Raw genomic sequence first — 288,358 nt, 5'->3', positions numbered from 1 at the left:
TGCACTGCAAAGACTCTGAGTCGTTCCTGCTTTCTCACCGCATGCAGCACTACTAGCACTGGGACGCCCGTGCACCATCACTCCCATCATCCACATTCCCTGCCCTGAGGCCATACTCTTCCCGTGGGGAGTTATCCCATCTTTTGCTGCGCACACCACACCAGCCTCAGCGGACTGCCTCGCAGCGGCGGTACACCCTGATCGCATTCCACGGGTGGCGTAGTCGGACAATTAACCTAAAACCCATAAAAGACTGCCACTGGTTTGACCACCCTAAGCCACGGGACCGGGTCGCCGCCATGGAGACTACAACCCCCAGAGGCCCGGCTCCGGGTATCCCACACACGTCCACACTAGGCCCAGGAGGAGCGTCAGATACAGTTTCCCTCTATTCCAGTCCTTTCACTGAGCTAAAGAATATAGCTGTGGTGAAAGACAACTCTCACCGAGAAGCAGTGTCAGACTGAAGAACATTGGGCCCACCAGAGTATTTGATTCTGAAGGACCACCTTTCTCCCACATTAAAGAGCCCCATAGCAGCTGCAAGGTTTGCGCTATGAACTCTCCTGAAGGAGAATCCAGGGCCCACCGGAGGAGTCTCTGGTTCTCTGGTGGGCCCGTCCAACCCTGCCGAGAAGCAGCCCTGGCTAAGAAGAGTCTGTGTGAACGTTCCTGGACATTCTATGGCTGCTTTCTTATGGTGGACTGGCTCCAACAAGCCATAAAATTGCAATCTATAAGATCCCTTCATTGGCTCCCATTCCCCCAGCATATCCAGTTCAAACTACTAACACTGACGTACAAAGCCATCCATAACCTTTTTTCTCCGTACATCTCTGAACTAATCTCCCGATATATTCCCTTACGTAATCTCCGGTCCTCCCAAGACCTCCTTCTCTCCACACTTATTTGTTCCTCACCCAACCGCCTCCAATGCTTCTACCAAATATCTCCCATCCTCTGGAATTCTGTGCCTCAACATGTCCGATTAGCCTCCACATTCAGAATCTTCCGACACAACCTGAAAACCCATCTCTTCAAGACAGCCTACAGCCTGCCATTGCGTCACTGCCACTTCAATACCCCCGGAGTTAATGCAACGCCACAACCTACTGTCTTCTTCCCCACCATCCTGTAGAATGTAAGGCCGCAAGTGCAGGGTCTATAAGAGTTATGATGCAATGTACTGTCCTGACACAGTAAAATTGGCTATCTGAAAGTCTTATGTATGTTCATTATAGTTACTGTGTATTGGACTCTGTCTATTGTTTGGTAACAGCACCATCTGCTGGTGATCCAATGTATACATTTTACTTTCAGTTTGCATACATTGTGAGAGATTCTTGAGGCATTCTGGGATTTTGCAATGCATTCTGGTCTTATTATAACACTGTGGGAAAACCAGCAGCAATTTTCCTTCATTCCTCTGAGGAGAAAACCACCTCGCATGTTGCTCTGTCTTGTTCTTGTAAAAACTGCCTGTTCAAGCATAGTTGGTGAGTTATTGCCTATGTGTTTAATGCAGTATTGCTACAAGTATGTTTATGTAGTAGTTAGGTAAACGTCAGCTTGTACTATTATCTCATGTAATACTGTGTATTGTAGAGTACCTGTATCTATGTTTGTACAGATATATGTTCTGAAATACCCCTGTTATTACACTCCTATAGTTTCACCTTTCCTGTTATACTCTGCAAGCAATAAAAGAAGTTACCCTGCAAGCAGTAACAGAAGTTACACGTTCACACCCTTTTTTCCTGAAGAAGACGGGGGTTTAGCTACATGTCTCACTGCACACCGTGCTATGTATCGTGTGAGAACAGTATATGCAATATGGCACCTTGGCAAAGCCCAGTTATTTTCTCCCTCTGATATCTATCAATAAAAAACAGGTCATTCTGGAGAAACTTGCACCTACTGCCACTCAGTGTCTTCAGCTCCTTTGTGAGAAACTAATGTTTGTTCAGCCAGTCTACCAAATAAAATTCCTGAGGTACGGAAATTGTGGGTGCTTTGCTTCTGGTACTGGGTGCTAATACCAAACCATGGCGTGACATTCACTGGATATTCCTGGCTGGTTGGAGACAAGCTCATTCCCATAGAAAAGTACCAGCAAGCTAAGGAGATGGTGACCTTTATCATCATGAAGAAGTTTGCTTGTTGTCTAGTAGTCTGGTTTTTATACTAAAGATCCTGCTAATTTTTATAGTTTTAAGCGAGCACGCAAAGACCGTGGATTCTGCAGCAGCGCATCCAGGCCAGGATAGTGGCAGAGAAATTGCTGTATCATCAGGTTGAGGATGCGAGCCATGCAAGACACGTGTGTGAGGTTGCCCCGGCGTAGGGCCGCCACTGGGTTTGCACCGTTATCGCACACGGCCTTCCCTTGCTCCAGGTTCAGTGGAGACTTCCATTGTTCAAACTTGGCCTGGAGAGCTGTCCACAACTCTTCAGCTGTATGACTGCGATCTGCAAGGCATATTAATTTTAACAGTGCCTGATTGCAGTGAGCCCTGGCTGCACAGTACGGAGGTCGGGGGGATTCTCTCTGCACTGTTGGAACATTTGTCTCATTAAGGCAGAGATTGATTGTGCAGGTGGAGGCCCTAGAGGAGGTGGAGGATGCAGAAGCACTGGAGGAAACATACAGAGGTTTGTCCCATAAGCCTTGGGGATTCCAACACTTGCTGTCTAGTGACACCTCCTTGGTGTCTAGTGGTTTAGTTCTCCATCCCCTGGTGTGTAGTGCTTTAGTTCTCCAACCCTAGCTGTTTAGTAGGTTAGATTTCCAACCCCTGTTGTCTATTAGTTTAGTTCTCCATGTTCTGGTGTGTATTTTTTTCTTTCTCCAACCCATCCATGCCCACCCCAAGGGGTTTGGATTCTTCTCGGACCCTACTTCATCCGGGTCCGGATCAACTGACAAAAAATTTTCAGCATCGCTACTGTAAGGTGGCTGCCGGACAGGTCGTGGACGGGAGGTATGTGTCCCCAAAGTGCCAAGGTTCGGTGATGTAGGACCCGGAGAAGCAGGCTCCAGCACACATAGTGCTTGGAGGAATTTAATGGGCCCGGATTACAGGGCTGGGTTTTATGAGCAGCTAAAAGAGCTGGGGGGGAACAGCTGCTCACTTACCTCCAGTCCAGATCTTGAAAGGCTGATTTAAGACTGCTGCGCCTGTCTCTGGCTGTCCGTGTTTGTTGGGCAAGGTGAGCAGACCTTGCATGTGCTTCTCAGAGTCTGCTGGAGGCAGAGTAAAAAGCATTTTGTTTAAATGGCTGAGGCCTTGCTGCATGGACTTGTTATTTTGAGCTTTGTTCTGTTATTCCTTTTTGTGCCAGGAAAAGGCTGTTACTTTTGTTTCGTCACTGGTATATGGACACTAAATAAACCACCAGTTTGTTTGAAACCCGTGGACTGCATCACTGTGTGAACCTGTGCTTACCTCCAACGCGGCTCAGTGAGTACAAATCCCTACAATTTGTGCTAGAAGCACGGGCACAGATCCCAAGCGGCAGTGTGACTGCTACAAGAAGACGTATATGTCCTGAGTGAAGTCGACCATAAGCCAGCAAGTGTCGCCGGACAAAATGGAGGACCTGCTTAAACATCTGTTGCAGGCACAGCAGGCGCAACAAGCGCAGCAGCAGCAAGCGCAACACCAGCAACAGTACCTGCAGAGCATGCTGCAGCCGCAGCAGTAAACAAATAAACTTCTGATGCAGCAGATCCAACAGCAGCAAAGACAAATGGAAATCTTGGCAGAGCAGATCCGTGGCAGGACGACCACCACGTCCTCAGATCCAGGTGATGACTCATATGTGAGGAAGACGGTAAGAAGAGCATTACAAAAGATGACCCCGGGTGATGACGCTGAGGCGTTCCTGACTGTCTTTGAGAGGGTGGCAGAGCGGGAGAAATTGCCTCTGGAGCAGTGGGCGGAGGTGCTGGCGCCATATTTGACAGGCGAGTCGCAGAAGGCCTATTATGACTTGGCCTTGCAGGACGCGAAAGAGTACGCTAAGTTGAAAACTGAGATTTTGGCACGCTTAGGAGTGACTCTGACTATCAGGGCGCAACGGGTGCACCACTGGGCCTATTGCAGTGACAAACCTCCCCGGTCCCAGATGTTCGACCTCCTACACCTGGTCCAAAAGTGGTTGCAACCTGATTCTTCCTCCCCAGCACAGATGGTGGAGAAGGTCGTTATAGACAGGTTTATACACTCTCTTCCGAAGTCGGTGAAATCCTGGGTTGCCCAGGGAGATCCCCATAATGCCGATGACTTGGTGGGGTTGGTGGAAAGATACCAGGCGGTTGAGAGTCCGTTGGGAAAACAAGGGGTCATAGCCTCTCAATACTGGGGTTCCCGAAAGGCGGCGGACACACAAAAGAAGAGAGCTAGCGCCACACCTGGGGGGCATCCTAGAGTTCAGGAGGGGTCTGAGTTGCTGCCCAAGGTCCCACCCCATAATATAGTGTGTTGGAGATGTCATATCCCTGGCTATATTGCCTCCCGGTGTCCCATAAATTCTGAGCCAACGGACTGCAACATGGGCCGGCGTTGCTCTTATTTTGCCTACCCCGCCTGCAGCACGGTTCCTCAACATGGCGAGGGCCCTCAGGCATGCTCAGTGTCAGTAAACAGGGCACAAGTCTCTGGACTATTGGACTCAGGAAGTTTGGTGACCCTGATAAGGGCCACACTCCCTCATCGACTGGTTCCTGGGAAGGTGGTGGGTGTCCGGTGAATCCATGGGGACGCTAAGAACTATCCTGTGGCCGAGGTGGATGTAAACAGTGGCGGTTGTTAAGGACCTATTGCATCCCATAATAATTGGACGTGACTTTGCATTATTCTGGGAAATGTGGGGGAAAGAGGGGACACCTGGTTGCTCGAACGACAGCCAGATCGCCCCTAAGGAAACTTACCCACAGAACATGGTAGATGAGTTTCCCATGTGTGTGTTTGTGGGCGATGAGGATGAGGCAACATCCCCTGAGGCCAATATCCCTGAGCTGGAGGTGTCCGAGGGAAACTTTGGAACTGCCCAACTCAGGGATTTAACTCTGAAAGGGGCCTTTGAAAATGTTACTGTGTTAAATGGGGTGCCTCAGGAACCGGGGGCTGACACTCGGTTCCCTCATTTTGCTGTGAATGTGGATTTGCTGTACAGAGTAACCAAACCAAGGGGTGAGGTAATAGAACAGTTCCTGGTGCCAGGGCCCTATAGACACAGGGTGTTAGACATGGCTCATTCTCATGTGTTGGGTGGTCACCTGGGTGCAGACAAGACTCAGGAACGGATCTCCAGAGATTCTACTAGCCAGGTTGCTATAGAAAAATAAAGAGTTATTGTCGTTCCTGCCTCACATGCCAGATAACCTCTCCAGTGGCCAACTTCCGCAGTCCCCTAGTGCCCCTACCCGTCATCGAGGTTCCATTCGAATGCATAGCAATGGATCTAGTGGGGCCTCTGATCAAGTCCGCCCGAGGGCATCAGTATATCCGGGTGGTATTAGGTTATGCTACACGGTATCCAGAGGCCGTACCACTACGAAACTCCTCCGCCAGGTGTATAGCCCAGGAGTTAGTCCACATGTTTTCAAGAACGGGGATGCCTAAGGAGATCCTAACAGACCAAGGAACTCCATTTATGTCGAAGGTCATGAGGGAATTGTGCAAGACATTGCAGATTGCACAACTGATAACCTCCGTGTACCATCCCCAGACGGACGGACTGGTCGAGAGGTTTAACAAAACCTTGAAAGCAATGTTGAGGAAAGCAGAGGAAAAGGATGGTCGAGACTGGGACTGTCTGCTTCCCTATCTGTTGTTCGCCATCAGGGAAGTTCCCCAAGCTTCCACAGGTTTCTCCCCGTTTAAACAACTCTATGGACGACACCCTCGAGGACTCCTGGATGTGGCGAAAGAGTCCTGGGAAGCTGAGATCACTCCCTATAGGAGCGTGGTGGATCACGTTGCCCAGATGCAAAAGAGGATTGCCCACGTGATGCCCATTGTGAGGGAGCACCTCTTTAAGGCGCAAGAGGCACAGTCCAGAGTGTATAATAGGTCGGCCAGGGTGAGATCGTTCAACCCAGGAGATCGAGTGCTTGTGTAGCGCCCCGAGGGCTCGGCCGCTACAGGGGTATTGCACCTCTGCAAGAGGTGTGGTATTCCACTCCCAGGTAAGGATGGAGTATGGACCAGGGCTCAGTTAGCTGCATACAGCACACTCACCCCATTTCCGAGGGACAGCTCAACGGTACTCCCATTAGACAGAAATGCAGGTACGACAGACCATGTCCCTGGCTGGAGTGGGGAGGGGGGAGGAATACCCAGTGATGTAGGAGCAGATAGGGGACGGTTCCTGAGCGTAGGTAGGAGCCCATTGGTTGCTGGTCACCTGGGCTCATGGCTAGAGGGAGGTATAAAAGGTGGGCACCATCTTAGGACACAGGTCAGTCTGTGCAGAGAGAGGAGAAGACAGGGAGTAGAGGCTCTGTAGGAGCTCTACTCCAGAGTGGGCCTAGAGAAAGGCCGAGGAGGAGAGTGGAGAGAGAGAGGAGGTGAAGGGGAGCTGTGGTTTTCTCTCAGCCCAGCTCCACGAGAAAGGAGAAGAAGGAGGAACGGAAAAGAGGAGAAGAAGAGACAGAGGAACAGAGGGGCTGAGGAACAAGAAGGTGGAAGGGACCCTAAGAAACCACGAGAATACCGGGTGAAGGGTCAGGCAGATTAAGGGTACCGGATCCCAAGTTGGTGGAGGAGAAACAACCCTCAGCCAAAGACCGGAGGCTGTGACCATTTATTGGTGCAGCACCTCATCAAACCTGCTAGGAAGGCACCATAAAGGACAGCGGGGAACGGGGCCCACGTTTACCTGCGCAGATCCGCGGCAGCTGGACAAAAGTGGGTCACTGGTGAGGCAGGCCAGAGGAAGGATTGAAGGGGGCCCTGAGCCATACTTCTGAGCTGCCTGGGAGTTGACCGAGCCCCACACCTGGTGGACGCAGCACGGCTCGGGCGGTCACTGCTGACAGAAGTGACCCGGGACAAATGATCTGTGAGTAAAGACCCTGGACTGTAACTTGTTGTCTGTGTGCTCCTTCGCGCCTCCAGCACTACCGGTACTGGGACTCTCACCACCATCACTCCCACCATTCACTACACTGCCCTGGGGCTGCACTCTTCCCGTGGGGAGTCACACCACCCCAGCTGCACCCACCATCAGCCCTAGCGGTCTGCCCTGCAGCGGCGGTTCCTAATGACAGCAAATCCACGGGTGGCATAGTCGGGCATCACTTAAAACATCTAAAAGACTGCCACTGGTCTGACCACCCTGAGCCACGGGACCGGGTCGCCACTACTACCCCCATCGTCTCCCTACTGCCCCGTTCTGAGTGCCCCACGGCCCAGGGGGCGAGTCAGCTTTGGCGTAGTCGGCAGGATTTCGTGCCCGCTAACAACGGGTACTGCGCGCCTGAAAAGAGACTGTTTCACTGTACTAAAGATGGCGCCCGCCCCAGAAGAACGAGTGCCATAATGTGCATGCCAAAAGACAACAGGAAGCCACCTCCCATCGTGGGCCAGGTCCCAGAATGGCGCCAAAGAAGGAGTCCACCCCCAACAGCCATGAGTACGGCTGTGGAAATGTCCGTCAATGTGGGGGGGCTGCCCCTGAGAGTGATTGTCAGCAGAATGCCACAGGACCACCCCCCATGGGGGCGGAAAGAGAAGAAAACTGTGGGGCAGGGGGTGGTCTGGATCAGTCTGGCCAGACCACACCCGGAGATGGAGAGAGGAGCCAGCTCCAACACTTTGGCGAGGGGCCTGCTGCAGGCCGAACCACCATGCAGCTTCACGGAGCTGCTAGAACACCTCCCCAAGGAAGACCCCGAGTATGTGCACGCTGCGCTGGAGGAGCTGGACCGGAGGATGGTCCGGGCGCAGCGGGACGTGATTGCCGGGTGGAAGGAGGAGATGACCCGGCGGGCCGTGGTCCCGCAGCAGGAGGCGCCGCCGGCACCCGGCAGCACGCCTGCCTCCGAGGGCAGTGAGAACAGAGCGGAGGCTGAGGACGACGCCGCGGAGGAGGCCGCGACAGCAGAGGCAGGTAACGGAGACGCCGTTACCCCGAGCCCTAGGGCCGCCGACCTGCCCCTGCGCCCCTTTGCGGAGCCCGGCATACCTGAAACCGCTGCAGACGCCGTGTCTCCACCGCTACCAACCGGTTCCCAGGCCGTCGACGCCGCCAGCGAGCCCCGCCCCACGCCGTGCCCTCTGACCCCGGGCGTGATCAAGAGACCACCATCGCAGGCCTGGTCGCAAGGCCTAGCGCCCCCCGGGCGCCGCTGCCCCGCCAGAGCCCCCTGCTTCCGCTGTGCCATCCCCGGGTGCAACCAGGAAACGACCACAGCGGGCCTGGTCGCAAGGCCGAGTACCCCCGGGCGCTGCCGACCCGCTCGCTCCCCCTGCTCCTGTAACACCACCTCTGGGCGCGGATCTGTTCGCCCAACATATCGGTCCGGATGGGCTCCCCTTCAGCTGGCCCCCCGAGTATGTTAACCCCCGCCTTCGGAGAGGCCCGTCCGCGGAGGCTGGAGTACCATCTGAGCCCCTCATACCCGCTCCGGAGCCTCTGGAAGTCTCCCAGCTTCCGTTGGAGGATGCTCAGTACGAGTGGGATCAGACCGGAGAGGACTTCATGGGGTTCACGCAGGAAACACGGGCGGACGCAGCCAGCCGACGGGAGACCTGCCGCCAACAGCTAGAGATGTTCGAGAGGGAGCAGCGAGAGCGGCGCGTGAAACAGGAGAAGTTGCAGGCCCGAAGTGCGGAGCAGAAAATGAAGGCCCGGCGAGATCCCCGAACTGCCCGCGGTCCCCGAGTCACCGGGACTGTCGTAAAATTTCAGATGGAGCATGGCTGGGGCTTCATCAGAGATCCGGACACCATCAGTGACGTATTTGTGACCCGGAGGGATGTAGAAAGCCACCTGCCAGAAGGTCATCGAGGGCGGGATCTATATCCAGGGGATGTGGTGTCTTACCCCCGACACCAAGGCGTGAAGGGATGGTACGCCCTCCACGTCCACAGAGTGGTAGAAGAGGAGGAGCAGTACCACTCGGACCCCGAGTACCGAGAGGGCCCGGACGGACCTGAAGATTATGAGGAGCAAGGAGCAGCTGGAGGGTATCGCTACCAGTGAGCAGTGGCATACCAGTATACATAGTTACCCGTCTGGGTACAGAGAGCTGTTTTGGAACTGTTTCCAGAGTAAAGTGTGGTCCCCGTTGGGACTGTTATGGAACTGTTGACTGCGTGAAAGTTATCCCCTATATCCCCTACCAGGCTGAGGACTGTGAGCAGCCATTCCCCTCCCCCTTTCCAACTGGCCGAGGACTGAGAGCGGCCATCCTGTAAATAGTTGCGCTTCCTAAAGTGCCCCCTATTGGTTTTATAAAAAGACTGCAACGTCTACCTCAAGATAAATTTGCTGGACTGTTGCACCTTTAAGAGGGAAGAACACCTGGTCGCAAGTTGCACCGCGGCCATGATCCAAGAATACAAGAATGTGTTTTGCCTAAAAATGTTTTATATGAAGAGTTTAATATGCTGCTAGAAAATGTTTTACATAATCTTGAAACCGTTTTATATGACAAGTGACAAAAGAGTTCCAGTAGTGTTGAAAATATTTTATAATGCCTAGTGAAAGAAAAGTGTGTCCCATAAAGGGAATTCATCTGTGTCGTCCGTTTCTAAATGTAAAAGGTTATTGAAAAAGTTTTGCATGCCCTGTAATTAACTGTTTTTGCTCTTTTCCAGCCCGAGGACGTGCTGTGGTTTACCAGGGGGGAATGTAGCGCCCCGAGGGCTCGGCCGCTACAGGGGTATTGCACCTCTGCCAGAGGTGTGGTATTCCACTCCCAGGTAAGGATGGAGTATGGACCAGGGCTCAGTTAGCTGCATACAGCACACTCACCCCATTTCCGAGGGACAGCTCAACGGTACTCCCATTAGACAGAAATGCAGGTACGACAGACCATGTCCCTGGCTGGAGTGGGGAGGGGGAGGAATACCCAGTGATGTAGGAGCAAATAGGGGACGGTTCCTGAGCGTAGGTAGGAGCCCATTGGTTGCTGGTCACCTGGGCTCATGGCTAGAGGGAGGTATAAAAGGTGGGCACCATCTTAGGACACAGGTCAGTCTGTGCAGAGAGAGGAGAAGACAGGGAGTAGATGCTCTGTAGGAGCTCTACTCCAGAGTGGGCCTAGAGAAAGGCCGAGGAGGAGAGTGGAGAGAGAGAGGAGGTGAAGGGGAGCTGTGGTTTTCTCTCAGCCCAGCTCCACGAGAAAGGAGAAGAAGGAGGAACGGAAAAGAGGAGAAGAAGAGACAGAGGAACAGAGGGGCTCAGGAACAAGAAGGTGGAAGGGATCCTAAGAACCCACGAGAATACCGGGTGAAGGGTCAGGCAGATTAAGGGTACCGGATCCCAAGTTGGTGGAGGAGAAACAACCCTCAGCCAAAGACCGGAGGCTGTGACCATTTATTGGTGCAGCACCTCATCAAACCTGCTAGGAAGGCACCATAAAGGACAGCGGGGAACGGGGCCCACGTTTACCCGCGCAGATCCGCGGCAGCTGGACAAAAGTGGGTCACTGGTGAGGCAGGCCAGAGGAAGGATTGAAGGGGGCCCTGAGCCATACTTCTGAGCTGCCTGGGAGCTGACCGAGCCCCACACCTGGTGGACGCAGCACGGCTCGGGCGGTCACTGCTGACAGAAGTGACCCGGGACAAATGAACTGTGAGTAAAGACCCTGGACTGTAACTTGTTGTCTGTGTGCTCCTTCGCGCCTCCAGCACTACCGGTACTGGGACTCTCACCACCATCATTCCCACCATTCACTACACTGCCCCGGGGCTGCACTCTTCCCGTGGGGAGTCACACCACCCCAGTTGCACCCACCATCAGCCCCAGCGGTCTGCCCTGCAGCGGCGGTTCCTAATGACAGCAAATCCACGGGTGGCGTAGTCGGACATCACTTAAAACATCTAAAAGACTGCCACTGGTCTGACCACCCTGAGCCACGGGACCGGGTCGCCACTACTACCCCCATCGTCTCCCTACTGCCCGGTTCTGAGTGCCCCACGGCCCAAGGGGTGAGTCACTTGTGCTAGTGCCCACAGTGGAGAGCAAGTTCATGGCCAAGTGGCAGGGTCCCTATGAGGTGGTAGAGAAAGTGGGGGAAATCAACTATATGGGGGAAGTCAACTATAAAATCAACCAAACGGGGAAGAGGAAGCCCTACCAAATTTACCATGTTGACTTGATTAAGCCATGGCAAGATAGAGAGCCCGTGGAAGCTCCCTGTTTAGTGGCTGAGGCTGAGGCCAATGTGAAAGAGGTCAAGGTGGCAGAGTCACTGTCACATGCCCAAAAGCAACAATGCAAAGAGTTGCTACAGCGAAATAAAGACCTGTTTTCGGAGTTGCCAGGACTCACTCAGGTCATAGAGCATGAGGTTCTCACAGAGCCTCATGTTCGCGTCAATCTAAAACCATACCGGATCCCCGAGGCCCGCAGAGAGGTGATCTCAAAAGAAGTGAGGCTGATGCTTAACCTGGGAGTCACTGAAGAGTCCAAAAGAGGATGGTCCAGTCCTATAGTCTTAGTGCCGAAACCAGATGGGGAATGGCGGTTTTGCAACGACTATAGGAAGCTGAACGAGGTCTCGAAGTTCGACGCCTACTCAATACCTAGGGTAGATGAGCTTATCGAAAGGCTAGGACCCGCTCGGTACATCACCACTCTGGACCTCATCAAAGGATATTGGCAAATTCCCCTGTCCAAAGAGGCCAAGGAGAAGACAGCCTTCTCGACGCCAGACGGATGTTATCAATATGTCAGGATGCCGTTTGGGTTGCAGGGAGCTCCGGCCACCTTCCAGAGAGCCATGGACCGGATCTTAGCACCCCACAAAAAGTATGCAGCGGCCTACCTAGATGACATCGTCATATTCAGCCAGGACTGGGAAAGTCATCTGGACAAAGTTCAAGCCATACTTGATGCCCTAAGGAAGGCGGGCTTTACTATGAACCCGAAGAAATGTGCCATGGGGATGGAGGAAGCCAAGTACCTAGGGTACGTGGTTGGTAGAGGGGAAATAAAACCACAAATAAATAAGATCGAGGCGATCTTGAACTGGCCACAGCCCCTCTCGAAGAAGCAGGTCAGGGCGTTTCTAGGCATTGTGGGCTACTATCGAAGTTTTGTCCCTAACTTTGCCCTGATAGCAGGCCCACTGACGGATTGTAGCATCGGCGTCTCTGCCCACTGCTAGGCAGAGACGCCGTCCCTCTCACCTTCCCGCTCCTGGCGCGGCGTCCTCCTGCGCTCCCCTCCTCGCTGCTGCCGGCGCGCGCTCCTTCCCGGGCTCTGTGCTTAGGGCGCGCGCGCTCCCCCTCTCTTAAAGGGACCGCGCGCACCGTCCTAAGGAGTCCCCGGCCAATGGCCGGAGGACCTCCCATATATAAAGCACCTCCTCCAAAATGGAGGTGCCCGAGCAAAGTTGTTGCAAAGCATACTCACCTCTGCTTCAGCCCTCAGGTCCCGTTGCCAGCCTGACTACCAGTCCTGTCTGCCAGCTTGTCTTCTCTCCAACCCGACAGTCTGTCTCCAATCATCCGCCAGTCTGTCTATGGGCGAGTCCACCTGCATACCAGGAAGCACCTGCCTGCTACCTGCCATACCTGTTAGCCCGCTCACCTGGGAGCGCACGTCTGCTACTCGCCTGCTGGCCTACCTGGAGGCTCTGCCGTCACATGCCGCGATCTCCTGCCTGCTAGCCAAGAGACTTCTACCTGTTCTGCCGTCACATGCTGTGACCACCTGCCTGCTAGCCAAGAGACTTCTACCTGTTCTGCCATCACATGCTGTGACCACCTGCCTGCTAGCCAAGAGACTTCTACCTGTTCTGCCGTCACATGCCCTGACCACCTGCCTGCTAGCCAAGAGACTTCTACCTACTCTGCTGTCACATGCCGTGACCACCTGCCTGCTAGCCAAGAGACTTCTACCTGCTCTGCCGTCACTTGCCGTGACCATCTGCCTGCTAGTCAAGAGACTTCTTCCGTCACGTACCGTGACCACCCGTCAGCTAACCCGGAGACTGCTGCCTGCCTGTTGTGTCCACCCGCTATACCGATCAGTCCCAGCTATCTGACCCGTGGGAGCCACCTGCTCTTTTACAAGGTCGTCCCCAGAGTAGCACCTGCCCCTCTGGTTCCCTCCTTGTTCCAAGGCACAGAGGTTCCACCACCCGGACCCGTTACAGTTTGCTCGGACCATGGAACCCGGTGGCACCCAAGCTCCCTCGCTCTCTGACCTGTTCCACGAAGTCTCCCGTCAGAGATCCTAACAGGAATCCATCCTGAACCACCTGCGTAATGTCAACTCCCGTCTGGACACACTGACTGCTCCACCAGGACCTGCCTCCAGTCGTACGACTCACACCCCGGCAGCGCCGCTGTCCATCAATACCATGGTACCCGGTCCGGGTCCCCGGCTCTCTGCGCTGCCTCGTTTTGGTGGAGACCCCGCCTTGGCTCGAGGCTTCATTAACCAGTGCACCCTACACTTTGAACTCTTGGCACATCACTTTACCACCGACTGGGCCAAAGTGGCCTTCATCATGTCCCATCTCACTGGGGAAGCACTGGCTTGGCTAAATCCCCTGTGGGAGAGAGGGGATCCCCTGGTATCCAACTTGTCAGCTTTCCTCACTGCTTTCCAGAAAGTCTTCGATGAACCGGGATGAAAGACCCCGTCAGCCTCCCCTCTGCTACGTCTCCGCCAAGGGAGTCTCACCGTGGGCCAATATGCCATACGGTTCCGTACCCTCGCTTCTGAGCTTGCCTGGGATAACGAGGCCCTGGTGTCCGTCTTCTGGGAGGGCCTCTCCGGTCGGATTAAAGACGAACTTGCCGGTCGGGACATTCCAACCACCCTGGATGACTTGGTGACACTAGCTACCCGGATTGACATCCGGTTCCAGGAACGTACCAAAGAGACCAACCATGAGAGGAGGTTTCCCCGTCTTGCTCCTACTTTCCAGAGACCTGTCTCTTCATCTGTCACTTCCCGGGCGCACTCACCCGAGCCCATGCAGATCGACCAGACCAAGATGGTCAAATCTCGCCAAGAGTCACGCCGAGCCGAGGGGAGCTGTTTCTATTGTGGCAGTAAAAAGCACCTGATCCGTTCCTGCCCGGAGAAGCCGGAAAACTCCAGTGTCTAGGTCCGCTTGGAGAGGTTGTCCTAGACAAAAGTAAGCCCTCTCCATCTCTAACCTTGTCTGTCTCTATCTCGTGGGGAGAGAATCGCCACTTTGAAATCGCCCACCTGGACTCTGGAGCTGCTGGAAACCTCATCTCCCAGTCTTTGGTAGAGAGATACCGTATTCCCACCAAGCCCCTGGCTGAACCATTGTCAGTCGCCTCCGTGGATGGAAGGCTTCTCCCGGTGACCATCCTGCTTGTCACTGAACCCATAACCCTGCAGGTGGGAATGCTGCACTCTGAGGAAATCTCATTCCATGTGCTGTCCGGACTCTCTCACTCCCTATTGCTTGGTCTACCCTGGCTATAGATACATGAACCCGTATTGAACTGGTGATCCGGTGAAGTACTCCTGTGGGGACCAGACTGCCATAAGACCTGCCTGGTTCCGGTCCGCCCAGCTCGCCCTCCGCCTACTCCAGCTAATCTACCCGGTCTCCCTGCTCCATACTGGCCCTATGCGGACGTCTTCGGTAAAATGGAAGCAGAGACGTTGCCACCCCATAGGCCATATGATTGCCCGATCGACTTGGTACCTGGTACTACTCCGCCCCGTGGGCGTATCGACCCATTGTCTGTGGCCGAAACCCGGGCCATGTCTGAATACATTGAAGAGAATCTGGCTAGGGGATTTATTCGAAAATCTACCTCCCCGGCTGGAGCCGGATTCTTCTTTGTCAAAAAGAAAGATGGCTCGCTACGTCCCTGTATTGACTATAGAGGACTCAATAAAATCACGGTAAAAAACAAATACCCCCTGCCGCTCATCTCCGAGTTGTTTGATCGCCTCAAAGGCGCCAGGATCTTCTCCAAGCTGGATCTTCGGGGAGCATATAACCTGGTCCGTATCCGTCAAGGAGACGAGTGGAAGACAGCATTCAATACCCGGGACGGTCACTATGAGTACCGTGTGATGCCTTTCGGTCTCTGCAATGCTCCCGCCGTCTTTCAAGAACTGGTCAACGACATCTTCCGCGATCTCCTGTACTCCTGCGTGGGGGTATACCTGGACGATATCTTGGTCTTCTCTCCGGATCTCCCCACACACCGGAGGGATGTTCGTCAGGTTCTGCTTAGGCTCAGGCAGAACCACCTCTATGCCAAGTACGAGAAGTGCCTCTTCGACCAGACCTCCCTTCCATTCTTGGGCTATGTTATCTCCCAGACAGGCTTGCGAATGGATCCCGAGAAGCTCTCTGCTGTCCTGAGGTGGCCCCGTCCGGAGGGGTTGAAGGCGATACAGCGATTCCTGGGCTTCGCCAATTACTATCGTCTCTTCATCCCACACTTCTCGTCCCGGACTACTCCCATATCTGCGCTCACCCGTAAGGGGGCTATTCCAAGGTATGGTCGCCCGAAACCTTAAAGAAAGCCTTCGCCTCTGCCCCAGTCCTGCACCATCCGGACTGTAATAAACAATTCTACCTGGAGGTTGATGCCTCCTCCTCCGGAGCCGGAGTGGTACTCACCCAAAAATCTTCTACCGGGAGAATGGTAACCTGCGGCTTCTTCTCCAAAATCTTCTCCTCGTCTGAGCGCAACTACTCCATAGGAGACCGAGAATTGCTAGCCGTCAAATTGGCGCTGGAGGAATGGCGCTACCTGCTTGAAGGGGCTCTATACCCGGTGATCATCTACACGGATCACAAAAATCTGGCATATCTCCAAAATGCCCAGAGACTTAATCCGCGTCAGGCCCGGTGGTATTTGTTTTTTGCCCGCTTCGACTTCATCTTACATTTCCGCCCAGCGGACAAGAATGTCAAAGCTGATGCCTTGTCCCGATCCTTCCTGTCCTCCGATCAAGAGGAGGAGCCTATGCACATCATCGACCCCTCCAAGGTGATGAATGTGGCCCCCTTGGATCTGACTCGTCTTCCACCCGGTAAGACGTTTGTAGCTGTACCAGATCGTGAGAAGGTTCTTCGCTGGGGTCATTCTTCTAAACTAGCTGCCCATGCTGGCCAAAAGAAGACCTTCCTGCTCATTACCCGGCATTACTGGTGGCCTACCCTGCGTAATGTTGTTGTAGACTTCGTCACGGCCTGTTAGTCTTGTGCCCGCAACAAAGTTCCCAGACATCTACCAGCCGGTCATCTTCTGCCCCTTCCCGTACCCGCTGCTCCATGGCAGCACATTGCTATGGACTTTATCACCGACCTTCCTGGTTCTGCCGGGTGCACAGTCATTTGGGTGGTCGCTGACCGCTTTTCTAAAATGGCCCACTTCATTCCCCTGCCTGGTCTCCCATCTGCAGCCGAGCTGGCTAAGGACTTTATCCGCCACATTTTCCGTCTCCATGGCCTACCCCTCCACATCGTGTCGGATCGAGGGGTTCAGTTCACCTCACGCTTCTGGAGAGCCACATGTAAGCTGCTGGACGTCACCCTGGATTTCTCCTCCGCTTACCACCCACAGTCCAAGGGTCAAGTGGAGCGGATCAATCAGATCCTTACCAGCTACCTCCGGCACTTCGTTAATGCCCACCATTCCGATTGGGTGGACCTCCTACCTTGGGCCGAGTTCTCTTATAATAACCATGAGAGCGAATCCTCTTCCAAGTCCCCGTTCTTTATAGTTTGTGGCCAACATCCCCGGATTCCGGTTCCCGTCTCCGCTTCTGTGGACAACCCTGCTGCGAAGTCTCTTGTCAGCGAATTTTCTACCATTTGGGAGAGTCCTAGGTCCGCTCTTCTTCTGTCTTCCGAGCGGATGAAGAGATATGCTGATAAGAGACGTCTGGATCCGCCTCTATTTTGTCCAGGAGACAAGGTCTGGCTCTCCTCCAAACATGTGCGGCTCAAAGTACCCTCCTACAAGTTGGGCCCTCGATTCATCGGTCCTTTCAAAGTCCTCAGGCAAATTAATCCAGTAGCCTACAAATTAAAACTCCCGGCCACCCTACGCATTCCCAACTCCTTCCACGTATCTCTCCTCAAACCTGTTATCCTTAACACTTTTTCCAACAATCCAGGTACTCCTCCTACTCCGGTTTCTGCTGAGGACGTCTTTGAGGTAGAGAGTATTCTGGCCACCAAAAGGGTAAGGGGGAGAACTTTTTTTCTGGTGGATTGGAAGGGGTTTGGTCCTGAGGAGAGAACGTGGGAACCCAGGGAGAACATCAACGCCCCGCTTCTTCTTGAGAAATTTCTCTCTGGCCTAAAAAAGGGGGGGCCTAAAGGGGGGGTACTGTAGCATCGGCGTCTCTGCCCACTGCTAGGCAGAGACGCCGTCCCTCTCACTTTCCCGCTCCTGGCACGGCGTCCTCCTGCGCTCCCCTCCTCACTGATGCCGGCGCGCGCTCCTTCCCGGGCTCTGTGCTTAGGGCGCGCGCGCTCCCCCTCTCTTAAAGGGACCGCACGCGCCGTCCTAAGGAGTCCCCGGCCAATGGCCGGAGGACCTTCCATATATAAAGCACCTCCTCCAAAATGGAGGTGCCCGAGCAAAGTTGTTGCAAAGCATACTCACCTCTGCTTCAGCCCTCAAGTCCCGTTGCCAGTCTGACTACCAGTCCAGTCTGCCAGCTTGTCTTCTCTCCAGCCCGACAGTCTGTCTCCAATCATCCACCAGTTTGTCTATGGGCGAGTCCACCTGCATACCAGGAAGCACCTGCCTGTTACCTGCCTGCTATCTGCCGTACCTGTTAGCCCGCTCACCTGGGAGCGCACATCTGCTACTCGCCTGCTGGCCTACCTGGAGGCTCTGCCGTCACATGCCGTGACCTCCTGCCTGCTAGCCAAGAGACTTCTACCTGTTCTGCCGTCACATGCTGTGACCACCTGCCTGCTAGCCAAGAGACTTCTACCTGTTCTGCCGTCACATGCTGTGACCACCTGCCTGCTAGCCAAGAGACTTCTACCTGTTCTGCCGTCACATGCCGTGACCACCTGCCTGTTAGCCAAGAGACTTCTACCTGCTCTGCCGTCACTTGCCGTGACCACCATCCTGCTAGCCAAGAGACTTCTACCTGCTCTGCCGTCACATGCCGTGACCACCTGCCTGCTAGTCAAGAGACTTGTACCTGCTCTGCCGTCACTTACCGTGACAAACCTGCTTGCTAGTCAAGAGACTTCTTCTGTCACGTACCGTGACCACCCGTCAGCTAACCCAGAGACTGCTGCCTGCCTGTTGTGTCCACCCGCTATACCGGTCAGTCCCAGCTATCTGACCCGTGGGAGCCATCTGCTCTTTTACAATGTCGTCCCCAGAGTAGTACCTGCCCCTCTGGCTCCCTCCTTGTTCCAAGGCACAGAGGTTCCACCACCCGGACCCTTTACACGGATCTTCTGAAAGGGACGAAGTCGGCTATGGCCAAGTGGTCCCCGGAAGCAGAAGCGGCCTTCCAGGAATTGAAACTGGTCCTCTGTAAACAGCCAATCTTGGTGGCGCCCAACTTCTCCAAGGAGTTTGTGGTCCAGACGGATGCATCGGATGTCAGGCTGGGAGCAGTCTTGTCCCAGGAGATTAACGGAGAAGAACATCCTGTAATAAAACTCAGTTGGAAGCTCTCCACTTGTGAGAAGAACTACTCCATTGTAGAAAAAGAATGTTTGGCCATTAAGTGGGCGTTAGACACTCTGAGGTATTACCTGTTAGGTAGAAGGTTCAGGTTAGTGTGAGACCATGCCCCACTGAGGTGGATGTGAGAAAAGAAGGGGAACAATGCCAGAGTGACTAGGTGGTTCCAAAGCTCTACAAGATTTTAGTTTCCGGGTAGAGCATAGGCATTGGAAACAACATGGGAATGTTGATGCCTTGTCAAGGGTTTATTGTATGGTGACAGAAGGTGCCAAGCCCCCGGCTTTGGGCAGAAGATGGGGGTATGTAAGGTGGCTGCCAGATAGGTCATGGACGGGAGGTATGTGTCCCCGAAGTGCCAAGCTTCGGGGATGTAGGACCCGAAGAAGCAGGCTCCAGCACAGATAGTACTGAGAGGAATTTAATGGGCCCGGAGTACAGGGCCGGGTTTTATAAGCAGCTGAAAGAGCTGGGTGGAACAGCAGCTCACTTACCTCCAGTCCAGATCTTGGAAGGCTGATTTAAGACAGCTGCGCCTGTCTCTGGCTGTCTGTGTTTGTTGGGCAAAATGAGCAGACCTTGCATGTGCTTCTCAGAGTCTGCTGGAGGTAGAGAAAAAAAGCACTTTGTTTAAACGGCTGAGGCCGTGCTGCATGGACTTGTTATTTTGAGCTTTGTTCTGTTTTTCCTTTTTGTGCCAGGAAAAGGCTGTTACTTATGTTTCCTCACTGGTGTCTGGACACTAAATAAACAAGGAGTTTGTTTGAACCCGTGGACTGCATCACTGTGTGAACCTGTGCCTACCTCCAACGCGGCTCTGTGTGTACAAATCCCTACACTACACATGCTTTATCCCTCTCAAGTCTGTGAAGCTTTGGATCAGACCTCTGATGCCCCGGAATAGAATGTGTGAACAGCTCTGCAGACTCACCCATCTGTGCTTCCCCACGGTCAGTTGGCCAGTTGGAGAGTTGTGACGTGGGTGAAAGCAAGGGTAATTGGGGTGCCACCTCTGAGGACTGTACTGTGTGTGATTTTAAGGTGGAGGAAGAGGCGCAGAGGCCACTTGATGCAGCGCTTGTCATCTACTGGAGCACATGTTCTTCCTGCCCCTCATCTACAAGGCGTACCGCTGTGCGACTGCCAAAGAAAGGGAGTGGAGTCCAGTAACAGAAGTTTTAAAAATGCTGCACATTTGCTAACTGCAGCAAAACAAACCTACTTCTCATCTCTCATAGCATACATGTGTAACAACTAGAATGGATAGCTCAGGAGTCCTTTTGCATGGAGACACGACAGAACACAGTTTATAGGTTGAAAGTCTATATTATTAACACACGATGAATAAACACTAGTGCAGAGAAAAACTCAAAGTCCATAAACACTTGAAGATGCTTGACACAAGAAAGTCTGTTTAGTCCAGACCAAAAGTTTGGACACACCTTCCCATTTAAAGATTTTTCTGTATTTTAATGACTTTGAAGAGATCTCTGGACACTACGCTGACAGACACAGCAAACCTTCTTGCCACAGCTCGCATTGAAGTGCCATCTTGGATGAGCTGCACTACCTGAGCAACTTCTGTGGGTTGTAGTGTCCGTCTCATGCTACCAAGAGTGTGAAAACACAACCAACATTCAAAAGTGACCAAAACATCAGCCAGAAAGCATTGGTACTGAGATGTCGTCTGTGGTCCCCACCTGCAGAACCATTCCTTTATTGAGTGTGTCTTGATAATTGCCAATAATTTCCATCTGTTGTCTATTCCATTTGCACATCAGCATGTGAAATTGATTGTCAATCAGTGTTGCTTCCTAAGTGGACAGTTTGATTTCAAGAAGTTTGATTTACTTGGAGTTATATTCTGTTGTTTAAGTGTTCCCTTTATTTTTTTGAGATATACAGTATGTGTCCTGGACTAAATATTTAAAAACAAACAATAGTGAATACATACATAATAAGCAACCAGGTCACCTAATATAGCAGCAACAGTAATATAGATGATAAATTATTCATATGTAAATCGTTATCATTGGCCTCTTTTAACCCCTTAACAACATTTGACGTACTAATACGCGTCTGTGCCCTGGGACTTAAGAGCCAGACCTGTATTAGTACGTCATGGCGATCTTGCGCGCACAGAGGCTGTGGGGGCGCGATCGCTGCCGGGTGTCAGCTGATTGTCACAGCTGACACCCGGTACTATGTGCAGGGAGTGGTCCTGCACCGCTCCCAGCATATTAACCCCCGCGATGCTGCGATCGAAGTCGATCGCAGCATTGCGGTAGCAAGGGGAGGTGATCGCAGATACTCACCACCTCTTCCGGCTTCCAGCGCTGACTGCCGTGGCTTCCAGGATGTTGCCATGATGACCTGATGTCGTCATGACAACATCCGGGTCACCAGACAGCAGGAAGATTTTTTTGACATGCGCAGTGCATCTCCAAACATTCTTCTCCCTGTCCAGCGCTGACAGCCTGCATGGCACAGGGATGGTGCTGCATTCCTGTGCCATGCAGGCGATCAGAGAAAAAAAAGTGAAAGTCCCACAGTGGGACAAAGTAATAAAGTATAAAAACTATCAGAAAGTGAAAAAAAAATTTAAAAAAATTGTAAAAATATTTAAAAAAAATAAAAAAAATAATCCACCAAAAATAAAAATATAATGTACCCATCAATAAATATTATTATAAAAAAAAAAAACAATAAAAGTACACATATTTGGTATCGCCGCGTCCGGAACAACCTGACCTATAAAACTGTCCCACTAGTTAACCCCTTCAGTGAACACGGTAAAAAAATAAAATAAAAAACAAAGCAAAAAACAATGCTTTATCACCATACCGCCAAACAAAAAATGGAATAACACGCGATCAAAAAGACAAATATAAATAAAAATGGTACCGCTGAAAACGTCATCTCGTCCTGCAAAAAACAAGCCACCATACTGCTCCATCAGCCAAAAAATAAAAAAGTTATAGCTCTCAGAATAAAGCTATGCTAAAAAATATTTTTTTCTATAAAATTGCTTTTATTATGTAAAAGTGCAAAACATAGAAATACGATATAAATGTGGTACCGCTGTAAACGTACTGACCCGAAGAATAAAGCTGCCTTATCAATTTTACCACACGCGGAGCAGAATAAAAAATAAAAAAAACAATTCCTGAATTGTTGGTTTTTGTTTATTCTGCCTCCCAAAAATCGGAATAGAAAGCGATCAAAAAATGTCAAGTGCCTGAAAATGGCACCAATAACAACGTCAACTCATCCCGCAAAAAAAAAGCCGTCAAATGACTGTCTGCCAAAATCTGGAAAAATTATAGCCCTCAAAATATGGCGATGCAAAAACTAGATTTTACAAAAAATGCGTCTTTTAGTGTGTGACAGCTGTCAGTCATAAAAACCCCATATGATTCTGGTATCGCTGTAGTCTCACCGACCCAAAGAATAAGGTCGTCTAATCACTTATACCGCATGAGGAATGGCGTAAAAAATAAACTCTCAGGTTAGGGTTGTGCTAGGGTTAGGGTTGTGCTAGGGTTAGGGTTGTGCTATGGTTAGGGTTGTGCTACGGTTAGGGTTGTGTTAGGGTTAGGGCTAGGGTTGGGGTTATGATGGGGTTGGGATTTTTTTCAAAAGTAAGAAAAAAAGATGACGATATGGCGACTAGTGTTGAGCGCAAGTGCTCGCTACTTGAGTTTGCATCGGGTGTTCTGGTATGCATTGAGTATCGTGGGTATTTGAGTGACATGCTCGAGTCTCCGCCCCATATGCTTCACGGCCCAAAAAACTTTGCGGGGATTGCCTGCCATGCACGAGCGATCCCCCATGTTTTTTTTTGGGTGTCTAATAACCGTGAAACATCCGGGCGGGGACTCGAGCATGTCACTCGAGCACATGCAGTACATGGTGCATACTTGAGTACCCGATGCAAACTCAACTAGCGAGCACTTGTGCTCAAGACTAATGACAACTTATTCAATATGATGACCTAATGTTATCAAATTCTGTGTCGTACCTCTGGGTTCAAACTGTTCACTATACACCTTAATAAAATCCTTGAGGGGTATAGTTTCCAAAATGGGGTTACTTGTGGGGGAGCTCCACTGTTTAGGCACATCAGGGGCTCTCCAAACGCGACTTGGTGTCCGCTAACAAATTGAATGGAAAATCGGCTCAAATTGTTAGCAGACACCATGTTGCGTTTGGAGAGCCCCTGTGTGCCCAAACATTGGAGCTCCCCCACAAGTGACCCCATTTTGGAAACTAGGCCCCCCAAGGCACCTATCTAGATGCATAGTGAGCACTTGGAACCCTTAGGTGCTTCACAAATTGATTCGTAAAAATGGAAAAGTATTTTTTTTCCACTTTTTCATTTTTACGAATCAATTTGTGAAGCACCTGGGGGTTCCAACTGCTCACTATGCATCTAGATAGGTGCCTTGGGGGGTCTAGTTTCCAAAATGGGGTCACTTGTGGGGGAGCTCTAATGTTTGGGCACACAGGGACTCTCCAAATGCAACATGGTGTCCGCTAACAAATTGTCGGCTCAAATTGTTAGCGGACACCATGTTGCGTTTGGAGAGCCCCTGTGTGCCCAAAGATTGGAGCTCCCCCACAAGTGACCCCATTTTGGTAACTAGACCCCCCAAGGCACCTATCTAGATGCATAGTGAGCACTTGGAACCCTTAGGTGCTTCACAAATTGATTCTTAAAAATGGAAAAGTATTTTTTTTCCACTTTTTCATTTTTACGAATCAATTTGTGAAGCACCTGGGGGTTCCAACTGCTCACTATGCATCTAGATAGGTGCCTTGGGGGGTCTAGTTTCCAAAATGGGGTCACTTGTGGGGGAGCTCCAATGTTTGAGCACACAGGGACTCTCCAAATGCAACATGGTGTCCGCTAACAAATTGTCGGCTCAAATTGTTAGCGGACAGTGGTCAGAATTGTAAAAATTGGCCTGGTCATTAACGTGCAAACCACCCTCGGGGGTTAAGGGGTTAACCATGGCCTGTCATTTTGTGGTGTCCTGGATGCTCATAAAACAGATGTCAGAGTGATAGCCACAATAAATAGCATTTAAATCAAATATAGAAAAAATGGAACAATCTCACCCATTCCTGTTGTTTTCATCCAGGGTGGACTGTATTCCAAGCTTCAGACATCTGTACTAGAAATGCCAATTTCAGAAGTAAGGTGGGAGACGAGTGGGGACCCTATTATACCCTGTCAGGGTTATTCTAGCCCTCAACACTCTAGACTCCCACCCTCACAAGGGCAGTCCACAGCTAGCCCTCTTCATAGATATCGCTATCACATGTGTACGTGCGTCTCCCGATGCGGGGGGGTAAGATGCATCATACAAAGTAGCCACCCTAGTTCCCTAGCGGCGGTTTGGACAATCTTTGCAATTATTCAAATACACAGACTCAAAAACATGCAGATCATGAATGCTGAGTCTGTTGGTTTTAAATTTTTCATTTAAATGCATAATAATTCTGCACACTTATACAAGTATTTGCCCAATAATTCTACACACAGATATTCTCATGAGAAAGACAAAACCACACTTTTACTTTGTTAAATATTTAGATTTATTAACCTTTTGGATTGACTGACAGCAGTGTAGTTGATTAATAAAATTAATCATCAAAAATACAAATTGCACAATAAGTGTACACCGTGTACGTATATCTAATGAACACATACACATACATATTATGCACACATTCCATAATTATATATAAAATACGGACAGGCATATACAGTACACACCTTCTCATTTAAAGATTTTTCTGTATTTTCATGACTTTGAAAATTGTACATTCACACTGAAGGCATCAAAACTATGAATTAACACGTGGAATTATATACTTAAAAAAAAAGTGTGAAACAACTGAAAATATGTCTTATATTCTAGGTTCTTCAAAGTAGCCACCTTTTGCTTTGATGACTGCTTTGTACACTCTTGGCATTCTCTTGATTGAATGCGTCCAATCCGTAGCATTTCCTGACCATGTGCACATTCCCTAAAGCTATGTGCTCATGTTCAGGATCTGATCGCAGAAATTTCTGCATCATTTCTGCATCTCTTGGCAGGAAAAACGCTGCAGAAAAAACATGCATTTTGCCATGATTTTCACTCATTTTTGATGCGTTTTAGTACATAAATTAATGCTTTTTGGAGCTAAATAAAAAAAAGAAACGTGTGGCATTGTTTCAACTCTTGGATTACCCTTAGACCTGGGATTAGTATATTGGTTAATTTAAATGATTAAAGAATGTGTCTGTTGTATTTCAAATAAAGTGTTTTACTTTGTATGTGTTTATTTAACTCTTTACTTTAATTAGGTTTAGCAATGAAAATGTCTGATTGACACCTTGTTATTGTAGCGCCGGCGTCCCTGCCCTCTGCTAGGCAGGGACGCTGTTCCCCTCACCTCCCTGCTCCGTGCCCGGCGTCCTCCTCCCGCTCTGCTGGCAGCGCGCGCTCCTTCCCGGCCACTGTGCTTAGGGCGCGCGCGCGCTCTCCCTCCCTCTTAAAGGGGCCGCGCGCGCCGTCCTAAGGAGTCCCCGGCCAATGGCCGGAGGACTTCACCATATATAAGGCACCTCCTCCAAAATGGAGGTGCCCGAGCAATGTTGTTGCACTGTTCACTACTCTGCTTCAGCCCTCAGGTCCCGTTGCCAGTTACCTGCCAGATACCTGCCAGATTCCTGCCAGCCTGCTGTCTTTTCCTGCCTGATATTCCGCTACCTGCCTGCTAGCCTGAGGTCCGACGGTCTGCCTTACAACTCCTGTCAGTCTGTCTAAGGACCTGCTTGCCCGCTCACCTGGGAGCGCACTTCAGCTACCTGCCTGCTTGCCTGAGGTCCGACGGTCTGCCTTCCAACTCCTGTCAGTCTGTCTATGGACCAGCTTGCCCGCTCACCTGGGAGCGCACATCTGCTACCTGCCTGCTAGCCTACCTGGAGGCTCCGCCGTCACGTGCTGTGACCACCTGCCTGTCCAGTGACTCCTGTCCGCTCACCTGGGAGCGCTCATCTGCTGCCTGTCCGTTAGCCTACCTGGAGGCTCTGCCGTCACGTGCTGTGACCACCCGCTTATCCAGAGACTCTCGCCCGCTCATCTGGGAGCGCTCATCTGCCGCCTGTCTGTTGGTCTTCCTGGAGGCTCCGCCGTCACATGCTGTGACCACCCGTTTATCCAGAGACTCTCGCCTGCTCACCGGGGAGCTCAAGTCTACCATCAGCCGCCACAGGTCGTACCAACCCTTTACCCAGAGACTGCCCCGGTCACTTGCCGTGATCATCTGCCCGTTCACCCAGAGACTGCCCCAGTCACTTGCCGTGATCTCCTGCCCGTTCTTCCAGAGACTGTCCCGGTCACTTGCCGTGACCATCTGCCCGTTCACCCAGAGACTGTCCCGGTCACCTGCTGTGACTGCCTGCCTGGTCGACACCCGCTCCCTTACAAGGACCGCCCCCTTGTATAGTAGCTCAGAGGTTCCGCCTCCCAGACCCGTTACAGTTTGCTCGGGCCATGGAACCCGGTGGCACCCAAGCTCCCTCGCTCTCGGACCTCTGTCATGAACTGTCCCGTCAGAGGTCCCAACAGGAGTCCATCCTGGGTCACCTGCGGAATGTCAATTCTCGCCTGGACACTCTGACTGCTCCACCAGCAACCACCGCCAGTGCCATGACTCGCAACCCGGCAGCTCCGCTGCCCACCAATATCATGGTATCCTACCCCGGACCCCGGCTTTCTGCACCTCCTCGCTTCGGAGGCGACTCCGCCCAGGCTCGGGGCTTCATTAATCAGTGCACCCTGCACTTTGAACTATTGTCCCACCAGTTTAACTCCGACCGGGCCAAAATTGCCTTCATCATGTCCCATCTCACCGGGGAGGCCCTGGCCTGGCTAAATCCTCTATGGGAGAGAGGAGACCCCCTGGTGTCCGACTTGCCTGCCTTCCTCACGGCTTTCCGGAAAGTCTTCGACGAACCCGGACGGAAGACCTCATCCGCATCATCTCTGCTACGCCTCCGTCAGGGAAGTCTCACCGTGGGCCAATATGCCATACGGTTCCGTACCCTTGCCTCGGAGCTGGCCTGGGATAACGACGCTCTGGTATCCGTCTTCTGGGAGGGTCTGTCCGGCCGTATTAAAGACGAACTTGCCGGTCGGGACGTTCCTACCACTCTCGATGACCTAATAACTCTTGCCACCCGGATTGACCTACGGTTCCAGGAGCGTGCCAAAGAGGTCACCCGTGAGAGGAGGTTTCCACGTCTAGCTCCTACTTTTCAGAAACCCGTCACTCCCTCCGTCTCTCCCCAGGTACACTCTCCTGAGTCTATGCAGGTCGACCAGACCAAGATGGTCAAAACCCGTCAGGACTTACGCCGTGCCGAGGGGAGCTGCTTCTACTGTGGCAGTAAGGAGCACCGGATCCGTGCCTGCCCAGAGAGGTCGGGAAACGCCTGTGTCTAGGTTCGCTCAGAGAGGTCGACCTAGACAAGAATAAATCCTCTCCATCTCTGCTGCTGTCAGTTTCAATCGTCTGCGGGGAGAACCGTTATTTCGAACTAGCCCAACTGGACTCTGGAGCAGCCGGGAATCTTATTTCACAGTCCCTGGTAGAGAAATACCGCATCCCCACCAAACCTCTGGCTGTACCCTTGTCTGTTGCTGCCGTGGATGGGGGTCTCTTACCACGCCCCATCCAACTCATCACCGAATCCATTACTCTGCAGGTGGGAATGCTGCATTCTGAGAGTATCTCCTTTCATGTTCTGCCTGGACTCTCTCACGCCCTCCTGCTAGGTCTACCTTGGCTCCAGAGACATGCACCCGTGCTTGACTGGCAGACCGGAGAAGTCCTTCGCTGGGGACAGGACTGCCATAAGACCTGTCTGGTTCCCGTCCATCCCGTCCGTCCTTCTCCTACCCCAGCTAATCTACCTGGACTTCCAATTCCTTATTGGTCTTATGCTGATGTCTTTAATAAAAAGGAAGCAGAGACACTACCCCCTCATAGACCATACGACTGCCCTATCGACTTGTTACCTGGTACTACTCCTCCCCGTGGGCGTATTTATCCATTATCCGCTGCTGAGACCCGGTCGATGTCCGAATATATTTAGGAGAATCTGGCCAGGGGATTCATCCGGAAATCTACCTCCCCGGCGGGAGCAGGCTTCTTCTTCGTAAAAAAGAAGGACGGCTCTCTCCGTCCCTGTATAGACTATAGAGGCCTTAACCAGATCACGGTGAAGAATAAGTACCCCCTTCCGCTCATTCCGGAGTTATTTGATCGTCTGAGAGGGGCTAGAATCTTCACCAAACTGGACCTCCGTGGGGCGTACAACCTGGTTCGTATCCGTCAGGGGGATGAATGGAAGACGGCATTCAACACCCGGGACGGCCACTATGAATATCTGGTAATGCCCTTTGGTCTCTGTAACGCTCCTGCCGTCTTTCAAGAGTTGGTCAATGACATCTTCCGGGACCTTCTCTACTCCTGCGTAGTGGTGTACCTGGACGACATCTTGGTCTTCTCTCCGGATCTCCAGACTCACCGGAGGGACGTTCGTCAGGTCCTGCTCAGGCTCAGGCAGAATCACCTCTTCGCTAAATACGAGAAGTGCCTCTTTGAGCAGACCTCGCTTCCGTTTTTGGGCTACATTATTTCTCAGACCGGCCTACGAATGGATCCAGAGAAACTGTCTGCCATCGAGAAATGGCCTCGACCGGAGGGGTTGAAGGCCATTCAGCGGTTCCTGGGCTTCGCCAACTACTACCGCCTCTTCATACCACACTTCTCTTCACGGACTGCCCCAATTTCCGCGCTCACCCGTAAGGGTACTAATCCCAAAGAGTGGCCGCCCGAAGCAGAGGAGGCCTTTCTTTCCTTAAAACAGGCCTTCTCTTCCGCCCCGGTGCTGCATCGCCCGGACGGCAACAAGCAGTTCTTCCTGGAAGTTGACGCCTCCTCCTCTGGAGCCGGAGCTGTACTTACTCAAAAATCATCTTCCGGGAGGATGGTAACTTGCGGCTTCTTCTCTAAACTCTTCTCCTCCTCTGAACGCAATTATTCCATAGGAGACCGAGAGTTATTGGCCATCAAACTGGCATTGGAGGAGTGGCGTTACCTGCTCGAGGGGGCTCTTCACCCGGTAATAATTTACACTGACCACAAGAACTTAGCTTACCTCCAGCATGCCCAGAGACTTAACCCGCGCCAAGCCCGGTGGTCCTTGTTTTTTGCTCGCTTTGATTTTGTTCTTCATTTTCGCCCGGCTGACAAAAACGTCAAGGTGGACGCCTTGTCTCGATCCTTTCTGGTGTCTGATCTCGAGGAAGATCCGAAACACATCATCGATCCCGCCAGAGTAATGCAGGTGGCTCCCGTGAGTCTAAATCGTCTCCCTCCCAGAAAGACGTTCGTATCAGTACCTGATCGGGAGAAGATCCTTCACTGGGGTCACTCGTCTAAACTAGCTGGCCATGCCGGTCAGAAAAAGACCCTCCAGCTTATTACCCGGCACTACTGGTGGCCTACCCTGCACAAGGACGTAATAGACTTTGTTTCTGCCTGTGTGTCCTGCGCCCGCAACAAGGTTCCGAGACATCTGCCAGCCGGTCGCCTCCTTCCGCTCCCAGTACCTGCTGCCCCCTGGCAGCATATAGCAATGGACTTTATAACAGACCTCCCAGTCTCTGCCGGTTGTACGGTCATTTGGGTGGTCGCTGACCGCTTCTCCAAGATGGCTCATTTCGTTCCCCTGCCAGGCCTCCCGTCTGCACCCGAGCTAGCTAAAGACTTTATTCATCACATCTTTCGTCTTCATGGCCTGCCCCTCCATATCGTGTCGGATCGTGGGGTACAGTTCACCTCACGCTTCTGGAGAGCCACTTGTAAACTGCTAGATGTCACCCTGGACTTCTCTTCCGCTTACCACCCACAGTCCAATGGTCAAGTGGAGCGGATCAATCAGAACCTGACCAGTTACCTCCGACACTTCGTTAATGCCCATCATTCTGACTGGGTGGATCTCCTACCATGGGCCGAGTTCTCTTATAATAATCACGAGAGCGAATCCTCCTCCAAATCCCCGTTTTTTGTAGTCTTCGGTCAGCATCCTCGGATTCCTTTTCCTGTCTCCACCTCTGTGGACAACCCGGCTGCGGAATCTCTCGTTAGCAAATTTTCCTCCATTTGGGAGAGTACCCGATCCGCACTCCTTCAGTCGTCCGAACGGATGAAAAGACACGCTGACAAAAAACGCCTGGATCCTCCACAATTTCGTCCCGGAGATAAAGTCTGGCTCTCATCTAAATATGTCCGACTCAAGATACCTTCTTACAAGTTAGGGCCTCGGTTCATCGGCCCCCTGGAGGTCATCAGTCAGATCAACCCGGTGGCCTATAAATTGAAACTCCCGGCCAATTTACGGATCCCTAACTCCTTCCATGTATCTCTCCTCAAACCTGTGGTACTTAACTCTTTTTCCAAGTCTACAGGTACGCCTCCTGCTCCGGTTTCTGCTGAGGACGAGTTTGAGGTAGAGAACATTCTTGCCACCAAAAGGGTAAGAGGAAAGACCTTTTTTCTAGTAGATTGGAAGGGGTTTGGTCCTGAGGAGAGAACGTGGGAGCCCCGGGAGAACATCCATGCCCCTCTTATCCCTGCTAAATTTCTGTCTGGCCTAAAAAAGGGGGGGCCTAAAGGGGGGGGTACTGTAGCCCCGGCGTCCCTGCCCTCTGCTAGGCAGGGATGCTGTTCCCCTCACCTCCCTGCTCCGTGCCCGGCGTCCTCCTCCCGCTCTGCTGGCAGCGCGCGCTCCTTCCCGGCCACTGTGCTTAGGGCGCGCGCGCGCGCTCTCCCTCCCTCTTAAAGGGGCCGCGCGCGCCGTCCTAAGGAGTCCCCGGCCAATGGCCGGAGGACTTCACCATATATAAGGCACCTCCTCCAAAATGGAGGTGCCCGAGCAATGTTGTTGCACTGTTCACTACTCTGCTTCAGCCCTCAGGTCCCGTTGCCAGTTACCTGCCAGATTCCTGCCAGCCTGCTGTCTTTTCCTGCCTGATATTCCGCTACCTGCCTGCTAGCCTGAGGTCCGACGGTCTGCCTTACAACTCCTGTCAGTCTGTCTAAGGACCTGCTTGCCCGCTCACCTGGGAGCGCACTTCAGCTACCTGCCTGCTTGCCTGAGGTCCGACGGTCTGCCTTCCAACTCCTGTCAGTCTGTCTATGGACCAGCTTGCCCGCTCACCTGGGAGCGCACATCTGCTACCTGCCTGCTAGCCTACCTGGAGGCTCCGCCATCACGTGCTGTGACCACCTGCCTGTCCAGTGACTCCTGTCCGCTCACCTGGGAGCGCTCATCTGCTGCCTGTCCGTTAGCCTACCTGGAGGCTCTGCCGTCACGTGCTGTGACCACCCGCTTATCCAGAGACTCTCGCCCGCTCATCTGGGAGTGCTCATCTGCCGCCTGTCTGTTGGTCTTCCTGGAGGCTCCGCCGTCACATGCTGTGACCACCCGTTTATCCAGAGACTCTCGCCTGCTCACCGGGGAGCTCAAGTCTACCATCAGCCGCCACAGGTCGTACCAACCCTTTACCCAGAGACTGCCCCGGTCACTTGCCGTGATCATCTGCCCGTTCACCCAGAGACTGCCCCAGTCACTTGCCGTGATCTCCTGCCCGTTCTTCCAGAGACTGTCCCGGTCACTTGCCGTGACCATCTGCCCGTTCACCCAGAGACTGTCCCGGTCACCTGCTGTGACTGCCTGCCTGGTCGCCACCCGCTCCCTTACAAGGACCGCCCCCTTGTATAGTAGCTCAGAGGTTCCGCCTCCCAGACCCGTTACAGTTATCACTAAACAAAAGGGCTAGGTGTCAGCAAAACAAATCTCATTAGCATTCCCATTCATATAATTTATGCGGCTGATATGAGCTGCTATTTTTAGCCTAGGAAGGTGCCATTAGGCAAACATGTTCCCTGCTATTAATAACAGAAATCCCATGTCCACTATGCGTTCATAGGCTGCGGATCACCCGTGGACACTGACATGCAGCCCGTCTTTCAGGACATCAGCATGTCAATTACCCTTGCGGAGTCGCTAGTCTCTGCAAGAGAAATTTGACCACTAGAAGGTATTGAATGCGGTAAATCCGCATGGTCCAGGGAACACATGCGGATTTACCTGCGTTCAATAAAACTCAGCAGTTTGGACTCAAAATATGCTGCGTCCAAAGCGCTGCTAAGTCTGGATCATGGGCACATAAAATTAAAAAGAATGGGATGGGCTCCCGCGTCATTTTCATAACCAGCAGAGGGAAAGCCGACTGCTGGGAGCTGATATTAGTAGCCGGGGAAGGGCCCATTAGCCAAAAATGTTCTCTGGCTATTAATAACAGCCCACAGCTGTTTGCTTAGCCTTTACTGGCTAGATTACAGGGGGACCCCAAAAAAAAATTGATGTAGGGTCCCCCTATAAAATCTAACCAGCAAAAGCTAAACAGACAGCTGTGGGCTGATATTAATAGCCAGGGAAGGGGCCCTGGATCCTTGTCCCCTCCGCGGCTAATAATATCGGCTCTCAGCAGTCCCAGAAATGGCGCATCCATAAAATGCGCCAAATCTGGCGCTTAGCCAAACTCTTCCCACTACCGGGTAGCGGTGGCGAGTGGAGTAATAAGGTTGAGGTTCATGTCAGCCTTCTATTGGCGGCTGACATGAAGCCCAGGTTAGTAATGGAGAGGTGACTATAGGACGCCCCCATTACTAACCCCGTAGTACATTTTACAACACTTTTTCAATAAAGATACGGCCATAATAAAGTATTTTATTTTTATTTAAATAAAATTACACACTGTTTTAATAATTTACTAGTATCCTATTCCCCGAATCCCTTGTCTCCTGTAAAAAAACAAAAAATAAAAAACAACCATATCCCTTACCTGTCTGCCGTCATGACGTAATCTAAGTGTCCTACGGTCATCCGGGTCACTTATACAGCAGCCACATCAATCACTGATGTGACTGCTGTAGAAGACAGCACTGTACACTGACAGGAGTTTAATCACTCCAGTCAGTGTACATCGTTGTGTTGTTGGCTGAGTTCACCTGAGTTCATCAGCTGAAGATCAGCTGATCAGCTCTGGTGACCTCATTAACTGCATCAGTGCTGCATGGGAACATTCCCACACAGCACCAGTGCCGTATAGTGAGCTCCCGAAGCTCGTCAGCTGATGAACTTAGGTGAACTCAGTCCCGGCAGCAGCGATGCACACTGCCGGGAGCGAGTGTGCTCCCATCAGTGTACTGCCGGCCGCCGGGTGATCGGGTCGCCGGGGGACATAGGGAGGACACCGGACAGGTGAAAATAAGGTGTTTTTCTTTGAATGTAGATTTTTACTTTTTTTTTTTTAACACCGCGCACAGACACCGGCTCAGCTGAGGAAACTACTTCTCCCCTCAGCCGCGCCACTCCCGTTATCAGCGGGAGCAGCGGTCGGATGATGGGAGAAGTAGTCTTCTTCCCTGGCCCGAGTACCATTCTTTTGTGCGTTTTTTGTACTTCAGTAGTGCTACAAAGAATGGACATGCTGCAGTGACAATTCTGAGTGGAAAATTCCGCATCATGTGCACAGCACATCAGATTAGCATTGTATTAGTTGGCAGACGGATTACCTAGTGTTTTTGGTGCATTTCCGTGAGGTGAAAACGCATCAAAAAAGCACAGTGTGCAAATAGCCTAAGGACATCAGGGACAAAATTGTAGACATGCACAAGGCTGCGATGGGCTATAGGACAATAAGCAAGCAGCATGTTGAGAAGGCATCTACTGTTGGCACAATTATTAGAAAATGGAAGAAACACGAGATGACTGTCAATCTTCCTCGGTAAGGTGCTTCAAGCAAAATGTTTCCTCATGGTATAAGGATGATTTTGAGAAAAGTCAGGAATCCGTCTAGAACTACATGGTAGGACCTGGTAAATGACCTGAAGAGAGCTGGGACCACAGTCTCAAACATATCCGTTAGTAACACACTATGCCGCCATGGAGTTAAATCCTGCAGAGCACGCATGGACCCCCTGCTCATGCCAGCACATGTCCAAGCCTGTTTGAAGTTCACCAATGACCTTCTGGATGATCCAGAGGAGGCATGTGAGAATGTCATTTGGTCAGATGAGACCAAAATAGAACTTTTTGGTATCAACTCCACTGGCCGTGTTTGGAAGAAGAACAAGGATGAGTACAACCCCAAGAACACCGTCCCAACCATGAAGCATGGTGGGGGAAACATACTTTGGGGCTATTTTTCTGTAAAGGGGACAGGATGACTGCACCTTATTGAAGGGAGGATGGATGGGGTCATGTATCGTGAGATTTTGGCCAAAAACCTCCTTCCCTCAGTAAGAGCATTGAAGATGGATCGTGGCTGGGTCTTCCTGCATGACAATGACTCGAAACTCATGGCCAGGGCAAATAAGGAGTGGATCCGTAAGAAGCATTTCAAGGTCATGGAGTGGCCTGGCCAGTCTCCAGACCTGAACCCAATAGAAAATCTTTGGAGGGAGCTGAAACTCAATATTGCCCAGCGACAGCCCCGAAATCTGAAAGATCTAGAGATCTGTATGGAGGAGTGAGCCAAAATCCCTGCTACAGTGCGTGCAAACTTAGTCAAGAACTACAAATAAGTCAAATACTTATTTCATGCAATAAACTGCAAATTAATTATGTAAAAATCATACAATGTGATTTTCGGGATTTTTTTGTTTAGATTCTGTCTCTCACAGTTGAAGAGTACCTACGATAAAAATTACCAACCTCTCCATTCTTTGTAGGTGGGAAAACTTGGAAAATCGGCAGTGTATCAGATGCTTATTTTCCTGTGTGTGTGTTATTTTTTTTTCTTAGCTGAGATATAGATATATACAGGGTGGTCCAAACGTAGGTGGCCAGAAAATAATAACATTTATTTTGATTTATATATAAAATTATATTTACTAACACAAGCATAACATTGACAATTAAATTTTATTCTGAACAATAATACAAAAGCCCTTAAATTTTATCAACGCAGGTGCTCAAACGGTTTTCCATTACAATTTGCTCAGCTTTGAAGTCTGCCTCTTACGCTTCGACAAACTTTTTTGCACACGCCTCTTTGGGTATTAATTTCTTGAAATGCATCTCTTATGTAATTTTTCAAATCACTGACACTTTTTGGTTTTCGACTATAAACTTTGTCCTTGAGTACTCCCCAAAAGAAAAAATCCATTGGGGTCAAGTCTGGTGAACGTGCCGGCCAATCAAGTGGGCCTCTTCGGCCAATCCATTTATTAGGAAATATTTCATCAAGATACTCGCGGACTACTCTTGAATAATGTGGAGGGGCCCCATCTTGTTGGAAATAAAGGTTATTTGAATTAAGCTGTTGCTGTAATTGGGGAACAACTTGATTCATTAGAATTTCAAGATACTTATCTCCTGTGACTGTTCCATCAAAAAATATTGGTCCTAAAACACCAAAACTTGAAATACCACCCCAAACATTGACACCAGGCTCATTTAGTTGTTGCTCTAATGTTAAATGCATGTTCTCATTATACCAGTAAATACAATTATGTCTGTTAATATGACCGGATAATTTGAAAGATGCTTCATCACTCCACATAATGTTATCTAAAATTACTGGATTTTCTTCAATTTCGTTAAGCATAATCTCACTAAATTGCAGCCGCCAGTCTGGATCATCCTCCAATAAACCATGAATTAGATGTGGACGATAAGCTTTCCACTCAATAGATTTCAGGATTCGCATGATAGAAGCTCGTGAAATTCCCAATTCCAAAGAGGCTCTTCTGGTGGACTTTTTTGGACTCTGAGCAAATGTTTCAGCAACAAGTTGTTTATTATCTTCTGTACAGACTGTTTTGGGTCGACCAGTTTTTGGAGCATTAAGGATTGAGCCAGTGGCATTGAATTTGTCACGAATGCGGTAAATGGTTTGTCTCTTTAAGGCTTGAGTACCAAATGTTTAAACCCAATTTGCTCTAACGGTTTCAGCATTTTGAGATTTCCAATACTCTGTTAAAATCCATTTTCTTTGATCTGTATTTAAATTATTTGCCATTATGTGTTATCTGAATTATCTGAAAAGAAAACAGATTTGGGGGAGATCTATCTGTGAAAACTAGATCTGTGAAACTGGTTCAGTTGCCCTTAAAAACCAATCAGATTCCACCTTTCATTTTCCAAAGAGTCTGTGAGGAATGAAAAGTGGAATCTGATTGGTTGCTAAGGGCAACTGAGCCAGTTTCACTTTACACCATGTTTGATAAATCTCCCCCTTCATAACCTTATTACACTTTCTGTCCACCTACTTTTGTACCACCCTGTATATATTTTATACACAAGCATAAATAAATGATCCACATGCAAATTACATATGTACATACAGATTACACCTCCATGTGCGCATGTACACATATACACATAAACACACATATACTCATTGTTATGCATATACACACACATTTCACATGCATGCACACGTTAAGGGTATGTGCACACGATCCTTTTTGGCAGCGCTTTGAACGCAGGTGAATCCGCATGTGTTCACTGAACCATGCGGGTTCACTGCATCCTATACATTGCACTGATAGAATTTCTCTTGCGGAGGCTAGCGTCTCTGCAAAAGAAATTAACATGCTGCGGTCTGTAAAGACGCGCCACATGTCCGTCTCTGCGGGTGATCCGCAGGAGCACGGAGACGCATAGTGGGCATGGGATTTCTTGAAATCCCGCCCACTATGCTCTAACATCTGGCAGCTGCAGATTGCACGCAGCGCAACTGTGCTGTGTTCAATCCGCAGTGTTTACTGACCGTGTGCACATACCCTAAGAATATACTCGTACATAATGCACATACACACATTGCTAATGTTATATACTGATATATATCTAAAATAAAGAAATATGACTAGGAGAAATCTTTATAGGTCATGAATTGTAAGACAACAACATATGCAACATTAGACTCCTACTTCTTCGTCCATTTCTTTGTAAAACAGTTATGTCCTTTATGTTAGTTCACCTTTTAGGTGAACAGATTTCAAATATTAGTGTCATATTTTGTTTTCTATTTTTTATTTTATGCAACAGAATAAAGCAAGAGGCAGCATATTGTGTTTACACCAGCATTACTCATGGTTATCTTGGAAGACAAAAGAATTCCTGGTCCAACATGTGCAGTAAATATTATTCAATCTATTTTATCAGACCCAGGAGTCTATATGGGATTCTTTGCAAGACAGGATTATCTAGCCATGGACTTGGCATCTGACTTCTGCGACTCAATATTTATGTATGCTAGATATTAGTTTCATTTTGAGTGCAAAAAAAAAATTAATAAAGAAAAATAACAATTACATACCAGATTTGTTTATTGGAACATTTTCAAGTAAAAATAAATCCAGTTCTGAGCTTTTACATTTGCAACATGTTAATATAAATGTAAGTTGAATCAAGGTGGCCTATAAAGCTGTCTACAAGAATCAAAGAGCAGCAGCTTTATTGGTGTTGATAATATTTTGTTCTTATACACTTTGGCACTTTGGCATTTCATAGAAATAAATAATTTAAAAAGGTCAACTGGAAGAATGTTGGCTAGCATGAAGAGTCACAGACTTGCTGGTCCACCCCATCTACAACCCCTGGCAAAAATTATGGAATCACCGGACTCGGAGGATGTTCATTCAATTGTTGAAAAAAAGCAGATCAAAGACATGGCAAAAAACTAAAGTCATTTCAAATGGCAACTTTAGGGCTTTAAGAGACACTAAAAGAAATCAAGATAAAAAATGTGATACTCGGTAAGGGTAATCTTTTTCAGACCAAGCAGAGGGAAAAAAATATGGAATTACTCAAGTCTGAGGAAAAAATTATGGAATCATAAAAAACAAACACATAAAAGAACACTGCAATACATCACTAGTATTTTGTTGCACCACATTAAGCAACTGAATGAACATCCTCCGAGCCCGGTAATTCCATAATTTTTGCCAGGGGTTGTAATCCCCATTCTGTCTGATCAGTCAACAACAGTCAGGTGTGAATAAGTCAGCAGGGTCTTTCCTCTTCATAGTCATCTCTTCTACTTCTGGCCTTTTAACTTTTTTTTAATATAAACTGATGAAAGTTTTCAGAACAAAGTATACATAGTGTGGCAAGACGACTCATTTGGCTGCAGTCGGAAATAGACACAGGAACGGTTTCGTCTGCAGGTTTATTTTGTCAGCATAAAGCACTGCAGACTTCAGCAAAATAAACTCAGCCTTGCTGGCATTAAGTTATAACAAAAGACAAATGGTAACAGTTCATATGTGTGCGGGTTTGCCTGCACCAATTTGCAGCACTCTTCAGCTCCTTCTGAGCTGAAGTGACACAGCCTGGAGACTTGTCTCTCTAAACTCACAACACCAGAAAAAAAAAAAGGGACTGAGCATTTAACTTTGCTCAGCCACACCCTGAGGGGGAGGTATGGTGAATAATTCCCTCCCATCTCTATGTCATTCACAAAAAAACACTCCCTTCACAGTGGTGATTTAACATGCTGGAGAAAAGTTGTAGGTTCAGTTCACTATTGCTTGCAGCCGTAGTGAAACATATAACACCAGTGACTCTGTCACAATAGCCACAATAACGCAGACAGTTTTGAAAGAATACTGATAATTTTTTTTATTTAGTTGGAATATTTTTTGCAAGCATTTTTTTTCTATCAAGCCCTAAGGTTAAAGTGAACCTGTCATCAGGATTGTGCTAAGTAAACTACAGGCAGTATCAGGTTGGAGCTGTTACACTGATTAAAATGATACCTGGGTTGATGAAATCTGTCTTGTGGTTGTTCTTTAATCTTTATTTTCAGTTTGGAGATAATTAGATTCTCGTGCTTCGGGGCGGGCCTGTGAGCAGGTCTTTCTTTGATGCTTCAGTGACCTGCCTCCTATTTTAAATATTGCGCTTGCGCAGTTCATATTGTAGTCCTTTAAAAAAAAAATTACCTCCAGCAAAATGGCGCCAGTGCCCGCACATGCGCAGTGGCATCTATCGCTTGCCGATAGATGCTACTGCACATGCTGTGGCCATTTTGTTGGATAAAAAAATATATTTGGTTCTAGCAAAATGGCTGTGGTGCGTGTGCAGTAGCATCTATCGGCAAGTGATAGATGCTACTGCACATGCGCGGGCACCGGCTCCAATTTACAGAAAGTAATCTTTTTTTTTTTAAAGGACTACTGTCTTTTGTTTATTTTTATTTTTTTTAATCTGGGATAGTGTTTATCCAACAGCATGACGAAGTTTGGTCTGGGGAGCAATCAATATCTAATTCATATTTGAAAACATGAAAAACATGAAAACATTGAAAAGATGACATCTTTGAATAAGTTATGGAGATAATCATGCCTCTTAGGGTTGTAAATCTTTTTAAACAATCACATCCATTTTGGCATTAGGGTATGTGCATACAATGTTTTGTAGACGCTGAGTTTTTGAAGCAGAAGACACGTCAAGAAAATTCTGGCAGTGTTTATCCTGAAGCTTCTTCATTCTCATCTTTTCAGCCATTTTTATCGTCAGCATCTTTTCTTTTAAAATTCCTCCCTCTCCTGTCAAGACTTAGCTTTGAAACCTTATAATGAGATAATGGAAAACTGCACTACCTAATAGCCGCTCTACCTAAACGCAGAACAACCCAACACAGACAATGGCAACCCTGGCACACACTGCAAGCATGTTTCTCCAGTGATGCTCCGGGTGTGCTGAACGCATGTGATGAAAATCTCTGACGTCAGAAGACTTTTTTTTTATAAATTTATCTTTATTAAGTTTTGAAAAGGAAATACAAATACAAACACCGGGTACTAGTTGTGCAGCAAGTAGTAGGTCAAACATGACCACATAACTATAACAATAAACAGTATTTCCAAAACATTTGAAAACAAAATGAAGTAAGTAAACACAATCCAACGTAGAGTTGCTGGCGCGTCAGAAGACTTCATCCATTATAAGTTTATGCTCAAAATATAGCACTGCCCTTCATCTCACCAAACAAGCCTACTTCACTACCATCATCACTTCAATATCCAACAATCCAAATGACACTTTTCACTTCCTCCTCAGTTTAAAAGGGGAAGTACCCATCACCAACCTTGGCTGTCAAGCCAAAATGCGCGTCGGAGTGTGCGCCATTAAGGGGCGGGTCTTCACTTACTATAGTGTAAGTATATGTTACCCCTTTATACAACAGATAGGTATTACCTGGACATAACCTTTGTGTAATAGCATGCTATTTATATACCTTGGGATCTGGTGACTAGAGCTGCAGTTCCTTATATTGTATATCCTATGGTAATGCAATCGGATTGTTAATAGTATATATTGTTCTTGGACACATCATATAGGCTCTTGCACTTTATTAAATCAATTAAATTATTGTGTGAACTATGGAATATTTAGTTAATGTATGTAATTTGATCTGATTTTATACATCATGCCACATTGGAATAATTATGATTCATTTTTCTTATCCCAACTAAATTATATACTCCTGTCTGGCGCCCCCTTACCGCATTTGATTTTAACAACCCCTTGTGTTTACGGTTCATGTCCACATCTGATTTAAATAAATAAATAAATGAAGATTAACATTTTCATGACATTATTTGGACTCTGTTTCAAAGTTTTCCTCCTTTTTCCTCTAATTGTATGGCGATGGACATACTGCCACGTTCCCTCTTGAAGGACGCGTGTATTGTTGTATTGCATAATAAGACGCCGTACCGCGGGTTGAGAATAGCACTCTCACTAACTGGACTTCAGTACTGAGCTGGGTTGACGTGAAGGAAGGTGAAACGGTGAAGATAGAGACCAAGTGAGTTAAGAAAAAAGAACTGAGACTGTGTGTTAAAATGCTCCGTATTGTGAAGGAAATGTTTATCAAGTTTATTTTTGACTGGTGGTCTCCCTCATTGAACTGTTCAACATCGGTCCTGGACAACCCAAGTCATCAGTAACATCTGACCTGCAAGGGCGTAGGGCCCCCATAGCACAAGTTCAAACACCCAGCCAGGACCCCCATCTTCATGTGACGTATCAGTGCGTAAGAGATAAGTACCTCGCCCATGGCTACAGCCGTTATACTTGGAGTAATCAGCAGGATCAAGTCTTGCAGCCAGAAGAACAGAGTGATATGGGGAAGACTCGAGTTATGTGGAGGATAGCAACCATTACGCAGTCTAAAATGGTGCAGAGCACAAACTTTTAAAATGGCGGTTAGTGGCGCAGAACAACGAGAAAGGTCCCACCCATCTTGAGTGTAGAAGGTACAAAAGGGCGTGAAGAGCCATCCAGCCCTCTTGAGGTTACACCTACTGGGGGAGTGCTCGCCTCAGTAAAGTAAAATGGAACGAAAAAGCACTTCCAGTGAGGTGTGGTCCAGGAAACCAGGAGGAGGAGTTGATTGAACGGGATGGTGAGCAGAAGAGAACCCCACCCAGAGAAAGGCGGAGCAGTGACATAAGACGCCGAGCGGCGAGATAGACGGCTGCAGTGACGTGTGAAGAGGTAGAGCACAGTGCACACCTCCCCGGCTCTGCCTCTTCATCTCATCACTGCAGCATGTGATCTGGATGGAAGACCGCCCACTCTCTCCTTGTCTAGCTCACTAGCTCGGCAGCAGGGCCAGGAAATGTTAACGAGGGCCAGAAAACACGCATGCCACAGAGAACCGGAGTTCAGTTGTGCTGAAAGAGGAGGCAACGCACGGCAAGCATGACTAGTTCTAATAAAAGAAAAATAAGAATAAATAAAAGCACTGCACTGTATCACTCCTGTGGTGAACTATAACTCCCAACATGCTATAGGAGCTGCAGGACATTCTGGGAGTTATAGTTCTCCTCAAATGGATAACGGCCACTTGACATAAGTAGCAGCTATGGGGTCTTAAAGGGAACCTGTCTGCTTATGCAGGCTACCCAATCCACAGGCGGCATGTATCACACACAGCCTGCATGATTTCAGACAGATATGGTTTTCCCTGAAACACTGCGGCGTTTCAGGGAAAAGCATTCTTTAAAAGTCACCAGGACCAAGCCTCACGGGAGACTAGTCGGACAGTCGGGTTCCCAACGGCTTCTCCCCATCTGCTCCCTTTGACTAACAATTTTCTTCCTGTCAGTCATTCGCAGCAGGAGAGAAGAAGGCAAGGTATGTTTTTCTCTGTGATGCTGCAGCATTTCAGAGTCAAACATACTTGGCTTAGATAGTACAGCCGGTGTCTTATAGATGCTGCCTAATCCATAGGCAGGATGTATCAGCTGTCAGGTTCACTTTAAAGCGTTTGTTCGGAGCTGCTTACGGTACTTCCGCATTGGGGAGTGAGCAGCATTGAGGACATCACGTCTACAGATACCTGACAGGACAGATGCATGATTGGCAGCTATCATGCATGTGTCTTGGGGGGTTTGCTTTGACAGCAGGATATCAGCCCCCCTCACTTCCCAATGTAGAAGTAAATGGTGCCAGAAAAACCTTTTAACAATGAAAAAATGCAAGATTTCACCAATCCATGCTCACTGTTTCTTTTTGTTCATCCTACAACACAAAAAAGTGAATTTTCTCAGCATCTACAGTACAGACCAAAAGTTTGGACACACCTTGAAGCTCATCAAGAGAATGCCAAGAGTGTGCAAAGCAGTCATCAAAGCAAAAGGTGGCTACTTTGAAGAACCTAGAATATAAGACATATTTTCAGTTGTTTCACACTTTTTTGTTAAGTATATAATTCCACATATGTTAATTCATAGTTTTGATGCCTTCAGTGTGAATGTACAATTTTCATAGTCATGAAAATACAGAAAAATCTTTAAATGAGAAGGTGTGTCCAAACTTTTGACATGCTGCGGTCTGGAAAGACGAGCCGCATGTCAGTGTCCGCGGGTGATCTGCAGGTGCCCAGATACACATAGTGGACATGGGATTTCAACACATCCCATCCACTATGCTGTAACAGCTGGACGCTGTGGGTTTGACGCAGCATAACACGCAGCATCAAACACGCAGCGGCTCCGGATCATGTGCACTTATCCTTACTGATTTTTAAGCTTTAAATATGTACAAAGATAATAAGCCTCCTTCACACGTCCTGGTGTTTCTATCATTGGAAAAAACAGTACCATTGAGATCAGTGGTCCACGTCCATGAGCCATCCGTGCAGGGCTGCCATCAGGGCATTACTGCCCTTACTGCTGTATGAGGTCCGGTGACCATAAGCAAAAAGGGGGGGCCCCGCCAGCCCGGGCCCCATGCCCAGGGCCCCCCCTCTCTTTGCTTCCACTTACCAGGTCCTTAGGGACAGCAGCTCGGCGCATGATGCACCCGGCGGACGGAAATGAGTGCTGTACCTTTAATCCGCCGGGTGCATCAAGGTCCTGTGACAGGCTGCGCAGCTGTGCGCGCTCATCTTCAGTCTGTTGCGACCGGGGACACCGGCGGGCGGTCAGGCAAGTGTGTGTGTGTCAGGCAAGGCATTCTGTGTGTCTGTGTGTTAAGAGCACATGGAGAATTGGGAATGGTGGGTGAGGATAAGCACATGGAGAATTAGGAGTGGAGGGTGGGGATGAGCACATGGAGAATTGGGAGAAGGGGGCGGGGATGAGCACATGGAGAATTGGGAGTGGGGGGTGGGGAGAGCACATGAAGAATTGGGAGTGGGGGGGTGGGGGAGAGGACATGATCAATTAGGAGTGGGGAGAGCACATGATGGGGTGGGGAGATCACTGTATTACCTGTACATTGACACTATATGCAGAGCTCCTGTGTATAATGTAACTGGTGATCACTGTACACTTACACTATACACTTAATATAAACACAAATGTCCACAAATAATTGAATACTCTCCATAGAATAATATATAGCAACACCATGTTGAACACCATGCAAATTAGTTCAGCAATAAAGAAGAGAACATATAAATATAAAATCACAAATTTTATTAGTAAGAATTAAAAAATTACAAACAACGATAATATCAGGGAACTGAAAAAAAATGTCTGCAGGTCAGACACACAAGAAATGTTATCCATAAAATGCAATGCTCAGGTAGAGAGTAATAGCTTAATAATGAAAAGGAGCCATACATTCAATATCTTTGTTTCAATCACCTTACAAGGGTGGGAATACAACCCACAGAGAACCAAATTAGAATGAATCAATCCAAAGCTAATGTTCACTGACCTAGTGTCAAGACATGCCTCATATAAAATGCATAGTGCAAGGGGCTGAGGTAGTATACATAATCTGCAATGGTGTAAACTTGATACATAAGGTGCAATGTGCTAAGTAAGATGCATGGGTTAGGAGATCCAGACAAAGTCCAGAAAAGTATGAAACCAAAATAATATTGGGATCAATGAAAGATTCTCACTACTGTCTGAGCGCTAAGACAGTAGTATCTTTCATTGATCCCAACATTATTTATTAACATCACACGAAGGCGACGGTGGGAAAGTGTCACAAGAGGTGGATGATGATGAGACACAATTACCAGAAAGTCAGGAGGAGGACCAGAGTGCGGAAGTGGAAGACGAGGTGGTGGATGATATAGTAACTGACCCAACCAGGCAGGAGGACATGCAGAGTGAGTACAACAACACACAGGGGGAGGGAGGCAGAGCACCCCAACAGGCAGGAAGTAGCAGTGTAGTGGCGGCAGAAAGAAGGCAGGCCACCGTTCCCCGTAACACCAACACGAAGGAAGTTGCCAGTACAACTGTTAGGTCTTCCCGAGTCTGGTTGTTTTTTAAAGACTCTGACGATAACCCCAAAAAGGCCATTTGCACCACCTGCCAGGTCAGCATCAGCAGTGGTGGCAAAATGACCAGCCTGACAACCACCAGCATGATCAGGCACATGGCAGCAAAGCACCCGACTTTATGGGCCGAACCCCAGGGTCCAGGAACAGTGTCTGCGGGTGGCACCACTGCTTCTTCCGCTGTTGTGCATGCAAGCGAATCCCCTGTCCATGGTGCATGCGAAGATGCCTCCTACCTTGCACCTGTCATTGCACACTCTCAAGTAGCAGCATCAGGAAGCACGTCCACATCCTTGTCCCAGCGCAGTGTTCAGTTGTCCATACCCCCGTCCCTGCATTACACAAGCACGTGTCCCAAAACATTAGCCATGCCCTCAACAATGCAGTTACCGGGAAAGTCCACCTAACCACGGACACGTGGACAAGTGCTTGTGGGCAGGGACAGTACATCTCGTTGACGACGCTCCGTGCCCGGCGTCTTCCTCCCGCTCTGCTGGCAGCGCGCGCTGCTTCCCGGCCTCTGTGCTTAGGGCGCGCACGCTCCCCCTCTCTTAAAGGGGCCGCGCGCGCCGTCCTAAGGAGTCCCCGGCCAATGGCCGGAGGACCTCATCATATATAAGGCACCTCCTCCAAAATGGAGGTGCCCGAGCAATGTTGTTGCAAAGCCTTTCAACTCTGCTTCAGCCCTCAGGTCCCGTTACCAGTTACCTGCCAGTCACCTGCCTGTTTCCTGCTTGATACCTGCCTGATACCTGCCTGATACCTGCCCGATATCTGCTTACCTGCTTGCTATCCTGTGGTCCGACAGTCTGCCTACCAGCACCTGCCAGTCTGTCTATGGATCAGTCCGCCTGCGGACCAGGAAGTACCTGCCAGATACCTGCCGGATACCTGCCTGCCTGTCCAGAGACTCTTGCCCGCTCACCTGGGAGCGCTCACCTGCTACCTGCCTGCTAGCCTACCTGGAGGCTCTGCCGTCACTTGCCGTGACCACCAGCCTGTCCAGAGACTCTTGCCCGCTCACCTAGGAGCGCTCACCTGCTATCTGTCTGCTAGCCTACCTGGAGGCTCTGCCGTCACTTGCCGTGACCACCTGCCTGTCCAGAGACTCTTGCCCGCTCACCTGGGAGCGCTCACCTGCTGCCTGCCTGCTAGCCTATCTAGAGACTCTTTCCCTGCGGTCACTTGCCGTGACTTCCTGCCCTTCTACCCAGAGACTGTCCCTGTCACTTGCCGTGACTACCTGCCCGCCTTCCCTGGGAGCCACCTGCTTCCTTACAAGGACTGCCCCTTTGTATAGTTGCTCAGAGGTTCCACCTCCCAGACCCGTTACAGCTTGCTCGGGCCATGGAACCCGGTGGCACCCAAGCTCCCTCGCTCTCAGACCTATGCCATGAACTGTCCCGTCAGAGGTCCCAACAGGAGTCCATCCTGAGCCACCTGCGTAGTGTTAACTCCCGCCTGGACACACTGACTACATCTTCAGGACCGGCTTCCAGTTGCACGACTCCTACCCCGGCAGCGTCGCTGCCCATCAATTTCATGGTGGAGATCCCGGTCAGGCACGGGGCTTCATTAACCTGTGCACTCTGCACTTCGAACTGTTGGCACATCAGTTTTCCACCGACCGAGCCAAATTAGCCTTCATCATGTGCCATCTCACGGGAGAGACGCCGGCTTGGCTAAATCCTGTATTGGAGAGAGGAGACCCCCTGGTGTCCAATCTGCCAGCCTTTCTCTCGGCTTTCCGGAAGGTCTTCGACGAACCAGGACGGAGGACCTCATCCGCCTCATCTCTGCTACGCCTCCGCCAAGGAAGTCTCACTGTGGGTCAATATGCCATACGGTTCCGTACCCTTGCTTCGGAGCTTGCCTGGGATAACGACGCCCAGGTGTCCGTCTTCTGGGAGGGTCTGTCCGGCCGTATTAAAGATGAACTCGGCGGTCGGGACATTCCTACCACTCTCGATGACTTAATTACACTTGCCACCCGGATTGACATCCGGTTCCAGGAGGGCACCAAAGAGGTCACCCGTGAGAGAAGGTTTCCACGCCTTGCCCCTACCTTCCAGAGACCCGTCACTTCCTCCGTTACTCCTCCGGCGCACTCACCCGAGCCTATGCAGGTCGACCAGACCAAGATGGTCAAGACCCGTCAAGAATTACGCCGTGCCGAGGGGAGCTGCTTCTACTGTGGCAGTAAGGAGCACCGGATCCGTTCCTGCCCGGAGAGGTCGGGAAACGCCTGTGTCTAGGATCGCTCAGAGAGGTCACCCTAGACAGAAATAAACCCTCTCCATCTCTAATGCTGTCGGTCTCTATCATCTGCGGGGAGAACCGTTATTTTGAACTGGCTCAACTTGACTCTGGAGCTGCCGGAAATCTCATTTCTCAGTCCCTGGTAGAGAAATACCGCATTCCCACCAAACTTCTGGCTGTACCCTTATCTGTCGCCGCCGTGGATGGGGGCCTCTTACCACATCCCATCCAACTCATCACCGAATCCATAACTCTGCAGGTGGAAATGCTGCACTCTGAGAGCATCTTCTTCCATGTTCTGCCTGGACTCTCTCACGCCCTCTTGCTAGGCCTACCATGGGTCCAGAGACACGCACCCGTGCTTGATTGGCAGACCGGAGAAGTTCTTCGCTGGGGACAGGACTGCCATAAGACTTGTTTAGTTCCCGTTCATCCTGCTCGTCCTTCTCCTACCCCAGCCAATCTACCGGGCCTACCGGTTCCCTATTGGTCTTTTGCGGACGTCTTTAATAAAAGAGAAGCAGAGACATTACCCCCTCATAGACCATACGACTGCCCAATTGACCTGATGCCCGGCGCTACTCCTTCCCGTGGGCGTATTTACCCTTTGTCCGCTGCTGAGACCCGGTCCATGTCTGAATATATTGAGGAGAATCTGGCCCGGGGATTTATCCGGAAATCTACCTCCCCGGCGGGAGCAGGCTTCTTCTTCGTCAAAAAGAAGGACGGCTCACTCCGTCCCTGTATTGTCACGGGTGTGTCACCACGAAGATCGTCACGATTACACAGCCTGACTTCTCGCAGCTGAGTTTTTGGTGCTTTGTGTTTTTCGGCAGTGAGGGAGTTAATTCTCTCTCTCTCTGTGCTAGACGAGGTCCAGCCTCGCCCAGCTGCAATCAATGCTGCTGTAGTGAGACTCCTTCAAATGCCTGCCGGTCTGTTAGGGAAGTGTCGGTGAAAGCATTTCATGCAGACTTACAGAGCGGATCGTGGTATTTGGAGTTTCAGAGATAAGTGTATTCGGAGTGTTTTTTCCCTTCCTCGCTTTATCATTTATCTCCTTTCCCGTTGGTGTTCCCTCTGTTGTAGTTGTGTAGTTTTTGTATGCAAGGTGGTTTTGGTTTTACCCTTGTACTGTCTCGTTCGTCTAAGTACTGAGTGTTGGCATATTATTACTTGTCCCCTTTTGTTGTGATCGGGGTCCTTCTCAGGACTAGATTACTTAGGTGCAGGGATCCTCAGGAGGTAGGGGTTACGCTGGCGGCCTGGACCTCTGTACCTTTAACAGTACCTCCAGGTAGAGGGATTAGTCAGGGCCCCAGCTTAGGGTCAGCTTAGGCCCCCTACCTCCAGTACACAGAGACAGCGTGACATTTTCACCGACCGCTTAGATTTTCTCCAGCTACCATGGATCCAGTAGCCGGTCTAGCTCGGCAGTTGCAGAGTTTGTCCATGGAGCTGGCGGACGTTAGGTCCAAGGTTTTGTATCCTCAGGAGCAAGCCGGACCAGAACCTAAAGTAGCTCTCCCTGACAGGTTCACTGGGGGGCGGGACAAGTTTTTTGTTTTCTGGGAGGCATGCAAGTTGTACTTTTGGCTGCAGCCTCGGTCATCGGGGAGTGAAGAACAAAGGGTGGGAATTGTCATCTCGCTCCTACAAGGGGACCCACAATCTTGGGCGTTCTCTCTTCCCCCGGGCTCCCCGGCTCTCCAGTCAGTGGATAGGTTTTTCGCTGCTCTGGGACTCGTATATGATGACCCGGATCGGATCTCCCTTGCTGAATCTAAGTTACGTAGGATCCAGCAGGGAGATCGTCCGGTGGAGGAATTCTGTTCGGAGTTCCGTAGGTGGGCCACGGACACCCAGTGGAATGACCCGGCTCTTAGGAGTCAGTTTTGTCAAGGTTTATCCGACAAATTACAGGATGTGTTGGCACAGTATGACTCTCCCGCGTCACTGGAAGCCGCTATGGCCCTTGCTATTCGCGTTGACAGACGGCTTCGGGAGAGGTGCGGGATAACTCCACCCCCTGTGATGACTCCACCTCCTACAAGGTCCCCTCATATGGTGGTTCCCCTGGTCAGTCCAGAGGAGCCTATGCAATTAGGAGGGACATCATTTCGGGGGAGGGGACCGGTGGTGCGCCATAAGACAGGAAGGTGTTTCTTCTGCGGGAGAAAGGGACATTTTATTGGGGGGTGTCCATCCCGTCCCTTGCAGAGTGAAGAGTCGTCGGAAAACTGTTGATCCCAGGTTGTGTGGTGGACGGCAATCTGGGAGTAGGTATTTCGTCCCTAGGTTCGTCTCAGTTTCTCGTACCAGTGGAGGTGGTGGTGGGTACGAGAACTGAGAGGATATCTGTTCTTCTGGATAGTGGGGCCGGGGCTAATCTGGTGGACGCTCAGTTTGCCCGGGTTCAAGGTATGCGATTGAGTGAGTTGGCTAAACCCATCCCCATATTCTCGATCGATGCCAGGCCTCTCGGTCAGGGAAGTTTTTTGCAAGCTGTGCATAACGTAAAACTTCAAGTGGGGGCGATACATAAAGAACTGTTGTCTTGCTACGTGTTGGAGGGTCTTCCCACTCCTATAGTGTTGGGCCTTCCTTGGTTCACTAAGCATAACCCGGTTATTAATTGGCAATCCAGAGAGATAAGCCAATGGAGTAAATTCTGTAATAAAAACTGCATGAACACGGTCATCGGTGCGGTTACTCCTTGGGTCTTACCTCCATTTCTGGCGGACTTTGAGGATGTATTCTCGGAGAAAGGGTGTCAGGAACTACCTCCTCATCGCGAGTATGACTGTTCTGTAAAACTGCTCCCTGAGGCCAAGTTACCTAAAGCTAGGTTGTATAACCTTTCTGGTCCTGAGAGGCAGGCCATGAAGGATTATATTTCAGAAAGTCTGGCTAAGGGGCATATTAGACCTTCATCTTCACCGGTGGCTGCGGGGTTCTTCTTTGTTAAGAAGAAAGATGGAGGCCTACGCCCTTGCCTGGATTTCCGTGAACTTAATCGGATTACGGTCCGAGATCCGTATCCGCTCCCACTTATTCCCGATCTCTTTAATCAGATCGTGGGCACCAAATGGTTCTCTAAGTTGGATCTCAGGGGGGCGTACAATCTGATTAGGATGAAGGAGGGGGATGAGTGGAAGACGGCGTTTAACATTCCGGAGGGGCATTATGAGAACCTTGTCATGCCATTCGGTCTGACTAATGCCCCGGCGGTGTTCCAACACTTTGTTAATGACATTTTTCGCCGCCTGGTGGGACAGTTTGTTGTCATATATCTGGATGATATCTTAATTTACTCGCCGGATCTGGTGTCTCATCAGGAGCACGTTAGGCAGGTGTTACAGATCTTGCGGGATAATAAACTGTATGCCAAATGGGAAAAGTGTGTGTTCGCCGTACAGGAACTCCAGTTTTTAGGCTTCCTGGTTTCAGCGTCCGGTTTTCGTATGGACCCTGGGAAAGTGCGGGCAGTTCTTGAGTGGGATCAGCCAGAGAATCTTAAGGCACTACAACGTTTCCTGGGGTTTGCTAATTATTACCGGAAGTTCATTCGTAATTTCTCGTCCATGGTTAAGCCTCTCACAGACATGACTAAAAAGGGGACGGATTTTTCTAGGTGGTCTGACAAGGCTTGTCAAGCATTCTCCTGCTTGAAAAAATGTTTTGCCTCGGCACCCATACTCATTCAACCTGATGCGTCACAGCCATTCATTGTAGAGGTAGACGCTTCCGAGGTAGGGGTGGGAGCAGTATTGTCACAAGGTTCGTCCCCTGGTAAGTGGCATCCGTGCGCCTTTTTCTCTAAAAAATTGTCGTCCGCTGAGAGGAATTACGATGTCGGCAATAGGGAACTCTTGGCCATTAAGTTAGCTTTTGAGGAGTGGCGCCATTTTTTGGAGGGGGCAGTCCATCCGGTCACCGTCATCACCGATCACAAGAACCTGCTATATCTGGAGTCCGCGAAACGTCTGAATCCCAGACAAGCTAGGTGGTCATTGTTTTTTACCAGGTTTAATTTTGTCGTTACATATCGTCCTGGGTCAAAAAATGTAAAGGCGGATGCCTTATCTCGTAGTTTCCCTGGGGCCGGGAATACGGACGACCCGATTCCTATCCTTCAGGAGGGGGTGGTGGTTTCGGCAGTATGCTCTGAGCTGGAGGAGGAGGTATTGGAGGCTCAGGGGGACGCCCCTGTTAGACCTCCGGGGAGACTGTTTGTTCCAGATCAGTTGCGACAAAAGGTGATCGAGGCACACCATAACTCAGTTTTTGCAGGACACCCGGGGAGTAAAGCAACTGTGGATCTCCTCTCGCGTCGGTTTTGGTGGCCTAACTTACATAAGGAGGTGGTAACTTTTGTCGCGTCCTGTGGGGTTTGTGCGCGCTCTAAGACCTCACATACCCGTCCGTCTGGGGCCCTCTTACCTTTGAAGATCCCGGAGCGTCCTTGGACTCATCTGTCTATGGACTTTATTACGGACCTCCCTCCGTCTTCGGGTAAAACGGTCATACTCGTTGTAGTGGACAGGTTCAGCAAGATGGCACATTTTATCGCTCTTCCTGCTCTTCCTAATGCTAAAACTCTTGCGCAGGTGTTCATTGGGGAGATTGTGAGGCTTCACGGGGTACCCTCCGAGGTAGTGTCAGATCGGGGGTCTCAGTTTGTGTCCAAATTCTGGAAGGCGTTTTGTACACGGCGGGGGATGCATTTATCGTTCTCATCAGCTTTTCATCCTCAGACCAATGGTCAGACGGAACGTATGAACCAGAGTTTGGAGACATATCTCCGGTGTTTTGTGTCAGAGAACCAGGAGGACTGGGCTTCTTTCTTACCTCTGGCAGAGTTTGCTCTTAATAATAGGCGGAGCGAGTCCACTGGTAAGTCCCCGTTTTTTGGGGCATATGGTTTTCACCCCCAGTTTTGTACTTTCAGTAGGGGGGGGTCTTCGGGGGTTCCTGAGGAGGAACGATTTTCCTCATCACTCGCTTCAGTATGGAGAGGGGTGCTGAAGCATCTGAATACTATGGGGAACCGATACAAACGTATGGCTGATAGGAGGAGAGTGTCTGGTCCGGACCTGAGTGTGAACGATCGGGTATGGTTGTCTACCAGGAATATAAAACTTAAGGTTCCCTCCTGGAAACTGGGTCCCAGGTTCATCGGGCCGTACAGGATCAGTTCTATAATTAATCCGGTGGAATTCCGTCTTGACCTCCCCCCTACGTTTAAAATTCACAACGTGTTCCACAGATCGTTGCTTAAGAGGTATGTGGCGCCGGTGGTACCGTCACCTTTACCTCCCCCTCCAGTGGTGGTCAATGGTAACTTGGAGTTCCAGGTATCGAGGGTCATCGATTCACGCTTTAATCGCCGGTCCCTTCAGTACCTGGTTCATTGGAAAGGGTATGGTCCTGAGGAGAGGATGTGGGTTCCTGCGTCGGATATTAACGCAGACCGATTAGTTCGGGCCTTCCACACGACTCACCCGGATAAACCTGGCCCTGAGGGTCCGGAGGCCCCTCGTAGAAGGGGGGGTACTGTCACGGGTGTGTCACCACGAAGATCGTCACGATTACACAGCCTGACTTCTCGCAGCTGAGTTTTTGGTGCTTTGTGTTTTTCGGCAGTGAGGGAGTTAATTCTCTCTCTCTCTGTGCTAGACGAGGTCCAGCCTCGCCCAGCTGCAATCAATGCTGCTGTAGTGAGACTCCTTCAAATGCCTGCCGGTCTGTTAGGGAAGTGTCGGTGAAAGCATTTCATGCAGACTTACAGAGCGGATCGTGGTATTTGGAGTTTCAGAGATAAGTGTATTCGGAGTGTTTTTTCCCTTCCTCGCTTTATCATTTATCTCCTTTCCCGTTGGTGTTCCCTCTGTTGTAGTTGTGTAGTTTTTGTATGCAAGGTGGTTTTGGTTTTACCCTTGTACTGTCTCGTTCGTCTAAGTACTGAGTGTTGGCATATTATTACTTGTCCCCTTTTGTTGTGATCGGGGTCCTTCTCAGGACTAGATTACTTAGGTGCAGGGATCCTCAGGAGGTAGGGGTTACGCTGGCGGCCTGGACCTCTGTACCTTTAACAGTACCTCCAGGTAGAGGGATTAGTCAGGGCCCCAGCTTAGGGTCAGCTTAGGCCCCCTACCTCCAGTACACAGAGACAGCGTGACATGTATAGACTATAGAGGCCTTAACCAGATCACAGTGAAGAATACCCCCTTCCGCTCATTCCTGAATTATTTGACCGTCTGAGGGGGGCTAGAATCTTCACCAAGCTGGACCTCTGTGGGGCATATAATCTGGTCCGTATCCGTCAGGGGGATGAATGGAAGACGGCATTCAACACCCGGGACGGCCACTATGAATATCTTGTAACGCCCTTCGGTCTCTGTAATGCTCCCGCCGTTTTTCAAGAGTTGGTCAATGACATCTTCCGTGACCTTCTCTACTCCTGCGTGGTGGTGTACCTGGACGACATCTTGGTCTTCTCTCCGGATCTTCTCACTCACCGGAGGGACGTTCGTCAAGTCCTGCTCAGGCTCAGGCAGAACAACCTCTACGCTAAATATGAGAAGTGCCTCTTTGAGCAGACCTCGCTTCCGTTTCTGGGCTACATAATCTCTCAGACCGGCCTACAAATGGACCCTGAGAAACTGTCTGCCATCCAGAAGTGGCCCCGACCAGAGGGGTTGAAGGCTATTCAGCGGTTCCTGGGCTTCGCCAACTACTACCGCCTCTTCATTCCGCACTTCTCTTCCCGGACTGCCCCTATCTCGGCGCTCACCCTTAAGGGAGCTAATCCCAGAGAATGGCCGCCCGAAGCAGAGGAGGCCTTCCTTTCCTTAAAACGAGCTTTTTCCTCCGCTCCTGTGCTGCATCGTCCGGACGGCAACAAACAATTCTTTCTAGAAGTCGACGCTTCCTCCTCCGGAGCCGGAGCAGTACTTACCCAAAAGTCGTCTTCCGGAAGAATGGTAACTTGCGGCTTCTTCTCCAAACTCTTCTCCTCTTCTGAGCGCAATTATTCTATAGGAGACTGAGAATTGTTGGCCATTAAGCTGGCACTGGAGGAGTGGCATTACCTGCTCGAGGGGGCTCTTCACCCGGTAATAATTTACACTGACCACAAGAACTTGGCTTACCTCCAGAGTGGCCAGAGACTTAACCCGCTCCAAGCCCGGTGGTCCTTGTTCTTCACCCGCTTTAATTTCATTCTTCATTTTCGCCCGGCTGACAAAAACATCAAAGCTGATGCCTTATCCCGATCCTTTTTGGTCTCTGATCTTGAGGAGGAGCCTAAACACATCATCGACCCCGCCAAAGTAATGCAGGTGGCCCCCGTGAATCCAAATCGTCTTCCACCCGGTAAGACGTTCGTAACTGTTCCTGATCGTGAGAAGGTTCTACACTGGGGACACTCGTCCAAGCTAGCTGGCCACGCTGGTCAGAAAAAGACCCTCCAGCTTATTACCCGGCATTACTGGTGGCCTACCCTGCACAAGGACGTAATAGACTTTGTTTCAGCCTGTGTGTCCTGCGCCCGCAACAAGGTTCCGAGACATCTGCCAGCCGGCCGTCTCCTTCCTCTTCTTGTACCTGCTGCCCCGTGGCAGTGTAGCACCCTGAGGATTCGGCTGCTACAGGGGTATTACACCTCAAGCCAGAGGTGTGGTATTCCACTCCCGGGTAAGGATTGAGTGTGGAACTGAGCTCAGTAGGCTGCATGCACTACATACATCCCATTTCCGGGGGACAGATCGACGGTACTCCCACCAGTTTATGTGCAGGTACGATAGTGTCTGTCCCTGGCTGGAGTCGGAGGGGGGTGGAACATCCCAGTAGTGTAGGGGCAGATAGGGGGAGCAGTCTGGGTAATGCTAGGAGCTCATTGGGTGCTGGTCACCTGAGCTCATACATAGAGGGAGTATATAAGGTGGGAACCATCTTAGATCAGGGTCAGACAGGCAGACAGCTACTAGTCAGTCTGTTGTAGAGGGTCAAGCAGTCCTGAAAGAAGAGAGAGAGGAGTCAGAAGGACCCAGAGGGGAAGAAGAGGGAACCCCAAGAGCCCAAATACAAGCAACAGGGTGAAGGGTTGGCACAAGGGTACCGGATCCCAAGCTGGTGGAGGGCACTAATCCTCAGCCAGAGACCGGAGGTTGTGGGCAGGATCTGCCACGACCCCCCACTAAATCCACCAGGAAGGCAGACCAAGTATAGGGTCAGGGAGCCCAGAGGAGGTGTACCCACCAAGAGACCCGAGGGAGCCGGACATAGGTGGATCCCTGGTGGGGAAGGCCAGAGAAAAGGAACGTCAGAGAGGGAGCTCAGGATCACGCTCCAGAACTACCTGGGGGTTGGCCGAGTCCAGGACCTGGTGGACGCAGCACGGCTCGGGCGGTCACTCAAGGCCGGAGTGACCAGAACAACAGCAGTAAGTAAACACCCTGAACTGCACAGCCCGACTCTGAGTCTTAATACCATCCTCACTGCACCACCACAACCACCACCCTCTACAACTGACCCCCTGAGGCTATACCCCTCCCGTTGGGGGTTATACTACCAGAAGCTGCACACACACCACCAGCCTCAGCGGACCCTGCTGCAGCGGCGGCCGTATTGACCGCAAATCAACGGGTGGCGTAGTCGACACTAAAGAACATCCAGCAACATCTGTAGGACTGCCACACACTGAGCTTGACACCCTGGGCACGGACCGGGTCACCGCCACTCGGAGACTACAACCCCCATCTGATCCGGCTCCGGGTATCCCCCAAACAACACTGGCCCAGGGGGCGCGTCAACTTTGGCGTAGTCGGCAGGATTACGTGCCCGCAACAACTGGGTACTGCGTGCCTGAAGAAAAGTTCACCGTTACCTCAAAAAGAAGTCTCCCGCCGGTTCCGGAGGGTCCCCGCCAACGGACCCCATCACAGGTCGTTTCCCGCCGGTTGCCCGCCATTTGCAGCTTTTTCCCGCCATCCATGGAGTTTCCCGCCACTGGGAGATGATTCCCGCCATTTCCAAAGATTTCCCGCCTTGGAAGAGCGGACGCCATTATGGGCGTGCCAGAGGGTGGCAAGAGGCCACCTCCCATCGTGGGCCAGGTCGAAGAATGGCGCCAAAAGCGGAAACCGCGCCCACCAACAGAGACTGTGATGCTGGAAGTGTCCATCAGCGTGAGAGAACTGCCCCTGGAACTGACAATCACAAAGTTGCCCCGGGACCATCCTCAATGTGGGCGGAGACTGAAGAAAAGAACGAAGATGGGTGCAGCCTGGAGGAGTAGGGAGAGAGCGCACCCGGAGACAAGAGGTCTGGAGAGGACTCCGGAGAAGTCGAACCCGGAGATGGAGGGAGAGGCAGGCAGCACCGACCCAGTGGTCAGGAGCCTGTTGCAAGCAACAACCCCACTAGGCTTAGTGGAGATCCTAGCACAGCTCCCCCGAGACCGGGAGTGTGCACAGACCGCGCTGGAGGGCCTCGCACGGAGGATGGCCCAAGTGCAGCAAGACACGCTGACGGAGTGGAGCCGTGAGATGGCCCAGCAGACCGGAACCCGTCAGCGGAGCACGCCACCCGAGACGAGGAGACAGACCGCCTCTGAGGATGGTGCAGGAGGAGTGAAGGCCGGAGACGGCGCCGAGAAGGGAGCTGAACGGACGGAGGCAGGTAAAGGGGACGTCTCTACCCCGAGCCGAGAAACCGTGTACCTGTCCCAGCTCCCCGTCGCAGAGCCCGAAATTCCCCCTGCCGTGCCCGTCGCTGCATCGTCACCGTGCCGGACTAGGCCTCAAGTAGAAGCCGCGGCCGCGACCCCTGTGACGTCACACGCCTCGACCCTGAGCGCGACCAAACAGGAAATACCATCGGCCTGGTCGCAAGGTCTAGTACCTCCGGGCGCCGCAATTCCAACAGCGCCCCCTACCTCCGCGGAGCCACCGGCCTGGTCGCAGGGCCGAGTACCCCCGGGCGCCGCCGTCCTTACGGTGCCCTTTACCTTTAGGGTGCCCCAAGCCTGGTCGCAAGGCCCAGTCAACCCGGGCGCCGCTACCATCAACGCGCCCTCAACATCTCGAGTGCCGCACCTGGGCGAAGATCTATTTGCCCAGCACACGTGCCCGGATGGGCAGCCCTTTGTATGGCCCCAGGAGTACTACCAACTGGAACTCCAAAGAACAAGGCCCCTGTGCGAGCCCCTGATTCCGGCTCCGAAGCCCGTCAGGAGAACCCCGCTCCCGCTAGAAGAAGCACAATTCGAGTGGGACCCCACCGGAGGAGACCTCATGGGATTCACTCAAGAAATGCGGGCAGCTGCAGCAGAGCGAGTGGAGTGCTGCCGCCAGCAGTTGGCAGCCTTTGAGCAAGAGCGGAAAGAGAGGCGGATCCGTGAGCAGCGGCTGCAGGAACAGAGCGCAGGGCAGAAGAGCCGGACCACGAGGAACCCCCGTGCAGCTCATGGTCCCCGTACCACCGGGACTGTGATTAAATTCAACCTGCAGCATGGGTGGGGCTTCATAAGAGACCATCATACCCCCGGCGACGTCTTTGTAACCCGCAGAGACGTAGAAAGCCATCTGCCGGAGGGACACAGAGGTCGTGACCTATATGTAGGGGACGAGGTCACGTTCACCCGGCACAAGTGTGCCAAAGGACCCTACGCCCTCCATGTACATCGCCTGACGGAGGAGGAGCTGCGGTGTGAGGAGGAGCAAGAGGACCCGGACGGGTCTGAAGATAAAGAAGGAGCAGGAGGACGCCGTCGTTAAAGTACGGTAAAGAGACTGTAAATAGTTACCCGTCGGGGTACAGTGAACTGTTGCTGCTTTAAATATGTCCCCGTTGGGACAAGTGTAAACTGTTACCCGTATTTCCCTTAATCCCACTGACCGAGGACTGAGAGCGGTCATTCCTTCCTTATACCTGGCCGAGGACTGAGAGCGGCCATACTTTCCCCCTGTATATAGTTGCGCTTTCTAAGGCGCCCCCTACCGGTTTTATAGGAAACTGTTGTTTTTCTTGAAGAGACTGTCGTACTTTACCCGGTCACAAGTTGCACCGTGGCCGGAGGAACAAGAATGTTATTTATGAAAAGTTTATGCTGATATATATATTGTTTTATATGTTTATGTTTTCTGAAAAAAATTTGTATGTTTTGGATGTTTATTCTCTTACAGCCCGAGGACGTGCTGTGATTTACCAGGGGGGAATGTAGCACCCTGAGGATTCGGCTGCTACAGGGGTATTACACCTCAAGCCAGAGGTGTGGTATTCCACTCCCGGGTAAGGATGGAGTGTGGAACTGAGCTCAGTAGGCTGCATGCACTACATACATCCCATTTCCGGGGGACAGATCGACGGTACTCCCACCAGTTTATGTGCAGGTACGATAGTGTCTGTCCCTGGCTGGAGTGGGAGGGGGGTGGAACATCCCAGTAGTGTAGGGGCAGATAGGGGGAGCAGTCTGGGTAATGCTAGGAGCTCATTGGGTGCTGGTCACCTGAGCTCATACATAGAGGGAGTATATAAGGTGGGAACCATCTTAGATCAGGGTCAGACAGGCAGACAGCTACTAGTCAGTCTGTTGTAGAGGGTCAAGCAGTCCTGAAAGAAGAGAGAGAGGAGTCAGAAGGACCCAGAGGGGAAGAAGAGGGAACCCCAAGAGCCCAAATACAAGCAACAGGGTGAAGGGTTGGCACAAGGGTACCGGATCCCAAGCTGGTGGAGGGCACTAATCCTCAGCCAGAGACCGGAGGTTGTGGGCAGGATCTGCCACGACCCCCCACTAAATCCACCAGGAAGGCAGACCAAGTATAGGGTCAGGGAGCCCAGAGGAGGTGTACCCACCAAGAGACCCGAGGGAGCCGGACATAGGTGGATCCCTGGTGGGGAAGGCCAGAGAAAAGGAACGTCAGAGAGGGAGCTCAGGATCACGCTCCAGAACTACCTGGGGGTTGGCCGAGTCCAGGACCTGGTGGACGCAGCACGGCTCGGGCGGTCACTCAAGGCCGGAGTGACCAGAACAACAGCAGTAAGTAAACACCCTGAACTGCACAGCCCGACTCTGAGTCTTAATACCATCCTCACTGCACCACCACAACCACCACCCTCTACAACTGACCCCCTGAGGCTATACCCCTCCCGTTGGGGGTTATACTACCAGAAGCTGCACACACACCACCAGCCTCAGCGGACCCTGCTGCAGCGGCGGCCGTATTGACCGCAAATCAACGGGTGGCGTAGTCGACACTAAAGAACATCCAGCAACATCTGTAGGACTGCCACACACTGAGCTTGACACCCTGGGCACGGACCGGGTCACCGCCACTCGGAGACTACAACCCCCATCTGATCCGGCTCCGGGTATCCCCCAAACAACACTGGCCCAGGGGGCGCGTCAGCAGCATATAGCTATGGACTTTATAACGGACCTCCCTGTCTCTGCCGGTTGTACGGTCATATGGGTGGTCGCTGACCGCTTTTCCAAAATGGCTCACTTTATTCCCCTGCCGGGTCTCCCGTCTGCATCAGAGTTAGCTAAAGACTTTGTCCATCATGTCTTCCGTCTTCATGGTCTTCCTCTCCACATCGTATCCGACCGAGGGGTTCAGTTCACCTCTCGTTTTTGGCGAGCCATGTGTAAACTGCTGGGGGTCACCTTGGACTTTTCTTCCGCTTATCACCCACAGTCCAATGGCCAAGTAGAACGGATCAACCAAATTTTAACCAGTTACCTCCGGCACTTTGTTAATGCTCACCATTCCGACTGGATGGATCTTTTACCGTGGGCCGAATTTTCTTACAATAATCACGAAAGCGAATCTTCCTCCAAATCCCCGTTTTTTGTAGTCTTCGGTCAGCATCCTCGGATCCCGTTTCCCGTCTTCGCCTCGGTGGACAATCCGGCTGCGGAATCTCTCGTTAACGAATTTTCCTCCATTTAGGAAAGTACCAGATCCACACTTCTTCAGTCATCCGAGCGGATGAAAAAACAGGCTGACAAGAGACGTCTGGATCCACCACAATTCCGTCCTGGAGATAAGGTCTGGCTCTCGTCCAAATATGTCTGGCTCAAGATTCCTTTCTACAAGTTAGGGCCTCGGTTCATCGGCCCACTGGAAGTTATCAAACAAATCAACCCGGTGGCCTATAAATTGAAACTCCCGGCCAATTTGCGGATTCCTAACTCCTTCCATGTATCTCTACTCAAACCCGTGATACTTAACTCTTTTTCCAAGTCTACAGGTACGCCTCCTGCTCCGGTTTCCGCTGAAAACGAGTTTGAGGTAGAGAACATTCTGGCCACCAAAAGGGTAAGAGGAAGGACCTTTTTTCTAGTGGATTGGAAGAGGTTTGGTCCTGAGGAGAGAACATGGGAGCCCCGGGAGAACATCCATGCCCCACTCATCCTTGATAAATTTCTGTCTGCCCTAAAAAAGGGGGGGCCTAAAGGGGGGGGTACTGTAGCGTCGGCGTCCCTGCCTCCTGCTAGGCAGGGACGCCGTTCCCCTCACCTCTCCGCTCCGTGCCCGGCGTCTTCCTCCCGCTCTGCTGGCAGCGTGCGCTGCTTCCCGGCCTCTGTGCTTAGGGCGCGCGCGCGCTCCCCCTCTCTTAAAGGGGCCGCGCGCGCCGTCCTAAGGAGTCCCCGGCCAATGGCTGGAGGACCTCATCATATATAAGGCACCTCCTCCAAAATGGAGGTGCCCGAGCAATGTTGTTGCAAAGCCTTTCAACTCTGCTTCAGCCCTCAGGTCCCGTTACCAGTTACCTGCCAGTCACCTGCCAGTTTCCTGCTTGATACCTGCCTGATACCTGCCCGATATCTGCTTACCTGCTTGCTATCCTGTGGTCCGACAGTCTGCCTACCAGCACCTGCCTGTCCGTCTATGGATCAGTCCGCCTGCGGACCAGGAAGTACCTGCCAGATACCTGCCGGATACCTGCCTGCCTGTCCAGAGACTCTTGCCCGCTCACCTAGGAGCGCTCACCTGCTATCTGTCTGCTAGCCTACCTGGAGGCTCTGCCGTCACTTGCCGTGAAAACCTGCCTGTCCAGAAACTCTTGCCCGCTCACCTGGGAGCGCTCACCTGCTACCTGCCTGCTAGCCTATCTAGAGACTCTTTCCCTGCGGTCACTTGCCGTGACTTCCTGCCCTTCTACCCAGAGACTGTCCCTGTCACTTGCCGTGACTACCTGCCCGCCTTCCCTGGGAGCCACCCGCTTCCTTACAAGGACTGCCCCTTTGTATAGTTGCTCAGAGGTTCCACCTCCCAGACCCGTTACAGTTAACATAATGGAAGCCGGGACCCAGTCGGACCGTGGAACGGAACACGTCCTCCCGACTCAATCAGGGTTGCCCCCACAGTCTACAGCTCCTGCACCTCATCCTCCTCAGCCTCCTACTCCTCTTCAGCCTCCATCTTCGAAATGACCACATCAGTCACAAGCTGGGAGCACTGCAGCACTGCCTCGGCCAAGCGGCAACAGTCTGTGCTGAAGCTAATATGCTTAGGTGACAAACCGCACAATGCTGAAGAGTTGTGGACAGCTCTGAAAGATCAGGCAGATCTGTGGCTCACACCGCTGAACCTACAGCCAGGCATGGTCATGTGTAACAATGGCCGGAACCTGGAAGCGGTTCTGTGGCGAGGCAAGCTCACACATGTACCATGCCTGGCCCATGTGCTTAACCTCGTGGTTCAGCGGTTTCTCAAATCCTACCTGTAGCTGCCGGATCTGCTTGTTAAAGTACGTTGCCTGTGTGCCTATTTTAGAAAGTCACCTACAGCTTCCGCCACCCTTGCCGTGTTTCAGCAGCGTTTGCAGCTTCCGGCTCACAGACTGGTATGTGATGTCCCCACGCATTGGAACTCTACACTGCAGATGTTGGGAAGGATTTGTGAGCAGAAGAAGGCAGTTGTTGAGTACCAGCATCAACAAGGCCGTCGGTATTCAGTTCAGACTCCACACATAAGACCTTAGGAGTGGACATGGATGTCAGACATATGTACCATCCTCCAAAACTTTGAGGACTCCACCAAGATGGTGAGCGGCGATGACGCCATAATTAGCGTCACCATCCCGCTTCTCTGTCTTCTGAAACGCTCTCTGCTCAAAGTCAAGAAGGATGCATTGCAGGCGGAGAACGATGAGATGGAGCAAGGAACCATACAGGGTGATTACCCACAGCCCAGCCTCATCTCATCCCAATGTGGATTGGGTGACAATGAGGAAGAGGAGGAGGAAGAACAGGAGCTAGTTTCATGCGCTATAGATGGTACTACCTGCACAATTGTCATACCGTCTGTTCAGCGTGGATGGCCAGAGGACAGAGAGGAGGAGGAGGAGGAGAGCATGGTCAGTCATCCTCTTGGTGAATACACGGAAGTCTTGCCTGTTAGCAGTGTGGCACGCATGGCTGAGTTTATGTTACGCTGCCTTTCCCATGACCCTCGCATTCTCAAAATTTTGGGTGACAGTCATTACTAGTTGGTGACACTTCTAGACCCACGCTACAAGGAAAACTTTATATCTCTTATTCCTGAGGCGGACAGGTCTACAAAAATGGGGCAGTGCTAGAAGGCCCTTGTTGCGGAACTATTAAAAAAATTCCCATCTGAAAACGCTGGCGGCAGAGGTCACAGTTCGTTGGACAACCAAGGAGTACAGGCAAGAGAGACACAACTTCAATCCAGCAGAGGCAGGGGAACACTGTCAAAGTTCAGGGAGAGTTTTCTCAGACCCTCCCATCACACAGGCCCTAAGGCGCGGAGTACTCTCACAAGGAGTGCAAAGTTTGGGAAGATGCTGAGGGAGTACCTTGCCGACCATACCAACGTCCTCCGTGATTTCTCTGTGACTTATAATTATTGGGTATCCAAGCTGGACGCGTGGAATGAACTGGCTCTCTACGCCTTGGGGGTCCTGGCCTGCCCTGCCACTTGCGTTTTATCAGAGCGGGTTTTTAGTGCCGCTGGTGGAATTATAACTGATAAGCGCATCCGCCTGTCAACTGAAAATGCTGACAGGCTGACTCTTATAAAAATGAACAAGGGCTGGATTGGGCCAGACTTCTCAACACCATCGAATGATAGCAGCGTAACAAACTCAAATCCAGTGTCTTTTTTTGGGAGGTGTATTCCCATGCACCTTTTCACACCCACACATGGGTATACGCTTCCTGATTTTGGCTATTTGCTCTTGTCCTCCTCCTTCTCCTCATCCTCCACCACCATATCACCAGGGTGACCGTGGTCCGTGATGCAACACCCACATAATTTTTTTAAAGGGTGTTTATGATGCCCCTAAAAAAATGTTTTTATACAGTATGTTCATGTATACCCCCAGGGGTAAATGTTTGTCAGCCCATACACTTAGTGCATGGACATTGCAAGGATAGACCCTTAGGAAAAAACCGGTATACCGGCGAAACGTGCGTCAGGGAATATATCTGAGCTGAATGTCAGTGTAGGGGGGAATGAGAATATACCCTAGGAATATGCACACTATGGGAGCACCCCAATAACAGGGGGAATCGCGTCAGCATTCCCAGCTGTAGCGGACAGCAGAGTATGTAATTGCAGTGATCATCTGTTTGAGCTGTGCACGCTAAGCACGTGTACAGCTACAAGACAGCAGACTGCTTCTCACTGCAGCGATCAGCTGTTTGAGCTGGGCAGCCAGCACAAGTGCGGGGAGTGAGATAAGGGACACTAGACTTTCTCACTCTGGCGATCAGCTGTTCAGCCAGGCACGCTGAACTTTTGTGCAAACGTAAATATCTCATATGTGAGGAGTCGTTCGGTGCAGCGGACTGCTCCTAAGTGCTATTAAAGATATGATCGCTTGGCAGTGAGTTTTTCCTCCTGCTAATGACTCTGAATGATGCCAGCCCAGCTACAATAAGTTTAAACACACATACTGTGCAATCTATATGGATAATTGTGTGATTGGGCAGAGGATGAGTGATGATATCTGACATCTTTCACTGTTACAAAATTAATAATTGCTAGATCGGTGCCAATCTATGCATATACATTAATCAGGTGGTGAATAGTCGTGCCCCAAGGCAGACTTATACATGATAGTGGAATATTTTGCTATTACAGCGACTAACTTCATCAATCCTATTGGATTTGTATAATTGCTCCACCTGACATCCATACTGAGGCTATTCCAATATATGGGGATATAACATACAATCGACCTCGGTCCTATATTAGAGGGACTGGACTGAGGTGTCATAAATTTGCCCTACACTACATTAAGCCGGATTTATTAGTGGGTACCATCTTTATACCGAATAGATGGTTACCTTATATGCATCTATAGATGCATGAGCAATTTTATATTTAAAGGATTTTAATAAATTAATAAAGTTTATGAATTTTAAAAATTTCTTTATATCCACACTATAGGAGACCCGCTCCTCTCGAATGGGAACATTTTTTTATGAGGCCCTTTAAGTCTCTTCCATGGGGCATTGGAGTTCCTCCCAATTTTTGTCAGCCCTTGCATTCACGGCATAGGCCAACACTATGGAAGACCCACTTCCTAATAATGGGAACATTTTTTTATGAGGCCCTGTACGTCTCTTCCATGGGGCATTGGAGTGCCTCCCAATTTTTGGCAGCCCTTGCATTCACTGCATAGGCCAACACTATGGGAGACCCTCTCCTTTCTAATAGGAATTTGTCGTTACTGTGGCCCTGCTCTATGTGTCTTTATATTCTTTGTGGGATTTTTCCTAAATTTGGTCAGCCGTTGGAATCACTGCATACCTTATAACTGTATAGCAGACCCTCTCCTTTCTAATGGGAACATGTCGTACTCATTACTGTGGCCTTGCTCTATGTGTCTTTAACTTCTTAGTGGGGTTTTTCCCACATTTTGGTCAGCCCTTGCAGTCACAGCATGAGCATTACCACTATAGGAGACCCGCTCCTTTATAATGGGAATATTTTTTTTTTTCACTGAAACCCTCCTCTATGTCTCTTCAAGGGGGTATTGGGTTGCGTCCGAATTTTTGGCAGCCCTTGCAGTCACTGTATACGTAATAACAGTATAGGAGACCCACTTGTTAATAATGGAACAACAAAGCACAGCGGTCTGATGACTCCCTAACAATAGCGAGGGCCGACTTCTGGCCTTTTAAGAATAGTAAGGGCCGACTTCTGGCCCTATAACATAGGCTTTGTGACTTTCAGAGTCCCTCCATCATAAATGAAACAGGATGTGTCTGATGATGTGTCACACACCACATGGCCAGATAAGGTTGTAAAATGCATTTGTCTTAAAGAATAACGTAAAAAAACAAACAGTAGGATCTTTCTTTGGTATAAAAAACAGAGTCGCCAATGTAACCTCAATGTAATCACATTGTTCAGCTCCTGCGCCTCCTCCTCCATCTCCGAAATGACCACATCAGTCACAAGCTGAAAGCACTGCAGCACTGCCTTGGCTAAGTGGCAACAGGCTGCGCTGAAGATAACATGCTTAATGCTTAGGTGACAAATCGCCCAGCGCTGCAGAGTTGTTGAAAGCTGTAACACAGCAGCCTGACCAATAAGGCGGATGAGCTGCGGGCGCTTATATCGGAGGAGAGGTATGACATCGTAGGTATAACAGAGACTTGGCTAGACGATAGCTACGACTGGGCGGTAAATTTATTAGATTATAGTTTATTTAGAAGGGACCGGAAACAGGGGAAAGGTGGAGGAGTCTGCTTATATGTAAAGTCATGTCTAAAACCCAGACTAAGGGAAGATATAGGAGAGGGAGAAGAGGGGGTCGAGTCCATGTGGGTAGAGATAGAGGGGCAAAAAATAATAATAAAATATTACTGGGGGTCTGCTATAAGCCTCCAAATATAACAGAGGAGAATGAGTATCTGCTATTAGGACAAATAGACAAAGTAGCAAAACATAATGAAGTGATTGTAATGGGAGATTTCAACTACTCGGATATTGACTGGGAAACAGAAACCTGTAGATCTCAGAAAGGAAAAAGGTTCTTGACAAATATTAAGGATAATTATCTCTCCCAACTAGTGCAGGAACCAACGAGAGGGAAGGCCGTGTTGGACTTAATATTGACTAATAGGCCTGATAGAATAACTGAGGTACAGATAGGGGGGCACCTAGGTAATAGTGATCATAATATTATCAATTTCAAAATGCCCTTCAGTAGGGTTATCAATAAGGGAACAACAAAAACATTAAACTTTGGGAGGGCGAAGTTTGATCAGCTGATAGAAAACCTTCAACTTATTGACTGGGACAAAGTTCTTAATCAAAGGAATACGAATAGTAAATGGGAAACCTTCAAAATAATTCTGAATACTCAGTGCGAGAGATATATACCGTATGGGAATAAAAGGGCCAGAAATAAGAGGAAACCAATATGGTTGAACAAGAACGTAAAAGGGGCGTTAAATAGCAAAAAAGAGGCATTCAAGAGATTAAAACAGGAAAACAGTAAGGAGGCACTAATGTGTTACAAGGAAAAAACGAGAACCTGCAAAAAACAAATAAAAATAGCGAAGGAGGAAACAGAGAAACGTATTGCTAGGGAAAGTAGATCAAATCCCAAACTGTTCTTTACGTATATAAATAGTAAAAGGATTAAATCGGATAATATTGGACCGATAAAAAGTGAGGAAGGCAAAATCATAGAGAAAGATGAGGATAAAGCTAATCTATTAAATAATTTTTTTTCGACAACTTTCACAAAGGAAATAGAACTAACAGGAGAAATGAGAAGTGACAAGCTTAATCCTCCACTAAGTATGACAAATCTAACCCAAGTTGAGGTACATAAACGCCTCAGTAACATTAAAATAAACAAATCACCAGGACCTGATGGCATACACCCACGGGTACTAAGGGAACTAAGTAATGTGATAGACAGACCGTTATATCTTATATTTAAGGACTCTGTTGAGACTGGGTCTGTGCCACTTGATTGGCGACAGGCGAATGTAGTGCCAATATTCAAAAAGGGAGCGAAAAGTGACGCCGGAAACTATCGGCCGGTGAGTCTGACGTCCGTTGTGGACAAAATTTTTGAAAGCTTCATTAAAGAGGCAATTACGGAGCATCTTGATGCTAATAATCTATTAATCCCGAACCAACATGGATTCATGAGGAATCGGTCCTGCCAAACAAACCTGATTGACTTCTACGAGGAGGTTAGCTCTCGAGTAGATCAGGGGGAACCAGTGGATGTCGTGTATCTCGACTTCTCAAAAGCGTTCGATAGCGTGCCACATAATAGGTTGGTATACAAAATGAGAATGATGGGGCTGGGGGAAAATGTCTGCAAGTGGGTAGCTAAGTGGCTAAAGGATAGAAGGCAGAGGGTGGTTATAAATGGAATATACTCAGATTGGGTAAGCGTCACTAGTGGGGTACCACAGGGGTCTGTACTAGGCCCAATGTTATTTAATATCTTTATTAACGACATAGTCAACGGGATAAATAGTAAAATATCAATATTTGCAGATGACACAAAGTTATGTAAAACAATTAATACAAAAGAGGACAGTGCAGACCTACAGAGGGATTTGGATAAGCTGGGTAGGTGGAGCATTAAATGGCAAATGAGGTTTAACGAGGAGAAATGTAAGGTCATACATATGGGAAGGAAAAATGGAAGTCACCAGTACTCACTGAATGGGAAATCATTGGGGAATTCAGAGATGGAGAAGGACTTGGGCATCTTGATTGATAGCAAACTAAATTGGAGTGCCCAAAGTCAGGCCGCTGCTGTAAGGGCAAACAGGGTAATGGGATGTATCAGAAGAGGTATAGCTGCAAAGGATGAGAACATTGTTCTTCCACTGTACAAAGCACTGGTCAGACCACACTTGGAATACTGTGCTCAGTTATGGGCCCCAATATATAGAAAGGATATAAATGAGCTTGAAAAGGTACAAAGGAGGGCAACAAAATTAATAAAGGGAATGGAGGGACTGCAATACCCAGAGAGGTTGGCAAAACTAGGACTATTCAGCCTGGAAAAGAGAAGGTTGAGGGGGGACATAATAAATGTGTACAAATATGTTAGGGGACAGTATAGAGATCTTGCCCGGGATTTGTTCAAAAGGAGGGATATTACGGTAACAAGAGGGCACTCACTAAGACTGGAAGAGAAAAGGTTTCAGCACCAGCATAGGAAGGGGTTCTTTACGGTAAGAGCAGTGAGAATATGGAATTCACTGAGTGAGGAGACGGTAATGTCGGATTCACTACACCAGTTCAAGCGGGGACTGGATGCATTTCTAGATACCAGGCAGATTTCAGCGTATACTTAAAAATAAAATAAAATAGTAGGTTGATACAGGGATTTATTCTGACTGCTGGTTTCAGAGTCGGGAGGGAATTTTTCCTCAGGTGAAGATTGGCTAAATCATTTGGGGTTTTTGCCCTCCTCTGGATCAACTTTAGCAATTACAGAACTAACTGGTCGAACTTGATGGACGCAAGTCTTTATTCAGCTTTACAAACTATGTTACTATGTTACTATGTTACCATGATCTGTGGCTCTCACCGCTGAACATACAGCCAGGCATGGTCGTGTGTGACAATGGGTGGAACCTGGTGACGGAGAAATGACAGCCGGAGTAGATACGGTTTCCCTCTATGCCAGTCCTTTCACCGAGCTAAAGAATATGGCTGTGGTGAAATACAACTCCCACTAAGAAGCTGTTTCAGATTGAGAAACATTGTGCCCACCAGAGGATTTGATCCTGAGGGCTCACCTTTCTCCCCCGCTCAAGAGCCCAATAGCAGCTGCAAAATTAGCGCTATCATGAACTCTCCTGAGGTAGAAGCCAGGGCACACCAGAGGATTCTCTGGTGGAACCGTCCAACCCTGCCGAGAAGCAGTCCTGGCTAAGAAAAGTGTGTGGGAAGGTTCCCGGACACTCTATAGCTGCTTTTTTACTGAAGTGGAAACCCACGCAAACACGAGGAGAACATACAAAATCCTTGCAGATGTTGTCCTTGCTGGGATTTGAACCCAGGATTCCAGCGCTGCAAGGCTTCAATGCTAAACACTGATCCAATGTGCTGCCATTCAACCTCTGATATCTAACAGGCTGGAGAAGCTTGCACCTACTACCACTCTATCTTCAGCTCCTTTGTGAGAAACTAATGTATTTGGGCAGCCACTCAGTCTACCAAATAAAATTCCGGAGAAGGAAATTGCGGATGGCTTCGCTACTGGTACTGGGGGCAGTGCTAATACCATAGCGTCGTACCATAGTTTGCTGGAAATATTCCAGGCTGGCAGGAGGCATGCAGATTCCCATAGAAAAGTACCAGCAGTAATGTTCAGGGACCTGTGCTTGCAGAAGGCGGAGACAACACCGGGAGAAATAGTGGCTGCTGGGGACTGAGTATGGACACGAGGCATGAGGTTGTGAAAAGTTTCCGCCTCCATGAGCCTAAAAGGCCACATTTTAGGTGCAAGCAGCTGCCCAGAAATCTGGCAGTTTAGTACTGCGGCCTGTGGGTAAGTGGGTGGCTGGCTGCATACTTACGCTTGCATTCCAAGTAACAGAAAACTAAGCAGATGGTGGCCTCTATCATCATCATGGCCTCACCTCAGCACTATGAACTCTCCTGAAGGAGAAGCCAGGGCCCACCGGTGGAGTCTCCGGTTTTCTGGTGGGCCCGTCCAACCCTGCCGAGAAGCAGCCCTGGCTAAGAAAAGTGTGGGGGAAGGTTCCCGGACAATCTATGGCTGCTTTTTTAATGTGGATCGGACGTGCTTATGCATGTTATTTCTCAAAGTGTGTCAAAGCACCACCGACAAGTGCAAGTTGATGTTGGACGGGCTGCCATTGCTTCTGCAACAAGCTGCATTAGAGGACTTCCTGGGAGAAAAGACACCCAGAGTAGATATGGTTTCCCTCTATGCCAGTCCTTTCACTGAGCTAAAGAATATGGCTGTGGTGAAATACAACTCTCAGCAAAAAAAGCTGTGGACTGGCTCCGTTCCGTCCCTGGCCACATTCACTTGACCATGTGTTTGTGAGTAGGCAGTCCTTCCCAGTAAGTGCACTGGGGAGGGCACGGGTAATGTTGTGGGGCCCATGCTTGTGGAAGGCGGAGACGATACCGGGAGAAATGGTGGCGGCTGGGGACCGAGTATGGACACCCTGCCGCCGCCGGCATGAGGTTGTGAAAAGCTTCCGCCTCCACGAGCCTAAAAGGCCACATTTCAAGTGAAAGCAGCTTTAGAGGACTTCCTGGGAGAAATGACAGCTGGGTAGATATGGTTTCCCAAGTCCTTTAACCAAGCTAAACAATATGGCTGTGGTGAAATACAACTCAGCAAAAAAAGCTGTGGACTGGCTCCGTATCATCCCTGGCCACATTCACTTGACCATGTGTTTATTGGTAGGTGGTCTTTCCCAGTAACTTCACTGGGGAGGGCACGGGTAATGTTGTGGGACCCGTGCTTGTGGAAGGCGGAGACGACACGGGACAAATAGTGGGGACTGGGGACCAAGTATGGATACCAGGTCGCCGCCGCCTTAAGATTGTGGACAGCGTCCACCTGCACTAGCCTAAAAGGCAACATTTCAAGTGCAAGCAGCTGTCAAAAATTTGGCAGTATAGTATTGCAGCCTGTGAGTGGGTTGGTGGCGGGCTGCATACTTACACTTACATTCCAAGGAATGGGGTAGGGACAACTGAACGCGGCACTGGGACAAGGACATGGATGGTGATTGTTGCAAGTCTGCAATGACAGGTGCATGGCGGGAGGCATCTTTGCATGCACCAAGGATCACTTATGATGGGCACACTTTTAGGCATTGACCTGGGAGTCAGAGATGCTTCCAGGGGTCTTCCCCATGCTGTTCCCATGTCTTTTCAGCACTGTATGCATGTGTCTGATGATGTGTCACACACCACATGGCCAGATAAGGTTGTAAAATGTTAAAATTACATTTCCCAGTGAATGCATTTGTCTTGGTTGAAAGCAATGCAAAAGTGCAAAAATGCATCAAAAACGCTACGTGTGAACATAGCCCAAGGTGTGGAGGAGTATTTTTGTTTTTGGTTATTTATTTTGCCTTATATACAAGTCATTACCCTGGAAATTATGTTCCTTAACATATTTCCCAGGAAAATCCATTTTGTTTTTGTATGTTTTATTGTGAGTCCGTAAAAGTGGCGTAATACCTCTGACAACGTTGTTGACAGAAGTGACGTGGGAGTCAGAAATGCTTCCAGGGGTCTTCCCCATGCTGTTCCCATGTCATTTGAGCACTGTTGCCATCAATTTGGGAAATTTTTAGGCCCTGTGCAGACCGCCGGGGAAAACAGCCGGAAAAATGTTTGAGTTTCCCATAGACTTACATTGGGCTCGTTGCTCGGGTCGAGCACCCGAGTATTCCAATTTGCTCGACCCGAGCATCGAGCACCCGAGCATTTTAGTGCTCGCCCATCACTACACCTTATGTATCAAGTTTACACCATTGCAGATTATGTATACTACCTGAGCCCCTTGCACTATGCATTTTATATGAGGCATGCCTTGACACTAGGTCAGTGAACATTAGCTTTGGATTGATTCATTCTAATTTGGTTCTCTGTGGGTTGTATTCCCACCCTTGTAAGGTGATTGAAACAAAGATATTGAATGTATGGCTCCTTTTCATTATTAAGCTATTACTCTCTACCTGAGCATTGCATTTTATGGATAACATTTCTTGTGTGTCTGACCTGCAGACATTTTTTTTCAGTTCCCTGATATTATCGTTGTTTGTGATTTTTTAATTCTTACTAATAAAATTTGTGATTTTATATTTATATGTTCTCTTCTTTATTGTTGAACCAATTTTCATGGTGTTCAACATGGTGTTGCTATATATTACACTATACACTGTATACCATGTACAGAGCTGCCATGGATAATGACACTTATGGTAATATTAGTATTGTGTTTTTTTTTACTAATGATCAGTATTGTAGTATTCGGTCACTATGTGGTGTTAATATGTGGTCCAGTCATGGTGTGATGGTATTTTTCCCTTGTATGTGGTATTATTCGGTGAAAATGCAGTGGTAATATGTGGTCTGGTCATGGTGTGGCGGTTTTTGTTCCTTGTATGTGGTATTATTCGGTCACTATGTGGTGGTAATATATGATCTTGTCATGGTGTGACAGTATTTGTCCCTTGTATGTGGTATTATTGGTCACTTTAAAATATGTATGTGACACATTCCTTTAAGTAAAAATAAATAAATATATACCTAAAAAGAGTATTGGATATGTTAAGAAATATTTAATAGGTTAGAGTAGAGTAGGGCCTGGCCAAAAGAGTCTACCTTGTCCTGGTGGCGGCTTAGAAAATCATTTGACCAAAACAAAAACTGCTGGCTATGTATGTGATATGGTGTTCAATGGGGACTGATAATGTGTGATTGGTGAGCACATGGTGCAAAAGTGGAGATTTTCCAAGAGTGGGTGGTGGGACTGTAGAGGGTTCGATTGATAGAGGTGGAGCTGGGGTGGAGCCTGGGCGGAGTCTCAAGGGGGCCCCGAAAATTTTGCCAGTATGGGGCCCTGAAATTCCTGGTGGTAGCCCTGCATCCGTGTGTACGTGCGTGCTATCTGTGTGCTGTCTGTATATGTGCGCTAGAATATATAAAGTACCGCACTCCTGGGGTGGTAGAGGTGCTCAGGTAGGGTTGCAAGCCCGTAGTACTAACGTAAAATAACCTGGCACTCAATAGACATAGGAGTTATTTTTTTTTATATAAAATGAACTTTAATTATGGATTGCAGTACAACAAGCAGACGTTTCAGTCACAAGGACCTTCATCGGTGTACAGATATGTTATGTTGAAAGGAGAAAGGCTGTGGCCGGTTTTGGCACAGAGTACTGTGGGATGCAGAGTCAGGGTGCAGCTGTATGGGGAGAGGAACACGGTGTCCACCGTTGGTTCAGGTCAGGCTCAGCTGTCAGTATGACATCCGTGTGCTGTCCGTGTGTCGTCCATATGTCACATATGGAATGCAATACAGCATAGAACGTAAAGAGATAGATACTGTTTTTTAAGTATTAAATAAATAATGAAATAAAAAAAACCAGCGTGGGGCCCCCCTATTTTTTAAAACCAGTGTAGATAAAGCTGTGGGCTTCTATTATCAGGCTGGCTCATCCCAGCCCAAAAAATACAATCTTACAGTCGCCCCAGAATAGGCACATTAGATGCGCCAATTCTGGCGCTTTACCCGGCTTATCCCGATGCCCTGGTGTGGTGACAATTAGGGTAATATATGGGGTTGATGACAGCTGTGATTTGTCAAAAATCACATCTGCCATGAAGCCATGGAGTTAGTAATGGAGAGGTGTCAGTCAGACACCCGCATTACTAACCCGGTAAGTAAAAATCATGAAACACACACAGAAAAGTGCTTTATTTTAAAGTAAAAACCCAAACACCTGTTTATTTCCCCAAAAAACACCCCCGCAGATCCGTCGTCCCACAATGATCCCCGACTCTGCTACACCTGGAGGCTGCCATCTGCGGATCACACAGACGTTACAGTGAGAACCACCAGCTGTGACCTGCGGTAAGTTTACTTGTCACTTGTCGCTGCCGCTGGTTCTCACGCTACTCTCAGTGTGTTTTGGTGTTTGTGGTGAGCGGTAGCGTTACTGATGTCAACAGTCATCACAGCCGCTGGATGTAGCAGAGTCGGGGATCATCATGGGACATCGACTAACCCCAGGGCTTGATGGCAGCTGTCATCAAACCCATATATTACCCTGATTGTCATCCGCGTGTAATCAGTGTACACGTCTGCGGCAAGCATTTCCTCCGTGCTGCCGGAAAAAAAGGACATGTCTGTGGCTTTTTCACATGGACACATGGTCCTTGTGAAACAACTGACATGTGCGCACCACCATAGAAAACAATGCGTGTCCGTATTTGGGGTACTTAAAAAACTAACCACACATGGACCAAAAAAACGAACGTGTGAAGGGGGCCATTGATTGATAGATGATAGATAGCTAGATGATAAATACAGTGGATGATGAATATATAAATAGCTTTTAGTGCTTTCTATTAAGCCAAATAAATAAATGATTAAATGAAAAAAAACACTATTTTTGATAGCCAGCAAAGATAAAGCAGACAGAAGCGGACTTACATTATCAGGCTGGGAATGCTTAATAATCCCAGCCCACAGCCGCCCCAGAAGTGGCGCATCACATGAGATGCTTTGTTTGGCTCTTCCTGATTGCCCTGGTGCGTTGGCAGTCGGGGTAATGATTTTTGTGGTTGATGTCAGCTGGCATCAAGCCCTGGTGTAATGGAGAGGTGTCAATCAGACAACCCACTACTAACCCATACCCAGCGACTCTGAAGAGCGGTGATGCAACATTACATTCACCACGCGACCAGTGGGCCTGTGTACTTAGTCCCCGTCCGGCCCTGACAGCCCTGTGCGATCCTGACTACTCACTCCAATATGTCCTATTTTTCTTTAGTATAATGATGGCTGGACCATAGCCGATAAGCACTTCTCACCTTGTTATCCCATTTCTGCATATTGTGAGCAGACCCCTCACTACTTGTCTAGTTGTTGACTGATGTAGGCGATGTGTCACTGATGTAGGCGATGTGTCACTGATGTAGGGGATGTGTCACTGATGTAGGCGATGTGTCACTGATGTAGGGGATGTGTCACTGATGTAGGCGATGTGTCACTGATGTAGGCGATGTGTCACTGATGTAGGCGATGTGTCACTGATGTAGAGGATGTGTCACTGATGTAGGCGATGTGTCACTGATGTAGGGGATGTGTCACTGATGTAGAGGATGTGTCACTGATGTAGGGGATGTGTCACTGATGTAGGCGATGAGTCACTGATGTAGGGGATGTGTCACTGATGTAGGGGATGTGTCACTGATGTAGGGCATGTGACACTGATGTAGGTGATGTGTCACTGATGTAGGCGATGTGTCACTGATGTAGGGGATGTGTCACTGATGTAGGGGATGTGTCACTGATGTAGAGGATGTGTCACTGATGTAGGCGATGTGTCACTGATGTAGGGGATGTGTCACTGATGTAGAGGATGTGTCACTGATGTAGGGGATGTGTCACTGATGTAGGCGATGAGTCACTGATGTAGGGGATGTGTCACTGATGTAGGGGATGTGTCACTGATGTAGGCGATGTGTCACTGATGTAGGGCATGTGACACTGATGTAGGGGATGTGTCACTGATGTAGGCGATGAGTCACTGATGTAGGGGATGTGTCACTGATGTAGAGGATGTGTCACTGATGTAGGCGATGTGTCACTGATGTAGGGCATGTGACACTGATGTAGAGGATGTGTCACTGATGTAGGGGATGTGTCACTGATGTAGGCGATGTGTCACTGATGTAGGGGATGTGTCACTGATGTAGGTGATGTGTCACTTAGTAGTAATCTGCTGATGTAGAGGATGTGTCACTGATGTAGGCGATGTGTCACTGATGTAGGGGATGTGTCACTGATGTAGGCGAAGTGTCACTGATGTAGGGGATGTGTCACTGATGTAGGCGATGTGTCACTGATGTAGGGGATGTGTCACTGATGTAGGGGATGTGTCACTGATGTAGGGGATGTGTCACTGATGTAGGCGATGTGTCACTGATGTAAGCGATGTGTCACTGATGTAGGGGATGTGTCACTGATGTAGGCGATGTGTCACTGATGTAGCCGATGTGTCACCGATGTAGAGGTTGTGTCACTGATGTAGGCGATGTGTCACTGATGTAGGGGATGTGTCACTGATTTAAGACTCTGTTTCTCCTGTCATACATATAGTATTGAGTAGGCACATGATTGATAGACAGTATGCACTGACTAGATATCTATCAACCCTTTTTCTAAGGATGAAGGCCGCCTTTTGTTTATTGATGTGTCACTGATGTAGGCGATGTGTCACTGATGTAGGGGATGTGTCACTGATGTACGGCATGTGACACTGATGTAGAGGATGTGTCACTGATGTAGGCGATGTGTCACTGATGTAGGGGATGTGTCACTGATGTAGGCGATGTGTCACTGATGTAGGGCATGTGACACTGATGTAGAGGATGTGTCACTGATGTAGGCGATGTGTCACTGATGTAGGGGATGTGTCACTGATGTAGGGGATGTGTCATTGATGTAGGTGATGTGTCACTTAGTAGTAATCTGCTGATGTAGGCGATGTGTCACTGATGTAGGGGATGTGTCACTGATGTAGGGGATGTGTCACTGATGTAGGCGATGTGTCACTGATGTAGGGGATGTGTCACTGATGTAGGGGATGTGTCACTGATGTAGGCGATGTGTCACTGATGTAGGGGATGTGTCACTGATGTAGGCGATGTGTCACTGATGTAGGGGATGTGTCACTGATGTAGGCGATGTGTCACTGATGTAGGCGATGTGTCACTGATGTAGGGGATGTGTCACTGATGTAGGGGATGTGTCACTGATGTAGGCGATGTGTCACTGATGTAAGCGATGTGTCATTGATGTAGGGGATGTGTCACTGATGTAGGCGATGTGTCACTGATGTAGCCGATGTGTCACCGATGTAGAGGTTGTGTCACTGATGTAGGCGATGTGTCACTGATGTAGGGGATGTGTCACTGATTTAAGACTCTGTTTCTCCTGTCATACATATAGTATTGAGTAGGCACATGTTTGATAGACAGTATGCACTGACTAGATATCTATCAACCCTTTTTCTAAGGATGAAGGCCGCCTTTTGTTTATTGATGTGTTACTGATGTAGGCGATGTGTCACTGATGTAGGGGATGTGTCACTGATGTAGGGCATGTGACACTGATGTAGAGGATGTGTCACTGATGTAGGCGATGTGTCACTGATGTAGGGGATGTGTCACTGATGTAGGCGATGTGTCACTGATGTAGGGCATGTGACACTGATGTAGAGGATGTGTCACTGATGTAGGCGATGTGTCACTGATGTAGGGGATGTGTCACTGATGTAGGGGATGTGTCATTGATGTAGGTGATGTGTCACTTAGTAGTAATCTGCTGATGTAGGCAATGTGTCACTGATGTAGGCGATGTGTCACTGATGTAGGGGATGTGTCACTGATGTAAGCGATGTGTCACTGATGTAGGGGATGTGTCACTGATGTAGGCGATGTGTCACTGATGTAGCCGATGTGTCACCGATGTAGAGGTTGTGTCACTGATGTAGGCTATGTGTCACTGATGTAGGGGATGTGTCACTGATTTAAGACTCTGTTTCTCCTGTCATACATATAGTATTGAGTAGTCACGTGTTTGATAGACACTATGCACTGACTAGATATCTATCAACCTTTTTTCTAAGGATGAAGGCCGCCTTATGTTTATTGATGTGTCACTGATGTAGGCGATGTGTCACTGATGTAGGGGATGTGTCACTGATGTAGAGGATGTGTCACTGATGTAGGGGATGTGTCACTGATGTAGAGGATGTGTCACTGATGTAGGGGATGTGTCACTGATGTAGGGGATGTGTCACTGATGTACGCGATGTGTCACTGATGTAGCCGATGTGTCACCGATGTAGAGGTTGTGTCACTGATGTAGGCTATGTGTCACTGATTTAAGACTCTGTTTCTCCTGTCATACATATAGTATTGAGTAGTCACGTGTTTGATAGACACTATGCACTGACTAGATATCTATCAACCTTTTTTCTAAGGATGAAGGCCGCCTTATGTTTATTGATGTGTCACTGATGTAGGCTATGTGTCACTGATGTAGGGGATGTGTCACTGATGTAGAGGATGTGTCACTGATGTAGGGGATGTGTCACTGATGTAGGGGATGTGTCACTGATGTAGGGGATGTGTCACTGATGTACGCGATGTGTCACTGATGTAGCCGATGTGTCACCGATGTAGAGGTTGTGTCACTGATGTAGGCTATGTGTCACTGATGTAGGGGATGTGTCACTGATTTAAGACTCTGTTTCTCCTGTCATACATATAGTATTGAGTAGTCACGTGTTTGATAGACACTATGCACTGACTAGATATCTATCAACCTTTTTTCTAAGGATGAAGGCCGCCTTTTGTTTATTGATGTGTCACTGATCTAGGCGATGTGTCAGTGATGTAGGCGATGTGTCACTGATGTAGAGGATGTGTCACTGATGTAGGCGATGTGTCACTGATGTAGAGGATGTGTCACTGATGTAGGCGATGTGTCACTGATGTAGGGGATGTGTCACTGATGCAAGGGATGTGTCACTGATGTAGGTGATGTGTCACTGATGTAGGGCATGTGTCACTGATGTAGGGGATGAGTCACTGATGTAGGCGATGTGTCACTGATATAGGGGATGTGTCACTGATGTAGGGGTTGTGTCACTGATGTAGGGGATGTGTCACTGATGTAGGGCATGTGTCACTGATGTAGGGGATGTGTCACTGATGTAGGGGATGTGTCACTGATATAGGCGATGTGTCACTGATGTAGGCGATGTGTCACTGATGTAGGTGATGTGTCACTTAGTAGTAATCTGCTGATGTAGGCGATGTGTCACTGATGTAGGGGATGTGTCACTGATGTAGGTGATGTGTCACTTAGTAGTAATCTGCTGATGTAGGCGATGTGTCACTGATGTAAGGGATGTGTCACTGATGTAGGTGATGTGTCACTGATGTAGGGGATGTGACACTGATGTAGGGGATGTGTCACTGATGTAGGCGATGTGTCACTGATGTAGGCGATGTGTCACTGATGTAGGGGATGTGTCACTGATGTAGAGGATGTGTCACTGATGTAGGGGATGTGACACTGATGTAGAGGATGTGTCAGTGATGTAGGAGATGTGTCACTGATGTAGGTGATGTGTCACTTAGTAGTAATCTGCTGATGTAGGCGATGTGTCACTGATGTAGGTGATGTGTCACTTAGTAGTAATCTGCTGATGTAGGCGATGTGTCACTGATGTAGGGGATGTGTCACTGATGTAGGCGATGTGTCACTGATGTAGGGGATGTGTCACTGATGTAGGGAATGTGACACTGATGTAGGGGATGTGTCACTGATGTAGAGGATGTGTCACTGATGTAGGGGATGTGTCACTGATGTAGAGGATGTGTCACTGATGTAGGGGATGTGTCACTGATGTAGAGGATGTGACACTGATGTAGGGGATGTGTCACTGATGTAGGCGATGTGTCACTGATGTAGGCGATGTGTCACTGATGTAGGGGATGTGTCACTGATGTAGGTGATGTGTCACTTAGTAGTAATCTGCTGATGTAGGCGATGTGTCACTGATGTAGGGCATGTGTCACTGATGTAGGGGATGTGTCACTGATGTAGGCGATGTGTCACTGATGTAGGGGATGTGCCACTGATGTAGAGGATGTGTCACTGATGTAGGGGATGTGTCACTGATGTAGGCGATGTGTCACTGATGTAGGGGATGTGTCACTGATGTAGGTGATGTGTCACTTAGTAGTAATCTGCTGATGTAGGCGATGTGTCACTGATGTAGGTGATGTGTCACTGATGTAGGCGATGTGTCACTGATGTAGGGGATGTGTCACTGATGTAGGGGATGTGTCACTGATGTAGGCGATGTGTCACTGATGTAGGGGTTGTGTCACTGATGTAGGGGATGTGTCACTGATGTAGGGGATGTGTCACTGATATAGGCGATGTGTCACTGATGTAGGTGATGTGTCACTTAGTAGTAATCTGCTGATGTAGGCGATGTGTCACTGATGTAGGGGATGTGTCACTGATGTAGGTGATGTGTCACTGATGTAGGGGATGTGTCACTGATGTAGGGGATGTGACACTGATGTAGGCGATGTGTCACTGATGTAGGGGATGTGTCACTGATGTAGAGGATGTGACACTGATGTAGGGGATGTGTCACTGATGTAGGCGATGTGTCACTGATGTAGGGGATGTGTCACTGATGTAGGGGATGTGACACTGATGTAGAGGATGTGTCAGTGATGTAGGAGATGTGTCACTGATGTAGGTGATGTGTCACTTAGTAGTAATCTGCTGATGTAGGCGATGTGTCACTGATGTAGGTGATGTGTCACTTAGTAGTAATCTGCTGATGTAGGCGATGTGTCACTGATGTAGGGGATGTGTCACTGATGTAGGCGATGTGTCACTGATGTAGGGGATGTGTCACTGATGTAGGGAATGTGACACTGATGTAGGGGATGTGTCACTGATGTAGAGGATGTGTCACTGATGTAGGGGATGTGTCACTGATGTAGAGGATGTGTCACTGATGTAGGGGATGTGTCACTGATGTAGAGGATGTGACACTGATGTAGGGGATGTGTCACTGATGTAGGCGATGTGTCACTGATGTAGGGGATGGGTCACTGATGTAGGCGATGTGTCACTGATGTAGGGGATGTGTCACTGATGTAGGTGATGTGTCACTTAGTAGTAATCTGCTGATGTAGGCGATGTGTCACTGATGTAGGGCATGTGTCACTGATGTAGGGGATGTGTCACTGATGTAGGGGATGTGTCACTGATGTAGGGGATGTGCCACTGATGTAGGGCATGTGTCACTGATGTAGGGGATGTGTCACTGATGTAGGGGATGTGTCACTGATGTAGGGGATGTATCACTGATGTAGGCGATGTGTCACTGATGTAGGGGTTGTGTCACTGATGTAGGCGATGTGTCACTGATGTAGGCGATGTGTCACTGATGTAGGGGATGTGTCACTGATGTAGGGGATGTGTCACTGATGTAGGCGATGTGTCACTGATGTAGGGGATGTGTCACTGATGTAGGGGATGTGTCACTGATGTAGGCGATGTGTCACTGATGTAGGGGATGTGTCACTGATGTAGGCGATGTGTCACTGATGTAGGGGATGTGTCACTGATGTAGGGGATGTGTCACTGATGTAGAGGATGTGACACTGATGTAGGGGATGTGTCACTGATGTAGGCGATGTGTCACTGATGTAGGGGATGTGTCACTGATGTAGGCGATGTGTCACTGATGTAGGGGATGTGTCACTGATGTAGGTGATGTGTCACTTAGTAGTAATCTGCTGATGTAGGCGATGTGTCACTGATGTAGGGCATGTGTCACTGATGTAGGGGATGTGTCACTGATGTAGGGGATGTGTCACTGATGTAGGTGATGTGTCACTGATGTAGGGGATGTGCCACTGATGTAGGGCATGTGTCACTGATGTAGGGGATGTGTCACTGATGTAGGGGATGTGTCACTGATGTAGGGGATGTGTCACTGATGTAGGGGATGTGTCACTGATGTAGGCGATGTGTCACTGATGTAGGGGTTGTGTCACTGATGTAGGCGATGTGTCACTGATGTAGGTGATGTGTCACTGATGTAGGTGATGTGTCACTTAGCAGTAATCTTATAGCAGATTATGAGGGAACGTTCATGTGGCAGGTTGATGAAATTGGAGCAGTTTCTTGCCATCGCTTCCCCTCCCTCCATAGTAGATGAGCGTCTATGTGCCTGTCATATACAACAGCGCAGAAGGAAAACGTTACATGATCGCACCGCTGTGCTAGGTCTGATCGCAGGCTACTGCACAACCTGCAGGACCCTGTGCACACCAGAACGGTACGCCGCTACGTCTGCAGGAGCCAATCAGAAGTGTTAGCATCACTTACAGCCGCCCACATACCTTCCAGAAGACTGGCAATTCTATCCACCAATGAGCTCTGACGGAGGCGTGCTTCGGCTTATCAGCCAGATGCAACTAACGGGGCTAGCGGTATTGGCGATGGACGTGCAGGGGGCGGGACCTGGATAGACGGCCGACAAATGAGAGCGACGTGTGGGAATAGCGGCTCGGGTGGTTGCCCTGGGAGAGGGGAGGGGTGATGCGGCACCTGAGGGGGCAGCGGGAGTCAGAGGCCTGTACTTGTCGCCAGGTGAGGCAGCAGTCTGTCATAGCGGACAGAAGGGGAGCCATTACAGGGTGGGCTACCTCCATGGCAGCGGTGGGGCATGTGCAGGTGAAAGTGTTACCTGAATGCACAAAATATTCCAGTGTGTGTGTATAGATAGAGACAGGATGGAAAGCAATATATGCATGCATTTGTGTGTGTGTGTGTATATATATAGGCAGGCGGCTGTGTGGCCGGTAATGGCTTCTTGTGGCTGTATCCGCTTGTATCTGGCATGTTCTGTAGCACTATGTACATAGCCATGTGATTACTCCCACAGCAGGCACAGTGTGGGCAGCGTTGATGCCAGCCTCCCCCTCTCAGGCAAGCGCAGAAGACGGAGGGCTGCTGTTCCCTGTAGTCTGCCTGCACACTCTCCAGGTGAGTGGATGTGATGTGTACATAATGTGGCTTGGTGATGTGTTGTGCCTGTTCCTTAGGGATGTCCGTGTACGATGCACACTTGGCATATGATGAATGCTATGCGATGGGCCAGTGCTAGGCACATGCTGATCAGTCATAACTGCTAGAACCAGATAGTGACATGGAAACTGAGCCAACATGCCGGTTCTGATCAGAGCGCCTATGTGATAGTATGAAGTGTGTATTGCTAGTCTCTGGGGAAATATCCATTTCCAGTTGTCTCCATCCTCTAGCTCTTGCTGCCGTAGTAGGCTGGTACCCCTATGTTCACACAGCGGATGGCAGTGGGGAGTTACTGATGCCACTTAGTATAGGAGAATGAAAACGTGACAGTGGGTAAATCAAGAACTGGCTGCCTACCAATGGTGTGTTTAGCACCAGGGTCCTAGGCTTACATGCTTATGTTCATGTGGATTCTCTTTGGGAACTTCCTGTATTTCCCAAAAAAAAAAAAACTACTAGGAGACCTATAAAAAAAAAAAAAAAAAAAAAAAAAAAAACAACAACAACCATATAGTGAGCTTTTAGGCTGGACTACACGGCCTCTTTGACCATGACAGAGGTCCCACAGCCAAAGATGTCCGTATCCTGTTGCTACATCGTAGAGTATTGCAGGAGAATGAGGCCGCAGGGTGACAAGGTAATGCGACCAGCAAGTCACAAAAAGTTGGAGGCAGTTGGATTGTTTTGCAGCTTGCTTGTAGCAGTACCTTGCCGGTCACAATGAGACCCCAGTCACTTGCACCACCCGACAATGTAGCAGTTGCATATTATAATTTTTGGACTCGTTTTGCAGCCAAAATTACCATGTGGCCCCAATAATTCTGCACATGGTTTGAGACCAGATATTTGATCATAAAGCCCATTGAATAATAGGACTGATGTGAGAGCATTCTCTATTACAATATGATTAATGTGATTTGCCATAAATCTAGTATCGGTAATAAATGATGAATTCCTCTTTGCACAATCGTCTGCCATGTCATGTGATGGACGGTAATTCGGGAGACACTCCATGACTTGGGACTCTATGGGAACTGAATGAGTTGATTTCTTTAGCTCGTAATGTCATTGCTTGGCTACAGAAGCCATTGACTTCTCATGAGATGTCTGCTTATCACCTTGCTCATTGCTGCCTACAATCACACCACCCTCTTCCTGTCAGAATTACTAGTACAAATGTGATTTCTTATATTGCTCACACCTTCATACATGGCCCCTAATGTATGTTGTGCTGAATGTTTGTTTTTTTCCCATAAAATTAAATATCCATATGTAATGTCTGCGGTGGAGCAGGGATTGTGCTTGATTTTATGCTGGGATGGGTCCTAATCATGAGAATGGGGCTAATAAGTGGGTTTTTCCTTTTGTATATCGGACTAAGAGTGCTACTAGACTGCAATGTGATGAGTGAAATCTAAGCCCTTGGTGTCTTCTTGCAGTAATAATTCCTCCTTCTCAGAGGATGTTGAGGAGGGAGCGACACAGACACCTGCACAGGGTGAGTAGCAGCACAGTACCTCGCAGCACAGTGCCTCGGCCTGGAGACGGGTGCCAGCGCTGCCCTGCACACCCTTATCATAGCTCAACCTTCACTTCCGTTCTTAACCCACAGTCTCTGTGCGCTTCCTGTTTTGCCTAATTGTTTTTTTTTAAGGCTTTTAAATGTTTTTTTGTTCACATTGCGAACACTAAATTGAAGTTTATACATTTATATAATGTACAGAAAAAGTTGACAAGTTTGTCTGCAGAACAAATTATGCAAATAAGCTAATTTGCCAATCGAGCAAAATAGTCCTATTATCTTTAGATAGACAAGAGAAATTGGCTGTTATGGATTTAAAGGAATCAATTATTTCCCATAGGACTGGGCGATGTGACTTGAACATAGCAGCAACATATCTTTAATACATTTTTTTTTTTTTTTTTTTTCAAAGTTATGGTGTCTTCATGCGCACTGTATTCTTCATATGTTCAGATTTCCAGAATTGTTTCCTTTACAAATGATCACACAAAATGAAGGAAAATTCTGATAATATGTACTAAAGGAAACTTATCACCAGGTTTTTGCTCCTCTAGCTGCCACTAAATCATGCTGCTGATTCCAGCTGTGTATCACTTACTGGGCTGCTTGCTGTCATTTTGATAAAGTCACTGTTTTATCTGCTGCAGATCTACCAGTTCTCTGACTGCTGAGCTCTGTATAATTCTACCCACACCACTGATTGGCAGTTTTTATTATTATTATGCTTCACTTATACAGCACCATCGTATTCCGCAGCGCTTTACAGACATGATCATCACTGTCCCCATTGGGGCTCACAATCTACATTCCTTATCAATATGTCTTCAGAGTGTGGGAGGAATCTGGAGGAAACCCAAGCAAACACTGGGAGAACGTACAAACTCCCTGCAGATGTTGTCCTGTGCTGCAAGGCTGCAGTGCTAACCACTGAGCCACCATGCTGCCCACAAGTGCATAGACAGAAAGCTACCAATCAGTGGTGGGGTTATACAGAGCTCATGAATATGGAGGACCACATGGCAGCAGATTTACCAGTCCTCTGGTAATTATCTCCTGCTTCTAAAAACTACAGCAAGCAGCCCAGAAACTGACACATGGCCTGATTGACGGTGTTTGGAGTAGAAATTCAAAAAAAACCCAATGTATGGCACATCATATACTGCTCCTTCATGACCTGCACTAAGCATGATCTAGTAAACTTGGGTATTTCTAGACTGTTCTGTGCTGTGCATGCAAGTTCCTTGTAGAAAATTAAAGTATAAAGTAATATTTTAATTGTATAATGCATATTTGTTGTGCACGAATTTACTTTACATAGGTACATTGCAGACAATCACTGAGCTCAGCAGTTCTGCCCATATAGATGGTTACGCGGAGCTCAGAGCTGCTGAGCGCAGTGATTGACTGTGGTGAGATCACATTGACATCATATCTGCAGCCAAACAATGGAAACCGAAGCAGCAGAGGAGGCCTGGACCTGGACCTAAGGAGGGTAATCAAAGCCCTGTTTTTTTTTTTTTGTTTTTTTTTTAAGCCATGAACTGTGCATATAGGGAAAATTTTCTGAAAGGGGAAATCCCTTCCCAAAATAATTTTATAATTCAATTTCTTAGCACATTTAAGATGAGAGCTGAAATCATTCCGATGTTGAAAGCTGGCAGTCTGTGCACCCTTGGTGTGGCTAGGCAGTTCAGTGCCCCTTCCCACTTACTTGTTTTCCATCTTTGAATCCTTTCCTTGATCGACAACACTGGCTTTAGGCTATGTGCCCACGATGCAGAAATGCTCAGGAGGAGGAGCGCACCGCGGGCCGCCGGAAGGTAAGTATATATTTATTTTTTATTTTATTATTTTTTTTTTACAGGTTCTATGGTACCCAGGTCTGGAGGAGAGTCTCCTCTTCTCCAAACCCTGGTACCATCCGCACATTGGAACGCATGGAATGTGCATCTACATATACAGTGATGTGTAATCCATGCGTTCCAATGCAAGTCAATGGCGGCGAAAACGCAGCACTTCCGCAAAATAATTGGTAGTGCTGCGTTTTTTCCACAATGATAATCCGCAGCGGAAATGTGCACAGCACATGCGGATTATCATTGGGGAACATGGCAGGCCTTCTACCATGCGTTTTTTAAGCGTTTCTGCAGCGTTTTTGCCGCTGCGGAAACGCTTAAAAAACGCATCGTGGGCACACAGCCTAACGGGAACCAAAGCAGAGTAGAGATTGATGGGAATGTGCCCTGAACTGCTCGGCCACGTCAAGGGTTCACCGAGCTCCCATGCCTAGTTTATATAGTCATTTTGTACTGACTGGCTCAATTGAACTAAGTTGATCTTATTGAGCAGCACTGGCTGCTTTAAATTTCTGAAGGAGTATAGATCAAATCTAGAAGATGGTAAGAAATTGGACTATAGCATAATTGCACTTTATTCTGAGTAGACAATCGCAGTACGGGAACAAATAATTTTGATGATTTTGTTTTACTGCTATTTCACAGTATGTTTAGCACTTTATTGGCTATTTTTTCTCTTCTTACAGTTACACTATTTTTTTTTTTTTGTTGTGCTTGACTGCTAATAGATTGAAAACTGTATTCTGTATGGTTTCACTTCTTGTTTTAGTAGTTTAAATGCAGTTTTCTTTAATCTCTCACTAGACCACATCCTGGGGATATTCTGTTTTGTAGATCTAGAGCTAGTTGTCTGTGTGTGGTGTTTTTTTTTTTTTTTTAATTTTTCACCAGCTAATGGTTGGTTATTTTGTGCCATCTTATAGTAATATCACTAAATAGGCGTGCACATCATTGGAAATTGATGGTTTAATATAGCCAGTAACCATGGTTAAAGACTCTATAAAGGAATAACAAAAATGACGGATATACAATCTGGTTCTTTTTATCAGGGCTGTGGCGTCTGTAAGCCAAACCTCCGACTCCTCAATTTCTATGACACCGACTCCACGACTCCGACTCCCTCATACATGGCTCATGTTTAAGTGATAAATTTACTGTACAGATTCATCTCAGCTAAAAGTCCAGACCCTTAGATCAGGAATAGGACAGACATTTATAGGACATTTCATAACTTTCCCAAATTCTTATGAAAAATATTCCCCACAAACTGCATTGAATTACTGTACCCAATTTATTATATATTTTAGGAGTTGGAGTCAGTCCATTTTATACTGATTCCGACTCTGATTCCACCAAAATGAACACAGACTCCACAGCCCTGCTTTTTACAGAAGCACAAAATATGTGACCAATATGTTCAAATGGCTAAATATTAAATGTGAGCAAATATACCAGCTGGTATTAAATGGAAAAAAAACTATGGTAATTCAGTTCCAACTGTGAAATAGAGTATTAATAATCTGGGCAAAATTCCCAAGGGTATGTGCACACGTCAAGTATTTGGTGCAGAAATTTCTGCACCATTTCTGCATCTCTTGGCAGGAAAAACAGTGTGCAAAATAGGAGCGTTTTTTACATGCATTTTTGTTGCAGATTTTCCCCACTCATAAGTATGAGTGAAATCTGCAAAAATGCTGAAAGAATTGACATGTTACAGAATTCTATCTGCACCACATCTACAAGTCACAAGTAAGCAACATATGCATGAGACTTCAGGATTCTCAATCACTTTGCTGGCATCAGGAAACCCTTCAGGTTTTGTGACGCTTTTCAAAAAGGTTCAGCTTAGTCAAGAACAGGAATACTTGCGTTCAGTCTGGTGAAATAAGCTTTCTGCAAAAGTGATATGTGACTGACTGCATGTGGCCATGTAGCACCACTTATCTCTATGTAATTGGCAGGTTCTGGTATTACAATGAGATGATACATTCCTTATCTTTTGCAGCTTTGTCACATTATCATCTCTCTTGTCTTTGGATTCCTATTAAACACATGAATCACAGTAAACTAAATTTTTGGAAACCATTGTCATTTAGAAGACTTCAAAAATCACCTGGTGTGAAACATATGGGGAGTGGGGGGCATATATAAACAAAAAGGAGATCTCCAAAACGTACAGGTGCAGATTTAAAGAATGGTATATAATTTGGAGAAGTCTCCTGTAATATTAGTTCAGAGTGTCAGCTGCCTCATAAACAAGAGGACTTACAACCACAGAAGAAGTCCTCTATGTGGCTAATGGCTACTAAAGTCTTACAAAGTATAAAGTCATTCGTCATGACACTTTGTAAGCTGTTGCACAAATCGCTCTAGCTGGTAATTGTTTTTACACTGTAGCAATACCTTTGCTTTTCAACAGTATGTATGTGTGCTGTGATTTACACATGCCACTGTCTGTTAAAATTCATAAATTCTTCTTTTAAAGGGCTTGTCCACATCCATAATTTTAGACTGTGCGCCTATGGCCTAATAAATTAACAAAATCCACATCCTCTGCTCCAGCACTGTCTCTGCGCTGCTGCTCCCAATCTTTTTTGACATGATTGCAGTGGTAACATCCTATCTACAGCATGTAACCGCTGCAGCAGAGCCCAGTGATTGGCTGCAGTGGTCATGTGCTATAAGCAGGCCTTCATTGCCACAGCCATGTAAACAAAGGCCAGGGGCCGTAGCAGAGAGTCATCTTTGGAGCAGCAGGGGGTAAATGCCACTAATTTTATTAATAGACAGAGGAAGCCTGTTGATGAATACATTTTAAGTGTTTTCTTTGTGCATTATGCAGGTAGACTTGACATGCCTTGTTTTGTTCTTTTTTTAAGTAAAAACCTCTGTAGCCAGAAAAGGTCACAAACGCCCCCATTAAGGACCCTGTCTAATGTGCTAGTAAACTATGCAAATGCTGTTCAGTACTGATAGAAGAAATCCTTACCCAAAGTTGCATGTGGTTGCTATTTTGGACACTGGTGTTAACTGGGACAAAGAAAGAGGCAGTATTCCTGGAATGTGAGTGGCTGCACTGAGCTGTCATTTCTCTAGCGCGGGGTCTAAAATGGGTGAAATGCACTGTTCTGTGGTCTGACTTTATATTTGTCACTTTGCTTTGTAATCTCTTTACGGTAAATCAAGGTTGTCTGCTACTAGTTTGTTTGGGAAACCCTTCCAATGGTCTCTCCTTCCCATATGCATTTCACTTGAATGACTTGGCGCAGGTAATGCTTTTTATTGTTTTACCGTCCTCCCGTTTTCCTTCCTAATATCTGCTTGCCTCCGCTGCTTTCATACTTTTTCTCTTCCTGTATTCCCCCCCTTTCTTTTGTGTATGAATTACCGTGCAGTTCTTCTGCTGTCATTCCAGCTCGCTGACTGACCTGCTCTGACCGCAAAGGCTGCTTGCTTACCCCAGTTGCTTGCTCACAAGATGTCTTATTTCGGGGACCATTTTTGGGTATGTAATGATGCATGATGTGTTTTATATCCTTTCCTCTTGTGTTGTGCATATCCCAGCATAATATCTTAAAATAAAACTTGTGTTTGTCGCTTTTTCACCTGTGCGTGATATATATGTATAATGTACGGTATATATATTTTCATTATGCTGGATAGCCTGTGTAGTGTAGTTTTGTTAGTTTATGTAGCGTATACATAAATACATTTCTCCCACACTATTACTCATAGATGTATGTATGTTATTTATATACCTCCCTCAGACGCCTTCGGAATCTCTTGTCAAGTGTTCCAAGTAGTGGGGGTGAGCCATATGAGGGGGGTGGCAGCAAGCTGTTTCTTTCTGCTGTTAACAGATTGGGATTGATGCTAAAAAGATCTAGCCAATTGAAACTGGCAATACAAAGATTCTCGATGATGGTTTTGTTTAATATATTGGATAGAAATGAAAGAGGAGCTCCTTTTCAAAGGCATAGACCAGTATGATAAATATGCAGTTTATCTACAGGTTACCGTGTTCACACGTGATGTTTAGTTTTGCTGTAATGCAGCAAACCCAAATTTGTGTACAGGCAGTTTTGTAATGCTTGCTTTCTATCTAAACAAGCAGTTTTAAGGCACACAACGTCTTTTTCAGGTGGAAAATTTCTATGCAAGTGTTCTGCCTTATGTCACTTCTTTAACCGCTTCAGGGTTAAAAGCAGTGACATAAGCATTCTTCTGGTGGCTTCCACTTGGAAGCCACCAAGTCTCTCTAGTTCCTTCCATCGAATATCGCAGTCAAAGCCACATTGGGAAAACAACCGCCAATGTTTTCCTGCAATGTCTTCACCAGGGAAAACTCGATGACTGGCGGCGTCTAAAAGATGCTATGTGCACATATACTTCTTACTAAGGCTTTCTAGAACAATGACCATCCCAAGACGGGCCTACACATGCCTTTTAAAGTCCTTAAGAACACAATTTCTTGGATGGTATGGACATACAGTAACATGTTTAGGATGACCTTCAAAAAAAAATGTTAGCGCACATTAATTTTATTGCATTTGATCATGTGAAGCAGTTGCACAAATGGGAGAGACCTGTCAATCAAGTTAAGTGGGGTGGGGAGATAGGTATTTCACCTGACTAGTCAGGTCTCTCCCTATAGTTCCTGGCCAGTTTTTACAGGGTTTTGCAGTAAAACGTACCTGGCTAAAATTGTGCAGCCATTCTCTGTTTCATGGTGCCTGTGGCTCAGGCAGCATGAATCTAATAACGGCTTCTCAAGCATCTTTTAAAAAAAAACTTCCGATTTTCATCCAGAAAAAAAAGACAACTTTTGTTATCTGTATACTATACATTGGCAATGAATAAAATTTACAAGACCAACAACAGTTTCCTATGTTAATTATAGCAATGTATCCGTAAAAGCTGTATATTAAAAGATTGATCTGTACGAAATCCGTTTTTATTTATATCAATTTTTACTTTTTTTTTTTTTTTTTTTTTTTTTTAATTTTATTTTCCATGGGCAGCACTTGGACCGAGATTACGGTTGTGTGAATTGTAGAACATGCTGCCTATTTCATAGGGTATGCCTGCACATGGTGAATTAACTCAGTTTTGTTGAAGCTTTCAAACTTTAGGGTGACAATATGCATATTATGGGTATGTTCCTATGTGCCATTTCATTGTGAAAAGGGTGCAGATTTTCTACACACTTCATCCTTTGCATCGGGTGAAATCTGCACTGACATTTCAAATACGCTGTGCTAGTCAATTTACACTGCAGCTTTTCTCTGTAGTATGTGACTGTGTTTTCTTGAAATCTCATTCACAGTGCTGCTACTGTAATACACAGAACAAATTCCTTCTTAACCTCTTCCTGCCTTGGCAAATTTTGTTTTCCGATTCCTTCTTCTAAGAGTTATAACTTTTTTATTTTTATATTTTTTTTTAAAAAAAATTTCCTTTGAAATAGCTGAATGAGGGTTTGTATCTTGAGATGAGTTGCAATTTTTTGTGTAGTAAAAATTACCTGGCAACATGATTCCCCAGGTCAGTACGATTACATTGATGCAAAACCTGCAAGTTACAAATTGAGAAATTTGTAGAAAAAAAAATAATGGAAACACAAACCAAATTTTTTTTGTTAGATCCATAATTTTACCCTTTTTTTTTTTTGGGCGCAGCGAGTTGAAATTTTTATTGATGCCATTATGACGTACATATGATATTTTGATCACTTTTCATTGTGTTTTTGGGGAGAGGTGTGGGGACCAAAAAAAAACAAACAAAAAAAAAAAAACAGCAGTTCTAGTGTTGCATTTTTACTTTACATTGCTTTATGACTTTTATTTTTCTCGGTAAATAATAAGGACTTTTAAGTGTGTGTTTGTGTGTGTGTCTGTATAGATAGATAGATAGATAGATAGATCTATCCACTTAGGAAGGAACACTGATTGACAATCAATTTCGCATGCTGTTGTGCAAATGGAATAGACAATAGATGGAAATTATTGGCAATTATCAAGACACCCTCAATAAAAGGAGTGGTTCTGCAGGTGGGTACCACAGACCACATCTCAGCACCAATGCTTTCTGGCTGATGTTTTGGTCACTTTTGAATGTTGGTTGTACTTTCACACTCGTGGTAGCATGAGACGGACGCACAAAAGTTGCTCAGGTAGTGCAGCTCATCCAGGATGGCACATCAATGCGAGCTGTGGCAAGAAGGTTTGCTGTGTCTGTCAGCGTAGTGTCCAGAGGCTGGAGGCGCTACCAGGAGACAGGCCAGTACTCCAGGACACGTGGAGGGGGGCCGTACAAGGGCAATAACCCAGCAGCAGAACTGCTACCTCCGCCTTTGTGCAAGGAGGAACAGGAGGAGCACTGCCAGAGCCCTGCAAAATGACCTCCAGCAGGCCACAAATGTGCATGTGTCTGCACAAACTGTTAAAAACCAACTCCATGAGGGTGGTATGAGGGCCCGTCGTCCACAGATGGGGGTTGTGCTCATAGCCCAACACCGTGCCGACGCTTGGCATTTGCCACAGAACACCAGGATTGGCAAAGTCGCCACTAGCGCCCTGTGCTCTTCACAGATGAAAGCAGGTTCACACTGAGCACATGTGACAGACGTGACAGTCTGGTGACGCCGTGGAGAGCGATCTGCTGTCTGCAGCATCCTTCAGCATGACCGGTTTGGCAGTGGGTCAGTAATGGTGTGGGGTGGCATTTCTTTGCTTGTGCTTGCCAGAGGTAGCCTGACTGCCATTAGGTACCGAGATGAGATCCTCAGACTCCTTGTGAGACCATATGCTGGTGCGGTTGGCCCTGGGCTCCTCCTAATGCAGGACAATGCCAGACCTCATGTGGCTGGATTGTGTCAGCAGTTCCTGCAAGATGAAGGCATTGAAGCTATGGACTGGCCCGCCCGTTCCCCAGACCTGAATCCGATTGCGCACATCTGAGACATCATGTCTCGCTCCATCCACCACCGGATGCTTTAGTCCAGGTCTGGGAGGAGATCCCACAGGAGACCATCCGCAACCTCATCAGGAGCATGCCCAGGCATTGTAGGGCGGTCATACAGGCACGTGTAGGCCACACACAATACTGAGCCTCATTTTGACTTGTTTTAAGGACATTACATCAAAGTTGGATCAGCCTGTAGTGTGTTTTTCCACTTTAATTTTGGGGGTGACTCCAAATCCAGGCCTCCATTGGTTAATAAATTTGATTTCCATTGATGATTTTTGTGTGATTTTTGTTGTCAGCACATTCAGCTTTGTACAGAACAAAGTATTCAATGAGCATATTTAATTCATTCAGATCTAGGATGTGTTATTTGAGTGTTCCCTTTATTTTTTGACCAGTGTAAGTATTCTTAACTGTTGTGGAGGGTAAAGAACGCTGGCTGCGTAACTGACTCTGCAGAGATGTGAGAGGGATGACTGGGCAGGCTTTGCAGCAGAGCCTTGCTGGTTGCAAAGAAGTGTTTCAAAATAGTTCTTTTTGGTCCTGTTATCGCATACTCCCTGACCAAGTGATATGTGATACCCCCTGGGGGTATGTGTACCACACGTTGAGAAATGCAGCTATAGAGAAACCTATAAGGAAAAGCCTGAAGAAAATAAAAAAAGCCATACTTGGAGCATGCTTCATGTTAAAAACAAAGATGTTAAACCAGCACTGGTGTGAGATAAAATACTTACAAGAGGTTATATCCCCAATACATGCAAAAAATTTTAACCACAAACAAATGCTATAATGCCATTAAGATATGTATCTTTATTTAGAAGGCGATTAACCAAAGAGCAGATTATATATAATAATAAATATATATATATATATATTATATATAAAAAATATACAGTACAGACCAAAAGTTTGGACACACCTTCTCATTTAAAGATTTTTCTGTATTTTCATGACTGAAAATTGTACATTCACACTGAAGGCATCAAAACTATGCATTAACATATGTGGAATTATATACTTAACAAAAAAGTGTGAAACAACTGAAAATATGTCTTATATTCTAGGTTCTTCAAAGTAGCCACCTTTTGCTTTGATGACTGCTTTGCACACTCTTGGCATTCTCTTGATAAGCTTCAAGAGGTAGTCACCGGAAATGGTTTTCACTTCACAGGTGTGCCCTGTCAGGTTTAATAAGTGGGATTTCTTGCCTTATAAATGGGGTTGGGACCATCAGTTGTGTTGTGCAGAAGTTTGGTGGATACACAGCTGATAGTCCTACTGAATAGACTGTTAGCTGCTTTTTTCTTGCCATAATGCAAATTCTAAGTAAAGAAAAACGAGTGGCCATCATTACTTTAAGAAATGAAGGTCAGTCAGTCCGAAAAATTGGGCAAACTTTGAAAGTGTCCTAAAGTGCAGTTGCAAAAACCATCAAGCGCTACAAAGAAACTGGCTCACATGAGGACCGCCCCAGGAAAGGAAGACCAATAGTCACCTCTGCTTCTGAGGATAAGTTTATCCGAGTCACCAGCCTCAGAAATCGCAGGTTAACAGCAGCTCAGATTAGAGACCAGGTCAATGCCACACAGAATTCTAGCAGTAGACACATCTCTTCAACAACTGTTAAGAGGAGACTTTGTGCAGCAGGCCTTCATGGTAAAATAGCTGCTAGGAAACCACTACTAAGGACAGGCAACAAGCAGAAGAGACTTGTTTGGGCTAAAGAACACAAGGAATGGACATTAGACCAGTATTAATCTGTGCTTTGGTCTGATGAGTCCAAATCTGAGATCTTTGGTTCCAACCACCGTGTCTTTGTGCGACGCAGAAAAGGTGAAAGGATGGACTCTACATGCCTGGTTCCCACCGTGAAGCATGGAGGAGGAGGTGTGATGGTGTGGGGGTGCTTTGCTGGTGACACTGTTGGGGATTTATTCAAAATTGAAGGCCTACTGAACCAGCATGGCTACCACAGCATCTTGCAGCGGCATGCTATTCCATCCGGTTTGCGTTTAGTTGGAACATCATTTATTTTTCAACAGGACAATGACCCCAAACACACCTCCAGGCTGTGTAAGGGCTATTTGACCAAGAAAGAGAGTGATGGGGTGATACGCCAGATGACCTGGCCTCCACAGTCACCAGACCTGAACCCAATCGAGATGGTTTGGGGTGAGCTGGACCGCAGAGTAAAGGCAAAAGGGCCAACAAGTGCTAAGCATCTCTGGGAACTCCTTCAAGATTGTTGGAAGACCATTTCCGATGACTACCTCTTGAAGCTCATCAAGAGAATGCCAAGAGTGTGCAAAGCAGTCATCAAAGCAAAAGGTGGCTACTTTGAAGAACCTAGAATATAAGACATATTTTCAGTTGTTTCACACTTTTTTGTTAAGTATATAATTCCACATATGTTAATTCATAGTTTTGATTCTGTGGCGCCCCTGCTGCGCATGAGTGCCACGGATCCTAGAGGGGTGCATGAACGGATTCCTCCACAAGAGGCCCTCACAGCATACACACACCTCCACCTCAGACCACCAGAGGGAGCCCGTTAGGGATATAAATAGGGAAGGTGGAGCTAGGCAGTTCAGTTCCTCAGGAGAGCCTTCGCAGAAGTGATACTGCAGTGGAGCTCAGTCAGTTTAGTCAGACTCAGGGAGCTCAGTTAGAGCTGAAGGCGTGCCGACGCCATAAGAGCGGGGAAGCGCGGCAAGCTGCCGCTAGTGTGTATAGCCTAGTGAGGGCCTCGAGCGAGGCCGAAGGCTAGAGTAGTGAGTAGCATTGGGGGCAGAGGAGCTGTACAAGCTCACCCCAGAAAACATATACCGGACACCGGGTCCGCATCTACAGGGCCGTATACCCCCCTGTAGAGACAACCGGAGACCCCTGGAAGACTTCAAGTCCCAGGATCACCCAAGAGCTGATACGTAACAGAGCCAGGAGTCACGAAGGCCCCGCAAGCTGGGAGGGTGTACTCCAAGAGAAGGCCCTACCACAAAGTCAGCCGGTGCAGGACAGAGACAGTTAGGCCTAGCTCCAGGCAGGTCAGAAACTTACTACACAAAGGCAAGAAACAGGAGGCCCTACACCCGCTCACTGGGGAGAATCCTGATATGCACCCTTCACCCTACAGTGCTCCGGAATGTGCCTGAACATCCATCAGTAAAAGGTACTGAAGTGAACTGTATGTTTGCCTATCCTTCTCCTGACCCGGCTGGGTCCCATCTGTCCTGCATCCTTACATCCCCGCTGCCCTGAGGCCTAGCTCCACCTGTGGGGAGCTATACCACGCAAGCTGCCTTAACACCGGCCTCAGTGGGCTGCCGCAGCGCTGGTGATCCTCACCAGACACCACAGGTGGCGTCACAAACTATTATATAATTATCCACCCTTTTAAAGAGAGGCCCAGGGTATGGGCCCGGGAGCTGGCCACCGCGACATTCCCAAGACCAGGCAACAAGGCCCGGGCGCCGAGTCATCCCCATCCCCTGGGCGACACAATGCCTTCAGTGTGAATGTACAATTTTCATAGTCATGAAAATACAGAAAAATCTCTAAATGAGAAGGTGTGTCCAAACTTTTGGTCTGTACTAATATATATTTATTTTATAATATATATATACAGTGCCTACAAGTAGTATTCAACCCCCTGCAGATTTAGCTGGTTTGATAAGATGCAAATAAGTTAGAGCCTTCAAACTGCAAACGAGAGTAGGTTTTATGAACAGAAGCATAAATCTTACAAACCAAAAAGTTATGTTGCTCAGTTGAATTTTATTAAATTTTAAACATAAAAGTGTGGGTCAATTATTATACAACCCCTATGTTTAATATTTTGTGGAATAACCCTTGTTTGCAATTACAGCTAATAATCGTCTTTTATAAGACCTGATCGGGCCGGCACAGGTCTGTGGAGTTATCTTGGCCCACTCCTCCATGCAGATCTTCTCCAAGTTATCTAGGTTCTTTGGGTGTCTCATGTGGACTTTATTCTTGAGCTCCTTCCACAAGTTTTCAATTGGGTTAAGGTCAGGAGACTGACTAGGCCACTCCAACACCTTGACTTTTTCCCTATTGAACCAGGCCTTGGTTTTCTTGGCTGTGTGCTTTGGGTCGTTGTCTTGTTGGAAGATGAAATTACGACCCATCTTAAGATCCTTGATGGAGGCGCGGAGGTTCTTGGCCAAAATCTCCAGGTAGGCCGTGCTATCCATCTTCCCATGGATGCGGACCAGATGGCCAGGCCCCTTGGCAGAGAAACAGCCCCACAGCATGATGCTGCCACCACCATGCTTGACTGTAGGGATGGTATTCTTGGGGTCGTATGCAGTGCCATCCAGTCTCCAAACGTCACGTGTGTGGTTGGCACCAAAGATCTCGATCTTGGTCTCATCAGACCATAGAACCTTGAACCAGTCTGTCTCAGAGTCCTCCAAGTGATCATGAGCAAACTGTAGACGAGCCTTGACATGACGCTTTGAAAGTAAAGGTACCTTACGGGCTCGTCTGGAACGGAGACCATTGCGGTGGAGTACGTTACTTATGGTATTGACTGAAACCAATGTGCCCACTGCCATGAGATCTTCCCGGAGCTCCTTCCTTGTTGTCCTTGGGTTAGCCTTGACTCTTCGGACAAACCTGGCCTCAGCACGGGAGGACACTTTCAAAGGCTGTCCTGGCCGTGGAAGGCTAACAGTAGTTCCATAAGCCTTCCACTTACGGATGATGCTCCCAACAGTGGAGACAACTCCTTGGAAAGGGTTTTGTACCCCTTGCCAGCCTTGTGACCCTCCACGATCTTGTCTCTGATGGCCTTGGAATGCTCCTTTGTCTTTCCCATGTTGACCATGTCTGAGTGCTGTTCACAAGTTTGGGGAGGGTCTTAAATAGTCAGAAAAGGCTGGCAAAAGAGATCTTTAATCCACACATGTGAAGCTCATTATTCTTGGTGCCTGAACTACTTCTTAATACTTTAGGGGAACCAAACAGAATTCTTGCGGTTTGAGGGGTTGAATAATAAATGACACGCTGAATTAACTTTTAACGTTTTTTAAAAAAAAAAAAAAAAATTTGATGCAGTGTATTTCCCACTTCCAGGCTGATCTACAGTACAAATGTCACAATGCCAAGTTAATTCCGCATGTGTCAACCAGCTAAATCTGCAGGGGGTTGAATACTACTTGTAGGCACTGTGTGTGTGTGTGTGTGTGTGTGTGTGTGTGTGTGTGTGTGTGTGTGTGTGTGTGTGTGTGTATATATATATATATACATATATATATATATATATATACACAAACCAGAGAAACCTGACCAGCACCTAGTGTGAACTGGTGCCAGCTGCCGTAACTATAAAATATATCAAAAGAATGCAGCAGCACTCCATATGGCCAACATATGTCTTAACAATGAAAATATTAGATCTAAACTGTTTTGCTTAGCACCAAGTACTTACAAACAATGAAGGTTTTTAGCGTGTTACCTTGCCGTGGTTGATGGGCACACATGAATTGGTTTAGATCTAATATTTTCATTATTTTCATTGTTAAGATGTATCTTGGCCATATGGAGTGCTGCTGCATTCTTTTGATATATATGCGCACACACGTGGTCAAAATTGTTGGTACCCCTTGTTTAATGAAAGAAAAACTCACAATGGTCACAGAAATAACTTGAATCTGACAAAAGTAATAACTTTTAAAAATCTATGAAAATGAACAAATGAAAGTCTGACATTGCTTTTCAACCCTGCTTCCACAGAATTAAAATTAAACTCATGAAATAGGCCTGGAAAGAAATGATGGTACCCCTTAAAATAATGTGACAAAAGGGACATGTTGTGTCCACTAATTAGTATCACAGGTGTCTACAATCTTGTAATCAGACAGTGGGCCTGTACATAGGGCTACTGATACTCACTGTGCTGTTTGGTGACATGGTGTGTACCACACTCAACATGGACCAGAGGAAGCAAAGGAAAGAGTTGTCTCAGGAGATTAGAAAGAAAATTATAGACCAGCATGTTAAAGGTTATAAGACCATCTCCAAGCAGCTTTATGTTCCTGTGACTACAGTTGCACATATTATTCCAAAATTTAAGATCCATGGGACTGTAGCCAACCTCCCTGGATGTGGCCGCAGGAGGAAAATTGATGACAAATTAAAGAGATGGATAATAAGAATGGTAACAAAAGAGCCCAGGATAACTTCTAAAAAGATTAAAGGTGAACTTCAAGCTCAAGGAACATCAGTGTCAGATCGCACCATCCGTCGTTGTGTGATTCAAAGTGGACTTCATGCGAGACTACCAAGGAAAACACCATTGTTGAAAAAAATGATAAAAAAAGCCAGACTAGAATTTGCCAAACTACATGTTGACAAGCCACAAAGCTTCTGGGAGAATGTCCTATGGACAGATGAGACAAAAATGGACGTTTTTGGCAAGGCACATCAGCTCTATGTTCACAGACAAAAAAATGAAGGATATCAAGAAAAGAACACTGTCCCTACTGTGAAACATGGAGGAGGCTCTGTTATGTTCTGGGGCTGCTTTGCTGTATCTGACACACGCGTCTTGAATCTGTGCAGGGTACAATGAATTCTCAAGACTATCAAGGGATTCTAGAGAGAAATGTGCTGCCCAGTGTCAGAAAGCTTGGTCTCAGTCGCAGGTCATGGGTCTTGCAACAGGATAATGACCCAAAACACACAGCTAAAAACACCCAAGAATGGCTAAGAGGAAAACATTGGACTATTCTAAAGTGGCCTTCTATGAGCCCTGACAAATCCTATTGAGCATCTTTGGAAAGAGCTGAAACATGCCATCTGGAAAAGGCAACCTTCAAACACGAGACAACTGGAGCCGTTTGCTCATGAGGAGCGGGCCAAAATACCTGTCGAGAGGTGCAGAAGTCTCATTGACAGTTACAGGAATCGTTTGATTGCCTCAAAAGGTTGTTCAACAAAATATTAAGTGAAGAGTACCATCATTTCTGTCCAGACCTATTTCATGAGGGTATTTTTTTTTTTTTTATTCTGTGAACGCAGGGTTGAAAAGCAATGTCTGACTTTCATTTCTTCATTTTCATAGATTTTTAAAATTTTACTTTTGTCAGATTGAAGTTATTTCTGTGACCATTGTGGGTATTTCTTTAAACGATGGGTACCAACAATCTTGACCATGTGTGTTTTATATATAATTATATAAATTTAAATTAGTGTATAGATAGCTCGCAATTTAAGAAAACACACACACACACACACACACACACACACACACACACACACACTTTTGAATCCAGAAAATCATTGTATGAATTTTACATAATTAATTTGCATTTTATTGCATGAAACAAGTATTTGATACAGTAGAAAAAACAGAACTTAATATTTGGTACAGAAACTTTTGTTTGCAATTACAGATGTCAGACGTTTCCTGTAGTTCTCGACCAAGTTTGAACACACTGCAGCAGGGATTTTGGCCCACTCCTCCATACAAATCTTGTCCAGATTTTTCAGGTTTCAGGGCTGTCGCTGGGCAACATTGAGTTTCAGCTCCCTCCAAAGATTTTCTATTTGGTTCAGATCTGGAGACTGGCTAGGCCACTCCAGGACCTTGAAATGCTATTTACTTAGCCACTCCTCAATTACCCTGGCTGTGTGTTTTGGTTCATTGTCATGCTGGAAGACCAAGCCACGACCCATCTTCATTGCTCTTACTGCGGAGGTTGTTGGCGAAAATCTCACGATGCATAACCCCATCCATCCTACCTTTTAAAACGGTGCAGTCGTCCTGTCCCCTTTTCAGAAAAGCACCCCTAAATTATGATGTTTCCCCAAACATGCTTTACTGTTGGGTCGGTGTTCTTGGGGTTGTATTCACCCTTCTTCCTCCAAACACGGCGAGTGGAGTTGATGCCAAAAGCTGTCCTTGGACAGGTCTTTGGTCTTTGCCATGGTGGAGAGGTTTGTGTGATTCAGTTTGTGACCAGGTGACTTTTATACAGGTAACGAGTTCAAACAGGTGCAATTAATACAGGTAGTGAGTGCAGATTAGGAGGGCTTCTTAAAGACAAACTAGCAGGACTGTGAGAGTTGGTAGGTGATCAAATATTTACCGTATTTTTTGGACTATGAGACACTCCTTACCATAAGACACACCCCAGTTTTAGACAGCAGAAAATAGGTAAAACATTTTTTCCTATTGATTAAAACTTCCCTGTCGGTATAAAGTGGAGGGGTCATTATCACTAATTTTAATGCCATGTGCTGCCCCCATCTGGAGGCTGGGGAAGGAGTGTGGCGCCGGAGTACGCACGTGCCCATACCGCGCTGTCCGGCGCCATTTTGTTGAAGATATACTGCAAATGTGTCTTCACTAAGATGGCGCCGGATAGTGCGCTATGCGTATGCGCCGATTCCAGTGCCGCACTCATGCCCCGGCCTCTGAATTCAACAGAGGTGCCGCGGCAACACTCCTCCCGGTCAGGTATATACTTATGGTGCCGGAGATCGTGGTATACGTTCAGGGTCTATGCATACCGTGATCTCTGGCGCCATATACTCCTCTTACCTGTAACAGCTGGATGTGTTCTGTCTGGAGCCAGACTGCGCAGGCGCATCGTGCTTGCGCAGTCTATAGAGGCTTCGGAAGACTGACACATCTACCTTTTTATATTATTAGATGTTCCATGCCTTGGAATCGGAAGTGTATATACTATACGCTCACTGGGAGTTCCCCAATAACCAGCCTAGTAGTGGAAGCAGCACGGTCTTATCCACCACTCTGGGGCTCTGCCTGATAAACTGGTGGCAGCGATGGGATCTGTGGGTTGTAAAAAAAAAAAAATCATCTGCTATTATCCTTGACATTCAGCTAAAATGTAAATTTTGTGACTTTTTGCAGTTAAAGACTCGGGCAAAATTATCTGGAAGACCACAACCTGCCCACAATGGCGATCTTTTTAATTTGCGATCTTTTGTATTTTTGTTAAATAATTTGGCAGAAGTCATAAACAGGCAAAGACCCCGGTGGCAGTCCTAACCATGAATGCAATTTGTTTCAGGCCAATTGCACATGGCTATATTTTAGTCAGTATTTTTGCATAAGCATTTGTAAGCCAAAAACCAGAAATGGGACCTAAACTGTAGTAAAGGAGGAAACCTTTGCATAGTTATATTTCTATATTCGTGCCTGACAGCTGCTTACTTTTCCTTCTAGTGCTAAACCTAGAATAAGAGGCTTGTGGCCGTTTTCATGGTAAAAGATATAATTCTAATTCTCAGACTTCATGAAAATGACCTTAGTAATAGTTGTTGTGATAAGACTTTCCACCATGGTGACTAGCTAATATGTTCATTTTTTTTCCTTCCGTGCTGGTGCCGTTCCGTCACATCCATTTCGTTCCATAACATGCCAGACCCCTGCTAATTTGATTTTCTACTTCCTGCAAATGAAGATGTCTCCGGAGCTTAATGATATCCGTGCTCACAAGCTAGTTCCAGAATTCGCCCCTAACCCTATTTCCTTGTTAACGCTTTCTAAACAACGGACATGTTTGTTTTACTTTTCGTTGTTGTTTTGCTTTTTGAGGATGATATATGAAGTATAAATGGCATTCCCGACACTTAAAAAATAAAATGATGTATGTGTCCTTGAGCTGACCTCTAGCAAACTCTATTTGGCCTTCTCTTGTTTATCTGTAGACAAGCTGGATGACCACCAATTGCAGGTTTCACAAGGGTTGTCTCTCGTTTTCCTCAATACTACTAGTGACATAGTAGTGTTAAATTGCGATCGCATTGCTTGAAGGGCTGAATCTTTTAGAAATGTACACTTTCCGATTGTGGATAGCAATGGTTAAATCTTCCCTCAAACCCAGTGTAACTGCGACAATAAAATGTATTATGTCTGTTTTAGTGTTTGAGTCAATTTTCTGCCTGCTTGGTAGGGGTTATCTTAGAGTAATGTGGGCGTCTGCTTGGGCCTTGTTGACATTCAGAGGGAAGATCTAGTAACTATGAGCAACCGATCTCCCTTGACGACAAGGCCTGCAGCTTCAGCCTGGCACACAAGCCCATTCTGTGCCATGGAGCTGCACACAGACTGGCATTGTCCCCAGCTAGAGGCCATCTCTGTCATCTGACATCCTTGCGCATTGTGCCTCTCTGCAGGTGTCCTATGCATGCATGCACATCTGTGCTTCTCACTGCCTTATAAGTTCCTTCCTCAGCGTTTTCGCTCTCTTTCGTACTTTCTCTGTAAGGAAGCAGGCAGATTGTACAAATGGATGTACTGTACAAATAATTTTCATTTTTCCAAAAAATGTGCATGTTTTATATTCCTTTTTTTTCCTTTCTATTCTGTTTGCTGTCTGGATTATATCTCTATTGAAAAGATGCTTTCTCTCCCATACTAATATTTAGTAATGGAAGTGTCATTTTCTCTCTACTATTGCAGGACCCTTTTTGTCTCATTATTTTACATTTATTGTAAATCAGGTACTGCTGTTGGTATATTGTCATTTTGATGTTGAATTGGATCCTCTATTTGCAGGGAGATAAAAATTCCGGTTTTGCAGTGTTATACCACAATATGAAACATGGGCAGCTTTCCATCAAGGAATTGGCAGAATTTGTGCGAGAAAGGTAAGATTTCTCTGAGCAGTAGTGATTTGTATTTTATTTTTTAGCTTGCTTTGCATTTGTAAAGAAAAGCTGATGTTTATTCGCACACTTGTTTTCTGATCTCTAGAATTTAAACTGCTATATTTATATATTGTCCTTCCAGGACACTTGATCCCAAAACACAATTATACTATAGATGGATCACCATAATATGAGCCATTGTTAATTGATGACATTTTGAATTTTTCTATAATTTGCCACTAGTTGCTACACAGAAATCTTAGCCAGCTTCCTTCTACTGCATGGAGATGCTAGATGTAATTCTGCATGTCATTTATCAGCTTAGATGCTCCTGCACATTCAATTGTCCCGGCTAATCCAGTTATGATTTTACCATTTATTCGGTCTTCTGAAAACCAACTTTGGTGTTTTGTAGTGTAGTTTTTGTTTGTTGGATTAAAAAAAAAAAGTGTACCTATAAAGGCAGGAAAAAGTATGACGTGACAATTCGGCTTCATTTCTTATGTCATTCATTTAGAAGGATCAGCAGACTGGCACTGTTGCAAGTATATTCCACTGATGTTTGCAATGCTGGTTAAAAGAGAATTTATAACCCCATTTATAAGGCAAGAAATCTCACTTATTAAACCTGACAAGGCACACCTGTGAAGTGAAAACCATTTCCGGTGACTACCTCTTGAGGCTCATCAAGAGAATGCAAAGAGTGTGCAAAGCAGTCATCAAAGCTAAAGGTGGCTACTTTGAAGAACCTAGAATATAAGACATATTTTCAGTTGTTTCACACTTTTTTGTTCAGTATATAATTCCACATGTGTTAATTCATAGTTTTGATGCCTTCAGTGTGAATGTACAATCTTCATAGTCATGAAAATACAGAAAAATCTTTAAATGAGGTGTGTCCAAACTTTTGGTCTGTACTGTATGTACGTATATGTGTGTGTGTATGTATATATAAGGGAACACTTAAACAACAGAATATAACTCCAAGTAAATCAAACTTCTGTGAAATCAAACAATCCACTTAGGAAGCAACACTGATTGACAATCAATTTCACATGCTATTGTGCAAATGGAATAGACAATAGATGGAAATTATTGACCATTATCAAGACACCCTCAATAAAGGAGTGGTTCTGCAGGTGGGGACCACAGACCACATCTCAGTACCAATGCTTTCTGGCTGATGTTTTGGTCACTTTTGAATGTTGGTTGTCCTTTCACACTCGTGGAAGCATGAGACGGACTCTACAACCCACAGAAGTTGCTTAGGTAGTGCAGCTCATCCAGGATGGCACATCAATGCGAGCTGTGGCAAGAAGGTTTGCTGTGTCTGTCAGTGTAGTGTCCAGAGGCTGGAGGCGCTACCAGGAGACAGGCCAGTACACCAGGAGACATGGAGGCGGCCGTAGGAGGGCAACAACCCAGCAGCAGGACCGCTACCTCTGCCTTTGTGCAAGGAGAAACAGGAGGAGCGCTGCCAGAGCCCTGCAAAATGACCTCCAGCAGACCACAAATGTGCATGTATCTGTACAAACTGTTAGAAACCGACTCCATGAGGGTGGTATGAGGGCCCGACGTCCACAGATGGGGGTTGTGCTCACAGCCCAGCACCGTGCAGAACGCTTGGCATTTGCCACAGAACACCAGGATTGGCAAAGTCGCCGTTGGCGCCCTGTGCTCTTCACAGATGAAAGCAGGTTCACACTGAACACATGTGACAGACGTGACAGAGCCTGGAGACGCCGTGGAGAGTGATCTGCTGCCTGCAACATCCTTCAGCATGACCGGTTTGGCAGTGGGTCAGTAATGGTGTGGGATGGCATTTCTTTGGAGGGCCGCACAGCCCTCCATGTGCTCGACATAGTAGCCTGACTGCCATTAGGTACCGAGATGAGATCCTCAGACCCCTTGTGAGACCATATGCTGGTGCGGTTGGCCCTGGGTTCCTCCTAATGCAGGACAATGCCAGACTTCATGTGGCTGGAGTGTGTCAGCAGTTCCTTCAAGATGAAGGCATTGAAGCTATGGACTGGCCCGCCCGTTCCCCAGACCTGCATCCGATTGAGCACATCTGGGACATCATGTCTCGCTCCATCCACCACAGACTGTCCAGGAGTTGGCGGATGCTTTAGTCCAGGTCTGGGAGGAGATCCCACAGGAGACCGTCCGCAGCCTCATCAGGAGCATGCCCAGGCGTTGTAGGGAGGTCATACAGGCACGTGGAGGCCACACACAATACTGAGCCTCATTTTGACTTGTTTTAAGGACATTACATCAAAGTTGGATCAGCCTGTAGTGTGTTTTTCCACTTTAATTTTGGGGGTGACTCCAAATCCAGGCCTCCATTGGTTAATAAATTTGATTTCCATTGATGATTTTTGTGTGATTTTGTTGTCAGCACATTCAACTTTGTACAGAACAAAGTATTCAATGAGAGTATTTCATTCATTCAGATCTAGGATGTCTTATTTGAGTGTTCCCTTTATTTTTTTGAGCAGTGTATATACACGCTGCACAGCAGGGCTTCCCGGCAATGCCAGCTCATAGGTGACAATGGTCATGTGATATGGGCGGGACTCGTGACGTCCTTCCACAGCGGCCATGTTAAATGCCGCTGTCAGAGATTGACAGCGGCATTTAACATGTTAACAGCCGCAGGTGGATCGCGATTCCACCTGCGGCTGTTAGGGGCAAATGACAGCTGATCAGATCAGCTATGTCCCCAGAAAGATGCGGGTTCGGTACCGGAGCCTGCACCAAAGAGGGTATTGCGACCTTGGATGTACTCATATGTCCAAGGTCGTTAAGGGGTTAATATAAAATTAATAATTATTGTTAATATTGAGCAGAATTAAATTCTGCTTATTGGCTTGGCCTCCATAACAGTCATAGTCTCTCATGTGGCCCCTTGAGAAAATTAGTTGCCCACCCCTGCCTTTAAAGGGGTTTTCCGGTCACAAGTGATAAGTCTGCAGTCACTCTGTATGACTGCAGACTTATGAATCCCCCCAGCGCAGGCACTGGCCGTCCACGTCACTAGATGGGGCGTGTCAAGTGTACGAAGCGAGACGGTGCTGAATGGCCAGGGGTATGTAGAACTTGTGCTTAGCCTCCGGGGCCGGGTCTCTTACCGGCGAATCCCTGCAGCACACAGTGCCTGCTCTGGGGGGATTCATAAATCTGCAGTCACACCGAGTGACTGCAGACTTATCACTTTTGACCGGACAACCCCTTTAAACAAATGCAATAAAATATGTGATTGCAGTCAAATAGTGATGTTTTTGTATTGTTTCACTCATTTTCTTGTGGGGGGGTGTTTGGATTTGCTCTTTCTACTTTTTTGCCCTTTGTTTTTGCATATAATGTAATATGTAATATATACAGTGCTCAAAATAATAAAGTGAATACTAAAATGCCACATCCTAGATATCACTGAAATATTCCAGTTGCAAATGTTTATTCATTACATAGGTTTTATTGCTCTCAACGTATTCCATTAACAATGATCAATGTAAATCAACATTTAATATCCCATGGAAGTCTGGATTTGGAATGATACTCAAAATCAAAGTGGAAAATCAAATTACAGGCTGATCCAACTTCAGTGGAAATGATGCTCAGTAGTGTGTGTGGCCTCCATGTGCGTGTATGACCAACAGCAGGAGACATTGATTCACAATCAGTGTTGCTTCATAACTGGATAGGTAGATTTCACAGAAGTGTTATTGACTTGGAGTTACATTGTGTTTTAAGTGTTCCCTTTTTTAGTTTTTTTGAGCAGTAATAAATAGATTAATTAGATTTATGTATTCAAAAAAATTGAAGCCCAAGCATGCCCCCCCCCCCCCACCAAAGAAAAAAATAAAAAAATATATTATACACATGTAAAGACTGACTATCCCACTTTTATCTATAGACTACAAATGTTCAAAGTGATTTCCATTGGTGACATGGCAGATGCCCAGTTGCAGTTGTGCCCAGAACTGGACTGTTTAAACTTCTTTCTGTGTAGCTACATCAAGCACAGTGTATCTGTCCCCCAGCCACAGGATCTGAGCAGCCTGAGACTACTGTTAGGAGACTTGACACAAAATAGAATGTATGTACAGCAGTGTCCTTTTTGAATTTTGTTTTATGGGGCACTTTATCAGACAGAATCCACCTGGAAAAAGACAGTGTGCACATGCCCTTGGGTAGGTTGTACACTGCTTTATAAGCTTTTATGGTAACCCTATACAGTGGTAATCTAGAGAAAACAATATATAGATTTGTGTAATGGGCTTTGCTTTGTAGTTTTTAGAAAACAATGATGTTTTCTTTAAGAAAATCTTTGTCGGGTTGCTATGGGTCAAGCCACTCCTATTTGATAAATACTTCTAACTTACATTCTTTTCCAACTTTTATCTGATAAATTTCTGTGGACTCCTTTTCAAACCTACCATTTTCCAGCACTCTGTATGCATGTAGAGGGAGTGAAACACTGGTAGCGCATCAACAGTATGGTGGGAAAAAAAAAAGGCGGAGGTGTTGTCATAACTACTGATTGCATGATTTTACATGTGTTGCAAGAATGGAATTCATGTATATATTTGCAGAGTGCTGTTGTATAGGGTTTGTATTGACTTGATATTAAAGCTGCAGCATACTTGCACCTGCGTATTCATCTAACACTAGTACTTGCCAATTTCTATATATTATGCATTGTAGGATGGTAGGCCATGCACCCTTTCATCCACCCTTCTTTCCCAGGCTGTTTTGAATTGGCACAAAGTATAGCTGGCTCCTATTCTTCCCCAGTTCATTTGAAGCCTAGGCATATATGAAACTTTTATCCACCTAAGTTAGGTTATAGGTTGGAGTTGGTGGACTTGTGTTTTTCTTTCAACCTTAAAACGATAAAAGGGGTCGCTTTGTCTTTGGCAGGTGGGCACATCAAAGATCAATATTTGCGCAGAGTACCTATCTATTTTGTGCCCAATAGTGGAATTCATGTGTATTCTGTCTGGAGAGTACTGTTGCAGAGTGTTTTGTTTATGGTTAACCCCTTTTCAACATCCACCATACATGTACGGAAGATGTTGAGAGCGTGCTTATGGAGTAGGCTAAGAAACTGAGCTGTTTAACCGCTTAGATGCTGCTTTCAATCTATTAAAGCACCACTTAGGTGGTATGATTAGTAACGGGTCCATTCTGATGTCAGTCAGTCCCCTGTGATGTAATAGTAGGGTGCTGAATGGTTGCCATGGCTGCAGCTGGCCTACTGAAGGCCCCCATTAACACCATCTTTTTACTTCTGTGAAGCCCAACCTGTTGCCTGTGTTTATTTTCTTTCATAGGTGATAGTTAATTTCATTATAACGCAATACTGAAGTATTCCAGCATATGGTACAAACTATCACATGTACAAGTTCCCTATGGGGACTAAATCACCCTGTTCTCAACACTAAATTAAAGCGGAAAAAAAATTAACATATTTGGTATCGCCACATCAGCCAAAGTCTAATTTTTGAAAATCTAAAATTAACCTATAAACGTCATAAAAAAAGAAAAAAAAAAACACACTTTAGAATTGCTGTTTTAATCACCACGCCTCTCAAATAAAAATCAATATATGGTTTTATCATATATACCCCCAAAAAGAGCCCCATAAAAACAGGTCGGCAAGCAGAAAACAAGTCCTCACACAGCTCCATCGATGGAAAAATAAGGTTATGGATCTCAAAAAAAGTGGCACAAAGTTGTTTTGAGTTTTTCAATACATTACATGATAAAGTGAATGGTGTCATTCAAAATTACGACTCATCCTGCTTAAAAACAAGCCCTCATATGACTGTTAGTAGAAAAATAAGTAATGGAAGAAGTTGAATAAAAAAAATGAGTTAAAAAATTGGCTCTGTTAGGACGGTGTTCATTTAGCCTGTTGTTTGGCTTCTGCCTTGATTTTCTTCCAAAACAAAACACAAAACACAAAATTTGAGCTTGGTTTAAGTTTGTATACATGCAGCACATAAATGCCTGATGACATTAAAAACCTTACCATGTGTCAAAGTTGACCTCTGTGTGAATGAGGGCAGACAAAGGACTGGGTCCCGAACTGTGGTCCCCACCTTACATAAGCACGTGTCCGAGAACATTACCCTTGCCCTCACCAACGCAGTTACTGGTAAGGTCCACCTATCCACGGACACGTGGACAAGTGCTTGTGGCCAGGGACGGCACACTGGGTTAATATAGTGGAAGCCGGGGCCCACTCGGACCCTGGGATGGAACATGTCCTCCTGACCCCGAGGATTGCGGGCCCTGGCTCAATCAGAGTTGTCCCCACATTCTACAGCTCCTGCACAACCTCCTCCATTTCCGAAATTACCACATCAGTCGGAAGCTGGAAGCACTGCAGCAGTGCCTCGGTCAAGCGGCAACAGGCTGTGCTAAAGTTAATATGCTTGGGTGACAAACCGCACACCGCTGCAAAGTTGCAGAGCAGGCAGATCTGTGGCTGTCACCGCTGAACCTACAGCCAGGTATGGTCGTGTGTGACAATTGCCGGAACCTGGTGGCGCCTCCGAGGCTTGGCAACCTCGCACACGTACCATGCATGGCCCATGGGGTTCAGCGGTTTCTCAAAACCTACCCAGATCTGCCTGAGCTGCTTGTGAAAGTACGCTGCATGTGTGCCCATTTCAAAAAGTTGCCTACAGCTTCTGCCGCCCTCTCCGTGCTTCTGTAATGTTTGCAGCTTCCAGCTCACCGACTGGTGTTCGATGTCACCACGCGTTGAAACTCAATGTTGCATATTGCATATGCATGTTGGGAAGGATTTGTGAGCAGCAGAGGGCAATTGTTGAGTACCAGCTTCAACACGCCCGTCGGTATTCAAGTCAGCCGCCGCACATAAGAGCTGATGAGTGGGCAAGAGCTGACATCTGTGCCCTCCTCCAAAACTTTAAGGACTCCACCAAGATGGTGAGCGGTGATGACGCCATAATTAGTGTCACCATCCAGCTTCTCTATCTAGTGAAACTCTCGCTGCTCACAATTAAAGAGGAGGCATTGCAGGCGGAGCATGATGAGATGGAGCAAGGAAACTACCCACACAGTCATACCATTTGTTCAGCGTGGATGGCCTGAGGAGAGGGAGAACAAGGAGGAGGAGGAGTAGAGCATGGACAGTCGTCCTCTTGGTCAGAACAGGGAAGTCTTGACTGTTGGCAGTCTGGCACACATGGCTGATTTTATGTTACGCTGCCTTTCCTGTGACCCTCGCGTTGTGCGCATTTTGGCCAACACTAATTACTGGTCGGTCACACTTCTAGACCCACTCTACAAGGAGAGCTTACTCTTTCTTTCCTGTGGCAGAGAGGTCTAATAAAATGTTGCAGTACCAGAAGGCCCTTGTTGAAGAAATATTAAAAAAAAATTCCCATCTGAAAACGCTGGCGGCAGAGGTCAGTTTGTTGGACAACAAAGGAGTACAGACGAGGGAGACACAAATACGATGCAGCAGAGGCAGGGGAACACTGTCAAAGGTCTGGGACAGTTTTCTCAGACCCTTACAGCGCCCAGGCCCTGATGCGCAGGGTACTCTGACAAGTTTTGGAAGATGCTGAAGGAGTACCGCTGGGGGTATTATAACTGATAGGTGCATCGGCCTATCAACTGAAAATGCTGAAAGGCTGACTCTTATCAAAATGAACAAGGGCTGGATTGGGCCTGACTTCTCGACACCACTGGATAATAGCAGCGGAGCATAAAGTAAAATCCAGTGGTTTTTTTTTGGGGTGGTCTATTCCCATTCACATCCAGACATGAGCATACGCTTCCTGATTTTGTCTATTTTTTATGTCACCCTCCTCCTTTTCCTTCTCCTCCTTCTCCTTATCCTCCACCACCATATCAACAGGGTGACCATTATGCAACACTCACAATTTTTTTTTAAGGGTGTTTATGATGCCCGTAGGAAATATATTTTTAGAGGCCTACCTCTAACATTCTGTATGTTATACAGTACATTCATGAATACCCCTCAGGGTAAATGGTTTTCCATTACATTCATTATACATTACCAGTATAGGAGACCCACTCCTCAATAATGGGAATAACAAAGCATAGCCGGCTGATGGCTCTCTAACAATAGTAAGGGCCATCTGTTGGCCTTGTAAAAATAGGCTTTGTGACTTTGAAAAGTCCCTACTTCATAAATGAAACAGGATGTGTCTGATCATGTCTCACACACCACATGGCCTGATAAGGTAGTAAAATGTTAAAATTACACTTATTGGTGAATGCATTTTTCACCGTTGAAAGCAATGCAAAAGTGCAAAAACGCATCAAAAACTCTACGTGTGAACATAACCCAAGGTGTGGAGGAGCATTTTGGTTATTTATTTTGCCTTATATACAAGTCCTTACCCTGAAAAGAATGTTCCTTAATTTTTTCCAGGAAAATGCATTTTTGGCTTTGTTTTTGTATGTTTTATTCTCAGTCTGTAAAAGTGTTGTAATACTCTGACAACATTATTCACAGCAGTGACCTGGGAGTCAGAGATGCTTCAATGGGTCTTCCCCATGCTTTTCCCATCTCATTTGAGCACAGTTTCCATCGATTTGGCCAATTTTTAGGCCCTCTCCAGACCTCCGGGGGAAGGCCGCTGGAAAAATGCTTGAGTTTCCCATTGACTTACATTGAGCTCGTTGCTCTGGTCGAGCACACAAGCATTACAATTTTGCTTGATCCGATCAACGAACACCTGAGCATTTTAGTGCTCGCGCATCACTAGTAATAATGAGAAATGACACCGGGAAAAAGTATTGAACACATAAAGAAACAGGTGCAAAAAGCCATTGAAAGGCATGACACCAGCTGAAGTCTTATCAGTAATTAAAAAGCAATCCTGTCACTTAGTGAAAAATAACAGCTGGTTCAACTTATGCCCTATGAAAAGGTGTCTCATTACCAGGTGCCACTGAGCTGTCTCAAGATCTTCTCAACCTTATTGCTACAAAACATACTAATGGCCTTGGTTACAGAAAGATTTACTACTGAAGGTTCCAGTGACCACTGTTGGGGCCATAATCCGGAAGTGGAAAGAACATCATTTCACCATAACAAGGCACGACCAGGTGCTTCCTGGAAAATTTCAGATAGAGGAGTGAAAATAATAATTATTAGAAGAGTTGTACAACAGCTAAGGACCACCTGTGGAAAGCTACAGGAAGACCTGAAATCTGCAGGTACAATTGTTTCAAAAGAAAACTTTAAGTAAAAGGTATTTTCAAGCGCATTTACCATTTGCTCAACAACATTTAGACAAGCCTGTGAAATACTGGGAGAATATGGTCTGGTCAGATGAGACCAAAGCAAACACTTTGGATGCCATAATACACACCATGTTTGGAGGCCAAAAGACACTGCATACTGCGTATGACCCCAAAAACACCATACCAATAGTGTCATTTGGAGGTGGGAATATTAGTGTGGGGCTGTTTTTCAACATACCGCACTGGCAAACTTAATGTACTTGAAGGAGGGATGAATGGACAAATGTACCGAGACATTCTTGATAAAAATCTGCTGCCATCTACCAGGATGATGAAGATAAAACGAGGATGGACATTTCAGCAAGACAATGATCCCAAACACACAGCCAAGGAAACTCTCAATTAGTTTCAGAGAAAGAGAAAAAAAAGCTACTAGAATGGCCCAGTCAATCACCTGACCTGAATCCAACAGAAAATTTGTGGAATGAACTAAAGCTCATTGTTCATAGAAAGGAGTCCACGGAACCTTCAGGGTTTGAAGAGTGTTTGTGTGGAAGAATAGGGAAAAAAATCACACCTGAGCAATGCATGTAACTAGTTTCTCCATACAGGAGGTGTCTTGAAGCTGTCATCACTAACAAAGGCTTTTGTACAAAGTATTAATTACATTTCAGTAAGCGTGTTCAATACTTTTTTTTTTTTTTTTTTTTCCATGTGTCATTTCTCATTATTACACATAATTTGTGGACATCTATGGTTTGATTTCTTTGCCTGTGGGGACAGGATGGCTTGTTACCTTCATCGGAGATAATTTCATGTCCATAATTCTTTTAGAAATATATGTACTTAGAAAAGTGGCAACATGTTACATACAGCGGGTGAAAAAAATATTGACGTGTGTGATATATTATCATACATTGCGTGTTTCAGATGTTGGTCCTCGTTTCTAGCTTTGTGTTACTCCCAAATCTCAGTCCCTTAAAAACCCTTGTAGTTGTTCACATGAATGATCACATGACCCATTACCACTCCATATTCAGCTGGTTTGTTAGGCATTGAGCATACACTAAAATATAAAAAAGACATAAATGGTGATATTGCTAAAACCAAGTTTCCCTAATACTTAATTTTATATCCTTTTGTATGTTCGCCTTTGCATCACGGATAGAAAAACTGAATTTATGCATGGGACAGATTTTTCACTTGACAGTCACAAGCCACTTCTAAAGGTCCCTATTGACTTTTATAGGCTGCACAATTTTTTTTTTGTTTAAAAAGAACAGGATCTTCCCATATTTACAGTCTGTGGCATATCCAAAGATTGAATTTGTACCAAAATTAGCCTTAAAATGCTGGTGTTGTCATTCAAAACCACTTTTAAAATGCAACACCACGGAAAACCAGCTTATTTAGCATGCATTAGGGGGCACTGCAAAAGAAATTACATGGCAGCCATTCATGTATTAGAATGACATCTTGAGTCCACCAAAAAAGGAATTTGCGCATACAGATCAGCTCTTCGTTCATATCTCATAAATGGGGGGTGGGGGCATCTATGAAGTCAATATGTCCTAGTAAGTTGTTTGTATAGGAGTTGTCTTCATAATACCACCCCCTTAAGGGTCATAAATTAGTTGCATGTTGTGGTTCTATTATTCTGACAAGCAGTGATGACTACCATACCAAAATGACCATTATAAAATGAAAGCTGCAGGCTCTTTCCTCTGGATGCATGTCTATATACGCTACCGTTCAAAAGTTTTTATGAAAACTCATACTTTTATTTATCAGATGAGTTGCAAAATGATTAGAAAATATAGTCCAGACATTGACGAGGTTAGAAATAATGATTTTTATTAGAATAATTTTCTCCTTCAAGCTTTTCTTTCGTCAAAGAATGCTCCTTTTGCAGAAATTACAGCATTGCAGACCTTTGGCATTCTAGCTGGTAATCTTGAGAAATTTCACCCCATGCTTCCTGAAGCCCCTCCCACAAGTTGGATTGGCTTTATGGGCACTTTTTGCGTACCATACGGTTAAGCTGCTCCCACAACAGCTCAATGGGGTTGAGATCTGGTGACTTCGCTGGCCACTCCATTACAGATAGAATAACAGCTGCCTGCTTCTTTCCTAAATAGTTCATGCATAATTTGGAGGTGTGCTTTGGGTCATTGTCCTGTTGTAGGATGAAATTGGCTCCAATCAAGCGCTGTCCACAGGGTATGGCATGGCGTTGCAAAATGGAGTGATAGACTTCCTTATTCAAAATCCCATTTACCTTGTACAAATCTCCCACTTTACCAGCACCAAAGCAACCCCAGACCATCACATTACCTCCACCATGCTTGACAGTTGGCATCAGGCACTCTTCCAACATCTTTTCAGTTGTTCTGCGTCTCACAAATGTTCTTCTGTGTGATCCAAACACCTCAAACTTTGATTCGTCTGTCCATAAAACTTTTTTCCAATCTTCCTCTGTCCAATGTTTGTGTTCTTTTGCCCATATTAATATTTTCCTTTTATTAGCCAGTCTCAGATATGGCTTTTTCTTTGCCTCTTTGCCCTGAAGGCCAGCATCCCGGAGTCGCCTCTTCATTGTAGGCGTTGACACTGGCGTTTTACGTGTACTATTTAATGAAGCTGCCAGTTGAGGAGCTGTGAGGTGTTGATTTCTCAAACTAGAGACTCTAATGTACTTGTCTTGTTGCTCAGTTGTGCAGCGGGACCTCCTACTTCTTTCTACTCTTGTTAGAGCCTGTTTGTGCTCTCCTCTGAAGGGAGTAGTACACACCGTTGTAGGAAACCTTCAGTTTCTTGGCAATTTCTCGCATGGAATAGATTTCATTTCTAAGAACAAGCATAGACTGTCGAGTTTCACATGAAAGTTCTCTTTTTCTGGCCATTTTGAGAGTTTCATAGAACAAACAAATGTAATGCTCCAGATTCTCAACTAGCTCAAAGGAAGGACAATTTTATAGCTTCTCAAATCAGCCAAACCGTTTTCAGCTGGGCTAACATACTTGTCCAAGGGTTTTCTAGGGTTTTCTAAACATCCATTAGCCTTCTTACACAGTTAGCAAATACAATGTACCATTAAAACACTGGAGTGGTGGTTGTTGGAAATGGGCCTCTATACACCTATGTAGATATTTCAATAAAAACAAGATGTTTGCAGCTAGAATAGTCATTTACCACATAAACAATGTATAGAGTGTATTTCTGATTCATTTAATGTTGGCTTCATTCATACTTTATTGTACTGGGAAAGTTCCTGGTGCATACATCAAATGCAACGCTTAGGCTATGTGCCCACGATCCAGAAATGAAGTAGAAATTTTCCAAAGCACTTCCTGCATGTCCTTGGCAGAAAAAAACGGATGCGGATTTTACACGCGTTTTTCCAATGCATTGTATAGGCACATCCGCATGCGGAAACGCACAAGAATTGGTCATGCTGCCTTTTTTTCTGCACCTAAAATCTGCGCAGAAAAAATCCTGACCATGTGCACAGAACTTGCAAAATGTCATAGGAAGTCATGGGATAAGATGTGCACCAAATCCGCATCGTGTGCACATAGCCTTTATGCTCACATTTCCCCAATGGGAGCTAAAATTATTATGTTCTTTTGAAGCATCTGTTTGGTAAACCTTCCAACATTCACTGCGAATGTAGTAACTTTTTGCCTCCTTTCAGAAAAATTCTGCCTGTCCGCTCCGTTTGTGAAAAAAAAAAAAAAAAAAAATCACACTTTAATTACACTATCCTGATATGATCTAGTGCTGTTACACTGATTGCGTATAAGCTGCAGTTGTGATGTCACTGAACTTAGCGGTGTAGATCTTGACAGCACAAGCCGCCAAGATCAGTGTTTGGCTGCAGCATTGTCTAAATCACCACTGCAGCCAAACAGTTTGGGCAGTGCTTTAAATACAGTTCTGGAGCCAGGGAAAGTAATCCTAACTTGCAGTTTTTTTTTTAATTCTTTTTCTATGAACTGAGCTGACAGCAAAAGTTTCTGAAAGGGGACAATCCCTTGTAATTGATCTGAAAGACTGTATTTATTGTGGGGGAGAAATGAGCGAGTCCGACTATTTCTCACCACTCTGAAGGTTTTGGAAAGAATTTTGCTGGTGCCTGACACACAAAGGACTATTACAGCAAAATCTAGATCATTGCAGAGGCCTGAAATATCCCCTTTTTCAGCCAACTGCTGAGTCTGTTCTTTTCAAGTCTGGTAAGGTTATCGCTGTTTTACACACTAAAATCCATGGTAATGCCCTGCTGAAGAGAATATGAACGATTTACACCTGTAACTACTCCTTTTGCTTTTTCTGCACTTAATATTCCTTTACATGGTAATGTATATTATAATGTCAAAAGTAAACTAAACTCCTATTGAAATGTAACCAGTCTATAAAAGCCCATGCAATGTATTTCTGCATTCTATGTGGCTGAAATGTTGTATTCCTGCATTACTGCCGACCCCCACCCCACCCAAAAAAAGAAAAAAACATTTGGCTGGCTTGAATTGAACTATTCACACAACCATTTTCATCCACATCTACAGGTGATCCATTAAAATCGGATGAGCATGGAAACTCATTTTCAAGTGATTGCATTGCGGGGTGGAAAAAAGTTTAGACCAGTTTTAACCTTCAGTTATTAAAAGCTGATTTAAAAAAAAAGCAAAAGAAACCACAACAAAAAAAAAACCATGAAAGCGGTAATCACAAAGAAGAAAAGCGTGATTTTTTTTCTTTTTTTTTTTTTTTTTTTTTCAGACAAACAACCCCAGAAACCTATGTTTTAAAAGGTACAGGAGTATCTCTTGATTTCTGTGCCTATTAGTTGGCTCTTACCTGTGTGTGTATGGTTGACTTTTAGGGCAGCAGTGGAGGAGGCTTATTCAAAATCTATGCAGAAGTTGTCCAAGATGGTCAGCAGTGGAAGCCACCTGGGGTAACTTTTAATTTCTTGAACAAAAAAACATGGATTTAGATTTTGTAATACACGTCTCATGGTTTTTGGTGTTCTTTCTGTGCAGAACCTTCGCCCCAATGTGGGAGATGTTTCGAGTCTCTTCAGACAAGCTGGCCCTCTGTCATTTAGAACTAAGCAAGAAGTTGAATGATTTAATAAAGGATATCAACAAATATGGAGATGAGCAAGTGAAAGTTCATAAAAAAGTAAGCTTAGGTGTTCACTTTAATCTATCCATTAAAGATGCTACTCTCTGCTTTAATGATTTTTATTTTTTTCCCCCTTTATCTTCTCTCTTAAGGCCAAAGAGGAGATGTCTGGTACGTTAGAGGTTATTCAGCTGCTGCAATGTAGCTCACAGCTTCTGCAGAAAACCAGGGACAACTACTGTAGCAGATTTGCAGAGCAGGAACGTCTCAGGAGGGAAGGAGCCCCGCAGAAGGAGATGGACAAGGTAAGTGTTAGCCAGGATGCTTTCTCTAATCATGTGCCCATCTGTTTTCAGTATAAAGGTGTGTTCATGTGTTTCTCCATGTCATCTAATCTTAGGCAGAGCAGAAAATCCAAAAAGCAGCAGAGTCGCTTCGTGGCTCAGTGGAAAAATACAATTCTGTGCGTAAAGAATTTGAGGAAAAGATGCTGCAGTCTGCTCAGGTTTGTGACTGTTTTATTGAAAAATATAAACAAAACAAACCGATTTTTTTTTTTTTTTTTGTGTGTTTTTTTTTGAGAAGTTACAGTCAAGAGTCACCATTTTGCCTTTTTAATCTTTTCAAGTTGTAAATAGATAAAAGCTAAGTGAGAAACTTTTATAGTTTCCAGAAAATTAGCCAAAAATACTGATTCTTTCTAGGCTATAATTGCTGTGTGATTGTAACCTGATGACAAGTTAGTTTTGTCACCCAACCCATGCAACAAGAAGAAGCCCAAGGTGGGTTCTTGGACCATTTGAAAAACAGTTGGAGAAATAGTTAGAAAATCCTGGCATAGGTTGAGAATCTGACTGGACTTGGGCTCCCTTCAGATGTAGGTGTGGCATCCATTTTCACACGTACCCATTATAACCTATGTGGCTGTGCAAATATCCATGTTTTCACATAGACTGTGTGTCTGTGTGACCCACACGTAAACATGTCCCCTTTTTTCCAGCAGCACGGATGACAAGGGCCAGTAAGTCTATGGGTCCGTGTAAATACGTACGGCACACAGATTACATCTGTGTGACACGTACCAGAAGAGAAATGACTGATTTTTATGTGTTAGATGTGCAAAGCTACGGATAAATAGATATCCATGTGATATAGAATTTCTGACTTGCATGTGTTGATTACTGTACATGTATTAACCTAATAAGTAATTGAAAAAAAAAATGACGAGGGAGTCCCCCACCGCTGCCACCATTTTTGGTAACCAACAAAGATAAAGCAAATAGCTGAGGGCTAATATTATCAGGCTGGTAGGGTCCAGGTTATTGGGCCCTTCCCAGCCTAAAAATACCAACCCACAGCCGCCCCAGATGTGGGGCATCATATGAGATGCTTCAGTTCTGGTGATTCGACTTGGCCCTTCCCAATGCCATGGTGCTTTGACAATCAGGGAAGTGGCTCTTGGGGTTGCTGTCAGCTGTGTAGTGTCCAAAAACACAGCTGACATCAAGCCCTGGTGTTGGTAATGGAGAGGTGTTTATCAGACATCAAGAAAATTCACACACACAAATACTTTATATAAATAAACCTTCCCCAACACTTTCCTTGGTTCATCACTTTACTTTAAAAAAAAAAAAACAAATCGCACGCAGATCGGACTTAGTCCAGCAAATGGAAACCTGAAAAGAACATACACGCAAAACCGAGAAATAAAACAAAGACATTTTCCCTCGTTCACCACTTTCTTTAAAAAGAAAAGTTCCCCCTCATGTCCAACGTAGTCCTAACGAATCCGACGTAGTCCAAGCGAATCCATCGAATCTTCTGTACAAAGTCTATGGAGCCTTGTTCTGATGCTTCATAGTCTTTGCAAACAGACACTTCTTGGCCACACCTCGCTGCACGAGACCCAGCGATTCTGAAAAGAGGTGACGACAGTGACGCTATCGCTCAACAGATTCACCGGGTGCAAAGCTGCGTGACCCGAAAGTGGCTGATTGCAAAGACAATGGAGCATTAGAATGAGGCTCTATAGGCTATGTAAAGAGGATGCGATGGACTTCTCTGGATTTGTTTTGACTACATCGGACCTGTGTGGTAACTTTTTATTTTTTAATAAATTGGTGAATGAAGGACCGTGTCTTTGTTTTATTTCTCTGTGTTTTTGTGTTTTGTTTTTGTGTATGTTCTTTTCAGGTTTCATTCGCTGGATTATGTCTGACCTACTTGGTATTTTTTTTTTATTATTATAATAAAGTGGTGAACCAAGGAAAGTGTCAGGGAGTGCTTATTTTATTTTTTATTTTTATTCATATATTTTTCTCTTTCCTGGCTTAGTAATAGAGAGGTGTCTTATCAGACCCTCCCATTACTAACACCAGGGCTTGATGCAGGGCTGGCTCCAGGTTTTTGTGGGCCCCGGGCGAAAGAGTCTCAGTGGGCCCCTTTAACACATACCACGATTCATGATGCACAGATACCGATACAGATATATTATTTATATATTTATTAACAATACAAAGATTTCACTTGAGCGATATCTACTGTATATATACTGGCCCCCATATAACGCTCCATACAGGATACTGGCCCCCATATAATGCTCCATGCAGGCTGTTCCCCACACATAATGCCTCATGCAGGCTGTCCCCCCCCCCCCCCCCCTTATAATGCCCCATGCAGGATGACACCCCCCCCCCCCCTTCCTTATAATGCCCCATGCAGGATTTCACACACACCCCCTCCCTTATAATGCCCCATGCAGGATTTCACACACACCCCCTCCCTTATAATGCCCCATGCAGGATGACACACACATCCCCTTCCTTATAATGCCCCATGCAGGATGTCACACACACCCCCTCCCTTATAATGCCCCATGCAGGATGTCACACACCACCCCCCTCCCTTATAATACCCCATGCAGAATGTCACGCACACCCCCTCCCTTATAATGCCCCATGCAGAATGTCACCCCCCTCCCTTATAATACCCCATGCAGAATGTCACACACACACACACCCCCCTCCCTTATAATGCCCCATGCAGGATGTCACCCCCCCTTCCTTATAATGCCCCATGCAGGATGTCACACACCCCCACCTCACCCCCCTCCCTTATACTACCACAGGCCCCCATACAATAAGAAAAAAAAATCAAATACTCACCTCACGTCTCACCTGCTGCCGCTGCTCCGGCGTCTTCCCGCTTTGCGCTGTGATTGCTCAGGAGAGAGCGCGGTGTAAAGACGTCACCACACCCTCTGACCTGAGACGTCACAGTGCAGCAGCCGCGGTGGATGCAGGAGCTGCTGTGGAGGCACGGGAAGAGGTAAGGATTGTGCCGGGTGCCGGGGCCCTGAGCAAGCGGGGGGGAGCGGGCGCTGACACCGCTCTCCTCTGCTCACGGGTCCCATAGCGCGCGGGGTGCCCGACGGTGAGGGGGCCCCCCCCCCGCCTGCTCAGGGCCCCGCCATTTGCCCAGGTGCGCCGGGTGCTGATGCCGGCCCTTGCTTGATGTCCATTGTGTTTTTGGACAATTCACATCTGACATTGACCCCCAAGTCCCATTACCTTGATTTTCAATGCACCAAGGCGAAGTGCCAGAATTGGAGCATCTCGTGTGATGAGCCACTTCTGGGGTGGCTGTGGGCTGTTTTTTGTTTTTTTAGGTAGGAAAGGGCTCAATAACCATGGACCTTCCCAGCCTGATCATATCAGCTCTCAGCTGTCTGCTTTACCTTTTCTGGTTACTAAAAATAGGGGCGGGACCCCACGTCATTTTTTTTTTTTTTACATTTATTTATTAGGTTAATACATGTACAATAATCTACACACGCAAGGCATTAATTAATTATATATCTCACGAATATCTATTTATCTATTCTATTATCTTTGCACATCTTTAACACATTAAAATCTATAACTTCTATTCTGCATTCTATTCCTGTACATGTCACACGAACGGCCAACAGAAAACCACACTGATAGTAAAAACGGACCGCCTCACGCCTACGTTTTATTTAAGCAGACGTGTTAAGAGGGGCCTACGGTTAAGATCCGACTGCGAGATTTTGATATTTGCCCTGTGTAAAAACACACAGCATCTTACAATTCCAACAATATGGATGGGATTTATAGAAATCTCATTCTCACGGTGTGCTTTTTTTTTCGCAGCGTAAACTGACCTGTGATTCGTGTTTGATATCTGCAACATGTTAATTTTTCTTATGGGTACGCTGAGTTTTACGTGCACATTTTCCCTTATAGATTCGCATTGGATGAGGAAAATGTGCATATAAAAAATGCATATGCGCTTTTAGTACGTTTCTACTGCGGAAATGTGATAAAAACACATGTAATTTGCTTTATCAATCAAGTTTTGCCAAATACCAGGAAGTATCAAAAACAAAGCAGCTTTATTTAAAACCTGACCTACCAAAAAGAGAGAAACCTAAATGTCAAAACGCGGTAAAAACACAATGAAAGGTGAACAGTGGAGGTATTTTTGTTCTGCAATTTGAGTGTATGTACTGTATGATAACCTGTTCTTACCACTTGTTCCACTGTTAATTCTGAAACTGTTTCAATAAAAGCTTTTTGATTTAAAAAAAAAAAAAAAAAAAAACACAATGAAAATTGGCAAGTAATCTAATTTACCGAATGGATGCCGAAAATCTAAGAGCCTAAGAGGAATGGGCAATTTAAGATATAGATGGAGCAAAAAAGTAGAATTGCGGGTGAGGTATTCCAGGTGTGGAGCAAAGCAGTAATGGAACGTAACACTTTTATAAGCGTTGTCCCCTTTCAGAATATCTTGATTTCTGGGCGCAGTTTGTTCTAAAACAAGAAAACACACCCCACTGTCCCCAGGTCCAGCGCTGAGTCTCTGCAGCTGCTCCTGGTGTCTGGTATTGGCTGCAACGCTGGGGTCGTGTCGACAGCGAGACAGCCAATCTGTGAGCGGAGTGTGACCTGGGACCAATACTTTCTGAAAGTGGCAAACTCTTCAAGCTGCACAGGGGTTACAGTGTTCTGGTGTTTTAAAGAAGACTATATGAACTGATGGGTTGATTTGGGTAAGGAGTTGCATCGGGTCGGTGAATGTAGGGACTCTAGGGGCAAATCTGTGTGGATTCCTGTGTTTCATTTAAGATTGCTTTGCATTGCTGTTTTCTATTTTAATTAAAAAGGAAAAAAAAAATCTCAAAAAACCAAAAAAAAAACAAAGGTGTGTAAAATTTCACGGCAGATTTGTTTTTGAAGCTTTTACACAATTTCCTATGTGGTGTATTGTACGCTGTAATCTGTAAAAAGCTGCGCTGTCATTCAACATGTTAGGCAGTGCTAGCAGCAATGCATTTTCATGTGCAAGAAATGCTTTTAAGGACCTGTTCAGTATTTGGTCAGTATTTAACATCCGTATTTGTAAGCCAAAACCAGGAGTGGGTGATAAATCCAGAAGTGGTGACGTGTTTCTATTATACTTTTCCTCTGATTGTTCCTCTCCTGGTTTTGGCTTACACATGCTGATGTAAAATACTGAACGTGTGAACGTGGCTTAATGGCTAACAAAAAGGGAAGAACCAAATGATAAAGGGATTGGCCTCTTTCTCTTGTTAATATAGCTTTTCTCAAAAACGGAGTTCATAAATTGTTGAGTGTAAATACAGAAATAGTATGATGGAGAGGTCTTTTCCTATGTTTATAGCTAATGCAGCCTGACTGACGACAATGTATACAGAAGAGTAACTGCCCCTGTATGCTCACTGCTACAAAAAAAATGAACTGTTAAGATGAAGTTCACGTCGCACCTTCCATTTGTCTGTTTTTTTTTAAAGGACCATGTTGTTCATGCACATCAGTTATACAAATGGTCGCAGTGGGTCCCATTGATTATTATGCAGTCCACCTGGGTTCTGTATTTCGAACAAAAAAAAAAGGTTCTGCACAAACAGACTTTTGTTTTCGGTTTTAAAAAATCAGACAGAACTCAGATGGTCCCCATTATAATCAGTGGCCTTCTGCTTTGCGTAGGTGATGCAGCCGATCACTTAACCTGAATTTGTGAAATATTTGCTCTTTAAAGGTTAGCGTTTTGATATCCAATGCTATAACATTATTAGCCTATACCTTGATCTGAGGAATATATCAGAACTATGAAATGTGCCTCCTTCTTTCAGTTATTTCAAGACACAGAGGCAGCTCACCTCACACAAATGAAGCGGCTTGTTGCAGCGTATTCACATTCGATTGAGGATACTCATGTACAGATCGGACAGGTAGAAGTTTCCTTTTTTTTTTGTAAAAAAGCAAAAAATACATTTTCTATGAACTGGTCCCTCATACCTGAGAAGATACTCCACTAGAGGCAATATGCGTAAACTAGATATGTAAGATATGTTTTTTTTTCTGCTTTTTTAAAAAAAAAACGCTCCTCTCGTGCCCATTGCGCTATGTCTGGTTTTGCAGCTAGTTTCCATCCACTAGGCCTTGAAGCAACAAACTTGGCAATATGACTATTTTTCTATTTCATCATATCATTTGCGCTCCACTACAGTTTACTCCTGTTTGGAAGATGTATGCATGTAAAAAAAAAAAAAAAGACCCATCCTCTTCCAAAGGCACATTGGGTGGGTGATAGTAATAATTATACTCCTTTTAAAAAGGTCGTTATTCATCTTCCCTGAAAATTCGACTACACGGGCCTCTATACTGGCTGCATTGTTATAAAACGTGAAGGCAGGATATAGTTATTTGTCGGGTTTAGATGGCAGCTCTGCTGTGTTCTCACACAGGATATTGGCTTCAGTTTGTCTTCAATTTTACTGTCTATTCAGGTTCAGGAAGAGTTCAAACACAACATGGAAAATGTGGCCATAGAAAAGCTGATCAGGAAGTTTGCAGAGAGTAACGGGACAGGAACAGAGCGGCCTGGTAAGCGCATTGTGCAGAAAGTAGTCATGGCATACATACAAGTGCATCTCGCTAAATTAGAATATCATCAAAAAGTAAATTTATTTCAGTTCTTCAATACAAAAAGTGAAACTCATATATTATATAGAGTCATTACAAACAGAGTGATCTATTTCAAGTGTTTATTTCTGTTAATGTTCATGATTATGGCTTACAGCCAATGAAAACACAAGTCATTATCTCAGTAAATTAGAATACTTTTTAACAGCTTGAAAAATGTTTTTAAAATCCAAAATGTTGGCCTACTGAAATGTATGTTCAGTAAATGCCCTCAATACTTGGTCGGGGCTCCTTTTGCATCAATTACTGCATCAATGCGGCGTGGCATGGAGGCGATCAGCCTGTGGCACTGCTGAGGTGTTATGGAAGCTCAGGTTGCTTTGATAGCAGCCTTCAGCTCGTCTGTATTGTTGGGTCTGGTGTCTCATCTTCCTCTTGACAATACCCCACAGATTCTCTATGGGGTTAAGGTCAGGTGAGTTTGCTGGCCAATCAAGCACAGTGAAACTGTTGTTTGTAAACCAGGTATTGGTATTTTGGCAGTGTGGACAGGTGCCAAGTCCTGCTGGCGAATGAAATTTCCATCTCCATAAAGCTTGTCGGCAGAGGGAAGCATGAAGTGCTCTAAAATTTCCTGGTAGACGGCTGCGCTGACTTTGGTCTTGATAAAACACAGTGGACCTACACCAGCAGATGACATGGCTCCCCAAACCATCACTGATTGTGGAAACTTCACACTAGACCTCAAGCAGCTTGGATTGTGGCCTCTCCACTCTTCCTCCAGACTCTGGGACCTTGATTTCCAAATGAAATGCAAAATTCACTTTCATCTGAAAACACCTTGGACCACTGAGCAACAGTCCAGGTCTTTTTTTTTTTCTCCTTGGCCCAGGTAAGACGCTTATGGCATTGTCTATTGGTCATAAGTGGCTTGATAGAAGGAATGTGACACTTGTAGCCCATGTCCCGGATACGTCAGTGTGGTGGCTCTTCCAGCAGTCCACTCCTTGTGAATCTCCCCCAAATTTTTGAATGGCCTTTTCTTAACAATCCTTTCAAGGCTGCGATTATCCCAGTTGCTTGTGCACCTTTTTCTTCCACACTTTTTCCTTCCACTCAACTTTTCATTAATATGCTTGGATACAGCACTCTGTGAACAGCCAGCTTCTTTAGCAATGACCTTTTGTGGCTTACCCTCCTTGTGGAGTTTGTCAATGACTGCCTTCTGGACATCTGTCAAGTCAGCAGTCTTCCCCATGATTGTGGAGCCTACTGAAACAGATTAAGGGACCTTTTTAAACGCATCGGAAGCCTTTGCTGATTTACTGAGATAATGACTTTTATGCTTTCATTGGCTGTAAGCCATAATCATCAACATTAACAGAAATAAACACTTGAAATAGATCACCGTTTGTAATGACTAGAGATGAGCGGTGTTCGACTAGAACTGTTCGCCAATCTCAAATTCGAGCTGTTTTGGGCGGTGTTCGAGTTGTTCGACGAACCCGAACGATTTGCAAAAAATTCGGCTGTTCGAGGATATGTTCGATAACTGTTCGTGCACCAAAAGCGTGTCCTGCATGTCTGGTGCTATTTAGAGCACCAATCATGCAGGGATTGTCTGCCACTCACTGTAATGCCACAGCCATGGTGGTTGTGGCATTACAGTGATTGCCCAAATCGATGGGAACAGTGCCAACAGTGAAACATGAAAAGCCGGCAATTCAGCAGCGGCATACACCTGTACCCGACAATTTAGAACCGAAAGAATAGAGCTTCACACATAGATTAGATAGATATAAACATGTCAGCCACATATATACGAAGTACAGTGAAAGTGCTGCTTACTGTACTTGTCATTTAGCGTAAAGGATTTATCAAAAAAAATAATAGTGTTTTCATGCACCGTCTCTTTAAAAAAGCCGGCCGGCAATTCAGCAGCGGTACCCGACAATTTATAACAGACAGAATAGAGCTTCACACATAGATTAGATAGATAGAAACATGTCAGTCACATATATATGAAGTACAGTGATAGTGTTGGTTACTGTACTTGTCATTTAGTAAAATAAAGGATTTATTATTAAAAAAATTGGCGTGGGGTTCCCCTTAATTTTAGGCTCTAGCGGAGGTTAAGCAGACGGCTGGGGCAGATGTTTGAAGCCTGGGAAGGGGGTAATACCCACGGAGCTTCCCAGGCTACTAATATCAGCCCCCAGCTGAATACATAGCCTTTACTAGCTATTAAAATGGGGGACCCCCCAAAAAAAATGACGTGGGGTCCCCCCTAATTTAATAGCTAGCAAAGGCTAGGCAGACAGCTGGGGGCTGATATTAATAGCCCAGGAAGGGAGCCATGAATATTGGCCCCCTCCCAGGCTAGAAACACCAGCCGTCAGCCGCCCCAGAAATGGCGCATTCATAGGATGCGCCAATTCTGGCACTTAGCCTCGCTCTTCCACGCTGCCCTGGTGCGGTGGCAGGGGGTAATAGGGTTGGGGTTGATGTCAGCTTATAATGCCAGCTGACATCAAGCCCAGGTTAGTAATGGAGAGGCGTCTATAAGACACCCCCATTACTAACCCCATAGTCAAAGTTAAAAAAAACACAAACACCCAGAATAAAGTCCTTTAATTGAAATAAAGACACAATCCTTTATTGTTCTAAATTAAACCATACTTACCGTCACGCCCATTCCAGCTGAAGCCAACGATCTCCTGCAATAAAAGAAAAATAATAAAGCAACCTCATCCTTACCTTTCCATGGTTCCCACGACAGCTTCAGCTCTGCTACATCGAGATGACAGGCTGGACCGCAGCAGAACGCTGCCATCCAGCCTCTCATCCCGCAGACACTGAGAAGCGCAGGCTTGCTTGCGCTGCTCAGCGTCTCTCTGTGACGACATCCAGATGAGCCGAGTTCATGTCCAATGAACTCGGCTCACCTCATGCACGTCACTGACAGCGTGGGAAAATTCTCACGCTGAAGCGGTGAGTGCAGGAGAATTCTCCCACGCTGTCAGTGACGTGCATAAGGTGAGCTCATGTCCAATGAACTCAGCTCACCTCCCACAGCGTGGGAGAATTCTCCTGCACTCAGCGCTTCAGCGTGAGAATTCTCCCACGCTGAAGTGCTGAGTGCAGGAGAATTTTCCCACGCTGTCAGTGACGTGCATAAGGTGAGCTCATGTCCAATGAACTCAGCTCACCTCCTGCACGTCACTGACAGCGTGGGAGAATTCTCCTGCACTCAGCGCTTCAGTGTGAGAATTCTCCCACGCTGAAGCGCTGAGTGCAGGAGAATTTTCCCACGCTGTCAGTGACGTGCATGAGGTGAGCTGAGTTCATTGGACAATAACTCGGCTCATCTGGATGCCCTCACAGAGAGACACTGTGGAGCGCAAGCAAGCCTGCGCTTCTCAGTGTCTGCGGGATGACAGGCTGGATGGCAGCGTTCTGCTGCGGTCCAGCCTGTCATCTCGATGTAGCAGAGCTGAAGCTGTCATGGGAACCATGGAAAGGTAAGGATGATGTTGCTTTATTATTTTTCTTTTATTTCAGGAGATCGTTGGCTTCAGCTGGAATGGGCGTGATGGTAAGTATGGTTTAATTTAGAACAATAAAGAATTGTGTCTTTATTTCAATTAAAGGACTTTTTTCTGGGTGTTGTGTTTTTTTTAAATACTTTACTAGAAATTCATGGTGGTCATGTCTAATACTGGCGTGACCCCATGAATTTCGGGCTTAGGGCCAGCTGATAATGCCAAGCTGGCCCTAACCCCTTTATTACCCAGTGAGCCACCGCATCAGGGCCCTGGATGAGTTGGGTACAGCGCCAGAAGATGGCGCTTCTATGAACGCGCCATTTTCCGGGGTGGCTGCGGACTGCAATTTGCAGCGGGGGTGGCCCAGAAAGCTTGAGCCTCCCTGCGCTGCGGATTCCAGCCCCCAGCTGCCTAGTTGTACCTGGCTGGACACAAAAACAGGGCGAAGCCCCACGTCAATTTTCTTTAAATTATTTCATGAAATAATTAAGAAAAAAAGGGCTTCCCTATATTGTTGTGTCCGGCCAGGTACAAATAGGCAGCTGGTGGTTGGGGGCAGCCCGTTCCTGCCTGCTGTACCTGGCTGGACACAAATATAGTGCGAAGCCCCACGTCAATTTTTTTTAAATTATTTCATGAATTTCCTGAAATAATTTAAAAAAATTGAAGTGGGGCTTCGCACTATATTTGTGTCCAGCCAGGTACAGCAGGCAGGAACGGGCTGCCCCCATCCACCAGCTGCCTATTTGTACCTGGCCGGACACAACAATATAGGGAAGGCCTTTTTTTCTTAATTATTTCATGAATTTCATGAAATAATTAAAAAAAAAGTACGTGGGGCTTCGCCCTATTTTTGTGTCCAGCCAGGTACAACTAGGCAGCTGGGGGCTGGAATCCGCAGCGCAGGGAGGCCCAAGCTTTCTGGGCCCCCCCCCGCTACAAATTGCAGTCCGCAGCCACCCCGGAAAATGGCGCGTTCATAGAAGCGCCATCTTCTGGCGCTGTACCCAACTCATCCAGGGCCCTGGTGCGGTGGCTCACTGGGTAATAAAGGGGTTAGGGCCAGCTTGGTATTATCAGCTGGCCCCAAGCCCAAAATTCATGGGGTCACGCCCATATTAGACATGACTGCCATGAATTTCTAGTAAAGTATTTAAAAAAAACACAACACCCAGAATAAAGTCCTTTAATTGAAATAAAGACACAATTCTTTATTGTTCTAAATTAAACCATACTTACCATCACACCCATTCCAGCTGAAGCCAACGATCTCCTGCAATAAAAGAAAAATAATAAACCAACCTCATCCTTACCTTTCCATGGTTCCCACGACAGCTTCAGCTCTGCTACATCGAGATGACTGGCTGGACCGCAGCAGAACGCTGCCATCCAGTCTGTCATCCCGCAGACACTGAGAAGCGCAGGCATGCTTGCGCTCCTCACTGTCTCGCTGTGACGGCATCCAGATGAGCCGAGGTCATGTCCAATGAACTCGGCTCACCTCATGCACGTCACTGACAGCGTGGGAAAATTCTCCTGCACTCAGCGCTTCAGCGTGGGAGAATTCTCACGCTGAAGCGCTGAGTGCAGGAGAATTCTCCCACGCTGTCAGTGACGTGCAGGAGGTGAGCTGAGTTCATTGGACATGAGCTCACCTTATGCACGTCACTGACAGCGTGGGAGAATTCTCCTGCACTCACCGCTTCAGCGTGAGAATTTTCCCACGCTGTCAGTGACGTGCATGAGGTGAGCCGAGTTCATTGGACATGAACTCGGCTCATCTGGATGTCGTCACAGAGAGACGCTGAGCAGCGCAAGCAAGCCTGCGCTTCTCAGTGTCTGCGGGATGAGAGGCTGGATGGCAGCGTTCTGCTGCGGTCCAGCCTGTCATCTCGATGTAGCAGAGCTGGAGCTGTCCTGGGAACCATGGAAAGGTAAGGATGAGGTTGCTTTATTATTTTTCTTTTATTGCAGGAGATCGTTGGCTTCAGCTGGAATGGGCGTGATGGTAAGTATGGTTTAATTTAGAAAATAAAGGATTGTGTCTTTATTTCAATTAAAGGACTTTATTCTGGGTGTTTGTGTTTTTTTTAACTTTGACTATGGGGTTAGTAATGGGGGTGTCTTATAGACGCCTCTCCATTACTAACCTGGGCTTGATGTCAGCTGGCATTATAAGCTGACATCAACCCCAACCCTATTACCCCCTGCCACCGCACCAGGGCAGCGTGGAAGAGCGAGGCTAAGTGCCAGAATTGGCGCATCCTATGAATGCGCCATTTCTGGGGCAGCTGACGGCTGGTGTTTCTAGCCTGGGAGGGGGCCAATATTCATGGCTCCCTTCCTGGGCTATTAATATCAGCCCCCAGCTGTCTGCCTAGCCTTTGCTAGCTATTAAATTAGGGGGGACCCCACGTCATTTTTTTTGGGGGGTCCCCCATTTTAATAGCTAGTAAAGGCTATGTATTCAGCTGGGGGCTGATATTAGTAGCCTGGGAAGCTCCGTGGGTATTACCCCCTTCCCAGGCTTCAAACATCTGCCCCAGCCGTCTGCTTAACCTCCGCTAGAGCCTAAAATTAAGGGGAACCCCACGCCAATTTTTTTAATAATAAATCCTTTATTTTAATACTAAATGACAAGTACAGTAACCAACACTATCACTGTACTTCATATATATGTGACTGACATGTTTCTATCTATCTAATCTATGTGTGAAGCTCTATTCTTTCTGTTCTAAATTGTCGGGTACAGATGCTGAATTGCCGGCCGGCTTTTTTAAAGAGACGGTGCATGAAAACACTAATATTTTTTTAAATAAATCCTTTACACTAAATGACAAGTGCAGTAACCAACACTGTCACTGTGCTTCTTATATGTGTGACTGACATGTTTCTATCTATCTAATCTATGTGTGATGCTCTATTCCTTATTGTCTAAATTGTCGGGTACCGGTGTATGCCGCTGCTGAATTTGCCGGCCGGCTTTTTTAAAGAGAGTGTCTTCTGAGCAGTTTGTCAGCTTTTGGACACCTTTGCAGGTGTTTTCTATGTGTTTCTATGTGTTTTTGTTTGCCTGCCATTGGTTTTAACGGTGTTCGACGGTGTTCTAAGGTGTTCGACGAACAGTTCGACGAACAGTTCCTCGAACATCCCGGTGTTCGACGAACCGAACCGAACCCGAACACTACGGGGGTGGCTCAACACTAGTAATGACTCTATATAATATGAGTTTCACTTTTTGTATTGAAGAACTGAAATTAACTTTTTGATGATATTCTAATTTAGTGAGAAGCACCTGTATCTGGGTGATAATCTTTATTCTTTTGTTTTTGACTTTCTGCTCTCCTTATTTCAGAGGCTGTGGAATTTGAAGGTTTCCGCTTTCCAACATCTTTAGAAGGTATATTGTTTGCTACCAAAGAAGATGAGACCAAATGCTTTAAGGCTTTACTGAATTGTGGGCATAGTGTACCACTATATAATGATTAGTAGGTTTTATGCATGTAGCAAAGTGGTTGTGCAATTCTGGACAACCCCAGCTTAATACAATTCAGAACAATCTATGCTCCCCTCATGCCTCAACGCCTTCCAGCAATTTTGACTTGACTTGTTGTGTAGCATCCAGGCTGCAGACAGTGAGCGACTGCACTTAGGTGCAAGTCCTCAAAATTTGGCCAGGCCGTAAGTCTTCTCTGATGAGGTGGTTAGGCTGTGTGCCCACAAAGCATTTTCCAAGCGTTTATGCTGCGGAATTTCCGCAGCTTAAACGCTTGGTAATCCGTCCCCCATGGTCCCCAATGACAAGCCGCAATGTCAATGCCCATGCTGCGGATTTTTCCGCAGCGTTTATGCTGCGCTCAAAAATCTGCAGCATGTCCATTCATTTTGCGGACACGCAGCGTAATCGCCGCCATTGACTTACATTGGACCGCGTGACATCCGCATCACTGCATCTGCACATGCGGATATCACACGGTTCAATGTGCAGATGGTACCCAGGTCTGGAGGAGAGGAGACTCTCATCCAGACCTGGGTACCATAGAAACTGTAAAAAAAAAAAAAAAAAAAAAGATTTAAAATAAAAAATGAAGATTCTACTTGCCTTCCGATGTCCTCCCGGTGTTTTCTCCCTTCCATCTGGTCTGCTCTATGGGTCGCGGTGTTGTGAATGACGTCATGGCAGGTCCTTGAGTCATGTGACCTGTCACATGACTCAATGATGTCACCGCAGGCCCTTCACACCACCGCGAGCACTGCAAGAGACCGGACGCAGCGGAGAAAACATCGGAAGGTGAGTATAATCTTTACTTTTTACCATTCTTATTCTTCTTTTTTTTTTTTTTTTTTTAAACTAACTTTGTCACACTACTATAAATCCATGCCGGATGCATGGATTTATATTGTGTGACCAAGTTGTCAAGCACTTTTCCAAGTGGTGCTAAAATCGCATGCAGAAATGCATGTGTGATGAACTCTCGTGGAAGCCCTACCCTGGGAGATGGGGGACTCGGAGCCGGGTCCTATGTTGTCGATGGGGTGCAGCCGTGGCCCGGACCCACTCCGTGCCCAGGGCCGTCACATTAAAAAAGGATGGTACGGGCTTATCCGGGTTGAGTGGCTGATCTCGACTACGCCACCTGTGGCACCTGGTGAAGGCCACCTGCGCTGCTGCAGTCCTCTGAGGCGGGATGTTGTGGCAGCCGTCGTTGTTACTACTCCCCACAGGCGGAGCAGGGCCTCAGAGCAGAGGGACAGGATGACGGGGGTTGTAGTGTAGGAGGTCTGGTGCTACGTAGTGCGGTGTAGTGCAGAATAAAGAGTCCGGAGGCCATAGGGGTTAACTTCCAGGGTTTTTACTCACGTTGAAGAGTACAGCTGCAAGGCTTCTCCCTGCTCCTCGCGGAGTTCTGCGGTCACCAGAAACGAGGGTCCAACAACCTCCGAGTAATACAAGTGTTTAATCAGGACCCCGCAACAGAGTGTTGCTAGACTTCAGACCGGGTGCCTTCGTGTGTGTGTGTGTGTGTGTGTGTGTGTGTGTGTGGATAGGCCGGGTCTCGCTCTGAACTCCTCTCAGGAAAAGGGTACGGGTGGCAGCTTCGCTCCTTCCGTTACCCTGTGGGATCCTCGGGGCCTACCGGGCTTCCCTGACTAGGACGTGGAGTAGCAAAGTCAGGTGTCGGGGGCCGGTACCACTCTTGCAGCCGGAATCCCTCTGAATAGATCAGCATAGCGAGGACAGGTGGCGTATACTGCTCCGACTGCATCCCCCCGGGATCCATTTGCGGTGGAGCTACACTCTTGAGCTCCGGGCCTTCTTGGTCATGGTTCTTGACCGGGTTGAGACATCCATTATCTGCAACCTGCCCCTCGACCCAAGGCCAGGGTACGAGGGCCGTGTCTCCATCCGCTGCAGGTCCACACAGGATCCACGTTCATGGTGGGAGACCACGATCAAAGAACAGTCAAAGAACGAATGAACCAAGATGGCTGTGTATTAAATATGAAATTTAAAGTGTCACTAAAATGTGAGTCCGCCACCCTCACCCACTAATTGGTTCCCCTATCTCTTGGTTCCCCAGTCTCCCAATTCTCAGTAGGGGCAGCACCTAGTGCATACTAGCCCCCTCTGGTGGGAGAAGTGTGGTGTTGGATGTGGAGGTAGGGTCCTGACCATCGCACTGTTCTTACCTCAGAGGAGGAACACTACACCCCATTAAGGAGGTGCAGCATCCCTGTGGCGGTTGAACCCTCAGGGGCGCCACACATGCAGAAATGCTTGACAAACGCTTCTACCTGGCGGGAAAAACGCATGTAAAATCCGCATGAGTTTTTCCTGCCAGGGAGAAGCGGAAAAAATATGCAGCATTTCTGCATCGTGGGCACTTAGCCTAAAGGCTGCAGCCTGCAGATTACACAAGTCACTGTACTCTCCAGGTGCCGCTGTACAAATTGAGTATAGATTGATTTTATTTTAATTCTGTTTGTGTCATTTTCTTTAATGGGTAAATGTGCAAAATGCTGTAAAAACACGCAACTTTGCAATTTGCCTCTTATTAAAAAAAAAAAAAAAAAAGCTGTTTCGTTCTCAAGAACAGAGGCATTTTTAATTTTGATTTACTTCTCATTGCCTACATTACAGACCACCTCTGCAGTGTGTCAGCAATGGTCTGTTTTCCAGGAAAAGCTCTTTAGTATTGAGCTTGCAATGCTGCTCTGAATCAGGCCATGTTCAGTTTCACTGAGCTCCTCAGATGTTGCAGCATCAGAGCACGCACAGCTCAGTGGCTCAGACATACTGCTGGTCCAAACCGTCAGTCAACATGAGTGCTTCTCCCCCTGGCAAGCATGAAGTTGGGATGCAGAGTCATAAGAAGATGCCACAACCCCATACACCACATTCACACGTTCAGTATTTGGTCGTTATTTTACATCAGTATTTGTAGCCAAAACCAGGAGTGGAACAGTCAGAGGAAAAGTATAATAGAGACACGTCACCACTTCTGTATTTATCACCCACTCCTGGTTTTAGCTTATAAATACTGAGGTCAAATACTGAACATGTGAACATGGCATTAAAGGTCACCCCCCCTTTCTCCCCCCCCCCAAAAAAAAATCTATTAACCTGCAGATATGGGGTTAATATGCAGGTGAATAGCGATATAATGCTGGCTGGCACCTGCACGTTGCCAAATGCAGCAGGGAGAAAAGTAACTTTATTCTCCCCAGCAGCGTTCCCGTTTCAGTCACGGGGGCGGTGCAGGCACTGGTTCAGTCCCCACTCTGAGTATATATGGCGGCTGTTGTAACCACACCCCCGGCCCTGACTGACAGCTGAGCCCCAATGCCGAGGCCGTGGTTACAGCCGCTGCTCTGTATACTGAACACCAGCCAACATAGGTTCAGTCATCTCTCTGAGAATACAGAATTGTGCCTGTAATCGCGCCCCCGCCATTGGGGCTCAGCTGTCAGTCAGGGCCGGGGGTGTGGTTACTCTGTATACTTAGAGCGGTGACTGGACCAACTCTGCCCCCGTGACTAAAATGGGAATGTTGCCGGGGGGGGGGGGATAAATTTCATTTTCTCCCCACAGAGTTTGGCTACGTGCAGGCACCTGGCAGCATTATAATGCCATTAATCTGCAGGTTAATAACATTTTTCTGGTGACAGGTTCCCTTTAAAGGCGACCAGTTGTTTATGGACTTTCATTGTCAACGCTCCATATGAGGGGAGAAAACATGTGCAAATAGTTTTTCTTCTGGAAAGAGCCGATCTTGCAAGTGCCACTTGTTGGAGGAAGTTAACCTATACGTCAGTCTGACCATTTAAAATGACTAGGGATCTTCCCTCGGGCACTAAACTGCTACTACTGTTGTGGTGTATTTGGCCTCATCAACTTGAAATTTTTTTCCTATGGAGCAACAAACTGCATGCTGAGCCAGTCATCTTAAGGCTTGGGTCACACGACAATATAAAAAATCAGTCCCTGTTTCATCCAGAAAAGTGGGACGATTTATTTATTTTTTTTCTCACTTGTCATCCATGTACAATCCATTTTTTTTACAGTTTCCTATGTTACATTCAAGTTTTGTATCTGTAAAAATTGGATGTTATACTGTTGCTTCGTATCCAATTTTTTTTTTTTATTGCAGATGGTCAGTGGCAAAAAAAAAATTGTTCATCTGCCCTGCCCCATTGAATAATATTTGTCTGAGTGCGATCCGGTTATGGAATAGATAGCACTCGGACCAAAAATTCAGTTGTCCTAAGAAAGTTGTTTAAATCAATCAGGTTTTTGTGTGTTTAAAAAATTGACAAAAAGGCTTTTGTTTTGTTTTTTTTTCAATATCCCGATCTAAATTAAAATAAATAAATAAATAAATAGTAGTCCTGTAATTTTCAGTGACCACTTTTTAAGAGTGACGGTCTTCTTTTTTTTTTATTTTTTATTATAAGACTGTTAACTTTCTGTCCATTCAGTAAGTTTTCAGCTTGCTTCTTATCAGAGGCAGGATTACAATGACAGGTAACCCCTCTATACACAGCTGATAACACAGGATCCACCAATCACAATAGACCATGCCACAGCTGATCTGCCTCCCTTCACAATGACCTTTGCATGTAGGCATTCAATATTCCAATACAAAATATAGGAGCAGGGTCTGTTTTTTTTTCTAGCTATTGCTTGTGGTGTTTCCTTCCTGACAGGAAGTTGGTAAAAAAAAAAAGTCCCAGTAGCAAATATGAATATTTTAGACAGTTAAAAATACATACATCTATCTCAATCCTTCTCTCAACTAGTGAGAGGCAATGAACCCAAACAGTGGCATGTCGAAGAATGGAAAGAGCCAATCTTGCAAGTGCCACTTGTTAGAGGAAGTCAGTCATATAGGTTATCATCTCTTCAGCACCACATATTTAATAAAGGAATACTGTGCCAGTAACCTCCCAAAGAGACTGGAAACTTTGAAGAGAACAAGGGGTACATATGCTAGGCACCAAGTTTTCTTGATAAGCAATAAAAATCAAACCGCAAGGATTGAAAAAAAATCAATGTTCCTAATAAAATTTCTTTATCATTTTTCAATCCTTGCGGTTTGATTTTTATTGCTTATCAAGAAAACTTGGTGCCTAGCATATGTACCCCTTGTTCTCTTCTAAGTTTCTTATCATCTCTTCAGCGTTTGTCTTCTTTCAGAAAATCGAGGTCCTCGGGTGCAATTTGTTGTAGTAAAAAAACAAACCATGTTTCACTCGCCGTCCATGGGTCCAGCAATCTCTGCTGTCCGATTATTTGCACTGACGTCACATCAGCACCCAAGATGTGAGCTCAGCGGCTCTGCCTGTGTAAATGTTACACGCCGCACAGAGCCACTGAGCTCACTGATTGGCTGTCTGTGGATTCCCATCAAATACCGGACACCTGGATCAGCGTCTGAGTCTGTGCTGGGGACGGTAAGTATAGCACGGTTTTTGTTTGTTTTTTATCACAAACTGCGCCCAGGGACCAAGATTTTGTGAAAGGGGGCAATCTCTTTAACTTTTAGGAACGCTTCTTCCATTTGGTAGCACTTGCAAGTTCTGGAAAGCTCTGATACGTGTAGCTAAATAATTGAAATTCTTTAGCCTGTAGTCACCATTAAAATGAACTTGTACCGCTCCTATTAAAAGCCGTAATCCATATGCAGTAAGCTCCTACACTCCCCTTATCACTGCTGCTGGCAACCATAGTTTTATCATACAGCGTTATGTAAAAGGAGATTCGGAACATTGTATCGATAAAACATTCACAATATAGAAGCTAAAGCTATCAGTATAAAAATATCAAAGTTGTAGGAACACTTGAAAACTTCTTTACATATCTCTTATGGTAGGTCTCCTATGTGCACCATAATATCAGCTTATTTTCTAGTGCAATCTCAAACGTCCTTGCTCATTTTTAGAGTTTAGGAATGTTTGTGGTGCAAATCTGAAAAACGGGTTACTGATTTCTCCAGGTTTCCCTTTATACCAAAAGGCCCCAATTCTGTGGTTTTGTACTTTGTCCTGGGGGAGCGGACCTGAACATGTAGATTGATGTATATCAGCTTCTGGAGAATGTGACACCTTCTGCTGGGATCATTTATCAAGCAGATTTGTGGTCTGTGGGCACTCCTATATTTTTTGCTTAAAAACAGGAACCGAAAACAGCAAGAGGTAAAGATTTCCTTTTGGAAATTGTTTACTTTCTCTTGCTGTGATCTGTTTCTTTTTTTAGCATTAAAATCTGGAAAGTAATAAGGCGATGTGGTGAGAACTGTAAGCTTAACATATTCCTTTCATCGCAGATGGAGTAAGGTCTTTGCATGTTTTTTTTACCCTTTTTATTCCTTTTATATTCATATCTTTACTTGAAGATCTTCCTTTCACACATAGGTGTAAAGCGTACATGGTCAAAGCCTTTTCGTATCCGGGGCTTAAGTAGGAGGGAGAAGGACACACACCCTGTGTAAGAGTCAGCAGTTACTTTTTAGAGCAAAATATTTATAGCCTCCATTGTCTGTTTTTTTTATATTTATTATTTTCTTTTTTTTTCCCCCCTCAGGGAACATACAGAGCCAGATTGCGTGGTAAGATAGCAAAGCATAATATGTTTATTCTGTTCATATCACTTTAAACCCCTCAAGGACCTAGAGATTTTTTGTTTTTGCTCCTTCATTTTTCCTCCTCCTCATCCGATCGCCTGTGGTATATACAACAGTGCATCAACAGACAACAGAAGTGTCGCCCGGCACGGCATCCGTAACAATTTTTATGTCACATGAGTGCTGCAATGACCTTCTGCAGCTTTTACTATTTTGTCAGACCAGTTGTATGATCTGACGAAATATTGATGAGCAGCAGCCGATCGGCGACCACTGATCGTGACATTGTCATATGAAGTGAGCACTGTAGCCCATGTCCCTTCTTATTTTACTCAAGCATTTAAAAAGGGGTTGTCCAAGCAGCGGGAAATCCCATTTAAAGCATTTTTTTATTACATGATTTGGACATGGAATTGTTCATATTTATTTTAAATAAAGTAGGGAATCGGTAGGTTACATTCAATTTAAATATACATTGGCTAAAGGATGTTTGTGTTTCTTTTTTTTTTTGTTTGTTAAATGTTTGTTCTATTTTGTTATAGGATCTTCCAGATGTTGATGAAGAAGGGTTTACAAGGCGCCCTGATGACAATGTAACCAGTATCTTTTTTTTTTATTTTTTTTTTTAATTAGATCCACAAATCATGATCTTAATAGATTACATAGGGTAATCATTTCAAGTAATTGTGAATTTCCAGGTCATTCTATTAGAAAACCACAGAGTTGTTTTGTTTATGGCAGTTATTAAATCCTTCTCCTCATTCATGTATAATTCACAAATTAAGGGTTCCCGTATGAAGTCTCCTAATGGAGCAATAAAATTATAAATGATGATCACTTTTTTTAAAATATATAATTTTTATTCAAAGTTTTAACACAAAGTATAATGCAACACCAACAGGAATGACAATCCAGATCCAAGTCGCAGACTTGGTAGATAACAAAACAAATAATAAAAGAAATACATAATAAACAATTACTTTTAATTTACTAAACAATTGAAATATAATGAAGTGAAATGACACTAAGAAACAAAAAGAAAAATCCATCATCTAAGAAAGAAAAGATCCCTTTCCTTCTTAGCCTAGGCCTCCTAGGCATTTCTTGCTATCTTTGAGATCCTCCAAGGTGTACTACGCAAGAAGTTACAGTACTTTTTTTTTTTTTTTTTTTTTTCTTCTGGAGAGCAAAACTTAACAAAAATTGTTTTGATTTCAAGAGAAATTTACCTGCTTGTGACTCCTTATTACTGACTAAGGCCTGTTGAACCTCTTTTATCAGGGTACAGTTTATGATAATCCAGAATGTCACCATTTATGTTTACAGACCATCAAGTACCAGTATATTGGAACTTTATTTCTTTTGTACAGTTTCCTAAAATTTTAATAGTTTGTCTTTTACAAGTGTGAATATTTTTGAAAAGCAAAAATGTAGCCCAAATAAGGTGAATTTTTGGTTATGTCTCTGAATTTTGCACTTTGACGGTTATAATCATACAGGATCACAGAGGGCTACTTACTGTGGTTAGAAGATGGTTAGTTACTGAAGCAGTGGAGAAATGCATAGCAAATAATTAAAGAGAACCTATCCATTCTGAAGAGTACTAAAGGCTTCATACACATTAGACTAAACAAGACTGCTGATATCGGCAAAATTGACCAGTAGTCTAATGTGTATTGGGGCCTCTCAACAAATGACGGGAAAGAAGGATTCGTTGCATTGCATTTCCATTAAGTAATATTTTTGTTTACTGGTTGATATGCCACCAGCGAAATCTGTCAGCAGCTCTGTTGTAGAGAGTACAGGAGTACTTGGCCAGGCCGAGCACTGTGTATGGAGGATTTGGGGAGATGGCTGTTGGCCAAACAATTGTTCGGCCGACAGGTATCCAATGTTTAGCAGAATTTTATGCAATAATGGAGGATGATGCTAGTGTATAGTGAACTCGCTTGATTTTTTTTCTTTGCATAGTGATATATTTAAGTTTTTGCCACCCTACACCCTTTCCCTTCCCTAAATCTTGCCATCATTACTTCTAGAACTAGACCTGTGGCATTTAGAAGCAGGTTGATTTGCATTGTATTTCTGTACATTTGTTGCTGCCATACAAGCAGCAAACCTTCCCCCTCACCCTTGTTTTGCCACCGTAATTTCTAGGGTGGGGGTGGGTGACTCTATATTGAGGTGGCTTGATCTGCATTAATAGGGCTACACCAGGGGAGCACAAGGGTTGTTTATTTAGCGATTTTATTATGCATCTTCTTTTCATGTGATGACAAACAAAGATTCCATTTTATTTATTCATTGACTATATCATCTTGCCAGAAAAGTAGCTTCCTGGGATGAGCCCCTTAATCGTCCAGTCTGGTGAACAAATAAGTGCTTTTGTGTTTACCTTAACCGAAAACCCCCAGGAGAATCCTCGGTGGCCTGTTGTTCCTCTAGCGATTCTGACTTTGACGACGATGATGAGGATGAACCACGGCGTTACAGAATTCAGATAAAACCCCCGCAGAGTGCAGAAAGAGAGGAGGATGAGGAAGCTAGAATGAAAAGGCTAAGAGAGACAGTGGGATGCATGATTCAGCCCCCTGCAGCAGTGGTAAACCTGATTTTACTAAGGTTTTGTGGCTTGGTTATTCTTTTTCTTATAGACCTACAAGTGTCGTTTTTTTTCTGCCTTTTCACATGCAGGTTTCTGTAAGGCGTCAGACAATCCGTGAGTATAGATTGCCTCGCTGCAGTTGTGTGGGTTTTTTTGTTTCTTATGCTGTTGTTGAATGTATGTTATATATTTTTTGTTTCCTGGAATACAGGCACTGTGCCAAATTCTGGAACTGCATCTGCGGAAATGAATTGTCATACGGGTAGGTTTGTAAAAGCTCATGAATTGTTTTATTACTTAGCATTTCTTGTATTACATATTCTAAGACTTTTGTATATATCTCCACACAGATAAACCTAATCTGCTCTTTACCAACACTTCACCATCCTCTGGGACCAACAGGTATACCAGTTATAATCGATATTTGTCTTTCTTGGCTAACTTTTTTTTTCTTTTTTTTTTTTTATCTGAAAAATTATGATCTTTAATAAGCTAATAAATTAAAGAAAATAATTTATGACTTTACTAATTGCATTGGAATTTATGCAGCCAAGACTAGTAGATGTTCCCTATGGGAAACAGAATTTAGCTTTATTGGTCTGACATTAAAAGTTGAGAACAGATTGGCTGCAATGGCTGATATATTTTGGTTGCTGGCTACACTTGTTTTTCCACGATGAAGCCCATAGATATTGGTGGAACAAAAATGTCTGACCTGTTTAATGCGAAATGCATCAGGCCACTTATTTAAGTCCCTTTCCACAAGTGCAGCTTGGTTTTTAAAAAAGTAAAATGTGCTTTACTCGCACATCCCAGATTCAGTGCTGAGTCTCTGCCTCCGCTTCCTTTGTCTGTTATTGTCTGTAGTGCTGATAATAATATTTTGTATTTATTTAGCGCCAACATTGGCAGCACTGCAGCCAATCTGAGAGCTCAGCAGTTCGTGTTGTCAACTTCGGGCAGAGTCGCTGAGCTCACTTATTGAATACAGCGCTGTTACCGGTACAGACAAAGAGAGATGCAGGGAGCAGCGGCGGAGACTCTGCGCTGGGAGCAGCAATGGAGAATAAAGATCAGTTTGTTTTTTTGCTTTAAGCAAGCTGCACCTGTGGAAAGGGGTTTTTCTAAAAGCTGAAAATCACTTTAAATATAGAAGCTCCTCTGCAATTTTCAGGTCTTGGAAAATGAATGCGTGTTTTTTTCTGTTTTTTTTTACTTGGCATGCTAATGAATTTTGTTGCAGATTTAGGGACAGTTTGACATTTTAAGATTGAGATTAAGTAACTTTATGAAATCCTACTACAATCCCCAATGAGGAAGTGACCTACTATAGCTAATGATCACATTTTGAATTTTGTCTAGTTTCACATACAAACTGTGTCTCATCAACAAATTGTACATTTACAGGATTATTCCTGCCATAAGCATTTATTACCTATACATTGACTAGGTGATAAATTGTAGACCAGTGAAGGGGTGTGAGGTGCAAACCTCTGTCCCCCTAAGACGCGAGGTTTTAGCATGTTATCTCAATCTAGTCAAAGTCGGTAGTACTTGGAGACCCAGAATACCCTAGCACCCTAGAATATCCCTTTTACTGGAAATGCTGAACACAGAAACACAAACTAAAAGCCACCCCTTAATGCACGTGGTGAAATCTTACTGTTTTTTTTTTTTACTTAATGTGTTTTAAGTGTATACTTTATTAGATGTCATTCTTAATTTTTGCTTTCTGTTCATTACAGCAGTGATTCCAATTCTGTTTGCAGTTCTCATCCAGGCCATTCTTCATTTGGCGCTTTCCAGGAAACCGGTTTTGAGCCTGATGATTTTCCAGGTATTTTGTATGTAAGCATAGCTGACATGTAAGCATGGCTGGTATGTACAGCCTACTTTTGTAACTGTCTGTGTAAGATAGCAATATGAAGTAATATGTGATCTGAAGGCTGCTGTAATAATTATTACAGTTGTCATTGTAAACTTGCCCTCGTGAATGCCTTATTTTTTTCTGAATTTAGTTTGCAGATCATACACTCTTGCCTCAAGCCCATCTCCATTCTCTTCATCTTCCCCTGAGAATGTGGAAGACTCTGGTTTGGATTCACCATTCCACCCGTTTTCTGGCCCTTCACCGGATTCTAGGCCATGGACTCCTCGAGATGACTGTTCCACTGGGGACTCGGTTTTAGTGACCCCTTCCTTTGCTGACTCTCCATCTGATCTGACCACATCACATTCTGCAGGGAAACAGCTGTCTGAAAGAAGAGATACCTGGGAACACAAAGTAACTGCTCCTAGCCCTCCCTTGCCCAGCTGTACAACAGGAGCTACAGAGCTGTTCTCTCCCAACCACGGTGTGTAATTGCACTACTACTGTATGGTTTACAGAACAGTACTAGAATTGCTTCTAAACTATATATTGGGGTTGTGGCTTTTTTTTTTTTTATCTGGTATAAGAAAAGGGTTAAACACGTTATCTTGGTTTTTCTGTCACCCATGACTGCACAACGAGAGAGGGGATCTGCCATTCAAGGACAGAAAACCTTCAAGATAAAAAGGGCCGCGCCTCTCTCCGCCTCAGTGGTTTCCTGTCCTTGATGGGGGACCTTCCTTCTCGTCGGCGGCGACAGCAGCAGGATCGTCTTGCCGGGGCCGGTCGGTTGTGGCAGGGCACAGTCTTTGCTGCGGCCGGTCCCGTGGGTCCTGGAAGCGCCGCAGAGGGCGCCGACATCTGGTCTCCTCATGTGCGGGCTTGGGTTTGCGGCACCTACACAGCATGGTACTCGGCAACCCCGTGTCGCAGATGTGACGTCACGGGGCGCGACCAGAAGTGACGAACCGGAAGTCGCGCCCCGGGACCTCTGACCCACGGATGTAATTTTCGGGGGAGGTACCGGAAGCTGCGGTAACGCTGGCTGGTGATCTCCCTGGCACAATGAGGGTACTTAAGGGTAGATCACCGGCTAGGCAGGGGCGCAGTGCACCGTAATGGCCTCACAGTAGCCCTCCCCACCGCATCAGCAGCAAGAGCAGCAGACCATGCTGCAGCAGCCCGAGCAGCTACTGCAGCCTCGGCGCCAGAAGTGCACCCAGGAGCAGTGGGCGTTCTGGGACGCGCAGCACCAAGGATTCAAGGTCCAGTCGGCATAGCTCATGCAGGATCGATGATTCCACGGTCTCCCGAGGAGAAGTGTCGGATACCATCCTGCCTCCCGTTGCGGTACCTTGTTTTTATCTACTGGGTGGTGAGTGAGCTACGTGAAAGTCTACGTATTAATGTAGACTTTTTTTCTGTTTTGTCTCTCTCTCTCTCTCTCTCTCCTTCCTCCTTTTATATGTTCAGGATGTCCCTAAGAAATGTACAGGGAAATCCAAGTACAGACTATGTGCCCTGTGTAAACGGGGTCAGACTAAAGACTGGCCCAAAAAGTTATGCCAGCCATGTATTGAGGAAACTATTTTGGAGGGGACCCCGGATTTTGCTTCAAATTTAAAAACTTTTATTAGGTCTGAGGTGGAAAAATCGCTAAAGTCGTTTTCCTAGGAAAAAGAAGCGTCCCAGACCCATAGAGCAAAAACCCCACCCACCCTTTCAGACTCTGAATCTGACGAGGGAATGCTGGATGACTCCACTGACTCTTCCTCTTCGGATAGCGAGGCAGGCGCAGGTCATTGTTTTCCCCTGGAAAGTGTTGATAGCTTAGTAAAAGCCGTCAGGTCCACAATGGGGTTAGTTGACCAGAAGGCAAAAAAATATGTACAGGATATTATGTTCGGTACCTTGGATCGGAAAAAAAAGAGATTTTCCGATTAACGATAAGGTGCAGGGACTTATCAAGAAGGAGTGGGCTAGGCCGGAGAAAAAGGGTCCCCTCCCATCCTCCTTCAAAAGGAAATATCCCTTTGATGAGGAAGATACTGCTTCCTGGAATAAATCTTCTTTCCCTTTTGAAGACACAGGGATGCTGAAGGACCCACTGGACCAGAAGGTAGATACCTTCCTTAAGGGTTCTTGGGAGTCATCAGCGGGGGCATTGAAACCAGCCATAGCAGATCCCTCATGGTTTGGTTAGACAGGTTAGAAGACCAGGTTAAAAACGAGTCACAGGACTCCATTCTGGCGCCTCTACCAGTATTGAAAGGAGCTGCGGCCTTCTTATCTGATGCCTCTGCGGATTCCACCAGATTAGCAGCAAGAGCTGCGGCCCTGTCTAATGTCGGCCGTAGAGCGGTCTGGCTGAAATGTTGCCCAGGGGATATACAGACGAAAGGAAAGCTATGTTCTCTTCCGTGTGAAGGAGATTTTCTTTTCGGTACCTCTCTTGACACAATTCTTGAGAAAGCAGGTGACAACAAGAAGGGATTTCCTAAATCTTCCTTCTCGGCTTTTAAGCAGTCCTTTCGGAGGAAGAAATTTGGCCGCAGAAGGACATCCACAGAACAATCTAGATGGGAGAATCGTTCCAAAAAAGGGAAAGGGTTTTTATTCGGTGGGCCCTCCCAGGATAGTCGCAAACCCCCAAAATGACACTCTATCCCAGGTGGGAGGGAGGCTCTCTCTTCCTTCCAGCCTGGGAAAGGATCTCTTCCAACAGGTGGATCCTCAAATTAATAAAATCAGGATTAAAACTGGAATTTCTGAGGAACCCGCCAGAGAGATTTATTCTGACTGCCTTAAGATCCTCTCTACCAGAATAGCGGGCACTGGAGGAAGAGATTTCAGGTCTCCTGCAAAAGAACGTCTTATGGGAGGTATCACCACAAGAGGAAAGAGGGTTCTATTACCCCTTATTCCTTATAAAGAAACCTGACCATTCATACAGAGTAATCATCAACTTGAAAGGCCTGAACAAATTCCTGAACATTTCATCATTCAAGATGGAAACCATAAAATCAACGATAAGCCTTCTATTTCCCGGCTGCTACATGGCCGTGTTGGACCTAAAAGATTAGTATTACCATGTGCCAATCCATCACGACTTTCAAAAATACCTCAGCGTAGCCGTAACTGTACAGGGAGTCGTCAGGCACTTCCAGTACAGAGCTCTTCCCTTCGGCCTAGCAGTGGCGCCCCGCATATTCACAAAACTTATAGAGGAGGTTACGGCTCATCTCAGGGAGGAAAACAGATTGATAATCCTGTACTTGGACGACTTCCTAATAGTGGGAAAAACTCAAGATCACTGCCTGGCCCAAGTGGATCAGGTGTGCACCATCTTAAAAACTTAGGATGGTGTTTAAACCTAGAAAAATCGAAACTGATCCCGCAAACAACTCAGATCTTTTTAGGCCTTACTCTGGATTCGGTTCGACAGGAATGCCACCTGCCCGAGCAGAAAAAATAAAAAATTTAGTTTCGGCAGCCATAACAAACCCAGTAATGACTCTCAGGGGGGCCATGTCTCTGCTGGGGTCTCTCCCCTCCTGCATTCCAGCGGTATGCTGGGCCCAATTTCATTCAAGGGAATTACAGTGGGATGTCCTAAAGAACGAAATCATCCGCAGGGGGCATCTAGAGGGCAGATTAACACTCCCTCACAATGTAATTCAGTCACTGCATTGGTGGTTAATGACTAACACGTTCCGGACAGGCGTCCCCTGGGTTCCCCTTATTACCAGAGTAATTACTACGGACGCCAGCCCCAGGGGGTGGGGGGCGCACCTAGGCAACCACCCGATACTGGGGACTTGGTCAGAGGAGGAGAGTCTGGAGTCTTCCAACATGTGGGAACTACGAGCAGTAGAGAAGGCACTAATCAGCTTCTTACCCCTTCTACGAGGACATCACATAAAAATTCTGTCCAACAACCAGGTCACTGTGGCATATGTGAACCACCTGGCAGGAACTCGCTCAAAATCACTAATGCAAGTTGTGGGGAGGATATTTTCTCTAGTGGAAGGAAAAGTTCTTTCTTTAAAGGCCCTTCATATCAGAAGAGAGGACAACACGAAGGCAGACTTTCTAAGTCGCAGGCCACTATTGCAGGGAGAATGGACTCTAAATCATTCAGTCTTCCTCCAGCTAGTGGCCATGTGGGGGTCTCCAGAGGTCGACCTATTTGCGACTCGTCAGAACAGCAAATTACAAAAGTTCTGCTCACTGAATCCCACAGAAAATCCTTTAGTAGTAGACACCTTACAGTGCAGATGGGATTTCAGTCTGGGCTATGCCTTTCCCCCAACGTGCCTAATTCCAGCAGCGTTGAGGAAGATCCGAGAGGATCAGGCTCGAGTGGTCCTCATAGCCCCCTTCTGGCCCAAGAGACCATGGTTCTTTTGGCTGAAGAGCATGTCAATCATGAACCCCTGGATTCTTCCAGAGATTCCCGACCTTCCTGCTCAAGGTCCTATATTCCATCCTTATGTGAAAGGATTGCACTTAGCCGCCTGGAACTTGAGAGGTCGTTGCTAGAGGGTCGGGGTTTCTCATCGAATCTAGTTACTACTCTTCTAGGTAGTAGGAAACCAATCACTACTAAAATTTACAGTAGAATCTGGAAGAAATTCTTGTCATCTCAGGGTAATTTTGGAATTTCTTCAAAAAGGGCTGGAAAAAGGCCTAGCGGTTAGCACCCTAAAGGTCCAAATCTCTGCCTTAGGGGCCTTGTATAATTATAATCTGGCCGGTAACAAATGGATTTCCAGGTTCGTGAGGGCATGCAGTAGAGCCAAACCAGCCCCTATAATAAGGGTCCCTTCTTGGGATTTAAACTTAGTGCTAAACGCGTTAACAAGTTCTCCCTTTGAGCCCCTTAGCTCAGGGTCCATAAAATTACTTATCCTAAAAACAATACTTCTTGTGGCCTTAACATCAGCACGGAGGGTTAGTGAGTTACAGGCTTTATCTGCAGATCCACCTTTTACCTTAGTTCTAGACGATAGGGTAGTTTTGAGACCAGACCCTGCTTTCCTACCTAAGATTGTATCCAAATTTCATATGTCTCAGGAGATAGCGCTACCATCCTTCTGTCCTGAACCAAAAAATAGTTAGGAGGAAAGATTTCATACCTTGGATGTCAGGAGATGCCTTATACATTATTTAGCATCCACAAGCTCATGGAGGAAGGATAGGGCTCTATTTGTCTCCTTTCAGGGCTCCCGAAAGGGATCAAAGGTCTCAAAAGACACTCTATCAAGGTGGATCTGAGAAGCCATCACGATGGCCTATACGGGATCAGGCAGAGATCCTCCTAACAATCTGAAGGCCCACTCTACATGGGGCATGGCTGCTTCCTGGGCAAAAAGAGTGGACGTGCCCATTGAGCAAATATGTAAGGCGGCCACATGGTCATCTCCGTCCACTTTCTATAATCACTATAGACTTGACCTTTCTGCCTCCTCTGATCTCACATTTGGGAGAAGGGTTCTGCAGGCTGTGGTCCCTCCCTTACATACATAGTTCTCTGTAATTCTCTCGTTGTGCCGTCATGTGTGACAGAAAAACACGTATATTACTTACCGGTAATGTGTTTTTTCGGAACCCATGACGGCACCTTTACATTCCCTCCCTATCACAGTGGTGTTCACCTTCCGGTTGGTGGGTATTGAAGTATTCACATGGGTGAAATTTGTTTTATGGTTAAGAAAATGATGTGCTCTAACTGGAGAGTCCTCTCATGCTCTGTAATCCACTGAGGCGGAGAGAGGCGCCACCCTTTTTATCTTGAAGGTTTCCTGTCCTTGAAGGGCCGTCATGGATTCCGAAAAAACACATTACAGGTAAGTAATATACGTGTTTCTTTCAGATAAAAAGGTAGTTGGTGATTTTTATGTCCAGTCTGAAGTTTTGCAGCTTTTTTAATTTCTACTAAAACACACAGCTTTTTTTTTTTTTTTTTTTTTTTTTTTTTTTCTTCTTAAATATGTCAAACCTAGAAGTGGATTGATGCTGGATTTGATGCTGTGATTGCTTATTTTTTGCTCCCTGAGCTGTCATTTTTATTTTTTTTTTGCTTAAAATATTTTTATTGGGTTTTAACAACATTGATATGAAAACAGAACTTCCCATTACGTTCAATAATAAAAAAAAGTTGACTGTTGTTAATATTAAGTTATTGTTAAACATTAAAATATAAGTATAACTAGCTTGATGAGGTATTTAATATAAGCTCTTACCTGAACCAAATAATTATGTGTGTGCTAGAGGAATGTAAAGAAGAAAGAAGGGGAGAAAGAGGAAAAAAAAGGGTGGTGGGGAACAAATGGAAAAAAAAAACAAACAAAAAAAAAACAAAAAACAGCACTTCAGAGGAGACCACATCTACCGCGACATTCTATTCTAAGTATTATTTTTTCCAACCGAATTTCCAAGTCATTTCCCTCACTGAAAAATGTCCAACATGTCCATTGGTGATAAACTTTGAGGCGATTGTTACCTTGTTTTTCATTTTCACAATGTTGTCAACCTCAGTCACCCAAAGTGGGAGTTTTTGTGGCTTTCCAGTGATGTGGAATAGCTGACTTAAGAGCCGTTAGAAAGCGCCTAAGGATATCTTTCTTTCCTTTTTGAGATTTTGAGAATCCAGAGTAATGGAAAGTAGGCCTATTTGGGGGGAGGGTGTGACTCCACTACCAGTGAGAAAATTGAATTCCATAAACCAATGGGCATTCTCACCATATATGTAACATAGACTCGGCTACACCGCCAGCACAAGTCTGACACAGAGGGAAAGATCCTATGTAGCATAGTGGGACAGTGTACCATCTAGATCATACGTGTCAAACCCCAAGCCCCAGTAAAGGGTATAGGGTCATTTCAGGTGTCCCTTTTTGTGTTGCTTTGTATTTACAAGATAGAAGTTCAGTACAAGACAGAGTGAGTCCATCCTTTATACTAGCCAGAGATATGTGAGAATTTATAAATGACCTGAGCTGGAAATATGTCAGCCAGGATAGACTCCTACTGGGACAAGAGCCACCAAGTTCTGTAAAGGAAGGAAAAGCAACTGATCCCGTGAGAACTATCAATCTAACCCCAGCTGATCTGTCCCAGATTAGAAATGAGTCCACACCTGAAGCAGGGGGAAAATCTGGATTGTCAAACAAAGGGCTTAAATCTCATCATATACATCATGTAGGTTGGGTTCCTTAAGACTTGCTCCCATATCTGCAACAAGTGTTGACTGAGTTTTGTAATTGTTTTAGTTGGTACATGTATTTTGTTGACCCACGGTAAAGATGTACGTGTACAGGGAAAGAGGTCCCTTCCCAGTTTTACCCATTACTTATACTCCACCGATCTGAACCAGTCCACTGCTCTCATAAGAATCTCAGACTGATGGTATTTTTTTTTAGATCAGGCAGGTTGGTACCTCCTTTATTCTTGGGACGACACTATTTTAAAACTTATCCTGGGTCTCAACATTCCTCATACAAACTTGCTAAATAGTCTTGTTGAGACGGGAGAAAAAGGGCTGAGGAACGCCGACAGGAACGGTCTGGAATATATAAAGAAGTCCATTTTGATCACATTAATGCGACCAAACCAGGCTAAAGTTTTTATTGATGCCATATTGGGGTAGATGAGATGTTTTGATTGCTTCTTCTTGCATTTTATTACAATGTTGCGGCGGTCAAAAAAAGTAATTCGGGCTTTTTTTTTTGTTTTTTTTCTCGTTACACCATTTACCAATCGGATTAATTTACTTAGTAAAAGTCAATCTATCAAAATATAAACACAGCGATACCAAATGTGTATTTTTATTTATTTTTTGATTGTTTTATTTGTAATGGGGCAAAAAGGGTGTGGGGTCATCTGAAAGATTGCCTTTTTTTTCATATATATATTTTTATTTTGTTAAAAACTTCTTTTATTTAGTAGTCCCTTTAGGGGACTTGAACCTATGATCATCTTATTGCTTACACTATACACAGCAGTGCATCAGCACTGCTATGTATAGTGAAAATCACGATCTCCTATGAACGCCAGCTAAACGCTGGATTTCACTAGAGAATCTTCATGACAAGCACGGAGGTCTTCAGCAGTCTTCTGTCTTTCATGGCAACCAAGGCGCCACACGATCATGTCACGGGTGTACTAATGGGCGTGTGGAATGACTAGCCCCCTCCCCCCGCCAGGGATGACAGTCCTTGAACAGGTTACCAGCCGCGGGCCCCTTTAACAGCACCGCTCTATTCGCATCTGTTAAATGCATATGATGGCTGATTTAAATCAGCCGCCATCTGCCAAGAAAGATGCGGGCTCGGTGTGCGAGCTCACGTCAGTCAGGGACACTACATATGACATAAATGTACAACATATGTCGTGATGGGGTTAAAATGAATAGGAAATATTCAAAGATTTCTGCTAGCTGTATGTTTAGCTTTGGCAAAAAAAAAAATTATAAGTTTGCGTATTTCCCCCCCCCAAAAAAACTTTACATTTGTAAGTAAAGTGTACTAAACTATTCATATTTTGTGTTTCCAGATTCCTGGGGCATTTCTTCAGGACTCCATAATAGCGTGTGTTTACGTAGTGAATCCACTTATGCAGCTTCCCGTATACAAAGAAGCAATAACTCTGTAAGTATTAAATGGGTAACATTATGACCTGTCCATCCTCCTCATTTACTTTTAACTAAAATAGGTAATGTTAACTAAAATGCTTTAAAGGGAACCTGTCAGAAGCTTTAGAGTCAGTAAACTAATTCATTGCTGGGTGGGGTAGTAAAAGTTGTGCTCAAGCAGGGGTAAGAATACGAGGAAGCCACTTGTTTTATAATTTCATGGTTCTATGGCTCTGACTATGTGGATTTATATATGTTTAACACAGGCTTTTATTGTCCGTTTTTGATGTATTCCAGTTTATGGATTGATTCTTTTGGGTTATCACTATTACCTATTGGTTTGATTCCCTGCATTATTTGCTGTGCATACACTGATCCACGCACTTGTTTACAATATAGATACATATTTGTCTACTGTTCATTACGCCTGATTTTTCTTTACACATCTTTGAGGACGTAATACTTTTTGCCACTACCATTATACATGTATATACATTTTTATTGTGACACATTTTTGTTTTTTTGGGGGGGTTCTCTGTTAATTGTTACCATTTGGGCATATGAGGAGAGGTGTCAGTCTCATGGACACACCCAGTTTTTCACTGTGTAGCCTATTGACTTTTTAAATTGTTTTAACTTTTTGCTTTGATTTGTCCTTGTACTATAATAAATATTACTTCTTTATTTAGTGATCACAGTATTTTTGCATACTTCTTCCCTTTTCCTGTATGGTTGGTACTTAAAGGGGTTTTCCCAGAAACAAAAGTTCATTTTAATCAGTAGATCTTGGAATAATAATAAGTTCCACAATTGGATGTGGTTAAATAAAATGTTCCTGTGCTGAGATAATCTTATAAATGTGCTGCCCCTGCTGTGTACTGTGTAATGGCTGAGTCTGACCATACAGGAACATGATCTGATCATACCACATCTCCTGGGCAGAGGAGGACGCAAAAGAGTACAGACATTACAGCACGGGGATCTCAAATAATTCTTTCTTTGAAGTAAATCGTTGTTTAAAAACAGGCAGTGAAATGCTTTCTCCCAAAAAGAATAATTTGAAATCCCCTGGTGTGATGTCGGTGTACTCCTTTTTTTTTTTTTTTTTTTTTTTCTTCCTTCCCTGTCCAGGAGATGTGGTATGATCAGACCATGTTCCTGCACGGTCACACACAGCCATTACACAGGGGAACAATTATATCAGCACCGGAACATTTTATTTAAACACATCCAATTGTGAACCTAAATTATTATTCCACAATCTATTGATTTAAAGTGTACTTTTGTTCGTGGGAAAACCCCTTTAAGTATGCGCTTAGCTGATCCTGATTTAATAGGTAGTGCCCTTAGAAGAGAAATCTATTTTAAATAGTTAACGTGTGCACATACCGTAAGAGTGTACATGTAAAGATGTAATCCAATAGGCTTGAATGTTTCAGTAGTCTGAAACCCCTGTCTAGTATTCTATACATGTTGGATTGATTGAACTGTACAAAGCATGTTGGCAACCTGACAGTATACATAAAGCTTCAATCTACACAATTGTTTCCCAGACAGCCTCTTTCAGTCAGTCGTTCAATCAGTCTCTCCTGATTCCTGGTCCTCCATCTAGTATAACCAGCGATCGTGGATTCTTCTCTCCTCCAACTTTAAGTGCTGGAGTTTCTGTTGGTAAGAGTGCTGGAAAAATTAAATTTCTGTACATTATTATATAACCAAATAGATTTTTCTTTTCTTACTATATTGTGTTGAAACAGTCAATTCTACAAAAGTAACATGAGTTTGTGGTGTTAATAAACTTTTCTGGTTTAGGAAATCCATGAAGGAATTTCTCAATTTTAGGTGAAGGTTCCCCAGTATAGGATTCTTATCTATAAATTAGAGCATACAGGGCTTTCCCTCTCCTCTACATTCATTGGGAAAGCGCATGGTGGATGCCGGGCAGTGACGTTCGGTGAAACCCCGCCTACAGCCCATCAATCAGGGAGGTGCGCATCACTGGGTCACTCCCGGCTGCAGCCAGAACTTGATGTGACCTCAGCGGATGCGAGAGCCGGCTGCAGCCGGGTCACGTGATGCCTAATGAGCGGTCAGTGATAGCGCCGCTCACAGGCAACAATCACTACAGGTGGTATTTACAAAAAAATCTTATTAACACTGTTTGAATTGATGGGGGCATTCTGTATAGCAGTGGACAACCTCTTTAACACCATGGGTGGATCACATAATTTTATTCCACTGGGCGGTGAAGAAAGAATAATTACATTTTTACCACTTAAATGTTTTCGCCCCAAGTTTTTTATTTTTATAAGGGCTAATAAGAAAAAATAGATTGCATAGTTTGTTGTGCAATTTCTCTTGAGTGCGCCAATACCCTACATGTCAAAGACCTTGCCCTATCCTGGATCTTCTCATACCTTTCTAACCACACATTTAGCGTCTCCCACTCCCACACTACCTCCTCACCCCGCTCCATCTCTGTTGGAGTCCCTCAAGGCTCTGTCCTAGGACCCCTACTCTTCTCAATGTATACCCTTGGTCTGGGATAGCTCATAAAATCCCATGGCTTCCAGTACCATCTGTACGCTGATGACACCCAGATCTACCTCTCTGCTGTCCAGAATCCCAGCATGTCTAGCAGCCATATCCTCCTTCTCCTCCCGCTACCTCAAGCTCAATGTGAACAAAACTGAACTCCTTATCTTTCCCCCATCTCGCATATCTTTCCCACCTGGTCATTTATTGTGATAGAATGATATCACTCTTTCCGCTGTACCGACAATCCGCTGCCTCGGAGTAACCCTTGACTCTGCCCTGACCTTCAATCCCCACATCCAAGCTCTCGCCACCTCCTGTCGCCTCCAGCTCAAAAATATTTCCAGAATCCGTCCTTTCCTCAACCCTCAATCTACTAAACTGCTTGTGCATGCCCTCATCATCTCACTCCTCAACTACTGCAACATCCTCCTCTGTGGCCTCCCTGCTAACACTCTTGCACCCCTCCAGTCCATCTTTAACTCTGCTGCACGACTTGTTCATCTCTCGCCTCGCTACTCCTCTGCTACCCCCCTTTACAAATCCCTTCATTGGCTCCCATTCCCCCAGCGTATCCAGTTCAAACTACTAACACTGACCTACAAAGCCATCCATAACCTCTCTCCTCCGTACATCTCTGAACTAATCTCCTGATATATTCCCTCACGTAATCTCCGGTCCTCCCAAGACCTCCTTCTCTCCTCTACACTTATTCATTCCTCACGCAATCGCCTCCAAGATTTCTCCCGAATATCCCCCGTCCTATGGAATTCTGTGCCTCAACACGTCCAATTATCCACTACACTTGGATCCTTCAGACGGAACCTGAAAACCCATCTCTTCAAACAAGCTTACAGCCTGCCATGACCTTGCTTCCTGCCACCCCCAAAAACACCGGAGCTACTGCAACCCCCCAACCTACTGTCTGCTCCCCCATTCCTGTAGAATGTAAGCCCGCAAGGGCAGGGTCCTCTTCTCTCCGTACCGTTCTATCATTGTTAGTTTGTTTACTGTAAGTGAGATCTGTATTTGGTATGTAACCCCTCCTTATATACAGCGCCATGGAATCAATGGCACTATATAAATTAATATTATTATTATTATGTAATCCGGAACTACTTTTCAGGCACAGTGGAAAGCTCAGAAGGGAAGAAGGGACATATTATAGTGCAGATTTTGCTGGAATGGTTTGCCGGTGCCATGTCACATTGGCAGAGCCCCCTGAGGTGCTAGAACAGCAGAACCCTCCTTAAGTGACCCCGTTTTACAAACTACACCTTTCAATGAATTCATCTAAGATGGCAGTGATCATATTGGCACCACAAAAAGTGTGTCACCGAACCTTGAGCGGTGGAGAAAAAAGAATTTACCACAAATTGTTTTAACTGCAGATTTTACATTTTCACATGTGAGAATGAGGAAAAATGGCAACAAAATTTGTCGCACAATTTTTGCTGAATGTGGCAATACCCCATATGTGGCTGTACAGTACTGCTTAGCCATACGCCAAGACTCGGGAGGGAAGGAGCGCTATTTGACTCTTGGAGCATGGCTTTTTCAAGAATAGTTTTGCGGACAGAGCCCCTAAGTGCCAGGAAAATGAATTTCTTCCTCAAGTGACCCCAGTTTGGAAATTATACCCCTTTGGGAATTTATCTACAGGTGTAGTGATGATATTGACTTCATGTTTTTTTTTCCAAAAATAAGCAGCAGTGGATGTTGCTGAGTGAAAGTTACAAATCTCCAATTATTGTGCCCAGCTCGTGGTTCTGGAGATATGCCCCGTAAATTAGGCAGGCTCTTATCTCTACAGTACTGCCAAACATGTGGACGCTAACTGCGGTTTAGGCACACACTGTAGCTCAGAAAGGAGGAGGCATTTGGATTTGGAGTACAGATTTTGCTGGATTTCTTTTGGGGAGTGTGGTGCCATTTGCTTTTCCAGAGCCTTTGTACTACCAGTAACGTGGAAGCCCCCTACATTTCCATTGACAGATGATGGACCTGAGCGGGGACTTGCTTCAGTTCAATCCACAAAAAAACTTTTATTGGGAACATCTTTGGTTGGCAGAGTAAACAAATCAACAGCAGGTCAAGAATTGGTTTATATATTTTTTATGCTGTTCCTCGTGCAGTGTAAGTGATTAGACTATTTTATTCTTCTGGTTGGTGTGGTTGCAGCGATACCAGACTTATATTGTTTTATTATATTTGGCTACTAAATGCTTTTTTTTTTCTCTATTTTGAGAGCTATAATTTTTCTATATTCCTGCTGACAGTCATGTGTGGGGGGCTTGTGTGTTTTTTTTTTTTTTTTTTTTTTTTTTTTTTTGCGGGACAAGTTGATGTTTTTATTGGTACCATTTTCAGTCACATGACATTTTTTTATTGCATTCTATTCCGATTTTTGGGAGGAGGCGGAATGAACAAAAAACAAATTTAGGAATTGTCTTTTTGTTTTTTTTTATGCCGTTCCATATGTGGTAAAATTGATCAGGCAGCTTTATTATTCGGGTCAGTACGATTACAGCGATACCACATTTGTCATTATTTTTTAGTTTTAGTTTTTTTTTTACTTTTATTACTTTGCAATGCATTATACCAGTGATCAATGCATTACACCTGTCAATGTTATACTGACAAAATGCCTTTTAGATCACGCTCCTGGCATAGTCTAGTTGGCTACCGTAGCTAGCAGATCAGGAGGTCATTATTTGACCTCCTGCTTCTACGGCAACCATTGGGCCTCCTCGATCACATCACAGGGATGCCGATCGGGTGGGAGAGGGAGCCTCCTCTCTCTCGTAGCTTTCTAAATGCTGCGATCGCAGCATTAAGAGGGCTGTGACAATCAGAGCTTGGCTATCACTTAAGCCGAGCTCCCAGCGGCGATTGTTCGGGCACAGCTCCTATGCCTGCTCGATCGCCATGACGTACTGTTACGTCATATGTCGGCAAGTCACTGCTAAATATAACATACCGGCATGTCATATGTCGGGAAGGGATTAAGGTTAAGTTTCCAATAATGAGATTTTGGTGACAGTTTTTTTTTTTTTTTTTTTTGGGCAGTGAAAATGTGCAGCTTCAAAGCTTCATACAGATTTGTAGAAATGTCATGCCCCTCTAGAAAATCTGCAACATCAAAAACTCCCCAATTACTCATCTTGGAAATGTAGCCTAATTCCATTTATATTCTTTCAGGATTATCTCGTGGTCCCAGTCCTGTTGTTCTTGGGTCTCAGGAGTCTCTACCTGTAGCAGCTGCTTTCACAGAGTATGTCCATGCTGTTTTTGAAGAAAGTGGACTAGAGGGGTAAGATTGCAGGCATGCAGTTAGGATTTTCTTTTTTTTTTTCCTGTTAAAAATGTTGTTTTTTTTTATCTTGGAATTTCCTGGAATTATTCTGTTTTGCAGTTCGGGGGTACGTGTGTCAGGAGAGCTTACAATGTCCTTTCCAGGAGGCATTCTTCGTGTGTTTGGTGGATCCACTCAACCTCCTGTATTAAGCTTTCGGCTGATCCACACATCTGATGTTGAGCAATTCATTCCAAATCCTGATCTTCTGTATAGGTAAGGGGATGGTTACGTGTAATTTTATTTGATTTAGGCTGCTTTCATATTCTCAATCACAGCCTATGAAACTGCTAAGGATTTGGCAATCCAGTTAGGGCAAATTTGAGCAATATACAAGTCATTATCTCAGTAAATTAGAATAATTTACAAAAAACACCTGCAAAGGCTTCCTAAGCGTTTAAAAAGGTCCCTTAGTCTGTTTCAGTAGGCTCCACAATCATGGGGAAGACTGCTGACTTAACAGATGTCCAGAAGACAGTCATTGACACACTCCACAAGGAGGGTAAGCCACAAAAGGTCATTGCTAAAGAAGCTGGCTTTTCACAGAGTGCTGTATCCAAGCATATTAATGGAAAGTTGAGTGGAAGGAAAAAGTGTGGTAGAAAAAGGTGCACAAGCAACCGGGATAACCGCAGCCTTGAAAGGATTGTTAAGAAAAGGCCATTCAAAAATTTGTGGGAGATTCACAAGGAGTGGACTGCTGCTGGAGTCATTGCTTCAAGAACCACCACACACAGATGTATCCAGGACATGGGCTTCAAGTGTCGCATTTCTTGTGTCAAGCCACTCATGACCAACAGACAATGCCAGAAGCATCTTACCTGGGCCAAGGAGAAAAAGACCTGGACTGTTGCTCAGTGGTCCAAGGTGGTGTTTTCAGATGAAAGTATATTTTGCATTTCATTTGGAAATCAAGGTCCCAGAGTCTGGAGGAAGAGTGGAGAGGCCACAATCCAAGCTGCTTGAGGTCTAGTGTGAAGTTTCCACAATCACTGATGGTTTGGGGAGCCATGTCATCTGCTGGTGTAGGTCCACTGTGTTTTATCAAGACCAAAGTCAGCGCAGCCGTCTACCAGGAAATTTTAGAGCACTTCATGCTTCCCTCTGCCGACAAGCTTTTTGCAGATGGAAATTTCATTCTCCAGCATGACTTGGCACCTGTCCACACTGCCAAAAGTACCAATACCTGGTTTACAAACAACAGTATCACTGTGCTTGATTGGCCAGAAAACTCGCCTGACCTTAATCCCATAGAGAATCTATTATAGAGCATCTATGGGGTATTGTCAAGAGGAAGATGAGAGACACCAGACCCAACAATGCAGACGAGCTGAAGGCTGCTATCAAAGCAACCTGGGCTTCCATAACACCTCAGCAGTGCCACAGGCTGATCGCCTCCATGCCACGCCGCATTGATGCAGTAATTGATGCAAAAGGAGCCCCGACCAAGTATTGAGGGCATTTACTGAACATACATTTCAGTAGGCCAACATTTTGAATTTTAAAAACTTTTTTCAAGCTGGTGTTATAAAGTATTCTAATTTACTGAGATAATGACTTTTGTGTTTTTCTTTGGCTGTAAGCCATAATCATCAACATTAACAGAAATAAACACTTGAAATCACTCTGTAATGACTCTCTATATACGAGTTTCACTTTTTGTATTGAAGAATCGAAATACATTTTATGATATACAAGTGCTTCTCACTAAATTAAAATATCACTAGCTATTGAACCTGCTCTAGGCCTCGGTGGCGAGCATTTTTATTGGTTATATGCCCCCCCATATATATGCGATATCCGGCACTTTTTTATTGAAGACAAATGTGCAGTGTGTCTTCAACAAAATGGCGCCGGAGTACACACATGCGCATACCGCCATGTCCAGTCCATTTTGTTGAAGAAACACTGCAAATGTGTCTTCACTAAAATAGCGGTGGATATTGCACTATGCGCAGGTGTTGATTGCGACGCCACACTCCTCCCCTGGCCTCCAGCCCGAACACAGGGTCCACACTCCACTCCGGCAGGTATGTGCCTATGGCACCGGAGATCGCGGTATGTGTTCGGTGCCTACGCATACCGCGATCTCCTGCGCCACGCTCCTTTATCCCTGTCTGGGATGTGGTCTTCTGTCTGGGGCCAGACTGTGCAGGCACGTTGCGCTTGTGCAGTCTATAGAGGCTTCGGACAGAAGGACACATCCCTGATTATATTATATTATAGATTCCTTTTAACGATCAAGTAGAATTTTCCCTTTTACATTTTGCAAAGAGCAATGAAAGTCATTGAAGGCTATCTCAATGAAAAGGGTGTTTTGCCTTATGTGTTACATCATTTCTGCGTTAAAATTGCAACTTGGTGTCTATGGAGGGACAAAACTTTATTCTATCGGTTTTTATGAAAAAACAGAAGTAACTCCAAAACCTAGAACAATTGAGATTTTTTTTTCCCATTATATTTCTCTCTGCAAGTTGAATTCCTGATTTTGGTTTACAAATACTGATCATAATACTGTCAGATGAATAAGGCCAGGCCTATGGCTGATTGGTATTCACAATGTACACGTTAAAATATAAACCTTTAATGAAAATCCCAGTGTATCACTGTGAAGACAAGTTATCAGCCCACATTGTAGAGCAGGCTGATGGGAAAAGGAGCCAGTTTATATGTGGATGATGGGGAGTGTGCTCAATGGTGAACAACCGTAAAAGTATCCCACCATTCTTCTGTAGCCAAAATTGTGAAAAATCTTTTAGGCACCCTGAAGAACTGCCTATGCTCCTACTAATATATGCATCTACAAAGCTTAAAAACTTTCCTTTCTATACATTTAATTGATTTCACCTTTGCTTTGACTAAATCACCTAAACTTTTTCCATGCTGAATTTACCAGTGACTTGTCTCAGAGTGACCCTAACTGCAAAGACTTCTGGCTAAACATGCAGCGGCTGACTTGTCACCTGCAGAATATGGCAGAACAGCACACCGCTCCTTATTATAATGTTGTCCTACTCAAGTATCAGGTATTTTTTCTAATTCAGTCCTTTAATTTTTTTCTGTATTTTAAGTTGTTAATTGTTCTGTCAGTATCTTTTTTACATCTGGTTTAATAAGCTCTTACAAACAATTCTGATGGCAGTTTTCCTTCGATTTAAGGTTTTTAAGTCTGGCATTTCTGCTGCTCCTTTGCATCTTTCATCTGCCTGGAATTGCTGCCCCACATCCACAGAATTCAGCCTGGAGTATAAACATAACCTGCCGTCTTTATGTGACATGCACATCCTTCTTCCCCTTGATGAACCTTTATCCAACTTGCAATTTGATCCTCCAGCTCGCTGGTAAGAAAGTACCTTCATGCGTGGAACCTTTTTAACACAACTGATAGCGTATTGCACACTTGCATTATGTATCACTATGCAGTTTGAGTATTTGCACACAAGGTGATATGCGCAGCAGTGGGAGGAATGGGCAATTGCCCAGGGCCCGCATCCATAAAGGGGGTCCCCTGCTCCACATGCTCTCCATGAAGTGCACAGCGGATGTACAACATTACATACTGCTTATGGGGGACATTATTAAATGTTAAGGGGGAACTTATTGTTATAGGGGCACTTGAGGTAATGTGCCTTTCAAGGGAACACATTGGGGGCATTATTACTTTCTAGGGGGCAAAAAGTGGGCCCTGTTTTCTAGGGCACTTGCACAGGGCATTAAACATCTAGGGTTCAGTTGTACCATCTAGAGGGCACAAAGAAGGCCTTTTACTTTGTAATGGGCACTGTGGTGGGCATTATTTTGTGGGGCACCAAGAGGAGAATTGTTTTTGTGCCACACAGCAGGTACAGTAACAGGTACATCAGCAGGATGAGGAGTTTGTTTCTAAACAGATTCATGAAAGGACTTTTTTAAAAAGTTGCAAACCTTGGCACAACTCTACTCCAGTCCCCCTTTTGAGTGATACTTCAGGTCCTCCTTTGAGTACAGCAGTAATTTTTGGCGACATTTTGCAAGATAATGTGACTTTTCCCACTAAAAGTAACAAAATCCGGTAAAGACAGAAAAGACTATTTTGAGCATTAAGCAAAATTCATGAATCACATGTGCCATTTTGATGAATTTGGCTAAAAAACATCAACAAAAACCACAAGTCAAAAAAGAAAAGGGACAAAAAAATATGCAAATGATGAATTTAGAACTGTTTTTCCTTAAGATGATAGGCGAGGTGACATCGTGGAATGTGGCAGCTTTGTGTTTTTGAGGCCGAGTGTTAAGACCTTTTCTGGAGACCGCACCAGGCATGGTCACGCATTGATTATCTTTTGGTCCGCAAATGCCTATTGACCAGAGTTCTGGAATTGAGATACTAAATTTAGTAACCTCCGATTACTCACCATTGGGTTACAGCTACATGATTCTTACCTGAAGAGATCTGACTTTTTGTTATGGTGCTTTATCAATCACCCATGGCAACACGAGAGAGGGCATCCGCCCACCAAGGACCGGAAGCCTACAGGCATAAAAGGGCGGCACCTCTCTTACGCATTAGTTGGTTTCCTGTCCTTGACAGGTGAACTTCTGAAGACAGGCATACCTGAAGATAGTTCAGGCAGCGATGTTCCCTGCTTCAGCCTGTGCGGGGTCCCTGGAAGTGCCACAGTGGATCCAGGGGGACTTTCACATTTGTGTGCGGACGCAGGTGAGCGGTGTCCCAGGCGGGGATAGCTAGCTCTGGGTGGCTTGAAAGAAGAAGTCTACTGACACGTGAGTATACTGGCTGATTACTGTGCATGGACGCACCCGGATGATGCCGGCGGGTAGCTGGGGTGGACTGGGCATGACCCATTGACGCCGAGGTGGGCCCAGGTAACACAGGGGGTACCCTGGGGTCGCGGGGTGGGCCCTGGCGACATGGCTGCTGTGCTCCAGGGGCGCGCTTGGCAGATGCGACAGGATCCGATACGAACACTGGGAGAATAAAGCCACGACCTGCTGACCAAGAACTTCCGGGGGTACTGGTGCCTGGAGGGGCGGACACAACCCCAGCATTTAAAGGAGAGCTGGGGCAGGAGTCAGTGCTTCCTTGTACGGATCCCCTTCAGGAGAATGGATACCGAGCAGCAGCAACAGCTGGTTGGGAACCCCAGCAACCAGCAGAACGGCGTCTACCTCATGGCAGTACTGACAGCGGCCATGTCTGTAATAGACTGAGTTCTGCTGGCAATAGCTAGATTGAGGGAGGCCATTTCTTTGGCTTATTCAGCAAATGGCAAAGTGATTCCCGAAGGTCTGAAAGCTCACTCTACAAGGGCTTTGTCAAGCTCCTGTGCGGAGGGATCAGGCGTGTTGTTCCAAGAAATCTGTAAGGTGGCAACCGGTCTGCCCCCTTCCACTTTCTATAGACATTATAGATTGGATATTGGTTCCTCTTCCGACCTCATTTTTGGAAGAGGGGTGCTCCAGGATGTGGTCCCTCCCTGAAATCCTTACCTTCTCTGTAATTCTCTCATGGTGCCGTTATGGGTGATCAATAAAGTCTTAGTTACTTACCGGTAACGGGATTTTTCGAAACCCAGGGTTGCACCCTTATATTCCTGGGTGGGTGTGGGTGAGCACTTCTTCTGCTAATGAATAGTTCACGTTGTGTTTAAATTGTGGTGCATGCAATTTGTGTTTTACAATAACCTTTGTAGGTCCTCTCATGCTCTGTAATCCAACTGATGTGGGGAAAAGGGGCTGCCCTTTTATGCCTGTAGGTTTCTTTTCCTTAGTGGGCGGATCCCCTCTCTCGTGGTGCTGTCATGGCTTCCGAAAAATCCCATTACCGGAAAGCAACTAAGACTTTCCTGCCTTCATAACCAGGGTGAGAGATTTTTCTTAAAATATTTAATCACTGATGGTTAGAGTTTAGAGTAGTATGAGAGTCATGCCCCTTTTGTGGAAGACTGCTAAAGTGATTCTAAGGCTACGGTCAGATGACTGTAAATTTTCTCATCTGAGAGAATCTGGCCATTTATGCAAATGACCCTCTGATCAGAGTTTCATCTGAGTGTCAGCAACGTGTGATCCGATTCCCTCGGATGAGAGAATTGTAGCACTTTGAGGAGAAGATGGAAAACAAAATTTCTCCATTGTGTGAGTTTGCAGAAATCTGACTGCTCTGCTTTCAGATGTCATCCCGATGTTTTACACACACCCATAGACTTGAATGGGTGGGTGGCATCCGATTTCAAAGTGAAATTGTAGCATGCTACGATTTTTTTTACTGATAGATTCTGTCAGTGAGAAAAATCATGCATCGGCACTGCTGCATTGAATGGTATTGGTCCAAGTGCTATCCGATAAAAACTCGGATAGCACTCGTCCGATGTATACGGCGGTGTTGGCAAGCCCAAAGGGGGAATATGACTTCCATGTTAAATCTGCATAAAAAAACTGAACAAAAGATGTGTAAAGCAAGCAAAAAAACTAAGCTCCACTTACGGTACATTCTCTTCCTAATTTCTCAGATAGCTTTTGCTAGTTTCGGAGCATAGCCTGATTTCGATCTAGGCATTGCTAAAAAGTATCTTCTTTTTCATGCAGAACTACTTAGATTTAGAAAGAAAATAAGGGTACTGGTTGGCAAGACTGGCTAAACGTGCTTTCAAACCAATATATATTCTGACCCTTCGTGACACATGAGAAGGGATCCAGTCTGATCCTATCCTGATTAATTGTAATTTCTGTGATTTTTATGCTAACATTATACCCGCATTCGACAGTTGACTAACAGGAAGTATAGCAACTATTTTATCCTGTATGCAGCAGCCAGAGTAGAAAGTAATTGCACTGGTTGCTCATCCACTGCAGAGTACAATATAAACTTATAACACTTGCCCACAAAGCTAGAAAGAGTTTTGCACCACCCTACATCCCCTCCCTCATCTGTCTACCACCCTATCCGTGCTCTCCAATCTGCTAATGATCTGGCCCCAAAGACCAGCACAGGTACAAGCGCTAACCATGCAAACAACCGATAGCACATGTATGTGAAAACTGGATGAGTGAATAAGCCCTTAGTTTGTATATTGGCATGTTTCCTGGAGTACACACATTGTTGTTACTTTTACGTATGCATGTTTTATATAGTATGTAAATACAGTACAGACCAAGTTTGGACACCCCTTCTCATTTAAAGATTTTTCTGTATTTTCATGACTATGAAAATTGTATATTCACACTGAAGGCATCAAAACTATGAATTAACACATGTGGAATTATATACTTAACAAAAAAGTGTGAAACAACTGAAAATATGTCTTAATTATAGGTTCTTCAAAGTAGCCACCTTTTCCTTTGATGACTGCTTTGCACACTCTTGGCATTCTCTTGATGAGCTTCAAGAGGTAGTCATCGGAAATGGTTTTCACTTCACTGGTGTGCCCTGTCAGGTTTAATAAGTGGGATTTCTTGCCTTATAAATGGGGTTGGGACCATCAGTTGTGCTGTGCAGAAGTCTGGTGGATACACAGCTGATAGTCCTACTGAATAGAATGTTAGCTGCTTTTTTCGTGCCATAATAGAAATTCTAAGTAAAGAAAAACGAGTGGCCATCATTACTTTAAGGAATGAAGGTCAGTCAGTGCGAAAAATTGGGCAAACTTTCAAAGTGTCCCCAAGTGCAGTTGCAAAAACCATCAAGCGCTACAAAGAAACTGGCTCACATGAGGACCGCCCCAAAAAAAGGAAGACCAAGACTCACCTCTGCTTCTGAGGATAAGTTTATCCGAGTCACCAGCTTCAGAAATCGCAGGTTAACAGCAGCTCAGATTAGAGACCAGGTCAATGCCACACAGAGTTCTAGCAGCAGACACATCTCTACAACAACTGTTAAGAGGAGACTTTGTGCAGCAGGCCTTCATGGTAAAATAGCGGCTAGGAAACCACTGCTAAGGACAGGCAACAAGCAGAAGAGACTTGTTTGGGCTAAAGAACACAAGGAATGGACATTAGACCAGTGGAAATCTGTGCTTTGGTCTGATGAGTCCAAATTTGAGATCTTTGGTTCCAACCACCGTGTCTTTGTGCGACCGAGAAAAGGTGAACGGATGGACTCTACATGCCTGGTTCCCACCGTGAAGCATGGAGGAGGAGGTGTGATGGTGTGGGGGTGCTTTGCTGGTGACACTGTTGGGGATTTATTCAAAATTGAAGGCATACTGAACCAGCATGGCTACCACAGCATCTTGCAGCGGCATGCTATTCCATCCGGTTTGCGTTTAGTTGGACCATCATTTATTTTTCAACAGGACAATGACCCCAAACACACCTCCAGGCTGTGTAAGGACTATTTGACCAAGAAGGAGAGTGATGGGGTGCTACGCCAGATGACCTGGCCTCCACAGTCACCAGACTTGAACCCAATCGAAAGGGTTTGGGGTGAGCTGGACCGCAGAGTAAAGGCAAAAGGGCCAACAAGTGCTAAGCATCTCTGGGAACTCCTTCAAGATTGTTGGAAGACCATTTCCGATGACTACCTCTTGAAGCTCATCAAGAGAATGCCAAGAGTGTGCAAAGCAGTCATCAAAGCAAAAGGTGGCTACTTTGAAGAACCTAGAATATAAGACATATTTTCAGTTGTTTCACACTTTTTTGTTCAGTATATAATTCCACATGTGTTAATTCATAGTTTTGATGCCTTCAGTGTGAATGTACAATTTTCATAGTCATGAAAATACAGAAAAATCTTTAAATGAGAAGGTGTGTCCTAACTTTTGGTCTGTACTGTATGTGTAATAATGTAATTTATTTCTATAAGTTATAGTGCATATTATATACATTGTACAATTCCACGGCCCATCAAAGGGAACATGACAGCAGGATTTACCACCAGAAGGTACTCTGAGCTCTTTATTAGCCGGTATGATAACTAAATGCTGCTGTAGTATGTTTTTAAATCGTTTAAAGAGAACCAGTCAGTGTAAAAGAAAAAAAAAGTTGTTAATCTGCAGGTAATAGCGTTCTGGCACCATGCAGCAATGGCACTGAGAGCCCAGCTGCCATGAGTAAATGAACTTTATTCCTCCCGTCAGCCTTAGACTTTCAGTCACAGGGGTGGCGCCGACACGGTTTCAGTCCCCACTCTGTGTATAGTGAGCGGCAGCTGTAACTGCCATGGCAGTGGAGTCTGTAAGCCAAACCTCCAACTCAGAGGATTCCATTTCCATGACACCGACTCCGACTCCACAGCCTCACTACTGAGCATGTACATAAAGTGCAGCACAGATTCATCTCAACTAAAAGCCGAGACCCTTGGATCAGGAACAGAACAGACATTTAGAGGACATTTCATAACTTTCCCAAATTCATGAAAAAATTTACAGCACATCCTGCATTGTACTACTGTACCCAATATATTATATATTTTTAGAGTCGGTCCATTTTATACCGACTCAGACCCCACCAAAATGGACACAAACTCCACAGCCCTTGTAATCGTCCCGCACTTGCTGACAGTCGACCCGAATGATGAGTTAATAGTGTTTGTCTACATGACAGGTTTTCTTTAAGTTTAATGTTTGCATGCTTGTACCTGGACTAGTCCGGGACCGATTATTCCAACAGCATACTGGTATCTCACCCACAGCAGTGAGAAGAAGGACCTCTCCTCATTGCACATGTTGGGATGACAATTGCGCTGCTGTATGCAAGACATCAGCGCGGCATTGAACTTCTCTAATAAACATACCACCGCAGCGCTTAGTGATCATACTAGCTGATAAAGCGCTCCTGACACCTCTGGGGAAAAATTGTGCTGTTGGGTTTCTTTTAAGTATACATGCACACAAGTCAGATACACAGCAGGTTTTCTGTTCTAAAAATCCACAATGTATTACTGTAGCAGCATTCTGGATGATATTTTTACAAAGTCTCGTTACCCTGGACAATATTGCTAGCGGAAATGGACAAGCGCTGCAGATTTGACATTTGCAGCTTGTCAATTTATGCTGTGGAGGTTTTCGCACTGTTTTGATCCTTTTGCGCTGCAAAGGGTGAAATACACCTTAAATCAGCAGTAATTAACCTATAGAATCCTCTCAAATTAGTGCATATTTTACTACTTTGCAGATAAGTCCCATGAGGGCAAACCCTAAAGGAATATTCACATGTTGCATTTTTGCAGCAGTATTTTTGTGGAAAAAAATGCTGTGTTCTACGGTACCACATTTTCCCTCCCCGGTGTCATGTGACTCATTAGTGTTACAAGGTCTCAGGTGTGAATGGGGAGCAGCTGTGGTAAATTTGGTGTTATTGCTCTCATACTGATCACTGGAAGCTCAACATGGCATCTCATGGCAAAGAACTCTCTGAGGATCTGAAAAAAATAAATAATTGTTGCTCCACATAAAGATGGCGTAAGATATAGGAAGATTGCAAACACCCTGAAACTGAGCTGCAGCACGGTGGCCAAGATCATACAGCGGTTTAACAAGACAGGTTCCACTCAGAACAGGCCTCGCCATGGTCAACCAAAGCAGTTGAGTGCACGTGCTCAGCGCCATATCCAGAGGTTGTCTTTTCAAAATAGGCATATGAGTGCTGCCAGCGTTGCTGCAGAGGTTACATGGGTGTGTCAGCCTGTCAGTGCTCAGACCACACACCGCACACTGCATTAAATTGGTCTGCATGGCTGTTGTCCCAGAAAGAAGCCTCTTCTGAAGATGGTGCACAAGAAAGCCCACAAACAATTTGCTGAAGACAAGTAGACTAAGAAAATGGATTACTGGAACCATGTCTTGTGGTCTTATGAGACCAAGATAAACTTATATGGTTCAGATGGTGTCAAGTGTGTGTGTGGCATGAGTGGCAGCAACCAGGTGAGGAGTACAAAGATACGGGTCTTGCCTACAGTCAAGCATGGTGGTGGTAGCATCATGGTTTGGAGCTGCATGAGTGCTGCTGGCTGTGGGGAGCTACAGTTCATTGAAGGAACCATGAATGCCAACATGTACTGTGATATACTGAAGCAGAGCATGATCCCTCTCCCTTCAGAAACTGGGCCACAGGGCAGTATTCCAACATAACGACCCCAAACAGACCTCCAAGACGACCACTGTCTTGCTAAAGAAACGGAGTGTAAAGGTGCTGGACTGGCCAAGCAAGTCTCCAGACCTAAACCCTATTGAGCATCTGTGGGGCATCCTCAAATGGAAGGTGGAGGAGCACAAGGTCTCTAACATCCACTAGCTCCATGAGTTTGTCATGGAGGAAGAGGATTCCAGTGGCAACCTGTGAAGCTCCGGTGAACTCCATTCCCAAGAGTTAAGGCAGTGCTAGAAAATAATGGTGGTCACACAAAATATTGACAATTTGGGCACAATTTGGCCATTTTCACTTAAGGGTGTACTCACTCTTTACCAGCGATTTAGACATTAATGCTGTGTGTGAGTTATTTAGAGAGCACACCAAATGTACACTGTTATACAAGCTGTACACTGACTACTTTACATTGTATCAAAGTGTCATATCTTCAGTGTTGTCCCATGAAAAGATATAATAAAATATTTACAAAAAATGTGAGGGGTGTACTCACTTTTGTGATATACTGAATGTTGCATTGTTTATGCCAATATATGCGTCTTTGTATGGCATATCTGAAATTTGAACAAATGGTGAACAACCAACGCCTTTAAAGGGAATAGCATGAAAATATATAGATGTATTAATTATGAGCTCTTATGAATTGTTTTTTAGATTTTGTAGTTTTTCATATTTTCACAAATTCAAAAAGAAAAAAAATTCATATTTCTCATGAAAATCCTTTGCATTTTCAAGCAAAGCAATGGTAGTGTAACCTGCATAATGATAGCTGCTTCTATGGGAAGGATTTGCTCCCTCTTGTTTTCAGTCATGACTTCCTTACCTGGCTGAATACAATGTGAAGGGGGAAAGTTTAGTTTGACATCACAGTGCAACCACTGGCCCCCAACAGTGCAGCAGCTTTGTCCTTGTTCTAACACTGCCGTGGCCCTCTTCCTAGTGATGGCAAGTCTTCATTGCCCTGGATCTGTGCTATGAAAAGCTTCCTGCAACGCAGGTCCAGGCCGGAGCTGTGGGCCCATTGCAGTTTGTTGGGCTCCACAAATATGACCTCTTGCTCCTACCATTTTATGTAAAGGTTGTGATCTGCGCATGCATTGGAGATCAGGACACTGTCCTAACTCTTATGCCCTTTCAGTGCCGTGCAGTAATACAGGACACAGATTAAAATAGGCATGTCGGCCTGGGAGGAGGAAAAACTTGTAAAAAAAAAAAATACTTAATTTATGTGTTGCTCATAATAATAATAAACACATTGGGACCGATTCATTTAAGTGTTTATGCCAGAAAACTGGACTGAAACACTTTAAAAAGTCACAAGATTCTTGTGCACTTCGGAGTTGCCCAAAAACTTCGAGACATTTTTGACATTTTCACACTACAGGTAGCTCAGGCTAAATGAGCGGAGCTTGGGAAGAACCCAGAAATGTTACTTCAGTGCCCGACTGGCAAAGGGCATGCCACTGATCAAATACGGAGTATTTATTAAGTAGTGTGTGTTTGTTAATGAATTTAGCACCTCTTATTCCTGCACATTCATAATTAAGATATACACACAACCCATATCATACTAATGGACCTATAGCACCACAGTTGGGCACTGAGGTCCATTTAGAAAATCACTCCACTATATATTGTAGACCGGAGAAAAAAGGAGTATGTGATATAGAAAAAGCATACATTTTTATTGAAAAACTGACATGACATACAAATGTAGACAGGACAGTAATGGGGAAATTGTATACCCTGCACATTAAGGCTGTGTGCCCACGTTGCGGATTACAAGCGTTTTTGATGTGGATTTTCCGCAGCGTATACGCTTGTAAAACGCTTGTTTTTCCGCACCCCATGGTCCCCAATGAGAATACGCAAGTTCTATGCCCATGCTGCGGATTTTTCCGCAGCGTTTATGCTGCGTTCAAAAATCCGCAGCATGTTCATTAATTTTGCGTTTCCGCATGCGGAATTGCCTTATTCAATGCATGAAAAAACGGAAGGCAATTCCGCATGTCGAAAACGCGCGATAAACGCGTGCGGAATTCCGCATGCGTTTTTCCGGGAGAGGACATGCGGAAATGAAGCAGAAATTTTCTGCTTCATTTCCGCAACGTGGGCACACAGCCTCAGGGATTTATGTGTTAGCCTTAATAAAATGCCCAAAGGTGCATAAATGTAAGAGATAACACATAAATCCCTGAGGGTATGTGCACACGATGCAGAAATGAAGCAGAAAATTTCTGCATCTCCCTGGCAGAAAAAACGCATGCAGATTGTGCATGCGTTTTTCCTGCGGAATACATGCGGATTCACATGCGTTTCCGCATGTGAATTGACAAGCGCTTTCCAGGCGATTTTAGAATCACCTGGAAAGTGCTTGACAACTAGGTCACACTATATAAATCCATGCAAACAGCATGGATTTATATAGTGTGACCCGAGAGAGTGTATATACTTACCTCCGATGGCCCGCGCTGTCCTGCTCAATCCATTCTCCCTCGCCGGCAACTTTGAATTGAAAGACCTGCCGACGTCAGCGTCGCGTGACCCGTCACATGACTCTGACGTCAGCGCAGGTCCTTCAACTCACTGCAAAGTGCCGGGAACCAAGCAGGAGCGCAGCACGGGCCGACAGAAGGTAAGTATACATTTATTTTTTATTTTATTCTTGTTTTTACAGCTTTTTTAATGGTACCTGGGTGTGGATGAGACTCTCCTCTCCTCCACACCCGGGTACCATCCACACATTAGAACGCGCCAATAGCGCAAGTACAAATGCAGTCTTGCGGAATTGGCACGTTCTAATGCAAGTCAATGGTGGCGAAAACGCCGCGTTTGCGCAAAATTAATTGACATGCTGCGGATTTTTGAGCGCAGCGTTTACGCTGCGGAAAAATCCGCATCATGGGCACAGCACATGCGGATTTCAATTGGGGAACATTGCTGCCCTTCTACCATGCGTTTTTAATGCGTTTCCGCGGCGTTTACGCAACTGCATGATGAAATACGCATCGTGTGAACTCAGCCTTAGGAATATGAGGGAAAATAGCACTTAGGCAGATATAATGTTGGAAATAACCCTGGGTAAAGGGGAGCTCAAAACGCCAAAAGCAATATACCTATCTATAACTTAACACCAAATGGCCAGTCATGGTATTAGCGTCCCGAACAAATCTTACCTGGGTGTGTGCAGGGGAGAGAGAAACCAGGTGGGGAGCGGTCCCTACAGGACCCCCTAATTAAGGCTGCATGACGCTATGCGTTTTTTCAAGCGTTTTTGATGCGGAATTTGCGCAGCGTAAACGCTTGCAAAACGCTTGGTAATCCGTGCCCATGATCCCCAATGAAAATCCACATGTTCTGTGCACATGCTGTGGAAAAATCCGCAGCATGTCCATTATTTGTGCATTTCCGCATGTGGATTTGAGGTCACAATGCATTTGAAAAAACACAAGTCAAATCCGCATGCGTTTTTACTGCCAAGAACATGCAGAAATGCTGCGGAAATTTTCTGCTTCAATTCTGCATCGTGGGCACATAGCCTCACAATGGCGTACGAAACACCAGTCTTAATGAATCGGGGCCATTGACTTAAATGCTGTTTTGAAATTTCCAGAGGTCTGAATCTTCATCACTGTCCTGTTGAAGTCATTTAGCATGCATCTGACAACAAACACATTCATTTTCTTTATATTTTTCGCTTTTTTTTTTTTTTTTTCCAGCTCAGAGAGAAGACTGCTATGGCAAATACCCAATGCATCACCTGGAAAGGAAAAAGATGGTAAAGGGATATTAGACAATATGTAAAATAATGGGGCATTTGGGTAAAACCTTTCTAAAGTTACCAGCTCTGCCAGTTTGCAGTGAACATGTGAATTTTTAGAAAAATACTATGAAAAAAATGTATATGGTACATGTGTGTTTTGCACAATAGTTTTTAACATTGCTCAATCTTACAGGCTACGGCAAGCTGTATGCACGTTGGCTGCCTCTTCGTAGCTGCAGCACTCCCTCTCCAGCTGCTGCACAGTTTACATGTGAGGGTCGCACATTGTCTGGAGTGGACATAGAGCTTGTTGGATCAGGGTATAGGATGTCACTGGTCAAGAAAAGGTTTGCAGCAGGTAATAATTTTTTTCAGCATTTTACACTTCAAATAGTGTCCTGAAATCTCTTCTTGTGGACCTCAATCTTCAAGATTCGCCCACTGAATAGTTAACATTGAATACCGATATGATTGCTGTGTGCAAGAGAGTGAATAAACTGGTAAATTCTACCCTACGTATAAAAAGGTATACACAGAATATCATATTATCCATTATCAATATAAATGACAAAAAGCTACAGGCCAGCATGTGGCTGCCTCCCAAACTATTGGTGTGGCTATTAGCTGATCCAGTAAAAACATTTGGATGAAGTTCATGGCTACAGGAAAAATGATCCAGTTTATATACTTTGTATGAGCTATTCCTCCATTTTTCCTTACATCTTTAGTTTTATACTTCTTTTTTTTTTTTTTAAACATTTTGACTTGCCTCACATTGTTTATTCAAAATGAACTGGATTGTTAGATGGTGTACATTGTTTGTATACAGAATACAAGGCACAGAGGTGAATGCCAATAATAAACTTGTAAATGGATAACCGTTGCTAATAATATTATCCACTTATGACCATCCGAGTCTCTTTTAAAAGCCACAGCCAGCTTCATGGACAACTGTTTTTTTTTTTAATTAAAATTCTAAACCAATTGGCTTCTATAATCTGTTTCACGGTACATAGTTGGCTGTAGATTGAGTTAACTGTGAATCAAGTTTGTAACTCTAGTCTTTCATCTACTGAGCTCCTCTATCTTAATATATCAATACATGAAAAGTGAGTCTCCCCTTGGGCCTCACTGTGGGCTTATAATAAATGGACGGAAATCGAGAAGCTTAGGTTAGCACCTATTCATTCAAACTCCTTTTTATGGTCTGGCCGACCTTAGGAGGTCTACTCAGCTACTGGGACCAATGCAGTTTACTAGAGATATCGGACTCGCCTGCAGGAGATGTTTTAATCTTTTATCTATGAATTTCCCTATGGCATCCTTCATCTACTAACCCATATTTACTAAATAGTTTAGAATCCTCAATGGTTTTCAGATTTGGTCGGTGGGAACTCATTGAAGATTGACTCATTTGAACATATGAAATCTAATTTTCCTGTACCAACCGTGAATTTTTCCCATACATGCAGATCAAGCATTTAGCAATATCTACAGTTATGAAAAAGTTTGGGCACCCCTATTAATCTTAAGCTTAATGTTTTATAAAAATTGGTGTTTTTGAACAGCTATTTCAGTTTGATATATGTAATAACTGTTGGACACAGTAATGTTTCTGCCTTGAAATGAGGTTTATTGTACTAACACAAAATGTGCAATCTGCATTCAAACAAAATTTGACCGGTGCATAAGTATGGGCACCTCACCAGAAAAGTGACATTAATATTTAGTAGATCCTCCTTTTGCAAAAATAACAGCCTCTAGTCGCTTCCTGTAGCTTTTAATGATTTCCTGGATCCTGGATGAAGGTATTTTTGACCATTCCTCTTTACAAAACAATTCCAGTTCAGTTAAGTTTGATGGTCGCCAAGCATGGACAGCCCTCTTCAAATGATCCCACAGATGTTCAATGATATTCAGGTCTGGGGACTGGGATGGCCATTCCAGAACATTGTAATTGTTCCTCTGCATGAATGCCTGAGTAGATTTGGAGCGGTATTTTGGATCATTGTCTTGCTGAAAGATCCATCCCCTGTGTAACTTCAACTTTATCACTGATTCTTGAACATTGTCAAGAATCTGCTGATACTGAGTGGAATCCATGCGTCCCTCAACTTTAACAAGATTTCCGGTGCCGGCATTGGCCACACAGCCCCAAAGCATGATTGAACCTCCACCAAATGTTACTGTGGGTAGCAAGTGTTTTTCTTGGAATGCTATTTTTTTTGCCACCATGCATAACGCCTTTTTGTATGACCAAACAACTCAATCTTGGTTTCATCAGTCCACAGGACCTTCTTCCAAAAAGAAATTGGCTTCTCCAAATGTGCTTTTGCATACCTCAGCCGACTGTTTGTGGCGTGCTTGCAGAAACGGCTTCTTTCGCATCACTCTCCCATACACCTTCTCCTTGTGCAAAGTGCGTTGTATAGTTGACCGATGCACAGTGACACCATCTGCAGCAAGTTGATGCTGCAGCTCTCTGGAGGAAGTCTGAGGATTGTCCTTGACTGATCTCACCATTCTTCTTCTCTGCCTTTCTGATGTTTTTCTTGGCCTGCCACTTCTGGCCTTAACAAGAACTGTCCCTGTATTCTTCCATTTCCTTACTATGTTCCTCACAGTGGAAACTGACAGGTTAAATCTCTGAGACAGCTTTTTGTATCCTTCCCCTGAACAACTATGTTGAATAATCTTTGTTTTCAGATCATTTGACAGTTGTTTTGAGGAGCCCATGATGCCACTCTTCAGAGGAGATTTAAACAGGAGAACAACTTGCAAGTGGCCACTTTAAGTAGCTTTTCTCATGATTGCATACACCTGGCTATGAAGTTCAAAGCTCAGTGAGGTTACAAAACCAAAAAAAGTGCTTTAGTAAGTCAGTAAAAAGTAGGTAGGAGTATTTAAAACAAGAAAATGATAAGGGGGCCCATACTTATGCACCTGTCAAAATTTGTTTGAATGCAGATTGCACATTTTCTGTTAGTACAATAAACCTCATTTCAAGGCAGAAACATTACTGTGTCCAACAGTTATTACATATATCAAACTGAAATAGCTGTTGCAAAAACAACAATTTTTTATAAAACATTAAGCTTAAGATTAATAGGGGTGCCCAAACTTTTTCATATAACTGTATCTTTGGCTCCTGTAACATTTCATCCCTAACTGAATTTGAAAGGATATACACGAGAGGCCCATCCACTAAGGGGTTGATATCTGATATTTATAGGATAATTAACTGATCTCAAGGGGACTCATTTGTCAAACTGTCCTGTATGACTAAATGGGAGTCCTTGCTGGGTAGAGAATGGACACCATGGCTTTTGCAGACTGTTTGGACTAAAGCAGCTAAAACTTCAATATGTACCCTGTATAAAGAAAACCAATACAAGATTCTCATGTCTTGATACCATACCCCAGAACTTCAAGAGGAATCCCCAAATTCCAGATATCTGCTAGCACTGTGGGTCTTCAGTGGGGTCTCTAACACACATCTTCTGATCATGTACTAAATTGTCTTCATTTTGGGTGATAGTCGAGTCTGATTCAAGCAGTGTTCTTTACAGTGGTTCCCTTAGACCCATCTGTCTATCTCCTTAACATCCCTCCTAAAGGCGTGGGTAGAACCTCGTCCAAGCTGCTCTTGTATTTATTAATGGCTACCAGGTGTTTGATGGCTTGTTGCTGGAAGCGGGTATTTCCTCTGTCTTGCCAAGAATATCTCAGAAGAATTTGCGATATTTGTTGCATGGAAAACATGACTGCCATATTGAATGCAAGGGTTGACTCATTTGAGACCATTTGAGCACCTTGGGACTATTTCTGAGCACAACAAAATTTTATCTTTTTTTTTTTTGTTGTTTTCCTCCTTCCCAGTTGTTCTCTTGTCCTTAGTCCTTTGTATTCTGTACTGTTAGCAGAGTATGTCAACACCCAAAAACTGAAGTGGAGTAGCTCCTCTTATAGTACAGTGGGTACAGAAAGTATTCACACCCCTTTACATTTTTCACTCTTTGTTTCATTGCAGCCATTTGGTAAGTTCTAAAAAGTTCATGTTTTTCTCATTAAAGTACACTCTGCACCCCATCTTGACTGAAAAAAAACAAACAAATGTAGAACTTTTTGCAAATTTCTTAAAAAACAAAAACTGAAATCTCACATGGTCGTTAGTATTCACTTTTATTCTCGGTAAGGTTGGGAGTAGAGCGACAGTAAATTCGGATGGGAAATCAAACCCTTCCAAAGTGCCCGCCATGTAATGCCAAACAATTTTGTCAAACATATTTTTCTGCATCAGTTGTAAGAAGGGTCAAGGAGATTCTCACCCTCAGGGCATAGGAGATCGAATGAACAATCCTGGCAGAATTATCTTTTCCTTCTCTACTGTTAACAAAGCCAGCCTGATCAGGGTAACATCCCAATGTATAGCAGACAAGACAGTTCAGGTGGTGAGTTGGCCTGTAATGTAGGGAGATGAGTTAACAACAGCATTTGAATTAGAAAAAGGAACACCTGTAGAAAAGACAGGGAATTCTGCTTACAAAAATGAATTGGCAAAAGTGGGTTAGTGGAACTTTAGCAACTTGTGGAGTGCAACTGTAAAGGTGGGGGTAGCACAGAATGCAATGTGTCTTTTGTTTCCAGGACTTAAGTTGAAATGGATATCAACTTTGATCTTCATGTAAGAGGGTGTCATGATGCCTGTTTTCTGGCATTAGGAGAGGTTGAGTTCTTAAGCATTGTCCATACTTCAGGTTTCTGCAGTTGAAAGAAGTTGAAGCTATCTTCCAGGGGCTTCCAAGAAGGTCCTCTGGTGTGCAGATGGAGATGGTTTACCATCTTTCAAGTCCGAAGGAAAATAAACATCTGTAGGTTAATTTTTCACTCCTAAGACGTCAAGAAGAGGTATGCTCTTTCTTTTCTTTGCTAAGGTGGACTGTGCTGTCTTTGAAAATCTGTATTTGGGTGCTTTGGTAGGATAGAGATGGCATTTCAGTTGAACTGTCAACAAAGCTCAAGAGGCCACAGATTGGGAGGGGTCTGATGGTCTAGGTTTTTTTCATAAGGCGTTATGTAGTCTTTAAATTACAATGATTTCACTTTGTCCAGGCCAACTATAGAAGCGAAAATTTCTTTAGTGAACCTCTTGTGCGAAGAATTCTAGGACACCTTCAATTCTCAGGTTTTTACGTATACGTACTTCTTTCTCCTTCCCCCATGACGGCACCACGGAGAGAGGGGATCCGCCCTTCAAGGACAGGAAACCTACAGATAAAAGGGCGGTGCCTCTCTCCCGCATCAGTTGGTTTCCTGTCCTTGATGGGATCCTACAGTCCGGCATACCTGCGGGTTGCCAGAAGACAGAAGTGGACGTCGTGGGATGCCAGACCCGGCCAGTCCGATCCAGGCAGCGGGGGTCCCCCTGCCTCGGTTGGTGCGGTGTCCTGAGGCGCCACCGCTAAGGTCAGTGGGCCTTTAGGGTGTGCGAAGGGAGGTCCAGAGGAGGAGGAGTGGATCACGACCTCACCTTAGAGCTATGAACTCTCCTGATGGCCAGTTCTCTGGTGGGAGAGGCTGCCGTGGAACTGCGCCCCTGTCTGGAGTCGGCAGATCCAGCTCTGCACGTCCGTGAGAGAGCAGCTGTGGACCTGCACCCCTGTCTGAGGTCGGCAGCTCCAGTTCCGTGGATCAGTGGAGAAGCTGCTGTGGTAACTGCACCCCTGTCTGGGATCAGCATCTCCAGCTCTGCACGTCAGTGAGAGAGCAGCTGTGGACCTGCGCCCCTGTCTGGGATCGGCAGCTCCAGCTCCGTGCATCAGTGGAGAAGCTTCTGTGGAACTGCGCCGTCTGGGATCGGCAGCTGCAGCTCTGCACATCAATGGGAGCACCTGTTGAGCTGCGCCCCTGCCCGGGGGTAGCAGCTCCAGCTTTGATCGGCACACTATTAAAGGCGCCCCTGCCTGGGACCACCCCAGTATTACTCAGGCATGGACGGAGGGTGAGGAACAGGCCTGTGACTCGTTCCAGCCTCCGATTCCGTACAGCTGGTGGTGAGTGATCTTCGTGAATGTTTACCTTGTTATGGGGCCCTTTCCTTGTTATGGTTACTAGGAAAGGCTGAAGGATGTTAGCGCAAAACTCAAAAGTGAGTGTGGGTGCGTTCTGTAAGAACCCATCTGGACTAAGGGCATCGTGCTTTAAAAATTTGCTGGACCTTAGACCTCTAGGCTAAAGTTAGACACATGTCTGGGCTGCACAGAGCCTCATGATTAGCCTTCAGAATTTACCACAAAAATGAGCCTCAATCTGCTCAGTAAATGTTAAACTAACACTGAGGTTTTTACTGTTGTCCCCCAGTCTGTTTACTCCATCCATAGGACGGCACATGGTGTTAATACAGCACATGGTCCGTGAATGTCTGCTGTCCAGCTGCATCTCATCAGTTGGCTCCTTCGGGTGGGGCTAGTCTGACAATTGAGATTTACCACCCAAAGGAAAGGTTTATCCTTCATTCACAGGGATTGCTCTTTTAAATAAAAATCTGAGCGCAGTGCCTCACAGTGCCTTATAAAGCCTCTTTGCGCTTCACAAAGAGCATATCATAGCAATTTATATTACATCATAGTGCCTCACAGATGCAAATCTTAATGCCTCATAGATAGCGCGTCATAGCATAGCTCGTCATAGCGTGGTGCCTCATGGCACATCATAGCGTGGTGCCTCATGGCACATCATAGCGTGGTGCCTCATGGCACATCATAGCGTGGTGCCTCATGGCACATCATGGCGTGGTGCCTCATGGCACATCATGGCGTGGTGCCTCATGGCACATCATGGCGCGGTGCCTCATGGCACATCATGGCGCGGTGCCTCATGGCACATCATGGCGCGGTGCCTCATGGCACATCATGGCGCGGTGCCTCACGGCACATCATGGCGCGGCGCCTCACGGTACATCATGGCGCGGCGCCTCACGGCACATCATGGCGCGGTGCCTCTTGGCACAGCGCTTCATGTCACCTAATAGTGCCTCGTGGCACATGTCATAATGCCTCATAGCACATCACAGTGCCTCATGGCACATTATAGTGGCTCTAGGCACATTATAGTGCCTCATAGCGCTTCACAGTGCCTCATGGCACATTGTAGTGTCTCAAAGCACATTGTAGTGCCGTATAGCGTCTTGTAGTGCCTCATAGCACTTCATAGCGCCTTATGGCTCTTCATAGCATAACATACCATAGTGACTCATAGCATATCATAGTGCCTTATGATGTATTCATAGTGCCGTATAGCGCCTGTTAGTACCTCATAGCACTTCACAGTGCCTTTTAGTACCTAATGGGACCTCATAGTGTTTCTCAGTGCTCCAGGGTGCCCCTGTGCCTTGTAGTGCTTTTATAGGGTGTCTGTGCCTCATAGTCCCTCTTCGTAAGGGTACTGGTTCCACAACTAAGTTTGTCTGACAAAACCAGGTTAAGCGACTGTAAACTGTGCATGGCAAGCTTACCGAATTCAGGGGGAAAAATATCCTAGCCTCTATTTTGAGACTGAGGGTAGCAGTATTCCTGGCTGGTGCTCAGTTGGCTCGGTGAAATGCCGATTGGAGGCGGGTAACAATGAGAGCGCTTCCTTAGTTTTGCAAGCTAATAATATAAACCTTGTACGTTTTCACCCTTAAAGGTGGGAGGCATCATGTAGTGCTCATACAGCCATTGTGGGTTTGGTCCAATTGAGCATAGTTTTCTTGCTTTTTACATGTTGCACAGAAGTCGTAAACATTAATATTTTTGGTCTTGTCCAAGTACTGACTAAATAGGACAGACCCTGACTACTCATATACAGCTCAGCTAACCCAGCTTGATCAAACAAAACAATATTTATCCAGGGTAACCACTAATACTGGTGGAGCCTGGCCTGTGTCTCTGATTAGCTCCAAGACACATACCATCTGCTCTGCTCTCCAGCAGTCTGACTAAGGTGAATGCCTAGCCTGCTCTAGTGCTTAGCTCTCCAGGGGCCCTAATCAAGACTTGTAAAGCTATTATTTAACCCAGTCCTACCTGGGTTTGCTACAACCCGAAGGGGCTGCTGAGAGTCAGATCATTGGAAATGGACTCTAGAAGAACTGCTAGTAAATCTGCAGTTCCAGATTGGAATATAGTAGTATAGGCGTTTATGGAGGTATACAATCAGGTTCCAATTCACATGAAACATCAAATTCCTGAGAATAGTTCTTGGCATAAAATGAGGATTTAGGCTTTCAGTTTGTGTCCTTCCATTCAGATGTTAATGAGCCTTAAGGCTTTATGGAGGATTATAGTAGTTAAAACAACTCTCATATCAAAGGAAGAGGCATTGACCATAGTTTACCTCAACTATTTCAGGATTATCTGCAGACCCATCGAGTGCTGCAAAACTCACTGGGCAGTGAGTAAGAGCCGTAGTCTCCCAAGGTAGAATAAGGAGTCCTGCTATATGTCAAAATTAAAGGCAGTCTGGCCACAACTCTGAACAAGGCAATATTGCTGTTAATAAGTAATCTCCTACATTCCAGTAGTAGCATGGTCACAGGTACACACCCATGGGCTGCCTCTAAAGACCCGGTTCCTCTAACCTGAAGAAGCTTTAGGCAGTATATAAGAAAGCTCCATTCATCTATACATGGTCTCCATGTAAAGGTTTTGTCATACGATAGAGTAGCTTTATCTTACATAAACCATTATGGAGGAACTCTGCCAAGATCCCTAATGACACTTATGTCTAATCAGTTCAGATGGCGAAGTCTCACCTTTTATCTTTAACAGCACCTCATATAAAGAGGAAGAGAATTGCAAGTGGACCTTTTTAGCCGTGGACTACTGGAACAGTGTCCAACCTTCATTGAATAAGCAAGGAATGTGAAAGTGAGTTTGGATCTAGGCCCATTTTCAGTCCAAAGATGGCACCCTGGGATGTGAATCCAGTGCTTACGGCTGTAACAAGCCTTTGCTTGAACCCATGGATTCAGGGTCTTCACAATAAAGACTATTATCCCGGTGGCCCTGACTTCAGCATGGTAAGTTTATGACATCCAAGCTTTTTCGGTTAATCCTTTGTCTATACAGATCCTAGAAGATGGGTCGGTTCCGGAGCTACTTTATCTTCTGAAGATAGCTTCCAATTTCCATAGAAGTCAGGAAATGGTGCACCCTACTTTCTGTGCTAATCCGGGGAATCCATGGCAGAACAATAAGAAGCCTCCTGGGCGGAGTAGGCCGGTGCTAAGATAGAGCAGATATGTAGAGCGGCAACCTGGTCTTCCCCCCCCCCCCCTCTACCTTCTTTAATCACTACCGGCTAGACTTAACCTCTTTTTCGGACCTTACTTTCTGGAGTAGGGTTCTGGAAGCTGTGGTCCCCCCCTAATGAGTCACTTCTCTGTAATTCTCTCCGTGGTGCCGTCATGGGGGAAGGAGAAAGACGAGTTACTTACCGGTAACGGGATTTCTCAGAGCCCATGACGGCACCCGTACATTCCCTCCCTTCACATGTGGGTGCGCACACTTGCTAGTTAATTATTGTAGCCACGTGGTGTGTCTGACGAGGTCTTAAATTGTAAAATTTTTTGTTACTAACCTGGTGGTCCTCTCATGCTCTGTAAACAACTGATGCGGGAGAGAGGCACTGCCCTTTTATCTGTAGGTTTCCTGTCCTTGAAGGGCGGATCCCCTCTCTCCGTGGTGCCGTCATGGGCTCTGAGAAATCCCGTTACCGGTAAGTAACTCGTCTTTTCTCTTGGTCTTCCAGAGTGAGAATTGTAGAGTTGCGCTGATGTTGATAGTAGGCTACTTGCGCCTTTAGGGTATCTGAGAATTCAAGGACTCCAGGGAGTCCACTCTATGTCCTATTTGCTTCAGGTCAGACCTGGGCCCTGACAGTTCTTGCATAAAGGGTTTTATTTCTTGTGCCAGGGTCTTTTTAAGGAATGAACTGGATATGGGTGTCGAGTCAGCAGTTTGAGATTCATCATTGCTAAATTCTGGGTGTTCAATTGAGCACGGGGCAAGAGGTCAGGAAGCCGATATTTATTTTTAAAGTTGCTTGTGGAGTAGTTTCTTAAAGAATTTGTCTAGTCCGCCTTGTCTACGAGGTGTTGAAGTGTCTTCAGTCTTTTGCGTGCTCGTTGTTGTATTTCACATGTTGAGATGTGCGCACATAGATGAATCCTCACCTGTTCATATGTGGAAATTTATACAATCATATTGGGTGAATTGGAGAACTATTGTAATTTAAAATGGTCTGTAGAAGACAGCAAAATTGTTCAGAATTTGTAACATGCAATGTTCTACTATGTTGGAGAAACAGCTGTTGTAATCCTGTTTGGACAGAAGATGGCAGTAGAGTACTTAAAAAGCTTGTCTGATATGGCGTCCTGTGTCTTCCAAAAGGAGAAAAAATTGGGCCAGTGACCCTGGCTTTTTATGACAGGGTTTCTCTTACTGTGTGATTTAAAAGATGCTGATATTGCCGCCAATGATCTGATGAGGATGACAGTCTTTCTGTAAAAAAAAAAAAATAGGTTTTCTTGCCAAGTGTGAGGAGGAGGAGGAGACAAGTGGGCAGCATTGTTCAGCTTGCTCTGTTTTCCCTCAAGATGGTGGAATTGGCACCAAAAAAGTTGTAATGGCGATGCTGGTAAAGGGGCTCCAGAGAGAGGTAGAGGAGACCACACCTGCCCCCCAGACGCCGCAGGCCAGTGTGAGCACGTCACCAATCCATGACCACAAAGGGTAATTGGTCTCAGGAGCTCTGGTGTTCTCTTCTGCGCACGCCAGGAACAGCTTGCCTGAGACGCAGAAGGGACAGTCCCATCTGCTTACCTTAGACTGCGACGTTTCGGGCTGGGCCGCATCTCTCCGTAAGGGTACCGGCTTTGGCACCATCTGTGTAGAGGGCCTCCGTCTCCCAGTTAGGTCACTCGGCAGAAGAAGCGCCTCCTGGCGTCAGGCCGCAAAAGGGATCTGTGTCCTGTGGTCCGACCACTGGTCTCCTCAGTGGGATTCTTCAGTCGGGTCGAGTTGCTATGAAGACCGAGTAGATAGGGGATTCTGTGTGGATTTTGAAGCGCGTTTGCCTGTAAAAATGGTATATAAAAGGGCGTTGGAGCAGAGTTCTCACACATCTTTCCCTGGCAGGGTCTATGCCAAGTCCCTATAGTTCATCTTAAATCAGAAGTCTTTATTAGTGTTGAGTGAGTATGTTCTATTAACCCTTTCGGCGAGTATGCTCCGGCCGAGTATTTACAGCTGTTCGGTGATAAGGTTAAATCGCTCCCGTGTGCATCCGTGTATCCACCTGACTTCTGCACAACACAACTGATGGTCCCAACCCCATTTATAAGGCAATAAATCCCACTTATTAAACCTGACAGGGCACACCTGTGAAGTGAAAACCATTTCCGGTGACTACCTCTTGAAGCTCATCAAGAGAATGCCAAGAGTGTGCAAAGCAGTCATCAAAGCAAAAGGTGGCTACTTTGAAGAACCTAGAATATAAGACATTTTCAGTTGTTTCACAGTTTTTTGTTAAGTATATAATTCCACATGTGTTAATTCATAGTTTTGATGCCTTCAGTGTGAATGTACAATTTTCATAGTCATGAAAATACAGAAAAATCTTTAAATGAGAAGGTGTGTCCAAACTTTTGGTCTGTACTGTATCTCTGGCACTGTATGGTAGATTTAAAAAGAAAAAAGCCAAATTATTCAGAGGAGCAGCAAGAATAAAATGAGAGCAAAAACAGGTCACTTTTGGCATGGTGACCGGTCCATTTTCAGAGGTTATATCTGGAAGGCTAGCCAATTATGTTTTAATATCAATTAGTTAATTTGGTGACCAGAAGGATTGGTGAAGTGAGCTGGTCATTATTGGTGGAGTCATGTATTGTGTGTGCATTTTTAGAGGTGACTAATTATTTTTCCTTTTTACTGAGTTGCATGTCTTGTTTTATTTTAGGTAAATATCTTGTTTGCTGAGACCAGATCGAGTTTACTTGGGAAACTGCAGTTTCCAGTCTTTACTGGAGAGTGGCTGTGCTCAGAAGAGGGTGGAAGATTCACATAAATGGATGCTGCCTGTAAGCGTAGTATGGATTGTACAAGCACTTTAGAGTTTTTAACGAGATTGTTGGATATTTTTATGGCATTTGGCACTGGTGTGGGCCGCAGGGTGAGCAGTTATACTACAAGAGATCGTTCCCGGGCACTTCTGAAATCATCATTTATTTGTATTTGCAGTTTGATAATCATTTTCATCAGAGGTTTAGTAGTCCCCTAGTTCTGTTACAGGGGTACACAGTATTTTCATGACTCTTTTCTGTTGAAGCTAATGCATTGTGTATGTGAGACTGATGCCTGTACATTTATAAGAATACATTGCACATGCGCACTGTATATACATATTTGTACTGTTTCCACCATTTAGTTTTGTCTTTATGAAAGGTTGAGTATTAGAAAAAATATATTATAAAGGTATATATATTGTGTGTACATATCAAATAAAAATGATGGCCGTCAAAAAGAAGTTGTGCTGGTTTGTTTGATATCTAACTTAAAGTGCACACTAAAATGGTGTTTCTTAGTGTATGTGCACACTGCATCTTTTAGACATGTTTGTACCCGCTGAGTTTTTCAGAAATCAATGTTTTTATTCCTGAAGAACCGGGCTATGTTTGGGTGTCTCTTCTGTCATTTTTTGAGTGTTTTCTTCCAAACTCCTTACCATCAGTGTTTGTTTGTTTTTTTTGTTTGTTTTTTTACTTGTATTAACTAGTGAGCAGCTTCCAACTGGAAGAATGATCAAGTTACTTTTTTTTAACCTTTTCTTTTATTTAGCACTTTTTCCGGTTGGTAACGGAGTGTACTCTGTTGAAAGACAGCGTGTGTACATACCCTAGACTGTTTGCCTACAGAATTTTGTAAGTCACAGGGCCTGAATGTTTTAACCAGGCCAGTGATAAAGAAAGCCCACTTACTCAGGGAGATAATCTGCAAACAATGGTTCGCCCCTGACCCTGTACATACGCTGTCAATCCCAACAAACAAGCAAAATCTATTTTGCATTGTTATGTCACTGTGTTCAAGCCATACTTGTGAAAACGGGAAAACCAACTTTTGATAAGTTGAGATCATGGGACAACTCCTTTATCACCTAGCCTGTGGTTAGGTAGGGGGGGACTGTCTACTGGGACAGCTACTAATTACAGCCAGGGCTCTAGTCAATGTTTATGGGACTGACCTGCAAAAAGGACCACTAGTGATTAAATCACCAATAATTAGTGAGTAGCTAATAGGTTCGATAATACAACAACTACTTTAAAGGGGTTTCCCACTATTGGACAATCCCTTTAAATCGCTGCAGTCTGGTGCAGGAAAAAAGGGGCATGCTGACTTCCAAGATCCTGCGATCTCCAGGTTGTCTCTCCATTATGTCACAGCCGCTGTCAACTGCAGTCTTCTCTAGTTCATCAGATCCATAGTTTCATGAAACAAAATATTGCATGACTGCTGGGAGAGACGACCGGGAGATCCCAGGAGCGGCGCTGATCCAGGACGTAAGTATGCACTTTTTTTTTTCTGCCATAGACTGCAGCTATTAAAAAGAGGTTGTCCAGTAGTGGACAACCCCTTTAATTTTTAGTGTACTCTATATTTTGAGGTGTACATTATTTATAAATCACTTGGGCTTCTAAGGTAATTTTATTTAAATAATGTTCTAAATATAGCACTAAAACCAGATATAGTATTTTACTTTTACATTTTTCTCCCTCCCCTAGTGTTAGACCCTGCCTCTACACTGTGTTTTTTTTTTTTGTTGTTGTTGTTTTTTTTCATTAAAATAATTCAAACTAAACCTAATAAAATAAACCCTATCATTCTGTCTACATTATTTCAAATGACCTTCAAAACAAATCTTGATTCATTTTTGTTTTGTTCCCCATAAGTTCATAAACACCTCCTTGGCTGCTCTACCATGTTAGTGGGCACATGGTGATCACAGGGTCCAAAAGAGGCAGCCCATTGCTGTTGTCTCTGTTCACTATCTAGCACTCCCTAAGCTCTTTTGTAGGCAGAATAAACCATTTCTGCTTTCTCTGACCCATGAAGAGCAACATTCAGGTTGCTATTAGTTTAGTAATTATTGGGTATCAAGTGAAGTGCCCCTGTACTGTGTCCTGTGTCTCCTCCCGCTCCTTCTAATAGCCAGTGCCTATTTGCATTTCTGGCAGCTGGACAAGGGAGGTGGCAGCACATAGGTCATAATCATGACTATGATCTAGAAATGTTATATGGACTACTAAATGCACAATTATGTGAAGTGCACCAAGCCAGCTTACAGCATATTGATGAACCCTATTTTATTGGTCAAGTGGGCTGATTAGCACCCAAGTCTCGCACTTAACTAGGACTCCAGTGCTGCAAAGCAACAGTGCTACCCAGCACTGTAAGTCGTTACTGTATGATTTGCACCCAGTAAAAGTCTCATCTATTTGCAATGGAGCAGCCAGCCCCTAAGGGTTTGTACACAAGTTTTCTGGCAAGGATTTTGGATCAGATGCTAAGAGAAAAAAATTGTGAATTCTAAGGCATTTCTATAGTGAAAATCAACTAGAAGCAGAAAATAGTGCTATGCACAAACTGTAAATCAGAACAGGCAATCTTCACACATTTCAGTGAAAAAGAAAGCGGCACTCAATGTCCATAAAAAGTTTTTCTTACCCACTGAAGTGTATGCCAGTGGGAAACTGTTGTTGTCTGCTCTGTTGCACCTGCTGCCACCCCCCCCTCTCCCTCTGCCACAGAGATGATTTTAAGGGAAATTTGAAATAAAGAAAAACTTTTTATGGACATTGAGCGCCACTAACTTTCTTTCTCACTGGATACACCATACTGCCTTCTCCCCATTTGGGACTGGTTAGCTGAGCACCTCGATATACTTTGGGCTTTGGATGTCAGACCGAGTTTACACAGGAGTTTCCCATTTTACTTAAATGATAGTGCCAAGTCAATTCCCCTCTTTGTGTCACAAATGTTCAAACGTTTCATTCTTGATGTGCTTGTTTTTGCCATTTTCTGAAAACACAGAAAAAAATCAGCTATTTGGAAAATCGCAGCAAAAAAAAAAGCACTTCAGATTTCAGTGGCAGATTTTTTTTTTCTGGAAGAAAACTTCTTGTCCAAAAGTGTGAAACTACCCTTAAAGCGCACCTGTCAGCAGGATTATGCTCAGTAAACCACATACACTGTCAGGAGGGTGACATATTACACTGATTAAAATGATACCTTTGTTGATGAAATCTGTTCTGTGGTTCTTGTGTAATCTTTACTTTCAGTTTGTAGATAATGAGATGCTCGTGCTTTGGGGTGGCCTGTGGGGGGGGGTGCTCTATCTGGTGCTCTGTTTATGTATTCTACTGTGTGCCTTCAGTGACTGCCTACTATTTTAAATACTGCATGTATAATTGTGGTACACATCAGGAAATTTACCTGCAGTAGTATGGCGTCGCCGGTCGCGCTTACGCAGTAGCATCTCTCGGTTGCCGAGAGATGATACTGCGCATGCGTGGCCAGCAGCACTATACTGCTGCAGCCAAATTCTTTTTCCTCTAGCAAAATGGCGCCCGCGCAGTAGCTCCTATCGCTTGCCGATAGATGCTACTGCACAAGCGCCGCTAGCGGCGTCATTTTGCTGGAGGAAAAATAAATTTGCCTGCAGCAACATGGCGCCACCAGCCACGCCTGCGCAGTGCTATTGCGCATGCGCGGGCGGCGAGGCTGTTTTGCTGCATGCAAATTTCTTGATGTGTGCCACAATTACACAGGCAGTATTTAAAATAGTAGGCAGTCACTGAAAGTACTGTGACCTGTCAGAAGGCATATAGTGGAATACCTAAGCAGAGCACCAGATGAAGCACGAGCATATCATTTTCTCAGAAATGAAAATAAAGATAATAAAAGAACCACTGGACAGATTTCATCAGCAAATGCATCATTTTAATCAGTGTAATGGCACCCACCTGACAGTGTATGAGATTTGCGGAGCACAATCCTGCTGACAGGTGCGCTTTAATGAATGTTAGGCCAGTTTCATACATATGTTTGTACAGATCGCGATGCACAGACTAGCCACAGGGCTACAGACCTAATCTGGTTAGCCTCAAAAGCACTCTGAAACACTGATGTAGGAGTGTCTGTTCATCAGCATATTGCAGTATAACCGCCATTCGGTTTATTGGCTTCATTGTATTAGTATGGCTAAATGCACCCTATATCTGTGTACTCAGCTGAACATGTGCACTGTGAAAAGCTCCCATCTATGTAAGTGTTACCATTGGACGCCATTCACTAGACTGTTGGCAAGTGTGTCCTTTTAACCTATGGCAGGTATGCATCTGTAAATTGTTTAGTCTCTGCACTTTCATATACAGAAGGTCACCTCAAAAAAATAAAGAAAAAATTATTCCATCCACCTATGCAGACTGTGGCCACTGTTGGGCGTATACCTCAGTCTAAAACGGCTCCGGCTTTATTAATTAATTGGTAACGGCAATACATAATGGTTGCTAATTACTTGCAAAGTTGTACAACCAATATCCTTTAATGGAACCTGTCAGCTGCTGCCCGTGGTGTGGGCAGCATGAATCTGCAAAAAGGTTTCCTTCAAATCATGACTGTTTCCAGAAACTTTGCATAAATCTATTGTAGTAGTGAATCTAAAAAAATTACAATATGCCTTCCAAGAAATATGCTTCTTTCTCCACTCATGAGACACTTCTAAAAAGCCCCTGCCCCCCCAGCCCCCTGAACTCCTCACTTACTTTGAAAAAATGCTAAATTCTATCTTCGACAAGACAGTCTACAAGCTCAGAGGTGTCAGTTTACAGCTGTCTATTGAAGTCTTTGGAGAGGTGAGAAGCAGCTTTCTAGTGAGTGGTTATCTCATCCCCAGTGCTGAATTCACAGCTACACTGCTCAGTAATGCTATATAGTAATCTCCATGCTCCTGCCATTTCTGAACATGTGTTACATAGAAAAAGATGGGCAGGAATACCACATGTTTGTGTATGTACATGAAAAAGATGCTTCATAGTAGCTAGTCTCCACCCACGATCAGAGGTTGAGCCTGCAGAAAGAAAAATGGTGAAGAAAAAGCCAGATAGATGGAAAATAGACAGATGTTGTTATTCCTCACGTACACACATGCCACTTTATTCTGAACAGTCAGAAGTTTAACTCGTTAGATGATGTGCAGTTATTACTACTCAATTTGAAAACCAAGCCAAACCTCATGCTGGCACTGATTTTAACCATACTTCAGCTGCTTATTGGCCACCCCCAGAAACACTAAAGATTTACAGCAGAAAAAGGTCATGTGGTCCATTTTAATGTTGTGCTTTTTTTTTTTTTTTTTTTTTTTTTTTTTTATTATTATTATTTCTGTCTTAGGATAGATCTGTTAATCGCAATAATGTTTAACCCATTAGTGACATTTGAGATACTAATAAGATGCATAAAGTGCTTAAACAGGATATCTAATTAGCCCCAAATGTCACCGCTACTCTAACTAACAGACGAAATCCTGCTGTAATGGCTGGGATCAGAGATAACTAATAGAAGTTTTACCACTGAAATACTGAAGTTTTTTCTGTCATTCCATTGTCACAATCATGTGAATCAATGGGTTTTCATGGTTGACAAGGGCCTAAAGAAGGCTTTTAGGTCTGAATTCTTTCCAAGAACAGCATTATGGTGAAGAACAAAGCGACAGCAATGATGAATATTTTGAAATGAAAGATGTCTCAGTTCGGATTTGACTGTAGGATGATACTAGGATGCAGCTTAATGTACCAAAGGTACATAGTACAAGACACAAAGAGATACAATAGTGATGCGCACACCTGAAATATATTGCTATAAAAAAAGTATTTTATTCACAACTGCTCATTAAAACCAAACACAATACAGGAAAACCGCATTGGCCCATGCAGTATATGTGAGTATGGGTAACAGCTAGATCAATATATAAACCTAGTATGAAATCATATAATACCTTAGCCAAAGTATATATACAGCAAGATATAAATACACTGCTCAAAAAAATAAAGGGAACACTCAAATAACACATCCTAGATCTGAATGAATTAAATATTCTCATTGAATACTTTGTTCTGTACAAAGTTGAATGTGCTGACAACAAAATCACACAAAAATCATCAATGGAAATCAAATTTATTAACCAATGGAGGCCTGGATTTGGAGTCACCCCCAAAATTAAAGTGGAAAAACACACTACAGGCTGATCCAACTTTGATGTAATGTCCTTAAAACAAGTCAAAATGAGGCTCAGTATTGTGTGTGGCCTCCACGTGCCTGTATGACCTCCCTACAATGCCTGGGCATGCTCCTGATGAGGTTGCGGATGGTCTCCTGTGGGATCTCCTCCCAGACCTGGACTAAAGCATCCGCCAACTCCTGGACAGTCTGTGGTGCAATGTGACGTTGGTGGATGGAGCGAGATGTGCTCAATCGGATGCAGGTCTGGGGAACGGGCGGGCCAGTCCATAGCTTCAATGCCTTCATCTTGCAGGAACTGCTGACACACTCCAGCCACATGAGGTCTGGCATTGCCCTGCATTAGGAGTAACCTAGGGCCAACTGCACCAGCATATGGTCTCATAAGGGGTCTGAGGATCTCATCTCGGTACCTAATGGCAGTTAGGCTACCTCTGGCGAGCACATGGAGGGCTGTGCGGCCCTCCAAAGAAATGCCACCCCACACCATTACTGACCCACTGCCAAACCGGTCATGCTGAAGGATGTTGCAGGCAGCAGATCGCTCTCCACGGCGTCTCCAGACTCTGTCACTTCTGTCACATGTGCTCAGTGTGAACCTGCTTTCATCTGTGAAGAGCACAAGGCGCCAGTGGCGACTTTGCCAATCCTGGTGTTCTGTGGCAAATGCCAAGCATCCTGCACGGTGTTGGTCTGTGAGCTCAACCCCCATTTGTGGACGACGGGCCCTCATACCACCCTCATGAAGTCGGTTTCTAACCGTTTGTGCAGACACATGCACATTTGTGCCCTGCTGGAGGTCATTTTGCAGGGCTCTGGCAGTGCTCCTCCTCTTCCTCCTTGCACAAAGGCGGAGGTAGCGGTCCTGCTGCTGGGTTACTGCCCTCCTACGGCCCCCTCCACGTCTCCTGGTGTACTGGCCTGTCTCCTGGTAGCGCCTCCAGCCTCTGGACACAGCACTGACAGACATGAGCTGCACTACCTGAGCAACTTCTGTGGGTTGTATAGTCCGTCTCATGCTACCACGAGTGTGAAAGCACAACCAACATTCAAAAGTGACCAAAACATCAGCCAGAAAGCATTGGTACTGAGATGTGGTCTGTGGTCCCCACCTGCAGAAACACTCCTTTATTGAGGGTGTCTTGATAATTGCCAATAATTTCCATCTATTGTCTATTCCATTTGCACAACAGCATGTGAAATTGATTGTCAATCAGTGTCGCTTCCTAAGTGGACAGTTTGATTTCACAGAAGTTTGATTCACTTGGAGTTATATTCTGTTGTTTAAGTGTTCCCTTTATTTTTTTGAGCAGTGTATATAACACAAATAGAACATTATATAGGCACTAAAAACTCTATAGAGCTCTATTATCAAGCTATGCATGAAATGAACATGATAAAGCTCATACATATGCCTCAATTTAAGTGATATACAGGTGCATCTCATTAAATTAGAATATCATCAAAAAGTTAATTTATTTCAGTTCTTCAATGCAAAAAGTGAACTCATATGTTATATAGAGTCATTACAAACAGAGTGATCTATTTCAAGGGTTTATTTCTGTTAATGCTGATGATTATGGCTTACAGCCAATGAAAACACAAAAGTCATTATCTCGGTAAATTACAATAATTAACAAAAAACACCTGCAAAAGCTTCCTAAGCGTTTAAAAAGATCCCTTAATCTGTTTTAGTAGGCTCTACAATCATGGGGAAGACTGCTGACTTGGCAGATGTCCAGAAGGCAGTCATTAATAGTGTTGAGCCACCCCCGTAGTGTTCGAGTTCGGTTCGGTTCGTCGAACACCCGTGTGTTCGCCGAACTGTTCGTCGAACACCTTCGAACACCGTTAAAACCAATGGCAGGCAAACAAAAACACATAGAAACACATAGAAAACACCTTCAAAGGTGTCCAAAAGCTGACAAACTGCTCAGAAGACACAACTAACACATGGAAAAGTGACAAGTACATATAGTCATGCGAAAAGAAAAGAGGTGGAGGAGTAAAAGGAGGGGGAGACACAGATATAGGCATGTCATGCCCTTCTAAAATCCAAAAAGTGAGAAGCCGACACGTTCAGTCCGCTCCTGCCTGTGCCACCTCCGTGTCGCCGGGTTCGTGCCAGAGCCGCGGTGAACCCTGACAGCCAGCCCCCCTCTCCCAATACTGGTGCCTGTCTGCTGGTGGGTCGAGCGAGCCCCCCTGTGGTGGAGGCAGCTCTAAGCTTTTTAATTTAAATTGTCTCTCTAATTTGAATGAATACACTTTAAATCCATTTACAAGGATCTATTGGAGGGCAAGTCTCATGCCAGCAGCCGCGTAATTCCAGCTCCAGTAGCGTCCACTAAAGCTGCTGCAGTTAAAAAGCTTTTATAAGGATCGAGCTCGGCTGTCCACCGCAAGGCATCCTACTGCCAGTCCCAGCCCCTATGCCTTGGGGTGCCTCCTGATGCTCTTCACTGAGTATCCCGTGGTCCCGAAGCATTTCCTTTGAAAAAATTAAGTGTCCAAACTACAGGTGGTGTAGCTTGCTTAACAGCCGGGATAATCCGCTGACTAGCAGACACTGCTACTAGGCACAAAGTATTTCCTGGGCTAGATGCAGTTAAAAATTTGTAATTAGATACTCTCGTTGGATGCTGAGAAAGCATTCCATAGAGTCTCCTGGCACGCCATATATGATTCTCTTAAAAAGCTTGGGGTAGGGGTCTAGGGGACCCTTTTATAGCCAAAATCATGGCCCTGTATCACAATACGTCACCTAGGCTGAAGATAAATGGAACTGTAGCACCCTAAGGGCTCGGTTGCTACAGAGGTATTGCACCTCACCCAGAGGTGTGATATCTCACTCTCCGGTAAGGATGGAGTGTGGATCAGGACCCGACACCTGCATGCATTACACCACATTGCCGTGGGGCAGGGCGACCAATATGCCTCTGAGATGGGCACGACAGTCCCTGTCCCTGGCTGGAGTGGGGGGAGGGAACACTGAGGAAGGGGAACCCTGTAGTGCAGGAGCAGGGAGGAAGCAGTTCCTGGGTGCATTGAGAAGGGAGTATAAAAGGTGGGCACCATCTTAGTTCAGTGCAGAGAAGTCTGAGCAGAAATGGCAGGGAGCAGGGGCTCTGCATGAGCTCTGCTCCGGAGGCGGGCCTAGTAACAGAGGCCCAGGCCTGGAAGAGGGAGAAGGAAGGAAGAGGAGCGGAGAAGGCTCCAGGAACGAGGAATGAAGGGATCCCAGGGGTGCGGACGGGCAAGTCGCCACCGCACGCCCGAATCCACCTGCGTGGAGGGGTCAGGCCAAAGGGGGAGACCGGTCCCCGAAACTAGTGGAGGCAGGAAACGACCCTCAGCTAGAAACCGGAGGCTGTGACATTGTATGTGGCGCAGCCCCTCGCTACACCCGCTAGGAAGGCACCACATAGGGTCAGGGAAACTGGCGCCAAGTTTACCAAGAGGAGACCCGAGGCAGCCGGACAGAAGAGTTGGTAAGAAAGGCCAGACAAAGGACACACAAAGGGGGTCCTGTGAAGCGCTCCAAAGTTATCTGGGAGTTGTCTGAGCCCCTCACCTGGTGAGCACAGTACGACGTGGGCAGCCGTTACCTGCAGACGTGGTCTGGATAATAAGAACTGTGAGTAAAGGCCCTGGACTGCATCACTGACTCCGTGTCGTTACTGCTGCTGCCCTGCACCATCACCCCCATCCTCCGCATACACTGCCCTGAGGCTATACTCCTCCCGTGGGGAGTTATGCTACGCTCTGCTGCACCCACAACACCAGCCTCAGCGGTCTGCCCTGCAGCGGCGGTTCACTCTGACCGCAATCCACAGGTGGCGTAGTCGGACATTTAAACATCAAAACCACATAAAGGGTATGTGCACACGATGCAGAAATGAAGCAGAAAATTTCTGCATCATTTCTGCATCTCCCTGGCAGAAAAAACGCATGCAGATTGTGCATGCGTTTTTCCTGCAGAATACATGCGGATCCACATGCAGATTCACATGCGTTTCCGCATGCAGATTGACAAGCGCTTTCCAGGCGATTTTAGCATCACTTGGAAAGTGCTTGACAACTAGGTCACACTATATAAATCCATGCAAACAGCATGGATTTATATAGTGTGACCCGAGAGAGTGTATATACTTACCTCCGATGGCCCGCGCTGTCCTGCTCAATCTGTTCTCCCGGCTGCCGGCAACTTTGAATTGAAAGACCTGCCGACGTCAGCGTCACGTGATCCGTCACATGACTCTGACGTCACCGCAGGTCCTACAACTCACTGTAAGTGCCGGGAACCAAGCGGGAGCGCTGCGCGGGCCGACAGATGGTAAGAATACATTTATTTTTTATTTTATTCTTCTTTTACAGCTTTTTTAATGGTACCTGGGTGTGGATGAGACTCTCCTCTCCTCCACACCCGGGTACCATCCGCACATTAGAACGCACCAATTACGCAAGTACAAATGCTGTCTTGCGGAATTGGCGCGTTCTAATGCAAGTCAATGGCGGCGAAATCGCCGCGTTTCCGCAAAATTAATTGACATGCTGTGGATTTTTGACCGCAGCGTTAACGCTGCGGAAAAATCCGCATCATGGGCACAGCACATGCGGATTTCCATTGGGGAACATTGCTTCCCTTCTACCATGCGTTTTTCATGCGTTTCCGCGGCGTTTACGCAACTGCAAAAACGCCGCGGAAACGCATGAAATACGCATCGTGTGAACACAGCCAAATAGTTCCGCCACTGGTTTGACCACCCTGAGCCACGGAACCGGGTCGCCGCCACGAAGACTACAACCACCAGCATCCACCAAAAAGGGTCCGGCTCCGGGTGTCCCAAGGCCCAGGGGGTGCATCAGAACATTTTCATCACCTTTCACAATCACCAATGGGACAAGGCAGGGATGTCCTCTGTCCCCTCTCTTATACATCCTAGTGACGGAGCACCTGCTCTCATCAATTCGCCATAACCCCAATATTAGGTGGATTGAGGTGGGAGGCACCGAGTACAAGTGCTCTCTATTTGCTGATGATGTCCTAGTATATATCACTCAATCACATATATCCATCCATGCTGTTATGGCTGAAATAGATCACTTTGTTACATGGTCAAATTTTAAAATCAATGCAGCGAAGTCTGAGGCCCTCAATGTCTCCCTCCCCAAATCCATATAGGATTCCATCCAGTCCAACTTTCCCTTTGCCTGGCCCTCACAGGGTATCAAATACTTAGGAATTCCTATTCATAGAGACCTCTCCCATCTATGTTATCTTAATTTTGGGCCCTTTATTGAACAACTCCATACAGACCACGGTTGGCAAGTTAGAACTGTAAGATTCACTACGTGAACCACTGGTGTTTTGTGGAAAAGCACATGTACACTGTGTTCCAAATTATTATGCAAAAAGTGTTTAGGAGTGATAAGGGAAGAATTTGTTTGTTTGTCAGTTAAACTCATTGATGGTGATGTGTGTCAGGGCTCTTTATATCACTGTAAGCAATTGCAGACACCTGTGCTAATTAGTTTGGCAGGTGTGTCCAATGAAAGGCAAGACTACTTAAGAAGACTGTCTCACATTATTAAGCAGCCTACATTTTCTGCCAAAATGGGAAAGAAAAAGGATGTGTCGGCTGCTGAGAAGCAACAAATTGTGGAGTGTTTAGGTCAAGGCATGACTACAATCAACATTGTGCGATGATCAGGATGAAGTGTCTTGGCAATCAAGAAGTATGTAGCTGATTCACAGTACACACGTGTGCGTGCTGATAAGGGCAAATTGAGGACTCTTTCCTACAGGCAATTACGTCAGGTTAAAAGAGCAGCGGCAAAAAAGCCTTGTCATAGCAGCAGACAAGTTTTTGAAGCTGCTGGTGCCTCCAACGTCCCCCGAACAACAAGATGCAGGGTCCTTCAGAGGTTTGCAGCTGTGCATACGCCATCCTGTCGACCTCCTCTATCCACTTCACACAAGCAGAAACGGCTCCAGTGGGCTAAACATTACATGAAGACTGATTTCAAAACTGTTTTGTTCACGGATGAGTGCCGTGCAGCGCTCGATGGTCCAGATGGATGGAGTGGAGGATGGCTGGTTGATGGACACCCCACGCAAACAAGGCTACAGCGCCAACAAGGAGGAGGTGGAGTAATGTTTTGGGCTGGAATCATGGGGAGAGAGATTGTCGGCCCCTTTAGGATCCCCGAAGGCGCTAAAGATGAACTCCATAATGTATGTGGATTTTCTCAAACAGCACTTCCTGCCATGGTTCAAGAAGAAGAACCGTGTATTTCACAGCAAGATCATTTTTTTGCATGATAATGCACCATCTCATGCTGCACATAAAACATCTGCATCTCTGGCTGATATGGGCATAAAAGGGGACAAACTTATGGTGTGACCCCTATGCTCCCCTGACCTCTACCCCATTCAGAACCTCTGGAGCATCATCAAAAGGAGTGTCTATGATGGCGGGAGGTAGTTCACATCTAAGCAACAGCTCTGGGAGGGTATTCTGTCCTCATGCAAAACAATTGAAGCAGAAACCATCCAAAACCTGACAAATTCAATGGACGAGAGAGTTCAGAAGCTCCTTTCGAACAAGGGGTCCTATGTGAAAATGTAACATCACCTAGAATAAAGTTTTGAGTTGAAAACTGTTTGATTTCAGTTTCTAATAACCTGCTAATGCTTATAATTTCAAAAATGACAATTTTTTTGGTCTTTATTAAAATTAAAAGGTTGATCGAAAAGTTTGGGGGATCTAAGAGTGTGGCAACCCAGTAGTCATGATTACTTCGAATTCTGACAATATGAGGGTCATGTTGCAGGTAGTGCAGCAAGAAGGCACTTATGTGTCTTGCGCATCTCGGAGCCCCAAAATTATTTTCCGGGCTAGATGCAGCTAAAAATTATTATTAATTTTAAATCTGGTGGAGCTTAGTATAGATGGCCTAATAGGATCAGTGCTGCACACTGCTACAAAGCCCAAATTATTTTCCAGCCAAGATACAGATAAACATGATTAGTAATTTTAAATCTGGTGGAGCTTATTATAGATGGCCTAATAGAATCAGTGCTGCACACTGCTTCAAAGCCCAAATTATTTTCCAGCCAAGATACAGATAAACATGATTAGTAATTTGAAAGCTTAAAACGGTTGGTAGGGTGATTTTAACCAATCATCAAGCTTTTACTCTCCCCAGGATGACACAGGGGTAGAAAAGTCGTTTTGGATCTATGATTTGTTCATCTTTATGAACGTGAGTCTGTCTACATTATCAGTGGAGAGCCGCGTGCGCTTATCTGTCAGCACACCACCAGCAGCGCTGAACACAAGTTCAGACAGAACGCTGGCTGCGGGGCATGACAAGATCTCCAAGGCGTAAGTGGCTAGCTCCGGCCATTTATCCAGATTGGAAGCCCAAAAAGAGCAAGGGTCCAGTGACACAGTCATGGGTTCAATGTTTACTTGGAGATACTCCTGTACCATCGTCTCTAGGCGTTGACTATGTGTCAGACTTCTTGTCTCCTGTGGCCTTGCAAAGGATGGGCTAAAAAAGTGGTGAAATGATTCCGCAAAATTGATGTTACCAGCAGATACTGTGGTTCTGTTACGGTTTGAGTGCTGAACACTTGACGGTCCCACGGTTGGCAAGTTGGAACTGTGAGATTCACTACGTGCACCACTGGTGTTTTGTGGAAAAGCACATGTAAGATTCTGCAACAGTCTCTGCTGATACTCCTGCATGCGTGCATCCCTTTCTATGGCAGGAATAATTTCGGCAAATTTACTTTTGTACCGGGGATCTAACAGTGTGGCAACCCAGTAGTCAGGATTATTTCTAATTCTCACAATTCGAGGGTCATGTTGCAGGTAGTGCAGCAAGAAGGCACTCATGTGTGTTGCGCATCCAGGAGCACCAAGTCCCTGTTGTGTTGGTGGCGAGGTAACAATCATGCTTCCTTCCTCTGTCCTCTCCCCCCAACCTCGCACAACAGAAATGTGATCAAGGTCTCCCTCATCTGATGAGTCTTCCATCAGTTCGTCCTCCACTTCTTCCTGGGCTCCTGCACCTTCCTCACTAGTTTGGCTGCTACCATGCGCCCTGGTAAAACCATCTCCCCCACCCTCACATGCCTGCCGCCTTGGTGCTGCCGACCGTCTGGACCTTGCAGATGTTAGCCCTTCCGCATACAACTCCTCCTCCTCTACTTCCTCCACCTCCTCTTGTGCCACCACCTGACTCCGAATTCTGTTTAACATGTGCTCCAGCATGTAAATCACCGGAATAGTCATGCTGATAATGGCATCGTCAGCACTAAACATCTTCGTCGCCATTTCAAAACTGTGCAGAAGGGTGCATAGGTCCCTGATCTGAGACCACTCCTCCAGCGTGATTTGCCCCACCTCTGGATCTCGTTGGCCCAGGCTATACGTCAGAACGTATTGCACCAGGGCTTGTCGGTGCTGCCACAGTCGCTGCAACATGTGCAGAGTTGAATTCCACCGGGTAGGCACATCGCATTTTAGCCGGTGAAGTGGCAGGCCCAACGACTTCTGTAGAGATGTAAGTCGCTGAGCTGCGGGATGCGAACGGCGGAAGTGAGCACACAGCGACCGTGCCCTCTGCAGAATGCCATCTAGTCTGGGATAGTGGGCTAAAAATTGCTGGACAACCAGGTTCAACACGTGAGCCATACAAGGCACGTGTGTGACATTGCCCCGGCGAAGGGCCGCACCCAGGTTTGCAGCATTGTCGCACACGGCCTTCCCTGGTTTCAGGTCCAGTGGAGACAACCATTCATGAAATTGGTTCTCCAGAGCTGACCACAACTCCTCAGCTGTGTGACTCACATTTCCCAGACATTTCAATGTAAAAACCGCCTGATGACGTTGAGCCCTACTGCCAGCATAGTAAGGAGGTGTGCAGGATCCCTTCTGCGCAGTTAGAAAGCTTGTGGCATGACCAGACAGGCTTTGGGTGCAGGTGGAAGACCGAGAGGAGGTTGAGGAGGCAGAAGCAGTGGAGGAACTTTGACATAAAGAGGATTGACGCACAACTCGTGGGGACGGCAAGACTTGGACAGCAGCCCCTTGTCCTGCTGTCACCATAGTTACCCAGTGCCCAGTCAGCGACATGTAACGCCCCTGTCCATGCCTACTCGTCCAAGTGTCTGTGGTGAAATGCACCCTGTCACACACAGAGTTTCTCAAAGAAGCGGTGATGTTGTGTGCGACATGCTGGTAGAGCGCAGGCACACCTTTCTTTGAGAAGTAGTGCCGACTGGGCATCTGGTACTGGGGCACTGCGACGGACATAAGGTCTCGAAAATCCTCTGTGTCCACCAGGCGGAAAGGCAGCATTTCCAAGAGCTTGCAGATGGTGAAATTCAACCTCTTAGCTTTCTCATGGCTAGGAGGAAATGGTCTTTTACTTGTCCACATCTGAGGGACCGAGGGCTGGCTATTGTGCTTAGACGAGGTTGATAAGGGTGTCCCCGGCAAACTGCCGGTCTGTGAGGAAGATGCAGGCGGACATGTTAGGTTGCCTTGATCCAAAGGTGGTGCTATCGATGTCGGACAGCGCTCAACACCAGCTGGTGTTACCACCTCCAAAGAAAATGATGACCTGCCAATCACGCTGGCTGTTGCGGGTAAAGAGGTGGCAGGTCTGCGCCCCAAAACAGGTGTGACTGCTGTCCCCCCAGTCACAGAGGATGAAGAGGCCGCGGATGCACAAGATATGGCAGACGGTGGTTGGCCCGGCCGGCTAGGCCGCATTGTAGCACACTGAGCTTCCCACTGCAACTTATGCTTCATGTCCATGTGCCGGTTCATGCATGAAGTACTCAAACTATGTATTTTTTGGCCTCTACTTAGCTTTTGCTGACAAATGTTACAGATAACACGAGTTGGGTCATCTTTATCGATCTGAAAAAATGCCCAGGCTATGCAAGGCTTAGCACCCATGCGACCTGAAGAGCCACCACGACTTGTGGTGAGAGGCAGAGTTGTGTTTGAGGATGCAGTTGTTGACGTGCTTCCAGTACTACGTCTCTGTCCAGGAAGGCGCAACCTGACCTCGTCGTCACTAGCATCTTCCTCCACCTCCTCTGCTGACCTCATCTCTTGGCTGACTGTGGGTTGACAGTAAGTGGGATCTCCAACCTCATCATCATCACCCTGTGAGTTATCACACCCGTCGTCCTCAGAGCCAACCTGTTCCTGCCCTGACAAAAAACTAAAGTTGTCGCTCCAATCAGGTATTTGAGTCTCATCATCGTCTTCCTCATTGTCTCCACCAACAGGAGTTACAGTTTGGGAATGAGGGTCTACATTATGGTCAGAACCTTCTGCGTCTGGTCCTGGATCCGACTCATAAAGAATCTGGGCATCAGTGCAGATCATTTCCTCGTCTGGATTCACAGAAGCGCTGGAGTCGACCTCTGATTCCCAGGCTATAGTATGAGTAAACAGCTCTGCAGACTCAACCATCTGTTCTACCTCATACTCAGACGGGCAGCTGGAGATTTGGGAGCTGTGAGGAAGCAAGTGCGATTGGGGTGACACCTTTGAGGACTGGAGTATTTGTGATGTTGAAGTTGATGTGGAGGAGAGCCCACTTAAAGGAGCACTTGATATCCATTGAAGCACCTGCTGTTTTTGTGCCTCATCTGGAATTTGTAGCGATTGGCGTGGCCGTAAGAAAGGGATCTTATCACATTGTCCGCTAAAAGAAGTAGACATTTTAGTTTGGCTGGAAGATGGTCTTTCTTCTGCAGATGTTACTGTTGCTTTAACACCTACCCCACGGACACAACCTTTTTTCCCCTTCCCAACACGCCTATTCTCCTTTCCACCAGCAGCAGGCCTTTTTCCACTCATTTTGTTGGTTAACTATTCACAACTCTGGAGTTGTTTGCACAAAAAAACAATGGATGGGAACCGAGCAGAGCTGAGTGGCCAAACAGTGGTATTAGGCCAAAACTATTGGCTGGGTTAGATGCAGAAAAAAAATATATTCGATTTGCAACCTGATGGAGGTCAGTATAGATGGACTAATAGAACAAGTCCCACACACAGCTAGAAGCCCAAATATTTTTTCAGAGGTAGATGCAGAAAAAAAATATATTCAGTTTGCAACCTGATGGAGGTCAGTATAGATGGACTAATAGAGAAAGTCCCAAAACCAGCTAGAAGCCCAAATATTTTTTCAGAGGTAGATGCAGAAAAAAAATATATTCAGTTTGCAACCTGATGGAGGTCAGTATAGATGGACTAATAGAGAAAGTCCCACACACTGCTAGAAGGCCAAATATTTTTTCAGAGCTAGATGCAGACAAAAAAATATTTTGAATTTGCAACCTGATGGAGGTCAGTATAGGTGGACTAATAGAACAAGTCCCACACACTGCTAGAAGGCCAAATATTTTTTCAGAGCTAGATGCAGAAAAAAATTATATTCAGTTTGCAACCTGATGGAGGTCTGTATAGATGGATTAATAGAACAAGTCCCACACACAGCTAGAAGCCCAATATTTTTTCAGAGGTAGATGCAGAAAAAAAATATATTCAGTTTGCAACCTGATGGAGGTCTGTATAGATGGATTAATAGAACAAGTCCCACACACAGCTAGAAGCCCAATATTTTTTCAGAGGTAGATGCAGAAAAAAAATATATTCAGTTTGCAACCTGATGGAGGTCAGTATAGATGGACTAATAGAGAAAGTCCCACACACTGCTAGAAGGCCAAATATTTTTTCAGAGCTAGATGCAGAAAAAAATTATATTCAGTTTGCAACCTGATGGAGGTCAGTATAGATGGACTAATAGAACAAGTCGCACACACAGCTAGAAGCCCAAATATTTTTTCAGAGCTAGATGCAGATAAAAATTATTTTTAATTTGCAACCTGATGGAGGTCAGTATAGATGGACTAATAGAGAAAGTCCCACACACTGCTAGAATGCCAAATATTTTTTCAGAGCTAGATGCAGATAAAAATTATTTTTAATTTGCAACCTGATGGAGGTCAGTATAGATGGACTAATAGAGAAAGTCCCACACACTGCTAGAAGGCCAAATATTTTTTCAGAGCTAGATGCAGAAAAAAATTATATTCAGTTTGCAACCTGATGGAGGTCTGTATAGATGGATTAATAGAACAAGTCCCACACACAGCTAGAAGCCCAATATTTTTTCAGAGGTAGATGCAGAAAAAAAATTATTTTTAATTTGCAACCTGATGGAGGTCAGTATAGATGGACTAATAGAGAAAGTCCCACACACTGCTAGAAGGCCAAATATTTTTTCAGAGCTAGATGCAGAAAAAAATTATATTCAGTTTGCAACCTGATGGAGGTCAGTATAGATGGACTAATAGAACAAGTCCCACACACAGCTAGAAGCCCAAATATTTTTTCAGAGGTAGATGCAGATAAAAATTATTTTTAATTTGCAACCTGATAGAGGTCAGTATAGATGGACTAATAGAGAAAGTCCCACACACTGCTAGAAGGACAAATATTTTTTCAGAGCTAGATGCAGAAAAAAATTATATTCAGTTTGCAACCTGATGGAGGTCAGTATAGATGGACTAATAGAACAAGTCCCACACACAGCTAGAAGCCCAAATATTTTTTCAGAGGTAGATGCAGATAAAAATTATTTTTAATTTGCAACCTGATGGAGGTCAGTATAGATGGACTAATAGAGAAAGTCCCACACACTGCTAGAAGGCCAAATATTTTTTCAGAGCTAGATGCAGATAAAAATTATTTTTAATTTGCAACCTGATGGAGGTCAGTATAGATGGACTAATAGAGAAAGTCCCACACACTGCTAGAAGGCCAAATATTTTTTCAGAGCTAGATGCAGAAAAAAATTATATTCAGTTTGCAACCTGATGGAGGTCAGTATAGATGGACTAATAGAACAAGTCCCACACACAGCTAGAAGCCCAAATATTTTTTCAGAGGTAGATGCAGATAAAAATTATTTTTAATTTGCAACCTGATGGAGGTCAGTATAGGTGGACTAATAGAGAAAGTCCCACACACTGCTAGAAGGCCAAATATTTTTTCAGAGCTAGATGCAGAAAAAAATTATATTCAGTTTGCAACCTGATGGAGGTCTGTATAGATGGATTAATAGAACAAGTCCCACACACAGCTAGAAGCCCAATATTTTTTCAGAGGTAGATGCGGAAAAAAAATATATTCAGTTTGCAACCTGATGGAGGTCTGTATAGATGGATTAATAGAACAAGTCCCACACACAGCTAGAAGCCCAATATTTTTTCAGAGGTAGATGCAGAAAAAAAATATATTCAGTTTGCAACCTGATGGAGGTCAGTATAGATGGACTAATAGAGAAAGTCCCACACACTGCTAGAAGGCCAAATATTTTTTCAGAGCTAGATGCAGAAAAAAATTATATTCAGTTTGCAACCTGATGGAGGTCAGTATAGATGGACTAATAGAACAAGTCGCACACACAGCTAGAAGCCCAAATATTTTTTCAGAGCTAGGTGCAGATAAAAATTATTTTTAATTTGCAACCTGATGGAGGTCAGTATAGATGGACTAATAGAGAAAGTCCCACACACTGCTAGAAGGCCAAATATTTTTTCAGAGCTAGATGCAGATAAAAATTATTTTTAATTTGCAACCTGATGGAGGTCAGTATAGATGGACTAATAGAGAAAGTCCCACACACTGCTAGAAGGCCAAATATTTTTTCAGAGCTAGATGCAGAAAAAAATTATATTCAGTTTGCAACCTGATGGAGGTCTGTATAGATGGATTAATAGAACAAGTCCCACACACAGCTAGAAGCCCAATATTTTTTCAGAGGTAGATGCAGAAAAAAAATTATTTTTAATTTGCAACCTGATGGAGGTCAGTATAGATGGACTAATAGAGAAAGTCCCACACACTGCTAGAATGCCAAATATTTTTTCAGAGCTAGATGCAGATAAAAATTATTTTTAATTTGCAACCTGATGGAGGTCAGTATAGATGGACTAATAGAGAAAGTCCCACACACTGCTAGAAGGCCAAATATTTTTTCAGAGCTAGATGCAGAAAAAAATTATATTCAGTTTGCAACCTGATGGAGGTCTGTATAGATGGATTAATAGAACAAGTCCCACACACAGCTAGAAGCCCAATATTTTTTCAGAGGTAGATGCAGAAAAAAAATTATTTTTAATTTGCAACCTGATGGAGGTCAGTATAGATGGACTAATAGAGAAAGTCCCACACACTGCTAGAAGGCCAAATATTTTTTCAGAGCTAGATGCAGAAAAAAACTATATTCAGTTTGCAACCTGATGGAGGTCAGTATAGATGGACTAATAGAACAAGTCCCACACACAGCTAGAAGCCCAAATATTTTTTCAGAGGTAGATGCAGATAAAAATTATTTTTAATTTGCAACCTGATAGAGGTCAGTATAGATGGACTAATAGAGAAAGTCCCACACACTGCTAGAAGGACAAATATTTTTTCAGAGCTAGATGCAGAAAAAAATTATATTCAGTTTGCAACCTGATGGAGGTCAGTATAGATGGACTAATAGAGAAAGTCCCACACACTGCTAGAAGGCCAAATATTTTTTCAGAGCTAGATGCAGAAAAAAATTATATTCAGTTTGCAACCTGATGGAGGTCAGTATAGATGGACTAATAGAACAAGTCCCACACACAGCTAGAAGCCCAAATATTTTTTCAGAGGTAGATGCAGATAAAAATTATTTTTAATTTGCAACCTGATGGAGGTCAGTATAGGTGGACTAATAGAGAAAGTCCCACACACTGCTAGAAGGCCAAATATTTTTTCAGAGCTAGATGCAGAAAAAAATTATATTCAGTTTGCAACCTGATGGAGGTCTGTATAGATGGATTAATAGAACAAGTCCCACACACAGCTAGAAGCCCAATATTTTTTAAGAGGTAGATGCGGAAAAAAAATATATTCAGTTTGCAACCTGATGGAGGTCTGTATAGATGGATTAATAGAACAAGTCCCACACACAGCTAGAAGCCCAATATTTTTTCAGAGGTAGATGCGGAAAAAAAATATATATTCAGTTTGCAACCTGATGGAGGTCAGTATAGATGGACTAATAGAGAAAGTCCCACACACTGCTAGAAGGCCAAATATTTTTTCAGAGCTAGATGCAGAAAAAAATTATATTCAGTTTGCAACCTGATGGAGGTCAGTATAGATGGACTAATAGAACAAGTCGCACACACAGCTAGAAGCCCAAATATTTTTTCAGAGCTAGGTGCAGATAAAAATTATTTTTAATTTGCAACCTGATGGAGGTCAGTATAGATGGACTAATAGAGAAAGTCCCACACACTGCTAGAAGGCCAAATATTTTTTCAGAGCTAGATGCAGATAAAAATTATTTTTAATTTGCAACCTGATGGAGGTCAGTATAGATGGACTAATAGAGAAAGTCCCACACACTGCTAGAAGGCCAAATATTTTTTCAGAGCTAGATGCAGAAAAAAATTATATTCAGTTTGCAACCTGATGGAGGTCTGTATAGATGGATTAATAGAACAAGTCCCACACACAGCTAGAAGCCCAATATTTTTTCAGAGGTAGATGCAGATAAAAATTATTTTTAATTTGCAACCTGATAGAGGTCAGTATAGATGGACTAATAGAGAAAGTCCCACACACTGCTAGAAGGACAAATATTTTTTCAGAGCTAGATGCAGAAAAAAATTATATTCAGTTTGCAACCTGATGGAGGTCAGTATAGATGGACTAATAGAACAAGTCCCACACACAGCTAGAAGCCCAAATATTTTTTCAGAGGTAGATGCAGATAAAAATTATTTTTAATTTGCAACCTGATGGAGGTCAGTATAGATGGACTAATAGAGAAAGTCCCACACACTGCTAGAAGGCCAAATATTTTTTCAGAGGTAGATGCAGATAAAAATTATTTTTAATTTGCAACCTGATGGAGGTCAGTATAGATGGACTAATAGAGAAAGTCCCACACACTGCTAGAAGGCCAAATATTTTTTCAGAGCTAGATGCAGAAAAAAATTATATTCAGTTTGCAACCTGATGGAGGTCAGTATAGATGGACTAATAGAACAAGTCCCACACACAGCTAGAAGCCCAAATATTTTTTCAGAGGTAGATGCAGATAAAAATTATTTTTAATTTGCAACCTGATGGAGGTCAGTATAGGTGGACTAATAGAGAAAGTCCCACACACTGCTAGAAGGCCAAATATTTTTTCAGAGCTAGATGCAGAAAAAAATTATATTCAGTTTGCAACCTGATGGAGGTCTGTATAGATGGATTAATAGAACAAGTCCCACACACAGCTAGAAGCCCAATATTTTTTCAGAGGTAGATGCAGAAAAAAAATATATTCAGTTTGCAACCTGATGGAGGTCTGTATAGATGGATTAATAGAACAAGTCCCACACACAGCTAGAAGCCCAATATTTTTTCAGAGGTAGTTGCAGAAAAAAAATATATTCAGTTTGCAACCTGATGGAGGTCAGTATAGATGGACTAATAGAGAAAGTCCCACACACTGCTAGAAGGCCAAATATTTTTTCAGAGCTAGATGCAGAAAAAAATTATATTCAGTTTGCAACCTGATGGAGGTCAGTATAGATGGACTAATAGAACAAGTCGCACACACAGCTAGAAGCCCAAATATTTTTTCAGAGCTAGATGCAGATAAAAATTATTTTTAATTTGCAACCTGATGGAGGTCAGTATAGATGGACTAATAGAGAAAGTCCCACACACTGCTAGAAGGCCAAATATTTTTTCAGAGCTAGATGCAGATAAAAATTATTTTTAATTTGCAACCTGATGGAGGTCAGTATAGATGGACTAATAGAGAAAGTCCCACACACTGCTAGAAGGCCAAATATTTTTTCAGAGCTAGATGCAGAAAAAAATTATATTCAGTTTGCAACCTGATGGAGGTCTGTATAGATGGATTAATAGAACAAGTCCCACACACAGCTAGAAGCCCAAATATTTTTTCAGAGGTAGATGCAGATAAAAATTATTTTTAATTTGCAACCTGATGGAGGTCAGTATAGATGGACTAATAGAGAAAGTCCCACACACTGCTAGAAGGCCAAATATTTTTTCAGAGCTAGATGCAGAAAAAAATTATATTCAGTTTGCAACCTGATGGAGGTCAGTATAGATGGACTAATAGAACAAGTCCCACACACAGCTAGAAGCCCAAATATTTTTTCAGAGGTAGATGCAGATAAAAATTATTTTTAATTTGCAACCTGATGGAGGTCAGTATAGATGGACTAATAGAGAAAGTCCCACACACTGCTAGAAGCCCAAATATTTTTTCAGAGGTAGATGCAGATAAAAATTATTTTTAATTTGCAACCTGATGGAGGTCAGTATAGATGGACTAATAGAGAAAGTCCCACACACTGCTAGAAGCCCAAATATTTTTTCAGAGGTAGATGCAGATAAAAATTATTTTTAATTTGCAACCTGATGGAGGTCAGTATAGATGGACTAATAGAGAAAGTCCCACACACTGCTAGAAGCCCAAATATTTTTTCAGAGGTAGATGCAGATAAAAATTATTTTTAATTTGCAACCTGATGGAGGTCAGTATAGATGGACTAATAGAGAAAGTCCCACACACTGCTAGAAGCCCAAATATTTTTTCAGAGGTAGATGCAGATAAAAATTATTTTTAATTTGCAACCTGATGGAGGTCAGTATAGATGGACTAATAGAGAAAGTCCTACACACTGCTAGAAGGCCAAATATTTTTTCAGAGCTAGATGCAGAGAAAAATTATATTCAGTTTGCAACCTGATGGAGGTCAGTATAGATGGACTAATAGAACAAGTCCCACACACTGCTAGAAGCCCAAATATTTTTTCAGAGCTAGATGCAGAAAAAAATTATATTCAATTTGCAACCTGATGGAGGTCAGTATACAGTCATGGCCAAAAGTATTGAGAATGAGACAAATAGTAATTTTTCCAAAGTTTACTGCTTCATTTTTTGTAATGGCAATTTGCATATACTCCTGAATGTCAAAGAGTGATCAGCTTAACAGCAGTTACTGTACTTGCAAAGTCAATATTTGCCCAGAAAATGAACTTTAACCCCCAAAACACATTTCAACATCATTGCAGTCCTGCCTTAAAAGGAGCAGCTAACATCGTTTTAGTGATTGATCCATTAACACAGGTGTGGGTGTTGATGAGGACAGGGCTGGCGAGCAATCAGTCATGATTAAGTAAGAATGACATCACTGGACACTTTAAAAGGAGGCTGGTTCTTGGTATCATTTTTTCTCTTCAGTTAACCATGGTTATCTCTAAAGAAACACGTGCAGCCATCATTGCACTGCACAAAAATGGCCTAACAGGGAAGAGTATCGCAGCTACAAAGATTGCACCTCAGTCAACAATCTATCGCATCATCAAGAACTTCAAGGAGAGAGCTTCCATTGTTGTCAAAAAGGCTCCAGGGCGCCCAAGAAAGACCAGCAAGCGCCAGGACCGTATCTTAAAACTGTTTCAGCTGCGGGATTGGACTACCAGCAGTGCCGAGCTTGCTCAGGAATGGCAGCAGGCTGGTGTGAGTGCTTCTGCACGCACTGTGAGGCGGAGACTCTTTGAGCAAGGGCTGGTTTCAAGGAGGGCAGCAAAGAAGCCACTTCTCTCCAGAAAAAACATCAGGGACCGACTGATATTCTGCAAAAGGTACAGGGAGTGGACTGCTGAGGACTGGGGCAAAGTCATTTTCTCTGATGAATCCCCTTTTCGATTGTTTGGGACATCTGGAAAACAGCTTATTTGGAGAAGAAGAGGTGTGCGCTACCACCAGTCTTGTCTCATGCCAACTGTAAAGCATCCTGAAACCATTCATGTGTGGGGTTGCTTCTCAGCCAAGGGAATCGGCTCACTCACAGTCTTGCCTAAAAACACAGCCATGAATAAAGAATGGTACCAGAATGTCCTCCAAGAGCAACTTCTCCCAACCGTCCAAGAGCAGTTTGGCGCCCAACAATGCCTTTTCCAGCATGATGGAGCACCTTGCCATAAAGCAAAGGTGATAACTAAATGGCTCATGGAACAAAACATAGAGATTTTGGGTCCATGGCCTGGAAACTCCCCAGATCTTAATCCCATTGAGAACTTGTGGTCAATCATCAAGAGACGGGTGGACAAACAAAAACCAACAAATTCTGGCAAAATGCAAGCATTGATTATGCAAGAATGGACTGCTATCAGTCAGGATTTGGTCCAAAAGTTGATTGAGAGCATGCCAGGGAGAATTACAGAGGTCTTGAAGAAGAAGGGGCAACACTGCAAATATTGTCTTGCTGCATTAACTCATTCTAACTGTCAATATAACCTATTGGTACTCATAATATGATTACAATTATATTTCTGTATGTGATATAAACATCAGACAAACACTAATAAAAACCAGAGGCCAGCAGATCATGTGAAAATATAATTTTGGTGTCATTATCAAAACTTTTGGCCATGACTGTAGATGGACTAATAGAATGATGCTATGCCCAAAATATTTTACTTCACTAGGTGCAGTAAAAAAATTGGTATTCTATACACAGGTGGTATATCTTGCAACACAGATAGGCTACTCCACTGACTAACACACTCTGCAATAGGCCAAAAAGGATTAGCTTTGCTAGATTCAGCCAAATGCTGTGAAAAAAACTTGCACAGCACTGGCACAGACCTGCCTGGCAAAAACTGATAGGAACTGATGTAACCTAGTCCTGAAAAGGACTGCAATTACAATTAGTCTTTACTCCCACAATCTATCTATTTAAGAGCACAGACCTGCCTGATAAAAGTCGTAGGAAATGCTGTAACCTAGTCCTTAAAAGGACTGCAATCACAACTATTCCCTACTCCCAAGCTATCTGTAGATTTGTGCGAAAATTGGCTTGAAATTAACAAGGTATAGCGCACACAGCAACAGCGGTGCCGTCTAACACGCAGCTGCAGCAGTGAGAAAATGGTGGCGACGGGGAAAATGGCTTGGTCTTATAGGGCAAGGACATGTGACATACACTGCCAATGACACATGCCCTTGCTTGTGTGAAAAACAGCAGTTCGCTCCATGTGTGCGCTGCTGATAGGCTGACAGACTGCACCTCCCCACTGCAAATGCGGGAAAGAGAAAAAAAAATGGAGATTTTCATTATTCCTGCAGAGATCCATCCCCTGCCCCTCCCCCCACCCCGCTGTACACTCAAACTGCGTATTAACATTAATTTTCATCATTACTGAGAAAAAATCCAGTTATGATTTTGGTGCACGAACAGTTATCGAACATAACCTCGAACAGCCGAATTTTTCTCAAATCGTTCGTGTTCGCCGAACGGCTCGAACACCGCCCAAAACAGTTCGAATTTGAGATTGGCGAACAGTTCGAGTAGAACAACGCTCATCTCTAGTCATTGACACACTCCACAAGGTCCCAGAGTTCCAATTTTCATTTGGAAATCAAGGTCCCAGAGTCTGGAGGGAGATTGGAGAGGCACACAATCCAAGTGGCAAGAGGTCTCGTGTGAAGTTTCCACAATCAGTGATGGTTTGGGGAGCCATGATACCTGATGGTGTAGGTCCACTGTGTTTTATCAAGACCAAAGTCAGCGCAGCCGTCTACCAGGACATTTTAGAGCACTTCATGGTTCCCTCTGCCGACAAGCTTTTTGGAGATGGAAATTTCATACTCCAGCAGGACTTGGCACCTGTCCACACTGCCAAAAGTACCAATACCTGGTTTAAAAACAACAGTATCACTGTGCTTGATTGGCCAGAAAACTCGCCTGACCTTACCCCCGGTATTGTCAAGAGGAAGTTGAGACACCAGACCCAACAATGCAGACGAGCTGAAGGCTGCTATCAAAGCAACCTGGGATTCCATAACACCTCAGCAGTGCCACAGGCTAATCGCCTCCATGCCATGCCGCATTGATGCAGTAATTGATGCAAAAGGAGCCCCGACCAAGTATTGAGTGCATTTACTGAACATACATTTCAGTAGGCCAACATTTCGGATTTAAAAACATTTTTCAAGAGGTTGTTATGAAGTATTCTAATTTACTGAGATAATGACATTTGTGTTTTCATTGGCTGTAAGCCATAATCATCAACATTAACAGAAATAAACACTTAAAATAGATAACTGTTTGTATATACAGTACAGACCAAAAGTTTGGACACACCTCATTTAAAGATTTTTCTGTATTTTCATGACTATGAAAATTGTACATTCACACTGAAGGCATCAAAACGAATTAACACATGTGGAATTATATACTTAACAAAAAAGTGTGCTTTGCACACTCTTGGCATTCTCTTGATGAGCTTCAAGAGGTAGTCACCGGAAATGGTCTTCCAACAATCTTGAAAGAGTTCCCATAGATGCTTAGCACTTGTTGGCCCTTTTGCCTTCACTCTGCGGTCCAGCTCACCACAAACCATCTCGATTGGGTTCAGGTCTGGTGATTGTGGAGGCCAGGTCATCTGGCGTAGCACCCCATCACTCTCCGTCTTGGTCAAAAAGCCCTTACACAGCCTGGAGGTGTGTTTGGGGTCATTGTCCTGTTGAAAAATAAATGATGGTCCAACTAAACGCAAACCGGATGGAATAGCATGCCGCTGCAAGATGCTGTGGTAGCCATGCTGGTTCAGTATGCCTTCAATTTTGAATAAATTCCCAACAATGTCACCAGCAAAGCACCCCCACACCATCACACCTCCTCCTCCATGCTTCACGGTGGGAACCAGGCATGTAGAGTCCATCCGTTCACCTTTTCTTCGTCGCACAAAGATAGGGTGGTTGGAACCAAAGATCTTAAATTTGGACTCATCAGACCAAAGCACAGATTTCCACTTGTCTAATGTCCATTCCTTGTGTTCTTTAGCCCAAACAAGTCTCTTCTGCTTGTTGCCTGTCCTTAGCTTTGGTTTCCTAGCAGCTATTTTACCATGAAGGTTAGCTGCACAAAGTCTCCTCTTAACAGTTGTTGTAGAGATGTGTCTGCTGCTAGAATTCTGTGTGGCATTGACCTGGTCTCTAATCTGAGCTGCTGTTAACCTGCGATTTCTGAGGCTGGTGACTCGGATAAACTTATCCTCAGAAGCAGAGGTGACTCTTGGTCTTCCTTTCCTGGGGCGGTCCTCATGTGAGCCAGTTTCTTTGTAGCGCTTGATGGTTTTTGCAACTGCACTTGGGAACACTTTCAAAGTTTGCCCAATTTTTCGGACTGACTGACCTTCATTTCTTAAAGTAATGATGGCCACTAGTGTTAATCGAGCACTAAAATGCTTGGGTGCTCGAAGCTCGGGCCGAGCTCACCGTGATACTCGGGTGCTCGATCCAAGCAACGAGCCCAATGTTAGTCTATGGGAGACCCGAGCATTTTTGCGGCGGCACCCCCGGCAGTCTATAGAAAGCCTAAAAAGTGCCCAAAACGATGGTGACAGTGCTCAAATGACATGCGGACAGCATGGGGATCGCCCCAGGAAGCATTTCTGCCCCCCAGGTCACTGCTGTCAACAACATGGTCAGAGCTATTAAGCCACTTTTATGGGCTCACAATAAAACGTTCAAAAACGAAACAAACTGCTTTCCTGTGAAATATGTTAAGGAACATCCTTTCCAGGGTAAAGACTTGTGTATAAGGTAAAATAAATAACCAAAAACAAAAATACTCCTCCACACCTTGGGCTATGTTCACAAGTAGCATTTTTTATGCGTTTTTGCACTTTTGTATTGCTTTCAACCGTGACAAATGCATTCACCGGGAAATGTCATTTTAACATTTTACAACCTTATCTGGCCATGTGGTGTGTGACACATGCATACAGTGCTGAAAAGACATGGGAACAGCATGGGGAAGACCCCTGGAAGCATCTCTGACACCCAGGTCACTGCCTAAAAGTGTGTCCATCAGAAGTGATCCTTGCCGCATCAGAAGTTGCAGACTTGCAACTATCCCCATGCAAGTCCTTGTCCCAGGGCAGTGTTCAATTGTACTTCCCCCATTCCTTGCAATGCAAGCGCAAGTATGCAGGCTGCCACCCACCCACCCCCAGGTTGAAATACCATACTGCTTGCTTGCACTTGAAATTGGGCCTTTTAGGCATGTGGAGGCGGAATCTGGCCACCACGTCATGGCTGCGTCGGCGGCCTGGTATCCATACTCAGTCCCCAGCCGCCCGGCGGCCGGGTGTCCACGCTTGGTCCCCGGCTGCCAGGGGGCGGCCGGGTGTCCATAAACGGTCCCCAGCCGCCCCTATTTGTCCCGGTGCGCCTTATACACAAGCGCACATACCAAAACATTACCTGTGCCCTCCCCAGTGCATTAAGTGGGAAGGACAGCCTAACCACAAACACGTGGACAAGTGAATGTGGCCAGGGATGGTCCATCTCACTGACGCCTTCACACTGGGTTAATATTGTGGAAGTCGGGACACAGTTGGACACTGGGATGCAACACGTCCTCCAGATATAGAGGATTGCGGGTCCTGGGTCAATCAGGCTTCAACACAAAGTTCAGAAGGTAGACAGCAGCAGTGGTCGGCCTCCTACACAACGAGAAAATTATTCACGATCATGAGGCCATCCATCTCCTTAGCTTTCTGTTCCTTGGAATGCAAGCGCATGTATGTAGTAGCGGCTAGGCCTGAGGTGGTCATCGTTTTGGCGCATATCCTACCTCCTCCGAGGATTCCTGGATGTTTTCCTGCTACTATCCCAGTTCTATGACTCCCGTTAAAACAAAGCTTCAGGTGATGAATGATGGATGAGGTGGTGGCAAAGGAGAAAGAGCAGGAGGAACAGGGACCATTCACATCAATATCAGGCCAGTCAACCACACATGTCTTGTAGGATATGTTTCTGTAACAAAAGGAGCGGTTCTGCTACACAGTTATAGGGCATACAGTGAGTGCAATGCCTACCAAACATTTCGAGGCACTCCAATGCCCTTGGAAGTGACATGGAGGTCAGAGGGCCTTAACTAAACAATTTTTTCCATTTATAGCAACTGGGTCTCCTGTACACTGTTAGCCTAAGCAGTAAATGGAAGGCTTTCCAAAAATTATGAGGAACTGCAATGCCCCTTGAAACAGACGTGGATTACAGTGTACTAAAAACCTTCTACCCATTATTGGGGAGTGGGTCTCCCTTAGTGTTCGCCTATGCATTGAAAAGCAAAAGCTGACTAAAATTAGGAGGAAATGCAATGCCCGTTGGAAGAGTCGTGGAGGTTAGAGGTAATTAAAAACAACATTTCAATGCCCCTTAGAAGAGCTGTGGAGTTCAGAGTGGTTTAACAAGACGGTTTTAATGCCCCTTGGAAGAGACGTGGAGTTCAGAGTGGTTTAACAAGATGGTTTTAATGCCCCTTGGAAGAGAATTGGAGGTCCCAGTGGAATAAAAAGACAATATCAATGCCCCTTGGAAGAGTGGTGGAGGTCGCAGTGGAATAAAAAGACAATATCAATGCCCCTTGGAAGAGACGTGGAGGTCACAGTAGCTTAACAAGACGATTTTAATGCCCCTTGGAAGAGACGTGGAGTTCAGAGTGGTTTAACAAGACGGTTTTAATGCCCCCTGGAAGAGACATGGAGGTCACAGTAGCTTAACAAGACGGTTTTAATGCCCCTTGGAAGAGACATGGAGGTCCCAGTGGAAGAAAAAGACAATATCAATGCCCCTTGGAAGAGTGGTAGAGGTCGCAGTGGAATAAAAAGACAATATCAATGCCCCTTGGAAGAGACGTGGCGGTCGCAGTGGAATAAAAAGACAATATCAATGCCCCTTGGAAGAGTGGTGGAGGTCGCAGTGGAATAAAAAGACAATATCAATGCCCCTTGGAAGAGTGGTGGAGGTACCAGTGGAATAAAAAGACAATATCAATGACTCTTGGAAGAGACATGGAGGTCACAGTAGCTTAACAAGACAATTTTATTGCCCCTTGGAAGAGACGTGGAGTTCAGAGTGGTTTAACAAGACGGTTTTAATGCCCGTTGGAGGAGACGTGGAGGTCACAGTAGCTTAACAAGACGGTTTTAATGCCCCTTGGAAGAGACGTGGAGGTCACAGTGGAATAAAAAGTTAATATCAATGCCCCTTGGAAGAGACGTGGAGGTCCCAGTGGAATAAAAAGACAATATCAATGACCCTTGAAAGAGACGTGGAGGTCACAGTAGCTTAACAAGACGATTTTAATGCCCCTTACAAGAGCCATGCAGTACAGCACATTAAAAACATTATTCCCATTATTGGGGAGTGGGTTTCCCATAGTCTTTGCCTATGCCTTCCAAGCAAAAGCTGCCAAAAATTAGGACGGAAGAACTTGCAATGCCCCTTACAAGAGCCATGCAGTACAGCATATTAAAAACATTATTCCCATTATTGGGGAGCGGGTCTCCCATAGTCTTCGCCTATGCCTTCCAAGCAAAAGCTGCCAAAAATTAGGACGGAGGAACTTGCAATGCCCCTTACAAGAGCCAAGCAGTACAGCATATTTAAAACATTATTCCCATTATTGGGGAGTGGGTCTCCCATAGTCTTTTCCTATGCCTTCCAAGCAAAAGCTTCTAAAAATTAGGACGGAGGAACTTGCAATGCTGGCAACACGGACCACGGTCACCCTGGTGGTATAGTGGTGGTGGAGGCTGAGGATAAGGAGAAGAGCAAAAAAACAGCCGAAATGAGGAAGCGTATACCCATGTGTGGGTGTGAAGCGGTGCATGGGAATACACCTCCCAAAATAACACAGTAGATTTGACTTTATGTTACTCTGCTGTCATTTGGTGGTGATGAGAAGTCTGGCCCAATCCAGCCCTTGTTCATTTTGATAAGGGTCAGCTTGTCAGCATTGTCAGTTGACAGGTGAGTGCACTTATCAGTTATAATACCCCCAGCGGCACTAAAAACATGCTCCGATAACACGCTAGCAGCAGGGCAGGCCAGGACCTCCAAAGCGTATAGAGCGAGTTCATTCCAAGTGTCCAGCTTGGATACCCAATAATTAAAAGGCACAGAGGATGCTGGTACGGTTGGCAAGGTACTCCCTCACCATCTTTTGAAACTTTCCATTCCTTGTGAGAGTACCCCGCGCCTCAGGGCCTGTAAGCTGGGCGGGTCTCAGAAAACTGTCCCAGAACGTTGACAGTGATCCCCTGCCTCTGCAGGATTGGAGTTACGTCTCTCTCGCCTGTATGCCTTGGTTGGGCAACGAACTGTGACCTCTGCCGCTAGCGTGTTCAGATGGGAATTTTTTTAACAGTTCTGCAGCAAGGGCCTTCTGGTACTGCCACATTTTTGTAGACCTCTCCACCTCAGGAATAAGAGAGTGAAAGTTCTCCTTGTAGCGGGGGTCTAAAAGTGTCACCAACCAGTAATGACTGTCACCCAACATTTTGACAACGCGAGGGTCACGGTTAAGGCAGTGTAACATAAAGTCAGCCATGCGTGCCAGACTTGTAACGGGCAAGACTTCCGTGTCCTCACCAAGATGACGACTGACCATGCTCTCCTCCTCCTCCTCCTCCTCCTCCCCCCTGTCCTCAGGCCACCCACGCTGAACCGACGGTATGACAGTTGTACAGGAACTACTGTCTACAGCGCATGATACCAGCTCCTGTTCTTCCTCCTCCTCCTCCTCTCCCTCATTGTTCCCCAATGCACATTGGGATGAGATGAGGCTGGGCTGTGTGTGTTCGCCCGCTATGGCTTCTTGATCCATCTCATCATACTCTGGCTGCAATGCCTCCTCTTTAATTCTCTGCAGAGAGCGTTGCAAAAGACAGACAAGTGGGATGCTGACGCTAATGATGGCGTCATCGCCACTCACCATCTTGGTGGACTCCTCAAAGTTTGTCAGGATGGTACATATGTCAGACATCCAGGTCCACTCCTGAGGTCTTATGTGTGGAGTCTGACCTGAATATCGACGGCCTTGTTGCAGCTGGTACTCCACAACTGCTCCCTTCTGCTCACAAATCCTTTGCAACATGTGGAGGGTAGAGTTCCAACGTGTGGGGACATCACACACCAGTCGGTGTGCCGGAAGCTGCAAACGCTGCTGCAACACAGCAAGGGCGGCGGAAGCTGTAGCCGACTTCCGAAAATGAGCTGACAGGCGGCGTTCTTTGACGAGCAGATCCGGCAACTCGGGGTACGATTTAAGAAACCGCTGAACCACGAGGTTAAGCACATGAACCAGGCATGGTACGTGTGTGATCTCGCCTCGCCTCAGAGCCGCCACCAGGTTACGGCCATTGTCACACGACCATGCCTGGATGTAGGTTCAGCGGTCTCAGCCACAGATCTGCCTGCTCTTTCACAGCTGTCCACAACTCACAAGCAGTGTGAGGTTTATCACCTAGCTTATGAGTTTCAGCACAGCCTGTTGCCCCTTGGCTGAGGTAGTACTGCAGTGCTTCCAGCTTGTAACTGATGTGGTGATATCTGAGATGGAGGCTGAACATGAGGAGGAGGATGATGCACAGGAGCTGTACACTGTGGGGGCAACTCTGACTGACATAGGGCCCGCAATCCTCGGTGTGGGGAGGATGTGTTCCGTCCCAAGGTCCGACTGGGTCCCTGCTTCCACTATGTTTACCCAGTGTGCCATCAGGGAGATGTACCGTCCCTGGCCACAAGCCCTTGTCCATGTGTCCGTTGTCAGGTGGACTCTCCCAGTAACTGCATTGTTGAGGGCACGGAAGATGTTTTGGGACACGTGCTTGTGTAGTGCGTAGATGGCACACCGGGCAAAATAGTGTCGGCTGGGGACCGAGTACGGAGGGATGGCCACCACCATAAGGTTGCAGAAGGATTCAGTCTCCACCAGCCTAAAAGGCAGCATTTCCAACGCAAGCAGTTGTGAAATGTGCGAATTTAGGACTGTGGCCTGTGGAGCGTTGACTGCGAATTTGCGCTTTCGTTCAAAGGTCTGGGATATGGACAATTGAACGCTGCGGTGGGACGTGGACGTGGATGTTGATGCTGTTTTCTTGAGAAACTGCCATAACAAGTGAAGACTGAGAGGAGGGGGCATCTTTGCATGCAGTATGGACAGGGGATTGCCTTGCACGCACAACAGGGGTTCTCTTACATGCACAACAGCGGAAGAAGCAGTGGTGACACCCGCTGACACTGGTCGTGAACCCTGGGGTTCGCCTCACAAAGTCGGGTGCTTTGCTGACATGTGCCTGATCATGCTGGTGGTGGTCAGGCTGGTAGTTTTGTCACCCCTGCTGATGCTGGCCTGGCAGGTGGTACAAATGGCCTTTTTGTGGTTATCAGAAGAGTCTTTAAAAAAATTCCAGACTCTGGAAGACCTACCGGTTGTACTGGCAACGTCCCTCGTGTTGGTGTTATGGGGAACGGTTGCCCGCCTTCTGTCTGCGGCCACCACACTGCTTCTTCCTGCCTGTTGGGGTACTCTGCCTCCCTCCCTGTGTGCTGCTGGCCTCGCTCTGCGTGTCCTCCTGCCACGTTGGGTCAGTTACTAGATAATCCACCACCTCCTCCTCTTCCACTTCCGCACCACGGTCCTCCTCCTCACTTCGTGGCAATTGTGTCTCGTCATCGTCCACCTCTTGTGACAAATTGCCAGCGTCGCCTTCCTGTGGCCGTTCAAATACTTGGCCATCGCTACATGGGATCTCCTCTTCCACCACTTCAATCAGAGCAGGCGAGGGGCCCAAATATGGAAATGGACCAGTGAACAGCTCTTCGGAGTGTCCAACTGTGGGATCAGTTGCTGTCTGACGACACTCTGCATGGTGGGAGGAAGGAGCATCAGGGTGAGGAGGAGTATGCGGTCGAGACTCACGGCTACTAAGACTTGACCGTGTGGAAGACAGACCGGAGGTGGTGGTGCCCAGGTGACTGGAAGTATTATCTGCTATCCAATTAATAACCTGTTCACACTGATCAGTTCGCAATAGTGGTGCTGTTGTGTGCTTCCCTAGTATTTCGGTCAAGAACTGGGAGCGAGAAGATGTGGCTGTTGGTTGTGGCACATTTTCACCTTGGCCACGGCCCCGTCCTCTGCACGCACCATCACCAGAACGTCCAGTTCCACGTCCCTTGCCACGCGCCTTGCCCATTGTAAATGAAGTAAAATAGCTTACACTCGCACTATCAATGCCAAAAGGGTAATAAAAAGGAGATTAGAACCGTGGAAGAGGAAAACCACAGTTCTATTTCTCTGGCCTACACCAGAATCTTTTAAACAGATATATTTGTGTCTGAACAGTCAGCGAGACACTCAAACTGTTTTTTTTTATGTAAAAAAGGCAAAAAGGTGGATTACACCCAGATTTGAACCGTGGAAGAGGAAAACCCACAGTTCTAGTTCTCTGGCCTACACCAGAATCTTTTAAACAGATATATTTGTGTCTGAACAGTCAGCGAGACACTCAAACTGTTTTTTTTATGGAAAAAATGCAAAAAAGTGAATAATACAGAGATTTGAACCGTGGAACTGCAAAACCACAGTTCTAGTTATCTGGCCGAAACCAGACTCTTTTAAACAGATATATTTGTGTCTGAACACTCACAGACACATTCAATTTTTTGAGGGGAAAAAATACCACAATGTTAATAAGACGGGTATTTGTACAGTCTGACTGAGGGAAAAAAAAAAGAGGATTTAGATGAAAAAAAAAAGGATTTTTCCTGGCCCCTGAGACCTGGGGCTAAGTCTAGCAATTTGAGCAGCAGCACACAGGATTGTAATGCAGTGTTTGCTGGTATAACCACTGCGTCTCCTATACAGCCTGCCTGCCTGATATCTGGGATGGATATTAGTCCTGAGGAGGACTGTTTGTTTGATTTTGCAGGCTTTAGAGACCCTATACTACCTATTTCGCAGTATAAATCTCTCCCTAGCTGAGCAGCACTCTTCCTACACTGTCTGATCCGGAGCGACTGTGTCCAAGATGACGGTTTTAAATACTCGAGGTGACGCTGTGCGGCCAGCCAATCACTGTAATGCCCACAACCAACATGGCTGCGGCATTACAGTGACTGGTTGGCAATCCCTGCATGTTCATTGGCTCTGTAAAGAGCACCAAACATGCAGGGCGGAGACCCGAGCTTCCGCCTGAGTAACCCGAAAATGCTCGGTGCTCGCCGAAGATCCTGAGTAGTGAGATGCTCGGGCGGGTACCGAGCAGTGTCGAGCATGCTCGCTCAACACTAATGGCCACTCGTTTTTCTTTGCTTAGCTGCTTTTTTCTTGCCATAATATAAATTCTAACAGTCTATTCAGTAGGACTATCAGCTGTGTATCCACCTGACTTCTGCACAACACAACTGATGGTCCCAACCCCATTTATAAGGCAAGAAATCCCACTTATTAAACCTGACAGGGCACATCTGTGAAGTGAAAACCATTTCCGGTGACTACCTCTTGAAGCTCATCAAGAGATTGCCAAGAGTGTGCAAAGCAGTCATCAAAGCAAAAGGTGGCTACTTTGAAGAACCTAGAATATAAGACATATTTTCAGTTGTTTCACACTTTTTTGTTAAGTATATAATTCCACATGTGTTAATTCATAGTTTTGATGTCTTCAGTGTGAATGTACAATTTTCATAGTCATGAAAATACAGAAAAATCTTTAAATGAGGTATGTCCAAACTTTTGGTCTGTACTGTACATACTGTATACTCTATATAATATATGAGTTTCACTATCTGTATTGAAGAACTGAAATAAATTAACTTTTTGATGATATTCTAATTTTGTGAGAAGCACCTGTATAAATCAGACACTGCTACAAAAACTGCCCCCATGACTAAGTTTGGAGAAATACTATCAGTGTCTCAAATATCCTAACACTAGACAATTTTTTTGCTATTCTAAGACACACAAAACATTATGATAATAATGAGTTTCACTTTCAGTATTGAAAAACTGAAATAAATGAACTTTTTGATGATATTTTAATTTAGTGAGATGCACCTGTACATAATACTTATCATGATAGATCTACAGAGTGAACAAGGCTAAGAGTATCACCCATACAGGACCAGAGTTGGGGTATAACTTAGACACCCCACGCGTATCGCCATGGTTCACAGCTTCTTCAGGGATTTGACCAGCATTAGTTGAACGAATTGGAACGAGATTCGGGACTATCAAAGAAAAGTCTTCAGAACTCCTAGCATCAAGATTGCATGAGAAGAACTTGCTTGAAAAAGGAGCAAAGGTATCCTACTTCCTATCCAGAGAGAGTGCATTTCTGCAATATTTTAGAAGTGACAGTGGCTTTGTGTATTGCCATAACATACATGTTTTTTTATTTATCTTTATCAAATTTATTTTTTAAATAAAACAATCACAAGGCACAAAATATGCAGAATTAGAAAAAAAAGTACAACAGAAAGAAAATTTGTATCAATAAAGAGTAAGTAGTATTGTCGTAACGTTGGGATCATGAAGGCAATCCAAGGCACTAGCAAAAGTTGTACATTAATGAACAGGATATAAAATTCCATAACATAAACTGAGTGAAATATCACAGCCAAGAGAAAAAAAAAACAGGGTAAAGAAAAGCAGAAGAAGCACAAGGGAAAGACGGAAGGGGGTCAAGGTATTTAGGCATGGGATCCTAAAATTACGGATTCAGTTTTCCCTAATACGGGCCAGATATTCAGCAGAGGATCTAAATTGCATCCAATAAACCAGGTTTTATAAAATATTCATATTATTGACAGAGATGAGTACCTCCCTTAATATCACTTCATTCATTTTAGAAAATCAGAGGGCAGCTGTCGGAGCAGATTCTTTTTTTTCCTAAGCAGGGGGATGCAATCTTGAGCCGTCACAATTAAGGGCCTTTATATAGAATGCCTATATATTTTTAGGGGAATGTCACAGTGATGGAGAAGGACAAGAGCTGGGTTTAGGTCAAATGTAAGATCTGTAATCTGACGCATCACTAGTTGCACTTTTTCCAAACAAGGAGTGATTACCTTGCAAGACCAAAAAATATGTAAGGCTGTGTGCCCACTATATGCGTTTTTTAAGCAATTCCGCTGCAAAAACGCTTAAAAAACGCTTGGTAGAAGGTCTGCCATGTTCCCCAATGATAATACGCATGTGCTGTGCACATGCCTGCGGAAATTTCCGCTGCGAATTATCATTGCGGAAAAATCTGCAGCACTAACAATTATTTTGCGGAATCGCGGCGTTTTCGCCGCCATTGACTTGCATTGGACCGCATGACATCCGCATCACTACATGTGCACATGCGGATATCATGCGGTTCAATGTGCGGATGGTACCCGGGTCTGGAGAGGAGGAGACTCTCATCCAGACCTGGGTACCATAGAAACTGTAAAAAAAAAAAAAAAAAAAAAAAAAGAATAAAAGAAAAAATATACATTATACTTACCTTCTGATGGCCCCCGGTCTCCTTAGTGATGCGTCCTGGCTCGCCGGCAGCTCGCGATGGTCTAAAAGGACCTGCCATGACGTAATTTAGTCATGTGACGGGTCACGCGACCGCCGACGTCAGCTTGTCCCTGGCAGAGATATTCTGTGTGCAGCACGTAGTAGATGAAGATGGCACTCTGCAAGTGCGATGAAACAAGAACTTTATTCCAGAAGCACACAATTAAAACATGGAGCTGGGGAAGCGGAGATCCTCATGGACGACGGCCGTTTCGTGTCTCTGTGACACTTCAAGGGGTCCAGCTGAACCTGGACCCAGCCTATAAGACAATCAGGAGTGGTCCCCCACCCCCTCCACGGGCCGGACACTCACGATACCCCAACACTTACCCAGACAGTGAACCAGAAAGAGAATATAAAGGGAATCCTCCATTTGCAGGCCACCCCTCCCCCTGAGAAGAGGGTGAGAATCACCAGAGTAAAGACATTTCCACTCTGGCACAGTCTCCTCTGAAACTCCAGATCAAATATAAATATACCTTGATTATATGGAAGCTTAATACTGTGGACTGTAATACACAGATCACCCTTACAGACAACAAAAAAGAGAGATAAGATTATACATACAACTCCCTGGCTCAAACTTCATTAATAGGACAGGGGAGACATCTAGTGGTCTTCCAAAGATCTACACTCAAAAGTCCTTCACAAAATAAAAAAGGAACTTACCATACTTCATCTCCTCTAAAGATGTAACAATTCCCTCTCTTTTCCTTTGACCCCATGCATTAGGGAACGTGCCTGGTGTCGGGACAACTATTCTCCAAGGCTAACTTGAACATTTCATAATGGTCAAAATTGGCAACAAAGCTTCAGGGGCAACTTCTAGAACTAATACCTCCCTCACCTAAATAGACATTGTAACGGGTCTGGGAGGCGGAACCTCTGAGCTACTATACAAGGGGGCGGTCCTTGTAAGGGAGCGGGTGGCGACCAGGGAAGACGGGCAGGAAGTCACAGCAGGTGACCGGGACAGTCTCTGAGTGAACGGGCTGGAGGTCACGGCAAGTGACCGGGGCAGTCTCTGGATGAACGGGCAGATGGTCACGGCAAGTGACCGGGGCAGTCTCTGAATGAACGGGCAGATGGTCACGGCAAGTGACCGGGGCAGTCTCTGAATGAACGGGCAGATGGTCACGGCAAGTGACCGGGGCAGTCTCTGAATGAACGGGCAGATGGTCACGGCAAGTGACCGGGGCAGTCTCTGGGTAAAGGGTTGGTACGACCTGTGGCGGCTGATGATAGACGTGAGCTCCCAGGTGAGCAGGCGAGAGTCTCTGGATGAACGGGTGGTCACAGCATGTGACGGCGGAGCCTCCAGGAAGACCAACAGACAGGCGGCAGATGAGCGCTCCCAGGTGAGCGGGCAGAAGTCTCTGGACAGGCGGGTGGTCACAGCACGTGACGGCAGAGCCTCCAGGTAGGCTAGCAGACAGGCAGCAGATGAGCGCTCCCAGGTGAGCGGGCAGGAGTCACTGGACAGGCAGGTGGTCACAGCACGTGACGGCGGAGCCTCCAGGTAGGCTAGCAGGCAGGTAGCAGATGTGTGCTCCCAGGTGAGCAGGCAAGCTGGTCCAAAGACAGACTGACAGGAGTTGGAAGGCAGACCGTCGGACCTCAGGCAAGCAGGCAGGTGGCTGAAGTGCGCTCCCAGGTGAGCGGACAGGCTGGTCCTTAGACAGACTGACAGGAGTAGTAAGGCAGACCGTCGGACCTCAGACTAGCAGGCAGGTAGCAGATAATCAGGCAGGAATAAGACAGCAAGCTGGCAGGAATCTGGCAGGTATCTGGCAGGTAACTGGCAACGGGACCTGAGGGCTGAAGCAGAGTAGTGAACAGTGCAACAACATTGCTCGGGCACCTCCATTTTGGAGGAGGTGCCTTATATATGGTGAAGTCCTCCGGCCATTGGCCGGGGACTCCTTAGGACGGCGCGCGCGGCCCCTTTAAGAGGGAGGGAGCGCGCGCGCCCTAAGCACAGTGGCCGGGAAGGAGCGCGCGCTGCCAGCAGAGCGGGAGGGGGACGCCGGGTTCGGAGCAGAGAGGTGAGGGGAACAGCGTCCCTGCCTAGCAGAGGGCAGGGACGCCGACGCTACAGACATGAACAAATTTCTCAATAAAAAACAAGCAAAATCTTCCACATTTAAATCTGCGTCCCCGCCGCCTCCTGACTTACACTCAATATGTGACTCTGACTCTGAAATGGAAAGCGATGCGGAAGACTGCAGATCTGCAAGTGAGCACCCACTATCCTGGTCTTTTATAAAAAGGATACTCGCCAAATCTCTAGAACCAGTTGTAAAAGATCTGTCTGACATAAAGCAAGAAATCATACAAATAGGCCACAGAGTGGACACACTAGAAGCTACAAACTCCACTTTAATCCAACAAACCAATGCTAACATAACTTGCATCCAAAACCAAGAAGACCAAATCAATCAAATACACTCCATTTTGGAAGACCATGAAAATAGAGAGAGACTAAATAACCTTCGCATAAAGAGCATCCCCAAATCGGTAGCAACGGAAGCATTAAACCCGACTTTAGTTGAGATCTTCTCCAAAATCCTGTCCCTAGAGGAATCCACTCACATTGAAATAGTGAGAGCCCACAGGTCATTAAGACCCAGACCTAAACTAGGAAACCCACCATGCGATGTCATCTGCCGTTTCTTAGGCTTCTATACCAAAGACCTAATATTAAAAAGGTCAAGGGAAACAGAAGATATCACTTTTTAAGACTCACCGATCTTGATTTGCCAAGATCTAGCTGCCTCAACACTCAATAAGAGACGCCTACTGAAACCCCTTACGAAAGCCCTATGCCCCAATCAATATCAGTACCGATGGCTCTACCCCTTTGGCATGGCAATAACAACCAAAGACAAGCGCATCCAAGCAGGACCTCGGCTGAGATCCAAGAGGCATGCAAAGAACTAGGGATCTCTGGAAAAATACCAAGATCTAGACATCTCACTTAACATCCTCCCTAAAACACATGCCTCAGCCACCACCTTAGAGCGCGGTTTCGCCTTCTAAAGCCCAGCACTCCAGACGCAAACCAACAAAGCATTCTTCTGCTCCTGAGGACAACGAAAATGGATGAGCCAAGGAACTGTGAGCCAGGTTTAACCTGACCTCAAATATTTCAACATTAGACCCAGTGGTCCTGTAATATTTTGATTGTTCAAGTTTTATAATCATCATTTATTCTATCTCTACCCTTAGGGTAGAGAGATGCATACAGAGATGGCTCATTGCCACTTGATATCATAAGTAAAAAATTGCCTTACTTGTACTTGAGGCTCCTTGCTCTGATCATAGATCGATATCTCCTTCCCCGTGGGACCCCTCTTACTCCGCCTTTGCTGCCTTTAACTCTGGATAGGAGGACGGAACTAGTCCCATGGGATCGGAGATGATCAGTTATGCACGAAGCCTACTGCAGTGACATCACCACGTTCCCTTCACTGCTTATTGTTCCACTTTAATATGTTAAATGATACTGTTACATGTATTTACATATATATGTATACTGCTCTTGTTATCGTTCTAATGACCTTGCACCCCCCCCCTGTTTTTCACCTCCCTTCTCACCCCTCCCCCCTGGGTCCACTCTAGTTGCTACAAAGGATAAAGGTTCACACCCCTACTCCTTCTCACATGAATACTAAACAAGGTACTTTTAAATTAGCAAACTTCAATGCACGTGGTCTAAATTCTCCCATACCGAGATCCCAGACATTAAACAGGTTTAGAAAAGAAAACTGTGACATGCAGAAGTAGTGCTTTTGCAGAGTGTGACATGCAGAAGTAGTGCTGGTGCTTTAAAAGCATCAAGCAACTAGAGGGGTTAACACAGTCACATGAGAAGGGGAGTATTTTAGCAGAGCCCCAGGGGGATTGTGGGGAAGTTGTTTACTGTCTGGCTGGAGCCGAAGAGAAAGGTTGTGTGTGTTCTGTATCTCACAGAAGCGCCCCTGCAAGTGAAAAGGATTCAAGTCAGGAGTGAAGCTAAGCACAGGTCAGGTAGAGTTCCTGAACTAGCAGTGCAAAGTATTGTGAGGCATAAAGATAAGGACTGGAAGAAATGGTGTCACAGGGATCATCTCCCTCAGCAAACCCTCCCCCCTCCTGCATCTCACTGTGCTGTAAAGAATGCTGTGTTCATTAATGTGCCTTTGCATTAGAACTGTGCTGTCCTGTACTACTGGGAAGACTGGGAACTGCTGTGCTGCTAAGGAAACTGTACTGTTTGTCACTGGAGCCTGTTGCTCATAAGACTTAACTTGCACTGGCTGTGCGGCTTCTTATTAAATGCTATTGTTCTACCATTTATGAGGACTCTTGTCAAGTGTGTCTGGTCAGCAAGTGAAACAACATACTTGTCTCTGCCTGAGGGTCAATACCCCTGTGTGCCTGAGAGAAGCTGCAGCACATGGTCTATGGTCGCCCTGAGTTCCCCCAGGATTCCAAAGAATTCATGTAACCTGTCTCGCCCCTATCTGAACCTAGGTGCGTGTGTGTAACAAAACTTTAATATACTCCTTTTACAAGAAACCCATTTTCAAACTGAGAAGCCTCCTTCTTTTGAAAAGGCTTATTACAATCAATGGTACCATGCCACTTCCCCCCAGAAGGGCTCTAGAGGAGTGTCGATTGCATTCGCCAAGAATACCCCCTTCCTTATAACTGACTCATTGATTGATTCAGAGGGGCGATATATTTTTGTGAAAGGCCTTTTGGCGGGAACCCTGGTAACTATTGGTAACCTTTATGCCCCTAATAAAAAACAAAAAAACAAATCAAATGGATCATATCCAAACTAAATAAATTTTGTTCTTTCATAGAAGGCACACCAATTCTTGGAGGAGACCTAAACATTCCCCTGGACCTGTCACGCCAGGTGTGGGAAAGACTTAGTGCAACACAATGGGAAAAGTAAAAAGGAGCCCAGACACTAGTGAAAGGGGGAAGTGGAGACCTTCTAGTCTGATATGGCGTCACCCTGCCTCAACTAGCGTCCCTATATTGCCTCTTCAGCAATCGCCGCACACGTGCCTTGCCCTATTCTCCCTGGCACATGGCTACGGCTAGGGATGGGAGGAGATGAGCACTAGTCATCCTCGCTAAACTCTATAGACAACAAGGGTGGACAAAACAGGGGAAATGGCTTACCTTTAGATGAACTCCAAATAAGCACACGGCCTCAAGCTCCAGAGAGGACGAAGTACTGCTCCTGCTAAGCTTCACAATTAGAAATTAGTATAACCGGCGACTCCCGCTCAGACTCACCAGGTATATATATACCCAGGCCAGAGAGCTAATTAGCAAGAGAGAGGTAGCCGCTTGGTCCTAAAGACAGCCTTTTATCTAGGGAGCCGTCTGCAATGCCAAACGTAGAGATCTCCTGCAACCTATTGCAGGGCAACTGTCACAAAATTGAATCTAGTAAAAAAGGGACCATCTGGCTTGCCTAGGGTTGAGACGATTAGCTGACTGGAGATAAGACTGGTTCTTATGGTCAGTAATAACAGTAATAGGATGGACAGCCCCCTCCAACCAATGTCGCCATTCCTCGAACGCCAATTTGATCGTCAAAAGTTCCCTATTACCCACGTCATAATTTCTCTCAGCCGAAGACAATTTTTTAGAAAAGGCGCATGGACGCCATTTACCAGGGGACGAACCCTGAGACAACACAGCCCCAACCCCGACATCCGAAGCATCGACCTCCACAATAATGGAAGCATCCGACCATTTGGAAAAATCAGACCCCTTCTTAGTCATGTCAGTAAGGGGTTTCACTATAACCAGAGTAATTTTGGATGAATTTCCTGTAAAAATTAGTAAAGCTGAGAAAACGTTGCAGAGCCTTCAGGTTCTCGGGACGTTCCCAGTCAAGAACTGCACGGATCTTCTCCGGATCCATCCGAAAACCTGAAGATGACAATAAGTACCCCAAAAACTGCACCTCCTGAACAGCGAAAACACTTTTTTCTAGTTTGGCATAAAGTTTGTTATCCATTAATATCTGGAGCACCTGATTAACATGCCCCCGATGAGTCTCAAAATCAGGTGAATAAACCAAAATATCGTCCAGATAGACCACCACAAACCTCCCCACCAAATGATGGAAAATTTCATTTATGAAATGCTGGAATACCGCAGGTGCATTGGTCAAACCAAAAGGCATAACCAGACTCTTGAAACGTCCTTCCAGGGTATTGAACGCTATCTTCCATTCGTCCCCTTCTCTGATTCTAACCAGATTGTAGGCTCCCCTTAAATCCAACTTGGAGAATACCTTAGCCCCCACAACCTGGCTGAACAAATCAGGAATCAGAGGAAGAGGGTATGGATCACTGATGGTAATTTGATTTAATTCCCGGAAATCTAAACAGGGACGTAGACCGCCATCTTTTTTCTTCACAACGAAGAACTCTGCCGCCACAAGCGAAGATGAGGGTCTGATATGTCCCTTCTCCAGACTTTCTGCAATGAAATCTTTCATGGCTTGTCTCTCAGGGCCAGAAGGATTATAAGCCAAGGTATACCCAAGACAATCAGAGTGGGAAGATTGTCCAGAACATAGCAAGGGATGATTTCACAATGAACTGACCCCACCCTCAGTTTTACATTATGTACAATCTGAGTAAATGCTTTCTGTGCAAGTGGCGCCAAGTCAGTGGCAAAGATAGGAATAGGTTCAGCTAAAGCACAGCAAGAAAGACCATGAGTTTTCACAAACTCAGCATCAACCATGCAGACTCTGGCTCCACTGTCAACAAACACAGAATTTTTTTCGGTTTTGCTCTCTAGCACCACCTCTGCTGTCAGGACAAAGTGGGAACTGCAGTTTGGCCACAAATGCACCCCTTGTTTATCCAACTCTAGACTACCGAGAGTTAATCGAGTCTCCTTTTGTTTAGGAATTGAGGGACAGGTCCCAACAAAGTGTTCCTTTTTCCCACAAAAAAAACATACACCTTTTTTCTTGCAAATCTCCGGGGAGATGTATGATGTAGAGACAACCCCTAACTGCATGGGTTCCTCCCCCAGTACTGGTTCACAACCAGACTGCTCCCCTGGCAGAGGTACACAACCCCGGCAAGAAGGCCCTGGAGAATGTGGTCGCATTCGTCTATCCCGAAGGCGCCTATTCAACTATTCAAACGTATGGCCAAAGACATGGCAGCTTCCAAGGACTGAGGGGTATACAGCCACGGCATCTTTCAACCTTTCCATTAGCCCCTCATAAAATTGACTTTTAACCCCTTTAAAGCCCAAGACGTATTAATACGCGTCTGTGCCCTGGGCTTTAAGATCCTGACCCGCATTAATACGTCATTGCGATCGCACACACAGGCTGTGCGGGCGCGATTGCCGCCGGGTGTCAGCTGATTGTGACAGCTGACACCCGGTGCTATGTGCAGGGAGCGGTCCCGCACCGCTCCTGGCACATTAACCCCTGCAATGCTGTGATCGAAGTCGATCGCAGCATTGCGGTGGCTAAGGGGAGGTGATCGCAATACTCACCTCCTCTTCCGGCCTCCAGCGCTGTCTGCCGCGGCTTCCCGGATGTTGCCATGACGACCCGATGTTGTCATGACAACATCCGGGTCACCAGACAGCAGGAAGATTTTTTGGTCATGCGCAGTGCATGACCAAACTATCTTCTCCCTGTGCAGCGCTGACAGCCTGCATAGCACAGGTATGGTGCTCCATTCCTGTGCTATGCAGGCGATCAGAGTAAAAAAAGTGAAAGTCCCATAGTGGGACAAAGTATAAAAGTAAAAAACTGTCAGAAAGTGGAAAAAAAATATATATATAAAAAAAAATAATAATAATCCACCAAAAATAAAAATATAATGTACCCATTAATAAATATTATTATGAAAAAAAACAAACAATAAATGTACACATATTTGGTATCGCCACGTCCAGAACGACCTGACCTATAAAACTGTCCCACTAGTTAACCCCTTCAGTGAAAACAGTAAAAAAAAAAACTAAGCAAAAAACAATGCTTTATCATCATACTGCCTAACAAAAAATGGAATAACACGCGATCAAAAAGACGAATATAAATAAAAATGGTACCGCTAAAAACGTCATCTCGTCCCGCAAAAAACAAGCCGCCATACAGCTCCATCAGCCGAAAAATAAAAAAGTTATAGTTTTCAGAATAAAGCGATGCAAAAAAATATTTTTTTCTATAAAATTGCTTTTATGTAAAAGCGCCAAAACATAGAAAAACTATATAAATGTGGTACCGCTGTAAACGTACTGACCCGAAGAATTAAGCTACCTTATCAATTTTACCACACACGGAGCAGAATAAAAAAATGTAAAAAAAAACAATTCCTGAATTGTTGGTTTTTGTTTATTCTGCCTCCCAAAAATCGGAATAGAAAGCGATCAAAAAATGTCACGTGCCTGAAAATGACACCAATAAAAACGTCAACTCATCCTGCAAAAAACAAGTCATCACATGACTCTGTCGGCCAAAATATGGAAAAATTATAGCTCTCAAAAAATGGCGATGCAAAACCTAGATTTTACAAAAAAATGCGTCTTTTAGTGTGTGACAGCTGTCAATCATAAAAACCCGATATGATTCTGGTATTGCTGTAATCGCACCGACCCGAAGAATAAAGTTGTCTAATCACTTATACCACATGAGGAACGGCGTAAAAAATAAACTCTCGGGTTAGGGTTGTGCTAGGGTTAGGGTTAGGTTTGGGGTTAGGGTTGTGCTAGGGTTGGGCTAGGGTTAGGGTTGGGGCTGGGGTTAGATTTGGGGTTAGGGCTAGGGTTGGGGTTAGATTTGGGGTTAGGGTTAGGGTTGGGGTTAGGGTTGGGCTAGGGTTAGGGTTGGGGCTGGGGATAGGGTTGGGGTTGGGCTAGGGTTAGGGTTGGGGTTGTGGTTAGGGTTGGGCTAGGGTTAGGGTTGGGATTTTTTTCAAAAGTAAAAAAAAAAAGATGACGATATGGCAACCAGTGTTGAGCGCAAGTGCTCGCTACTTGAGTTTGCATGGGGTGCTTGAGTATGCACTGAGTATCGCGGGTGCTCAAGTGACATGCTCGAATCTCCGCCCCATATGCTTCGCGGCCAAAAAAACCTTGCGGGGATTGCCTGCCATGCACGAGCGATCCCCGCATGTTTTTTTGGGTGTTTAATAACCGTGAAACATGCGGGCGGGGACTCGAGCATGTCACTCGAGCACCCTTGATACATGGTGAATACCTGAGTACCCGATGCAAACTCAAGTAGCGAGCACTTGCGCTCAAGACTAATGACAACTTATTCAATATGATGACCTAATGTTATCAAATTCTGTGTCGTACCTCTGGGTTCAAAATGTTCACTATACACCTTGATAAAATCATTGAGGGGTGTAGTTTCCAAAATGAGGTCACTTGTAGGGGGTTTCCACTATTTAGGTACATCAGGGGTTCTCCAAACGCGACATGGCGTCCGCTCTCGATTCCAGACTATTTTGCGTTCAAAAAGTCACACAGTGCTCCTTCCCTTCTGAACTCTGCCGTGCGCCCAAACACTGTATTTTCCCCACATATGGGGTATTGGCGTACTCAGGAGAAATTGAACAACAGTTTTTAGGGTCCATTTTCTCCTCTTACCCTTGTGAAAATAAAAAATTGGCGCTAAAACATAATTTTTGTGGAAAAAGTTTGATTTTTTTATTTTCACGGCTCCATGTTATAAACTTCTGTAAAGGACTTGGGGGTTCAGGGTGCTCACCACACATCTAGATAAGTTCCTTGAGGGGTCTAGTTTCCAAAATGGTGTTACTTGTCGGGGGTTTCCACTGTTTAGGCACATCAGGGGCACATCCGCTAATTATTCATGCAAATTTTACATTCAAAAAGTCAAATGGTGCTCCTTCCCTTCCGAACCCTGCCGTATGCCCAAGCAGTGGTTTTCCCCCATATATGGGGTATCTGCTTACTCAGGAGAAATTGCACAAAAATTGCATGGTGCAATTTCTCCAGTTACCCTTATGAAAATGCAAAAGTGGGGGCTGAAAAACATTTTTGTGGGAAAAATGTGAAAATGTTATTTTTACGGCTCAACGTTATAAACTTCTGTGAAGCACCTGGGGGTTCAAGGTGCTCAACACACATTTAGATAAGTTCCCTGAGGGGTCTAGTTTCCAAAATGGTGTCACTTGTGGGGGGTTTCCACTGTTTAGGCACATCAGGGGCTCCCCAAATGCAACATGGAGTCCGCTAATTATTCAAGCAAATTTTGCATTCAAAAAGTCAAATGGCGCTCCTTCCCTTCCGAACCCTGCCGTGCGCCCAAACAGTGTTTTTCCCCACATATGGGGTATCTGCGTGCCCAGGGGAAATTGCACAACAAATTTTGGGGTCCATTTTTTCCTGTTACCCCTGCGAAAATAAAAAAAATTGGGTCTAAAGTAACATTTTTGTGAAAAAAGTTAAATGTTAATTTTTTTCTTCCACATTCCAAAAATTCCTGTGAAGCACCTGAAGGGTTAATAAAGTTCTTGAATGTGGTTTTGAGCAGTTTTTAGAATAGTGTCACTTTTGGGTATTTTCTGTCATAAAGACCCCTCAAAGTGACTTCAAATATGATGTGGTCCCTAAAAAAATGTTTTTGTAAATGTTGTTGGAAAAATGAGAAATCGCTGGTCAACTTTTAACCCTTATAGCTCCCTAATTAAAAAAAAATTTGGTTCCAAAATTGTGCTGATGTAAAGTAGACATGTGGGAAATGTTATTTATTAACTATTTTGTGTGACATATCTCTCTGATTTAAGGGCATAAAAATTCAAATTTTGAAAATTGCTAAATGGAAACACAACATAAAAGAACTTTGTTACATCAAAATCTAGAAGCCCTAACAGCCAAACGCCTACAATTAAAAGATTTGCTCAACAAGCAATCTGCAAAACAGTACCTTAATTGGAAAAATCGCATGCTTGTCCACGGTGATAAGGCTTCTAAACTTATGATGTCACTAATTAAAATAAGACAAGCTAAAACTTACACCCACTCCCTAAAAAACACTAGTGGCCAAAGCACAATGGACTACAACTGGATCTCTTCAGAATTCTTAAAGTACTACTCAAGCCTTTATAATCTCCACCCAGATGACTCCGGCCCAGATAAAGAAAGGAAGAACTCAGAAATACAATCCTTTCTAACTAGACTTAAATTACCTAAATTATCAACTGAACAACAAACAACTCTCTCCAAACCATTTGTCTTGAGTGAGGTCCGATCCACTCTGACAAGTAGCCTGTGATGCAGCAGGCATTCCTTTAATGGTTCAGTGTGTGTTCTGACTGACCATGTACCTCCCCCTCAGCTGACTGGTCACATGACTGTGACATCACACAGGTCCTTCTGCACACCAAAGGTCTGAACACTTGACTGTGACATCAGCTCAGGTCCTGTGTGTATGTGCGTGTGTATTGGAGGATATAAAAACCCTGGTAATTTGAGACAGAGGTGAAAGGCACGAGACCTGTTTCCTGTGTGGGACACCGAGAGAGTGAAGCCTGGCATCCTGAAAGGTCGTGCCTGGATCCTGTGTGTGGATGCTAGTGGCCTTGCAGGGAAAGCTGGCTTGGTGAAAAGTCCTGAAAGGCACAGGCTGGATGTTGGCTGTGTAAGCATACCAGTAGCCTTAGAGGGAGCGACGGCTAGAGACCCCCATCTGGGAAGCCGCAAAGCCACAGTGGTGGCAAACCAAATGGACTGCAGTAGCTAAACCCGGCAAAGGTAAAACACTTCGTTATATGGACATTTATATGGACATGGCTATAGTATTACCTTGCTGAAGGCTGTACCTGGAGCCAAGTGGGCCTGTCTGCCACTTGAGAAGCTCCCGGATGTTATGTGTGTAAACCTGCCAGTGATATACTAAGGTGGACATTATATGTGTGAACTGCGGTTTATGATCATATAATAAACTGCTGAATTGAGAAAATACCGGAAAGACATTGCATGTATGCTTTAATTGACCCGGTGCAGCGAGTATCCCCCAGTATGATGACTAGCGCTGCCTTACAAGCCCCAAGGGAAAAGCCCCCGGCCTTGATGGCCTCCCTATCATCTAATATATATAATTGTCTTATCCCGTCTGTCTGTCTGTCTGTCTGTCCAGGAAATCCCGCGTCACTGATTGGTCCGGCCGCGGCCAATCAGCGACACGGGATTTCAGAAAAAAGATGGCGGCCGTTAGCGGCTCATTTGCCGCACGGAGGTCATCTCACGGCTGATCGCAGCAGAACTACCCTGACCGGCGGCGCCGCTGACCTCCATGCGGCTACCGTCGGGAGATCAGCGGCTAGGACCACTGATCTCCCGACGGTAAGTGTGAAGGGAGGACCGGGGAGCGGCGCCGCCGGTCAGGATGCTTCTGCTGCAAGCAGCCGGTCATCTCCCAACTGCTCGCAGCGGAAGTACCCGCACAAGCAGCGCCGCTCCCGGGCCCACACTAATACGACGCTGATTGGCGTCAAGTTTAAACACTGCTGTGCACAGAGGTCAGCGGCGATGCAGCCAAAGTACCCCGACCGGCGGCGCCGCTGACCTCCATGCAGCTACCGTCGAGAGATCAGAGGCTAGGGCCGCTGATCTCCCGACGGCAAGTGTGAAGGGAGGACCGGGAAGCGGCGCCGCCAGTCGGGATACTTCTGCTGCGAGCAGCCGGTCATCTCCTGCAGCGCCGCTCCCCGGTCCTCACTAATACAATTCGCTGATTGGTCGCGGCCGGCAGCCAATCAGCGATATTGGCGTCAAATTTAAAAACCGCTGTGCTGAGTGGTCGCGGCCGCCGGCCACGACCAATCAGCGATATTGGCGTCAAATTTAAAAACCGCTGTGCTGATTGCGCCCGGTGTACCGCATACATATTCTAGAATAGCCAATGCGTTTGAATCGGGCCACCATCTAGTATATTATAAGACCTTTTCCAAGACCCTAGAACCCCACTTTCTCAAAATGTGTAATGAGATACTCCTAGGTGAACCTTTCTCTCCTCAAACTTTGGACGCCCATATATCTCTTATACATAAGGAAGGCAAGGATCCTGAACACTGTAGCAACTACGGACCGATCTCCTTACTAAACGTAGATCTCAAAATTTATGCTAGTATGCTTGCAAAACGTATTGCAGATTTCTTACCAAGCTTGATCTCACCAGATCAAACTGGCTTCAACAGAGGAACAGAGGGGAAAGAAAACGCCTGGCGTGTCCTCCACTTGATACAATAATCTATTCACCACAAACTCCCATTGGTGCTTTTAGGCACAGATGCGGAGAAAGCTTTTGACAGAGTGGATTGGATCTTCCTACAAGAGACTCTTAAAGGGAATGTGTCACCCCCGTGCAGGGGAGGGGGGAATATGGTAATTTAGCACAGAGGCAGCGATTTAGGGGAATAGTAAGCAGATAGGAAGGGTTTGCTTGGCGTCCCCTGGACGCCAAGCCTCTGGAAAACAGACTTTATAAAACCAGATTTCTCTGCAATCAGACCTCTGCTATGGGCCATACAGGTAAGTATAGATTTACTTTTCTATACCCTGTATGCCCATAGTAGAGGTCTGATATCACCCTCATTCCCTTTAATTGCTTCAATTTTCCCCCTCTAGTGACAGCAGCTATTCTACAGATGTACTCCCATCCCTCGGCCAAAATTAAACTTAATAACTCACTCACTCAGCCATTTACTATACATAACGGAACAAGGCAAGGCTGCCCTCTCTCGCCATTGCTATTCATAATGGTGATGGAACCCTTGATTAAATCCATTAATGCATGCAAAGACATAATGGGCGTAAACATACAAGGAATACAACACAAAACTATGGCCTTCTAGTCACAATGGCGCACCCTCACAAGGGCATTCCGGATCTTATGCAAATTTTAGAGAGATATGGCTCCCTGTCTAACTTTAAAATAAATCTATCCAAATCTGAAGCCCTAGGAATAAACATATCTGCAAGCACTTTAGAGCGCCTTAAATCCCAATTCCTTTTCCGTTGGCCAGGTAAATATATAAAATATCTAGGCATTAAGATCAGTACATCCTATAAAGAACTATTTAACCTAAACTACAAACCACTCCTTACTTTAATCATAGATCACACCAAAAAATGGAAGACCCCATATCTTTCTTGGATAGGCAGGAAAAACTTAATTACAAGTATTCTCCTACCCAAACTCATTTATCTATTTCAAATGTTACCCATTACACTACCAAAAACATTCTTAACCAAAATTAACTCTGCTTTCTTTAACTACATCTGGAACAAACACCATCCAAGGCTTAATTCACACACACTTTCATTACCTAAGAGGCATGGCGGTATGGGAGCCCCCAATATTCATAACTACTACCTAGCCGCTATATTGTCTAGAACTATTGAGTGGGTCAGGAAACCAAAGGAGAAGCCCTGGCTCTCCATAGAGGAACATATGTCTCCTATACAATTGCGATCAATTATCCTTTCCTCCTCCGCTCTAACACATAAAACTACATTCCACAACCTTCTCACCCACACAACGATCAAATGCTGGAAATCAGTAGCATCCTACCTATCCCTGCCCCCTTCCCCATTATCTCGAGTATCGGACATCATAGCCCCAAACCTAGAGAAAACTGTGACCACTGATACATCACCCCTAATAGATCATCTATACAACGAAGGCACTTTCATATCCTTCCAAGAATTGAAGGCACTACCTACAATGTAGAATTACACTTTCATCCATTGAGTCTTTAAAGAAGACAATACATCAAATCAGGTCCAATGGAGATCCCACAAGACCACTCACTGCTTGTGAAACCATATGCGCACAGATAAAAACCCTGAAAAAAGTGCTCTCATTCCTCTATAATATTCTGCTTACAAGAGACGCCTCTCTAAAAAGAGCATTCTTGCTGAAATGGGAAAAAGATTTAGGCCACTCTTTCACTGAACCTCAAATCAAACACATCTACAAATTCTCACATGGCCTTTCACAGTGTGTTAGAGCCCAAGAAAATAGCTACAAAATAATTACCCAATGGTACACCACACCTCTCCAAACACATAAATGGTTCCCTACCACCTCAGATCTTTGCTGGAGATGTGAAAGAGATTGTTAGAACCCTCCTGTTTGTTTTTTCCATCTTGTGTTTTGCAGTCACGTGACCATCTGCCTTTATATTCCAGCTCCGCCCTTTGGCTGTGCTGGACTGTTTGACTGTTTCTCTAGCCAGGTGCTTCTGTGCCTTTCTCTGTCAGTTAGTTTGGTCTTTCTGGGAGAACCGATGGAGGTTGGGGCGAAGTCGCTCCCCTCTCAGGAAAGAGACAGGAGGTTTGCCGAGGGATTGTGTCTTTATTGTGGTAAAGCTGACCATTTGATTAAGTATTGTGAGCTTCGTTTAAGTAAAGAAAAAAAAAAGGTCAGTTACGCCCGTATAGCTTGTTTACGCTCTGCAGGAGTATTTCTTTCTGGAAGTACTACTTTGCAGGAAAATTTGATTGAATTTCAGGTATTTGTGGATTGTGGTTCAAAACTTAATGTGATTGATAAAAGGTTTTTGGAAAACCTTAAATTGAAATCCAAACCTTTGTCATCACCTATTTCTGTGATTGCAATTGATAACACTCCCTTGAAATGTATTACTCACAAGGTTGCTGCATTTCCCCTCACTATCAATGGAGTTCACCAAGAAATTTTGGACTTGGTTGTATTAGATAATTTACCCTCTCCGGTCGGTCTAGGATTGCCTTGGTTAAAACTGCACAATCCTTTGCTGGACTGGTCTACTAATGTGATTAAGTTTTGGAGTCCAAAGTGCTATGATAAATGTTGTAATGGTCACATTGCGGCTGTGGAAAAAGGGGAATTACCTGTACCTATTCAAGATTTTTGGAGGGTTTTTTCAGAGGAGGAGTCGCAAGTTTTACCTCCTCATAGGGACTATGATTGCGCCATTGAGTTTGTTCCTGGAGCTACTCTTCCCAAGAGTCGCTTGTTTAATCTGACTATCCCTGAAAGAAAGGCCTTGGAGGAGTACATAGAGACTAGCCTGGCTGCTGGTCACATTAGACCTTCTAAGTCGCCTGTGGCAGTTGGATTTTTCTTTGTTACAAAAAAGGACGGGGGTTTATGTCCATGTCTGGATTTTCGTGAAATTAATAAGATTACCGTACACAATTCCTACCCATTGCCGTTAATTCTTGACTTGTTTAACCAGTTGGTGGGGGCCAAGTGGTTCTCCGGGGGGCATACAATTTGTTACGAGTGAAGGAGGTGATGAATGGAAAACTGCTTTTAACACTCCGGTAGGTCATTTTGAGAATCTGGTGATGCATTTTGGTCTTACCAATGCACCTGCATTTTTTCAGAACGAATGACATCCTGAGACCTTTGATTGGTAAGAATGTGGTTGTGTATTTAGATGACATTTTGATTTATTCACCAGATCTAGAGTCCCATTGGCAGAGTGTACGTGAAGTCTTGCAGTTATTGAGTGATAATTCACTCTTTGCTAAGCTGGAGAAATGTGAGTTCGCTGTGCAGAAAATTCGTTTTTTGGGCTACATTGTCTCCAGCGAGGGCTTTGAGATGGACCCGGTGAAGGTTCAGGCTGTGCAGGAATGGCCTAGGCCTATTGGTTTGAAATCTATACAGAGATTTTTGGGTTTTGCCAATTATTACAGGAAATTCATTAAGAATTTTTCTGTAATTGTTAAGCCTCTGACCGATCTGACCGATCTCACCAGGAAAGGTGCGAATATGGTTCAGTGGACTACTGAGGCCACTGAAGCGTTTGAGTATCTCAAAGAGCGGTTCAGTTCTGCCCCTATCCTTATGCAGCCTGATGAGACCAAGCCTTTTTTGGTCGAGGTCGATGCTTCATCGGTGGGGGTAGGAGCAGTTTTGTCTCAGGAGAACAAGGATGGAGTACATCCTTGTGCCTTCTTTTCGAAAAAAATTTCGGAAACCGAACTGAATTAAGATGTTGGAAATCGGGAGTTGATGGCTATTAAACTCGCGTTTGAACATTGGCGTCATTTTTTGGCACTAGATTTCCTATTCAGGTTTTCACAGATCATAAGAATTTGATCTATCTGGATGCTGCCAAGCGTTTGAAAGCCCGTCAAGCTAGGTGAGCACTTTTTTTTTCTCGCTTTCATTTTTCTGTTACCTATATACCTGTTACTAAGAATGTTAAAGCCGATGTTTTATCTCGCAGCTTCTCTTCATTTTACAGAAAGGAGTTGTGGTGGCGGCATTGGACTCCGTTTTGGAGAATGGGATTCTGAAAGCTCAAGATGATGCTCCATCTAACACTCCCCATGGGAGGTTGTTCGTGCCTAGAGCCTTTAGGAGAGATTTGTTTGTGGAGTGTCATGAGTCTCGGTTGGCAGGTCATCCAGGAATTTCGGAGACTAAGAGACTTATCAGTCGCAGTTTTTGGTGGCCTGGATGGCAGAAGGAAGTCATCAAGTGGCTGCGTCAATGTACTGTGTGTGCTAGGTCAAAGGCTTCACATACTCCTGCTGCGGGGTTGCTTTGCCCTCTGGAGGTTCCTAGTGCGCCTTGGACGCATCTCACAATGGATTTTATTACTGATCTTCCTGTGTCCGAGGGTTTTACTGTCATCTGGGTAGTCGTGGACCGTTTTAGTAAGATGTGTCATTTAGTTCCATTCATTAAGTTGCCCTGCGCCAAGACACTCGCTAAGGCGTTTGTTAAGGAGATTGTCAAGCTCCATGGCGTTCCCACAGATATTGTTTCTGATAGAGGACCTCAGTTTGTGGCTCGCTTTTGGCATGCTTTTTGTGTCAGGTTGGGAGTCCATTTGTCATTTTCGTCTGGGTATCATCCTGAGTCTAATGGACAGACTGAAAGAAAGAACCAGGATGTTGAACAGTTTTTGCGTTGTTTTGTGGCGGACAATCAAGAGGTGTGGTCTGAGTTTCTGCCTCTCGCAGAATTTGCTCTTAACAATCATACATCCTCCTCTGCTGGGTGTTCTCCTTTTTTTTGTTGTACTGGGAGACATCCGTTTTTTGGTTCGTTCTCCAAATTGGGGTCAGCGGTGCCGGAGGAGGAGTATTTTTCCGGTGATTTGGAGAGAGTTTGGACTAATGTACGTTGCAACCTTCAAGAGGCTAACAAGAAGTATTTTGACAGGAAACGTAAGGAGGTTTTGTTTACTGTGGGTGACATGGTTTGGTTGTCCTCAAAGAACCTGCGGTTGAGGATTCCCTCTAAAAAACTGGGTCCTAAGTTTGTGGGTCCATTTAAGGTGCTTCAGGTTGTTAACCCGTCTGCTGTTAGGTTGGATGTCCCTACTTCCTGGAAGATTAATCCTGTGTTTCATGTTTCCTTGTTGAAAAAGGCTGATGTATCGGATAGGGATGCCACTGTCCCAGTTCCTCCTGTGGTGGAGGACGGCAAATATGAAATTTCTCGTATCTTGAATTCTAGATGGCATAGAGGGAGATTACAGTATCTTGTCTCCTGGAAGGGTTTTCGGTCCCGAAGACAACTCCTGGGTAAGGACGGATGATGTCTCTGCTCCTAGGCTTGTTAAAGCTTTCCACAGGAGGTTTCTGGATAGGCCTGGATCTGGAGGATCCGGAGGATCCTCATAAAAGAGGGGGTACTGTTAGAACCCTCCTGTTTGTTTTTTCCATCTTGTGTTTTGCGGTCACGTGATCATCTGCCATTATATTCCAGCTCCGCCCTTTGGCTGTGCTGGACTTCAGTGTTTGACTGTTTCTCTAGCCAGGTGCTTCAGTGCCTTTCTCTGTCAGTTCGTTTGGTCCTTCTGGGACCTCTAGTACCTTTCTGTCTGTTTGTCTTTTTGTGTTCTGCAACAACTTCTCTGTTTAGGAGGTGTCCCATTTTTTTGTTCCAGTCCTTAGTTCTTTTAAGGACCCCTCCCCTAATGCTATAGGTCTTCGTTCAGACTAGACAAGGACTAAGGCAGGTCTGTTCGCTAGGAACAGGCAGCCCGCTACATCGTAGGGATTCAACTTAGTTTTACTGTAGGGACTGTTTTCCCTTATCTTTCCTTAGTTCATGTTGCAGATCATAACAGAGATAGGGGATCATATCTCCATGTTTGGTGGTCCTGCCAGACCATACAAGTATTTTGGGAAGTCGTGTCCCAAACTCTGACTGAAGTACTACACACACGTGTATTTCTAACACCTGAGCATATTTTTTTAAATTTCCCAATAGATCCAGATTAAAAATCCAAATCAAGACTAGCCTCCTTCATTTTAACAGCAGGCAAACTTCTTATACCCCCGTTTTGGTGCACATTCAACATCCCAAGCAAGAAACAACTGATCCTCAAAATTGACCATTGTACCATATTAAAGAACTGGCTGCATTTTCACTACAAAAACTTTCCTTCTTCCTACGGGTCTGGAATCCATGGGAAGCCTACAAGAACTCCGCCAAATTTATTTCCTCAACCACTTAAGACCTTACTCATAGATATGAGATATCTCTGAATTACTAATGGACCTACACACCCCCCCCCTCCTGGGTTACTCTATCATCTCCCCCCCCCTTTTCCCCCTCCCTTTGCTGAATCCTAATACCCCAGTTTTATACATTCCCTTTCCCTCTCTATTGACCCTAGTTATTTTGGAAACGTTAAAATTGAATTTATTGCTAATCCTTTAAATTTTGGAAAACCTTGAATTATTCATCTAAGCTCTATTGTTGCAAATGTCAGAACTAGTGATGAGCAAGTATGTTCGGTTAACCGTTTCGGAGAGTACCGAGTATCTTCAGCGTACTCGGTGATATGTTTGAATCACTCCCGTGTGCATGATTTGCGACTGTTTGACAGCTTTTATACATGTGAGGAATGCTTGTTTCTTAAGCATTCCTCATATGTATTAAAGCTGTCAAACAGTCGCAAATCATGCACACAGGAGTGATTCAAACACATCACCGAGTACGCTGAAGATACTGGGTACTCGCCCGAGCATACTCGCCGAAAGGGTTAACCGAACATACTCGCTCATCACTAGTCAGAACTCATTCCGCATTATACTGTGATATAACTGTTACCTTCTTTGGCTCACTCACACTGGAATTTCGACTATAATTGTCATAATCAACAAAAGGTTCCTGGCGTAAGGTAGATATACAAAGAGAAAAACCAAGGTATTGGCTCTTCCACTCTATGCTTTCAAGATTCCAAGGTGGTGAAGTAATGTTGTTTTTTAAAAATCTAATATATATAATTTTCTTATCCCGCCTGTCTGTCTGTCCAGGAAATCCCGCGTCGCTGATTGGTCCGGCCGCGGCCAATCAGCAACTCGGGATTTCAGAAAAAAGATGGCGGCCATTAGTGGCTCATTTGCCGCATGGAGGTCAGCGGCGATGCAGCCGGGAGATGACCGGCCGTCGGCAGCGACCAATCAGCGTCGTATTAGTGTGGGCCCGGGAGCAGCGCTGCTGGTGCGGGTACTTCCGCTGCGAGCAGCTGGGAGATGACCGGCTGCTTGCAGCAGAACTACCCCGACCGGCGGCGCCGCTGACCTCCGTGCGGCTAGGACCGCTGATCTCCCGACAGTAAGTGTGAAGGGAGGACCGGGGAGCGGCGCCGCCGGTCGAGATGCTTCTGCTGCAAGCAGCCGGTCATCTCCCAGCTGCTCGCAGCGGAAGTACCCGCACAAGCAGCGCCGCTCCCGGGCCCACACTAATACGACGCTGATTGGTCGCGACCAATCAGCGATATTGGCGCCAAATTGAAAAACCGCTGTGCTGATTGGTCGCGGCCGGCAGCCTCGACCAATCAGCGATATTGGCGCAAAATTTAAACACGCTCTCCGGCCCTCACTAACACGGTTCGCTGATTGGTCGCGGCCGCTGGCCGTGACCAATCAGCGATATTGGCGCCAAATTTAAACACTGCTCTGCTGATTGCGCCCGGTGTACCGCATACATATTCTAGAATACCCGATGCGTTTGAATCGGGCCACCATCTAGTAAATAAAAATATTTATAGTTTGGTAATGGAGTAATGAGCTCCAATGTTTGATAAGATTAATTATAAAAATGTTTTTTCCCAATTGACTCTTTAAATAATTTCATTTACATGTGATTGCAGATCTTTTGACACCTTTTATATATATTTTTCACACCAATTGTATCGATACCTATTTGTGACAATTTGATTACTGTTCATATGTCTAAGTGCAAAAGAAATAGTGAGAGATAGATGAAAGGAGAGAAGACAAACCGAGTAAAAGAGTTTGATATGCAAGTAAGTCCACACACCTTTAACACCGGAAAAGGTGTAAATGGATTATATGGGTCATTTGAACTATGCACCTGAGGAAGGCTGGACAACCGAAACGCGTTGTTTTAATATTATTTTTATAATTAATCTTATCAAACGTTGGAGCTCATTACTCCATTAATAAATTATAAATATATATATATTTTAGATATTTTTTAAAACATTATTTCACCACCTTGGAATCTTGGAATTATAGAGTGAAAGCGCCCATACCTTGGTTTTTCTCTTTGTATATGTACAAATACTGAAAATCTGAATGTAGCCTAAGGTCACGGCCCCACTATCAGTATTTTTTCTCAGGAGTGGGAGTCAAAACCTGGTGGGGAACAATCAGAGAAAAGGTATAATAGAAACAAGTCACCAATTCTGCATTTATCACCCACTCCTGGTTTTGGCTCCCACTCCTGAGAAAAAGTACTGTCTGAACACTGACCAAATACTGATAGTGGAGTCGTAGCCTAATTGAGATATCTGCATCCCTCTTTGTGCCAGCCACACCCTACACACCAATTGGAGAATATGTGCTAGATCCCATTATAGCCCTTAGGGCTGCTGCAGATAAGCGTATGAAAAATCATCCAGAAAACTGGGACATATTTTTTTTCTAATTTTACATCCGATTTTCATCTGTGTATTCATTTTTTACATCTGTGTGACATCCCTGAGATGTCTGTTTTCATAGAATTATATTAAAAAATGTACAAGATAAACAGTTCCCTAGGTTTATAATAGAAATGTATCCATAAAAATCGGATGTCAATTCGATGTTTCGTGTGGGATTCGATTTTTTCCATGCACCCATAGACTTGAATGGGTGAGTCTCATCTGGGACTTGAATTAAAGTAGTGCATGCTGCGATTTTTTTTCTCCTGTTGGGCTGTCCTGTCATTTATCTGAACAGCCCTATTGAATAAGATGGGTGCTGTTTGTGTGCGGTCAGATCAAAAGTCGAAAAGCAAACATCCTATTTATATGCTCGTCTGCATAAGCCCGTAGGACAAGAAGCGCTATGAGAATTCAACCACGTTTTGATGACATGCCGTAAAAGATTTTAGTTGACAAAATGTATCCACGCCGTCAGGTGCACATTCATCAGAACGGGATGTCGAAATTCTCCTGAAGAATAAGGCCCTCTTGTGCCAAACCGGAATTCTCACCAGTACACTTAGCCATGTCTTGTCTGATCTTTCCTGGACATTTCAATATTAATGAGAATCTGTCACGACATTTGAGCTATCCAAACTATTAATATTGGTGTACAGATTATAGACTGCTGAGAAGAGTAATACATGTATGCCTCGTATCAGATGTCTTGTTGTTGAGAAAGGGCGGAAGACTGCGGAGGAAAGAAGAGAACAGTAAGTCGCACATGCAAGATTTCCTCTCAAGCGAAGGGCGTGGCCTGGCCGGACATGTGAGTGGAAGTGTGCTAGAAGAGCTCCGGGGATAACTAGCCTGCCGGAGGATCCACTGGGCCCCTAACTTCATAAAAAGCGGTATTACCCCTTCCATACACGTCTTAGCACTTACCGGTGTGCATCGGAGGAGCGATCATGGCCGGAGGAGCAGCAACAAGATGACGGGGAGCAGCAGCAGAAGGGAATGGAGGCATCCAAGATGGCGCAGGTTCCTCTGTAGCAGGTACCAGAACAGGGAAGTCAGTGTCTGCAGGCACAACACTGAGGCTGGCTGGCTTTGCTAGAAATCCAGATACAGGAGCCTGCACTGGCAATGAGGCACAGACACAAATCATTGAGGTGTCTAATCCTTTCTCTGTGCTCTCAGAGGAATTCAATAACACTGCTGATAATGACTCTGCAAATTTCTGTGCCCTGCAGCCTCAGCCAGAAATCACTGCTTCCCACCATAATACAGCTCATCAAATTAATGAGCCCACGATAAAAAATGTGTTTATGGCTGAAGCACAGTATGGATCTGCTTTGTCCTCACTTAGAAGTTAGATGGGAGAGATTAAAGAGGAACTTTCTTTTATGAGGCAAGGGCTACAAAAGGTAAACGACCGCACTACAGCAGCAGAGGGCAGAATCAGTGATCTGGAGGATAAACATCTACAGATAATACAGGACAGCCACAGACATTGACAACAGATCATGGCCCTATTAGCTAAAACAGATGATTTGGAGAACAGACTCAGGCGAAATAAAATAAGTGATGGGTGTCTCTGAAAAAACGGAGAGCAATAATCCGAATGAGTACTTTGAGACATGGTTACGTTCTTTGTTTGGAACTGATTGCCTGTCTGCCCTCTTTGCTGTGGAAAGTGTTATGCTCGCGCCCGGACTGACTGGCGTGAGCGTGATTAGTGATCCCACTGTAACATGAACCGAGGAGTGCCTGGAGGGGCGTAACTAAGTATCAACCCGATCCGACCAAGGTTGCACGGCGGCTTAGTCGACTCCGTGGACCAAGGAGGAACCGAGCAGAGGGACCAGGTACGACTCCAGGTCAGACCCCGGTCACAGTTGTTGACCCACACCGGGGAATGCAGGAACAGGCAGGTTAGACTGGCATACAGGCAGGTGGGTATTGGCAAGTACGGCGGGTATGCAGACAGGTGGGTACTGGCAAGTGCGGCTGGTATGCAGACAGGTGGGCACTGGCAAGCACGGCTGGTATGCAGACAGGTGGGTACTGGCAAGCACGGCTGGTATGCAGACAGGGAGATACTGGCAAGCACGGCTGGAGTGCAGACAGGGAGGAACTAGCAGGTTGGAGCGCAAGCTGGATAGGGTCCAGTACAGACTGGGAGACAGGTACAGAGCCGCAGATGCAGTAGACAAGCAGAGTAAAGCGAAACCGCCGGAGCGGAGGACAAGGCAGAGCAGAGAGGAAGTGCTGGTGCGGTAAGCAAGCAGAGCGGAGCGAAAACCGCAGGTGTGGTGGACAAGGCAGAGCAGAGCGGAACCGCCGGAGCGGTGGGCAAGGCGGAGCAGAGAGAAGCCGCTAGAGCGGTGGGTAAGGCAGAGCAGAAGGAAGCCGCCGGAGCGGTGGGCAAGTCAGAGCAGAGAGAAACAGCCGGAGCGGTGGGTAAGTCAGAGCAGAGAGAAGTCGCCGGAGCGGTGGGTAAGCCAGAGCAGAGGGAAGCCGCCGGAGCGGTGGGTAAGACAGAGCAGAGAGAAACCGCTGGCACAGTGAGCAAGCAGAGGCAAACAGGGCTGAAGGTGCAGGCAGAGAGGACAGGGCTCTGTTCACATGGAACAGACTGGAAAATACAGGAAGATGGCTAGAACACAGGAGGAAGATACGGAGGAAGGGAAAAGGGACAAGCAGAACCAGATACACACAAGGTACTTACTATGAAGTAGCGAGTGGACACAAAATTCACAAACAGAAGTACAGAGACAACGAGTTGGAGTTAGGTGCAGGTTCAGATACTGCAGGAAAAGGGAAGGTACGGACATTAAGACAAACAGGTAACAGGCTAGGATACAGTTCAGACAGGAACTGCTACTGCAATGAGATACAAGAACGAGCCTGGGTATACAGCCCCCAGAGAGGCGGAAACAGACTAGAAGTCACAGGTAACAGGCATGGGTATACAGCCCCGAGAGTGGCGGAAACATACTAGAAGTCAGAGATAACAGGTCTGGGTATGCAGCCCCCAGAGTGGCGGAAACAGACTAGAAACAGGACAGGACCTGGAAATTCAGTAGCAAAGACTAACTGAGTGTAGGTGTTGCTCAGGCCCCTCCTTCTGGGTGGAGGGGGTTTACATATCCAGTGACTCACAGCAATAGGCTGGAGACGCATTAGGGGTGCGCCCACAGCAGCTATAAGAATCAGGAAGTAACCGGGCCGCCGCCCTAAGCAGTCAGTCAAGAGACATGCACACAGCATGAACTGGAGCAAGGTTTGTAGGCTGGACTGACAGGTAAGATTGCGGTCTTGCATAGTGGGAGGTGGTGCACTATGCAAGCACGCCGCCAGGGATGTTACAGAAAGGGCACACAGGGTGCCAACCCGGCCATTGCCACCAGGGGATCCTCCACATCCAGTATTAATAAAGCTGCTGCACTACAAAGACAGAGATGCCATCCTTAAGTCTGCCCGTGATAAAGGGGACATCTCTATTAACGGCCAAAGAATTTCCTTTTTTCCGGATTACTCCATTGAAGTTTCAAAACGTAGGGCGCAGTTTCTTGATGTAAAACGAAGGCTGGGCAGTCTGCAAACCTCATACTCCATGATTTACCCTGCGAAACTTAGAGTGGCGGCTCTGGGAGAGACTTTCTTTTTTGAACATCTGAAAGACGCACTCCATTGGATTGATCTGAATGAGCAGAGGATCCATCAAAACCAGTAACTTTGAACCTGGATAATTAAAGATATACTGTATACCATCTGAGTTTCCCGATTGAATATTGGGGTCATATTCTTTACTGCCAGCCCACGGCCCAGTGGACACAACTATCCTGAGCTATATCTGAATATTGCAGGCCCCTAGGAAGTGTTTAACCCTTTTCGTTTTAGGTTGATTGTTCGCTTGGTGTGTATACAGCTACAGGATGGACTGGTGCCTTTCTTCATCCAGATTGAATGGATGGATTAATGTTTACTTGTTTAAATGTGTTTGTGGGGTTTTTGTTTCAATAACTTGTTATCTGGCTCTGCATACACTAGCGATCAAGCCGACTAATTGGAAATACTGTAAAAAGGGTTATAAAAGGGAGGAGAAAGGCGAGATGCCTTACAAGTCACCTGTATTTTTCAATCCCTATATACACACGTGGTCAGAGTTGTTGGTACCCCTCGTTTAATGAAAGAAAAACCCACAATGGTCACAGAAATAACTTTAATCTGACAAAAGTAAAAATAAATTTAAAATCTATGAAAATGAACAAATGAAAGTCAGACATTGCTTTTCTGCTTCCACAGAATTAAAAAAAAAAATTATTTTCAGGGGTACCATCATTTCTGTCCAGGCCTATTTCATGAGTTTATTTTTTTTTTTAAATTCAGTGGAAGCAGGGTTGAAAAGCAATGACTGACTTTCATTTGTTCATTTTCATAGATTTTTAATTTATTATTACTTTTGTCAGATTCAAGATATTTCTGTGACCATTGTGTTTTTTTCTTAAACAAGGGGTACCAACAATTTTGACCACGTGTGTAACTAGATATAATGGCTGATAAAGTTAAATTCCTCTCATGGAATGTCAGAGGTCTGGAGGACTCCTTAAAGAGAGCGGCGGTCATAGAGCATATCCGGGATCACCTGCCTGCAGTGGTATGTCTGCAGGAAACGCACTTTGGGAAAAATAGTGTTGTGGGCATGAAATATTCATGGATAGGCCACAGCTTCCACTCTACCTTCTCCAAATATTCTAGGGGGGTTAGCATCCTAGTACATAGGACTATCCCTTTTGAATTAATTGATTCCAATATAGATGGAGAAGGCAGATTTGTGGGCATCCACTGTAAAATGTTCACAAAAGAAATTCTACTTGTGGCAGTGTATGTTCCTCCTCCATATAACAACATTACTTTTAAAAATATTGCTTCACTAATGAATAAGATACCAGCAGTTCCAGTCCTTTGCATGGGAGATTTCAATAATGTTGTTCATCCATATTGGGATAGATACAGATGCTTCTCACTAAATTAGAATATCATCAAAAAGTTAATTTATTTCAGTTCTTCAATACAAAAAGTGATATTATATGTAGAGTCAGTACAAACAGAGTGATCTATTTCTAGTGTTTATTTCTGTTAATGTTGAAGATTATGGCTTACAGCTAATGAAAACACAAAAGTCATTATATCAGTAAATCAAAATAATTAACAAAACAAACACCTACAAAGGCTTCCTACGCGTTTAAAAAGGTCCCTTAGTCTGTCTCTGTAGGCTCCATAATCATGGGGAAGACTGCTGACTTGACAGATGTCCAGAAGACCGTCATTGACACACTCCACAAGGAGGATAAGCCACAAAAGGTCATTGCTAAAGACGCTGGCTGTTCACAGAGTTCTGTATTTAAGCATATTAATGGAAACATAGGCAGATTATAATGAGGGCAATCTGGGCTACCACCCGGGGCCCGAGGCCCTAGGGGGGCCCACGGCCAGATTGCCCTCACTATAATGTTGTGTGCGCCATCATTGTTGGTGCAAGTGGTGTCGCGCCTCAGCCCCGGATCTCCTGCGCTGGTCCCCGATCAGCTGTTGAGGGGTCTGCAGTCTTAGCAGCCGCCGGCCGGCACTGTGCTCTTGCGTGCTGCTGTGCCCCGCCGGCGGCATCACTGCATAGCAGTCGCGGCTACGTCATGCACCACGCTATGCGCAGCCATCAGCCTTCATGACACAGAGCGCGGAAGATCCAAAGAAGGGTCCTGTCTGCGGCGCTGTGGCAGGCGTCGGTGGGACCTGTCTGCGGCGCTGTGTTCCAGGCAGCGGAGGGCCCTGTCTGCGGCACTGTGTCCCGGCGGTGGCGGAGGGCCCTGTCTGTGGCGCTGTGGCGGAGGGCCCTGTCTACGGCGCTGTGTCACGGGCGGCGGAGGGCCCTGTCTGCAGCGCTGTGTCCCGGGCTGCGGAGGGCCCTGTCTGCAGCGCTGTGTCCCGGGCTGCGGAGGGCCCTGTCTGCAGCGCTGTGTCCCGGGCGGCGGAGGGCCCTGTCTGCAGCGCTGTGTCCCGGGCGGCGGAGGGCCCTGTCTGCAGCGCTGTGTCCCGGGTGGCGGAGGGCCCTGTCTGCAGCGCTGTGTCCCGGGCGACGGAGGGCCTTGTCTGCAGCGCTGTGTCCTGAGCGGCGGAGGAGGGCCCTGTCTGCAGCGCTGTGTCCTGAGCGGCGGAGGAGGGCCCTGTCTGCAGCGCTGTGTCCTGAGCGGCGGAGGAGGGCCCTGTCTGCAGCGCTGTGTCCTGAGCGGCGGAGGAGGGCCCTGTCTGCAGCGCTGTGTCCCGGGTGGCGGAGGGCCTTGTCTGCAGCGCTGTGTCCTGAGCGGCGGAGGAGGGCCCTGTCTGCAGCGCTGTGTCCCGGGTGGCAGAGGGCCCTGTCTGCAGCGCTGTGGCGGGCCTTGCATTAAACTCTACTCACCTGAGTCCTGACCAATCCCAGGGATCCACTAATGCACACCTGGAGCTCTTCATCCTCCTCCATCTCAGAGATCTGGTGAGTGAGTGCCAACATGGAAACTTTTTTAATGTGTATATACAGCAGTTGTTGTATATTCAATATATAGATGATACTGCTTAATATATATTATGTATGTGATATTACAATGGCTGTATATAATCACAGTATCACCTGTATATTGTATGTACAGCAGTCTATATACATTATATTGGTGATACTGTGATTGCTGTATATATATTACGTAGTTGATACTGTATATATGTTACATAGGTGATACTGTGATTCCTGTGAATAATTGCAATATCACCTATATAATGTATTCACAGCAGTAGCACTATCGCATACATAATGTATATACAGCAGTCTGTATACAATATATAGGTGATAATGTGACTGCTGTGTATACATTATATACGTGATACTGCTGAATATGTGTTTCAAAGGTGATGGTGCAATTATACACAGCAAACACAGTATCACTTATATATTATATAGGTGATAGTGAGACTGCGGTATATACAGTGTATACACAGCAGTCACAGTGTCACCTATATAATGTATATACAACAGTATATACATTATATTGGTGATACTTCGACTGCTATATATACACACAATATATAAGTGATACTGCAACTGTGTATAGCTGCAGTATCACCTATATAACATATATGCAGCAGTCTCTGTGATATATATTTAGCAGCAGTCTCTCTGATATATATTTAGCAGTCGTGGTGTCTCCTACGTGATGTATAGTATATAGTATAATGCGGTCTTAATTATAACGTAGAGTTGTATACATATATATATATATAGTGTAGAGAAGTTTATATAGTATGATGCTGTGTATATACTATAGTATATAGTGTGGAATCCCCACTATGTATACTGGCACATCTCTACACTATATACGATGTAGAAGAAGCGAGAGCGAGTAGAAATGGCATGAAAAAGCAATATTTTTATTATTCAAATATAAATATATTATAGTGACACAAGGAAAATAAACACAATGACAATGGGTGATCATTGGATCAGGAAAAGCCCCGCTACATCTTGAGACCCCTCATAAGTATATATTCCTGTACATAATGGATTCAAGCAAAATCCACAAGAGGGTAAGAGGAGAGAAAGAGAGGGGGGAGAAGACAAAATACGCGGGGGAGGTAGAAACATAGGGAGAGTACAGGGTGTCAATCAACAAGGGTGAGATACCCGGGGGCACAGGGAGGCAGATAGCCACGATCTGCCTCCCTGTGCCCCCCATATCTTAGAGAGTGTACTAACTATCTGGGTGAGTACCTTGATTCATTAATTATTATAGTTTCCCACTTGGGTATTTGAGATAACGGGTATCTCACCCTTGTTGATTGACACCCTGTACTCTCCCTATGTTTCTACTTCCCCCGCGTATTTTGTCTTCTCCCCCCTCTCTTTCTCTCCTCTTACCCTCTTGTGGATTTTGCTTGAATCCATTATGTACAGTAATATATACTTTCTGAGTGGTCTCAAGATGTAGCGGGGCTTTTCCTGATCCAATGTTCACCCATTGTCATTGTGTTTATTTTCCTTGTGTCACTATTATATATTTATATTTGAATAATAAAAATATTGTTTTTTCATGCCATTTCTACTCTCTCTCGCTTCTTCTACTTTGCTTTCCGAGTAGGCATTTTTTACTTTCGGTTATGGGTGGTGAGCAGGTTCCTCTTGTCACCACCTATCCGTGAGTTGGTAATATGCTGGCCATAGTGTTTCTCACTATATACGATGTAGTATACACACAGCTCCACTCTATATTCTTTTGTACAGTATATATTTATATGTACCGTATATTCCGGCGTATAAGACGACTTTTGAAGACTGAAAAATCTTCTGTCTAGTCTGGGGTCGTCTTATACGCCGGTAATGCTTTTGAACTTTCAGAAATTGACATGCGGGGATACTCTGGGGGTGTTAATAAGCTGCCGTGGCCGTATCCCTGCCATGTCGGAGTTAATATAAGGTGGAGGGAGTTAAAATACGGCGGCGGTAGGTCCAGACAGTCAGCGCTTCTGTGCTGAAACTGACACATCGCAGTGTCTTCCCAGCTCTGGACACAGCGCAGGGCTTCTGTGCCGACAGCTTTCACTTGTCACAGAAGCGCTGCGCTGTGTCCGGAGCAGGGAAGTTCGCATCGCTTCTGTGACAATATATGAAAAGCCGGCAATTCAGCAGCGGCATAAGCCGGCACCCGACAATTTAGAATAGAAAGAATAGAGCTTCACACATAGATTAGATAGATAGAAACATGTCAGTCACATATATATGAAGTACAGTGACAGTATTGCTTACTGTACTTGTCATTTAGTGTAAAGGATTTATTAAAACAAATAATAGTGTTTTCATGCACCGTCTCTTTAAAAAAGCCGGCCGGCAATTCAGCAGCGGTACCCGACAATTTATAACAGACAGAATAGAGCTTCACACATAGATTAGATAGATAGAAACATGTCAGTCACATATATATGAAGTACAGTGATAGTGTTGGTTACTGTACTTGTCATCTAGTGTTAAAATAACGGATTTATTTAAAAAAAAATTGGCGTGGGGTTCCCCTTAATTTTAGTCTCTAGCGGAGGTTAAGCAGACGGCTGGGGCAGATGTTTGAAGCCTGGGAAGGGGGTAATACCCACAGAGCTTCCCAGGCTACTAATATCAGCCCCCAGCTGAATACCTAGCCTTTACTAGCTATTAAAATGGGGGATCCCAAAAAAATGACGTGGGGTCCCCCCTATTTTAATAGCTAGCAAAGGCTAGGCAGACAGCTGGAGGCTGATATTAGTAGCCCAGGAAGGGTGCCATGAATATTGGCCCCCTCCCAGGCTAGAAACACCAGCCGTCAGCCGCCCCAGAAATGGCGCATTCATAGGATGCGCCAATTCTGGCACTTAGCCTCGCTCTTCCCACTGCCCTGTAGCGGTGGCAGTGGGGTAATAGGGCTGGGGTTGATGTCAGCTTATAATGCCAGCTGACATCAAGCCCAGGTTAGTAATGGAGAGGCGTCTATAAGACACCCCCATTACTAACCCCATAGTCAAAGTTAAAAAAAACACAAACACCCAGAATAAAGTCCTTTAATTGAAATAAAGACACAAATCTTTATTGTTCTAAATTAAACCATACTTACCATCACGCCCATTCCAGCTGAAGCCAACGATCTCCTGTAATAAAAATAAAATAATAAAGCAACCTCATCCTTACCTTTCCATGGTTCCCAGGACAGCTCCAGCTCTGCTACATCGAGATGACAGGCTGGACCGCAGCAGAACGCTGCCATCCAGCCTGTCATCCCGCAGACACTGAGAAGCGCAGGCTTGCTTCCGCTCCTCAGCGTCTCTCTGTGACGGCATCCAGATGAGCCGACAATGAACTCAGCTCACCTCCTGGACGTCCGTCACTGACAGCGTGGGAAACTTCTACTGCGCATGCGGGGAGCAGGAGAATTTTCCCACGCTGTCAGTGACGTGCATGAGGTGAGCCGAGTTCATTGGACATGATCTCGGCTCATCTGGATGCCGTCACAGTCAGACACTGAGGAGCACAAGCATGCCTGCGCTTCTCAGTGTCTGCCGCATGGCAAGCTGAACGGCAGCGTTCTGCTGCGGTGCAGCCTGTCATCTCGATGTAGCAGAGCTGGACCGGTCCTGGGAACCATGGAGAGGTAAGGATGAGGTTGCTTTATTATTTTACTTTTATTGCAGGAGATCGTTGGCTTCAGCTGGAATGGGCGTGATGGTAAGTATGGTTTAATTTAGAACATTAAAAAATTGTGTCTTTATTTCAATTAAAGGACTTTATTCTGGGTGTTGTGTTTTTTTTAATTACTTTACTAGAAATTCATAGTGGTCATGTCTAATATTGGCGTGACCCCATGAATTTCGGTCTTAGAGCCAGCTGATAATGCCAAGCTGGCCCTAACCCCTTTATTACCCAGTGAGCCACCGCACCAGGGCCCTGGATGAGTTGGGTACAGCGCCAGAAGATGGCGCTTCTATGAACGCGCCATTTTCCGGGGTGGCTGCGGACTGCAATTTGCAGCGGGGGGGGCCCAGAAAGCTTGGGCCTCCCTGCGCTGCGGATTCCAGCCCCCAGCTGCCTAGTTGTACCTGGCTGGACACAAAAATAGGGCGAAGCCCCACGTATTTTTTTTTTTAATTATTTCATGAAATAATTTAAAAAAAAAGGGCTTCCCTATATTGTTGTGTCCGGCCAGGTACAAATAGGCAGCTGGTGGTTGGGGGCAGCCCGTTCCTGCCTGCTGTACCTGGCTGGACACAAAAATATGGCGAAGCCCCACGTCAACATTTTTGGGAAAAATTAATTACAAAATTAATAATTTAGGGACTGCATCTTTATTAACCCCTCAATTGTCATTTAGTGTTAAAATAAAGGATTTTTTAAAAAGAAAATTGGCGTGGGATCCACCATCATTATAGTCTCTAGCGGAGGTTAAGCAGACGGCTGGGGCAGATGTTTGAAGTCTGGGAAGAGGGTAATACCCACGGAGCTTCCCAGGCTACTATCAGCCCCCAGCTGAATACCTAGCCTTTACTAGCTATTAGAATGGGGGACCCCCCCAAAAAATGACGTGGGGTCCCCCCTATTTTAATATGTTTATGAGTGACAGTTTTCCTGCTATATACCTGCATGTCATAAGAATTTAAATTAAAAAAAGGACAATGTTAAATTCAAATCTGTTTTTTTTTTATTTTTACCGGTGTTTGGTATGCGTTGGAAAAGGGGTAGTCTTATACGGTGAATATATCCTAAACTCGATATTTTAACAGGAAAGTAGGGGGGTCGTCTTATACACCAGGTCGTCTTATACGCCGGAATATACGGTATATAACTGATTGTAGTATATACTGTGGAGCTGTGTATACTTCTCCTGTCCTGCATACTTGGGGTAATTCTCAGTATCTGCTCTTATATATGTAGATATATAAGCACTCCGATTAATTGTCAAAAAAGTGGAGGACTCCTTCTTAGCCCATGTGATAATGTTTTGGATCTACAACAGAACATTTCTCTGTTATGGAACTGAAATGTCGTCACGTGGGCTAACTAATAGAGTTCACTGCTGAAGATTTGGTTCTGCTCCGAGTACCACTTCTCCTGTCCTATATATATACACTGCACAGTACCACTCCTCCTGTCCTGTATATATACACTGCACAGTACCACTTCTCCTGTCCTGTATATATACACTGCACAGTACCACTTCTCCTGTCCTATATATATACACTGCACAGTACCACTTCTCCTGTCCTGTATATATACACTGCACAGTACCACTCCTCCTGTCCTGTTTATATACACTGCACAGTACCACTCCTCCTGTCCTATATATATACACTGCACAGTACCACTTCTCCTGTCCTATATATATATACTGCACAGTACCACTCCTCCTGTCCTGTATATATACACTGCACAGTGCCACTCCTCCTGTCCTGTATATATACACTGCACAGTACCACTTCTCCTGTCCTATATATATATACACTGCACAGTACCACTTCTCCTGTCCTGTATATATACACTGCACAGTACCACTCCTCCTGTCCTGTATATATACACTGCACAGTACCACTCCTCCTGTCCTATATATATACACTGCACAGTACCACTTCTCCTGTCCTGTATATATACACTGCACAGTACCACTTCTCCTGTCCTATATATATACACTGCACAGTATCACTCCTCCTGTCCTGTATATATACCCTGCACAGTACCACTCCTCCTGTCCTATATATATACACTGCACAGTACCACTTCTCCTGTCCTGTATATATACACTGCACAGTAACACTCCTCCTGTCCTATATATATACACTGCACAGTACCACTTCTCCTGTACATGTTTTGTTCAAACCAAGTCTAAGAGTGCAGGTAGCGCTCAAACATGTCTGGTGATGAGACCCCCAAGTTCCCCCCTCACATCTTAGATTGTTGGTATGCATTTCTTCATCTTTTTGTAAAATATTTCTAACTTTTTGCCAATATACTTGGATCGGAAGCCAGATCCTTCCAACCTCTCATGCTATTCCCCACTCTATTATGTATAGTGCTGTACACAAGGTGCACAAGATCACCTGTGTATTACTCACATGACCTACAGTGCATTGTGAAAGTATTTGGCCCCCTTGAACTTTTCTACCTTTTGCCACATTTCTGGCTTCAAACATAAAGATATAAAATTCAAATTTTTTTTGGGAAGAATCAACAACAAGTGGGACACAATCGTGAAGTGGAACGAAATTTATTGGATATTTTAAACTTGGGGCGTGCAATATTATTCGGCCCCCTTGAGTTAATACTTTGTAGCGCCACCTTTTGTTGCGATTACAGCTGCAAGTCGCTTGGGGTATGTCTCTATCAGTTTTGCACATCGAGAGGCTGAAATTCTTGCCCATTCTTCCTTGCAAAACAGCTCGAGCTCATTGAGGTTGGATGGAGGGCGTTTGTGAACAGCAGTTTTCAGCTCTTTCCACAGATTCTCGATTGGATTCAGGTCTGGACTTTGACTTGGCCATTCTGACACCTGGATATGTTTATTTTTGAACCATTCCATTGTAGATTTTGCTTTATGTTTGGGATCATTGTCTTGTTGGAAGATAAATCTCCGTCCCAGTCTCAGGTCTTTTGCAGACTCCAACAGGTTTTCTTCCAGAATTGTCCTGTATTTGGCTCCATCCATCTTCTTATCAATTTTAACCATCTTCCCTGTCCCTGCTGAAGAAAAGCAGGCCCAAACCATGATGCTACCACCACGTTTGACAGTGGGGATGGTGTTTTGAGGGTGATGAGGTCAAGTGTGAAGTTTCCACAATCACTGATGGTTTGGGGAGCCATGTCATCTGCTGGTGTAGGTCCACTGTGTTTTATCAAGACCAAAGTCAGCGCAGCCGTCTACCAGGAAATTTTAGAGCACTTCATGCTTCCCTCTGCCGACAAGCTTTATGGAGATGGAAATTTCATTCTCCAGCAGGACTTGGCACCTGTTCACACTGCCAAAAGTACCAATACCTGGTTTAAAAACAACAGTATCACTGTGCTTGATTGGCCAGAAAACTCGCCTGACCTTAACCCCTTAGAGAATCTATGGGGTATTGTCAAGAGGAAGATGAGAGACACCAGACCCAACAATACAGAAGAGCTGAAGGCTGATATCAAAGCAACCTGGGCTTCCATAACACCTCAGCAGTGCCACAGGCTGATCGCCTCCATGCCACGCCACATTGATGCAGTAATTGATGCAAAAGGAGCCCCGACCAAGTACTGAGTGCATTTACTGAACATACATTTCAGTAGGCCAACATTTCGGATTTTAAAAATATTTTTCAAGCTGTTGTTATAAAGTATTCTAATTTACTGAGATAATGACTTGTGTTTTCATTGGCTGTAAGCCATAATCATCAACATTAACAGAAATAAACACTTGAAATAGATCACTCTGTTTGTAATGACTCTATATAATATAGGAGTTACACTTTCTGTATTGAAGAACTGAAATAAATTAACTTTTTGATGATATTCTAATTTTGTGACATGCACCTGTATAAATTAGACACTGCTACAAAAACGGCCCCATAACTAAGTTTGGAGAAATACTATCAGAACTATCATTAGTGGACATATGGCGTCTCAAATATCCTAACACTAGACAACATTCTTGCTATTCTAAGACACATAAAACATTATCGCGTATTGATATGGTATTGGGCACAGAACATATTTCCCCCTTGGTAAGAACAGTGGACTATTTGCCCAGAGAGCTATCAGATCATTCACCCTTGCTGACTACTCTTTGTTTTTTACCCAGGCCGCTGGATTCTCTGACTTTGTGGGCCATGAATCCCTTCTGGCTTTAAATTATAGATATTACACTGATCACATCTACCTTGGAATACTATTTTAAGGAAAACGACAAACGAGTGTCGCAAAACACATTATGGGATGCCATGAAAGTGAGCTTACGAGGAGTCTTAATACAGGCCATTAACAGATCCAAAACTAAGACAAAACAGTTTGGGGAGTTTTTACGGAATAGAGTTAGATCTACAGGAGAGAAATTTGTACTAACTGGTATAAAACAGGACCAGACACACTTCTTTGAGGAGGGGGAGAAGCTAAGACACTTATTGGCCGTGATAGCCAGAGCCCAGATGGGGAGTTTTTATTGGTGCTTTGAAGGACAGGGAAGGAGTGGTAATAAACCAGACTGACCAGATCTCAAACACTCTGCTAGAATTTTATAAAGATCTATATACATCCAAACTGCAATTTAATATAGAACAGAACTTATCCTACTTGAGGGAAATCAAACTACCGACATTCAGCGGGACAGATCAACAATTATTAAATAGACCACTACAGCTGGAGGAGTTACAAATGGCAGTAGCCTCTATGGCTAATAACAAATCGCCAGGACTAGACGGGCTTCCCACAGAAATATATAAGAAATCTGGAAATATTCTACTTCCCCCCCTTACTGGCTACCTTCACGGAGGCGGTGAGGGGGGAACCCTACTCCATTCAATGCAAGAGGCGGTGATAGTAGTCATACCTAAGCCAGGTAAAGACCCTATAATCCCTGACTCATGTAGGCCCATATCTTTATTGTCAACTGATGTTAAAATTATTGCGAAGGTTCTGGCGTCTAGATTGAATACAGTAATTTCTACAGTTATCCATACTGACCAGTCAGGCTTCATGCCTGCTAGATCCACAGCTGTTAATATCCGGAGATTGTTTCTTAATCTTCAATTGCCGGTGGATGGTGATAGGGACAGGGCTGTATGTTCTCTGGACGCCGCTAAGGCATTTGACTCTGTTGAGTGGGAATATTTATAGGCGGTGTTGGAAAAGTTTGGTATAGGACCTAGTTTTATTTCATGGGTTAAATTGCTGTATGGTAGGCCTATGGCTAGAATATGGGTAAATGGACACCTCTCCCCGTATTTTGGACTGAGTAGAGGTACGCAGCAGGGGAGCCCGTTGTCCCCCCTGCTCTTTGCACTGGCCATTGAGCCTCTGGCATCAGTTATCAGGGAGCATCCAGGAATAGTTGGGTTTCGTAGGGGGAATAGTGAAGAGAAGGTCGCGTTAAATGCTGATGACACTTTGTCCTATAGCAATGGAAAAGATAGAAACATTTGGAAAATACTCTGGTCTGAAGATAAATTGGAGCAAATCAGTTATACTTCCACTGGATAATACAGATGAGAATGCTTCCCACTACATTAACTTGGGTTTACTAGAGGTATCGGAGTTTAAATATTTAGGCATCAATATATCGGCAAAAATAAATGATTATGTGAAGATGAATCTTAATCCAGTCTTAATTAAATTTAGAGGTAAACTAGGCGCCTGGTCTAAGTTACCGTTGTCAGTTGTGGGCCGTGCTAACCTGGTTAAAATGATTTGGATGCCTCATTTACTGTATGTTCTACACAATCCCCAATATGGATAAATAGGAGGTTTTTCTTTAAAGTCAGTCACGAGTTTAGAAATGTAATATGGGGCAAACAGACTCTGAGAATTAAACTGGAAACATTGCAAAGAAACAAAACAATGGGAGGGCTTGCGGTTCCTAACCAATGGGTGCAATGCACACGCCCGGGCTGAGCGGCGTGTGCATGTATATGTAGTGATTCCACTGGACCGTGCCGGAGAGTGAATGCCTGGAGGGGCGTAACTAGGAATTCACCCGATCCGACCAGGGTCGCACGACGGCATACGACGCCAGTGCAACAAGGAGGAACCGAGCAGAGGGACCAGGTGCTACTCCAGGACAGACCCCGGACACGGCTGTTGACCCACACAGGGGAATACAGGAACAGACAGGTTAGGCTGGCACACAGACTGGTGGGTATAGGCAGGCACGACTGGTATGCAGGCAGGGGGGTACAGGCAAGCATGGCTAGAGTGCAGACAGGGAGGCACTAGCAGGTTGGAACACAGGCTGGATAGGACCCAGTACACACTGGGACTCAGGAACAGAACCACAGATGTGGCGGACAAACACAGCAGAGTGAGGCCGCCCAGAGTGGTGAGCGAGAGCAGGGCAAGACGAGGTCGCCTAGAGCGGTGAGCGAGAGTAGAGCAGGACGAGGCCGCCTGGAGCGGTGAGCGAGAGTAGAGCAGGACGAGGCCGCCTGGAGCGGTGAGCGAGAGTAGAGCAGGACGAGGCCGCCTGGAGCGGTGAGCGAGAGTAGAGCAGGACGAGGCCGCCTGGAGCGGTGAGCAAGAGTAGAGCAGAACGAGGCCACCTGGGGCAGTGAGCAAGAGTAGAGCAGGACGAGGCCGCCTGGAGCGGTGAGCAAGAGTAGAGCAGAGCGATACTGCCGGAGCAGCGAGCAAAGGGTCAGAGCAGAGCGAGACTGCCGGAGCAGAGAGCAAAGGGTCAGAGCAGAGCGAGACTGCCGGAGCAGCGAGCAAAGGGTCAGAGCAGAGCGAGACTGCCGGAGCAGCGAGCAAAGGGTCAGAGCAGAGCGAGACTGCCGGAGAAGAGAGCAAAGGGTCAGAGCAGAGTGAGACTGCCGGAGCAGCGAGCAAAGGGTCAGAGCAGAGCGAGACTGCCGGAGCAGCGAGCAAAGGGTCAGAGCAGAGCGAGACCCATCGGGGCTGCTCCGGGATTTTGGGAAGTGAAGCTTCAGCAGGGGTCTCCGGGTTAGGGTCATCGAAGACCATTAGAAAGGCCACCAGGAAGGCCTGAAGGTCCAGGAGGATAGGATCCTGTGTTTCCCATAGGGGGTTGATCCATTCCAAGGCATCACCCGCTAGGTTAGACATAATGAATCCCACCTTAACCCGATCGGTGGGAAAACAAAGAGGGTAGAACTTGAAGTGTAGCAAGCATTGCTCCACAAATGCACGGCTTTGTTTTGGATCCCCATATTACCGTGGCGGATCCGCAGGAACGAGTGCTGATAGATCCATCTGGATGGTTGCGTAATTCGCCTGGAACTCAGCTGGTAGCAAAAAAAATAAATAAATTTCCTCTAGATGCACGTATTCGCTGGAAAAAGTCTCAGAGAGCGAAGGCCGTGGGGCTCAACAGGAACCATGGCCTGAGCATGCTGTAATGCACACGCCCGGGCTGAGCGGCGTGTGCGTGTATATGTAGTGATTCCACTGGACCGTGCCGGAGAGTGAATGCCTGGAGGGGCATAACTAAGTATTCACCCGATCCGACCAGGGTCGCACGACGGCATACGACGCCAGTGCACCAAGGAGGAACCAAGCAGAGGGATCAGGTGCTACTCCAGGACAGACCCCGGACACGGCTGTTGACCCACACAGGGGAATATAGGAACAGACAGGTTAGGCTGGCACACAGACTGGTGGGTATAGGCAGGCACGACTGGTATACAGGCAGGCGGGTATGCAGGCAGGGGGGTACAGGCAAGCACGGCTAGAGTGCAGACAGGGAGGCACTAGCAGGTTGGAACACAGGCGGGATAGGACCCAGTACACACTGGGACTCAGGAACAGAACCACAGATGTGGCGGACAAACACAGCAGAGTGAGGTCGCCCAGAGTGGTGAGCGAGAGCAGGGCAAGACGAGGTCGCCTAGAGCGGTGAGCGAGAGCAGGGCAAGACGAGGTCGCCTAGAGCGGTGAGCGAGAGCAGGGCTAGACGAGGCCGACTAGAGCGGTGAGCGAGAGTAGAGCAGGACGAGGCCGCCTGGAGCGGTGAGCGAGAGTAGAGCAGGACGATGCCGCCGGGAGCGGTGAGCGAGAGTAGAGCAGGACGAGGCCGCCTGGAGCGGTGAGCGAGAGTAGAGCAGGACGAGGCCGCCTGGAGCGGTGAGCGAGAGTAGAGCAGGACGAGGCCGCCTGGAGCGGTGAGCGAGAGTAGAGCAGGACGAGGCCGCCTGGAGCGGTGAGCGAGTGTAGAGCAGGACGAGGCCGCCTGGGGCGGTGAGCGAGAGTAGAGCAGGACGAGGCCGCCTGGAGCGGTGAGCAAGAGTAGAACAGGACGAGACTGCCGGAGCGGCGAGCAAAGGGTCAGAGCAGAGCGAGACTGCCGGAGCGGCGAGCAAAGGGTCAGAGCAGAGCGAGACTGCCGGAGCGGCGAGCAAAGGGTCAGAGCAGAGCGAGACTGCCGGAGCGGCGAGCAAAGGGTCAGAGCAGAGCGAGACTGCCGGAGCAGCGAGCAAAAGGTCAGAGCAGAGCGAGACTGCCGGAGCAGCGAGCAAAGGGTCGGAGCAGAGCGAGAACCTCAGGAGCGGAGAGCGAGGCAGGGCAGAGGGGACAGGGCTCTGTTCACACGGAACAGACAGGAAGGGAAAGGCAGAACCAGATACCCACAGGGTACTTGCAGTGAAGTAGCAAGTGGACCACAAACTCACAAACGGAAGTACAGTGACAACGAGCAGGAGTTAAGTACGAGTTCAGACTCTGCAGAAAAAGGAAAGGTACGGACATAGAGAAAAACAGGAAACAGGCTAGAAGAGTATTCAGACAAGAACAGACACGGTAGCAAGATACAGGAGCGGGTCTAGGTATGCAGTCCCTAGAAGGCGGAAGGAACAGGCTAGGAGCGTGTTCAGACAGGACAGACAAGATACAGGAGCGGGTCTAGGTATGCAGCCCCTAGAAGGCGGAAGGAACAGGCTAGGAGCGTGTTCAATCAGGACAGACAAGATACAGGAGCGGGTCTAGGTATGCAGCCCCTAGAAGGCGGAAGGAACAGGCTAGGAGCGTGTTCAGACAGGCCTGGAAATACAGCCTCCAGGAAAGGCAGGCAAGCAAACACAGAAAGGGACCTGGCACATTCAGAGTGAAAGAGCACACTGAATGAAACACAATGCTCAGGCAGGGTTTCCTGGGAGGAGCTGGGTTAAATACCAGGTGACAGACAGCAATAGGCTGAGGACGCACAAGGGGTGTGCCCGCAGCAGGTACAAGAAACAGGAAGTGATCGGGCGCGGTCCTTAAGCAGCAGAAACAGAAGCAAGCAAACAGCATGGAGGGAAGCCAGGCTAGCAGACTGGACTGGAGATCAAGTGCGCGCTCTTGCACAGTGGGAGATGGACCACTATGCAAGGACGCCGCCAGGTATGTTACAATGGGTATATTATGTGGCATCTCAGCTTCAACATATTCAGGGATGGGACGACCCTGGGGGACGGGGAGCTCAGCGTATGTTTCTACAGCATTATTTCCAATCAGATAAACTCTATGAGGTATTGGAGGTGCATAAGTTTGGGACAATTGGAGGCAAAATACCGACTATGCTGCTATGTCACAAACTTTGGGGGACGGTGAAAAAATTACAAGGAATAGAAGGTGTTTCGCAATTTACTTCATTATGGAACACTCCATGGCTTCCAAATCTATACCAACTGGTGGGATTTGGCTCCTGGAGCGCCAAGGGTTTAAACAGACTTAATCAAGAGCTGATAGGTGATGTGATTAAGGACTTCTCACAGCTGCAAAATAAATATGGGTTACCTCACTCTGAATTCTACAAATACTTACAATTTAGGCACGCATATCGCACGGAAGGCATTGTTCTGGAAGGAGGGGTACCTCGAATCTCAATAATACAGAGAATAGCTTATCTACACAGTTCTCGTGGACAGACCTCATTACTTTATAACATTCTCTTAGACATTATATTGACAAACCAGCCGATGTGATCAAAAGAGAAATGGGAGTGTGTAATGGGACCTATAGAGGAAAATCACTGGTCAGATATACTGGAAAGAGTTCCACAGCTGTCTTTAAGTGAATCCCATAGACTGTCCCATATACAGTCATATGAAAAAGTTTGGGCACCCCTATTAATCTTAAGCTTAATGTTTTATAAAAATTGGTGTTTTTGCAACAGCTATTTCAGTTTGATATATGTAATAACTGTTGGACACAGTAATGTTTCTGCCTTGAAATGAGGTTTATTGTGCTAACAGAAAATGTGCAATCTGCATTCAAACAAAATTTGACCTGTGCATAAGTATGGGCACCCTTATCATTTTCTTGTTTTAAATACTCCTGCCTACTTTTTACTGACTTACTAAAGCACTTTTTTTGGTTTTGTAACCTCATTGAGCTTTGAACTTTATAGCCAGGTGTATGCAATCATGAGAAAAGCTACTTAAAGTGGCCACTTGCAAGTTGTTCTCCTGTTTGAATCTCCTCTGAAGAGTGGCATCATGGGCTCCTCAAAACAACTGTCAAATGATCTGAAAACAAAGATTATTCAACATAGTTGTTCAGGGGAAGGATACAAAAAGCTGTCTCAGAGATTTAACCTGTCAGTTTCCACTGTGAGGAACATAGTAAGGAAATGGAAGAACATAGGGACAGTTCTTGTTAAGGCCAGAAGTGTCAGGACAAGAAAAACATCAGAAAGGCAGAGAAGAAGAATGGTGAGATCAGTCAAGGACAATCCTCAGACCACCTCCAGAGAGCTGCAGCATCAACTTGCTGCAGATGGTGTCACTGTGCATCGGTCAACTATACAACGCACTTTGCACAAGGAGAAGCTGTATGGGAGAGTGATGCGAAAGAAGCCGTTTCTGCAAGTACGCACAAACAGAGTCGGCTGAGGTATGCAAAAGCACATTTGAAGAAGCCTATTTCTTTTTGGAAGAAGGTCCTGTGGACTGATGAAACCAAGATTGAGTTGTTTGGTCATACAAAAAGGCGTTATGCATGGTGGCAAAAAAACACAGCATTCCAAGAAAAACACTTGCTACCCACAGTAAAATTTGGTGGAGGTTCCATCATGCTTTGGGGCTGTGTGGTCAATGCCGGCACTGGGAATCTTGTTAAAGTTGAGGGACGCATGGATTCCACTCAGTATCAGCAGATTCTTGGCAATAGTGTTCAAGAATCAGTGATAAAGTTGAAGTTACGCAGTGGATGGATCTTTCAGCAAGACAATGATCCAAAACACCGCTCCAAATCTACTCAGGCATTCATGCAGAGGAACAATTACAATGTTCTGGAATGGCCATCCCAGTCCCCAGACCTGAATATCATTGAACATCTGTGGGATCATTTGAAGAGGCTGTCCATGCTCGGCGACCATCAAACTTAACTGAACTGGAATTGTTTTGTAAAGAGGAATGGTCAAAAATACCTTCATCCAGGATCCAGGAACTCATTAAAAGCTACAGGAAGCGACTAGAGGCTGTTATTTTTGCAAAAGGAGGATCTACTAAATATTAATGTCACTTTTCTGGTGAGGTGCCCATACTTATGCACCTGTCAAATTTTGTTTGAATGCAGATTGCACATTTTCTGTTAGTACAATAAACCTCATTTCAAGGCAGAAACATTACTGTGTCCAACAGTTATTACATATATCAAACTGAAATAGCTGTTGCAAAAACACCAATTTTTATAAAACATTAAGCTTAAGATTAATAGGGGTGCCCAAACTTTTTCATATGACTGTATATGTGATACACCAGGTATACAGGACACCTCAATTCTTATTTAACATAGGATTTCGTTCAAGTCCCCACTGTCCTAGATGCAAAACTAACATAGCAGATATGCTTCATGTGATGTGGAACTGTCCTAACTTGGTGTCCTTTTGGAACAGTGTTGTAGCAATGATTAACAGGGTTTATTCAATTGACGTAGAGCTTTCACCATTAGTATGTATACTGAGATATGTTGAAGATCTGACTATTGATGAGTACAGCAAAATTGTGGGGGCACGTATGTTATATATGGCAAGAAAATTGATAGCCCAAAAATGGATAGCAGATCAGGAGCCTATGATATCAGAATTTATTGATAAAGTTAACTGGCTGGTAAATTTGGAAAAAGGCATATACCTAAAAAGAGATGCTATCTCTAAATTTGACAAGATATGGGGTCTATGGATTGATGGCTCTGGTGTGACATCTAGGGAACTGAGGAGATTTCGCCTCGGCTTGCTTTGAGTTACGTTTACATGATGCCTCAAATTAAACTTCTTTGAAAATTAATAAAAATGTTATCAGTACTTCCACAATTTATATGTAATTGGATTGACTATTGTTACTATGTTCAAATATTTGTTCATCTAATTATGCTGGTTTTGCAGAGCCAAGATGTATAAATAACTTATCTTTAATGCTTCTTAAGGTTGGGTGGTGGAGAACTGTGTTTCTCCAATGTCTGTCTGGTTGTTGTTGCTTTTTTTTTTTTACCTTTGTGAAAATTTTTATAAAAACTAATAAAAAAAATTTGATTTAAAAAATAAAAAAAATTTCCTCTCAAGCAGCCGACGTCACAGGGACAGAGTGACGCTAATGGGAGGTGAGATATATGAAGATGAAGCGCGGAGGCAAAGTTATTTTCCTGGCAATGTCTGCCCCATAGCCTGGAAGAGCTCATTTATATAAAATGATAAAAGATGATTTATCAACAAGACATCTGATACGTGACATACAGGCAGGACTCTCCTCAGCACTCCATAACCTGTATGCCCATATTAATAGTTTCAGAGCTGGGCAAAGTGTGGCCCAATGACCGGGACAGCCAAAAGGCTGAAAACCGTGGCCCACGAGCCGCACCATGCCACACTCACCACTGCCTCTTCCTGTCACCGCTGTCCGCATCTTATGTGATGGCTCATACTGTATATAGGGGATTATGTGGGGGATCATACTGTATGTAGGGTCCTGTGTGTGGGCTCATACGTTATATAGGGGGATGTCTGCATACTTAACAACCTTGGAAGTATAGGTAAGTCCAAGGTTGCCTCCCCCTCTTTGGTGCGGGCTCTGGATTCCATCCGCAGATCAGCTGTCATGTGGCGGGAAAGAAGTGGGCTCAACGCCAGAGCCAGCACCAAAGGGATAGACACACCATGCGCTGTACATATACGGGGTTAAAAGGAACTAAGCTTTTAATTTTCTTTCCAGCAATTTTGACAGGCATGGAAAGTTATGAAACCTTGCAAATCACTTTATTGTGGGATTTGTCTTCATTCTTTCAAAATGCATGCAATTGCTTCAATCCCCCTACTTTTCACTTATTTGCATGGAGTTTGTATGTTCTCCCGTGTTTGTGTGGGTTTCCTCCAGGTTCTCTGGTTTCCTCCCACACTCCAAAGACCTACTGATAGGAAATGTAGATTGTGAGCCCAATGGGGACAGTGATGATAATGTTTGTAAAGTGTTGTGGAATTAATGGCGCTGTATAAGTGAGTAAAATAAATATATATTTGCTTGTCTTCTGCATAGATATCATGGATATGTACCTTGGAGTACAGATGATGGCAGTGAAAGGGTCAGCACCTGTCTCCTCCTCTGAGTGTTGTGCTTAGGGTGGGCTCACACTAGCGTTGATTCTCTCTTGAGAGAGAATCAGGCCTATTATGCGAAAGAAACTCAGCTCAAACTCTATCCATAGCTCACAACCATCCCATTTTCGGCGGGACTGTCCCACTTTGAGGGCTCAGCTGTTCTCCCGTCTTCTATACTTACCTCTCTCCGACATTCTCATCGCTCCGTAGCGCCTCCTCCTTGGGGGCAGGGCCGATCATCTCTTCTTAGTCCATAAATTAAATAATATATTCACCTCCTCTCGCTCCTGTTATCAATCACAGTGTCACAACATGCTTCCCAATGCTCACAGGCTGCATGCTCTAACCGCTGAGCTACAGCCCATAATGATGAACATTGGAGATTTTGGTTATCTTGACTCTACATTGCAATAAATCCAGAAGCAGAGTATACATCTCCATAGAAATACATTGTATATATAACAATGTATTTTTATGGTGGCTGTATATTGAGATGAAGAAAAATATTTATCTTGTTCCTATATGGCTATATATCACCACGCTCCATAATGGCAGCATTTTGGACACAGCTCACCTGCGCTGAGTAAACTCACCAGTGGCGTGGATTTACAAACCACAGCATATTCATTTCTGTTGCGGTTATGCTGGTCTCCACTATGAAATTTCCACAATAAAATGTCATTAGATGCGGTAAGTCCACATAGTTCAGTGAACACATCCGGATTTACCTGCATGATTATAACGCAGCGAGAATATTTTACGACCAAAGCGCTGCTGTTCCTGATCGTGGTAATGTAGCCTAAAAGTATTAAAAATAATAAGCAATTAATTTTTTTTTTTTTTAAGTGTCTACTCAAGTCATGAACTCACAAACCTTCACACATTACAGATAGATGGGAGCGTTAGTGTGCTGAGACACAAGCTCTTGTGGGGTAATAAGCAGAATTCCATGTACTTGATCTGTATTCTTATTCTACAGGGAGAATCAGGGTATGTGCCCACGATGCGTACCAGCCTGTGGGTCCGACTCTCCGGAATAGCCGCCGCCGGCTTCCGCTCAATATGCTAATGAGCGGCGCCATAGACGAGCCACATGTCAGTTTCCGCGGGTGATCCGCAGCTGTACAGTGACGCATAGTGGACATGGGATTTCTAGAAATCCATCCACTATGCTGTAACATCTGGCCAATGCGGTTTGACGCAGCATAAACCCGCAGCGGCTCCGGATCGTGTGCACATACACTAAGAGATTTTTTCATCTTATAATATTACTAAAAAAATAATAGTGAAAAACACTTGATAATGAATTTTTTTTATTTTTAATGCGTTTATTTTTAAATAATAAGCATCACAAATCACCAAATAACATGGACATATTTGGTGTTCCTGTAATCGTAACGACCCGCACAACACAGCGATCAGATTATTTACCGGGATCGGTAAATGACGTCGAAAAAATATGGCGTAATTTATATTTTTCTCTGTTAAACCCGTATGAATGTAATAAAACGGTAAGGCTGAGACCGTGTTCACACTTAGAGTAAATGCTGCGTTCTTTCTGCTGCTTTTTTTCGGCAGGTGTCCACACTACATGACACAGCAACAATCTTCTCTGATTATTGGTGTTTGTTGCGTTTGTTTTACGCGTTTTCCTCTTTATTTGATGCGATTTTGGGGAAGATATGAAGCAGAGTTTTTAACACTTTTTAACAGTACAGAAAAGCTTTGATTCTTATTGTGAAGTTTGGTGCGGATCCTGCAGAAAACAAAAAACACAATATTTCAACAACGTGTGAACACGGCCTTACAGACACAAAAATTCAAGATGTCGTATAGCGAAGCTACATAAAGATAAGAAAGTTCTGGCGGCTCCAACTGTGAATGAAGGAACAAAAAATAATCCACAGGTCCCAACAGGAGATGAGCAGAACACACAGAAGACGTTGCGCTGCCCTGGGTGATCAAAAGCCGCCGGGGACACTGGATGGTTAGAGATTCGCGGCCTCCTGTCCAGCCGCCAGGTACCACTGACCTGGACGCTGGACCAGAGACCCGGAAGTCCATCCGCTCATCTCTAGTCCCAACTGTCCTGGATACAGCAGACTGTCCTGGATTTGGGTCCACGCCCTAACAGTCTCCGCCGTCTGCTAAATGCCCCTCATTACCAGCGCCCCTCCGACAACTCCTCCTGGTGGGAGAGGAAGAAATAGCAAATGGGCGTGGATCGGGGTGTGGCCAAAATTGGCTGAGACATGCTACATGCACCACATGATGTGTCCCTCTTTCTGTCCTTCAAAAGTTGTGAGGTATATCTATCTTAGAGTGATCTGAGTGTCAGGTCTGTGTGATCCTATTCTATCACGAGACTCTCAGGACAGGTGCGGAGAAACAGAGAACTTAATTTCTCCATGGTCTCTGTGAGCGTTCATCGGACTGCACTCAGATGACATCCAAGTGCAGTCCGATGTTCACACGCACCCATAGGCTTGTATGGGTGCGCGTGATCCGATCATCCGATGTGCTCGCAGTATACTGCCATTGTTTTCTCTTGCCGATAATGGCAGATCTGAAATGCTCCATAGTATAACACAGGGCCGAGCGCTATACGACAGAACATGGAATACCACTCGGCCGTGTTATCCAGCAGCGAGCCCTTCTCAGAACAGTACATCCCCAGACTTAGTGAGGCACCTGACCGCTTCACTGCCATCATCTGTACTCCAAGCGAGTAGATTCTTCCGATGTAGTCTCCCTCAGATCAGCCTTACTGTAGTGTCACGTAACACAAAGCCCATTCGCCGACGTTGTAACTGATAACTGGCTTCACTCAGTACACCACGTGACGTGGCGACATCTGTATAGATGATTGCAAGCTTACAGTTACTGCGAAGAGTCACGTGAGCGTCCTGAGCAGCTCTGCGAAACACCGCCTCCTCCAAGATGACCGCCTCCTTAGGCTATGACGTGCCGTTCTACTTCCGGTACAGCTCATAGCCAATGCCATGGCGAAGTCCAGGCTGGAGCTGAATTTTGTGCGGCTTCTGTCTCGCTGCGAGAGTATGGCGTCTGAGCGGAGGGAGCAGGGGGAGTGGAGGCTGGAGAAGGTGAGAGGCCGGTGCGGGGATATGCTGCAGTGTGCCACCTCGTCCCTGTCCAGTAATGGCGGTCAGCCAGCAGTGGTACTACGTCCTGCCAGCGCTGCGGGATGGGTCACACTGCTGCACAGAAAGCCTCTCAGTGTTACCATGAAAGGTTTATCAACTTTCCAATAAGCCGTTGGGATTCTTCACCTTTGTGGAAGAGCTCTGCTTGCTGTCAGTGCACCTTACACGATGTGACCCCAGGGTGTAAATACAACTGTCCATTCACTGACCTCAGACAGACATCTTGGTAAGAATGTCATTAAAGCAGAAGCCTGGACGCTGGCCTGTGTGGCCATCCTGCTAAGGTCCAGCCAAAAGACCTGCAGGGTCCTGCAAGCATCCAATCCACCTACTCTGATTAGTTGCCCAATGTGTCTCGCCATATTGATAGTGTGCCAGGCCTACTCAGAAGACGCCAGCAGGTAGGAGGCTCGAAGGAATCTGGTCCAGCGGCCACGGACTATCGACATAATGACATGTCCGCTGCACCAGATTCCTGCAAGTCTATCTACTAGACATGTTAGACCACGGCCCCACTATCAGTATTCGGTCAGTATTTTTCTCAGGAGTGGGAGCCAAAACCAGGTGAGGAACAATCAGAGAAAAGGTATAATAGAAACAAGCCACCAATTCTGCATTTATCACCCTCTCCTGAGAAAAATACTGACTGAATACTGATAGTGGGGTCGCGGCCTTAGGCAGTTCTCCTTATACCACACCTTGGTTGGCTTACTGTACACATGTATTTTGTGCCAAAATAATAACACACCATTAAAGGGATTTCTGAAGGGGTGGCCCAAAGCCAAAGGTGATTTTCATACTAATTGTCTATTTAATGTAATAATCTATTCACTTTTCCAATAAACTTCTTCAATTAAAAATTCCCTTCTATTCCTGCTCTACCCCAGTGCAGATTGGAATACTTTTGTCAGGATGTAATAAGGGGGCTGGCTTTGTGGTCACTGCAACAGCTGCTGTCACCACCTGGAAATGAAGCGCCATCAGTGACATTAGTTTCAGGGCCTGGGCTAGTCCCTGTTCTACGGAGCATGTGCCGGTTCTCAGTCCCTGCTCTATATCCCTTTGAATCCTCGCTGACATTGCGCACCCTCGCTAGCTCTAGAGAGAGGACAGGCCAGCAAGAGGGCTCCCGTTCCATTGCAGAATTTCAGGGTAGTGTCGTCTGTTTTGGGGGCTGGTGTCTGCTCTCCCTTCTTGCCACATTCTCTTTTATTTACTGCGCGTTGACAGTGTGCATTCTTGATGGCTTGTTACTAGACCCAGCAAGGGAGCGCAATATCTGCACATTCAAAGCAATATAGCCCAGGGAGCACATACTGACGCTACTGCTTTTTAAAGGCGTGTCGGCGGTCATTAAGGGGTTAAGAATCCCCAGTACATGCTACATTACTGAAACAGAATGTCATCTGTGGGGGCCGAAGCTATGGTCACTGGCACAGTTGCTGTTCCCACCCTGAAAACGAAGCATCATCTGTTTCAAGGGCTGGGCTAGTCCCTGCTCTACTGAACATGTCCTTGTTGTCAATCCCAACGCATGCTCAGTATGGTCTCTCTGGGCTATATTACCTTGAATGTGCAGATATTGTGCTCCCTGTCTGGGTCTAGTGACAAGCCGTCAAGAATGCACACTGTCAACGCGCAGTGAAAAAAAAGAGAATGTGGCAAGAAGGGAGAGCAGACACCAGCCCCCAAAACACACTACCCTGAAATTCTGAAATGGAACAGGAGCTCTCTTGCTGGCTCGTCCTCTCTCTAGAGCCAGCAAGGGTGCGCAATGGCAGCGAGGATTCAAAGGGATATAGAGCAGGCACTGAGAACCGGCACATGCTCAGTAGAGCAGGGACTAGCCCAGCCCTTGAAATATATGTCACTGATGATGCTTTGTTTTCAGGGTGGGAACAGCAACTGCGGCAGTGACCATAGCCCCAGCCCACAGATGACGTTCCGTTTGAGTAATGTAGCATGTACTGGGGATTCTTAACCCCTTAATGACCGCCGATACGCTTTTAAACAGCAGTAGCTAAGGGGACTTATTCCTCAGTGCCGCTTTTTAACAGCGCTGAGAAATAAGGGTATGGCGCCCCCCAGCGTCAGAAAATTTCCAGGGTTCGGTTAGCTGAGACCCTGGAGAACATGATCAGGGCCGTTTTTTCTGGTCCCCGATCACGTGATTTATTCACCGAATAACGATGATCACATAAATAAAAAAAAAAAAGTGTGCCACTGTTAGTCATTTCTCTCTATTCTGAGATGATATACATGTCACAGGAGAGAGAAATGATGCTCCCTGAGTCCCCACCTGTTACCTCCGCCTTCCCCGGACCCTTCTGCTCCATCCCCCGGTCGGTACCTGGCAACAGCAGATCATTTTTTTCTGTTGGTTCCTTTTGATCATTGTGATATCACGGTGATCAAAAGCCAATAATTAGTTAATCAAACCCCCCTTAGTCATATAAAAATTATAAAATAAAATAAAAAAATTGTTTCATTCTTTGCAGTTAGGGTTGTGTTAGGAGTAGGCTATGCCTCTCTCTGTGTGGGCTCTCTCTGTGTGGGCTCTCTCTGTGTGGGCTCTCTCTGTGTGGGCTCTCTCTGTGTGGGCTCTCTCTGTGTGGGCTCTCTCTGTGTGGGCTCTCTCTGTGTGGGCTCTCTCTGTGTGGGCTCTCTCTGTGTGGGCTCTCTCTGTGTGGGCTCTCTCTGTGTGGGCTCTCTCTGTGTGGGCTCTCTCTACAGGTAGGGATAGGCTTGGGGTTGGAGTTAGAGTTGTGGTTAGATTTTTTTTTTTTCTTCAAAAGTTTAAAAAAAAAATGATGACGATATGGCAACTAGTGTTGAGTGCAAGTCCTTGGGTATGCAACGAGTATTGTGGGTGCTCGAGTGAGATCCTCTGGACACCCGCCCCGCTCGCTGCTGTTAGACACCCAAAAAAAGACATTCGGGGGTTGCCTGCCATACACGGGCAATACCCCCATGTTTATTTTGGTTGTCTAACAGCCGCGAAACATGTGGGGCGGAGACGTGAGCATGTCGCTTGAGCACCCGCAATACTTGGAGCAGCGAGCACTTGTGCTCATGACTAATGACGACATATTCAATTTGACGACCTAATGTTATCAAATGTGTCATACCTTTTGGGTTCAAAATCCTCATTATACTCCTGGATAAAATCCTTGAGGGGTGTCGTTTCCAAAATGGGGTCAGTTGTGGGGGGGGTTTCAGCAGTTTAGGCACCTAAGGGACCCTGCAAATGGGACATGGTGCCCACCGTCTCTTTCAGCCTAATTTGTGTTCCAAAATTCAAATATTACTCCTTCCGCTCCGAGCCCTGCCGTGTGTCCAAACAGAACTTTTTGACTACATGTGGGGTATCAAACTGTGGGGTACACTTTTGGTGTTATCACTTGCAAAAGTGAGAAATTTGGGCTAAAGCAACATTTTTGTGAAAAAAAAAAAGAACTTTTTCAATATGACAACCTAATGTTATCAAATTCTGTGTTGTATCTGTGGGTTCAAAATGCTCACTATACCCCTGGATAAAATCCTTGAGGGGTCTAGTTTCCAAAATGATGTCACTTGTAGGGGGTTTCCACTGTTTAGGCACATCAGGGGCTCTCCAAACACGACATGGTGTCCGCTCTTCATTACAGCCAATTTTGCGTTTCGGCATGCTCAGGACCAATTGCACAGCAAATTTTGGTGTCCATTTTCTTTCATCATTACCTTTGTAAAAATAAAAAAAAAATTGGGGTCTTAAGTTCAATTTTTGTGAAAAAAGTTTAAATGGTTTTTTTTTTCCTTCCTGATTTAAAGACATAAAAATTAAAAGTTTAAAAATTGCTAAATTTTCCAAATTTTCACCAACTTTCCGATTATTTCACAAATAAACACAAGTCATATCAAATACATTCTACCACTATCATGGAGTACAATATGTCACGAAAAGACAGTCTCCGAATCACTGGGAACCGTTGAAGCGTTCCAGAGGTATTACCTCATAAAGTGACACTGAGATCTTGGGAGACTCATAGCGCAGGGCTATGTACGGGATAGAGAATCTCGGCTCACCGCCGACTTCTGAGGACGGGGTCGCAAAAGGGGATGCATCTTATAATGAGAACTTACGGTATTTTACCTGGGGGGGTGGCGTCGTATCGGGGTCACAGATACAGGAGGTTGGTGGCGGCTGCTGCAGTAGCGGGGCGATGCTGCGGCCCCCGTCCTCAGAAGAAGTGTTGCTAATTCAAGGTGGTGGTGGTGACGACGGTGGTAGCGGGCGATGCTGTGGCCCCGTCCTCAGAAGTCGGCGGTGAGCGGAGGTTCCCTATCCCGTACATAGTCCTGCGCTATGTGTCTCCCGAGATCTCAATCTGCTCATGCTCCGGCGGCCATTTTGCCGAAACACAGCGCAGGGCTATGTACGGGATAGGGAACCTCTGCTCAACGCCGACTTCTGAGGACGGGGCCGCCGCATCGCCCCGCTACCATCGTCGCCACCACCACTGCCTTGAATCATCGACACTTCTGAGGATGGGGCTCGCAGCATCGGCCGCCTCCGTCACCAGTCTCTGGTATGTGTGACCCCTTACTCCACCACCGCTGCCCCTCAGGTAAAAAGGATTATAAGGCGCACCATTTTAATTTAAAATTTTTTTTTTTTTCCTATTTTGCACTTTTTGGGGTGCATCTTATAATCTGCAAAATAGGGTATATTAGAAAAGTGATTTGATTATTACATTAAATAGACATTTAGTATGAAAATCACCTTTGGTTTCGGACCACTCTTTTAACCCCTTTCTGCTTCATGATGTAATAGTAGATATAGGGAACTGGTGAATGGTATGGGCTCGGAGGCTGAGCCCACTCCAAACAGTTCACGTACAGCAGTGATTGGAACTGGATCTGATTTCTGCTTTTTAAAGGGGTTGTGCAGTGAAAAACAAGTTATCACTTATTGATCAGTATGGGTCCAACTGCTTTAACCTGCACCGATCGGCAGAATGAGTAATGTTTATCCCCATTATAAAATGGAACAGCTGGTTGGATGCGCAACCACCGCTCCTTTCATTCTCTATGAGGCTGCAAGAATAAAATGAGCGCAGCCCCATAGGGAATGATTGGAGGGTCGAGCATGCCATTCTATTCTTATGGGGATAGACTTAAAAGAAAAAGAAGAGACAGAATTATCATTTATCGGTCACAGGACTGTGGAGTTACTAAACCAAACCTCTGGCTCAAACTCCTCAATTTCCCTGACTCCACAGCCCGGCCTCACTACTGAGCGTGTACATAAACTGCAGCACAGATTCATCTCACTGCCTCACTACTGAGCGTGTACATAAAGTGCAGCACAGATTCATCTCACTGCCTCACTACTGAGCGTGTACATAAACTGCAGCACAGATTCATCTCACTGCCTCACTACTGAGCATGTACATAAAGTGCAGCACAGATTCATCTCACTGCCTCACTACTGAGCGTGTACATAAACTGCAGCACAGATTCATCTCAATGCCTCACTACTGAGCGTGTACATAAAGTGCAGCACAGATTCATCTCACTGCCTCACTACTGAGCGTGTACATAAACTGCAGCACAGATTCATCTCACTGCCTCACTACTGAGCGTGTACATAAAGTGCAGCACAGATTCATCTCACTGCCTCACTACTGAGCGTGTACATAAAGTGCAGCACAGATTCATCTCACTGCCTCACTACTGAGCGTGTACATAAAGTGCAGCACAGATTCATCTCACTGCCTCACTACTGAGCGTGTACATAAACTGCAGCGCAGATTCATCTCACTGCCTCACTACCTCACTACTGAGCGTGTACATAAAGTGCAGCACAGATTCATCTCACTGCCTCACTACTGAGCGTGTACATAAAGTGCAGCACAGATTCATCTCACTACTGAGCATGTACATAAAGTGCAGCACAGATTCATCTCACTGCCTCACTACTGAGCGTGTACATAAAGTACAGCACAGATTCATCTCACTGCCTCACTACTGAGCGTGTACATAAAGTGCAGCACAGATTCATCTCACTGCCTCACTACTGAGCGTGTACATAAAGTACAGCACAGATTCATCTCACTACTGAGCGTGTACATAAAGTGCAGCACAGATTCATCTCACTGCCTCACTACTGAGCGTGTACATAAACTGCAGCACAGATTCACCTCACTGCCTCACTACTGAGCATGTACATAAAGTGCAGCACAGATTCATCTCACTGCCTCACTACTGAGCGTGTACATAAACTGCAGCACAGATTCATCTCACTGCCTCACTACTGAGCGTGTACATAAAGTGCAGCACAGATTCATCTCACTGCCTCACTACTGAGCGTGTACATAAAGTACAGCACAGATTCATCTCACTACTGAGCGTGTACATAAAGTGCAGCACAGATTCATCTCACTGCCTCACTACTGAGCATGTACATAAAGTGCAGCACAGATTCATCTCGCTGCCTCACTACTGAGCATGTACATAAAGTGCAGCACAGATTCATCTCACTGCCTCACTACTGAGCGTGTACATAAACTGCAGCACAGATTCATCTCACTGCCTCACTACTGAGCGTGTACATAAAGTGCAGCACAGATTCATCTCACTACTGAGCGTGTACATAAAGTGCAGCACAGATTCATCTCACTGCCTCACTACTGAGCGTGTACATAAAGTGCAGCACAGATTCATCTCACTGCCTCACTACTGAGCTTGTACATAAAGTGCAGCACAGATTCATCTCACTGCCTCACTACTGAGCGTGTACATAAAGTGCAGCACAGATTCATCTCACTGCCTCACTACTGAGCGTGTACATAAAGTGCAGCACAGATTCATCTCACTACTGAGCGTGTACATAAAGTGCAGCACAGATTCATCTCACTGCCTCACTACTGAGCATGTACATAAAGTGCAGCACAGATTCATCTCACTGCCTCACTACTGAGCGTGTACATAAAGTGCAGCACAGATTCATCTCACTGCCTCACTACTGAGCTTGTACATAAAGTGCAGCACAGATTCATCACACTGCCTCACTACTGAGCGTGTACATAAAGTGCAGCACAGATTCATCTCACTGCCTCACTACTGAGCGTGTACATAAAGTGCAGCACAGATTCATCTCACTGCCTCACTACTGAGCGTGTACATAAACTGCAGCGCAGATTCATCTCAACTAAAAGCCTAGACCCTTAGATCAGGAATAGGACAGACATTTATAGGACATTTCATAACTTTCCCAAATTCTTATGATAACATTTACAGCACATCCTGCATTGTACTACTGTACTCAATTTATTATATATTTTAGGAGTTGGTCTATTTTATACCGACTTCACTAAAATGGACACAGACTCCACAGCCCTGAATTCAATCATCATACCAACCGCGGAAAAATGCATCACAGATTTTGTCTCTAGTACCCCTAAAAAATAAAAAATGGCACCAATAAAAACTACAAATCAGCATGCAAAAACAAAGTCCTCATAAGACTCCATTGATGGGGAAAAATAAAAATAAGTTATGTTTTTGTTTTTTATTACAATGAAGAACTTTTTTTGTCGAATAATTTTCGTTGTTTTTCTAAAAGGGCAGGGAATACAATACTCATAGGGTTTTATATATCAAACATGGGGAGGGAGAAGGAGAAGGGAAGGTGATCAGAACTTTTTTTTAAGGGTACTAAAATAACTCTAAACTGACTTGGAGAATGTAAGATACCGTTACTGACTTGAATCATATTGCCAGGTCATTTTTTATTGAACAATGAATGCTTACAATTGTAAGACCCCAAAAATGTGCTTTTCATACTGCGTTAACTTTGTTTCCCGTATGTGCTGAGAAAGCTCAAGCTTGTGAGGGATGTGCTACATCACGCTATGACTTCTGTCGTTAAAAGCACATATACTGCATAGTATCCATTTTTACTGGATTGCTCTAAATAGAATAGCGCTAATTGTTGGGGATGTGACTGCTGGGATCCCTACCGATCTTGAGACCGGGACCCTGAAGTGTTCCATGAGACTTGATCACTGGCCACCCAGGAATGCGCTGTTGTCTATGGCAATCCTGGGAGCACCATACTTGGCTTTCTCCTGCAGTTCCATGAAGGATGAATGGAGAAATGCTGCCACTCCATTTTATGGGCGTTTCAGAGGTGTGGATATGTGGTGATTTGCATTGTTGGAAATAGTTATTTAACCCCCTCTTGACACGGCCAATTTCCACTTTCATTTTTTCTACCTCTTGTTCCAAGACCCAGAACTTTTATTTTTCAGTCCACATAGCCATATGAAGACTTGTTTTTTGTGGGACAAATTGTACTTTTGTAGGACACCATTTATTTTACCTACATACTGGAAAACGTGAAAAAAATTCCAAGTGTGTTTCAAATTCCGTATTTTTAGGGGAATTGTTTTCACAATGTGCGTTGTGTGGTAAAAATGATCTGGCAATAAAATGCTACTCACCAGTAGGATTACGCGATACCCAACATGTCCAGTTGTTTTTTTATTATTTCAGTGGTGAATAAAAAAAAAAAAAAAAAAAAAAAATTTGTGAAATTAAAATTATTAAATGATTACTTCTTAAAGCAATTTTTGGTATTGCAGCGACCAAAAAAACCACACTTTTGGTGTTTTGAATCTTTTTCTGTTTATGGTGTTTACCGATCAGGTTATTTATTTTTTATTTTGATAGATCTGACTTTTATGTATGCAGTGATACCACCTGTATTTTTTTATTAGCTTTATTTTTAACACCTTGACAACATTTTACCTACCTATATGTCATGGTTGGATAGGGGTTCCTGACTGATGACGTATAGGTACGTATCACTATTGTGCGTGGCACGAGCTGTGCCCGCGCAATCGCCACTGGGAACTCTGCTTACATGATGGCAGAGACGCTGCTCTCACATCCAAGAATGGTGCCCGCGGCTGTTTAACCCCCTGAATTGATATAGATCGCAACATTTAGGAGGCTGGGAGGGGACTCCTGTGACGTCATTGCAAGGGTCCCATTGTAGTCATCACAACCCCCTGATCTGCCAGCTACGGCATGCCTGTTAGACCATGCATAGAGCATGGTCTAAGAGGCTTGCGCTTTGCAATGCATTATACCAGCGATCAGAGTGATAAAAGTTAAATTACCATAGAGGGACGAAGTAAAAATTATTGTAAAAATATTTATTTTAAAAAATCACAAAATAGTAAAATAAATATTATACCTGTAAATACAAATTTTTATGTAAAAACAAAAATAAACCAAAAAAAAAGTACACATTTGATATCGCTATGTCCGGAACAACCTGATCTATAAACTCTCTCACTGGTTAAACCCCTTCAGTGAACACCTTAAAAATTAGAAAACGAGGCAAAAAAATATGCTTTTTCATTATACTGCCGAACAAAAAGTGGAGTAAAACGCAATCAGAAAGACAAAAGTAAATAAAAATGGTATCTTTGAAAATGCCATCTTGTCCCGCAAAAAAGCAAGCCTCCAAAAAGATCAGTCAGCGGAAAAATAAGTTATAGCTCTCAGAATATAGCGATTCAAAAACAATTATTTTATTTTTTTTATAACGTAGTCTTTATTGTATAAATGTGGCATCGATGTAATTATATTGGCCCGAAGAATAAAGCTGCCTTATCAATTTTACCACACATGGATCGGCATAAAAAATCCCCCCCCAAGAAACAATTCCTGGTTTTTGTTCATTCTGCTTCCCAAAAACTGGAATAAAAATAAAATATCAAAAAATATGTGCCAGAAAATGGTACCAATAAAAATGTGAACTCGTCCCGCAAAAAATAAGCTCTCACATGACTCTGTCAGAAATATAGAAAAATTATAGCTCTCAAATATATGCAGATGCAAAAACTAGCTTTTACAAAAAACCCGTCTTTTAATGTGTGACAACAGCCAAACGTAAAACCGATTATAAATGTGTTATCGCTGTAATCGCACCGACCTGAGGAATAAAGTCCTCTAATCTCTTATACCGCACGAGGAATGGCGTAAAAAAATAAAACCAATTCTTCACCTGCTGTTGATTTGTTCATTTTGCCTCCCAAAGATTGCAGTAAGGCTCTGTGCATATTTATCCTGTGCTGTACACTGAGCGCTCACACCGGGGTTTCCGTAAAAATCTCTGAAATATGTGATTCAGACAGAACCTTCGATGGAAGATTCCCTATAATGAGACAGATGGTTACACAGTGGACACCGGCTGGCATGTGATCCAGCCGTGTCCGTCTTTTTAGGCATGCATAAAAGAGCAGTCGATCACAGTTTTGTGCACCTCTGAAAAGGACACCGCTGAACAGAGGCCAGACGGAGTACAGAGTAACTTTGCTGCCTCATTATAGTTAATGGATCCCTCAGGCGTTTCATCTGAATCACATCATTCGGAGATTTCAATGGAAACCCCGATATAATTACTCAGCGTACAGCGCCGGATAAATGTGATCCAAAATGTTATGTAAAATGTTCCCAATAAAAGCTTCAATTCAGTCAACAAAGAAAAGAAGTCCCCATTCTGGGCCGTTATCTGTTAATGGTAATATAGGGGCTTCCACATTACTGGTAACACAAAGGCTCTAGAAAAGTGAAATGGCTCCTCGCCCCCCAAAAGCAATGCAGCGAATTCGGCACTCCCAAATCTAAATGCCCCCTTCCTTCTGAGCCCCAGTGTGCCAAAACCACATTTAATGTCCACATATTTGGCATTTGTGTAGAGATGAGCCCGCTTAATTTACGGGGTCCATGTCTCCAGGATCACAAGCTGGGCATAATGTACATGCATTACAATAGTAGATTGGCAATTTTCTTCACAACATCCACTGCTGCTTGTTTCTGAAAATCACCCAAGGAGTCAAATCATCACTACAGCTGTGAATAAATTCCCCATGGCGTATAATTTCCAAAATGAGGTCACTTGAGAGTATTCTGCTTTTCTAGCACTTAGGGGCTGTGTATATGGAGTGTGTAAACTATTCTAGAAAAATTGTTCCAGGAGTCAAATAGCGCTCCGTCCCTCCCGAGTCTCACCATGTGGCTAAGCAGTACTGTACAGCCACATATGGGGTATTTCTACATTCAGCAGAAATTGTGTGAAAAATTTTGGTGCCATTTTTACCCATTTCCATTGTGAAAATGTGAAATCTGGGGCAAAAACAACATTTTTGTGGTTTAAAATGTACCATATTTTTGGGATTATAAGGCACACTTTCTTTCCCCACAAAATTTGGGGGAGAAATGGTGAGTGCATCTTATCCAAATGTAGCTTACCGGCTGCGGTGGAGCCGGGGTCCCAGGGTCGCTGTTGCAGGAAGCTTCTGGCAGCGGCAGCAGGATTAGGGCGATGCTGTGGGTCCCAGGCTTGTAGGAGGGGGTGTCCGGCAGTAAGGGAGCTCCGTCAACATTTTGTGAAAGCCCAAATGGCGCATTTTCCATGCTTTTTAGTGTGATAGACTTTGGAAAAATCAGGGCTGTGGAGTTGGTAAGCCAAACCTCCGACTCCTCAATTTCCATGACACCGACTCCAACTCCGACTCCCTCATACATGGCTCATGTTTAAGTAATAAATTTACTGTAGCACAGATTCATCTTAGCTAAAAGTCTAGACCCTTAGATCAGGAATAGGACATTTCATAACTTTCCCAAATTCTTATGAAAAAATATTCCCCACAAACTGCATTGTACTACTGTACCCAATTTATTATATATTTTAGGAGTCGGTCCATTTTATACCGATACAGAGTCCGCCAAAATGGGCTCCGACTCCACAGCCCTGGCGAAAATGGCTGCGAAATGCAGCGCATGTGCAGATTGAGATCACCACAATATCGTCTCCCGAGATCTCAATTGCGCATGCGCCGCCGGAGACAGCCATCTTCCTGAACGCCACCGCATTGAAAAGCATGGAAAGTGCGGAGACTCTGGGCTTTCACAAAATGTCGGCGGAGCCCCCGCACCGCTGAACACCACCTTCTACCAGTCTGGGACCCGCAGCATCGCCCCACCCCTACCCTCTGCCAAACACTACCTCGTACCAGCCTGGGGCCCACAGCATCGCCCCACTCCTGCCGCCACCAGCTTCCTGCAGCAGCAAACCTGCCACCTTGGACCTCGCTCCATCGCCACCCCCCCTCCCCCAGGTGAACTACTGAAAAAGCGGAGAACTACAGCGGATTATAAGACGCACCACCATTTTATTAAAAACATTTTTTCCTATTTTCCTCCCCCAAAATACTGTAATTATTTTTTCGTTGCCCAGTGGTATTAAATTCTGTGATCATTGTACCCTTAGATGAATCCATTGAGAGGTGTAGTTTGTAAAATGAGGTCACTTATGGGGGTTCTGCTGTTCTGGCACCTCAGGGGGCTCTGCCAATGTGACATGGAACCCTCAAACCATTCCATCAAAATCTGAACTCCAATATGGCACTTCTTCCCTTCTGAGGTAGTAGTTTTTAACCACATATGGGTAACAAATTGTATGGTCCGTTTTCTCCTATATTATCATTTTTGAAAATTAAATACTTGGCTCAAAGCAACATTTTAGTGGAAAAAATGGTAATTTCCCATTTAGTCAGCCTAATGTTATACAATTCTGTGAATTGCCTGAAGGTTAAAAATGCTCAATACACCCCTAGATAAATTCCTCGAGAGGTGTAGATTCCAAAATAGGGTCACTTGTAGGGGTTTCTGCTGCTTTGGCATGTCAGAGGCTTTTCAAATGTGACATGGCATCCACAATTTGTTCCAGCCAAAATTGCGCTCCAGAAGTCAGTTGGCGCTCCTTCCCTTTCAAGCCCTGCTGTGCACCCAAATAGTAGTTTTCCACCACATATGGAGTATCTGCGTACTCTGGAGAAATTGCACAACAAATTGTGTGGTCCATTTTCTCCTGTTACCTTGTGGAGTAGGAGTCAGGGAAATTGAGGAGTCTGAGGTTTGGCTTACCAAAGCCAACATTTTTGCAGGAAAAATGTGTTTTTTCATTTTCACGGCCCAACGTTATAAAATTCTGTGAAGCACCTGTGGGTTCAAGGTGCTCACCACATGTCTAGATAAGTTCTTTGAGGGGTCTAGTTTCCAAAATGGGGTCACTTGTGGGGGATTTCCACTATTTAGATATCAGTGGCTCTGCAAACGAGACATGGCATCTGCTATCGATTCCAGGGTTAATAATTATCTGGTCATATTTTTCCAAACTTTTTTTTTTTTTCTTTTAGTTATTAGTCCCTTTAGGGGACTTGAACCTGCAATCCTCTGATTGCTTGTGCTATATACAGCAATACCACAGTAATTGTTTCAGTGTTTTTGCTGCAGATTTCACCCATACTAATGAGTGGGGAAAATCTGCACCAAAACTGTATGTAAAAAACGCTAATTTTTGCCGCTACGTTTTTCCTGCCAAGAGATGCCGAAATGGTGTAGAAATTTCTGCAGCAAATACTTAGAGACAGGTCCTGGCTATAACACACAGCCATTACCTGCTGGGTATCTGGCGAGCTCACCCCGTGAGCCTGCTCCATACACTCGCTACCGATTTGTGCCGTACATGTATGGCAGATGCCGTAAGGGGTTAAAAACTTCTTGAATTTTCCGATTTTATTCCACTTCTTCAGAGACCCATATTTTTTTTGTTTTTTTTTTACATTACCATAGTCATATGAGCGCTTGTTTTTAGTTTGACTGGTGTCATTCAAAAGTTCAACTCATCCCACAAAAAAACAAACCTATGTAAGCAGAAAAATAAAAAAGCTTTGGTCTTCAATGAAGGGGAAGCCAAAATGAAAATGCAAAGACAGAAATTGTCTGTGGATGGAAAGGGTTAAGGGTGGTATAGCTCGTTCATGTACCTGGCTTCCGACTCATTCACACTTCATCATTTGATGAGTCTTTTTACATCAAAGCCAGGATATTTTTAAATAGTTTAGATCCCTTTTCTTTTTTGAATCCACTCCGCTCATGAGAAATACTGATGTTTATAAAAAAAAAGTAGGATGTACCTTTTATCGCACATTTTTAAGTAAACAAGTGGAAACCTTTTTCTTTGCGTGTCATACTCCCTAGGATTCTGAAGCCTTTTCCTACTTTACCCTGCTAGTATTTTTGAGAAAGTGAAATATTTTTCAATGTATTTACACTGGAATAGAAGCATAAACATACTCTTCACCCCTAACTCCTGCCTGTCTTTACTGCGGCCACCACTAGGAGGGGCCCAGTGCATATGAATTAGTTTAGTTACTATTGCACATAATGGAAGATTTAAAGCATCACTCCAGCATTTCTTTTTATGTCAGCATTGTGGTGGTGCTACAAATGTAAGTTTTCTGCATTTAGTCTTATTCTCACCAGCCACTGTCTTTAGCTCTTCCCGTCACCACTCTGGTCCCACACAGCCAACTTGTGACCGTAATTTCTGACTGATTGGAAGTCAGAGGTAACAATCACAAGCTCTCAGTGTAAGTCTATGAGAACCACATTCTGTCCTTGTTCTGGCTCTCATAGATTTACATTGAGTAGTGACTAGTGATGATCGAGTATGCCTCATTAACTTTTTCGGCAAGCACTAGAGTATTTTGGTGTGCTCGGCGTTTCATTCATTGTCGCCGTGCCTGCAAGTGTCACAGCCTGTTTGCCAGGCAACCTCTGCATGTGTCTAACAGCTGTGACACTTGCAGGCGAGGCGACAATGAATGAAACACCGAGCACTCCAAAATACTCGGCTTGCCGAAAGGGTTAATGAGGCATACTCGATCATCACTAGAAGTGACCTCTGGCTCGCCTAGCAAGCACTGGAGCGATCTGACAGGTCACAAACTGCTGGAGACCAACTGGAGCGGCACCAACAACAGTTGAAGACTGTGGATGATAAGTATATTACTAGGGGCAGGGAACTTATATTAGTGACACCACTCCAGTGCTGCAATAAATAAAAATGCTGGAGTGGTGCTTCTAACCCCTTCATGACATGCGCTGTATATGTACTGCGCATGTCGTGTCTCCCCCTTTGATGCGGGTTCCGTCGCTGAGCCATGCTATGTGTAACACAGGCAATCAGATGATCACAGCTTCTAGTCTCCCATGGAGACTATTGAAGCAAGTAAAAAGTAAAAGAAAAAAAAAAAAAGTTTTTAAAAAAACATAAGTTGAAATCACCCCATTCAAAATAAAATAAAAAAAATCAAAAATATACATATTTGGTATCGCCGCATTCAGAATCACCTATCAATATAAAAAAATTATTGATCGGTAAACGGCGTAACAGGAAAAAAAGAATCAAAACGCCAGAATATCTTTTTTTAGTCGCAGCAACATTGCAATAACAGGCGATCAAAACATCAAATCTACCCCAAACTAGTATCAATAAAAACATCAACTTGCAGCCCAAGAAATAAGCCCTCATCCAGATCTCGAAAAATGGGTCTCAGAAAATGGCGCCTTTTTTTTTTTTTTATATTAACTAGTGATGAGCGAGTATGTTCGGTTAACCCTTTCGCCGAGTATGCTCGGCTGAGCACAGAGTATTTATAGCGTGCTCGGGCTTTACGTTTTCGTCGCTCCGTGAACATGATTTGCGACTGTTTGACAGATTTAATACATGTGAGGAATGCCTGTTTTTCCAGCATTCCTCACATGTATTAAATCTGTCAAACAATTGCAAATCATGTTCATGGAACCACGAAAACGTAAAGCCCGAGCACGCTATAAATACTCTGTGCTCAGCCGAGCATACTCGGCGAAAGGGTTAACCAAATATACTCGCTCATCACCAATATTAACCCCTTACTGGCCCAGGGTGTATTAGTACGCCCCAGGCCAGCACCCCCCGGTTCAGTGAGGACTCTGGCGCTGAGCCCCCACTGAACCGGGCACATGTCAGCTGATTATTACAGCTGACATGTGCCCGCAACAGCCGCAGGTGGAATTGCGATCCACCCGCGGCTGTTAACATGTTAAATGCCGCTGTCAATCTCTGACAGCGGTATTTAACATCGCCGCGCCGGAAGCGCAAACTTAGCCCCGCCCATCGGTGACCCCGTCACGTGATCGCGGGCCACCGATGGGTGGGCATGACAACCCTGGGTCTGCAGCAGACACCAGTGGTTGTCATGTAAAGATTATTATGAGCGCCACCTAGTGGTCAGCGCTCATAGTACAGGAGCATTTCTGCTACATACAGGTGATCTGCTGATCACCTATATGTAGCAGAGGCGATCGGACAGTTGCTGCTTCTAGTCTCCTATGGAGGCTATAGAAGCAAGCAAAAAGTTAAAAAAAAATTTTTT

At 45.5% G+C, this 288,358-nt stretch overlaps 2 protein-coding genes and 1 long non-coding RNA gene across 14 annotated transcripts in view; 2 read left to right on the top strand and 1 right to left on the bottom strand.

The window, feature by feature from the left end:
* The first annotated feature begins 81,790 nt into the window (after nucleotides 1-81,790).
* On the top strand, nucleotides 81,791-184,840 carry FCHO1 (FCH and mu domain containing endocytic adaptor 1). Of its 12 annotated transcripts, XM_073660433.1 has the most exons (30): nucleotides 81,792-81,982; nucleotides 82,278-82,378; nucleotides 83,863-83,921; nucleotides 89,217-89,306; nucleotides 103,323-103,414; nucleotides 117,558-117,632; nucleotides 117,718-117,859; nucleotides 117,955-118,107; nucleotides 118,203-118,307; nucleotides 123,981-124,079; nucleotides 124,638-124,734; nucleotides 131,674-131,718; nucleotides 138,234-138,306; nucleotides 138,403-138,427; nucleotides 138,985-139,042; nucleotides 140,857-141,044; nucleotides 141,137-141,161; nucleotides 141,259-141,309; nucleotides 141,398-141,449; nucleotides 142,793-142,884; nucleotides 143,066-143,401; nucleotides 151,474-151,568; nucleotides 153,106-153,223; nucleotides 157,289-157,400; nucleotides 157,503-157,658; nucleotides 160,339-160,468; nucleotides 160,602-160,783; nucleotides 172,244-172,302; nucleotides 172,481-172,645; nucleotides 184,288-184,840. In XM_073660433.1, the coding sequence occupies exons 4-30, from the start codon at nucleotides 89,280-89,282 to the stop codon at nucleotides 184,305-184,307; spliced, it is 2,772 nt and encodes a 923-aa protein (XP_073516534.1). In that variant the 5' UTR covers nucleotides 81,792-81,982; nucleotides 82,278-82,378; nucleotides 83,863-83,921; nucleotides 89,217-89,279; the 3' UTR covers nucleotides 184,308-184,840. The 12 variants fall into 12 exon arrangements, with proteins under 12 accessions (XP_073516323.1, XP_073516534.1, XP_073516535.1 ...); XM_073660434.1 differs by lacking the exon at nucleotides 82,278-82,378; XM_073660315.1 differs by lacking the exon at nucleotides 89,217-89,306.
* Nucleotides 184,841-270,280: 85,440 nt separating this feature from the next.
* LOC141176027 (uncharacterized) lies at nucleotides 270,281-271,811 on the bottom strand. Its single transcript, XR_012253099.1, has 3 exons — nucleotides 271,567-271,811; nucleotides 270,908-271,063; nucleotides 270,281-270,631 (listed from the first exon to the last, which is right to left on the bottom strand). It is a non-coding gene; the product is annotated as an uncharacterized lncRNA (long non-coding RNA).
* USE1 (unconventional SNARE in the ER 1) overlaps nucleotides 271,780-288,358 on the top strand; it is a 111,950-nt gene continuing 95,371 nt past the window's right edge. Inside the window, exon 1 of the mRNA XM_073659951.1 lies at nucleotides 271,780-271,979. Within this exon, the coding sequence (XP_073516052.1) occupies nucleotides 271,878-271,979 (102 nt within the window). The 5' untranslated portion in view covers nucleotides 271,780-271,877. The remainder of the gene's footprint in view (nucleotides 271,980-288,358) is intronic.

Source organism: Phyllobates terribilis, unplaced genomic scaffold (genome assembly GCF_046119375.1).
Source record: "Phyllobates terribilis strain yellow unplaced genomic scaffold, ASM4611937v1 Scaffold_1__5_contigs__length_1240528914, whole genome shotgun sequence".
In the NCBI taxonomy this organism is placed as follows: Eukaryota; Metazoa; Chordata; class Amphibia; order Anura; family Dendrobatidae; genus Phyllobates; species Phyllobates terribilis.
Note: the sequence above shows the minus strand (reverse complement) of the source record. Positions and strands in the feature narration are given on the sequence as shown.

Coding starts and splice junctions, on each gene's coding strand:
- FCHO1 (XM_073660174.1), top strand. CDS start 82,301: ATGCCAGCCTCCCCCTCTCAGGCAAGCGCAGAAGACGGAGGGCTGCTG. Junction 82,379..103,322: donor TCTGCCTGCACACTCTCCAG/GTGAGTGGATGT, acceptor CTCTATTTGCAG/GGAGATAAAAATTCCGGTTT. Junction 117,860..117,954: donor AAGTGAAAGTTCATAAAAAA/GTAAGCTTAGGT, acceptor TTCTCTCTTAAG/GCCAAAGAGGAGATGTCTGG.